The 254,009-nt window shown below is 36.3% G+C and overlaps 6 protein-coding genes across 19 annotated transcripts; all 6 read left to right on the plus strand.

Annotated features, from left to right (window-relative positions):
* Nucleotides 1-59,061: 59,061 nt before the first annotated feature.
* On the plus strand, nucleotides 59,062-61,689 carry rpl38 (ribosomal protein L38). Its single transcript, XM_051915389.1, has 5 exons — nucleotides 59,062-59,132; nucleotides 59,314-59,339; nucleotides 59,655-59,715; nucleotides 60,560-60,682; nucleotides 61,618-61,689. Exons 2-5 carry the CDS (start codon nucleotides 59,337-59,339, stop codon nucleotides 61,641-61,643), a joined length of 213 nt encoding a protein of 70 aa, XP_051771349.1. The 5' UTR covers nucleotides 59,062-59,132; nucleotides 59,314-59,336; the 3' UTR covers nucleotides 61,644-61,689.
* Nucleotides 61,690-63,198: 1,509 nt separating this feature from the next.
* ttyh2 (tweety family member 2) lies at nucleotides 63,199-120,893 on the plus strand. 5 transcript variants are annotated; one of them, XM_051913740.1, is made up of 15 exons: nucleotides 63,199-63,666; nucleotides 80,444-80,619; nucleotides 94,531-94,642; nucleotides 104,031-104,251; nucleotides 106,512-106,607; nucleotides 107,703-107,775; nucleotides 111,590-111,659; nucleotides 112,309-112,364; nucleotides 114,084-114,188; nucleotides 114,459-114,551; nucleotides 114,673-114,815; nucleotides 115,965-116,150; nucleotides 116,420-116,498; nucleotides 117,105-117,131; nucleotides 118,936-120,893. In XM_051913740.1, exons 1-15 carry the CDS (start codon nucleotides 63,538-63,540, stop codon nucleotides 119,014-119,016), a joined length of 1,647 nt encoding a protein of 548 aa, XP_051769700.1. In that variant the 5' UTR covers nucleotides 63,199-63,537; the 3' UTR covers nucleotides 119,017-120,893. The 5 variants fall into 5 exon arrangements, with proteins under 5 accessions (XP_051769700.1, XP_051769702.1, XP_051769701.1 ...); XM_051913742.1 differs by having other exon boundaries at nucleotides 117,117-117,131; XM_051913741.1 differs by having other exon boundaries at nucleotides 63,200-63,666; nucleotides 114,096-114,188.
* A 926-nt stretch (nucleotides 120,894-121,819) lies between these two features.
* Nucleotides 121,820-130,224, plus strand: dnai2b (dynein, axonemal, intermediate chain 2b). Its single transcript, XM_051913739.1, has 13 exons — nucleotides 121,820-121,925; nucleotides 123,167-123,354; nucleotides 123,517-123,678; nucleotides 123,814-123,941; nucleotides 124,881-125,023; nucleotides 125,110-125,223; nucleotides 125,601-125,740; nucleotides 125,828-125,950; nucleotides 126,046-126,269; nucleotides 127,151-127,286; nucleotides 127,396-127,542; nucleotides 128,732-128,956; nucleotides 129,559-130,224. The coding sequence occupies exons 2-13, from the start codon at nucleotides 123,172-123,174 to the stop codon at nucleotides 129,646-129,648; spliced, it is 1,815 nt and encodes a 604-aa protein (XP_051769699.1). The 5' UTR covers nucleotides 121,820-121,925; nucleotides 123,167-123,171; the 3' UTR covers nucleotides 129,649-130,224.
* A 1,465-nt stretch (nucleotides 130,225-131,689) lies between these two features.
* Nucleotides 131,690-176,335, plus strand: kif19 (kinesin family member 19). 9 transcript variants are annotated; one of them, XM_051913729.1, is made up of 20 exons: nucleotides 131,690-132,021; nucleotides 134,817-134,906; nucleotides 156,636-156,746; nucleotides 156,913-157,000; nucleotides 158,477-158,613; nucleotides 162,346-162,471; nucleotides 164,093-164,287; nucleotides 165,049-165,195; nucleotides 165,278-165,400; nucleotides 166,482-166,638; nucleotides 167,826-168,000; nucleotides 168,173-168,386; nucleotides 168,977-169,247; nucleotides 169,466-169,587; nucleotides 169,855-170,018; nucleotides 170,273-170,378; nucleotides 172,102-172,225; nucleotides 172,458-172,843; nucleotides 173,882-174,047; nucleotides 175,208-176,335. In XM_051913729.1, the coding sequence occupies exons 1-20, from the start codon at nucleotides 131,983-131,985 to the stop codon at nucleotides 175,339-175,341; spliced, it is 3,075 nt and encodes a 1,024-aa protein (XP_051769689.1). In that variant the 5' UTR covers nucleotides 131,690-131,982; the 3' UTR covers nucleotides 175,342-176,335. The 9 variants fall into 9 exon arrangements, with proteins under 9 accessions (XP_051769689.1, XP_051769690.1, XP_051769691.1 ...); XM_051913730.1 differs by having other exon boundaries at nucleotides 134,817-134,897; XM_051913731.1 differs by having other exon boundaries at nucleotides 131,691-132,021; nucleotides 170,273-170,366.
* Nucleotides 176,336-176,982: 647 nt separating this feature from the next.
* On the plus strand, nucleotides 176,983-200,671 carry abca5 (ATP-binding cassette, sub-family A (ABC1), member 5). The gene is made up of 39 exons (XM_051913728.1): nucleotides 176,983-177,163; nucleotides 178,398-178,546; nucleotides 179,988-180,177; nucleotides 180,512-180,679; nucleotides 180,857-180,954; nucleotides 181,371-181,597; nucleotides 181,701-181,842; nucleotides 182,532-182,720; nucleotides 183,372-183,519; nucleotides 184,315-184,489; nucleotides 185,356-185,414; nucleotides 185,605-185,715; nucleotides 185,857-186,032; nucleotides 186,862-186,981; nucleotides 187,073-187,211; nucleotides 187,295-187,385; nucleotides 187,477-187,616; nucleotides 188,131-188,250; nucleotides 188,413-188,614; nucleotides 189,471-189,637; nucleotides 189,844-189,971; nucleotides 190,158-190,295; nucleotides 190,389-190,502; nucleotides 190,718-190,888; nucleotides 191,023-191,136; nucleotides 191,401-191,538; nucleotides 191,666-191,731; nucleotides 191,813-191,904; nucleotides 192,849-192,972; nucleotides 193,075-193,192; nucleotides 193,272-193,363; nucleotides 193,478-193,653; nucleotides 195,739-195,814; nucleotides 195,898-195,992; nucleotides 196,146-196,265; nucleotides 196,414-196,566; nucleotides 196,714-196,793; nucleotides 196,877-196,932; nucleotides 197,974-200,671. The coding sequence occupies exons 1-39, from the start codon at nucleotides 177,151-177,153 to the stop codon at nucleotides 198,112-198,114; spliced, it is 5,016 nt and encodes a 1,671-aa protein (XP_051769688.1). The 5' UTR covers nucleotides 176,983-177,150; the 3' UTR covers nucleotides 198,115-200,671.
* Nucleotides 200,672-214,102: 13,431 nt separating this feature from the next.
* Nucleotides 214,103-246,572, plus strand: LOC127524008 (pancreatic secretory granule membrane major glycoprotein GP2-like). 2 transcript variants are annotated; one of them, XM_051915281.1, is made up of 18 exons: nucleotides 214,103-214,773; nucleotides 214,967-215,023; nucleotides 216,748-217,125; nucleotides 236,414-236,464; nucleotides 237,373-237,423; nucleotides 238,914-238,961; nucleotides 239,099-239,152; nucleotides 239,291-239,341; nucleotides 239,489-239,533; nucleotides 239,722-239,769; nucleotides 242,812-242,859; nucleotides 243,210-243,323; nucleotides 243,426-243,610; nucleotides 243,705-243,859; nucleotides 243,970-244,215; nucleotides 245,533-245,695; nucleotides 245,956-246,058; nucleotides 246,258-246,572. In XM_051915281.1, exons 1-18 carry the CDS (start codon nucleotides 214,476-214,478, stop codon nucleotides 246,359-246,361), a joined length of 2,199 nt encoding a protein of 732 aa, XP_051771241.1. In that variant the 5' UTR covers nucleotides 214,103-214,475; the 3' UTR covers nucleotides 246,362-246,572. The 2 variants fall into 2 exon arrangements, with proteins under 2 accessions (XP_051771241.1, XP_051771242.1); XM_051915282.1 differs by lacking the exons at nucleotides 214,103-214,773; nucleotides 214,967-215,023; nucleotides 216,748-217,125; nucleotides 236,414-236,464; nucleotides 237,373-237,423 and adding exons at nucleotides 238,372-238,573; nucleotides 238,720-238,770.
* Nucleotides 246,573-254,009: the final 7,437 nt, after the last annotated feature.

Raw genomic sequence — 254,009 nt, forward strand, 5'->3', positions numbered from 1 at the left:
AGAAGGCAGAGAAGGCAGCTCAACGATAAAATTCAGTGACGGAAAACTCTCACACTTGTACAGGAGGGAGTTCCTTTTCATTATTGTTTTTGCTGAGTAAAACCCTTGGGCACCTAAGCAGAATCATGCAGCGTTCACCATGCTATTCTTCTCAGAAGTTAACATTGACTAATTCTCATAAACATTGACTAATATATTTATATATATATATATATATATATATATATTGATTTGCGCCTACAGCCGAATCATAGCCGTGCTAATATACAGCCATATCGCACGGCTACGAGTATGATATTGCGTTTATACAACAGTTCGACACAAGTGTGTAAATAAATAAATAAGAACAACAAAGGAGTGTCTTTAAAAACCCTCTTCCTAAAAACTACTTCCTTCCACCATGGATTCAAATCTCAAGTTGACAGTTTAACAGTTGAGCCCAAGCCTCCATTACTATTTCCAAAACATCCAATGTTAGACCTCTGGAGTGCTGAAAAGTGCGGGGCTCAAAAATAACTCGGATACTAACTTTGTGCCGGCCCAGATTCGGCCTACATCTGCCATGCATGGTATGATGATCTGGGCCATATGTGGCGTGGAATGATGGCACTTGGGCAGATGGCTCCTGTTTGCCAGATCTGAGCCACAAGCAGGCCATAGCAATGCCATATGTCAGCCAAGAGCAAAGAAATAAACCAGCTTCACATATTACTAACCAGATTGACTTTATTTCTGTAATTCATCTACAGAAGTTCTTAGTGAGAATTAACAGAAGTTTAACGCTCATGTTTGTTTCATTTGAAGTCACCATAATGGTGATTGGTATTTCCATTAGGGCTCTTAACTCTTATAATATGTTTGTCTTCTCTGGCTGCTGTGACAGTGTGTTTGTCAAACATGTTTGCAGTAACAAAGCTGAAATGAGATCTGATGATGATTTTATAATCATTGTGAAATAGTATGAGTTACTGATGTCATTTGAATGTAATAATTGTGTTGTGAATTACCGTTTTACTGTGACATGAGATCACAATGTATTGCAGCAATCAATTAAAAGACTGAAGAAAAAAAAAGAACATGCGCAGAAAACAGTAAACTGCAATGACAAACACAGATATGAGCAATCTGCGTATAAATTTCAACAATGGTGACAACAAAATATTGCAGACTGTCCTCCAAAAATACAGGTCGTTTTTCAAGCACCTTATTACGACCTATATTTACGTTTTAAAGTCATGAGCCCTCTAGCTGGCGTAAAAATAATGACCGTGTCATGTTACGTCTGTTGTCATGAAATGATGTATGACTGTTGTTACCAATCAAAATGCGCGTTCATTTAAATACAGTGTGAACTTTTTACACCATTTGTCCTATTTCCATTTAGCAAAACTTTTTTTTTTTATTAACGACTACACCTACCCCAACCCTAAGTCTATCCTTAGTGATTTATAGTGCATATACACTTTATGAGCACATGTGTTTCGCTGGGATCGAACCCACGATCGTTTTTCATTGTCAGTCAGTTTTGTTCAGTTACGGGATCTCAATAAAGTATGTTTTTCTTTTATGAGATTTTAATGACAGTTGGTTTTGTTTTATTACAAGATTTCAATGACGGTCAGTTTTATTTAGTTATGAGATTTCAATGATGATCAGTTTTGCTGTGTTATGAGATTTCAATGACGGTGGGTTTTGCTGGGTTATGAGATTTCAATGATAATCAGTTTTGTTCCATTACAAGATTTCAATGACAGTCGGTTTTGCTGGGTTATGAATCTCAGTGACGGTTGGTTTTCAGTGTCAGTCTGTTTTGTTCTGTTATGAGATTTCAAAGACGGTTGGTTTTGTTCCTTTGTTCTTTTACGAGATTTCAAAGACAGTCAGCCTTGTTTCGTTACGAGATTTCAATGAAGGTCGGTTTTGTTCCGTCACGAGATTTCAATGACGGTTGGTTTTATTTGGTTACGAGATTAAATGACATCTGTTTTATTCGGTTATGAGATTTCTGTGACTGCTGGTTTTGTTCGATTATGAGATCTCAACGACGGTCAGCTTTTTTCTTTTACGATATTTCAATGACAGTTGGTTTTGCTGGGTTATGAGATTTCAATGATAGTCGGTTTTGTTCCATTACAAGATTTCGATGACAGTCGGTTTTGCAGGGTTACGAATCTCAGTGACGGTTGGTTTTCAGTGTCAGTTGGTTTTGTTCTGTTATGAGATTTCAAAGACATCTTTGTTTCGTTATGAGATTTCAATGATGGTCGGTTTTGTTCCGTCACAAGATTTCAATGACGGTTGGTTTTATTTGGTTACGAGATTCAATGACATCTGTTTTATTTGGTTATGAGATTTCAGTGACCGCTGGTCTTGTTCGGTTATGAGATCTCAACGGCAGTCAGCTTTTTTCTTTTACGATATTTCAATGACGGTGGGTTTTGCTGGGTTATGAGATTCTAATGATAATCAGTTTTGTTCCATTACAAGATTTCGATCACAGTCAGTTTTGCTGGGTTACGAATCTCAGTGACGGTTGGTTTTCAGTGTCAGTCGGTTTTGTTCTGTTATGAGATTTCAAAGACGGACGGTTTTGTTCCTTTGTTCTTTTACGGGATTTCAAAGACAGTCAGTTTTGTTTCGTTACGAGATTTCAATGATGTCCGTTTTATTCAGTTTTGAGATTTCATTGAACGCCGGTTTTATTCAGTGACGAGATCTCAACGACGGTCAGTTTTTTTCCTGTACGAGATTTCAATGACAGTCGGTTTTCATTGTCAGTTTTGTTCAGTTACGAAATCTCAATAAAGTATGTTTTTTTTCTTTTATGAGATTTTAATGATAGTTGGTTTTGTTTTGTTACGAGATTTCAGTGATGGTCGGTTTTGCTGGATTATGAGATTTCAATTATAGTCAGTTTGTTTCATTACAAGATTTCGATGACAGTCAATTTTGCAGGGTTATGAATCTCAATGACGGTTGGTTTTCAGTGTCAGTTGGTTTTGTTCTGTTATGAGATTTCAAAGACAGCTTTGTTCCGTCACGAGATTTCAATGACAGTCGGTTTTATTTGGTTACGAGATTCAGTGACATCTGTTTTATTCGGTTATGAGATTTCAGTGACCGCCGGTTTTGTTCGGTTACGAGAGCTTTTTTCCTTTACGATATTTCAATGACAGTCGGTTTTGCTGGGTTATGAAATTTCAATGAAAGTCAGTTTTGTTCTGTTACAAGATTTCGATGACAGTCAGTTTTGCTGGGTTACGAATCTCAGTGACGGTTGGTTTTTTTCCTGTACAAGATTTCAATGACAGTCGGTTTTCATTGTCAGTTTTGTTCAGTTACGAGATCTCAATAAAGTAGGTTTTTTCTTTGATGAGATTTTAATGAGTTGGTTTTGTTTTCTTACAAAATTTCAATGATGGTCGATTTTGCTGGATTATGAGATTTCAATGATAGTTGGTTTGTTTATAAGATTTTGACGACAGTCGGTTTTGCAGGGTTATGAATCTCAATGACGGTTGGTTTTCAGTGTCAGTTGGTTTTGTTCCGTTATGAGATTTCAAAGGCAGCTTTGTTTTGTTACGAGATTTCAATGATGGTTGGTTTTGTTCCGGCACAAGATTTCAATGACGGTTGGTTTTATTTGGTTTACAAGATTTAGTGACATCTGTTTTATATGGTTATGAGATTTCAGTGACCGCCGGTTTTGTTCGGTTACGAAATCTCAATGATGGTCATCTTTTTTCTTTTGTGAGATTTCGATGACAGTCGGTTTTGCTGGGTTACGAATCGCAATGACGATTGGTTTTTAGTGTCAGTCGGTTTTGTTCTGTTATGATATTACAAAGACGGTCGGTTTTGTTCCTTTGTTCTTTTATGAAATTTCACAGACAGTCAGTTTTGTTCAGTTACGAGATCTCAATAAAGTATGTTTTTTCTTTTATGAGATTTTAATGACAGGTGGTTTTGCTGGGTTATGAGATTTCAATGACGGTCAGTTTTGTTCCGTTACAAGATTTCGATGACAGTCAGTTTTGCTGGGTTAAGAATCTCAATGATTGTTGGTTTTCAGTGTCAGTTGGTTTTGTTCTGTTATGAGATTTCAAAGACGGTCGCTTTTGCTGGGTTATGAGATTTCAGTGACAGTCGGTTTTGTCTTGATATGAGATTTCAATGATGCGGTTTTGCTGCTTCATGAGATTTCAATGAAAGTCAGTTTTGTTCTATTACAAGATTTCAATGACAGTCGGTTTTGCTGGGTTACGAATCTCAGTGACAGTTGCTTTTCAGTGTCAGTCGGTTTTGTTCTGTTATGAGATTTCAAAGACGGTTGGCTTTGTTCCTTTTTTCTTTTACAAGATTTCAAAGACAGTCAGCTTTGTTTCATTACGAGATTTCAATGAAGGTCGGTTTTGTTCCATCACAGGATTTCAAAGACGGTCGGTTTTATTCGGTTACGAGATTCAATGACATCTGTTTTATTCGGTTATGAGATTTCAGTGACCGCCGGTTTTGTTCGGTTATGAGATCTCAACGACGGTCAGCTTTTTTCCATTTACGAGATTTCAATGACAGTTGGTTTTGCTGGGTTATGAGATTTCAATGATAGTCGGTTTTGTTTAATTACAAGATTTCGATGACAGACGGTTTTGCTGGGTTATGAATCTCAATGACAGCTGGTTTTCAGTTTCAGTCGGTTTTGTTCTGTTATGAGATTTCAAAGACGGTTGGTTTTGTTCCTTAAGACAGTCAGCCTTGTTTCGTTACGAGGTTTCAATGATGGTGGGTTTTGTTCCGTCACGAGATTTCAATGACAGTTTTATTTGTTTATGAGATTTCAATGACGGTTGGTTTTGCTGGGTTATGAGATTTCAATGACGGTCTGTTTTTTTCCTCTACAAGATTTCAATAATGACCTTTTTTCCATTACGAGATTTCAATGTCACTTGTTTTTGTTCCCTAGCAAGATTTTAATGACAATCAATTTTCATTGTCAGTATGTTTTGTTCTTTTACGAGATTTCTATGATGGTCGGTTTTGTTCGGTAATGAGATTTCAATGACAGTCGGTTTTCAGTGTCAGTTTTTTTCCATTACGAGATTTCAATGACAGTCTGTTTTATTCAGTTAGATTTCAAAGACAGTCAGTTTTGTTCCTTTACAAGATTTAAATGATGGTCGGTTTTGTTCCTTTATGAGATTTCAGTGATGGTCTGTTTTATTCAGTTATGAGATTTCAATGACGGTCGGTTTTGTTTCTTTGTTCTTTTATGAGATTTCAAAGACAGTCAGTTTTGTTTCTTTACAAGAATTCAGTGACGTCATCACAGAAACTAACTAACTAACTACTTGGATGGTATGTGATGTAATATAGGGATTATTTTTGCCCCAGGGTTACACCCCTTATGTTCTGGGGTTTATTTTAACCCTTTATTCAGTACAGCTTATAGCGACTGTACTGGGGCATTGGGTGGTATGTGATATGCTGTAGGAACTATTTTACACCAGGATTACATCCTTTATACAGTACAGCTTATTGCAACTGTACTGGGGCATTAGGACCCACTCAGGCCACAGGTTGATCAGACCCGCTGGCCTCTCTAACGCCTCTTCCCGCAGCTACTCAGTCTACTAGAAGGTCTCCCATCCACATATAGACTGGGTTCAACCCTGTTTAGCTTCAGTGGGTATGCAGGTGAAAGCTTCAGGTTGACCGCTGCTGGGCTTCTCAAGCATTTTTCCAACCATAGACCCTCTTACAGAGAAATATAAATCTCGACAATGGTGACATGCTTCATGCCGCAATGCATTCTATAACAGACTATTATTGTTGAAATTAACAGCATTACAACTACATGACAAAAAAAAAAAAAAAAACCACTTTGTGTAAGATTAGACCACTAGATGATGACAACCTCTTCATCAAGTTGTCGACATCACCTGACCACATTTTCCCTTGCTATTTTTGCCACAGCTAACACAAATTCAGCAGCAACAGAAAAACTAACACTAAAGGTATGTTTACACAATAACAATATACTAAAAACAGAAGAGTTTTTTCTTTGTACAGATGCTATGCATGCTGGGAGTTATGGATGATTTTTGATTGGTGCAGTGATTTTTGAATGCATTGCAGTATGAAGCTTTATGTTGATTCTCCCCATTGTTGAGACTCATATGCTGATTCTTGATGTCAGTGTGTGATATCAAGAATCAAGCCAATCTGACTTCTGGTTTTCTTTAGCAAAACAAGTGTGTTTTTGAAACACAGTGTTAAAGCAGCCAAAAAAGGCGTTTATTTGAAAAATCAAGTATCAAGAGAACAACTAAAGGAAACGCTATTCACCAAAGTGGTGACTTAGAAAAAAAATATTATTTTCAATTCTAAATAAATAAGCAAAGCTTTTTTCTTTTTTGGAGTTGTTTAATCATCCTCTTCTGAGATCGGTCGGTTGTATTCGGTCATGAGATTTCAATAACGACCGTTTTTTCCATTACGAGATTTCAATGTTACTCGGTTTTGTTTCCTAATGAGATCTCACGGACGGTCAGCTCTTTTCCTTTACGAGATTTCAATGACAGTTAGTTTTGCTGGGTTATGAGATTTCAGTGACGATCGGTTTTGCTGGGTTATAAGATGTCAATGATAGTCGGTTTTGTTCCGTTACAAGATTTCGATGACAGTCGGTTTTGTTCCTCTACGAGATTTCAATAATGACCTTTTTTTCCATTACGGGATTTCAGTGTCACTTGTTTTTGTTCCCTAGCAAGATTTTAATGACAATCAGTTTTCATTGTCAGTATGTTTTGTTCTTTTACGAGATTTCTATGATGGTCGGTTTTGTTCGGTAATGAGATTTCAATGACAGTCGGTTTTCAGTGTCAGTTTTTTTCCATTACGAGATTTCAATGACGGTCTGTTTTACTCGGTTATCAGATTTCAAAGACAGTCAGTTTGTTCCTTTAGAGGATTTAAATGATGGTCAGTTTTGTTCCTTTATGAGATTCCAGTGATGGTCTGTTTTATTCGGTTATGAGATTTTAATGACGGTCGGTTTTGTTTCTTTGTTCTTTTACGAGATTTCAAAGACAGTTGGTTTTGTTTCTTTACAAGAATTCAGTGACGGTCGGTTTTGTTCGGTTATGAGATTTCAATGACTGTCCATTTTCAGTGACGGTCAGTTCTCAATAGCAGTCAGTTTTGTTTGGTTACGAGATCTCAATGACGGTCAGTTTTGTTCCTTGATGATGACAACCTCTTCATCATTAAGTTGTCGACATCACCTGACCACATTTTCCCTTGCTATTTTTGCCACAGCTAACACAATTTCAGCAGCAAGAGAACACTAAAGGTATGTTTACACAATAACGACATACTAAAAACAGCAAAGTTTTTTCTTTGTACAGATGGCAACGTTACTAAAATTCATGCCGCTATGCATGCTGGGAGCCATGGATGAGTTTTGATTGGTGCACCCAGAATGCACTGCAGCATGAAGCTTTTTGTTGATTCTCACCATTGTTGAGACTCATATGCTGATTCTTGATGTCAGTGTGTGCCTGAATAATACTGTACTTCAAAACTCACTTTCCAGCATGTTTTTAAAAAATTTTTAGAATGATGCTGGAGCAATTGTTGCAGTCTCAAGATCAGCAAAAAGATTAGAAACACTAGTAACACTTCACAATCAATTTTTATATCGTTAACAAGTATCTGACTTCTGGCTTTCTTCAATAAAACAAATGTGTTTTTTAAACACATTTGTTAAAGCAGCCAAAAAAAATTCAAGGATCAAGAGAACAACTAAAGGAAACGCTATTCACCAAAATGGTGACTTAGAAAAAAATATTCTTTTTTATTATATGTTTTTTTGTTGTTGTTTTTTTTTACAAGATTTCAAAGACATTCGGTTTTGTTTCTTTACGAGATTTAAATGATGGTCGGTTTTGTTCCTTTAGGAGATCTCAGTAGCAATAGCAGTCAGTTTAGTTCTGCTAAATGATGGTCTGTTTTGTTCCTTTTAAAGATTTCAATGATGGTCGGTTTTCAATAAGACAGCGATGTACTAAAAACGGAAAAGTTTTTTCTTTGTACAGATGAAAATTACTAAAATTCATGCCACAATGCATGCTGGGAGCCATGGATGAGTTTTGATTGGTGCACCCAGAATGCACTGCAGCATGAAGCTTTTTGTTGATTCTCACCATTGTTGAGACTCATATGCTGATTCCTGATGTCAGTGTGTGCCTGAATAATACTGTATTTCAAAACTCACTTTCCAGCATGTCTTGATGCATGTTCATCAAGCAAATGGTCAGGTTGTTGGAGCAACTGCTGCAATCTCACAAGATCAGTGAAAAGATTAAAAACACTAATAACATCTAACAATCAGTGATGCAAATCAATTTATGATGCTTATATCATTAATAAGGAGCAAGCGTTTGACTTCTGGCTTTTTTTTTAACAGAAACACAGTCTCCTAAACACAATGCAGTGTTAAAGCATCCACAATAAAATTAATTTGAAATTCAGGAGCACAACTAAAGGAAACACTATTCAGCAAAATGGTGACTTAAAAAATATTATTTTCAATTATAAATAAAAAAATAAGTGAAGCTGGCTTTTTTTTTTTTTTTTTTTTTTTTTTTTTTGGAGTTGTTTAATCATCCTCTGCTGAGATCCTGAGATTTAATTTAATTGTTTGCACTTGATGTTTCAGTGGCTGACATAAGATCAACTATTATTTGCAACAGAAATTAATTTTAATGAAAAATATCTCAATGAAACATGGCTGAAACATTTTAAATAAAAGAATTATTTACAATTGATATAAGAACAATTTAATTTTTTTTTTTTTTTTTTTTTTTTTTTGGTTTAACCAAGAAATAAGTCAAATTAGGTTGAATGAACATGAGGTGTGGTATTGAAAACTTAAAAAAGTAAGTTCACTTTACTTTCGTAATGTTATTCCAACTAAACTTCGAATAAACTAAAGTTCGAATAACTAAATTTGTCAAGTAGAAAACACTTAAAATTCTAAGTGAATACAACTTAACTGAGTCAAAGTAAATAGATAACTCAAAAAGTTAAGTTAAAGAAACTTCCTGTTGTTTTTTTACAGTGCCATATATGGCCTGCTTGTGGCTCAGATCTGGTAAACAGGAGCGGTCCACCCAAGTGCCTTCATTCCACGCCACATGTGACCCGCCTCTAATGTGTTATTTGGAAGTCATTTATAGAGTTTTTTTTTAATTAAAAATATATGTTGATAATGATTAAACACTTCAGTGCCCTCCAAAAGCACCATTGTAGGTAGCCTATATAAAGGGTGTGTGTGTGTGTGTGTGTGTGTGTGTGTGTGTGTGTGTGTGTGTGTGTGTGAGTGAGAGAGAGTCTGGTGGTCACTCTCATACTACAATGATATAAATAATTTAATGAATAATGCCTATTTTACTACCTATTTTAAACCAATAAATAAACATTAGCCCCAACCCAATATATATATATACACACACACATTGAATTAAATGTGACATTTTGAAGTAAAAAGATGCTATTTAGGGTAGATACTATCTGAATTGGGAAGCAGGAATAGTGTGACCCAAATCACTGAATGTTAAAATGAGTTAAGACCTTTTTTTTTTTTTTTTTTTTTTTGGACATTTAATTTTTCATCTCTGTCTGGCTATTTGAGTGCCGAATGCTTCACAGCTTTAGCTGCATAGTGAATATCAAAGGACATGCAGAGTTGAAATGCTACCCATTCAATTTAGCACTAATTCCAGAAACCTCTACCTTTTTGTACACCCGCTTTTGACTCTGACTGAAGGTTTTTTCATGGCAGACAAAAAAAAAAAAAACATCAGATTCTCGCTGCTTAGAGGGAACATTGGTTCTCACCTTTACCCCTTCCCTTGTCCTCAAAAATCCATCACTGACCCTGAAACCATGGCTGGAGTCAAACCTCAGACAGCAGACCATGAAATGAGTCTTGTAGTTAGCACAGAAAACCTGTGGGAGGACTACAGAGGTTGTAGTCTTTATTGCATGTGTATAAAGTTTAAGTGAAGGGTTAGGAATGGATATAAAACTCAATAGTTTTATAGGTGAGAATCTTACCTGCAACGACAGCAGTCAAGGAAAACAGCAAGTTCATATCTTGACTGGATCTGTCACTCACAGCAGTGATTTCCTTTCTTATTTTTGACATTTTGACTACTTTTTTTTATTAAAACAAATAGTAGAGAAAGCGGGACCTGGACAAAAACACAGCCCATATTTATTAAAATATAGTATACAATATTTATACAGTACTCACCTGCCACTTCATTAGGTACACCTGTTCAACTGCTCGTTAACGCAAATATACAGACTGTCCTCCAAAAAAATATAGATATAGGGTCGTTTTTCAACCACCTTATTACGACCTATATTTACGTTTTAAAGTCATGCGCCCTCTAGCTGGCGTAAAAATAATGACAGTGTCGTGTTACGTCTGTTGTCATGAAATGACGTATGACTGTCGTTACCAATCAAAATGCGTGTTAATTTTATTGCAATGTGTGGACTTTTTACACCATTTGTCCTATTTCCATTTAGCAAAACTCATTTTTTTTATTAACGACTACACCCACCCCAACCCTAAACCTACCCTTAATGATTTATAATGCATTTACACTTTATGAGCACATGCGTTCCCTGGGATCGAACCCACGATCGCATGATCACATGATTGCATATTGTTATATATTGCAGTGCTCTGCCAACACCGCCATACGCGAAACCCGAAATATGACGCAGATAAAAGGGAACAATGCATTAAAATGAAAGTGTCCTGTTGTCGATAGGGGCGCAACTTAAGTAAATGCTCCAATGGGTCGTATTTCAGGGAAGTGATAAACGACCTATATAGGCGTATTGGTTGGAGAACATGTTGCAAATATAATCAGCCAATCACATGGCAGCAACTCCATGTAGACTTGGTCAAGATGATCTGCTGAAGTTCAAACTGAGCATCAGAATGAAAATAAAGGTGATTTAAATTTATTTGAACGTGGCATGGTTGTTGTTGCCAGATGGGCTGGTCTGAGTATTTCAGAAACTGCTGATCTACTGGGATTTTCACACACAACCATCTCTAGGGTTTCCAGAGAATGGTCGGAAAAAGAGAAAATATCCAGTGAGCAGCAGTTCTGTGGGCAAAAATGCCTTGTTGAGGTCAGAGGAAAATGGACAGACTGGCTCAAGCTGATAGAAAGGCAGTAATTGAAATAAGCACTCGTTACAAAGCAAGGTCTGCAGAAGAGCAACTCTGAACACACAACACGTCCAACCTTGAAGCAGATGGGCTACAGCAGCAGAAGACCACACCGGCTGCCACTCCTGTCAGTCAGGAACAGGAAACTGAGGCTGACCAAAATTTGACAATAGAAGATTGGAAAAACGTTGCCTGGTCTGATCAGTCTCGATTTCTATTGCGACATTCAGATGGTAGAGTCAGAATTTGGCATAAATTACATAAACGCATGGATCCATCCTGCCTTGTATCAATGGTCCAGGCAGGTGGTGGTGGTGTAATGGTGTGGGGAATATTTTAGCACACTTTGGGCCCCTTAGTACAAATTGAGCTTTGTTTAAACACCACAATCTACCTGAATACTGTTTCTGACAATGTCCATCCCTTTATGACCACAGTGAACCCATTTTCTGATGGCTACTTCCAGCAGGATAACGCACCATGTACAATTACTGAACATGACAATGAGTTCACTATAACTCAAAAGGTCTCCACAGTCAACAGATCTCAATCCAATAGTGCACCTTTGGGATGTGGTGGAACGGGAGATTTGCAGCATGGATGTGCAGCCGACATATAGTATATAGTGTCATCTGTTTTTCTTTTCCGCAAATTCAAAAAGAATTATATATTCCTCACATATTTTTATGTCTTAATTTATGTCTAGCAACATCACTGAGCATAATACTATCTGTAACATTTTACTGAGTGACGCACTGAGTAATTGTCCATTCTGCACAGGTTTGGTGGAGATATTAACCTCTGCACAGATGTTACCCTCCAGGGTGAGCAGCTGGGTCTCTGTGTCTCTATAAATATGTCCGCCTGATGTTCTCCATGCCTCGAGTTGAGGCCAAAGCTTATGCAGTGACATTTTATGGTACTTGGCAGCTTTTTACCTCTTAATGTTTTTATTAATACACCTCAAATCTAAAATTACTATTCACTCCGATAATGCTGAGATAATAGTGCACTATTAACACTCTCTCTTCCTGTTAAATTCTCTCTCTGTCTCTCTTTTAACTCTTTTAACTATTAACTGACTAATATTTTTCATAATTGTTTAGATAAACTTTTGTTCGAAAAGGGAAGGTTTGGAAGTTTCAAGTTTCATCTCTCCAATGCCGCATGCTCCCGTGTGACACCATATGAATGACTCCACTAATGCTGACTGACATTTCGGTTTTAACGGCGGCCAGAGAAAAAAAAGTGATTTGTGAAAAACATGAAATTATCTGCTCTCAGTAGATACAGAGCGAGAAAGTGCACCCACAGAGTGTTCCAGACTTCAGAGTCGTTTGAACAAGAAATAACCAGCATGCTGAATAAAACATGTTGTTGCAAGCACATGGCAGCATTCAGCGCCACTCAATGCATCACCTGATTACTTGTTTTTAACCCAGAATACATTTAGTATTAACATGCTTTGCTTGTTAAATTTTAATGTTAAAACATTATACCTATTTATTTACATTTTGCACAATTTTACATTTTATCTGCTTTACTTTTATTTTAGTATTTATTTTATATTTCCATGGACCAGCAAAAGGGTACATGGCATTTTTTAGGGTACATTTACACAACATCGATATGCCAAAAGTAGAGAAGTTTTTCCTTTGAGTTTTCCACGTACAGACGACACCATTGTCAAAACGCTGTATTCTGCTGGCAGGCCATTAGATGGCGATGAAACACTGAACATATAATACGCATGTGCATGACGTTATCATTTTCACACGTTTTTGATGTTTACACAGAGACCATTTTTAAAACCTTGCACTTTGAAACAAGTTTGCATTTTCAGGCACCCAAAACGTCATTCTCATGTAAATAAACGGACAAAGCGCATAAAAAGTTTTAAGTTTTTAGTTCAAAACAGTGTTGTGTAAACAGCCCCTTATGTGACGCTTTCTCTGACATTTAAAATGAAGGCTATTTGTAGTACTGTACCATTAGTCATTTAAAGATACACTGTAACTTTTTTGTTCAGAATTAACAATATTTAAATAATGAGTCAATACATCATCAATCCTTCTTCCAAAATGTGTTTTGTCCTACCCTGATTCACTATGGTAAGCTTATTTATAAGTGTTTATATTTTAGACTTGACGGGATGGTTTTCGTGGGAATTTGCGTACATACGTCACTTGTGTGTGTCATATCCATAAATAGAGAAAAGTTGCTCTAGCTACATTGACGCGTGTATGGTGTGGAAGAGTTAGTTGTCACAACAAGCAAGAAAGGTTAACATGAAGCATGATAAATCTCTAACCTCATCCGGGAATCATCCATTTGGAAAAAAAAAAACGCAAAACAGAGGAGAGTCTGCTGGCAAAAAGAGAACACAACAGAGCTTGTAATAAAACAAGAATCAACATTGGCTTGGCTTTTCAGAGATGGCAAAAACTGAGGGATTTAAAATGTTGTAAAAGTGATTCTCAGATGGTGTTTTTATTACTTTACAGGTGAGTAAGGTATTTTATTGAACAGATAAATTGCCATAGTTCTCTAACAGAGTTCACTGTAAAGCATTATCTATTGTGAAGGGTCATTTCAGTATGGTTGTTGTAGCACTGTGCTGGAATTTATTTTCAAGGAAATACCGTGTCTATTAATGGGTAAAGCTACAGTTACGTCTTCAGCTAGCTAGCTTGAGATCATTTCCACCTAAACTGCTTGTATCTCTTAAGCCAAGTAGTGAATGTTTTATGAGCAGTAGGATAACCATATTCATCCGCACAGCCACGCAGAGCCAAAGCACATCCAAAACAATGTTCTTCCGCAAAATACATGCAGTTTTGTGTTTAACCACTAGAAGACCAAAAGATACATATACCTTTAAGAGCAAGTTATTACATTTTGATGATTTTTTTTTTTTTACTGGAATGAATGATGCATAATAGGACCATGAACGTGCATTAATTGAAACATAATTTCATGTTTCTAAATGTTGCCTAGAGCACATACCCAGCAGGGTTATCATCATTAACTAAAACCCTAAAAATGTTTTATTACTCAAAATAAAATAAACATTAACTGAATTCAGATAAAAATAACACAACAAAAGTATTAAAACGTGTAACTAAAAATTACATAAAACCAGAAAATATAAAAATAAAATCTAATTAAAACATTAACAAAAACTATAATAGTAAGTCAATGTTACAAAAATAACACTGGTCCACAGAAATCTTATTTTTTTTATAACTAAAGTTGGCAGACGTACAGTCTAAATAGTGCAAGCTGCATCATTAGCAAAGCTTTAGAGTGCTACGGTTAAAGCCTGCTCTCCTTGTCTACTTGCCAGTCTGTGGCTGTACTTGTTGTGTAAACACCCTTCACTTTCAATTATCCATCTGACTCATGGACCCCATTTACCAATTAGACTGTGACAGTGTAGCAATAAGGAGAAAATGAACAATTAGAAGAGGCCTGCTGACCTGCGCCCCGAATGACTATGGGAAAGGCTATATATAGAGGTAAGAAAAACAATCATTAACTTTTATTTTTAAAGATGATGAAAGTACAGCTGAACTGTAATGCAGACATTATGGATGTAGATGACATTATTATTAGTGAAGGCATTCATAGAGACGTGCTTTGGCTTCATGGTAAATGTGTGAAAGATCTTTAATGTTCTGATAATTTACCTCTACTTTTACATCTGCATTTGTCATTGCATTACTGTACTTCCCATTAGACTTGCTTTATGCAAGTTTGAGAAAGTAGGCACAAGTGCACTGCCAACACACAATCTGGTTGAACTAACTTACGCATACTCAAGGAGTGACAGTGTTATGTACATTCAAATGTGTTATTATTATTATTCAAGTGAATTGCTATAAACAAATTGACTAACTTGTCATCATCAAACTCTTGCTCCGCCATGTTTCTAGTCAACTTGAAAGACAAAACTGACCATAATGTCTGCTATACCATCCCTTGTGGCAATACTGAGAATGCAACATGTTCTTGTGTTGCATTATAAATTAAACAGTTTGGGGTTTGTAAGATATTTTAATATTTTTGAAAGAAGTCTCATATGCTCATTTATTTGATCAAAAATACAGTAAAAAGATTTAAAAAGGTTCACACACTTTAAAAATTAAGAAAAACCAACGTGTGTGAATCTTTTTGAATCTTTTTCCTGATTGGAGTTTTGGTCTACACACCTCATTTGGACAAAGTAAAAACATTATGAAATATTATTACAATTTAAACTGTTTTATATTTTAATATATTTTAAAATGTTATTTATTTCTGTTATGGAAAAGCTGTATCAGCCACCATTAAGTAAATATGTGAATAAGCCTAAATTAAATCTTATTATTAAATAAAGTGATCGTGTCTCTTCACAAAATTTGGACTAATTTACCACTTAATTCATGTAGATTAGTTTTACGATCTCTATGAACCTTTTGAAGCATCAGAGTTTCATTTGCATAGCTGTCAATGGAGGGACAGAAATTGCTCAGATTTCATAAAAAAAAAATCTTAATTTGTGTTCCGAAGATGAACGAAGGTCTTACGGGTGTGGAACAACAGGAGGGTGAGTAATTAATGACAGAATTTTCATTTTTGGGTGAACTAACCCTTTAACATTTCTATTTAAATCATGAGAATTAATTAAATATTTTAAAGTCATGGAAATTTCTACTTTTTTCCCCAGAAAGTTTGCAGTCATTCAGATCTGAAGAAATGCAGTGCTTCCAAGAGAAAGATGGAGATAAAGACTTTCTTTGTCTTTTGTATGACTTTAATTAAATGAACTCACTGAGAAAAGATCCAGTACAAGTTGCATATGTGAACAATCTTCTTTTTCCTTTAGGTTCGTCCAGTCGACTCCAAAATTTCCTGAACTTGCACCCCAGCGTCCTTAACCTGAACCTGTGTTACCCATTCATATGTGCTGCTTTCTTTTGCCCACATAGTGCCAGCTTCGTTTCAAAAGAAGAGGTGACAGAACAGTGAAAAGATGGGGAAATGATTCTAGCCAGGACAGTGATTTATAATTTAGTATAATACAGTATAGGACTTCATGTGCACCGACTGTACTGTCTCTTTCCTCTGAGCAGAATATTGCAAATATGTTTGATTTGCTTAAAGAGGCTGTCCTTGGAATTTGAATGAGGCAGAACTTGTTTGATCAGCTTTCTCTAACTCTGAACATTCAGCATTCAGATGAGTCAAAATGATTAAGTGTACATTCAATCTATATTCAAAAATTGAGGTTTTCATGGCAATTAAATCGGTAATCTTTTAATTCATCCAATTAGCAAATCAACAGAGCACACGGTTTGGGTGCCAAAAGAAAAAAATTGATTTTTAGTAAGAACATATAAACCTTTCAAGACAGAGTGACCATGAGTTCAGATGATTTCTCAGAAGAGATGATTTATGCTTTTGTAGAGCAACAGGTAGTGTTATGTGTAACTTAATAAAGTGTCACTGCCAAATTCTCAATATGAAACAATCCTGAAGAGAGTGCCACCAATCAGAGAAGCCACTATTACCACTGAAATAGGAAATATCTTGTCTGCGTTTACATGTTTCAAACAGACCATTGGCTTGTGCATTAATGGTATGGACTGCTCAACACAATCTCATAGCAATTCGTAAATATTTTACATTTTGGCAAATTGGTGGCTAATTTGTAAGAATTTGTGTGATCTCATTCATTTGCTTTCATATAAACTGCTTGCATCCCAGTGATGTGTATTTTCAGGAGTAGGGTTAGGGGGGACCTTCATGATTACAGTTTTGAAAGTGAAAGTGACATATGAAGGCCAAGTATGATAACCTATACTCAGAATTTGTCCTCTGTATTCAACTCATCCAAGCTAGTGCACTTATAATAGGAGTAGTGAACACACACACTGCAAACCGTGAACACACACACCCAAAACAGTGGGAAGCCATTTTGTTGTGGCACCCAGAGAGTGATTGGGGGTTAGGTGCCTTGCTCAAGGGCACCTCAGTCATTTCCTGCTGGTATTGAGAATCAACCTTTGGGTTACCAGTCTGACTTAGGGCTGGGCGATAAAACGATAACGATATGTATCGCGATAGACACGTGATCGATATCAATAAAAAATGTGTTCGATAAAACGTTCAATATTTTTTTTATTCTTCGTCGGAAGAAAACAGAGGTTGCGAAGCAAGTTTGGTTGCATTAACAAAGGCACTCGCTCTCTGGTAACCTAGCAACGTAGGGAGTGACACGCTAACAGCCAATCATGTAACAGTATCATGTTTGGTTGCGCCATATCGTTGTCTCGTGCTGGTCTGCTGGATTCCTCTTCAGTAACCGGCAACTGATAAGCAGAAAATGAGTGCCGCAGCGAGCGAGGAAATTGTAAATAAAAGAGGAAAAGTCAGCTCGCCAGTATGGCAGTTTTTTGGATATTATAAGTCTGACCGTAGTCAGACCAATGTCGTCTGCAAATTATGCAAGACTGGTAATACCACGAACTTGATGTACCACCTTAGCCGCGCTCACCCTTTGGAGCACAGCCGTATTCAACCAACAACATCTGTAGCTGCAACACCGCACAACATTTTAATTATTTGAGTTTTCCATGGTTGTTGACATTTCTGTCTTAATAACTGAGGGGATTATGATCAGAGGAAGGTTAAGTTTAAAATAAAAATGTTTAAATGTAATATATTTTTCTCCTGGTCCTTATTTTAAATGGGTCAGAAAAAATATCAATAATTATCGATATCGACCGATATGAAACACTGATATCGTGATACAGTTTTCAGCTATATCGCCCAGCCCTAGTCTGACTCTCTAACCACGACTGCCCCCAGTCGATTTTGCCAACTCTTAGCATAGTACCTTTCCCATAAGATCTGGGGTGTGTTTCCCGTACAATAATGTAACTCACTTCTTGACCACCATAATACGATGGATTGTTGCAGAAACTAACTAGCTAGTCATGACTGTTTTTTGCACGTCTTGTCGTTTGAACTGTTATGTGCTGAATCTTAGCTTGCTAACTGTGCCCAAGAGCACGATCTATTTAAGTCCACATTTTAACAAGAAACTATGCTTCCAACCACAGCCCGAGAGTTTTAGTTCCAACCAAGTAAGTTTGCTACGCTGTTTGCGAATGTTCATTGGAACAATGGTTTCTGGAAATGCCTTAGCATTCAACTATGTTGTTAATGACAGAACTTGCGACATTAGCAAGTTGACAAACGATGCTTTTGGGAAACACGCCCCAGGTTGAAATGTTAGTGACTCTTTCTGCAAGTTACATCTTTACATAGGAAGTCAATTAATAATTCATTCATCCGATTTATTCAAAACACTGATACATTCAGGAAGAAAAAATGTTGTTCAAAATTGATTCATGATTCATTCATGAACCAAAGTGAATCTCTTTAGTGAATCTATTCAAATGAATCAAATGAATGAATGATAAAGATTACTTAAACTTCATGTTTATTGAACTGTGGAATAAATGTTTATATTTATATCGATGAATACCAGCATGCACAAATGTGACTGTGGAGAAAATGAATGACGAATAATACTTCCAGAAACCTAGGCTACTGAAAAAAAATGAATGGTTGTCACTTAAAGGGATAGTTCACCCAAAAATGAAAATTTTGTCATCTTTTACTCACCCTCACATTGTTCCAAACCTGTATGAGTTTCTTTCTTCTGTTGAACACAAAAGAAGATATTTTGAAGAATGTTGGTAATCAAACAGTTGATGGAAGCCATTGACTTCCATAGTAGGAAAAAAAATATTATGGAAGTCAATGGCTACCGTCAACTGACTGGTTACCAACATTCTTCAAAATATCTTCTTTTGAGTTCAACATAAGAAAGAAACTCATACAGGTTTGGAACAGCGTAAGGCTGAGTAAATGATGACAAAATTTTCATTTTTGTATAAACTATCCCTTTAATATTGCAGTTAGACATGTGAACAGTGAAAGAGCATATTTCCCATGTGTAGATCTGAACTTTCAAGCTACATGATGTATTTAGTGCTTTAAGTTGAAAATATAAAGCAGTTTTATTTAAACAAATTGTCAATAAATTCTAGAATTAAATATTTATATGAACAATGTTAATATAGTAGTACATGCTGAATCAAATTCCCTACCTGACTGAATTCACAGCCAGTGGAGTGCGGCACTGCTTTCATTTGCTGGTTACTTTTAGCCATGTATCCATGCAGTGTCATTGCTTAGTGATGTGATGGAGCTTGCTAATCTTCCTCTGCCAAGTTACACCTTACTGTTCTGTTTAGTCTTTGTCAAGCCATTAGCCAGGGACACATTAGGGACAACAGAGTCTGGTCCTTTTTTTCCTTGCCTGTCATTGATTAAAAAGGGCCCTGTATTTTATTTCACCTCCACAGTAGCCAATTCATCTGCTTGACAGATAGTTCTGCATATTCCCTATCAGAGGGGCCATTTATTTAGGTGTCGAAGAATTAGATTAGAGCCAACAGGACTGATTTCATAGTCAGGACTGGGCTAAAGAAAAATTAAAATAAATGTCAGGATGCAAACATGAGGGCATATGCACACAATGTCAGTAATATTACAAGAGGAAAGTCAACATGGTGCAATGTAGTAGAATCAAATATGACTGATTGTATATGATTGTGCTACAGTAGATGCATTTCATAAATATTATTAATTATGTGTCTTTTAGAGGCTTTTTTGCTTAGATGAGTATTTTTTTTCCTAATGTGCTGTTGACTGAGTGAAAATGAAGATAAATTAATTGCTAAGTGAGAATACAGTATAATTAGCAAGTGTGTATGTTTACTTACTTAATGATAAATTATTTGTCTTTGTCTCTGTTGTTTCACTGGTGCTGGAGGGATTTCGACAGTTTGATTCACAGATTAGTGCTTCTTTTCAGTAGTTTGTTCTCTCATAACACTTTCAAATAAATAGAGACTTTGCATCTGTAGTCTTCATTAGTGTACATTTATAGTATTTTAAATGAAAAGTCTGCGCATTTAAGTATGTAAAATAATCATACTTTAATCAGTCGCATTGATCTAAGTTAACAAACTTACCAATGCACAAACATGTTTTGTAATAGTACAAACAGAATACAGAGCAGCAGAGGGTATAATGACAGCGCAGCTAATCAAAGGCAGCGGTTGGCTAAACCAATTACACATGGCTGGTCACCCAGAGGGCATTATTGAGCACCACACAGGTTTTATACTTGATTAGAGCAGACAGTTGCAGCTACTCTCTAAGTGCTATTCTGCGGTTTAAACTGTGCGGTTGTTAGAGAAGTTAAGCGGTGATCTCTCTCCCACTGATGTTGAGTGTGTAGGAAAGAAGTTATGTATGCGTTTGCATGTAATAGTGCAAAATCTGTACTATTTGGGAAGCTTTCATACCCAGTATGAAGCTTTACTTCGTGATAGTCTAATTCAGAGTACATAACAATCATAAGGCACCATTTCCAGCCTCCCACTCTGAGTGAACTGACAGTATATGCCAGGAGAACACTTTGTGGCTCAGTTAAATTGCTATGGTTATTGCCATAACCAATCATAGTTTTTTATCCAGGGGGAATTTTAAGAGGACAGTTACCAGTGGAATTGTCTTGAGCTCCAGAATGTAATGTAGAAGAAAGATTAAATCACTCTATAACTGTGTGAATAAATGAAATGATCCCTGGTGATAAGTTCAGTTTAGTGCTGGACTATGATGTAATTTAGCCATACTATTAGCAAGAAATTGGTAAAGCTGGTTTACTAAGGAAGTCTTGCTGGGCATGTTGGGCACACAATATGTGCTGGAAACCAGGAATGCTTTTTTTCATCAGGGACGTTCCGAACTAAGGTCAAGGCCAGTTAATACAAATGCTTCCCAATAGAAGTTTAAAGGATTCAAAATTCAAATGTCTACATAATTTACTCACCCCCATGTCATTTAAGATGTTTATGTCTTTCTTTCTTCAGTCGAAAAGAAATTAAATTCCAGGATTTTTGTCCATAAAGTGGACTTAAACATGGTACAACGGGTTGAAGGTCCAAATTGCAGTTTCAGTGCAGCTTCAAAGGGCTCTACACGATCCCAGACGAGGAATAAGGGTCTTGTCTAGCGAAACAATTGGTCATTTTCTAAAAAAAAAATGTAAATTTAAATACTTTTTAACCACAAATGCTTGTCTTGCACTAGCTCTGCGATGTGCCACACATTACGTAATCACGTTGGAAAGGTCACGTGTGACATTGGCGGAAGTACCGCGGTAGGGCGAAAAACTCCATCTCAATTTCTCCTCCAACTTCAAAATCGTCCGACATCATTGTTTTACCATTTTTTGTAAAGGGTGTTTGACTTAGGGGGCTTTTACACTGGCAGTTTAGTTTGAAACGGGGCACGGTTTGCATGAAAAATCGCTAATGTGAAAGCTTTCATGATTTCGCTGATTGTAATGTATTTACTTAAAACACATGTAAGAGATGATAGTGTTGATGATTTACCTTGGATTCGAGCAGGAGTGAGCGGCAAATTAATGGCAATCAGCTGTCTCCTCAAAATAGGCTGCTTGCAAGCAGTGGAAAACCGTCTACATGCGGCACACATACAGTGTCATTTGCTCTGCTGTACATAATAGCACCACATTAATAAAAAACACAATTTATTGACCCGCGTTCTATTTTCTGTCATGCGCCGTGCATGTCTGTGATGACGTAAGATGAACGCAAATGCACCAGGGTTCGACAGAATCAATTTGAGTGTGAAACCAGACCAACGCTGCGGGGGGGGGGCACCGGGAACAATCGCGCCCGGGCTCGGACCGGGGCAAACGAGCCCAGTGTGAAAGCCTCCTTAGTCTTTGCACGTTCACTTTGTGGACACTGGATTAGTACTTTCACTTACATCACATGTGACCTTTCCAACGTGATTACATAATGCGTGGCGCATTGCAGAGCTGTAGTGCAAGACGAGTATTTGTGGTTTAAAAAAATGTACTTATTTTATTTTTAAATTGACTGATCATTTCGTTTATTTCTCATCTGGGATCATGTAGAGGCCTTTGAAGCTGCATTGAAACTGCAATTTGGACCTTTAACACATTGTACCCTGGTGAAGTTTTATTGTGATAATAATTTTTTAATAATACAACCAACTTTTTTTGGTTGTATTATTATACTATTTATTATTATTAACTGTTATTATTTATTTATTTTACAAAATTGCATTTTCTTTCTAAAATTATCTTTTTTTTTTACAGAAAGAAAAAAAGTCAAACAGTTTTGGAAAGACATGGGGGTGAGTAAATGACAGAATTTTCATTTTGGAGTGAACTAAGAAGAAAAAAACTGAAAGTAAATCTTCATGCATTTATGATTGTTCATACACTTGATTGTTTATGTTATCTCTGTGTGTTGAACAGTCCCAATTATAACATACCTGGATTTATTTTTAGGTGACATTAACAGTAGTAGTTGCTGCATGATTAGATTCAAGTGCAGCTGTCACTGAAAATGCCAAGCTCATTACTGCCTTGATCTTAAGTTAATCAAGTCAATAAAGTCACTAGCTAAAATGGAACCAAATGAGATCCTGATCCTGTTATTATCCACTGGCATGGGTATTGAATCTTGAAGACTACTACTACTACCTTGATTAGACACTGTATATTTTTAATGGTGCATAAGAACATGCTGACATTTTAATAAGTTTGAGTTCTGGAGGTTTTTGATATTTTATATTGGTTGAGTTTTAATGAAGCTTTAATTTTAATGTATGTTTCATCCACTGGTCCTCATCCAAAAAGAGCTCTGACATAATTTAAACATAGGAGACAAGTAGGTACGGCTAACAGCATGATTTAGTCATTGTCAGTGTGAATGCCTCTTAAAGGAGTGAAAGGGATGAGAACATTCCCATCTCAAACTCTTGTAATGGTGCCTCTGAGCTCTGCTCCTGTCCTCCAGGCATTGTGGTGTCTCTGTTGTGAAGCCCTCTATGCCCTCTGAGACTGTTTTAATAATGTGAGACGCTTCGGTATTGTGTTGAAAACAGTTCTCTAAAGGTGATGTACCAAAGTAAGCCTCGTAGATGTTTTTCCCTCGGGCTCCACAAGAGTGTATAGCTTGAAATGTTCTATTTACCATGTTATTGTGTTCAGCCTCAGTGAGCTGGTTTGCTGTACGCAAAAGGTCAAAAGATGAGTCATGGATGGCAGAGTTATGTCGATGTGGTTTTATGCCTCAATTTTTGCCTCAATTTGTCTGGAATGAATGTTCTAGCGCACTAAAAATGTCAAAATTGTCGGCCTCCCATATGGCATGGCAGCGATGCTGTGACTAGAAAAGTGCAGAGCCATACATATATGTCACATTCGCCAGGAAAAGTGCCACACCTGGTCTCCGTCATTGGTTTAAATTGCCAATTGCTCAGTTTTACAAAAATATGTTGCTGTCTCCACACAATGCCATCACCTGTGACTGGTGGTTTGTGTAGAACCCTAACGGTGACCTCTGCCCCGGTTCTCCCTGCCGCTTTCATCAGAAATGGAGAGCCGGGGCTGAGAATGAGAGGACAGACCTGTCCAGACCTCTCTAGCTCTAATGAAGGAAAGGTGATGGGGCTTCTTGGTATTCTCCTGCAGCAGTCATTAGGGACGGTGGGGCTGCGGGCTTCAGGTGAGCACAATTAAACGGCTGTCTTGTCAGCTTAGCGTGAAGGTTGCCAGTGTGAAATTAATAGGTCTCTACTGCTTTTGTGCAACTCCGAGCTGCTCATTTTTCCTCACTGGGAGGGTCAAAGGCTGAGTGTCCAGGGGGAAAGAAATAGAAAGAGAGGAGAAGGTCAGTCGAGAGGAGAAATCAGAGGATATGGAGAGGAAAAGAAGACTAAAGCATAGAGAAAAGAAATGTGTGGAAAGAATATGCTTCTTTTTCCCAAGGAGATCTATAATATCTTGAAACTGACGGATATACAGTTTCTATAGCCTTTTCTTCCCTATTGCGATGTATATCTGTGTGAAACAGCTTCTCGAGCAAGAAAAAATGTAGGGTGGGACTTGAGTTTGCCCATGGGGAATTGATTGGATCGTTGGATGATACTATTGGTCAAACTCATGTGAGTGACAGGTTGTCCCGCCCTCACACCAGTAAACATGTACTATTCCATGTAATATTCCATAAACAGCAAGAATTTTGGTTTCATGGTGACTTTTAAAAGGACATTTTAACGCAGATTCCAAATTGTGCTGTAATTATTATATTATTAATAAATATTTTAATTATGTTTTATACATTTTAAATACTTAAATGTTTTAATTTATAATTATTTTTTTCTTCTACAATAAATTACATTTATATAAAATTTAGAATTGCTTATATTTGTTTATATGAAAACATGCATATTTTTGCATGCAGACCTATATACATTATAGAAATTATATAAATCATCATATTTGAAATTCTTGTTATTTATTAAGATCTGCAATTTATTAAGTACTGTCACATATAGACTACTGTTTAAAAGTTCGTCGGTAAGAATTTTTTTTTTTTTTTTTTTTATGTTTTTAAAAGATTTTCAAAGAAATTTGCTCACCCAGGCTGCATTTATTTGGTCAAATATACAGTAAAACAATAATATTGTGAAATATTATTACAATTTAAAATAACTGTATATTAATATATTTGAAAATGTAATTTATTCCTGTTTATTCCTTACTTATTCCTGATGGCAAAGCTGAATTTTCAGCATCATTACTCAATTGCTCAGAAATCATTCTTATATGTTGATTTGCTGCTCAAGTAACATTTCTTAATATTATCCATGTTGAAGACAGTTGTGCTACTTAATATTTTTGAGAAAACTGTGAGTCATTTTTTCAGAATTCTTTGATGTATAGAAAGTGTCTTTGTTGCACTTTTGATCAATTTAATAACAATTATTAACACCCGCAATACGTCCATTAAGCATGTTTATTGAATTAGTGCTATTTGGCATATTAGTAAATAGCTTAGATGATTGATTGATTGATTGATTGATTGATTGATTGATTGATTGTAGAGCCGCATGATTTATGGTGATTAAACCGCACATGATTTGGCAAAGGCTGCAATTATTTTATGCGCAGCTTATCAGAGCTGTACGGCTCTGTAATCAGTTGTAAATGCTTCTCCATCTGAAAGCCAGAGGGCGCTCTTGCGCAAAAACTCTAAATATGCCCTGCCGCAGAAGAAGATAACACGCGTCATATCGCTGTAGCTGAATAAACAGAAGATTGAAACGCTTTGATTAAACATGACTAATAAACACGACTGCCTTATTCTGTGTAAGAAGCCACATCATCTCACAAAAGGATGCTCAACTGTCATTATGAAGTGAGTTTGGAGTAAAAACATGTTATTAAATGTTGTCTTTTGTTGGACAAGATGTTAATAAATGCTTCTCATGTCTGGAAAGATGTTTGACGCGTGTTGATTTTTCAAACATTATACATTATACATTATAAATGTACATGTACATTTTCAGATGGATTAGCATTTGGAGCCATACTTCATTGACAAGCTGCGCATAAAAAAATAATCACAGCCTTTGGTATGAAACATGGTAAAAATATCTCACACATATTTCAAGGCTCATCTTCTTCTTTTATCATTTGCAGACACTACTTCAGTCCAGCACTGAGGGGAACCTCCACTGAGCCTTTACTAATGGTCCCATCACTGACTGACCATGCTAACATTGAGGGTCATGATTGGACCCCTTGCTGGGCAATAAAAGCCTTTAGACTGGAGATGGGATGCAATGGGCCGCCCATTTGTCTTCCAGCTACACGCAGATGGACAAGGCTAATGGGCCTGTGATGGCAGGCTATCGAATAAAACCTGTCACCACTCTTACTAGTGTGCTAAGGCCTAACAGAGGAGAGGTCATCTCACTCAGGTGATGGGGGTGGGAAGGAGGTCATATAACACAAGATAGAGGGCACTTATTTGATGCTATTTGGATTTGACAGAGAAAATGTTTTGTTAGGTTGCCAGGGCATTTGATTGGCACAGCAGTTGCCAAGACAACCACAGGAGCACCTCAGGTTAGTCACATTAAAGAAATTGTGTGTTATAAAAGGCTTTCTCCTTTTTTTTTTTTTTTTTTTTTTTGAGGCAAAGTTTGATTTTGGAGAAACATTTGGACTGTAAGTTAGATTTAATTTTAGAACTGAGATTTGGTTGAGATTACCTTTCTCTAAAATACAATAAAAATAAAACCCTTTTGGAGGGTCTCTCTTCACAATCAGATATTTTATTTGTCAGACCCTTACATGACAGAAAATATATTTATTTTATTTTATTTATTTATTTATTTATTTTTTATTATATTTATTTATTACAATTATTATTTTTTACTAATACATTGACAATCAATTTCTTCATTTTATTTTTAAGTGGCATGCCTAGTTTTCCATACTGTATGCTTGTGGGTATAATCATGAATAAAATAAAAATGTAGCTGTACATATAAACCAATTCTCAGATCAATTCACCAGTCAAATAGACCTATGTCTCAGCCCATGATCTGCCCATGTTTTGGTCTGTTCAAGTGTGGATTTGTCTTTATACCAGTAGTCTAAAAAAGCTAAAGTCTGGCTAGAAAGAATGCAATATAATAAAAAGGAAAGTGTCACTCTAAGCAGAGCAGTATTATGTTTATGTCCTTGATTTTAACCTATGACATATCGCATGTGTTCACACAATTCATTCTTGTACCAAGTATTTGCACAATCACTGCTGCTGTGCCTGATTTTATTTTTAAAACATATCAGACATAGTTAAACTCAATAAGATTACACCATGGAGATGCAACACCTTCCCACAGAGGTTTCATCAAGTGTTGCTGTAAGCGAAGGTGACACGCAGGTGAAACCATTTGAGCTTTGACACATTTGTCTTTACTTGACTGCATCATACATCATGTGCAGATAATGATTTTACTTATCTGAAAGTTCTCTGCAGCAATCTGTTTAAACTTTTTTTCTTGTTCTTTTGTAGGTAATGCACTGCAGATAATAAATCTTCCTAATCAACTTTCGGAAATATGACAAGTTTTTGAGTAATGACTTCAAGTGAATATTCTCCGTAGTATCTCCTTTCGAGTTCCAATGAAGAAATAAAGTCAGACTGGTTTGAAATAACATGAAGGTGAGTAAATGATGACTTTTAATTTTTGGCTGAACTATTCCTTTAAGGGCCGGTTTCACAGACAGGGCTTAGATTAAGCCAGGATTAGGCCTTAGTTCAATTAAGACATTTAAGTAGATTTTATAAACATGCCTTAGAAAAAAAACATTACTGATGTACATCTTGAGACAAAATAATGGCACTGACATATTTTAAGATATGTCAGTGCAAGTTGTTTTCAATTAAGACAGCTCAAATATGCATTTTAGTCTGGGACTAGGCCTAAGCCTTGTCTGTATGGAGATTTGTTTCTCCTGCACCTTCCTCCTCAGACTCGATGCTCACGCGGGTTGCCAGATTGAAGACAGGAAATAGCGCAATTGACATTGGAAGGCGACGAGCCTTACACTGTAAGTTGATGAGTTGATTTATCTGCGTTTTAATATGCCTCTGGTCATACAGCATTTAAGGGCGTTTTCACACCTATGGAACATTTGTTTTGTTCTGAAAAAGGGACTAAAAAGGGCTTTTCACAGTTGAAATAGTTAACCCTGGGTCATTGTAAACCCTTGGTAAACGAAATCCTGGGTTATCTTATTCATGTTTCACACTGCTTATACTATACCTGCGGTTAACAGTTAATCCTGGGTATTCATAAGCTACAGTTTCATACTGCACATTCCTAAACCCCGGGATAAAGTCCTTATCTGCATATTTGTGGTGTCAGTGTCACTGACTGGACAAACGCAGCACATGACCTGTTTATATAAGCTCTAGCATTGCGCGCCCTCATATTACACATTACTGACATTTTTTCTGAGTGAACTTTTCAAACTATAAAGGTAAGAATGATGGTCTCTTCTTCACTTGTCGCGATTTCCATCGCCGTTTGACATTTTTCCTATCATACACAGAAACAACTGAAGAGTTCATTTGCAAAAACGGATAAACGCGTCATCCATCAAAATGATTGACAAGTTAGCTCCATATTGCGGCTTTATTTGTAACTGTCAAGACACACGCAAACACGTGTATACGAATGTAGCCGTCATTCCCGCTGTTAAATTACATACTGCATAGGTCTCTCTGGATCTCTCAGCGCTGTAACTGTGTCGAGACCATATATGTGTAACGGAGGCCAGCTAGTAGTCGCTGTGCGAGTAAACCTCACTCAAGAGATGCTCTAGCGACTGACGTTAGAGGTTGCAGCCTTTAGCCTCCTTGATAGAGTGTCCGACTCACTTGCCGGAGACCCAGGTTCGAGGCCCGTGCAGAGCAGGGCGAGTAGGACCTGGGTGAGGGGGGTGAGTGTAACGGAGGCCAGCTAGTAGTCGCTGTGCGAGTAAACCTCACTCCTCTGATCTCAAGAGATGCTCTAGCGACTGACGCTAGAGGTTGCAGCCTTTAGCCTCCTTGTTTGAGCGTCCGACTCCAACGCCAGAGACCCAGGTTCGAGGCCCGTGCATGTCAAAAAACATGGGGTAAATTGGCAGTGGGCGGGATCACACAGACCAAAATAAAAGCAGTTATTCTGACACGGAAAGTAAAATAACTGGCTGTAGCATTGTTTTTCAGAGAAATAAGTATGTGAACTAAGCATGTTTCCTGACATACTATAGTATTTTTATGCTGTAGTACAGTCAAAAAAATCACATACAGCACCTTTAACATATACCTAGTGCTGGAGTATGACTTTTTTATCCTTAAGTGTAATCGAAGCAAGATTTTGTTCTGTCAAACCAGATTACTGAAGGTTAAATTTGTATTCTGTGTATATTAGACTTGCATTGAGAGTCTCTCTCTCTCTGTTCTCTCATCCTAATTGCATGTAACTACACTGATTATATCGGGTCAGAAGTGGCAGCCACTTTTACTATGTTTACACACTCATAGCTCAACTGAGAGTCCTTGAACTATCAAAGGGCTCCATCGGAGGACCACTGGGGCCTCCAACCTGACACTCTTACGGTCTGAGTGAGACACGGACAAGTGCTCACCTCCCTCTCTTTGTTTACTAGAAGAGTTAAAAGCCTTACAGGCTGTGAAATTATATTTCCCCTCTATCACACCCGCCTGCCGCAGACCATGAATAAATGCAAACCCAATCACTACAGGCCTGTTTTAAGCACTAGGATTGTTCCCTCAATTTTTTCCACTTTCTCATGGTTTAAAATGGGAAAAGAGACATTTCAGATGAGTTTGCACTTGAGTAAATGAGAAGTCAAAAAGTGCCCCGTTCCTATGGAGACGTGAGCGTGTCAAACCATAGCGCTCTGAATCTCTGACGCGCTATTCCTCAGAATAAACAATGTGCATTTCCAGCATCATTACCGGTGCGTACACTAAAAGAACAGCTCAAGGACATGTTTTCACTCTCACTGTTCTATAGTTTCCCTTTTGTGAGGAACGTTAGAGTAACGTTTATTTCTCTCGGGCGGAAATAATGGGAGCATCCTCTATTATTCAGAAGCTGTCACAACTGGCATGTAGACAAATCTGATCTCACTCAACCCACATATTGCTGTGATGTACAGCTGCGTTTATGCATGTACTTGAGAGATGCTCAAAACTGCAAAATTTACTGTTCTCAGCAGTCTTGACTAGCATAGCCACACTGTAAATATATCATGCAAAAATTGTTGTCTTAAGTTTGTTTTTGTTGTTGTTGTACTTACTAGTTTTTTTAGACTTTTGAACATTTTTAGGATAGTTTATTGTACTATCGATCTATCTATCTATCTATCTATCTATCTATCTGTCTATCTGTCTATCTATCATCTATCTATCTGTCTATCTGTCTGTTTATATATCATCTATCTGTCTGTCTGTCTATCTGTCTGTCAATCAATCTATCTATCTATCTATCTATCTATCTATCTATCTATCTGTCTGTCTGTCTGTCTGTCTGTTTATATGTCATCTGTCTGTCTGTCTGCCTGTCTATCTATCTATATATCTATCAATCTATCTATCTGTCTGTCTGTCTATCTATCTATCTATCTATCTATCTATCTATCTATCTATCTATCTATCTATCGTCTGTCTGTCTATCTATTTATCTATCTGACTGTCTATCTATCTATCTGTCTGTCTGTCTGTCTGTCTGTCTATCTATCTATCTGTCTGTCTGTCTGTCTGTCTGTCTGTCTATCTATCTATCTGTCTGTCTGTCTGTCTGTCTGTCTATCTATTTATCTATCTATCTATCTGACCGTCTATATGTCTGTCTGTCTGTCTGTCTGTCTGTCTGTCTGTCTGTCTATCTATCTATCTATCTATCTATCTATCTATCTATCTATCTATCTATCTATCTGTCTGTCTGTCTGTCTGTCTGTCTGTCTGTCTATCTATCTGTCTGTCTGTCTGTCTGTCTATCTGTCTGACTATCTATCTATCTATCTATATATCTATCAATCTGTCTGTCTATCTATTTGCAACTAGTTAACTTTAATTAAAAGGTAGTTTGAGAAGACTACATTAGGTTGAATTTGAAGACTCAGTACTATCTATCTATCTATCTATCTATCTATCTATCTATCTATCTATCTATCTATCTATCTATCTATCTGTCTATATGTCTGTCTGTCAGTCTATCTGTCTGTCTGTCTATCTATCTATCTATCTATCTATCTATCTATCTATCTATCTATCTGTCTGTCTGTCTGTGTATCTATCTATCTATCTATCTATTTGCAACTAGTTAACTTTAATTAAAAGGTAGTTTGAGAAGACTACATTAGGTTGAACTTGAAGACTCAGTACTTCAAGTACTTCTGCAAAGAAAGTTGTGCTATTCCTAGTCCACTTTGTGCAAGCCAAATAATTAAAGCAATCGGTTTGCATGCTTTCTTTTATGTAAGGTCAAGTTTTCGCAGTGCATAATTTCACAATTCAGCTTCTCACCTCAACTTTCCCTGTGTTGTTCTTTTCAGGCACTTCTTGCTGTGCTGAATGATATCCTAAATTGTGCCTGTGAAGTTAATTAAATATTTCCTGCAATATTCAGCACGTGTACTGTCAGTGCCTTTGGGACCTGCATTATCTTTGCGTTTCTCCATATTCAGATTTGCCACAAATGAAGTATCTCTCCTCTGAAGATAAACAGAGGTCGTGTCTGACAGATAGCAATAGTTTAAAGTGGAATAAAGGTGGCAGGGGCTCTTAAAAATTCATGCCATGTTTATTCCTGATGTGATTTCCCCACTCATAATGGAGGACAGGAACAATGCATGGCGATAAGATTTACAGGTTTTGTTCTTATTGATTCTGAGTCAGCACGCTTTATGCAAATGCAATCTGCCCTCTGTCATGACCTTCTGCAACTCCAGTCCGAGTTCATCTTCTTGAATCCTTCTTCATTCATTCTACAGGTGCAGAGAGATTCGCAAATATGCTTAGAGTCATGGTCTGATACATTGTGGTTATGCTGTTGCTTTATGGTGAATAGATCTATCTGTCTGTCTATCTATCTGTCTGTCTGTCTGTGTCTTGTTCATTCTATCTCCTATCTATCTATCTATCTATCTATCTATCTATCTATCTATCTATCATCTCGTTCTCGGTCTGTCTGTCTGCCTGTCTCGTTCTGTAAAACGTAGTTTGTGTATGCAGCAGTGCTCTTTACTCATCTGCATAATAAATACATGATACATGGAACTCATGTAAATCAGTGATAATCCAAAAATATAACCACTTTCACCATTCTTTACTGATGGAATCTTATGCGTAAGATTTGTGTTTTTAATGGTTTCCTTCGCTGATGGTTGCATTTCAATGAATGACAGTGTTTCAGTCCTGGGTATTATTCACTTTTTGAGCTTCATCAGTGATAATTAAATTTCACCATAAAGGCTGTAAATGATTTGACTTTAGGTAAATGCCCCATCTGGGTTTGATATATAAATAAATTATCCGTAAAGAATGTCTTTCTCCATAATTTAGGCCTATGCTTCTCTAGGGACTGTGTGTCTGTTGTTGTATGACAGTTTCATCGATCAGTTCCAATCATCTCTGAATTTTCTGATCATTTTTTTAGAAACAGAATGAAAGTGTATCATTGTTAAATTAGAAACATCTGATGAGGCCAACCAAAGCTACAGTCATTACCTCACAGAAAAAAGGGAGGGAGGAAATATCTGATCATCTTTCTTCCACTGAGCAAAGGCAACTCACACAGATCCACTTACACTTTTTCATTTTTAAGAGCTAATATAATTAACTTTCAAAGTGTCATTGCCACTTTTCCTCTGATACAGTTCCCCCAAAGTCATCTCAGTCTCAGAATCTAATTCTGTGTTACACCGGCAAACAGCTTTTTCACTTTAATGTGAATGCAATGCCCTGTGTGCTCACTCTTCACCATCATTAATGAGATGGTGGAAAAAAATAAACATGTAAAGGGTATTTATCATGCTAACATTCTTCTATCTCCAACACAAACTTCAGCAGGAGAGAGATGCAATACGATTATCCTTTTGCCAGGTGAAATATTCATGCAGTTATACAAGCATATACACACACATACACAATTGTCTTCCTGAATAAATATTTTTTGTGTACAAATAATGATGCAAACACATCAGGGTCAGAGATTCCTGCTTACCTGGAATTAGATAGACAGACTTTCACAAATACATGAACAGTGGCATACTGTATTTCTTTTTTCTTCTTCTGCAGATGTGCCATTTATTTTCTAATGGCTTATGAGCCCCTGGTCTCTGTCTCATTGAAATCTCTTTTTCCAAGGGCAAAATGAAAAGTTCAAGGTTAATCATGGGCTGAAAAGGGAAAGAAGAATGAAAAGAAGCAATTTTCCTAAGCTGCGTCTACGGATTCCAGATTGCGAATGCACAGTATGTTCTTGGTAATTATTTTTCATTCAATTAAAATCATCTCAAAGCACACTGAAATCTTAGTTTCCATAGTTCACTCAGAAATGTAAATGATTTTATTATTTACCTCACATCTTTCCAAACCTGTATGGCTGCATAAAGGAGCATAAAAGGTTCATTTTTGAAGGCTGTACACTTTTGTGAATGGGGCTGTCAAGCTTCAAAATAACAGGAAAGCACCATAGGAGTATCAATAAAAAAATATATATATATATACTTTTTGTTTTGCTGATTTATAGTGTGTTGGTTTAAGGGTGATTTATGGGTGTTTACTTTTGTGACCGGTTGGCAACACCACTTATCTCAATCTTTGCAAAGTCAGAAAAGTTACCAAGTAAGATCTTTACATAAAAAAATACCCCTAAAGATTCAGAAGAACTGCATATTTTTATATGAAATATTATGCAGATTTTTTTGTTACACCTTTTTTGTTACATTGTATTGCACACACAGCAAGTGAGCTGATGCAACGATCAAACACACTGTCCTGAAATGCTCTCCATTCAAAAAAAAAAAAAACAAATCATTCGAGTCCCTGTACAGAAGTTCTTCTGCAACTTTTGACGTCTTCTTTTCAGTAGAAAAAAAATCAAATATTGCTGTTTATCACTATTGTTGACTATTGGTTTTGTGGCAGAATAATACATTTAATGCTCATGCTGTAAAAATAAACTATATCATGTGATAAATGTTGAAATTGGGGTATCAGAGACCCCAAGACCATTTTTATTGTTCTAACTTAAAATTGAAGCATCAGGTTGATGGCTTTTTCTGACATCTTTCACCCAAAAATGAAAATTCTGTCATTAATTACTAACCCTCATGTCATTCCACACCCGTAAGACCTTCGTTCATCTTCAGAACACAAATTAAGATAAACTATGCAAATCTTTTGTTTCAAATCAGTGGTTCGGAGCCACAAAGTGCACTTTTTGCGCTTTGCAATTGATTAACAGTAAATTATTGGCAATTTTTTTGCCAGTATTTTACTGTAAATTCACTGGACAATTTTTTACAGTTGTCTGTCATTGCATTGGTCAGATAAACAGATAGTCCTGCCCCAAACTCACACCATGATTGAGCCAATGTTTTCTGAACACTCAAACAGGTCACTGTTTTGAAGCCCCGTAGTGTTCACATTTTCATAGAATCAAACTAACGGGAGAAGCATGGTAGAAAGCATTTTAACAGAAAAAGTCCACATCTCCTTTAAATTTAGCTTGTTTCAAAGTAGCTTCCTCAACACTGGGCCTGTTTATCTCTCAGTATGAGTAAGCATTATGTTATCGTTGGGTTTTGGCTGGCACAAACCAACAAACTCCCAGCTCACGAGTACTACTCGGCATCCTTACTGAAAAAAGCAAGAAAACCAGAATAAGAAGGCTTTATCTCACCTCTGCAAATGTGCTGCCTGCGTTTCATCGGCCCCAAGCACGGCCCTCCCTTGTGAAATCCATTCCTTTCTCCCCTGCTAGTTCCCACAGGGCCATGTGGGAGCTGAGCGCCTTATTGAAACTGCCATCTTATCCCATGAAAAAAGAGAAATCACACAGACAGACCACTTCTCAAATAGACAAGTAATAAGTCTCGGTCAAGAGACGCACCCTTTTTTGAGTATAAATTGGCCCAAGGCTTTAAATTTAAAGCAATTTTTGTATTACTCTGACGCTCGGAATATGAAATAAGTACAGAGGGAGAGAGCTCTGAAATTGTGCAGACAACAGCAGTTACTAACAGGAATGCCATGAGTCTGGTAACCAGGCAGCTAAAAAATGGCAAGCACATTTTAGAGAGGAAAAAATGCTGAACTTTAAGGTCAGCAGATAGTGAGACATATAGATTTCCCTGGAGCTCTTTGATTTAGACAATGCCACTGTAATATTATTTATGATTCTGCTTACATTTCTTCCATAATCTGACCTTACATTTGGAGCAGTAAAGGGCACATCTTGCTGTAATATCTCAAGTTGTGAGCAAGTACTGCATCAGTTTTGGGTATAAATGCTTAAACATGCTATAAACATTACTGAAAATCACTTTCACTCAGTTTTATTTTTCTTTCCAAAATATGAAATAAATTATCTCAACTGATGCTGTAGATTGCACATACTGTGTAAATGTATTACTATTATTAAAATAATGTGTTGTAAATAATTATTCTGATGGATTCAGTGAGTCCATTCAGTGAATTAAAACTGATTCAATTGGTATGTATTTGTTTCTCTAAAAAGAGCCAGTTCATAAGAGACATTTTTTTGTGTGAATTGGACTCATGCTGTATATTATTGCTTGAACATACAACGTGTGTTTCTTTAACGTTACTTTAACGTTATTTCATCACATTACTGCAAACTTACACTCCTGGGAGGAAACAAAAATGGGCCAAGCCAACAATGGCAAAATATTTAGTGCTCTTTTAATGGTCTTAAAGGATTAGTTCACTTCAGAATTAAAATTTCCTGATTATTTACTCACCTCCATGTCATCCAAGATGTTTATGTCTTTCTTTCTTCAGTTGAAAATAAATTAAGGTTTTTGAGGAAAACATTCCAGGATTTTTCTCCATATAGTGGACTTCACTGGGGTACAACAGGCTGAAGGTCCAAATTGCAGTTTCAGTGTAGCTTCAAAGTGCTCTACACGATCCCAGACGAGGAATAAGGGTCTTGTGTAGCAAAATGATAGGTCCAAAAAAAAAATTCTATACTTTTTAACAACAAACGCTCATCTTGCACTTGCGATGATTATATTACATAATCACATTGAAAAGGTCACGCGTGACGTAGGCGGAAGTACCGGGCAAGTATTTACAATGCGAACGTGCAAAGACAAAGTCAAACCCCCTTTACAAAAAAAAAGTAAAACAACAATGTTGAAAGATTTTGAAGTTGGAGGAGAAAATGAGATGGAGTTTTTCGCCCTACAACAGTACTTCCACCTACGTCACGCATGACCTTTCCAACATGATTACGTTTTTTTTTTTTTTTAGAAAATGACAGATCGTTTCGCTAGACAAGACACTTATTCCTCTTCTGGGATCATGTGTAGAGCCCTTTGAAACTGCAATTTGGATCTTCAACTCGTTGTACCCTGCTGAAGTCTACTATATGGAGAAAAAACCTGGAATGTTTTCCTCTTTACGACTGAAGAAAGAAAGACATAAACATCTTGGATGACAAGGGGGTGAGTAAATTTTCAGGTCATTTTAATTCTAAAATGAATTAATCCTTTAAATATTTTAATCTCTGGTTAGGAAATTAGCACGAATTGCACAAATACTGTAAAATAACTTGGCACGGTATAGCCTTCCCCAAATTGAAGACAGCTTTTTACAAGAAGTGTCAGTGTTGTTCAACTTAATGTTAATGTATTCAAATTCAAAATGTCTCCTAGTTCATTTGAGTTTAATGTGAGACCAAATATTCACTATAGGGTTCAAATCTGGACTCTGACCAAGGCTAAAACATGAGCCTGATGGACTTGTTCTCAAGCCACTTCTTGGTCGTCTTTGCAGTTTGGGCAGGAGCATTGTCTTTTTTGAAAAATAACATCTGATCATTCCTCTTTAGGTAACAACTTTTCATTTGTGGGAAGCAATCCATTTTGCAATATTCTCCTGTACTCCAGAGCATTAAATGACTTTTCACAGCTAAAAATACTCCCCACAAAATGACACCTCTTCCTCCATGCTTCATTGTGGTAGAGATGCATTTATTATTGTATTTCTCACCAGCTTTTCGAAGACACCGCTGTGGAGAATCAAAATGCAACTCATGGTTCATTGTGATTCATCACTCCACACACAACTTCCCATATTCTGCCACAAACTTCATTCTGTCTTTGATGTTTTTCTGAGACTTTTAAGTAGTGCATTTGCTTAAGTGTTGCTAATTTCCTGACCAATAATTTGTGGTTAAGACATTAAAAGCTTAGTGTTTAGCCATTTTTTTGCCCAGGAGTGTAGATAAAATATAACTTCTTTTGCTGTGAAGTTGTTTCAGCAACCGCTACTGAAAATCATCACAAGGACACTTGCATCTTGGGATTTTAAGAATCAATATCAAGACCATTCAAAAGAAGGTTGTGAGTAATCTGAACATTAATATTTTTACCCAGCACTAATATTTTGATTAAAATATTCCTCTCCCCTGTTTTTTTGTTGGATCCTGGGCCAGCCAGTCCTCTAACATTATCTACAGAGGGCCATCTGTAGGATCACTAGCTCAAGTAACAGTTCTTTCCAGAGTCTCGTCCTCCTGGACTATATGGGAATTGCTTTCCATGATCTCTTCAACTCTGTCTGGATTGACTGAAGCGCTGAAGATGAAGAGCCACTCTTCTCATCCTCTCAGTTTCTACTTCTTCTGAAAGTGTCTCAAGGTAAGATTGGCAAGGGCAGTTCAGCAAAACACAACTTCCTCATGGCCTTTAAAATCATATCAGGTCTGGACTGTATTGTGAAATATTACAATTTAAAAGAACTGTTTTATAAGAAATGTTTAATATACTTTAAAATGTAATTTATTTCTGTGATGGCAAAGCTGTTATTGATAGTTACTATTAAACCCTTGATAGTTCATATAATTAACAGTGTTTAAAACTGTTGCTTTTTTTTTATGGAAACCATTTTTATTTATTTATATATCATATTTTATCTTTTTTTTTTCCTATTCAGATATTCAGATGTAATGTAATGTTTCTAAAGCTATGTATGCATAAATATGTTTTAGTTTAGATGCTGTCTATACATCAGTAACTATATTTATGTTCTTTTTATGGATACATTTTCTCAATTCATCCTCCACTATAGTCGAGACACATTGAGCTGTAGTGCTTATTTGGCACAGGCAGGTTCAAATCTATCCATTTATGGCTCAATGCCATTTCCCCATTTCAGTTAGTTGTTTAGAGTGTTGAAATATTAGTTACTGTAAAAAACGTTCACAATATAGCCAAGCTATAATTCATCAAATCAGCAGAAAATGTTTGGCAGAGATTAACATTTCTGTGGATTGGGAAAAGGCAAAACGTGAAGTACAAATTGAGTATAAATTGAAACAGATGTTGCAATTAAGAGTGAAATTTTCTACTTGGCAGCAGATATCGGACCATTGATCTACATTTAGAGGACAGTAACTTTATGAAAGGATGTGCGTGAGAGAGAGAGAAACTCAGCCAAACTGCATCAGTAAAGCAGGCGTCAGTTCCACACAGTCACGCAATCATCTGTTTCACAAACGCAATTTCTCCACAACAACTAAACTGAAATTATCTGCAGCATGTGCATTCCCCAATCAAAAATGTGCAATTGTGCAAGGCCATTTTCTTTCATGACTAATGCAGTTAGTGATTAATGAGGGTAAAGGCAAAGCGAGAAAGGAAAGGTGGATGAAACTATAAAGCAGTTCCAAAATTATTATGATGCCTGTTCCTCATTTTGACCAAATTCCAAGGCAGCGTTGCATGAATCTTTTAAAGAGCAGGCAATCCAATTCTCATTCATTAAAACAAGCATGGTGAAAAACTGCATTCAGGATGGCAGATGAAGAGCATGAGGGTGAGTAAACGATGACAGAATTTTCATTTTTGTGTGTACTATTCTTTTAAGGCAGCACACTATTCTTAAATACAGCTGATTCAGCTTTGTTTCATAATTGGCAAATTTTGCAATTGAATTAAAGGGGTCTTTGATTATGATTTCACTTTTTTAACTTTAATTAGTGTTTAATGTTGCTGTTAGAGCATAAACAACATCTGAAAAGTTACGATAACCAAAGTTGCAAAGGGAGATATTTTCTTTTACAGAAATTGCTTTTTAAGGACTACAACAAACGGCTGGTAGGGACTACAACAAGCTTCTTCTCGGGTTGGTGACATCACAAACCCCAAAATTTACATAAACCCTGCATCTGGGAACACGCAACAAAGGGGGTGAGGCCATGTTGGGCTGCTTTAGAGAAGAGGAAGAGTTGTAGAGTGTTGTTGCCATGCCGTCATTTTACGCCAGACTGCTTCACAAACGAGGGTCAATTCAAAGCTGGATTTGCACAAAAGATTAACATGACGGCACATGCTAGTCGATGAGTTAAATCAACTCCACAGCAACTAGGCCTACATAAATTTATCCACTAACTATTGAGAAACGTCCAGTTGCATTCTAAAAGTTGTAACTTCTTCCTGAGTCTCTCCATCAGTGTCCGACTCCGGTTTGAACAATGTAACTGACAATCGTCATTTTGCTGCGTGAGATTCTCCAGCTTTGTTGTTTTTGAGCAACCGAAGCGCGAGCTGTTAAAACTCCTCCCTCTTCTGGAAAGGGGTCTGGGAGCAGCAGCTCATTTGCATTTAAAGGGACACACACAAAAACGGCGTGTTTTTGCTGACACCCAAATAGGGGCAAATTTGACAAGCTATGATAAATGATCTTTTAAGTATTTTGAGCTGAAATTTCACAGACACATTTTGGGGACACTATTGACTTATATTACATCTTGTAAAAGGGGCATTATAGGTCCCCTTTAAATCAACACTGAACTGACTCAAAGTGAATATTGACACTATTGCACTCTGTATTGCTGCTTATAGTTGAATTGAACTCATTTCATATTTGATGAACTTCACAGTTATTGAACTGAACTGAATCAACACTGAACTGACTTCAACTGAATAAAAACACTATTGTCTTCTGTAGAGCTGCTTTGTTGCAGAATTTGAATTTGTCTCAATATTTAATGAAGTTTGCATTATTGCATTTGCATCACTGTGAAGCTGCTTTGAAACAATCTGTATTGAATAAAGTGCTATGGAGAATAAAGGTGACTTGACAGCCACAAACTGACATCTAGGGCTGCTTTAGTTCCAGAAGTTATGATGTGACAGTGAATCAATAGTTTAAAATCCTTGAAACATTTATATTTGATAAGGCCTTTTGATTCTTCATATAGGCATGTCTCATTGCTCTTCCTTGTGACAGGTCAAATCAGACGCTCATGCCATCCTTGGTGACGAGTTATTTTTTTGATATGTGTCTCCTTGGAGGTCAATGACAGGCTTTTGTGTTTTTACATCAAACATTGTGTCATGAGCATTGAATAGCATGACTTCTGTACTGAGAGATTAATAGCCTTCACAGAGAGAGCTATTGAGCCCATTCACCTCAGCCATGACACGACCATGGCATGAGAGTCCTTCTCCATAATCGTTTCCTTTTTCTCCTGTACAAAGCAGACATCACGGCAATCAGGAAACTCATTTTCTGCAGATTGGATATGACATTTGACACGGGTATGACAAATCTAATAAATACGCTCTTTATGCATGTGACGATTTCACTTGTGCATTCAGAGAGCATCGCCGAGGTCAGTTAGGAGAGGGTGGAGAAGAAATTGATAGTGAAATGTTTCTAGAGGCTTCTGAAGTGTAAGAACAGTGGCTATTGCCACATTAATTATTCAAGTAGGCTTATTTATGATTCAATTATTTATGTTTTTTATATTTATATTTTATTTTTTGTAATTTAATTGCAATTCCAATTTAACATGCTGTGGTTCATAGCCAATTTGATTCTGTTACAGTCGATGCAGGAAGAGAAAAGGCAAGGATCTATTCACAGAAGTTTAACAGACAAACACACAAAGCTAATCCAAACAGAAATTATGACAATAATAATCCAAACAGGGAAGGAAGGAGACAATAATTCACCTAGGGAATAGAAACGCAACAGCTTTATAAACATGTAAGACAAACAACAGACAAAAGAAAGCTAAAAGAAATGTGCACCTCCAGATTTTTTTAACCGAGCGTACTTTGTACACGCAGGTCACACATGCGCATTTAATTTTTTTGGCAGTAATTAGTTTGTCCACAAGGTGGCAGCAGTGCCCTGGGGGCGTCGATTCACAAGGTAGTCGAAGAAAACAGACCGGAACGCATGCAAGCTACAGCAACAATGGAGGCCTATATAGATGACAGATTGTGCAAAGAGGTTAGAAATTTGTACAACTCTAGCATGAAAGAATACAAATATATTTACATAGGTTGTACAGTAACTCATGGTGAGAGATTGCTCAAAACTGCGCATGTGTCGAACGCCTGTGTATGCGTACAAATCAAGTGAAGTATATTTTGCAAGGCTGTGCGTTTGACTGGTGTACGCGTAAAAAAAAATGAAGTATACCCAGGGCTTAACAAGGAACAGGTGTGGGTAATCAAAAACAATGGAAACAAACAAGGGTAACTATAGAAGCAAAGGCAAACAGGAACAAACCACAGGAAGTGAACAAAGGGAACAACGGAAACAGAAAATACGCTTCAAAATAAAAGTCCTAGAACACAGAACACACAAAACATAGAAAAAATTTAAACTCAACATAATCATAATTGTAAACTTAATGACTTTTCAGAAATAGTTTATATTTCTATTGCCAGTCTTTCTCTGATTACCAGATAAGTAGATATTTTATATTCATAAATAATTATAAGCCATCGCACAAACTGCCCATTAGTCATTGCCATCTTGGGAATCACAAACTTCACAAGTCTGATGTTTAAAGTATGAGGTAAGATCAAGTTCCCACCATTACGCCATGTATGTTTATGTCTGTAAGTGTGTCCTGTGTCCTATATATTGTTTAATGTGTAGTTACATTTATAGCCTATTGTTGACTTTTTTTTAATCGTTTTTATTATATTTTTTATTTTTGTGCTATAATTCTGTCTGTACTGACCTATCACTGTCACAACCGCAATGTTGTGTGGAACTACACTCAAGACTTTTGAAGTTGTGGTCTGTTGAAGTAATGTATATGGTTGCATGACATGAAAGTTTTGATTTGTTTTGAGTTTTATGGAATGCATCATAAGGAGATTAGCGGTGGAGTCTTGTGTGAATGCATCTCATGGTCAATTCAATTCAAATTCAAACGCATACAATGAAGGAAGCCAATTCTTAAATGATAAATTTTACACAATTATGATTAGAAACAATGTTCTCGTTAGAGCATGTTGGCCATGATTATTCTACAGTTTTCAAGAGGTTAATCTTGGTTATGAAAGACTTCAGACAAACAAGCTCCTCTCTACCGCTTAGCTTTGCCTCAGGCCAAAATTTCTGTTCTTCTCATTTCTTTTTTTGGGATTTCTTTCATTTCATTTTCACAGTTTGCTGCCATTAAGTCAGTCAGACTTCAAACTGCAGGGTGTGGATGAGCCCATGGGTTAAGTGTATGTGATAAAAATTATTTACATTTGCAATCATAGAATTACAGTGCATGAACAAATATAGACTGTGATGTTAACGCAAGTCCATTAAGTGTGTGGTTATATCACACTGAGCATGTTCACTGTAGGTATATTGCCAGAAGTCTTCAGAGAGGTCTCACTGTTATCAAGCTCTTTTCTCATTAAGACAGAGATGAAAGCATAATGGCTGCTCCGTGCACACACTCCAAAAGAGGGAAGGCATATCAGATTTGGGAGCTGATGGGAATGTGGTCTCTGTTCTCCGTGCTGCATTGTGACTTGTTCATGTACATAGCTCCCATTCCTCCTGTTATATCTCTGTTTTCTTTTCCCCTGAACAGGACAGAAGCCATTATGTTGACATTCTAAATGGAGGTTTAATGATCTTGTGATCCCACACTGCTGTGCTGTGTTTCAAAATGAGCAGCCATACGGAGTGAGGCTCTTTAGGACCGTCCCATTGCACTATGGTGTCTTTAAGTCTATGAAAAGTAAGACACATTTAAAAACCCAGGGGTGCACTGATATTGGAGGGAAATATGAAATAAATACAATAAATTCTCACTGTGAAATTGCATTCAAATTATTTGGTAACACTTTATTTTGATGGTCCACTTTAGACATTCTACCTACTATACCTTCTTAATGCCCAATTCTGATTTGTTGACTATATGAGTTTTTTTTTTTTTTTTTTTTTACTATTAAAAGTGACTAATATCTGATATCTGCATTTACACTATACACATGGCTAAACAACCCAAGGTAGACGTACTGACCCTGAAAAGCTTAGGCCAAAAAGGAAGTAAAAACTGTGCAATTTGCAGCAGAGAGCTTTATGATTTAAAGCAGACAGAAAAGTCAATATGATATCAGTGATTTATGCGACTCTCAAAGGTCAGTTGGCGGGGCAGGCCTAAATTTTGAGTCAGTTTTTACTCTTGAAACATGCAAAAAGCATCCACTCTCTCACATGCAAGCAGTGAGGTCCACAATATTGAGCTAAACATCAATGAGTCACTGCTCTTATAATGCTCCAAGACGTGTTGTGAATCCCCACCAAAACCCTGTGGATGATTTGAGAAATGGCTCCCTCTTGCTTCTCTCTCTGAATCCATGAATGAGTTAATCACACATTAGTCAGCCTCGCTGTCACGAAGACACTGATATTTGCCTCGAAAAAGCCATGCTGTGGTAATCCCTCTCTGTGTATGTAGCTGGGTAATGATCATACCGAGCCCTCTAATCTGGATTTAGAGTTTGAAACACTGCCACTTGCGGCGAGTCCAATCCGTGGCTGTTATTTTTCACCCAAAGCTCCTCAGAAGATATTCACCTGGCAAAGAGGGGGACAAGACAACTAAAGGGATGCCAGCTGAGAAGCGTCTGGCAGATCAGACTTTCCTGGATTGAGACGGATGTCAGGATTTAGTGAAACCTGCTCGAGGAATTAGACTATTTATCCCACCAGGTAGACCGATGGTTTTGTGGGATACAACAGAGTTGTATTTCTTTATAACAATGCAATTTGAACCTTTTAAATGTGAAATTTGCAGGTTTTAAATTTGTTTTCTTTCCATCACAGTAGGAAGACAGCACAATTATAACAGTAAATTTCTTCACAAACACTCACAGGCAAACTTGAATATTGACACTTACTCAGAATATGCTCAATAAAATGTAATCATTTTACTTATGAGAAGCTTTCGACAACAAAGAAATGAAAAAACAGGCACACTGCTTTATCTGCTCCTATAAAACTTTAATATATTGCAATGTTTTGACCAAACCTTCAAAGGCCTTATTTGGTCAAAACATTGCAAAATATTTAAGATTCATGAAAACAGATAAACCAGTATGACCTTTTTTTTTTTTTTTTTTTTTTTTTTTTGTTGTTGTTGTTGTTGTTGTTGTTGTTTTTTGTCCAAGCACCTGCTCAGTTTTTTGAATGCGCACACAGTTCTTCGAATTGATAAACTTTCAACAACAACAAATATTTTCAGTTAAATAAGGAATTTAAATGCACTTATTTTATTTATTTATTTATTTATTTTTTTATTTTTTTTTTTTTTTTCACATTTCTACTGCATCAAAACATCAAAGGGGTGATAGAGTTCAATTCAAATGCCTGTGCCTATATAGATGGATGGATGGATGGATGGAAGTCCTATATCAGCCCTGAGAATAAAAAGAATGATTGTGTTGTGTTAAAGGGTTAGTTCACACAAAAATGAATTACTAAATGAATTACATGTCGTTCCACACCCGTAAGACCTTCATTAATCTTCAGAACATAAATTAAGATATTTTTGATAAAATCAGTGAGGCCTCCATTGACAGCAAGATAATTAACACTTTCAGATGCCCAGAAAGCTAGTAAAAACATTTTTAAAACAGTTCATGTGACTACAGTGGTTCAACCTTAATGTTATGAAGCGACGAGAATACTTTTTGTGCGGCAAAAAAAAAAACTAAATAACGACTTTATTCAACAATTTCTAGTGATGGGCGATTTCAAAACACTGCTTCATGAAGCTTCACGAATCTTTTGTTTCGAATCAGTGGTTTGGAGCGTGTATCAAACTGCCAAAGTCACGTGATTTCAGTAAACAAGGCTTCGTTACATCATAAGTATTTTAAAACGTTTTGAAATTTCAATGGATCAAGTTTGATACACGCTCCGATGTCAATGGCTGTCAATGGAGGCCTTACTGAGGCCGGATTTCACCAAAAATATCTTAATTTGTGTTCCGAAGATGAACGAAGATCTTACGGTGTGGAACGACATTAGGGTGAGTAATTAATGGGTGAACTAACCCTTTAAGAATTGTGGTCTGACACATTTTGGAACTTGGGCTTGCATATAGCCTGCATTCATTTAGACTACTTAAACTGTTTCAGGTCTTACACTGTTACAGGTCTATTAAGAATTGAAAATTGTGTGACTGAACTGAAAGATTGAATTCTTGACTCAGTATTTATGTTTTATAATACAAATATAATATTTATGTGTAATACGTATATAATATTAATATTTATTATAATATTTAAATGTAAATATTCATTTATAATACTATGTATAAATTTAATACCATACAGACTTTTTGTTCACAACAACAACAGAGTGGTGCAGGGATAACATCAAAACTCGGAAGACTAATTCGCCACTGGTTCCCTCAGGATTTATAATGGGGTTTTTCAATTTATGAGTAAAATAAGGTCTGTGGTAAACATAACTTGATGATACTTGGACTTTTTTTTCAGATTTATTATTCTGATGTTCCAGTCATTAAATCTGATTGGTTCCAAGAGCGCCAGTATAACAGTTAAAGGGATAGTTCACCCAAAAATGAAAATTATCCCATGATTTACTCACCCTCAAGCCATCCTAGGTGTATATGACAATCTTCTTTCAGATGAACACAATCGTAGATATCTTTAAAAAATATCCTGGCTCTTCCAAGCTTTATAATGGTAGTAAATGGTGCTCAAGATTTTTAAGCCCAAAAAAGTGCATCCATCCATCATAGAAGTAATCCATACGGCTCCAGGGGGTTAATAAAGGCCTTCTGAAGCAAAGCAATGGGTTTTTGTAAGAAAAATATCCATATTTAAAATTTTTATAAACTACAATAATAACTGGCTACCGGTAATGGCCGTACATTATCGCAGGTTATATGTAACAGCCAGTTATTAGGTTTATAAAGTTTTAAATATGGATATTTATCTTACAAAAACTCACAGTTAGATAGTCATCCTAGGTGTATATGACTATCATAGAAGATCATATACACCTAGGATGGCTTGAGGGTGAGTAAATCACGAGATCATTTTTATTTTTGGGTGAACTATCCCTTTAAACAGCACTGGACTTACTGTTAGTATCACATCCCTTGTCTGTGCTTGCAAGTCCCAGTCTATGCATTAAGGATTTCAGTGCCTCTTTCTTTATGAGTGGCTTAATTTGAAACTATTTTCATTTGTAACTTTTTGCTAATTTAATACAAAAATAAATGTGCCTAATACTAAAAGACAGCAGTAAGATTTGTAGTAGTCTGTGAGTTATCAAGCAATGTGTAAAAAAGTGTTACAGTTGCTTCGCCAGTCACCTATAGTTTTTCAGATCACTGTCACTGATGTGCCAGAAGAGTTTATTATCTGCCAGATAATGTTTCCCAAATAAATATCATCCCCTGACTAAATCACGTTTGAGTAGCTTACTTTTAATGTCCCTATAGTTCTGAAATCTTGTGACAAAATTGATAGTTTGCAATAACTTACACAAGCTCAAATCAGCAGTGCAAGCTTCCCTATAAACTTTCCCAGTCGTATCTATTTTGTTCTGTTCAGATAGGTCAGGAAACATGCATTCTTACACACACAGGTGAGCTGGTTTGATTGCAGTCACTGTAACAGTGGAATGAGGAAGGTTGAAGCCTGTAGGATACAGAAGCAGTGGTCTCTGGGAATTAAATCAAAGTGAGAAATGAGGAAGGAAATTGAATTAGATACTTCAATTAATTTTCCGTTTCTGAATTCTGTATCTTAATACATTTAAAGATGGCTAATGGAGTGACGGACAGATGGAGGACTTTCATTTGTTTCTCCTCTCCTCTTCATCCTCAATTAATGATAGAGCTGATAAAGACGTATTTAAAAATCCTTAATTAAACTAATGTAGAATGAGATGTAGCTCCGTGCGTATGTAATGAGGCCTGGAATCAAACGGCAGAAATACGAAATTAACAGTAAAAACTTCATCTCATTTTACTGTAATTAAAAATGACGAAAATCTCATTATTATACAACCGACACTGGCAGTGGCGAGTGAAGTTCTGCAAGTGTTATTTAATCAAACGATTAGATTTGCATACATTTGCAATTACATTCCCCATCCACCAATATGATGGGCAAAAGGACAGTAATATAACTGACTTCAGATCCAAACTTTGCAAGGTTGTCTCTTTTTAAAGACAAGTTTTAACATATGATTATGTAACCATCTGATGCAATGAATGTCGACAAAATGTCAAGGATCAAAATTGTGTCTTGAAAGATTTATAATAGAAACCAAGGGAAAACCCAGAAATATTCATTTATATTTTCGGAGAAGGCTTTTTATCACTTGCCTTACCTTTTTTTCTCAGTCATGTCTTTACAGAATTGCGCCCAAATAAATATACCAAATAAATCATCACTTTCTATTAGATTATTTGCATATTTGTTCTTAACAGAACAGACAGAAAGTTACAAATTGGAAAACTCTTTCAGAGAAACTTCCAATTTCAAATTGCCACACACACACACACACACACACTGTCAACCGTAACTGTGAAGAACTGTTCAAATCCAAAACTGATATGCTGCTCTTGATAAAGGAAAGGCTTACATTTTTCATTATTTTCCTGAGATGTTTCAATACTCTGAGAGAAACAGTGATAAAAATAAAATCAGACACAAGGATAATCAATTGCGGAGGATTTGCCTGTTTTAAGAAAGACAGAATATTTCTGCTAGGCGCATTCTCAGAAGGGCAATCCTGCATAATATCTTCATCTAATAACTGCCATTTCTTTAATGCGTGCTCTTCCCTACCAGGCTTCTCAAAAAGGGTTTGAATAACTACCTTTCGAATTACCTGAGAGAGTCGTTTCTGTAATGGCTTTTTAATCACTTTGAAAATCACTATTCCATCACAAAACTTTCTCACATGGTGCTGAAAAAAGTTTCCTTTGGATTTAATGGTCTTGGAGAAGTGTCTGCCTCGATCGTCTCTTTCTCTCAATCCTTCACTTACAGTCACCCCCTCCCTTTACCTCCATCAATCTTCATCAATTTTACTCGCAAACCAATCTTTTCCATTTTTGACAAATTGTACTGCAACCCCATTAAAGACAGAAGCAATGAAGAGCAGACTATGGATTCAGTCCGTTTGGAGTGTGTGTGTTTGTGTCCGTCTAACACACAATGCAAATTGAGTTAAATCCATAAATAGATGTTATTAGTCTCAAGGATCACTAAACTTGTTGATGTGGATCCTCAGCTAAGGAAAACTAATAGCCAGTGCGCCACGCTTCACAGATCGCTCTTCTCAGTTTCTTTTGTTGATAAACACTCGCTATGCGCAAATGCTTTAATCAGCCCACGGATAAAGAAATAAAGAGAAGAATACCACCTCTTTAGCTCACTTCCTTGCTTTTTGACATTCAGTCAGGGATTTTCTTGAGGATTAGCCTTTCAAGGCATATTTTTAATGTGGAGCTGCTGAAATTTGTTCAGATCTTCATTTGCAGTCTTTTGACTCATCAGCAGTTTTATCATGTAATGTGAAATTCTGATCAAATATGCACTCAACATCTTGCAACTATACATATTTAACAACGCAAACTCTACTGGATTAGAAAAAACGGGACAACTGTGGAATGTAAATGGCTTGTTTACTCTGCGTATCTGCATAGCTATGCAACATTAACCCCATTCCTGCTTTGCTTATCATCTTGAAGATGATCGTGGTGGCTCCATTTTTTTATTTTTTTTTATTCTAAAACAGAATAATTTCATGACATTTGTTTCCATTAACGGTTGTTGAACATCCGAGTTCTTTTACTGAAACTGATGGAACACTGTACAAAAATACTCTGACAAAATAATTTTCTTTTTAGAATTTGTTCATTTGGATTCAATTTGATTAGAGAGAAAATATATAGACAGCATTGTTTCAGCCATACTTAAAGGTGACTTATTATGCCCCTTTTTACAAGATGTAATATAAGTCCCAGGTGTCCCCAGAATGTGTCTGTGAAGTTTCAGCTCAAAGTACCCCATGGATTTTTTATTATACCTTGTTTTAACTGTCTATTTTTGGGTGGGAGAAAAATGCGCTGATTTGGTGTGTGTTCCTTTAAATGCAAATGTGCTTGTGCTTTCCGCTCCCAAGCTCAAGATTCCAATACACTGAGGCATAAATAATACAGGAGAAGCTCACATATCAAATATAACTCTCAAAATGGATCATTACAAACTGTTTGTGATGCAGTATATCAGATCACGTAGGTATGGAATATATTTTGTGGATGTTTGCTAACATTTGATTCTGAATGAGTTTGATAGCATGCTGCATGGCTAACGTGGCTAAAGCTACACACTGTTGGAGAGACTCAATAAGTATGGAGAATACTGAATTATTAATTTATGAATTATACAGACTGCAAGTGTTTTCGGGTTAAAAATGAAAATAACGACATGGTCTTCGTGAATACAGTAAGAAACGATGGTAACTTTAGCCACATCAGTACATTAGCAGTGTGCTAAAGAAACACATTCAGAAAGACAATTTGCAAACATCACGAAATAAATATGAAATTGGATCATGAACAGTTGGTATCGATCCATCTTTGAGAATCAACTGTGCAAATCCTGTGTTTTACTGACCCTCGTGTGCAAAGCAGTCTGGTGTAAAATGACTTGCACATGCTGGTATATATGAATTTATCTTGACATATTCCCTTCATAAATAAAATTACACCACTGCGTCCTTAATGGCTCAGATGCCAGGACTTTATGGAGACTCATATGTTTACTATTATAGCCGTTAATAGATCAAGTGTGTTTGATCAGGGTTGTAGCTAAACTGTGCAGGACAACTGCTCTCAAGGACCAGTGTTAGAACTGGTACACCGTTTTCATTTGTGAAAACAAAATGGCGCTGCCATGTGTGGAAATATACAGATTCAGGGGACGGTAATATTATAATAAGATCCCCTTCCTACGTCACAAGGGGAGCGAAATCTGAATGCTAATTTTTTTACATGCTTGCAAAGAAAGGCTTACCAAAACAAAGTTACTGGGTTGTCCCTTTTTACAACCCAGTAGATGCACCGGGGATCCGATTATAGCACTTAAACACAGAAAAAGTCAGATTTTCATGATATGTCCCCTAAAGGACCTCTTAAAGAATCGATCATTGTTATGTGTAGAGAATATTGGAGATCTTTCCTCAACACCTGTCAGTTTTAAAAGCTAACTTTATTAAGATTGCTCATTATTGACAATATTTCAGCTGATGCTGAGCTCAAAAGCTTATCTAAAGTTTACACTGGTAAAATCAAAGAATTTAACAGTCCAAAAAGCAATACAAACTTTGCAGACACCTTTATTCCTTATATAACAGTTCACAGACTTGATGATAATAAGAAAAGAACACTGTCTCTCACGTTCTCTGAATCCACCAAGTCACTGTTGACAGGACAACCTTTGAAAAATTCTTAGAAAAAATGATTCAACCACGGGCTTGGGTTTGGACGTTAGTGTGTCTAGTGTGCCTTCCCCCATTTCTTAATTGCTTGGACTAGGGGGTCAAAGTTTGTCTGATTAGTTTCATAAAGATAACCCCTGCTTGTTGATGCCTTAACTACTACCATTATGATACATAACTACTACAGAAATGCAATTAGTTACTTTTTAGCGAGTAACGAAATATTGCAACACATTACTTTTAAAAGTAACTTTCCCCAACATTGCTCAAGACAAGAGTATAAGAGACTTTATCAAAAACATCACAATTTTATCAAAATCAAACTTTTGAACAGTAGTGTAAATGGTCATGCCCAGAAAGCAACTAAAGACATATTAAAAACAGTTCATGTTAGTACAGTGGTTCAACCTTAATGTTATGAAGCGACAAGAATACTTTTTGTGTGCCAAAAAAAACGAAATAACGACTTTATTCAACAATATCTAGTGATGGCGATTACAAAACACTGCTTCATGAAGCTTCGAAGCTTTACAAATCTTTTGTTTCGATTCAGTGGTTCAGAGTGTGTATCAAACTGCCAAAGTCACGTCCCCCCAGTGGTGAACCACTGAAATTTCGAAACACTTATGATGTAACGAAGCCTCATTAACTGAAATCATGTGACTTTGGCAGTTTGATACACTCGAACCACTGATTCGAAACAAAAGATTTGTAAAGCTGCGAAGCTTCATGAAGCAGTGTTTTGAAATCGCCCATCACTAGATATTGTTGAATAAAGTCGTTATTTTGTTTTTTTGCCGCACAAAAAGTATTCTCGTCGCTTCATAACATTAAGGTTGAACCACTGTACTCACATGAACTGTTTTAAATATGTCATAGCTTTCTGGTCATCTAAAAGTGTTAATTATCTTGCTAGCAATGGAGACCTCACTGAGCCTTCGGATTTGATCAAAAATATCTTAATTTGTGTTCTGAAGATAAATGAAGGTCTTACGGGTGTAGAACGACATGAGGGTGAGTAATTAATGACAGAATTTTCATTTTTGGGTGAACTAACCCTTTAAACTTATCATTCTATCTCATAAGAGAACTAGTTTTGCATACCACTAGATGATTAGTCTGCTATCTTATCAAAATGCCAACATGCAGTATTAATGTATGATACCAGCCCAAACAGATTGCATTTCGGTTTTATGCCACTAATGGCACCAAAATTACAAATTCTATTTGAAACAGTTCAAAATAACACAAATCAATGATTTCTAATTGGAATACTTATAGAGTTGCCATTTACAAACAACTTTTCAAACCCAAGGTCATTGCTCCCAGATGTTTTATGGACTGCAATTCACCAAGCACTAGAAGTCAAAGACTGTGGGACTGAAGCTGGTAAATAACATTCTTAAAGACCATAAATATTTAATATGTTAGTTCCTGTGCAGCAGAGTAAAACAGGGTAAAGGTTCAGCTGGGTTTGGAGATGATGTGGAGACTGAGCTTTGACTGGCTCAAAGGAGCAGCAGGCAATAGCAGAATGCAGAATTACCCCATGTGTGATATGGAACACTATATCAGAATGTCAGCGTCCACCACATCACAAGGCTGTTTTCATTACTGCAGCCCTGTCCTTCTGAACTAAATTATATGCGTTCCAGTCTCCAGTCAAATGTAATAAATTGTAGATATGGTGTTTTATTTTGAGTATGAGGATACTTTAAAAGCAAATGTGAATCTTGACTTTTTGGGGTTGCCATATTTCGTTGACAGAGATTAGTAGAGGGGACACTATTCAGGGAGGACAGAGGGATAATGGAAACGGGACACGACACAGACTGCATTCAACTTGAGCACCAAGGTTCAGCACTTACCACTAAGCCACAGCTTGGCTCAGATGGAATTTGGCTTCTTATTGACTTAAAAAAGAAAGTAAAAGATTAAAGATTTGGAAAAGTTCATTTTGCAGTTAATCAGCGCAAGTATGTAAGAATTGCATAATGGCTTCAATTACTTCCAAGACAAGGAAAGGGATTTCTCACAAAATGGCTTTAAACGGTTTTAAAATGGTTTTAAATGGAAAAAAATAAATAATTGATTTTTTTTCTTTGTTCAGTTTTAAATTTATTATTTATCAAAAATATATTGATAATACATTTTATATCATAAAAACATCAATATAATATTTTCATATGTTTGGGAACATAAGAATAAAATGACTGAACTGCAATTGACAGCAATTTTAATCCAAAATATTTTATATATATTTTATATATATATATATATATATATATATATATATATATTAGGGCACTTTTTTTTATTCTTAATTGTTTTATGTTAATACATTGGCTTTGAATTAAAGTCTGATAATTATGAATTTTAATTTGAATATCCACAGTCCTCATGAGAAAGCCCTGTTATAGAGCAATACATTGTCCAATTAGAGCAAAAGAATGCCCAGGAGATGCCTGGTATTACAAGGAGTAATGATCCACTATATGCTATAATGTGAATGATGGCAGATATGGATATATGTAAATATAAAAGTCTGATTAGCTAAATGGAAACCTGCTGGCTCAGCTCCCCAGTTCAGGTAATAAGAAAAACACTTAGATGGGAGAAAGTGATTCAGGGAGGCAGTCAGAGAAAATTCAGGTGCCTGATTCCATTAGAGCTGCAGTTTCTCATCAGAGAACAATAACCCCAACACTTTTCATCTTTTTAAGCTCTGATTCAGCCAAATGGATGATAAAGATGGTAAATGTGCCAAAGTCTATCATTAAATGTCTCCGGCGTATGTCAGTCCAGTGTGTCAGGTGTACTAATACAGTATAAATTCTGGAGCATACTATATATTCAGCAACTGAGGCAGTCCTTTTTACATTAAGTGGTGCAGGCAACAGAACGCTGCATTCCAGCCAAGAGCGGAACAGACAACTGAAATAGTCCTGCTGTCGGCCAGAACTGACAAAGTGGGTAGAAATGCTGGAAGCATGGTTCTGGAAGACTGACAGGCACATAGACGGCAAGAAAAGCCAGCAGGCACCAGCATAGATGGGCGGCATCAGGTTGGCACAGGGCAGACAGCTAGGGACGGGAAGTAAGGAGAGTGTCACTTTGAGAAAAGGATGCTGACAGAATGCTGACTTTCAGAAAATACTAATGTATGAAGAAGTAATGTAAAATGAAAGGAGGAACTAAAATTTGATGCTTTTTTTAAGTTTTTTTTTTTTTTTTTTTTTTTCCTTTAGTAAATAAGATGTAAACTACTCTTCTAAAGTTTGGGGTTGGTATAATTTTTTTATGTTTTTAAAAAGCTGGGTTAGGGATGGGAGTGATGGGAGGAAAAAATATATATCAATGCTTTTGTGTTAAAATTCAATTGAGTTTTGGCCTTAAAAATGTAGTTGGTTCAAGTCAATTAAATTGAGTTTTGGATTAAAAAATTTACTTCGTCCAAGTCAATTAAATTGAGTTTTGGGCTTAAAAAACTGAGTTGGTCCAACTCAATTAAATTGAGTTTTGGGCTAAAATATTGAGGTGGTCCAACTCATTTAAATTGAGTTTTGGGCTTTAAAAAATTGAGTTGGTCCAGCTCAATTAAATTGCGTTTTGGGCTTAAAAAACTGAGTTGGTCCAACTCAATTAAATTTATTTTTAAAGCACCGTTATGATGGCGATCTGGCCGAAAAAAGTCAGAAAAAATACACCAAAACCAAAATAGTAATAATATACTAACTTTTTTGGTCAGTTACCAATACATCTTTTGTCCACTAACCACAACTTCCACCATACAGTTAAAAAAATATATTTTCCCATAAACCTTTGCTGTTTACAGTAACACTGTATACACATTTTACAGTATGTTACTGTATATATTACAGTAAAATACTGTTCAAATTACAAAAATCAGTTACAGTGCATCACATGGTGAAACAGCCTTTTCTGTTCCCTTGCAAAAATTATGTCCTTCACCCTCTGAAGTCAGTATGATTGCTTTCAGATAACATCTTATAATCCAGGATGTGAGAATCAATACTTGCCAATCAATGCACATAATGCATATAATGATGAGGAAAAATCCCTTGTCAAAAGCAGTGTATGAACTCACCACTGTGGGACTGTTTAAATATTCTTGTGGAAGAAAATGTGTCCGTGTAGACCAAGCGCTCACAAGAACGCTTACATTTGGTTTGATTCCATATTCAAGTGTAAAATCCTCAACAGATCCTATGCAAACCTAATTGAAAATTCCATTTCACATTTTTCCACCAGTGCTGTTTCCACTCCAGGTACTCTTGTCTTATTCCAGTTCCAGATATATACATTACCATCCCAGTGTAGCCCTACAGCGCTACAGGTTTGAAATTAAGGACGAAATTAAGTTGAGCAAAACTAATGATGGTTGGATGAACCCTGCTTCTTATTCCCATTTATGGTTCCAGCAGAATCCAAACCATGATTGATGCTGGGCCAGCATCACACATTACTTCTGGCTATACACACAGTGAAGCTTGTGTTTGTCTCACCTGAATGGCTGAGTGATGGACTGCGCGTCATTACCGACGATGTACGTTAGTCAAAACGGAGCCTGAAGACTTGGCACGCATCTATTCTAATGGCTCAGAGATGGTATGTAAGGAAAGCCCTGTGCTGCTGTGGTAGTCAATTGTGAAAAATGCCTAAGGAGATTCTGTTTGTTGCAATGATTCATTTTTGTAAGGTGAAAAATAAATGGCAAAAAACATTGGAATTGAGCATGAAGCTAGTAAGATACAAAAATGAATTCTGAAATGGAACTTGTGATAGTCTTTTCTTCCCTATTGTGACGTATCTGAGTAAAACAGGTTCTTGAACAAGAACAAATGTAGGGCGGGACTTGATTTAATTTGTCCATGGGGAATTCATAGTTTCTCTTTAAGCGTTTTTCTATAAGAAAACACTTTAACACATTGCGTTCATATTCTGGGCTCATATCGCCTGTAGTATATATCAACAATAAGGTGTATACTGAATTTGGTCTTTTAATATCACTGTTATAGTACATTAAGGCATTTTAGGTGTTTTACACATTAAGGGTTTTAGAATGTCTCGCTGTTTTTAGTGATTGAAACACTGCAGCAGGTGCTGGATGTGGATCACCGGTGCCCAAAACTTGCATTGTATTTACATATTTTTGATTTTCTTCTTTTAAGATGGAAAATTGATAGGCCTATAAGACAGTTCTATGGATGTTTTGGCCGCCTCCGGTCTCCATGACAGTCATGTGACTGAAAACTATGAATTGATTGGATGGTTGTGGTTTGCTTTTGGTGGATCTCACGTGAGTGACAGGGTGTCCCACCCTCCCGCTAGTTATTAAAGTTTACAAGGGCACATGAATTTTTAAAAATGATGTGCAAAGATGCACATATTCCATAAAAAAATAAGAATTGTCCATTTTGATTTCATGGTGAATTTTGAAGGCATATTCACCGCCAGCGACAAAGCGACACGTTCCCATTCATTTTCAATAAAGAGCTGGCGACTTCCGCCGACATGAGCAACACTGGCTGTGTCTGAAATCACCCTCTATAAACCTAAATCGTGAATCAGTCAATCGTTCTGAAAAAAATCGAGATTTTATTTTTTTGCCATATCGCCCAGCTCTATGATAATAATAGCTTTTATGAGCCGATACCGATTGTTGGCGCATCTCTGCTTTCAATGGAGGTTAGAAAAACCTCTTGAATTTCATCAAAAATATCTTAATTCGTGTTCCGAAGATGAACGAAGGTCTTACGGGTTTGGAACGACATGAGGGTGAGTAATTAATGACAGAAATTTCATTTTTGGGTGAACTAACCCTTTAAGTTATTGCCTATTTCATGCAAACAAAAGAATCAAAAGTCTGACCCTGAAGTCTGTAGCCCACTAGGTGAGAATTTTGAACAGGATGCTCAATAAAAAAAAGTTTTTGAAGAAAATATGTGCCTGCCCATGCAAACCTTGCTGCCAAGATGATCATTTTAGTTTCTATATACTGTTCTGATTCCCCAGGTCCCTCCTTCAAAGTGAGTCAAAGGAATGTTTTCATCAGCAAACTAAAATCATAAGTCTGATCCAAATGGTCAAGGCTGTTTCATTCAACCAAGCACCTGCCATTGAAATGAATAAGAATGCTAACAAATATTTTTCTTTAGGTATTATATAATAGGCCTTGCATAACAGCACATCAATCAAAAATAATAGTTTCATATCATTAGAATTGAGGAATTTAGTCAGAGGACTGAAGTTAATTGTATATGGGAAATACAGGCTCAGTAAATGGTCAGAGAGTGCCCTCTTTCCTCTCCTTCTCTCATGCATCATGCAGCTCTCTTTGTTTCATGAGCATAATCTGCCATCTAGTGCCAGTGCATCAAAATGACTGCAAAAAATATGGAAACATAATGTAGAATGATAAAATGATAGTATTATGAAAGCTGTGCACTGTAATCCAAGACAGATGAGGAAATTTGCACCTCATCAACCATCTGAAATATGCTTTTCAGATTTTAAGTTTTAATGCCCAACCTGCACCAAACCTACCTTCGTTAACATCTGACTGAGGTCGGACAGGCTTTAATAAATTCCCTGAATGGAAGCAGCAAATACACTGAGCCAAATGAGCCTAATCAGCATTCTGCTCAGTGGAGGGAAGCGAGCTGTGGGATCTGCCCTATGCCTTCTACGTGGGCCGAAACGCATATGAGCCATTGGGACAGTAATTAGAGTGAGGAGGGCAGCAGTGGTGTCTACCTTTATTAATTAAGTGCAGAGAAGCTGCGGATGTCACTCAAGAATCCAGAAGATGAGGTGAAATAAATTCAAGAGCCAGATGTGTGAATTATTGATGTGCATGTGCATGCATGACAGATGTGCATAACTTGTTTGAAGTGAAAAACCCACTTATCTCCCAGATTCTTCTACACGCACCTTTTTTTTTATTTTTTATTTTTTTTATGTCTGTTTAGAATCAGAGCTAGCAAATCAATGATTCACTTGGTTCTTTAAAAAAAGGGTTAGTTCACCCAAAAATGAAAACTCTGTCATTAATTACTCACCCTCAAGTCGTTCTACACCCGTAAGACCTTTGTTCATCTTCGAAACACAAATTAAGATATTTTTGATTAAATCCGATGGCTCAGCGAGGCCTACATAGACAGCAATGGTACTTCCTCTCTCAAGATCCATAAAGGTTCTGAAAACATTTAAATCAGTTCATGTGAGTTCAGTGGTTCTACCTCAATATTATAAAGCGACGAGAATACTTTTTGTGCGCTAAAAACATAAAATAACGACTTTTTAACAATATATAGTGATGGCCGATTTCAAAACACTGCTTCGGAGCATTATGAATCTTTTGAGTCAAATCAGTGATTTGGATCGTGTATCAAACTGCTGAAATCACGTGACTTTGGCGCTCCGAACCACTGATTTGAATCGTAAAGCTCCGAAGCTTCATGAAGAAGTGTTTTGAAATCAGCCATCACTAGATATTGTTAAACGACATGAAGGTGAGTAATAAATTACATTATTTTCATTTTTGGGTGAGCTAACCCTTTAACAGGAAAGGTCAATATTAACACACACACACACACACACACACATATATATATATATATATATATATATATATAACATATATATATATAACATATATAATAATGTCAATCCTAATATTTATCTTTAACTTATATACACAGTGAGACTATAAATGTAATGTAAATGTAATAATTATGATCTGAAGATTGTTTAATATCCAGCAACATTTTTGTAATCAGTGCTTCGCATTTTATAAAATCATTCGCCTGGGTCATTTACATAAAACATTTTCTTTATTAATATCAAGATTTAAGGTAGAATTTACATAGGCCTATAAAGAGGAAAGTACCATTTATTTTTTTAAAGGTGTTCAACCATTTTTGGTTTCTGTTTTTACTTTGTGTCTTTTTTATTTGTCAAAATATGAAGACAATGAAGTGTAGACATGGCAACAACAATAGCCTTCAACAACAATGATAATAAAATGTCTTTACTTTTTCATTTAAATGGCGCAAATTATTAACATGGAGTGACAATTATGTTTTTTTAAAGTACAAATATTCAATATAGTCTTTCGATTAGTGTATTAATATATGACATGAAGATATATTCATGGTTAACCAGTAGATGTCACTGTGAGTTTTGACTTGCTAGACTAGAAAGTCCCTCTCGAGCTACCGTAGCACGTTTATATTACGAATTTACGCGGAAGTCCCGCCCCTTTTCCCCCCTCGCTCGCAGGACGTGTAAGTGTTAGCAGTTTAGCTCTGTCAAAATAATCCATGTAAATCTGTATCCATCCATCAATATACACATTTAAAAAATGTATCGTGTGAAAGCATATATATAAATGTGTCATTAAACGGAATATTTACCGGACGTTGTGAAGAAAAGTGTTATAATAAAGTCTGTTTTGTTTCATTGCAGGGTTGAGTCGCGCCTGAAACAAAATGGTGAGGATATGTTTGTATTTGCATTAGTATTGTTTTACTAATTGATGAATTGAATTCTGTTGATCTGTGTTAGTGTCTTTTGTTTTAAAAATCTGCTAAAATGTACTAAAAAGTAGTTTATAGGATCTCTGAAACGCAGAAGGCGGCTAATGGTTAAATGGATGACTGTCGCGCTCATGGATAGTCTAGAAGTGTCAGGGAATCAGAAACAAGTGGAAAAAGCTTAGGCTGAAACAGTGCTGCTGATTGTAAAACATTGAGAATGATCTGAGTACTATTATATGTGAATGTCTCATGTGCTTTTTGTCTTTACAGCCACGCAAAATTGAAGAAATCAAAGATTTCCTGCTTACAGCAAGGAGGAAGGATGCCAAGTGTAAGTTTAGTTTCAATAAATAAACCAGTCATAGTCCATTTATGATCTCTAAGGAGGCTATTAATTTCATGTATTGCTGGTGTAGTACTGTATGTTGTGACAGAGGGTCTGTAAACTCTTATGTGGATTTTGATGCTGTTATCTAATAAGGTTGCATTGTTCAAGTATTCACATAACTCAGGGCAGTGCATCTCAATCCTGGAGGACTGCATATTTTGGATATCTGACTTATCTGACATCCAGTTCAGAGGCTATGTCTGTTAATTTGTATGCATTTAAAAAATGTTTACAGGCGCTTCTTGTCCATACTAGCGTTTTCCAAAAGTTGCTCATCCGCTCGGAAATTTCTGACACACTTAACGATTGTAAGGCCGATTATGAATGTAATTTGATACTTACGAATGATCATTCCCAAACACGCCGAGTCAGAGCCAGTTGCGTTCAGTCAACAATGCTGGTATAACCCTAGATATCTAGGGTATGGGTACAATGTGTCACATGACAACAAACACATGTCAATGCGAAAACAACTTTCAAATTCATCCACATAAACGGCATCTCTTTGTGGACGGAAGGCAAAACGTATAAGTGTGGTCAAGGCAAAAGACTATAGTGTGCAAGTTGTCCAAACACTTTGGGCCTGTTCTGTGCCCATTGTGCATTTACACGCTTGCTAGAACAATGATGGACCAAGTGCTGAGTTTCGCATCACTACGGGATTTCAGTTCCACCGGTTCACTAACATTTATAGCTGTCACACCTTGAAATGAGCTGGTGTAAACCACATTGAATAAGACATCCAATATGTGCATTACTTCTCTAAATTTGTGCATTGTTCCAACAGCTGTCAAGATCAAGAAGAACAAAGACAATGTGAAGTTCAAGGTCCGCTGCAGCAGATACCTGTACACATTGGTCATCACAGACAAAGAGAAGGCTGAGAAGCTCAAGCAGTCCCTGCCACCAGGTCAGTCTTCAACAACAGCAAATGAAGATACAGTGATGAAGTGCAATTAAGATTATAACAACACATCAGTAATAGTGTTGTCAAAAGTACCGACTTCGGTATCATTTTTAAAATGTGATGATACCAGCATTTCCTTCTAGCATTTTGAGTGCTGTTGAGCGGATTCTCACACCTCTGGTTGGCCATTGTTCACGCACACAACAGATATGTCTGTGATTGGCTACAATGATCAACGCTTCAAAAACCTTTAGGATCTAGACCAGTGGATCTCAAACTTTATGGCTTAAAAGGTTCCCCCAATCGTCAACAGCAATATTTGAAAATATTTGAGCTTTGCTTAACTAGGAAAATGTACATTTGTTATAAAAATAGCCAAATAAGAAATGTCTTGATTTTTAGTAGTTTTAGCTTATTTTCATGCTCGTCCCCTTGGAAGTTTGAGGCCAGGGCTCACTAGGGAACGTAGTGGATCTTTTCAATGGATCAATTTCTCATTGAACCCAGGGTTGAGTCAGGATTCCCATAGGAACAGTAACCCATAAACAAAAGAGAAGGTTAACATTTTTAGGCTTGAAGAAGTAAAGCTGTTAATGTTAAAGTTGCGTATTACAGTTCAGCTCTTATGTTTTTTGTGAGGTTCTTTAAGTGATTTTAATCTTCAAATGCTCCCAACTGACTGGTAAGTTATGGGAATGCTATGTTCATCAGGTGTTTGTGAGAAGTGTGCAAGTTGTCCAAACACTTTGGGCCTGTTCTGTGCCCACTGTGCATTTACACGCTTGCTAGAACAATGATGGACCAAGTGCTGAGTTTCGCATCACTCTGAGATTTCAGTTCCACCGGTTCACTAACACTTATAACTGTGTCAGACCATGACTAAGGTTTGAATCCAAGGTTTCTGTGACCAATCTCTCTTTCTCTCTCTCTGGTTTCAGGTCTGGCTGTAAAGGAGCTGAAGTAGATGTCTCTCTTGTACAAAATGTTGGAATAAAAGTGGAAAAAATTAAGCGTTGTTTTGTGGGGTTTTTTTTATATATATATATATATATATATATATATATATTATTACTGTTCACAGTTTTTGATCTGTTTAAATATAAAAAAAAATAATGCTTGTTTAGGTTGTAGAAGGTATACACACCCATTCAAAATTTTGGGGTCAGTAAGATTTATATAATTTTTTTTTTTTTTTTTTAAGAAATTAGTAATTTTAAGGACACAAATTGATTGGTGAAGACTTCCATTTTTACAATATCATTCAATTTCAAATAAATGCTGATATAATTAGTACATCTTCTGTTTAAAATTGATGATAAATTGAGCACCAAATCAGATGCTGAAAATTCAGCTTTGCTAGGAATAAATTGCATTTCATTAAAATAGAAATTACAATAAATTTATAATAGGTTTTTCTTTAATTGTAAAGAGATTTCACAATCAGTTTAGTGTATTGGGTAGCATAAAACATTAAAAAAAAATCTTAGCAAGCATAAAACAAACAAAAAAAAATGTGTACTTTGTGATATTTTGATTGAGCTCATACTTATTCACATTAATGCTTTTAAACCAAAAGGTTTATATTGAAAATGTTTCAATCAAATGTGTGTCCAAACATTTGACTTTTACTGAATTCATCACACAAGCTGCATATTCTCATAAGCTCCTCCCATTACCATAATTTAAATTGCTTGTTTAGAAAACCCATAATATTTGTGGTATTTTAACTACAAATGTTATTTGGTACAAAGTCAGTCTAAACTGCCATAGATGTTATAAAACTGACACATTCCTTCTTGTCCCTGATCATGGAGTCTTTCCTTGAAATACACAGGTTACTTTATTTGTGGGCTAGGTCATTGCATGAAATCGATCACTTCCATTCTGTTTATCTATTATAAAACATTTCAAACAATAATTCTAAATTGCATTATTTCTTTTTAAACTACATGGAAAAATAAGGTTGACTAGCAATTACTGGCCTTTTCTTCGAGTTCCCGAAACTACAAGGTGTTTATTAAGATAATGTATTGCTGATGTTTCAACAAATAAACATTTTACTGTGCAAAACCACGACAACAGGATTGTCATTTTACGATCTACCTACAAACCAACATAAGGAGACCATGTTCTTAAAGGATTGACATTATAAAATAATCTCATTATGAAAGTTAGTTGAGCAGAATGCTAGCTTTTATTTCTGCCTAAAATGTGAGGAGGAAAACAAGTAAACCTGAAAACAAATTGATCTTACGTACAAGTGCCTGCATTTACTTGATTTGCCCAATAGATGGCAGCATAGCGTCAGATATTTTTATATAAATTACTACATTCAGAATTTATCTCATTTAAGTATATTTAATTCAAGCAAGCAATTTATAGCTAAACTCGAAAAGCAATAATATATATTCAATCTGGACTAAATCTCGTTTTCAACACAATTAAACCACCATCACAAAAAGTTCCGAAAGAAAGAAACTGCCTCATCTTCATTTTCCTATTCAGGCGCGACCCCGAGTCCCATTCGTGCGCTCATTCAAGCTCGCTCCCGAGTTGCCATCAGAGAGAATGAGCGCACAACACGCGCAGAAATGGCTGCGGCACGAGACCAGGATTTAATGCAATAATTCCACATTTCCCGTGAATTCCCATGGGCTGCGATTTGGGGGAAGTATTCAGATATCTTTTTATGTACCTTTCAGCACTTTTGCTTCAGTACACAATCTTTCCAATCTCAAAATCCATGGCTTTTGTTTGAGAAGACAAGACAGCGGAGAGTACACGGGAAAGAAACACCCAAATTGTCCAACCGTCTCTATCTGGGGAAGTGATTTATTCGTCTCCTCGACTGCTGAAGGATGTCGTCTGCACGGGTTGATTATATCGCTCCTTGGTGGACTTACTGGCTTCATCAATTTCCTCATGTGAATCTAAGGTTTCAACCGCTGGATCACACATTTAAACCGCAAGAGGAGAACTACCAGCAGGTCAGACCTTCTGTTTTTACTGTCACACAGAGGTTCACGGTTCAAACACAGTCAAGATAAGATTTATACACCGCACTGTCACACTTATTTTATGTTTGGGACTCCATAGTTAAAAATATAGCAACTTGGTAACATGTTTCAGAAGTACTCAGTGAGAGTGTTTAATTGTGTTTTGGAGTCTCAGTGACCCCTTATACAATGTGTACACTTTCTTCATATTCCCGTTTACACAATTGTCAGTGGATTTGTTTACTCAGATTTTTTTTCCACAATGTGTTTTAATTGGAGTATTAAACAACATTTTGTGGTTCAACAGAGGACTGGAGCTTCATTTTTGCTTTGTATAGCTGTCATTTGGGTTTTGTTTAGGTCAGAGGAACGTATAAAAGAATTTAAATGGAAATGAACTGGCAAATTTTGACATTGTGGTCAGTCACCAAGAGCCCAACTATAAAGTCAGTCTTACCTGAACATGATGAACTCCAGACCAGTGTTATATTAGTAGCCCATCAATGAGAGAGGTTACTTTTTATGACCTGTTTTGGATTAGTTTTTATTTTTATGTTTTCCTTTTTCATTTTAACTGTCTGCTTTAACTGTCACGCAGGGAATCGTTGTGTAAAAACAGTTCAGACTGACTTTATGCTCTGCATTTTCACTTTTATGATCTGTTTGGCCTTTGAGAGACTTCAATTCCCTTTGTTTAAACAGTAAAAATGTAACACTAAGGTTCATAACTTTTATGAGAGAGAGTATAAACAACATCTTTTCAGACGTCCTTGATTAGAAGAGCCCTTATGCAATATGAATGATGGATGAAATACAATGCATTTCACATGCATTAAGTATCGGATTTGTCTACACACTGTTCCTCGACCCCTAACAGAAGTAATGTTACTTCCCTCTTTCTGAAAAGTGCACGTCTGCTTTCTGGTGCAACGTGGTTAAAACCGCAGTAATGTTTATTTACTAGGTTTTGATGGGTTCAAATAGCCGTATCTGGCTGAAAATCACTGTCATAACCAAAACCACATTTCACAGCAGAACTGGATCTTATTTTGAACCAGATTCTTCTAATCGAGTCACTAAAACCCCTATTTCCCACCCAGACTATAAGTTGCTTGAATCTCTCCTGCACCTGTCTTTGTTATCGTGATGTGGTTTTCCGCTGACCTGTATCAACATCCAGTTGATTAGAGATGGAGTGAGAGGAATATGTGAGAGAGGATGGAGTGGCAGAGTGCTCATTTCTGTAGCTGTCTGTTACTATTAAGGCAGATGGTGTAAACGGAGGCAGAGCGAGACCAGATGCTGTGGTGTGAAATCAGGCGCTCACGCTGGGTCCTCCGCCGTCTTGGAATGAACACCGGGGCGTTTTCAGATGGCCCGAGGGATCCTCCTTCATAACCCATTTTCCCCCAGTTTGTGAATCTAAACGCTCTGTTCCCGCTGACACTGCTCTTTGAATCCTAATATGGATTTTCAGCAGAACAGGAAACTGATGGGATCTCTTTCCTCTTTTGGGTTTTAGGCTTGGCCTGGGAGACCATGCATATGAGCTCTCTGCAAAGCTGAGATACTGTTGTTGTGCATTATATCTAATTGCTAATGTTTATTATGAGCACCAGGCAGATGATGTACTCTCTGTAGAGACTCACTGTTTAATTGTTTCAGCAATTTAGCCAACATTAAATGTTCCAAATGATTAGGAGAGAAAGGGTGAATTGATAAAGAAAAATCAGTTTGGATCCATTTCTTGTTCTTAATCTGTTTCTTTCCTTTGTTTTCAGATTACAACAAGGTTCCCATTGGTCACAATGAATTTAATAAATCACAGCAGTGAATAAATATGATTAGTATACCAAACAAACCTTTTAATAAATCACAACTAAAATCTATAATTTTAATAAAATTATATTCAAAAATATTTTAAAACATTCTCGAAAGTATAAAATCAGTCAGTTTATTTATTTATTTTATTTTAGTACTAATTTTAAAAAATATATTAAAACATTCCAGAGAGTGTAAAATCAGTTTGTTTATTTATTTTTTATTTATTCATATTAATGCATATTTATTTATAATATTAATTATTGGTATTTATTTCATACATTTAAATTTCGTAATTGTATTAAAACACTCTAGAGAGTATAAAATTTTATTTGTTAATTTATATTTATATTAATATATATTTATTGAATTGTTATTTATGCGTTTCATACGTTTAAATTAAAAAAAATATTTTAAAACATTCTAGAGAAAATAAAATCAGTTATTTTATTTTTGTGAATTTATATTTTTATTTATTTATTGCATACATTTAAATAAAAAAAATGTATTAAAATATTCTAGAGAGTATAAATCACTCACTTATTTGTTTATTAAATTATTGTTATTTATTTTATTTTTTTATTGATTTGTTTATTTTGCATGCTTTCACTCTTTATTTGTCGCTGACCCAAGTGAAAATATTTCATCTCCATGTTTAGACCTAGATTCCCCAATGAGCAGGCCCAGATGGAATCTGCAGACGGTTTTTGTGCATCTTCTGTGCTGATTTGCGGGGAAATCTGTGGAATACATTTAAATATGGTCCAATATAATAATAATAAACAGAGCTTTTTTTATGGGGTTTTGTTGATGCAGTTCCCTTTTGGGTCTGTCGGTGAGGACAGCGACTAAGTAGACGTCTGTTCCAGGAAGGACCAATCGTCAAGTTATGCCTGAGTGGGTATGTGTTTGTGTGTTAGATGGGTCAAAGGCCATCTGTCCATATGATTCACTTATTTCCTGCGGGGATGAATTGCTAACAGCTGTTTTTTTTTCTCCCCATCCCAGACAGAGGATGCATCTGTTTGATTCACACCATAAAGGGCGGTTTGTGCCCATACGTTTACTGTAAACATTTACTTAGAATTTTGGTGGTTAGAATTACTGACCACAAAATAATTAGACTTTTGAATAAGACATTAAATTTTTACTCAGAGTGGTTACCAGAGTGTTGCCCTGCAGTTGCAACTATGTTCTGACTCTGAGGAGGTTTTATTAGGTGTGTTGCTGTGTGGTTGCTAGGGTGGATTGTTGTTATCAAATCAATGAGCATGAAAAGCAGTAGTAACATTGCTGCTTGCCTTAGCAAACACTACTAAAAATTATGAGAGAGAAGGGTTATTGCAGTATTTTTGGATGCAGATGTTCATAGAGGTCACTAAAGCACAGATCACTTCGTGCTTTAGTGACCTCTGTGAACCATACAGAAATTCCCAGTCATCTGACTCATCTGATCCTCAGGTGATGTAGCCTATTTCCTGATTTTGTTGTTGTTGTTTTCTCTTTCATTTATGTGCTGTTGAAAGACGAAGTTGGAATGGTACAGAAAGAACCCTATAAAATATCTAGTGATCTCACATGCTGCATTCATTTCAACTTGCAATGTCCAACTTCCTGCTTGGAAAAGTTCACTTGAACTCAGGCTACAAACTTGGACCAAAATCTTAAAACCTGTCTTCAAGATGTGATTGTATGATGAAAATAGCCAAGGAATTGTATATGCAGTTTAGGATAAAAAAACATTGACGGACTTGATGAAAAGAGAAATTTTTAAGAATTGTGCTTGTAATCGATGCAGTTGCGAAAATTGGAAACTGAGCTTTTTGGATTTTTTTTTTAATCGTGATCATCGAGAAGAGGCGTGTTAAAGGATTAGTTGATTCCAAATTAAAATTTCCTGATAATTTACTCTTGCACTTGCTCTGCAATGCGCATTATGTAATCACATTGGAAAGGTCACGCGTGACTTAGGCAAATGTACCGATCCAGTGTCTACAAAGCAAATGTGCAGACTAAGTCAAACGCAAAACGTAAACCAACGATATTGGACGATTTTGAAGTTGGAGGAGAAAATGAGATGGAGTTTAAATCCTTTAAAAAAACCATCCAATCACAGACCGACAAGACCATTGTCTGACTGGATTAAAAATAGAAAACACTCGCTGGAAAATAGCCACTTAAAGAGTCTGGTCTTTCACAGCGTCTGATCAGTTTGATTTACAACTCAAGTGTGGTTTGCAACTCTGCATATCTATCTGATCACTCAAAAAAACAACCAGGCAGTTTTGTTACAGCTGTAATTTCTGCACCACAAGGGTCACCAAACGGAATTGTGAAGAAAGATTTCCTGAATACTCTCCACGTTTTCCATTGTTTGGACAAACAGATAGTCCTGTGATGATGCTATGTCAGGATGGTTGGGATGTTCAAATGAACAGAAGAGTGTTTTAATAGCACCACAGTGAACCTACAAATGACATTTGTCATTGCACATTGTAAGTTGTGATAGGAAATTTTATTGGAATATATATAGTGTATATATATAAAAGATACACTCTTCAGCTTTAAGATGAAGAAATGTTTGCTCAAATGCCAAAATTGACGGAGTCATAAGTCTTGTAGGAATAAAAAACTGCCTTGTGATTTATTTTTCTCAGAGTAAATATATGTGGAATTTCCCCTGTGTTAATGTTGATCATTACTTTCAGAAGGGTGGTCAATATTTCAGTTCAGAAATGTTTTAGAGAGCATTTGATTGGACGAAAACTTGTCATGCAAGATGAATCATTGATATTTTTGCTGTTTTTAAAGAAATGTATAATATCTTTTTCTCTCTGTTTATATGAACAAACTAATGGGTTATAGGGCAACGTGAGGTACATGAGGCCATTTTTTTTTTTTTTTTTTTCATTTTTCTAAACGGACAGATATATTTAGGGCTTAAAGGCAGGGTAAGCGATTTGTTCCAGAAACATTTTTTGTTATGCTGGTTGAAAGTCTCCTAACATCCTGATAGTAATCACTAAGTTAAGTGGTCTAAATGTATTTATATGTATATATATCGTCTGTGTCCGTTTGTCCAATCATTAAATTCGGTCCGAATGCAATGATACAATGTCCTACCTGCCTGTCAACTTATGTATTTTCATACCTCCGTGCACCAAAATAACAAGCTTATTCTGCATTCATACCATGGAAACCCGTGACGTTATACTCTGAGCGTTTTGTGACTCAAATTTTTGTGTTTCAATGGCAGCACTATCAGTGCCGATATGAATCTGCAGCAGTCAGGTGGTACAGGTTGGTCTCTCACTGCTCTTTAAGTTGTTTGTTCATTATCATTGTAATGTTATGTGCTTTGAGACATGAAGTAGTTTAACGGTGTCTCTCGTGACACCGTTTTTTTTTTTTTTTGCTCCCTGCTGTACGCGTTCATGTGTTTTGGAGGAGGCGTGGCTTTGAAGACGCTCTGAAGGGAGGGTGGGACCTTATGCTTTCAAAGCTAGCTCGCTATTGCTAGCCTCTCCGAAAATTGCCTACCCTACCTTTAACACTTACATTTGCTCTTTTTTTCAACAGTTTTGATGTTTGGGCAATATCTCTTCGACTTTGGTTATTTTGTTTGCTGAAAGTCCTTATTTATTGACTCCCCTTAGGCTCTGTTTTATCACTTCAGACCTAAACCATGGCACTTCACTCTAACTTTACATGTAAGATGAGAGAAAAACCATGCTCTTGATTTATCTGCAGTCTCTTTCATTTTTCTTCCAGGTCTGTTTATGTCAGCACCCTTTTAAGTATTTTCTGCAGTTCTGGGTGGGCCAGGTTTCTTAAAACCACAAATATTTTCTCAGGAAAAGCTAAAAAAAAAAACCCAAAAAGGATGTGAAAGCTGCAACCACATCGACCTACTAAATCAGGCCGATCAGATATATCAGAGATCCACAGTTTGCTTTTGGGTAGTGTAGAACAGAAATATTTACTTTCTGTTTGACATGTGGTAGTAAGTTAAGAGCTCAGTGGTCTTTTGCAATGCAAATAAGCAGTAAAACTAATGTCGTGACATCTTTTCCGTAATTGTATTGATTTACATAGTAGCTAACAACAGAATTTTTTTCCAGCAGCTATTGTTAGATTAATGATGATGCTGGTGGTGTGGCCAAGTTGAGAGAAAAGTTGATTGTCAGCTTTTGGTATTTGGGTCAGAAATGTTAGCAAGGACCGGGGGGGTCTCGGTGAATAGTGTTATTGTACACATAATGGAATGTATTGCATGTTCTCCAAGCCCACTCAGTCAACATACCGTTATATTAGTCTCTTACTGAGATGTATGGCTGGTTGTGGAATACTTAATTTTAAAATTAGGTTGTTTTCATTTTTATTACTACAATGAGCATTTTAATGCCAGTGTATTGAAGCGTGCATGTATTGCATGGCATTTTCATTTCCCAAACAGCTCAAAGGCAGGCTGTTTCATCAGTTCTGTAATCCATCACTTACAGTTCATGTTATCTCCTGTCAGGTCCTCATGGCATTTTTGATGGAGCATTGTCTTCAGATGTGGGGAAAAAAGTTACTATAAATTTGAACAAATTAAATTAATCTTGACAGTAACCTTCAAATATTCCTCAATTAATTTATTAGAATATTGATAGTATTCACTGCATGATCATTAAATATAATAAATAAATAAATACAGTGTCTTAATTTCATTATATTCATTATTATTCCCAACATTTTGAACAGTAGTGTATGTAACAGAATTTTGCAGTGCCCTTATCATCTTTCTTTCTTCCTCTCTGTGTCTCCTTCCTGTTTCTTTATTCGCCCAAAGCCCATGACCTGCTCCGCTCAGAGTTAATGATGTCCCAGCTGTGAGGGTGGGGAGGTTCATCCGAGCGCACTGTGTTGGAAAAGCCCCCTGAGGTTGCCCCCAAACCCCTTACTCCCTTTCAAAAGCTGTGTAGGAAACAGATGAGGATAGAATCGAGTGAGGTTGACTGCTCCGTTGAGGACCTTCCTAAAGGCTTGCCTCTGCTTTACTGTAAAACCCCAGTCATCCAGGCCCCTCATGGCCTTGCCTTGATCCAACACTGGAATCTTCTCAAATATTCTGGTATACTGTTCACTAAAACTATTTTTCATTTTTTTTTTTTTTTTTTCACTGAGATCTTGGAAATCACCTGGATATTGCATTAGCATAGGTATTTTTTCATTGACGTTTAATGGCTTGTGCTTCCACAGGTTTAATACATAATACTCTGACTTTCCCTCAGGCATATGACTCAATTTTATAATGTAAAATATGTAATTCTGTACCTCAAAGAGCATAAAAGTGTAAAATTGTAGGTTTCTGATCAAGAGGTTGATGTCACTCTTCAACGGGTCTAGTTCTCTCACAGCTCCCAGCAGATGGGCGTCAGTGTGCTCCACACAGCTGTTCTCCACCTGCTGCGACCATCACATAGCTGAAGTTTGGCTCAGAACTTCCACAGAAAGCACATCCACCGCTTAGCTCTACACAATATGGATGAATCCCAATTTGTATACTTTTACCAAGTATATATTGGACTGGCAATGACAAATACTATACCTGTATTAAGACTAGGTATGTGTACCATATTAACATCTCGATACTTCATCAAAGAACTGTCTCAAACTTTTGGCAGTGTTTTATTGTGATACTGTGACAAATGATGAATGCTATAGAACCTTGTTCTGCCAGGTGCTTCATATATAGAACTGTTCGGTAACACTTTACAATAAGGGTTCATTAGTTAACGTTAACTAAGAATTAACAATACTTCTACAGCAATCATAGTTAATGTTAATTTCAACATTTACTAATACACTATTAGGCTAAAATCAAATGTTGTATTTGTTAACATTAGTTAATGCACTGAGAACTAACAACAAACAATGAACAGATGGATTTTTATTAACTAACATTAACATAGATTAATACATACTGTAACAAATGTAATGGTCATTGTTAGGTTATCTTAGTTAACATTTGTTAACATTAGTTAATATATTAACAAATTAACTTATTGTAAAGTGTTACCAACTTTTTAAGGGTTCCCATCATGGGATCATTTTATGGATTTAGTTTGAACTTTGAATTAATTCATTTTGTTTTAATTCAATATTAATTACATTTTATGAATTAAGCATACTTTATCACTGGGAAAAAAATAAATAACCTGTTAAAGATGAAAGTATAATGCAATAATTTCTCTTTATATATAACCTTTTTGGTATAATTCTATAAAGAACCCCATTGAATCTTTTTCCTAAGAGTGTAAATCTGAAGGGGCTTTCACGCTGACAACATTTTGCAGAGACATATTTTTCATGACTGTTGGAGATTCTCAGCAACATGAGTGACGTTGACCGTTCCAAGTTGAACAGCTTGAAAGCTTGGCAACCTCTAGCGCTGTTGGTGTGAATGGGGCTTGAGTGTTTTTCCTAACCAGTCATGACAAGTTATGAGTGATGAGATATCTCGGTTTCTCTTTCTGGAGAGTTGGGTAGCCCCGCATGACTGCATGTTTAGCATCAAAAATGTTCTGATTAGCAGATTTGCTTTGTGTAGACAGACAGTTTGCGTGTCACTGGAAACTTAAAGCCATGTTTCCACCGAAATTACCCGGAAAAAATTTTCCCAGGAACTTTTTTTTCCCCCCAGACCTATTGCTAGCTGCGTTTCCATAGCGGTCTAAAGTACCGTGAAGATAGTCCGGTGATGTAGGACTGCATGCGACTTTCCAGTTCCCGCTGGATTTCGTCCTCCGCATATAAGCTTAATAAAGCCTGAACTTCATCATCAGTCCATCGGTCATATTTTTTAAACTTCATTGTTGATTCGAATAGCAAACAACTCTCACTGCACGCACCGCAACAGACTTTAAAAAACAATGGTTGAAATAAAATGGGTGAACTCAACCAATCAACATGTTCAGCGCCCCTGAAAGTTCTGGAACTTTGAAAAAGTACTACCTAGCGAACAGGTACTTTTCAGAGGGGGAATTTTTTTTTACCCGGAACTTCATTTAGACCCTGGTTCCTGCGGTCGAAACACACTGAGTACCACCCCAAATTTCCTAGTTCCTGGGGAAGTTCCTGCGGTGGAAAAGCGGCTTTAAGTTTTTGAAAGAAGTCTCGTATGCTCACCAAGACTGCATTTATTTGATCAAAAATACAGTAATATTGTGAAATATTATTACAATTTAAAATAACTGTTTTCTATTTACATATATATTTTAAAATGTAATTTCTTCCTGTGATGTCAAAGTTTATTTTTTTTTTTATATTTATTTATTTTTTTTTTTTTTTTGAAGCCATTATTCCAGCCTTCAGTGTCACATGATCCTTCAGAAATCATTCTAATATGATGATTTAGTGCTCAGGAACAGTTTTTATTTTTGCCTGATCTCTTGCAAGGATGCACACTTTGAAAAAAATCCATCCTTCACATACTATTCTTAATGTGCTATGAGTCGAGACACACTAATGCTTATGTTCCATGCTATATATAGGACACACTGTGGGAATTGGGATTCAGCCTGTTTCTTATAGTTAGCATGGTCTCTGATGATAGTATAGATACAGTATACTGGTTTAACAGTCTCAGTTTTGTCCTAAACCTTTTTGGCTCATCTCCCCCTCTAAGACAAGCAAACAAGTTTGAGCAAGTATCATGTTGGTACAGCTTACATTCTCACGTATTCCTGTCTTTCTGGAAATTGTTGGTCAGGTTTCTAGGGAAAGTGGCCTAGGATCAGTCATCTATTTCCTCTGTGAAAATATTCTGCCTAGGCTTGTTTAAAGGTCCCAAACTCCAGGATTATTTGACTCTTGTTTGCCTCAATATAGATCTCCCCTCAGGCACCAAACTACTTGATTCTGCCCTGTTTGTTCCTCGAAGCTTAAAGGCTTTGTCTGTGGAAGCTCATTTACGTCCAGTTTTACAGCCTGCCTATTCATGGGGATGGTGTGATTGGCATTTGAAAAGGGTGTTTTATCCAGGCCTGTAGCCAGCTATGCTCAGGTTGAGCTGTATGTCAACGACCCCAAAGGGAAATTCGGTCTGTGAATGTAGTGGACACTTTATGCAAACAAGCCAAAGAACAACACAGAGCACTTTGCCGAATCACTGAACTGAAATAACCCAGGTCTGTTTGTGTTGAAAGGTATGAAAAGTATTTGTACATGATAACAACTTGTCTGAGATCTGGTGTGGTTGATGTTAATGTGCCTAAATAATTTTGAAACTGGATCCATGCTGTTTCCAAACAGGTAACAAAGCCAAATGTTTTTAGATTTTGCCCATATAGCATTTGAGATTAAGAAAACTGCTGTAAGGTTTTAACTAATGTTTGTTTGTATTATATACAGTATATCAGGTTTTATAATACTTTTTAAAATATCTTTTATAATTTCAAGCATTATGTAATTTAGTTTGAGGTCATTTTTTTTTTTTTTTTTTGAAAGAATACATTTATTCAGCAAGAATGCATTAATCAAACATGACAGGCTTAGGACAGCATATGGACACCTTAAGGGTCAACTTCTATACAGTCTTTGTGAGAAAGGATGCTGAATGTGCATACAGTATATATGACACTGTCATCACATTCTGATTGAATAAGCCGTGTTTCAGCAGTCATTTCCTTAAGGCTTCAATTAAACTTTATTATATTGAACAAGAGAGATGCTGAGCACTTCATTCCTGGAGAAGGACAGCAGTGTTTTTGACCGAGAGGCGGTGGGTGGTTGTGAGTGACGATGTGAAATTGCATTCACATGGGCTGCGTTGTGTCCTTTGTTCTCTGTCGTGGAGATTCCACGCCACTTTATTCCCATAATCCTCTGTTTCAACCCCTTTCATCCCTCCCTTGTGTCCTTCCCATTTTTTTTCTTTCACACTATCCTCTCCACCCTCCTTCCCAGCTCCCTACTTCTGCGTTTCCCCACCTCTTTACTGTCCTTTCTTCTTCCTCCATGGTTTTCCCCCTTTTCTCCCCACCCGTCCTTCTCTCGCCTGTCCTCTTTCTTTCTCTCAGACGTCTCTCTATATGCTTTATAAATGCTATAAGATGGATGGACTATAGAAATTAAATGATAAAAGTAAAGGAAAAACAAAAAGTGGAAAAGACAGGGTGGTTGCTTTTTAAACACAGCAGAGTTGAAACACATAAAAACATTATGGAAGACCTGTCAGCAACATTTCCCTTATGCATTCAGTCTTAAGAAGCACAGAAAAGCATGCCGCTTTCTGAGGGGACTCATTGTCAGACCTCGCTCATAAAGTCAACATGAAACGTCATTCGCAACCCATTTTCCACGTATTATCTGTATTTCTGAGTGACACAGGATGTTCAATGAAAAATAAAATGTGGGCGGGACTTGATTTTATCATGAGTCGAGTCGATTGATGAGTCATCAATCGTTAACAATAAGAATGTTTGTTTGAGAAAGTAAATCAGTGAAATGTTGTTTTTCCAAATCATATTGACTTAATAATAAGATTTAGTGCCCCTATATATTATGCAATATAGCTGTTTGTGAATGTAAACGGTCTGCAAAGTTTCAAAGATCAAAGTGCAGGATAAAAGAAATTGTCTCCCAAAAGAAAGAAACTGCCTGAAACGAGTCGACAGTAATTCCAGTCTAACTTCCTGCTCGAACCTCTGTAGGTTTGTAACAAATTTGCATAATGCCAGCCTACGGCCTTTACTGGTTGCCCATGAACAACGTCTACTTTGACCCGCCCTCAAACACTGTAGTTGTAGCTGAGGCCTGGCCGTTTTTTTTTTTTTCTTTTCATGTTGACATGTCGAGAAAACGTTTTTTTTCTGCGCTGAGAATCCATTTTGCATGCACTTCAAAAGGATGAGGACTCATGCTGGAATTGATACGGAAAAAAACACCATTGTTACTGTTTGTATCAATGTGTATACAAGTGCTGAGCCTCCGGAGCTCAAATTCAGATATGGTAATAGCCGTTTCCGACATGTATTGTAAGTGGTAGACCAGCCAAAACAAACTGGGCCGTCTGACCAATCAGAGCAGAGCAGGCTCTGAGAAAGGAGGGGCTCAGAGAGACCGAATCCTTATATATATCCATATATATCATAGCAACGAGTAAACTTTAATATTCACAGACATTTTTTTATATATTTTTATTCATCTCTAAAATATTGGCTAGAAATTGAGAGTGCAGTCTTAAAAATTACTTTAAAAATCCAGTTATCACAAATGGATAGAAGTGCCTTGGAAATTCATTGGTAAAAAGGTGTGGGAACCCTGTGCTGTAATCCTGTGGACATTTGTAAGCATCAGCGGTGGCTAATTGAAAAACAGCTCTCAGTCTTGTTGTGTCCCGTCTGTATGTGTGTTTGAATGACAAGGGAATATGGGTGGGTGGAAATGACTTAGTGAAGAAGTGTGGGAGTGTGTAAATAATTCCTCTTTGCTTTAATTCCATAGAGGATAATGCAGGTGTTCCATTATTCATGTCTGCCTGGTATTAATGCACACTCTCTGTGTGTGCGTGTACGTTGTATTTGTTTGACTATTATAATTACACACTCACTTTTGCTGTACGAGTGTGTATGTTTGTGACAGAGAGAACATTGGTAAGGCCAGATAAGGCTGCAACACGGTGTTGTTTATGCTTTTTTCGAGTGTATTCCAAATGTATTCTGCAGCGATTCATTATGTTCACAATAATGGCTCTGAATCTTTTTTGCACGATTTATCTTCCTTCTCTGTCCGTCTCTCTGTTGCGCAAACACATGCAATGTTTTTCTCTCCACTGCCTATCCTTCTTGTTTACACTCTTTGCATCATTTTGTGGGCTTCAGTTCTCCATTTCTTTACCTGTATATCTTGTGTAGGGCATATATTTTGTAATGGGAGAGATGTGTCAAACAGTATCTTACTGCACTTTAATAGATATATTGGCTTGGCCAATAGTGGCAGGCTTTGTTATTCAAACAAGGATTAATGTGAAAATATAGAGCAGGACGTGTCTCAGACAAGCCAAGATGAGGAAAAACTTGTCTTGGAACTATTCATTTTTATAGTATTTGTTTTATTGTTTTGATTCTTACATAATGTGAAGCTGCTTTTGTACTCATGCCAGACATAATCATTTGTTGTGACTAATTTTATCTTTTGGTCTGCATCCATCAGGCTCCAGTAAAAAGCAAAAAAATAAATAAAATAATAACAGAAAAAAAAAATTAAATTAAATAAAAAAATAAATTAATTAAACAAAAATGAAAAGAAAGAAAATTAATAAAAATGTATGTATATATATATATATATATATATATATATATATATATATATATATATATATATATAATAAAATAAAGTAATTCACTGTGTTATATAAACATACACATGTATGTCTATTACATTACATTTTTAGTTTTAATTTTCTGCCAAAATACCTACATCATGATGTATGTACTGTTAATGTTACCTTGATATAGGATTTTACTAATACAACCCATCATTAATCTCTTTTCCCTGTCAGACAGAACAAGTTTCTCGTAGTTCATGAAGATCACAGGATTTAGTCAGGGTAATTCCAGTCATGTATCACACGCTGCTTCGTTAAAATAGTCTGTGATAATTCCTCTTTTCACTTTGTCCCAGGACTTAACTACAAGGGCAGAGAGGACCTGGAGGTTGCCATGGTGATGTTTATTTATGTGTGAGCTTTTTTTTCGCCCCGTCTCTGGCCAAAAGCAGTAAACATAATGCCAGTCTTTCTCCCCTTGTTTCCACACCAACTGCTTCCCTTGCTGATACACACACACACACGTACTTGTATATGTGGTTTACAGGAAGTGTCCTCGTAAACCATGTTTACGTTGTAATACCCATGTCATTATACACATTTGTGTCCTCAAACCGTATACACAAAAACACTCACTCACTCACTCACTCACTCACTCACTCACTCACTCACTCACTCACTCACTCACTCACTCACTCACTCACTCACTCACTCACTCACTCACTCTCACTCTCTCTCTCTCTCTCATCACCACTCTTCAGTGAGAATGAAAACACACGGTCGTTCCCTAAAATGTGCCCCATCCCCTCCCATAAGACCCCCCTGTGGCAGTCTGTGTACGTCCTCCCCCCCCCCAATTTCCTCATCACAGTCAGTACCTTCATCAACCCCTATTTACCCTTCACAAAGGCCTGATGGGGAATTCACCATCCTCAAAGGTGGAGGAGGGGTTTACACAGACTCATCTTTTCCAGAAAATGTGACTGAAATGAGACACTGGGTTTCATCATGATTTTGCTTAAATATCTGACATTCAATGGTTGAATTGACGCTTCTGATTAGTGGACTACTACAGTACCAGTACAACCGAACAGATTCTTCCAAATATCTTCCTTTGTGTACAGCAGAACAAAGAAATTGATACAGGTTTGGAATTATTTGATGGGGAGTAAATGATGACATGATGTCATTTTTGGGTGAACTATCCCTTTAAAACATTATAAATAGTCTATGATATTATTAAAAAGAAAAAATATGAAATAACTGCTTAACTATGTTTCACTGCTGAAGCCACTGCCATTTTGAGTTTTTCTGGCAGGCGCTGCAGTGGTCAGGTGGTAGAAGTCAGAGCTCTCCGAAAAATCAAAGTTTACAAGATGTAATTAAAGGTGTAGGATGTAAACACTTTTTACAAGTCGTAATCTTGTAATTACGGTAATGTTTACAGGTCTTATATAATCTCAAATGAAATTATATTACAACCTAATTCTTTATCTTGTCTGTTGTGATTTCTAACTATAGTTTCTCTCACACAGTGAATGAATGCAGCTATCGGAATTGTGGGTAGATTGGTTGGCTTATTAGTCTTAGCGTTAATAGATGGTAGTGAAGCATATGGCTTAGGATGTCCCACCACCCACAGGATGAAAGAGACAGTGTTGAATGTAACCGAGAGAGACAGACAATGCAAGAAACAGGGATGGTGATGCAGCAAATATAGACTCTGGGCTGCTTGCTATAGCTGTCCTACTTTCTCCATCCCCTTCAGAGCTGAGAGGAGGATGGGATACGACATGGTGTGTGTATATGAGTGTGGCTTTGTTGAATAATTGTACTACCCCATCAGTTGTCATATTTATCCCCAGTCACTGCTTAATATCCTTAGATTCCTGTCTGGGTGAAGGATTTCAACCCAGTTAAGACCATTTTCAATGCCAAAAATGAGATCATGCTCCTTTAACGGTGGTGTGTATGTGGTACTAAGCGTTGGCGGAGCAACATGCTACCTTGTGCCCCCATTAAAGACTGTGGGACTAAAATAGCTCCAGATCTATCAACTGGAACTCTGTTAAGTTATATGTCAGTTTGTTGCAACTGGAAAAGACCTCTGTGTTATCAGTGTAATGCATTGTCTGTGTTCGGAAAACATCGCAGGAGGTCATGGCTTCATTCTTCATTAACAAGAAACTTGCATTAGCAAACAAGGTCACAGGTAGTACAAATGGAAACTTTAAATAAAGCCAAATGTTAAAGCTGCATCTGAGATTTTGTAACTTTTATACAACTTTTTCCCCCCTTTGAAGTAAAGCTCCAAGGTTAGTCAAGGTTTCTTGCGCCATAATTTTCTGTATTTAATTCTACCCTCTGCCTTAATATTAAAGTGTAACTTCGCCGATATTCAACCCGCTTTGTATTGTTACAGTGTTGGTAGTATATGTAAACGAACAATGTTTACTCGTTCTCCGTGTTACCTGGACCAAGAAATTCATATTTATTTGTCAGCAAAAGGTCTGCCAGATGATGGAAAAACTTTTGACAGCTCCAGAGCTTTCGTGAAATCTACAGGTTATACTTTCTCATATTTGTATCCCCACCCATTGACAGTCAGATCAGTCAGAATGTTTGCTAAGAAGTATTTCCTACTAAAGTTGCTTTAGTAGGAAATACAACGTGTTGGATCCTGCTTACAACATGTTGGATCCTTCACTGGAAACCGAAAGTAACTCACTCCCGCTATACATTTACTCTTTGAATTCTTGCACTCAGGAACAATACAAGTCGACACCATTATGACTAAAAGTTTGCTAAGAAGTATTTTCTTCTAAAGCAAGGTGGTATTTGACTGGTAAGAGTATCCATAGAAGACTGATGGGACTGGTCTTAGACGGCAACATGTATGGGTGTTGAAGATTTCCTACCTATTTGGCAAAAGTGAAGACAACTTTTTCTTTTCCTTTTTCTCTAGTTTAAAGTAGGGTATTTATTATTTAATTTTACTTGCATAATCAGACACATAGTGAAAGAGTGAAATCAATAAGGAAAAAATGTTAGACTGGGATTGATTTTACCCATTAGAAGTTAATTGGATCATGAAAAAAAAATTGGTCTCATAATTCGTTACCCATTTTGTTTTTCTAAAAATAAAAAAGTCAGTACAACATGTTGCATTTTTTTTTTTTTTTTTTTTTTAATCTACCCATTTTACTTGCATAATCTGACTTATATCACAATGAAATAATGACGAATAAGGAAAATGTTGGACTGGGTTTGATTTATTGTCTATTAGGATTTGATTGGATCATGAAAAAAAAAAATATGCATGGGTAAATTGTACACAGAAAAACATGCATCAGGACATGGAGTCAATTTGGATTTCATGTGGACTTTAAGCGTTGTAAACTGAATATGCATTTTTAATTAAATATGGTTGGTCATTTGTTAGAGTACTCATAATTCAGATGTCATAGCAGTGATGCTTTCTGAACAACTCAGATAATTTTGTTTCCAAATGTGGACTAATAAGGGAGCTTTGTGTTATAAATGGCATATTTTCATTTCAAAAGAAGAAAAAGTTTTACCCCATATGTCTCCTTTAATGAAGAAGCTCATATCTCATGATTTTCTCTGTTTCAGTCGCTCATCTTCCTGGGCTGTGTAGCAGCAGCTGGGCTCGGTGTGAATCTGCTGTGCCTGGCCATCTACCTGAGCTGCCTGTGCTGCTGTCGGAAGGATGAGGAGGAAGAGGAAAGTAAGAAATCCAACTCTTGCTGTGTCACTTGGGCTGCTGTTGCTGCCGGACTCATCTGCTGGTACGTATCACCCACTGTTCTCACACTGAGAGGATAAACCTGCTCAAGATGCAGGCAACATAGTTAAGCATTCCAGTGTGTGTGTAGAAAATATATGGGAGAATGATGCAGTTATATGTTCATCTTGGTTATTTCAAACTTTCTGTCTCTGGTGTGGTTGAGCAGAATTTAAAATGGAAGATTTTATTAAGAATGCCTTTGTTGTCATCTGTCACACAATTTGAGTGATGAATCAACATGGCAAATACTAGCAAAATCCCCTTTGGCAAATTAGCTAATAACTTTCGGCTGACATATCTTCCTCATTATGTTCCCACCTCCTTTTATTTATTTTTTTTATTCTCCTTTGTGTCTCTTCCATCCATTGTTCTCTCTTTCTCTTTCTGAATCTCGCTGTCTCTAGCAAACATGCTTATTTGCTCCTGAAATGCAGAGCGCTGATAAAGAGTCTTGTCATTTTAAAGCCCAGTGTCTGGATGAACAAATCAACCAGTGAGTGTATAAGCTGTAGCAAAAAGTAAGTAGATGTCTGAGAACACTAATGGATGAGACAGATTAAAATGATAAATTATGTGACAAATAATAATGAATCAAATTGTCCTTTCAGTTCATTGTGCCATGAAAACACTCTATAATTTTCTCCAAACTTTTTCCACATTCCAAAAACATAATTTTTAAAACCAGTGTGCATATTTAATATTAAGTTAAACTTTTAAACCAAGTTGCATATTTAATATAAAGTTCAACTGTTGTTATTGTTGGTGTTGAAAGAAACATTTTTTTTTTTAATACATTAAATTTATTCAGCAAGGAAAATTAAATTGATGAAAAGTGACAGTAAAGACATTTATAATTTTACAAAATATTTTAATTCCAAATAAATGCTATTCTTTTGAACATTTATGCATTAAAGAACCCTGAAAAAATGTATCATGGTTTCCTCAAAAATATTAAGCAGCAAAACTTATTTCAATATTGATAATAATGTTTCTTGAGCACCAAATCAGCATATTAGAAGGATTTCTAAAGGATCATGTGACACTGAAGACTGTAATGCCATTGCGGGAATAAATTACATTTTAAAATATATTCAAATAGAAAACAGTTATTTTAAATTGTAATAATATTTCATAGAATGGCTCTTTTTACTGTTAATTTGATTAAATAAATGCAGCCTTGGTGAGCATTTTTTAAATTTATAAATAAAAACATTTTATAAATAAAACTAAATTACTGAATTAAGGTGCTAAAAACTATTTTTGTTCCAAAAAATATGTATGATATGACCCCTTTAAAATTGTGAGAGTGAGAAAGACAGGAGAGGCTCAAATAACTGCTCTATTTTATTGGCTGTAGAAATTTAACAGAACACCAAAAGAGTCAGTCTCTCTCTCTCTCTCTCTCTCTCTCTCTCTCTCTCTCTCTCTCTCTCTCTCTCTCTCTCTCTCTCTCTCTCTCTCTCTCTCTCTCTCTCTCATTTGCTCTCAATTTCTTTCTCGGAGGTTCAGTGGTCTCAGCTGTCAAGTTTATTCTCTTGCTCTATAAAAACGATGGTTCACTGGATCACTTCGGGTAGCGCTGCTCTGCTCGGATGCAGAGAGCGGTCTACATTCCTGTCTAAACACCATACCGCTGACCGGCGATAGAAACACTCCAGTTTTGTTTCAGGCTACATTGTCCATCAGGTCTGAGTTGGAGGAGGGGTTGTGGGAACACTCAGAGTTTGACTAGTATTTAGGACTTTAATAGGGGGTTGAATAGCCTTGGACATACCGAGACGGCCCTTTGACTTCTGCTCAGACACTGTGCAGTTTTCTGCCTCCGTCATCCATTAAGAACAAGTGGCATTTACTTCTGCACCGCTTCGGTTCTTAGTGACCATGGCTGTCAAGCTCCAAAAAGGACGAAAAAAAAACAACAACAGCATAAAAGAACTGAGAAAGGAGTCTATATGACTTAGCCATATCATGTTATAATGAACAGAAACTGGAATATAGGTTGGTGCTGAAAAACTCCCCCTCTGTTTCAGCTCTTAAATCTCTTTCTCCATCCTGCATTTTTGAACGGGTAAATGAGATTTGGCAAAGGAAAGATTATCAGTGGCACAAAGCTATCTTATGACTTCAGAAGACTTGAAATGTATGGATCACTTATATTGCTTTATGTTAGGGGTTTTTGAACTTTTTGATGGCACGGACCCCAAACTGTTATAACCTTTTTGCGAGGGAACATCTTTATATATATTTTCGTGCATACATATTTCATGTATGAATAAAGAAGAATGGAGCATGATATCATAAAGACATGTTTTCAACATTAAATAATTGGCTTTTATATCATCATTGTACTAAAGTCAAAGCAAATTATTCATAGTATTTAAGTAGCGATGTTCTTTTGTGGCATACATCCGAGTAAAATGAAGGGCAGTGCCTTGGTTCAATCCACCTGATGTTGTTTGAATGAGGCAGATCTGAATGCGAGCTTGTAGTCGAATGCAAGAAAGGATTGCTTTTAAAGCAGACAAAATGATTGGAGACAATTGGCATACCAAAGAGAAGTCTGTCGTTACACTGTGACTGTTTGATTAAAAAATACACATGCAAAAATAAAACACGCATTGATGAATTATTCACAATAAGATTTGTGCCCAATGTCTCTTCTTTTTTCATTTTATGGAGTGACAAAGGTGAGTAAGTAATGACAAAAATTTACATTTTTGAATGAACTATGCATTTAAGAAAGTAACTAGAGTCAGTTATGGTTTCATGTTGTGGTCAGCAAAAATGGTTATCTTTGCAGACAGCTGCATTCACAGTCTTTCAAGGTCTTAACTTTTGGGAGCTTCACTACACAGAACTTTCTTAAAGGAAATAGTTGTTACTTTGACATGCTAATAGCAGAAGGGGAGTTATTTAATCTAACTCAACACTCCAGTCTCCCAGCAGGCACCATCCCAGCTGTTACATCATCCCACCGCTGCTGGAGAAATGCTGAGCCCTAAAGTGCTCGATTGAATTAGTTTGTGTTGTGTATGAATGTGTGTGTATAAATGTGTGTATGTTTATGAGGGCTCCATCTTCTCTGTTAATCCCATGACACTCATCTGTGTTGATATTATTAAGTTAGCATTATGACTGGAGGTATTCTGAAACCTTCTGTGGTGAAACAAAGCCCACTGTTGGGTTAAATGCAGAAGCGTGGTCAGAGTTTAACATGAGGAATTCATTCTGGATGTCACAGCTAAGGAGAACATCCTCTTAGGTGATGATGCGGAATTCATTTTGCATGCTTTGGACTGGGAGTGGGTGACCAAAATCTTATGTCATTGTGAGTAGGGTTGTCAAAAGTACCGACTTCGGTACCAAGTCGGTACTGAAATTTTAAAAATGTGATGATACCAGCATTTCCCCCCTATCATTTTGAGCGCTGTTTAGCGGATTCTTAAACACCTCTGATTGGCCGTTGTGTTCACACGCTCAACAGATATGTCTGTGATTGGCTACAATGATCAAAGCAAAAACATGTTGTAAGTAGACATCTTTGACGAGCGCTTACACAGATACAAACGCTCCCGTGTGTATCTGTGTAAGTGCTCGGTGAACAGCTTCAAAGATGTCTATTTACAGCATGTTTTTGAAGTGTTGATCATTGTAGCCAGTCACAGACATATCTGTTGAGCGTGTGAACACAGTGACCAATCAGAGGTGTTTAAGAATCCGCTCAACAGCGCTCAAAATGCTGGTATCTTCACATTTTTAAAATTTGACAACAAGAATCAAACTCTTCCAGGCCTCAGCTACTACAGTGTTTGAGGGCAGGTCAAAGTAGACGTTGTTCGCAGGCAGCCAATGAAGACCATAGGCTAAATTATTATGAAAATTTGTTACAGATCAGAAATGATTTTTTTGATTTTTTTTTTTTTTTTTTTTTGATTTTTTTTTTTTTTTTTTTTTTAGGAGACAATAATCATTTGTCGTGCACTTTTGATCTTTAAAACTTTGCATGCATTTTACATCCACAGACAGCTTATTACACACTGCATAAAAGATAATATTTAAAAAAAGCATAATAGGGGCACTTCAAAAAAACAAACAAAAAAAAAAAAAAATATTGACTCCAAACTTTTAAATGGTAGTGCACACATGAATTAGCCTTGCATACTTTTATATTTGGGGTGGATAACCAAAAATATATAAATTCTTTAGATAAATGATTACAATTTAAGTTTTCTGTGATATTTTATGTATATTTTATTTACCCGACAAACTCATTGTAAATGTATATTATGAATATTTAAAATATCAGCCGGCCCTAATATATTGTAGCCTCTTATGAAATTGTCTTAAATTTAAGTTAGGTGATGTTATGGATTCTCAAAACTTTCACCATTGTCGCCTTTCTGACATTGTTGGTATCCTATACGTTTATTGTTCACTGAAGGCTGTCTGTTGGTTTTGTGTTTTCTGTATACAGTCATCTTTGGAAACTTTGCATTACACTTATAACCTCTCCTTCTATTATTTATGTGTCTTTGCTAAAACTGGCAGGATGTCTCAGCAAGACTGACTTCATCTACATTAAATGTTAATGTGGTTTGTGGCAGAAGTGTTTCTGCAGTGTCCAGAAATAAATTATAGGGTTAGTTGGATGGATGGGTGAACAAGTAGGTGTGCATTTAATACAAAACCTTCAAGTCAACTGTCTACTTAATGACTTTATGGCTCCAAATCAATTTTCTGTCTCAGTGAGTCATAGCGTGACATGATGGAGCTCTTTAGGGGTCCTAGATTGCTCTCAGATAAGATGATAGGTTTCAGAATTATTCACTAAAACATTTGGATTTGGTTTGATATCAGATCAGTATAAATCTTGTTTGTCCAAAGCTTCTGTTTTTAAATGTCATTAAAGGGGTCTTATACAGTTTTAATGTTTTATTTAAAGGGGTTTATATCATGAGTAATTAAGTTGTCCTTGATCTTTTGAGATACAATTTTATTTTAGTATGAAAACATAATGTAACTTTCAGAACTCAAAACTTTATTTAAACAAAGTTGAAGATGATTATGAAGAAGAGAAAACAATCAATAGCAATAACACCACAATTACTAGTATTTTGTGCAGGTAGAATCGGCCCTAATCGACTACTCTAGATGTACAGTGTCATTGTGTTGTGACTACATAATGTGAGTCTTTCTCTTATTTTCTCCATTATATTGCTGAATGGCAGGAGTTGTGTAATAGATTTTTTGGTATTTAGATATTTCGGTAAACTACAGCTTGTGTTCCCATGGTTCCTCTGTGCTCCAAAGTACTGCTCCTTTTCAAGAGTCCCTTAGATCATGACATGAAGAGCATTTTTAACTGCTTTGAGTAAAGAAAAATTTAACTATTTAAAACTAAAATTTAAAACTATTATAAAAAAAAATAAACATTCCTATTAATAGAACTGAGTTGAGTTGTGTTCCAGTTGTTGTTTTTCTGAAAAGACTTCTGCCTTTGCACATGCCACAGCTGCCATTGTTTCTGAGCCTCCATGTGTATAATGGTCCACCTGATGATGTGGCCTCTACATATCTCTGAAGCTTTCACTGACAGTTAAAAGAGAAGAGAGAGAAATCTCTTATGCCTGCTCAGCTTCACCTGCATGTGTGTGTACATGGACCCAGTTGTTTTCTGCCACGCGCACACCTGCTCTCTGACATCTGTAACCTATTGTCAGCTTCCTGTTTGGCATGTGTGAGGGCTAATAGTTTAGTTCTGACACCCGCTGTTCAGCATGTGGCTGATGCCGATGATTCTAGATCAGCACACTTTACTCTGGAGCACTGTGAGTTTCATAACACTTGCCACATCTTCATAAAACGTTTCATAAAAGTGTTTTTGTAACTATTGAGTCATTTTCAAATCAGTGTCTTTACAGTAACTTTCAAAGTACATCAAATTGAAGTGGATCATACTATCCTGAAGTATGATGTGACTAAATTCATTTCTCGCATTAAAGCGGGTTCTTTGGTAGCCTATTGCTTTTAACTCCTTTTATCTCCTAATTTTACAATTTTATTTTTGTAATATTATAAATTTATTCTAAAAACATTACATTATTGTAATAACATTGTTACTTTGTTCTCAGAACATTTTGACTTTATTTTTAAGAAAAATGTATTATTATTTTACTGTGGCACGGTGTTGATACTGTATTTGATCTAATGTAAATATCACCAATTACTGTAGTTCTCATGTAAATGTGTAGTCATTTTTCACGTTAAAGAAACAGGAAGTTGTGGCCTACAGTTTGAGGGTGAGTGACCGATCTGGTGTTCATCAGTCATGTTCTAATGAATCATGCAGGACCAAGATGGCTTGACAGATGGTTGCAGCTTCAGCAAACAAGCCTGCCCACCCCCTACAAAGTAATGTGGGGCTCTTGTCATTTTGAAGCCCTGTGGTGGCATGAACAAAGAACCCAGCGACTGAATTAACAAACGCAAATCTATCGTAACAAAACACTGCCCCCTTCAGGAGAGGAGACGTCTGAGGATAAAGATGCTGCTCTATTTTACTTTTAAAACCCATACTTTACTCAGTAAAGCCTCTGTTTTTTCTTCATTCAGTTGATAAAAGCACAAGCTCTATTTAGCCATTATTTATGTGCCCGCTTTCAGACCTGGTTTTTGAGGCCAGAGTAGAGCTTTTTTTTGGCACTGTTTTGCCCATTTAAAGGCAAAACATCTTAAGGCTCTGTGGTTCTTGTAAAAATTACAGCATTAGTGCTTTGGTTCTATTTTAAGGACTCTTAACTTTATTATTCAAGCTGTTACTCTATATTTAACTGTCCATGTGCCGTGCATGCATTTAGTAGGTGGGTGAATGGTACAATTTACTATACTGCTTTAAAGGAATGCAACTTTTCTGCGATACAACCATTCAAAAGTTTGGGCTCAATAAGATTTGTATATTCTTATTCTGCAAGGATGCATTAAATTGATAAAAAACTGACAGTAATGGCATTTATAATGTTAGACAATATTATTATAATGCTACATTTCTTTTGAACTATTTATCCATCAAAGAATCCTGAAAAAAGCCTATAATGTTTTCCACAAAAACAGTTTTCAGCAATGATGATAATAAAAAATGTTTTTTGAGCAGCAAATCAGCATATTAGAATTATTTCTGAAGGATCATGTGACACTGAAGACTGGAATAATGATGCTGAAAATTCAGCCCTGTCACAATATTATTGTTTTTGCTGTATTTTTGATCAAATAATTTCAGCCTGTACAGTTTAAAACATTGGGACGATATATTATATAATTAAATGTAAAGGTAGTTTTCAAAGCCCAGTCTGTCAAACTTGTCCCATGTGACACAAATTGTAATTTGAGTACAGTCAAAGTCCCTTTTAGGCAACGCATTTCACTCAGCGGCCATCTGTGAAATGCCTCTCGGACAGCAATTTTTAGTCATTGTGCAGCTCCTATCTCTTTGAATGGGGAAACATCAAATTCTCCAGAGCTGTTCAGCAAGCTTACGATTAAATTTTGTATTTGCAATCACTAATGAAATCTGATAACTATCTCATAAATGTAGTTTCTTATGCTCCATTAGCATCAGGCTAGATCTGCCAATGTGCATGTGCAGTCCTAAGTGCGTGTCTCAGAACAATGACGGTTTCTAAAGCAATGGGAATTTCTACCGGCAGCTGCAGTGATGCAATGACTTTATCAATCAGCGATTGGGTCTTTTATTTAGAAGGCGGTATTTATTCCACCATATTGCTCGTTGCAGTTTCTCACATTCATAAGTAATATGTATATGTATATTTAATATATTTAAGTCTTTAGAACAGTTAGTTTATCATTTGAATACTTTTTAAACGTATCACTGGCATTTTTTGCGATGTATTTGTAATGTAATTAAATAATAAGTTGATGCATAACTAACAGAATATAGATCTGAAAAGCATGGATGAGACTGTGATGAACCATGGGGAGCATTTGCCTACAATATGGCATTTTTGTTAGATTTATAAGCATTAAAGCACCTATTTGTTGTGTCGAGTTTTTCAAATGCAGGCTTTTACTCCTCATTGACTGTCTGAAGACTACAAGATTTTTCAGTCCGGGCTGTAGTAGCTCTGCAGAGTGGTTCAGATTCAGTTCTTCCCCAGCAACCATCTACAATGTTAATAATTTGGCTAATTCATCTTGCAGAGTGCAGCAAAATGAGCTGTTTCTCTTCAGCTGTCTCTTCCAAACAGATTTTGCATTTGAAGTGTTTGGTTAAACACTGAAAGATGAAAGCGCTTTGTCTCATGATGTCTTTTTTTTTTTTTTTTTTTTTTTTGTGAGCAGTGTGTGTTGAATAAATCTGCAAACTAATCCGTCAAAGGATTCAAATTCTGGTGTTCTTAGTCTTTCACAGTGACAGTCTTTTGAGTATTGGTATGGAATCGAATCCATTTTACAGCTTATTTTGGCAAGATCAGCATACTTGGATAGTCATGATCATCATGATTGACATGAAAAGTGACCAACCACAGTTTGTTTTGCTTTTGTCATTCAATTAATTTCTACATTAAAAAAAAAAAAAAAAACTATTGATTTAATATTACAGAATCTACAGTTCTGCTCTTGGATATATAGATAACTTGCTACTAAACGCTTTCAACATTTGAGTATCTTCTAACAGTTTGATGCATTAATTCTTCCTCAGAACTGCTCATTGCAGCAGGCCAATACCTTGTAAAATTACTTTCTTTGCATCCAAATATGCCTACTTCCATACTATAGTATGCGAAAAACAATACGAGAGCTGAGTAGTATGTCGGAATTCATAGTAGGCTATTCATATAAAACAGTAGGCGAAAAGTACCCGGTTCCCTACTACTTCCGTGAGATTCTGAGGTGCACATTCATTGGAAACTTTACTATCCCATGGGCCACGGGAGAGGATTTGTGAATGGAAGTTAAGTGATGCGGCATAGGTCACTTGACAAAGACAACATGGCGGATGTAGTATGTCCGAATTTCATTCATACTACACATTCATACTATATAGAACAACGGTCGCGAAGTACCTAGTATGTGATTTCGGATGCAGCGTTTGTTTCCAAATTGGAGCTAGGGTTTGAATTTAAATTTTTGATTTAGTTTTATTTGTGTTTTATTTTCAGTCTGTCCTTTCTCATGTAGTTCAGTTTTAATGAATTTTCTTTTAATTTTAAATATCTTTTGAATTGAAAAACTAAATTTAAAATCTTTACAACAAATTCTGTGTCAAAAACTTTGCAACTACATCTCAGCAAACTCTCATTAGAATATTAGTAGACTGTTAGGTTATGGTCAGGGTTGAGAGAATAACTTGCCATGTAGTTGCAAAGTTACTTATAGTCAGTAGATTGCGGGACCATCAAAATAAAGTGTTAGCAGATATTATGCAGACGGTCTACTAATACTGTAATGACTGGTATTTGCAAAGTTACTTATAGTAGGTAGAATGTAAAGTGTTTCCTAATATTTTTTTCTTTTAGTTAGTTTTGCGTCATGAAAATATGTGTTCAGTTTTTATTTTTTATTTCAATTAAAGTTTTTTTTGTTTCATTTTGGTTTCTGTTAGCATTAATAACACTGATTGAAACTGGCGATTTTAGTCAGCTCTTGCTATTTTTATGAGAAAGCTGGCATCTGTCTCTCTCCCCTTTCTCTCCAATGCAACTAAATTTTTTTCATGCACTTTTTAAATCAGAGATGGATCAGGAGAATGATGCAGTTTGGCTAGAGGCATCCAGCTAATGAGAACTCACTCTTCCCATAATTTTAATAAAGTCCCCTGTTCCAGGCCGCACACATTCTCCCGCGCTTCATTTCGGTGTAAGACGGCATAGGGCCTCAGGGCACTGTGCATTCTTTATGTGTTTGTGTTTGTGAGTGTCTTTATGACTTTTCACCCACTCCAAAGGCAAGAAGCTTTGGAGGAATCATTACACTTTTACATTTCCCCAGGAGTCCCACACTGTCAGACTGATCTAAAATCAGTCTTGCTCGTCAGCTGACACAGGACCGAGAACAGATTTTACATTTCATGACTGCTCATTATTGTCCCAAACGTCAAATTCAAGTTTAATACAAAGGAGGGTGTGCCAGGAATAAACTTTAAAGGGCACCCTATATTAACAATGCAATGCAGGATATGACTTCACTTCCTATGCAGTGTTATTGACCTCATAGGGTCTCTGGGGACTAATAAGCCAAATACCAAGAACAGAGATGAGCCTGGCCATTTTGATGACATCATTCTTCTATATGAGGTGCTTCCTGTTCCCAGTGGTGAGAAGACTGTGGCTTGGTGTGGAGGGAACGGACTCTCACGCTAATATTCTCTGTTTCATGCCAAAGACTCATTAACTTGTTTCTCTGATATTGGAGATGGCCTGCTCGGTCATGCTTTATCTCAAATGGGTCGTATTTGGACCACTGTCTGATTTTGAATAGCTGTTTTTGAGAAATTGGTTTGGAGAAAGGACTATGTTGTTTGCAGTGAAACATCATGAGTATATCTTCACCAGTGCAATATTACTGGATATGTCAGGTCAGTTACTTTTAATATAAAGCCCAAAAAGTGGCAGAAGCTGTCTAGGACTTCCTGTTATGATACTAGGGTGTTGTGGGTGGGTGGATGGTAGGTGGTTGTTTTCCAGCTCAATTTCTCTGACATTCTATTATCCAGAAATGACCTCTCCTTCAGTGTAGGTTTTATGAGATTGTTGTCCCCTGTTTTTCAAAAGTCAAACAAGAAAGAAATACATGTTTGAAACAACATGAGGGTGAATAACAGATGATAGAATTAAAACAAGATTCACAAGCAATCATTTCAGGTTGCTAAAATGGTAAGGAATGAGTTAATGCTAAAGTTAAGTATATAGGGGCTGTTCAGAATCATCTCTTTGATGGTGATATCGTAGTCTATATTAAAATTTTCACCCAAAAATTACAATTCTGTCATCAATTACTCACCCTCATGTTGTTCCAAACCCATAAGACTTTTGTTCATCTTCAGAACACACATGAAAATATTTTTAATGAAATCTAAGAGATTTCTGTTCACCCAAAACTAAATCCATATGAATCGAGCGGTTTAATCGAAGACTTCTGAAGAGACCCGGTTGCTATATGTGACCCTGGACCACAAAACCAGTCATAAGTCGCATGGGTATATTTAGCAATAGCCAACAATACATTGTATGGGTCAAAATGATCTATTTTTCTTTTATGCCAAAAGTCATTAGGATATTAAGTAAAGATCATGTTCCATGAAGATGTTTTGTAAATTTCCTACCGTAAATATATAAAAAATGTATTTTTGTGAGTGGATATGCATTGCTAAGGACTTCATTTGAACAACTATAAAGGCAATTTTCTCAATATTTTGATTTTTTTTTTTTGCACCCTCAGATCCATATTTTCAAACAGTTGTATCTCGGCCAATATTGTCCTATCCTAAAGAACTATACATCAATGGAAAGCTTATTTATGCAGCTTTCAGATGATGTTTCAAACCCTTATGACTGGTTTTGTGGTCCAGGGTCACATATATGATGAACATTTAATTCAGCCTTTTATTCTCATATAAACATTGATCAGCGAACATAAACAGAAGCTCAGCCGAACCTGCTTGACGCTCGAGAACAAACCTCATTGGTTCTTGCAAAAACTCAATTGTGTAGGCATGACACCCGAGAATGAACCTCATTGGTTCTCGCGCATCAAACAACAATGCTTGAGCTTCAGTTTACAAATTTGAATGCTTTAAGTATGTTCTCTGATTAATGTTCATATGTGAAATCCAAAATAAACCTGTTTATATAAAGCGATCATGTCTCTTCAGAAGACTCTGATTTACACACTCAACTCCTGTGGATTTGTGCTACAGTCTATTTATGAACGTTTTGAACCGTCAGAGTTGTGGGTAAATAGAATTTCAATGGAGGGACTGAAATCTCTCAGATTTCATTAAAAATATCTTCATTCCGAAGATGAACAAAAGTCTTCAAAATGTTCAAAATGTATTTTGAACAACATGAAGGTGAGTAATTGATGACAGAATTTCATTTTGGGGGGGAACTAACCATTTAAAAATGATGGTAGTCTGAATATTAGTGATTGTATTATTGTTCTAAACACTTTGTTATCTTTCTCTTGCTCTCATAGTGCTTGTGTGTTGCTCTCACAGGGAGAAGGCACCATCTTTTTGTAATTTCCTCAACCCTTATGTTATTTGTGTCTGGGGAACATTAGCCTCTGGCTCAGTACGGCTCCTGCTGAATATTAAAGACCTGCATGTGGCACGCGTGCACCACCCATCCTACCACAGCGCATTTATTTTCCAGTCATTTAACATCCATATAGAGCCTCTTCGGTCCAAAATGATGTTTATCTAAGCTCAGGAAACGTTTTCTGACATGGCTTACTCAGTGGCTGGCCTGTCCTAGTTGACGACTTGAACTCATAACGATTAAAAATCGTTTTCGGTAATTGAAATAAAGCTGAAATAAAATAAAAAAATTATGTTAGGTGAAAAACTTAAATGAAAATTGACAGTGTTGCTTTGGAAACAGACTGAAATAAAATTAAGTTGAAGTATTAAGATAACTATAACTGAAATAAAAATGTATTTTTTTTTTTTAAATATATATCTTTTACTTAAAGGGTTAATTTACCCAAAAATGCAAATTCTGTCATTAATTACTCACCCTCATGTCGTTCCACACCCGTAAGACATCCACATCCGTTCATCTTCGGAACACAAATTAAGATATTTTTGATAAAATCAGATGGTTCAGTGAGGCCTCCATTTCCAGCAAAACAATTAACACTTTCAATGCCCAGAAAGCTACTACAAACATTTTTAAAACAGTTCATGTGACTACAGTGGTTCAACCTTAATGTTATGAAGCGACGAGAATACTTTTTGTGCACCAAAAAAAAACTAAATAATGACTTTATTCAACAATATCTAGTGATGGGCGATTTCAAAACACTGCTTCATGAAGCTTCAAAGCTTTACGAATCTTTTGTTTCGAAGCAGTGGTTCGGAGTGCGTATCAAACTGCCAAAGTCATGCCCCCCAGTGGTGAACCATTGAAATTTCAAAACACTTATGATGTAACGAAGACTCGTTTACTGAAATCACGTGACTTTTGCAGTTTGAAACGCGCTCCGAGCCACTGATTCGAAACAAAAGATTAATAAAGCTTTGAAGCTTCATGAAGCAGTGTTTTGAAATCGCCCATCACTAGATATTGTTGAATAAAGTCATTATTTTGTTTTTTGGCGCACAAAAAAATATTCTTGTCGCTTCATAACATTAAGGTTGAACCACTGTAGTCACATGAACTGTTTTAAATATGTCTTTAGTACCTTTCTGGGCATTGAAAGTGTTAATTATCTTGCTGACAATGGAGGAATCACTGAACCATCGGATTTCATCAAAAATATCTTAATTTGTGTTCCGAAGATGAATGAAGGTCTTACGGGTGTGGAACGACATAAGGGTGAGTAATTAATGACAGAATTTTCATTTTTGGGCGAACTAACCCTTTAATTAAAGTGTAGACCAAGTGCATGAAGCACAATTTAGGAGCAGCTCGTGCTTCACTTTTCTCAGTGTTTTCAGCTGTGATTTTTGGGTTAAAACATGGTAAAATGTGCACACTTATTGGAAGCTAAAAGCATGGTAAAACCAGCCAAAATATTTAATAAAAATCATGCAAGAGTGTAAAACTTTGTGAATGACAAATCTGAATGGTATTCCAGATCTGTGGAAATCCCTCTGCAGATTTCTGCATGTGCATATTCCATGAGGGCCTGATGATTACAACTAATTGTAACTTTTCACCTTGTGACTTTTCAGTGTTGCCGTGGGAGTTGGTTTCTATGGAAACAGTGAAACCAATGATGGGGTGTACCAGCTGACCTATTCCCTCTATAATGCCAATCACACACTGGCAGGAGTGGACAGTTTGGTAAGTACAAATATAGCAGCGCTGACTATAAATAACACATTCAGACTGTTTTTTAGTCAATTTTAGTCTTGACAAGTCTCAGCTGAAATGTCTCAATAGTTTTGCTGACTTCTCCCAACTGAATTTACTCCTAAAAGTTCTAACATTATCTCCTTTCCCTCTCTGCAAATAGTTCTGCGCTTTCCATTCTCAGCCAGATGGTCCCTATATTCTCAAAGTTCAGTTGTCTGCTTCTGTAAAATCTTTTTTTCCCTGCCAATCGGAGCTGCTAAAATTTCATGGGTTCCCCACTGAGTGCATGATTGATTTTCTGACATCTCTTTGCAATAGCAAGGACACCCTTAAAGATATATGCAGTTACATGCCACCGCAAGCCTCTCTGGAAAAATGTTGCTCCCGTGAATGACGAGGGGTGTATCTGTGTGTGTTAGAAAACCAGACTCACTCTAGTGTGTTTCTGTGATATGGAGTGGTTGAAGAAAATACCTCAAATTGGTTTTTACAGCCTTTTATGTTTGTGCCATTATTAAGGCCTCTTTTTCCTTTCGTCATTGTCCCTTTCAAGGCCCTGAAGGTTGGAGCATGAATAAAACCTAATTCATGCATCTTCAGCCAGACCTATTTATATCCGTCTCCGTTTTCTGATTCAAATGCGTAGAGCTGACAGTGACACTAAGACGCTTTAATCCTGCTTCACGCACCAATTTCATGCACTCGGTCGGGCCTTTCATGCCTCTGGTTGTGAGTTTTAGCTATTTCATTGCCTGGTGGACTGAAAGACTGCAAAAGCAATGATTAGTTCAAGTATTTCCCACTTTAAAGGTGAAGTGTGTCATTTCAGCAGCAAAAATAATGACCGTTTTCAAACGGGTTTCCTGAATATTTCCCCTGTCAGCCATTGATCAGGTGAGAAAATCAGGGTTATCCCATCCATCCATCTGTCCATCCATCTGTCGTTGTATCATTCTGTCGGTCTATCGTTCTGTCCACCTGTCTGTCATTCTATCTATCATTCTACCTGTCTCTCGTTCCATCCATCCATCCATCCATCGTTCTGTATGTTGTTCTATCTATCTATCTATCTATCTATCTATCTATCTATCTATCTATCTATCTCTATCTATCTGTTCTGTTCTGTTCTATCGTTCTATCAATCATTCTGTCTATCTATCATCTATCCATCTATCGTTCTGTCCTTCTATCCTTCTATAATTCTATCTATCTATCGTTCTATCTATCGTTCTATCGATCTATAATTCCATCGTTCTGTCTGTCTATCGTTCTATCGTTCTGTCGTTGTCGTTCTATCCTTCCATCATTCAATCATTCCGTCTGTCTGTCTGTCTGTCATTCTATCTATCGTGCTGTCTATCGTTCTATCTATCTATCATCTATCTTTCTATCTTTCTATCGTTCTATCTATCTTCTATCGTTCTATAATTCCATCGTTCCGTCTATCTATCTATCTATCTATCTATCTATCTATCGTTCTATTGTTCTATCTATCGTTCTATCTATCGTTCTGTCTATCGTTCCATCATTCTATCGTTATATCTATCTATCTTTCTATCGTTCTATTATTCCATCGTTCTATTTATCGTTCTATTTATCGTTCTATCTATCGTTCTATTTATCGTTCTATCTATCGTTCTGTCGTTCCGACTGTCTGTCATTCTGTCTCTTTCTGCCTATGTATCTATATTTGTCCGTCTCTCTGTCTGTTGTTCTGTTTGTCTGTCTATATATCTCTATCTATCTGTCTGTCTGTCTGATGTTCTGTCTGTCTGCCTGTATGTCTATCTATCCATCTGTCTATCTATCTGTGTATTTATCTGTCTGTCGTTCCATCTATCATTCTATCCACACAGACATACAGCCGCTCCTGTAAACTGTTGTATGAACAGGACATTTTGAGAGTCACACATGTTAGTAAAACAGTCGTCAGTCCTGAATACTGTGGGTTTGAGGTCCATTGGACATTAGCCCAGCTCAAGTGATGTCATCAACCATAACCATATATTTATTATCCAAGTGTGTAGCTGATGCACTCGTTTCCATATAGAACTTAACAAAAAATATATAGATTTGAGTGCAAACATCTCACAAGCTATAGATCGATAATCCACACCTGTTCAGCTCACTTACACCTCTTGTATGAGCCTTCAGGGAAGTGTTTACGTTGTGTCTCTGAACCGAGCAGAGACTGAAGGCGCTCTGAGCATCTGCCCGCTTACACCATTGAGAAGTTGAGGATTAACTCCCCATCTGCACTAATGGAGATTAATGCATCTGTTTCTGCCTCACTCTGAATTATGATGCACACACTTGTCTGAGGTCAACTTGATCCTCTCAACACACGGTCTGAGTCATCACAAGCCAAAAGGCAAAACTGACCTAGGAACTGCACTTTTGGGGGAAAAATCAACCATTATTTTCATTAGCATTCTGCCTCAGAGAGATAAGAGTGCTGCATTGTAAAAAAAAAAAAAAAAAAAAAAAGTTGTAATGGTGCTCAGAAGGGTTAGAGGTGTTTTAGATCTTCAGGTCATGACCTCAGATTAATATCAACATTGATAGCTTCAAAAATCATCAATACATTTATCTAAGCCTGCCATCAACCCTCCATTCTTGGATTGCTCCTTAGAGACCAATGGCACAAAGTGTCTACTGTCTGAAACCCTGCATGCAATGCACATAATTAGCCATGAACCTTGCTACAAAGGCTTTGATGAAGTCACTTGTGAAACCTTCGACTTCCTGATTGAGGCTCTTCAATGGTTCTGCCTGCCTGAAAACAATGATTTAATTTGGCATCCATTGCACGCAGATGCTCGGCCTCACACACATGCACGGACACGCACACACTCTTTTTGTTTGGAACTGTGCAGCCATTTCAAAGGAGTCGAGAAGTAACAGACTTTTTTATTTTTTTCAGGAGTGTTGAGTGGTGACTGCTTGGTTTTAGAGTTTATTGGTTCTGGGCCATAAGGTCTCTTGTTCACCTCCTCTCAACACCCCCTCTGTGCTTGCAAATGAACTGTGTGGTTTCCTGTGGGGATCTGTTTTGTGTGCACAGAGGCACCTAAGGATTAACAAGGACATAAATTACATGGTTTGAGTTACAGAAGAGGAGAACCATAATGATTTAGATACATTTAGGGGCAAATTGTCTCATGTTTTATGTTGTATACACTTTATAAAATGTAATTACAATTAAAATGAATATTTATTTTTTTGCTATACTATACTTTAAATAATCTAAAATATAAAGATTTTAAAACAGATATCATGTTAAAGCTACAATATGTAAAATTTTCGCCGCTAGAGATCGCCTATTCAAAACAAAGGCATAGCTTGATGACGCCGAGTTTGAGCGCAGATTATTGGGAAATGTGGTTTTCACATCACAGCCAGTGGAAAAGAATCGGGACAGGCTCGAGCAGAAATCATGTTCATGGATGAGATTATTAACGTTACTATAGTATGAAGCAGTGCAGGGCTGAGTGATGTTGGAGCTGAACGAGGCTGCTGGAGAGATTGCTAATGAGAGACGAACGCGACACATGCCCCGCGAGCAGCGGAACTTTTATTATACTGCAGGTGCCGGTTCTTTCGGTCAATCGTATGAGGACACGTTTATCATATTAGTTGACTGTATTGAAAATGATGTTATGACATTACTCCGTTCGCTCGGCGACTGCTGTGAGACACTTGTTGCACACTGCAGTAAGCTAGATCGATTTTAGAATATCATAATAATAATAAATGCAATATTTCGTTTTCTGTCTATAAATGTAACCAAACAGCTGTTCCCTTGTCTAATAAAACATGTAATATATTAAAGCATCTTTAGTGTTTCCATGGTTTCTACAAAATAAAACCGGGTAACGCGGATATGACGCCATTGACAGGCGACTCCTATGCACGTCCCATATCCTTGGTTACAAATAGTTGGAAACATTTGGGATATTGTAAGTACTCAACTGAACAAAATATATAACACTGGCCTAGTGGTTTTTGGATATTTTACTGCAAAAATCTTACATATTGTAGCTTTAAAGATAAATTTAATTTAATTTAATTATTTGATTATTTATTATTTTTTTTTTTTTACATTTATTTTATTTATAATTTGTATTATTATTAATTCATACGGAGCCCCTAAAGGGACATGGTGATGGAAAAAATATGAGATGGGAGGAAAAATTATATGTCAATGCAACGTCAACCCTTTCGCAGATGTTTTGCATTCCCCCGAGAAACTTTGCATTCGCTCGCAAAACTTTTGAGTTTCTCGGGGGAATGCAACAGAACACAAAAGCATTGGGGGAAAAAAAAAATTCCTTCCACCACCATGTCCCTTTAGGGGCTCCGTAAATTCTCAATATTACTGTTTTAGATAATATTTTCATATTTTAATTCTTCTAAAATCAGTGTCAATAAACAGCATGGGCATTGTGACAACCATGCCCCCTAAAAGGTCAATGTGTTAAATTAACTGTATTTTTGTAAAAATTCTAGAAATGTTCAAAAATCTTGTAGTCAATACAGGAAAATAAAATAATATTTTTGCAGTTTTTTTTTTAACGAGGGTGGTTATAATATAACAGAATGTCAACCCAGAGCTCTGTTGTTCCAAAAATAACTTTGTTCTCTGCACGGTGTGACATGATGCAGAGCACTGGGTCGTTTTGCACCGTCCTCTCAGCTTGTGAAGGTCACTTTTTTTTTTTTTTTTTTTTTTTTTTTTAATGCTTTGAATAGAATGCAGGAATTTTCAGGACTCATGCCAGCTGCTTAACCATACATATGTTTTCCTCAAGTGTAACTTTATCCAGAGTTTAAATTTTGACTGAAAAGTAGTCAGTGAAATGTTTGACAGCATAGATTAAAGTGTCACATTTGTGGACATTTCAGTCTAGGCTAAAGGCTTCAGAATGACTCGCTCAAAAAAACCTGGAGGAAAAGAGTTTGAAGGCAGAGTCTGTTTGACAGGGTTGTGATTTATAGACTACCTTTATTTTCAATCTGTGGAATGGAGGTTGACTGAGCTCTCTGTCGGCTGGGCTCCAGGTGTATGAGCCACTTTAGTGCTACATGTGTATATTAACCTGCTGTCGGCCCCTGGCCCTTCACTGGCCCCTCCTGGCTGTTCAAGGCTGACAAACAAAACAAACAAGTTTATAGAATTGTAGAATTCTTTATCTTTTTCCTTTTTTTTTTCCATTTTTCTTTTTCTATTGTATTTGCATTTTTCTTTTTCTTTTTTTCTCATTTTGTTGTTAAAAAATGAAATTTATTCCATAATTTACTCACTCTTAAGCCATCCTAGGTATATATGACTTACACAATCTGAGTTATTTTAAAAACTCTTCCAAGCTTTATTGTAGGAGTGAATAGTAACTGCGATTTTTGAAGCCTACATCCATCCATTCATCATAAATGTAATCTATGCTGCTCCAGGGAGTTAATAAAGGCCTTCTGAAGCAAAGCGATGTGTTTTTGTGAGAAAAATATCCATATTTATAACTTTGTAAACTAGAATCACTGGCTTCCGTATGCGAGTCGATTCCGGCAGAAGAGTGAACTTTGACCGGACACATAATGTATGGATGAACGTAAAAGCGCAGTGGATAGAGCAAAACAAAACACCGGTCATGAATTAGAAGTCTACCATTCTAAAGCTTGGAAGAGCCAGAATATTTTAAATATAACTCTGATTGTGTTTGACTGCAAGAAGAAAGTCATATACACCTAGGATGGCTTGAAGGTGAGTGAATTATGGGATAATTTTCATTTTTGGGTAAACTATCCCTTTAACTCTTTCCCCGCCATTTCCGGAAATCCATGTTTTCACTGTAATAGCCTATAGAAGAGGGCACTATGAAACATCTCATGAAAGTGTTCTTCTGCAATGATCAAAAATGCTGACTGGCAACTTTAAAAAAAAAAAAAAAAAAAAAAAAAAAAAAACTGGCAGGGAAAAAGTTAATCAGACTGTAAATCATGTGATGATTAGCAGTTAAAGTGACTGGCAATATCCTAATATTTAGACTATATTTAATAGGGTGGAACTTTTGAAATGTGTTAAAATATGAGAGGTCTTTTTCTGAAGAGTGTTGAAAGTTTTTACTAGTGGTTGGTGGAAAAGTTGTGGGATGCTTACCATTTCAAACACCCCAAACACTCACTGAAAGTCTCACCCAGGAAAATAACCACAATTCTCTTGATATTCTTCACACACACTTCAGTTAACTGCAAGAGTAAATTGATAGAAAGTATTAAAGACTTTTGTGGAGCTGAGAGCTGTTTATCCATCACCCATGAGGCAGTTAATCAAACGTTTGCTGAAGGTGAATTTGAAGACAAAGTGAGTTTGACTGTTGTGCTTGAGTTCCTGAGATAGTTTTTTTTTTTTTTTCCTTCAAAGTCAGACAGGATTTGAACCCTAAAAAGCTCAAGTTTCAACACACCGCTGCTCATAAGAGTCACATCTGATTTGTATCGTAAAACTTCCTTGCAGTCTTTGTTCCTTGGTTAGCCTTTGTTCATTTTTTTGGTCTCAGTAACTATCTAGAGAACCTCTGAACTAGTTCCACCAGCAAATCCCCAGACATTGCCACAGCCATTATTAGAAGAAGACCTGTGAGTAGTAAGGTCATCATTCCCTTTTGTATTCTCTCTGCTCCCTTCATTTTTTTTTTTGTCTTACTGATTTCCCCCCCCCCCACCAATTTAATGGAGAAATAGAAAATCATATCTGGATATAGAGCAGGCAGCACCACTTAGTGCTTGTGTTCCATTTCACGCTTCAACTCTCCCATTCAAATTTAATTGCAGAAGCTCAGTGCCTGCAGAAACCAGAGACAATCAATTAGAGCTGCAGCGCTGGGAGACAAATCTCGGTCTCGTATCTTTACCACTTCCTCATATGCATTACAGCTGTGGCTTAAGGAATACAGCTCAGATGTTTAGCGTTTGTTCATTAGCTGGATTATTGGATTATATTCAGCGGCGATATTAAACACCACTGAGGAGGCCACACAATAAACTTTGCTATTCCCAGGAAACATACAAAATATTCAGTGCAGGTTCTTCTGAAACTCTCAATCACCCTCAGACCTTAAAAAAAAAAAATAATAATAATTTGTGTATTTCAAGAAGATGAAAGGATTCAAGAGAATGCATCGCTGTTGTGAGATCAAAGATCTCATGAAAAACGAGTCCGGTCAAACTAGATAATCAATGGGGAATTGAGTTTCTCACAGCTTTGAGTATGAGATCACTACACTCTTGAATAGTGATGTCATAACCCTAAGAAGGGCTGCTGGGAATTGAGTCTGGGCCACGAGTATTTGATTTCAGGATGTAGAGCATTTGTCTGGGAATCCCCTGATCCTGTGCTGTTTTTAGCTTTTATTGAACTTTAAAAATGCTGTATGTACATGCACTCATCTGTTTTCTTTTTTCTAACATAACCCACTCTATTTAATGAAACTTTTGGGTGGGTCTATGAGAAAGGATGAGGGAACGCAAATTTGGTTACACACAGGCTAGTTTCTTTGTGGCTGTTTGCACAGAAAACAACTCTTTTTAGAGCAGGCCCTTTCGTCATGCAATACTTTCTCACTTGCCTAATTTGGCTTTTTCCATTGCTAAAATAGGAAGGATATTGGATAAGAGTTTGTGTAAAGAAGGACATTGTGTATTTTGTGTACCTATTTGTTCTGCATTTAATGTGAATGTCATCTAGATAAACAGATTGTGAAGGTAAATTAACAATGTGAACTCTAAAAGCTTTTTAATTAATTACTTGCATTTTGAACTGATGATTTAAATGTGATCTGAAGGTTTTCAGTAATGAAAAGTAAACAACCTGAAGTATTTTGGAGTCTGTAAGATTCTGCAAAAAGCATTGAGGTTTTTTTTTTTTTTTTTTTTTCCTCTGTTCTTCTTCTTGTCAATATTTTTGATCACAAGAGAGACAGTGGCATGTCTCTTTAGGCTGCATTTAGACTGCAATTTCAAATAAAGTCAATAAAGTTCAATAAAGTCAAGTACTAACCTAAGGTCCCCCTGTGGTGAAAATCAAGTTTTTAACGTTGTTTATATGTCTACATGGTGTTTTTAATATGCTTTGAGACAAACCATGTGCAAATTCGTGAGTTAACACCATTGCTGAGTATTTTCTCCTTAAAACTTCAGTTTACCAAAGATGGTCTCAAAAACGTGGTTTAAAATCGCTGGTGTTTCTTACGTCACAAACTACCTTAACCAATAGTTTAATAATAATTAACCAATCCCGTCAATGTGCAGGCGGGCTTTAGCATATCATTACTATGCTGTGAAGCAGGGGAGTCTCAAATGAAGCCAGGTTATCCTGGAATATTTTTCTGTTGATATGAAAAATCGTGTACATTTAGCAATATAGTGGAAGAATTTTATGTATATGTTGTATATTATTATGCTATGATGAACTATATGCCTTTCTCCACTGACGAACTGAAGTTGTGTAAAGTGTTTCTATGGAAAAGGCAGCTGTCTGACTCTGAGACGATGAACGGGAACATGGTTTGTGTAACATTAGCAACACATTATTAGCAGCTGTTTGATAATTTAGTCAAGCCAAAGGCTAATCATATTAATTACCGTTATGTTTCCAGCATTGTAAAGAGTGATACCATTGTGCAGCGTTTACCTCAGTAAAGTTGACCGAGTGGATCTCTGAGCTTGTGCAAGTGAGTGGAGGCGGGGCTAAATAGCATATTCATGGATCCGGCATATACTAAATGATGCTAGGGCGTAGAGTTACAGTCAAGCTATTTTAAGGCATGAAGATTTTTTTTTTTTTTACAGGAAAAAACATTTAAATATGTAATTTTGGTGATGAAAGATGAGTTTTAAAGGATAAAATTATTGACTACAGGGGGACTTTAAAGTTGCAATGAAGTACACTACTGTTTAAAAGTTTGGGGTTGGTAAGATGTAAGCCTTTTATGCTCACAAAGGCTGTGTTTATTGGATCAAAATACAGTAAAAATGGCAATATTGTGAAATATTGATACAATTTTAAAAAATGTGTTTTTAAAATATAATTTATTTCTGTCATGGCAAAGCTGAATTTTCAGCAGCCATTTCTCCAGTCTTCAGTGTCACATGATCCTTCAAAAATCATTCTAATATGCTGATTTGCTGCTTTAGAAACTTTTCTTTTATTATTAGAGTTGAAAACAATTGTGCTGCTTAATATTTTTATGGAAACCATGATACATGACAATTTCTTAAAAAAAAAAAAAAAAACGTACTGACCCTTTTTCAATGGTACATTGTCATTATAAACCCCTCAAAATATTTCTGATTGCACTAACAATGATATTTACTCTCACAGGTGACGGGTACTATGGGAGGCATGCAGAGCGGCCTAAATGAGCACTTGTCTCGACTGGGCGAGATCTTTGCTGCACGGGGAGACTTTGTGCAGACGCTGCAGTTCATGCAACAGATGTCAGACAACATCATTAAGCAACTGCTGGGGCTTCCTGACTGGGAAAAGGCAAAAGTAGACCTGGCTGCCATAGCTGATCAGACTGCATATGTGGAGTATTACAGGTAACGATGAGAGCTGCCACCTTGAATTTTACCATAATGTACCTCTCCTGTATTATATTTTCTGTAGAATGCAGGTCTTTTTTCCACCCTTGTTTTGTAGCAGGAAAAATCATGAAGTATTTTGTCCTTGACTCCTCATATTCTGCTAAGTGTGGTTGAGTGAAGCACCTTAGTAGTCCATCAACTGCTAATGCATGACTGCATGTGTACAATCTGTTTCATAGTTGCATTTAAAGTCATTTCCTTGTGTTAGACACTATAGATCACATGTTATTTACTGCTGCAGCTTCACCGCTGGTCATTCATCAAAACATCCGCCAGTGCTGAATTTATATTCCTGTCATCATTCCACATTGCAGATGACAGGTTGATAAGTGATGATGTCACAATTCTTTAGTTTAGGTTGCCAGAAAAGTTCATCTTTGATAGGAGACATATTAATAAAGCTGACATGTGATAGTGATAATGTGGATGTGTCTGCATGTGTCTAAGGGTAGTTTATAGGAAGAGACAAGCTCATCTATTCTCCTCTGACGTTTCAGCATATGAAATATTAATACCTATAGAAGTTGTTCATCTATTATGAATTATTTTCAGAGACGAAGAGCTCTCTGGAGTGGCCTCACCAGCACACACACACACACACCAAGATTTTATCACTTAGAGTCTTGGACATGTTTCACAAAAGTATATGCAACCTAAAAGTCTTTAGGAAAAATAAAAATGATGCAAATGAAACAATAACATGTTGACATAAAAGATGAGTATAATGTGAATGTGGATAGCATAGCTCAGAAAACTTGGTCTTGAATCTGATGAAAAATGTTTGAGTTCAGAGTTTTATTGTATTTTATTGCAGACTTTGATCAATTTGAGAACAGTTTGAGATCCTGTTGAAATATCATCAGAAAATCTGAGAAGCAGGAGACATAATCACGTCTCTTTGGTCTATGTGAAACAGCTGAGAAAATATAGATTTCATTTGTCATTTTGAAAATGAAAATTTTCTATTGTGCATTGTTTTGCTTGACAATGCAAAATACTTTTATTGAAACACATTTCCACTCAAAAGGGCTTTTCACACTGCGCTTAACCCCAGTTTGTTGTCATTCTAAACCCCGCTGTTAACCCTGGGTAAAGGAAAATTTCACACTTGTAATTTGGAAGCGGGGTTAGTGTCGCTTTTTATCCGGGGTTATAAATACCTGGCCCGGAGCTGGGTTAGCATCGCTTTTGCACTGTTAACCCCAAACTGCCTTGCCAAACTTGTGAAACCATGCTGTGTTAGAATGTTACGACTTCTAGAGGCTTAGCAAGTTAGCTCCTGACATCCAATCACCTCAGTGCCACATATTCGCATGCTTGAAACACTGCACGCTGTTTATAAACAGTTGTTTGGGGGGGGAAATGTCAAACAGCAACATAAAATGTGTCAATTGGAGTGAAGAAGAGACCGTTTCACTCTTACCTTTATAGTCTGAAAAGTCCTGGTCGCGTGTGGTGTTTTTCCAATCAATGACACTGACATTGCAAATAAGGACATTAAACCAGGGATTTCAGTTTACACGATTTATCACACGGTATCGCTTAAACGCGATTCTTAGTGCGATTATGATTGCGAAGGCTGCGATTTTTTTTTTTTTTTTTTTTTTTTTTTTTTTTTTTAATGCGCAGCTTGTCAGTGAATTAACGTTATGGCTCCAAATGCGAATCCATCTGAAAGCACTGCGAGTTTGAATTGCTTATAATGTACATTTAAAAAATCAACACGTGTCAAACATCTTTCCAGACATGAGAAGCATTAACATCTTGTCAAACAAAAGACAACATTTAATAACATGTTTTTACTCCAAACTCACTTCATAACGACAGTTGAGCATCCATCTGTGAGATGATGTGGTTTCTTACACAGAATAAGGCAGTCGTGTGTTTATTAGTCACATTTAATCAATCAAAGCATTTCAGTCTTCTGTTTATTCAGCTACAGTGATATGATGTGTGTTATCTTCTTCTGCAGCAGGGCATATTTGGAGTTTCTGTGCAAGAGCGCCCTCTGGATTTCAGATGGAGAAGCATTTACAACAATTATTTAATCTGACAAGCTGCACATTAAATAATCACAGCCTTTGCCAAATTGCGTGCGATTTAATAACGATAAATCATGCAGCACTGGTATAGTTTCTAAACTTGCCATTATATTCTCTACAGCATCTCATATCACGACATGTAATGTTTTTGCTGGTTGTTCTTTCTTCTGAAGGTGGTTGACATACCTCCTAATACTAATATTGGATCTGGTCATCTGTCTTGCTGCTTGTCTGGGTCTGGCCAAGCAATCCCGCTGGCTGCTTACTACGTGAGTACAAACCTACATTACATTACACTGATACATACTGGAAATAAAGACATCTTTGTTTGAGTGATATTGTCATAGAGCCCTCAAATTTTTAAAGAGGTCATATTTCCTTGATCTTTTAAAGTTCATTGTACTATCAAAATAATCCTTTAACATTCAGAAAACATCCTCTCCAAGACTGTTTATTGAAAATAAGCAAAAACATTTCATTTTAAGGTTCAAATCGGGGATGAAAAATGACTGTTTGGGCATGGAAAAAAAAGTGTCTAACTTTATCTGTAGGAGAAACTTTATCTTAGGGAAGAAAAACAATAAAAAATGTATGATGTGACCCCCTTTAAACAAGTTAATTAAAGAAAGATCAAAGAGAAAAGAACAGCAAATAAAATGTTCTCCTCATTCTCAAAGGATTGTCTGAAGTAATGCTGTACACCTGAAAATGACAGAACATTGAGTTTCACTACTGCTCTCATTCAAATGACAAATTTTAAAAGGAAACTAATAGGATAGGCATGAGTAATTGTTTAATTTATCAGCTGGATTTTACTGCACAGTATTTCCTATAGTGTAAAGCATTTAGTTTAGTCACACAGTGCCTGCTGTCATGTTCAATATAAAGTAAAGCATTGGGAGTGTGTTCTGCAGTCTTATAGAAGCATAGGGATTATGGTATGAAAAAGATTTTAAATTTATCTCAGTGATGGTGTATATGGTACAAAACCATTGTTTAGAAAGATTCATGGGGGACAAAATATGTGAAATAAGCTCAGTCGGCCAAGAGTGGTGCTGTCCACCCAAATTACTTGCACACAAACACAAAGCACAAACCTAAGCTTGGTTGAATCTCACCAAAACAAGGCCATTTCACCCCAAAAATAGTAATTATTTTTTTTTTTTCTGCTTTTTTTTTTTTGCATTTTTTTGCACCATTAAGATTTTGTTTCTGTTGTGCATTACTTTTATGACAATTAAGTGCATTAACACCCATATTGTCATACTAATTCTTAACTGGTTTCTCAATTGAATTTTAGGCGTCACCCTGTACGGTACCAAAATTGTTTATTATACTGTATTGTTTATGGTGTGTGTGTGCAGGATGATGGTGTTCGGGGTTCTGACTCTGATACTGAGTTGGGCGTCTCTCGGAGCTGATGTGGCCACTGCAGTGGTGAGTATCAGCCAACAAGCCTGTCTTTGAATCTGTTCAGACCATTATCTGAGATATGGAGAATTCAAGACAAACACATTATCACTATTTCCATCCAAAACACTGCATGTGTTTACATATCATAGTGTGTATGTGATGTTATTTGGTTTTGATATGCACTTGAGGCGGGTCACAGTGAGTCCATTGCTATCAAAAGCTTGTTTATGTGGCAAAGCATGACAAATACTAGTCAAATGCTGTCTGCTTGCCTGAAGGAGGTGATAAACTTCCAATTTATTGTGTTTGATGTGGGTGTGTGTGCTATCAAAATCACTGCGGTTTATGTGTTTATTGGGAAAAGAGTAAAATGTGGCAGATTTCTTTAAACCACATCAATAAAGGAGGGGGAAATAAAAGGAAGTGCAAGGAATGTAAAACCACTGTTGGATTTCTCTTATTTTACGATTCACACGTGGTCTCTGATCTTTTCTAGTTTAGTAAAACCAATTCTTGTAACCTTTTCTTCGTATTCATACACTAATAGTTGGGTCTCAGTAAGACCCTGGGAGAGGAATCTGCTGTTTTGTCCTTTTGGATATGAAAATAAATAAAATTATTTAAACAATTTGTCAAACTTTGAAAGCTGAGCTCCTCAAAAGCATTGTCCAAATCTCTTTTTGCATTGCTTAATATGATGGCATGCATATTAAGTAAGAATGGTGGCCCACCTTCAGTTAAAAAGACCTGGTGACTTTTTTGATTTAGACATTACTTCCAAAACAACATTTTGTCGATAGCTTTTGAGTTTAGTGCATTGCAATCAAATTAGTTGATATCAAATTAAATGAATTGCATTAAATCTGGCTGTGTGGATGAGCTGTTCATGGCTTTTTTTTTTTTTTTTTTTTTTTTTTTTTACCTTAAGGCTCCTATTTTAGGCTCAGAACTCTGGTGTGCTGGGAACTTTGGCAAAGTTTTATCTTATATCCTCTCTATTTTCTCTTTCAAACAATTTCTCTCACTCACTCACCCAGTTATTCTCCTACTCTAACTCTAACTGGCAGGTTATGAATGCATTTAAACAGCTACCCACAAACCAATTATATCCACAAAGAAAGCAAACAGTATGGAAGAATCAATAGAGTCTGTCAGCAGAACTTGTAGCGTGTGTGTGTGTGTGTGTGTGTGTGTGTGTGTGTGTGTGTGTGTGTGTGTGTGTGTGTGTGTGTGTGTGTGTGTGTGGAAAGAGATATTTTTCCTGTGCGAGAAAATACTGTTCTTGTGTTATACTTGCCAATCTATTTCCTAATACACAAGTGTTTCCTGCACAGATGTTCTCCCACTGATGAATGTACACAGTCCCGAGCAATATATATGCTGCTCACAACCCGGGTTACAATATATATGTATGTGAGTTTGCAGCCTGAATTGAATATGATGAGAAAGAGAGAGTGGGACTCAGAAATAACAAAGAATGGAAACTTTCCGTTGTGCTGTTTTCACTGTTCAAAAGCAAACTAATATTACTAGTATAGTCTGATTTAAACTAAAATTTGACTTTACCGAATTATGTGTTTTATATATATATATATATATATATATATATATTAGGGATGGACCGATGTATCGGCCGCCGATATTTATCGGCCGATTTTTGCTCAATTTACAACCATCAGCTATAGCAGGAAAAAGGCCGATATAACAAACCGATAGTTTATTAATTACCTGCGTGAAGGCACTGAGCTGTATAATGACTGTTGCATAATCCTAGTGCTGCTGTCTGCGCTTTAATTCTAATCAAATAACAAAAGACAGAAAATGGCACACTGTCTAAGCAACTTTTGTAACTTTCATAAGTGTAGCGGACCCCATCCGAATGATGACCAAAACTTTACTGATGTTTTATTAAGTTTACTGCATGTTTTCACTCCAAAAAAAAATCACCATAAGAGCTAAACAAGAACTGCACATTAAAATCTCTCTGTCCGTTGCATTATCTTCAACATATAGTGAATTACACAAAACACTTATTACAACTAACAGTTAACAAATACATATATATCTCATGCCTTTTCGGGGGGTGCTTAATAAATTGAACTTTAAATCTGCAAAATATCTATATGAAGAACTGCGTGCTCTTCTTGTCAAAACCCATAGAGCTCCGTAAACTAGAACACCCGTCAAAATAAGAGTCCCGCCTTAGTAAAGGAGATCTCGTACATATTTAAACTTACAAAAAATATTAAAATGTATACAAAAAAAACAAATTAGAAGATGAATCATAATAAAGTCTGTTAAAATAAAGGATTAATATGTATTTAATGTATACAGTGAAGAATATGCAGTGCTATTTTACATTTATTTACTTTATTTCTGTACCTGAAAACTATTAAACCTACCTAAAAAGCACTGTTTATTTCATATATATCTTTGTTCTGTTGTAATTATGTTGGCCTGCTGAATGTTAAATGGATCCAATCGATGTTCATTAGAAATTATTTGATGATGCAACAGCAATAAACCTGCTAGTATAATTTAATGAAGGTGTTTTTGAACTTTGCTGATTTAAAACATGATCAAAATACTATCTGTTTTGATGACAAAATTTCAAAACACAGGAAGTGACAGATATTGGTATTGGTATTGGCCAATAATTGTTTGTTAAAATCGGTGTGTGTGTGTATATATATATATATATATTACACAAAAATATTAGTTTATTAATAATGTAATGTTGAAAACATTGTAGAAAACACTGAAATACACACTCATTGGCACACCACATGTTCTGTTTACAGATATACCGATTTATGTTTCTCTGTGTGTGACTAATTTAGTTTATACTTCCAGGTTGCAAATATTTCCCCTATCAGCTCATTAAGAGAGAAATGTAGATGTACCACCTCTTCAGCATCAGTGGACACACTCAGTTCGCTGTAATGAACTCATCTTTCCTGCAGGCGTTAGACACAGACACTTTGATCCTGTCTTCACGGCTAATGAATTAATGCATAACACAAGGTATTGAGCCTCAGGAGTTCAACAGGATGTGGACTTGACTTTAAACTTCCTTGCTCTGAGACAGGATGAGGGGAATGTTTTAAAGTTGATAGACATGTATTACTGCAGAAAAAAGGCTCCTAATGAGTCGCCATGTGATAAAGGCCTAGGTTTCTTTGCACCTGAGGAATTTCAAATATAGATATATCATTTTATTTTATTTTATTTTATTTTATCTATTTATGTATTCAGTATTTATTTTTTTATTATTTTTATTTATTTATTTATTTATTTATTTGGGTCTTTTCTTGCCTTGTCAGAGAAACCGCTACTGGCAGAATAGAACAATTTTGTCATCGTTGAATGCAAATGTATTGTTGACAGAAATATATGTTCCTTTCACCGCCTGAGGATGTTTATGTGCAGACAGAGTGCACGTGTTGTGTTTCTGCATGACTGTTTTTTTTCTTAGATAGACATTATAGCATTGTACAGTGTCTGCACTGCAGCACTACTTCCTGTTGCCTGTACAGAATGTGTGAAGTCTGTGTGATATGACTCATGCCGTACAATCCTTCCTGTCTGACAGATAGCTGTTTATTTAGACCTCTGAGTTTATTCTACAAGTCTGCAATATATGAGTGTGTGTTTGCACCTGTGTGTACTTCCTGTTTATGTCGATTTATGTCCCTTCACCTATTGCACCAATATATAGACTAACATTCAGAAGTTTGGGGTCAGTAAGATTTTTTCCACCATCACAGGACTAATATATATATATACATAATACATACATATACCTTTTTTTCTTTTATATGTGTGTTTTGCGGTCTAGGGTACAAGTGACTTCTGTGTTGCGCCAGACAAATTTCTAATGAACCAAACAAAAGACATAATCAGCTCAGGTAAGTGTATCTCTTATTCCAAATGTATTTTTGTTTGGAGAAAAACAGACATGAACACACACACTCACACACACAAACACAGTCATGGCCGGTTCATTTAATATCATTTTATGAATGGGGATTATGGTTCTTCAGTGAACCAAATTTGCATGAAATGGCATTTTTACACTATCAAGTGCTTGAATAGTTTGAAGGGTTAATCTGAGAGACCTTTAATCCTGCTCCATAATCACTGTGACTGAATACATCTGTAAAATGGCCATTCCTGTGATTATGTAACTTTAATCCTGTTCTCAGCCATAATATGTTCCTGCACTACCAGACAGACAGAAGCTCCCTCAGGTGCTCGAGGACGGAGCATCCCAGAGGAAAAAAAATCATTCCTCAGAGGCTGCTTTTTCATAGCTCGCAAGACTTAAAGGAATAGTTCACCTCAAAATGAATATAACGTCACAGCCTGAATGGTTGAAAATGGCTTCTACACATCTGTCTAGTACAGTGGATGTCATGCATCAGAAGGTGCATTTAATCAAAATAACCAGAAGGGAAAAAAGAGGATTTTAAAGAGAGTTTTTTTTCCTTTCTTTCTTTTGGTCTGGATGTCATGCTGTTCATAATGTACTCTTTCTTTTCTCCTCTTCTTTTGTAGATATTGTGCATTATTACCTGTACTGCAGCCAGACTCTCCCCAACCCATTTCAGCAGGTACTATGGTTAATTGCACTTTTTATGTTCTTTAATTCCTCCCTCAAAGCGATCACGTGTAGGGATGTGAATCATAAGGAATGTATTGATGCTATTTTGATTCTCATTTTATTGAACAATACAGATTTCCTAACAAATCTTTTAGTACTTTAGTGAGTGAGTGAGTGAGTGAGTGAGTGAGTGAGTGAGTGAGTGAGTGAGTGAGTGAGTGAGTCAGTGAGTCAGTGAGTCAGTCAGTGAGTGAGTCAGTGAGTCAGTCAGTCAGTCAGTCAGTGACATGCATTTGTTATCTTTTGTATTAGTGTTTCTCATCATATCCATTTCAGAGTGCAACGTTACAAATCATAATTATTTTTTCATAGCATAGGAACTTAAATGAAACCTGACACCAATTTTGGAAAAAGGCATAAAAATACATAGCACACACAAGTGTTGGGTAAAATAATTTTTTAATTAAATTAAACTTTTTATCAATACCTTTTCTATATTGAATGAATTATAATTACGTTTATAATAAACATTTTTTTATGCTTTATCCACCATCTTGTATGGATTCTTTTACTCTGCCCATCTTTTCTGCAAAGGATAAATGTAATGCTGCCTTAAAATATCCCCTTGTTACATTTTGTAACAGTTTTCTCATTGGAAATGTACCTATGATGCCTAAAATGCTCTCTACAGTATTTAGGTTTTGAAACGGCCAGTAGGAATCAGTTCTCGATTCCAAACTGCAATGGACTTATCGATGTCCTCTTTTCATACTTTACCCTTTCCCTGACTCTGTGTCTTTCTCCCTCTCTTCTCCTGTCTCTGAGCATCTCAGGGGTTTTTAGGTCAGGCAGTAAAAGGCCAGTGTCCTACATCTCAGCTTGCTGCAGTTCAGCTTGACTTGCTGTAGCAGAGTAACTGTAGACATCTCTCTCAGATCAATAGAGTTGTCACAGGGAAAGGGAAGCAAAGATGTTCATAACAAGAGCTCAGTTGCATGATATTTATGTACACACAGAGAAATATCAGTCTGTAGAGCATCATCAGCACTTAATGTATGAAAATGTTCTTGTAATGAGATGAATATCTGGTCTTTTTAATCATATTCCCTTCTCTTCATGTTCTTTTCTTGGTCTCATCTTTGTTTAGTTTCCAATTGGTGTTTATTCAGTCTTGCACAGTGTCTGTCACTTTTTTTTTTTTTTTTTGGCTCTTCTGTTCATGTGTGGTCTGAAATGGAGATATGTTTTCACAGTGAATTAATTAATTATTCATCTCACATCAAAACAAGAGGATGGAAATTGTAAAAAAGAAAGTGGATTAATGTAATCAGGTTTTAGGTTTATCTGATGTTCCACCTGCTGGTGAATCTTGTGAACAAAAGCCTGGGTCATATTACATCACAAAATCATTTTTCTATGCATTATTTTCATCACAGAAAAATCTCATTATTGTAATACAAAAATTATCATCCCTAGAATATACTAATGAAATCATCATCCTCAGACACAATGCTTTATTTACTTTAATTTTTTTTTTTTTTTTTTTTTTTTGGTCATTTATATAGATTTGAGAGCTGGCAGTAGTAATACCAGCTTTGTTTATCTGTGGATGGTGCAGTTTCTCCCTCTGCTGGTAGAGAGTGGAACTGCACATCAGAACCGAGCCTGTGATGAACTGTTAATGTTGAGTTTGTTAGCCCTTAAACAAAACAGACTGATCCTGAATTAGTTTGTTTTGCAGTCACTGACTGTCTTCCAGAGATCGCTGACCACCATGCAGATCCAGATACAGGGTCTCCTGCAGTTTGCAGTGCCTCTGTTCCCCACAGCTGAGGTGAGTGTACACCTCACACTTTGTTTTACTTTGTACTTTTTACTGTATTACACAATTTTTATGCATTATAGTTAAAATGTGATACAATTATTCATTGAAATTAGATCAACATAAATGCAGTATAGCAATAAACTGAAATAATATAATGTAATATATAAATAGTGTGTGTGTATAAGTATGTATATGTATATGTATATATATATATATATATAATATATATTAGTTAGTTAGTTAGTTTTTTTCATAGCTATTGTGTGTGGTTCTTTTCAGAGGGATTTATTGAGTATTCAGCATCTACTGAATAATTCAGAGGCCGGTTTACATCAGCTCACTGCTCTTCTAGACTGCCGAGGACTTAATAAGGTAGCAAGCACTCATGCACATTCCACACCTGCTTCTGTCTAATATGATACTGCGTGATTGGTGAGATTTCCACAATTAGTAAAGTGCATCTAAATCTCTTGTGGCATGTGTGTGTTTGCAGGACTACCTGGACGCGCTGATAGGTGTGTGTTATGATGGTGTGGAGGGGTTACTGTATCTCTGTCTGTTCTCTCTCCTGGCGGCCTGTGCCTTCTCCGTCATGCTGTGCGCCATCCCGAGAGCGTGGCGACAGATCGCCAACAGGTACAGTACACACACACAGAATGCATTACGGTGCATTCACACACATTGAATATTGTGCACTTAACTCTAATCAAACATACATAAACTAGCTAATTAAGTTATTTGGAAGTCAGTTGAAAGTTACAGGCAGAGCTTTTAGAGCTTTGCATGAAGAAAGATCTCCAGAAGCAAGAATAAATTGATCAAAAGTGACATTTATAATGTTACAAAAGATTTTTATTTCAAATAAATGCTGCTCTTATTCACTTTCTATTCATCAAAGAATCCTGAAAAAAATATAAAATATATTATATTTTATATACAAATATATTAAGCAGCAGCACAACCGTTATCAACATTGATTCTTGAGCAGAAAATCAGTATATTAGAATGATTTCTAAAGTATCATGTGACACTGATGACTGGAGTAATGATGCTGAAAATTCAGCTTTGCATCACAAAAAAAAAAAGTAATGTTAAAATAGAAAAGTTTTTTTTAAAATTGTAATTATATAACTATATTTTATAAAATATTACTGTATTTTTTTTATCAAATAAATGCAGCCTTGGTGAGCATAAGAGACTTCTTTGAAAAACATTTAACTCTTTCCCTGCCAGCGTTTAAAAAAAAAAAAAAAAAAAAAATGTTCCCATCCACCACCAGCATTTTTTATAATTTTCACAAAAATGTAATGGCCCCCAGAATATTTTGTTGTACAAATATTTGAACATGCAATATATCAAAAGAAAGAACATAGCCTCTGCTTTTAAACAATACAAACAAACAAAAACCTGCATTGTTCTAACTTCATGCATTCTCAACACTTGAATGTGGGTAAGTTTCATTAAAAAAAAATAGGTACATTTTGAACAAAAAGCTGAGAAAATCACTTTTTCTTATCATGCTTTTATTGCTTGTTTCTGCTCCTTTTTTGCATATTTTGATCGGGAGATTCTGTACTCTTTCAGAAGATTCGTAATAGCACCCCCTACTCTATAACAGTAAAAATACGAAAAGTCAGAAAATTTCGTCAATGGCGGGGAAACGTTTTGTAAATTATGTAAAATTCTGTCAATGGCGGAGAAAGAGTTAAAATTCTTCCCGGCCCCAAATGTTTTGAATGGTAGTGTATACTATAGCATACAATGCTTCTCTTTCTCTCTCCACAGAGATAGAGATTACGATGACATCGATGACGGGGACCCATTTAACCCTCAGAGCCGGCGAATAACGTCCCACCATCCGCACCAGGGCAACATGCACAGCTTCTGCAGCTACAGTAGCAGCATGGGCAGCCAGACCAGCCTGCACCCTCCGACACAGGCCGTGTCCAACGCACCCCTGTCAGAATATATGTAGGAGTCACCTTTTAAACATGATTTATTCTTTTTCATATTCTCTGATTTCCTCTTTTTCAGATGGATGCGTCTGAATATTGTGTGACAGCTTAATTCAATAACTTTTGGATGTAATAAAAGGGAGCTGTTGATTGATTTTCTTTTCTTAAAAGAATATTAGATGAAGCTCACTGTATTACTTCTAAAATACTTATTTCCTTTCTCAGTCTGTCTTGAACACTCCCCATCACTTTCTCCTTTTATTCATCATTGTCTTGTTTTGTCAGGAACCAGTCTGCGCTGTTTGGTGGAAACCCACGCTATGAGAACGTGCCTCTGATCGGGAGGGGATCTCCTCCTCCTTCGGTGCGTTGGGCTCCAGCGGCCCAGTCCTTCTCATGACCACACATACACTCATGTTTACACAGTGACAATAATTTACACCAAAGATTTAACCTTTTTTCAAAACAAGGACACAATATTTTAAAGTCAACATGAAACCAAAATTGACCATCTGTACACTACTGCTCAAAAGTTTTGGGTGGGTACGATTTTTAAGAAATGAATACTTTTATTCAGTAGGTAGACATTAATCAAATGCGACAGTAAAGACATTTGTTTTAAATAAAAAACAAATATTTCAAATAAATGCTGTTCTTTTGTTTGCTACTTATCAAAGAATGTCAAACAAAAAGGTATCACTGTTTCCACAAAAATATTAAGCAGCCCACAAACATATTAAGTGAGAGTAAATCGGCTAAAGTTAGGTTTCATGTTGACTTTAAACTCTTACCATTATTATTTCTAATCTTAATCTATTTGTTCTTTAGTGGCTTTGTACTGTCTTCTGCTAATAGCTTCTTTTACGTTTTTTCTTTGTTTGTTTGTATGTTTCTCTGTTTGTATGTTTCTGTTCTTATTTTTTCCTTATTTTAACCAAAAAAAACAAAAAAAAAAACATTCTTTTTGGAGCTTTACTCTCAGCCATATATAAACCGCGTAAGTTGCTGTATGATTGCAGTATTATTGTCTCAGTCCCTTTGTTATCTGAACTTCCCCCCAATTTTTCTGTTATTTCATCCCTTGTTTTCATAATAAATTTTGTTTGGGTGGTTTTTCCCTTTTTCACTCCTGGCATGGATCCTCATAGACACACCTACACATGTTGTATGTTAGACACAGATGAGTTATGTAGAGCACGCCCCCTATTGGTAGGAGATCAGGATGTATTTGCAAGAGCATTTTAGTTAATTCTATGTTTAAATGTAGTGTTGTCTGGTCACTAGCATGCCTTAAAAACCCTTTTGTCAGCTAATAACTTTATACAGATTTAGAGTGACATGAGGGTGAGTAAATGATGACAAAATTAGTCTTTTAGATATTAACTAGATAAAAAAAAAAAAAAACCTGCCTTGGCATAATCAGTAATCTATGGAAGCTTGCTTCTTCCAGGGAATATGAAATAAAAAAGGGTAATTGCAAATTTTTATATCAGACTTTTTTTTCTCGCAATTGCGAGTTTCTCAGTATTGTGACGTAAAGGCTCTCTTTATACCTGATATTAAGATGAGTTTGGTCGATCGGATCACAAGTGGACAACGCTAAATACAGGTGTAAACGAGGTCTAAATGTTTTGAGCTTTCCACTTTCGACCATTTCCAGAGGTAGTCTAAAACGCATTTGACCAGATTACTTTCATAGTGTAAACACTATGTGGTCGAAACCAGCACAAAAGATCGCCTACTCTCCACATACTGACCTAATGCGTAAACATTATGGGAAGCGTGCTAGCCAGGTGGGATTTAAACTTTGTCGACTAAAGACCCAAGTTTAGTTTGAAAACGAAAAACATACCAAGCACAATGTTCTCTCACCATTCTTGATTTTTACAGATATTAGAGCAGAAATGAAAGCTTTTTGTTTTTTCGTCGTCTCCGGTCGTGTTCATATGTAAATTGCGTAAGCGTATTTCGTCCATTAGATCGAAAGATCTGAAAAAAAACATACATTTACCCTTCCACAGACCCTCCCCTCGAATAAATCAGGACAGAAGAGACGGATTAAAACACCAGGTGTAAACGGGAATGTGTCTCCCTCGTCTACTTGTGATCCGATCGACCAAAACACATCTTAATGCCAAGTAGAAACAGGGCCATAATCTCCCAATTATGAGTTATAAAGTCAAACTGCAGGGTATAAACTCGCAATTGTGAGAGAAAAAGTCAGAATGGCAAAGTTATATCACACAATTCTGACTTTTTTCTCAGAATTGAGAGATAGGCTTTAAAGACAATTGTGAGTTCTAAAGTCGAATTGCTGGATATATAAACTCGCAATTGTGAGGGGAAAAAAAGTCAGATTGCAATTTTGACTTTTTTTCTCAATTGAGAGATATAAGCTCGCAATTGCAAGTTATAAAGTCCAAATTGGCACTTGAAATTCGGACTTTAAAAATTGCAATTATATATTTCAAAAGTCAGAATTGTGAGATATAAAAAATCTGATGTATTTCTTGCAATTGCGAGCTTTTTATTTTGCAATTCTGACTTTATAATACGTAATTGCAAGTTTATATCTAGCAATTGCAAGGAAAAGAAGTCAGAATTGTGAGAAGTCACAATTACCTTTTTTATGTTTTCATTCTGTGGCGGAAACGAGCAACCATACTAAACTTGTAGTCCACAACGAACACAAAAAGTGTAGTTCATTTTCATTTCACTCTTAAAAAATGGTCATTGTTTGCTTTAATATTAGCCATCTAGATAGTGTCAGTTTGTGACTCCTGTGTTGATGTTCTCCGCAGTACTCTCCAACCATGAGAGCCACCTACCTCTCCATGACCGAAGACCAGATCAGACACTTTGGGGAGGATTTCCGAGCGTAGAACTGATCCGCTTTCTTCTGTCATGCACACGTTTTGTCTGGTGTGATTCTTCACACTCTGGAAATATGGACACATGGAAAACCCTCACGCCAGCATGTGTGCGCATCTTTATTTGTGTTACAGGACCACGGTCTGAGAGGAGAACATCGTTTTAAGAGCACTCTGTGTGTGTCCGTATGGGTGCTTGCATGTATGTGTGTGTTTGTTGATTATTCTGATGGTGCGATGCATCTTTTCCCTCACTACTGAGGTTCTGAAATATCCTGTCTCTAATAATGTTTTATTTGTATGTTTACGTCATATTTTACATCAAATAGACTGTTGGTCTTCCCTATTGCCTTTCAAGTGCAGAAACTGTTCAGTGTGGGTAACAAACACTATTTTGGACCCACTTTATATTGTGTCTTTAACTACTGTGTACTAACATTTACATAAATTATTTGATGTAATGCACTTATTGTGTAGTGTACATACATTTGTACTTATTTAAATACTTGCATGAAATTACTTCTGTTGTTAATTTACCTCTATAATTCTTTACTTACCCCTTAACCCACCTTTAAACCTAACCATACCACAAAACCTGTCCCTATACTTACCCGTATCCCACCTCAATAGCAGCAAAAGTGTTTTGCAATACAAAATGAACACAATAAGCACATGGTACTTAACAGTCACTGTTCTTTTAGAATTATTTACAGTGTAATTATACAATTTAGTACTGAGTAATATAATATTAATTAACTACATGTACACACATAAATATATATAAGTACATAGAAGTTAAAGGCACCTAATATAATATGGGACCAAGTTTTTTCTCTAACCAGAGTACAGTACCAAACCTTATAAAGGTTAGCCATTTGTCATATTAAAGACTGTACATATAAGTGTGGACACTGGTTGAATTATTAATATTCTGTCCATTGGACATTTAGTCCTACATAGTGTACAGCATTGCTAGTATCAACATAGTAGGTTTGCTAGGTACTTTTCCAAGCGATTGTTGCTCATGAAAAGTTGTCTTACGTTTGTTTTTTTAGCTACTGTGCAGTGTGAACTTCATGAACATGTCATCACTTTTTATGATGGCTAACTGTACAGATACTTATCTTCTTTTTATCTTCTTATTTTGAAGTGAAGTCAATTGTTTTCTAAATGTCCTTTGTGCCAAGAATGGAAGCATGTTTTGTGCCTCTAAAGCCTTTGTTTTCATTCCCTTTCATTGCTTTATTCACTGTGTGTATCTATGATTAACAGGGATGGGACATAGAGGAGGGATAAAAGCTTTTCTGTTTGTTTTATGCATGTAGAGGCGTTTTAAAGCACAACATGATCACTTTGGGTTTATAGTGACCAAACACTGTCACATTCTACCACAAATGATGTTTCTAATATCCTGAGACTTTCACCTCATTTCCAGCAAGCACAAATGACGGGTCGTTTTACCTGGAACTTAAAATTGCAGACCTTCTTTTCATACTAAGTGTAGAAAGCACACTGAGCCAATTTTCTCCCATGTTGCAAATGCATATGCTTTGAATTGACCTGTTGACCAGCTGTAAATAACCTGTATGGTAACAGATGTTGTGTGACTATTTGTATTTCTTTCTTTGCTCCATTCTTGAGTGCCATTCGCAGTATATTGTTTGATAAAACATGGACGGATGCTTGCACAGCGTGTCCTCATTTGAGATTGATGGTGGCTTCCGTCTGGTTTATTGCATAGTGATTTTAATACATTTTTTAAAACTGATTTTAATACTTGGTGCATGAATCACACTGTGTTGCAGACACTGAGGGTGGTGCTTGATTTCTGTCTAACTTAGAGGACAGAAACATGGATATATAATAAAAAATATTTTGATTTCAATTGAGACCTTTGAGTGAAAACTTTTATTTAGGTACATAACATTTATGTAGCTTATAGCCAATAGCAGGGCAGGTTTTCAAACTATATGGGGGAAAATGTTACTTGCCAAAAAAACAGACTATTTTTGGCTTTGCAACAAAATGTAAATCTCAAAATGATGAAACTACAAAAATGTATAGTGTACAAAAGTATCAAACCGTTTTTGGCCTACTAGTGTTAATACATTTGAAAAGTTAGGCTACATCACAACTTGCCTCAAAATTACGTTTATAATAATGCTCTTGTCCTGTGAGTACTACTTTATGGTTAAGATCTAACTAATACATTACATATTTGTTTCTTGTTTAATATGTCTGCCAGTGTTCTTTTACAGTTTCAGTTATTATTAACCCAGCTATTGCAAAAGTACTGATTAGCCTATCATATGATGGGTTTTGGTTTGCAGACCAAGACACAAACATGTTTCTAAATGAATAAGATTTTCAAATGAATGTTTGAAAGCAACATACATAGGCACAACCCCACTGCTATAGAAAACAAGCGTTTATGTAATTGAACTAAACTCCTTTCCTTACAGTTACTGCGCTATAGCCTCAGCAGTAATGTTTGACGCTGCTTAAAGCTAAATATATGATAATGAAATGATAAATTGAAACTTGTGTCCCGCATAATTCCTGAAAAAGGAGTTTTAATGGTGTTTTTCTCATTGAACCCTTTGAGTGTTGTTACTTGGCGCCCTCTACTGGACCTGTTGTCGAACTTCATTAGAAGAACAGAAAGCCTGAGCTAAAACAGCCAACAATGTTCATGTGAATGAAACATTATAAAAGAGCACATTTATATCTACGTGTATAATTTCTAAGTAGCATTCAGTGCTGTTAGTATTTAGTAGCATTAATATTAGCACTATTAAAGAGTAAAAGTATGTCTGCAAACGTGACGTCACGAGCCGCCGCTGCTAGGTTACGGTAAACCACTACACACCAGTGAGTGAACCACTAAAACCACCAAAACCCAGAAAGCGTCACAAAATCAGGTAAAATTAAATAAGTGTCTTATTTCGAAAGAGCTTAACTTTAAACGGGTGTCTGTCATAGATTGATACATGTCTTTATATGTAATGTTCTGGAAGTCTTTCCAAAACAACTTTTGACACAGCTTTAGACCTTATGATATCGGTGTGCTGATGTTTGGTTGGACTTCCCTAACAGTAACCCAGCTGACACGAGACGTACTCAGAACTTTGCCTAACATTCTCTGGCAATGTTCTCTCGAAGTTATGAGCAAAAGTTCTTTTAGCAACGTTAATAGAACGTTCGTTCAAAGATATCTGGTCTTTAAAAACATTAGAACAAAAATGTTATTTTTACATCATTCATGGAACGTTTTCCCGAAGCATTTTAGTTGGAGGTTCGTCTGTTTGTTTTTTTTACTACATACTATTTTTTTTTTTTTTTCAGATGGTTCAGAGAAAGTTAAAAAAGTAACGTCCCCATGATACTTGCAAAATTATAAAATAGAGAAAACAATCCCTTAAAGTTTTCTCTAACGTTCACATAACCAAGAATAAATGTTTTTAAAACATTTTTAAAATGGGACGTTTTTAACGTTCTGAGAACATTCAGAACTTAGCAAAACGTTACTACAACTTATTTTTATTAGCTGGGAAAGAAAAGCTGGAAAGTATTTTAGTGTTCCTAATATCATAAACAATGCAGATAAGATTTTATTAAGTTTTTGGTCCAATTTAGTAAACAGTCTTGTGAGCCTTTGGTAACCAGCTTAGTATTAAAATCTAAAATACTTCACTGTAGAACATTTAAGTGTTTGTTTTCAGAGTTTCAGCTTGATTTTCTCATCAGTATGTGGGTGTGACGTGCTATAATTACTCTAAAAACTATTTTAATCCAAAAATCTTAATGGATAATAATTATAGAAACATTCATGGCCGCATTAATTGGGGGAATATATGTCATATTTGTATTTTTAAAAATTAACTCATCACCAGATTGATTTTCTCATCAATGAGTGGGTGTGATGTACTGTAATTCCTCTAAAAACTATTTTAAACAAAAAATTGCATAAGCTATAATAATTACAGAAACAGTTATGACCTCGTTAATTGAGGGAATGTATGGTACAGGACCATTGCAAAATAACTTGTGAAAACAAAAAATGAACTCCATACATACGTAGTATGCAATTTTTAATCCACAACTTCATTACAAAATATATAAAAATGCACATTTGATCATTAAAATCTTTTAACATTTCTAGCTAAAATGGAGATTGTGTACGTGTACACAAAAAAGCGCAGTGAGTTTGGCCGCCAGTGTAACTTTTCAGACCGTCCGGCTGAGCTGCATGTGGACATTCTGCCTGACCATTCCCTCGCTGCAAACTTCACAGTGAGAGATCCATGTAATGTAACCATGCAATGTGCTGAGGAAATGTCAGAGCATGAGGTGAGACCAGCATTTAACACAGCAACAAATGCCAGTTCATAACCATGTTTTTTTGTAAACAACTGTACGTTCATAAAATATCATGAAATGTATATATTACAATTACATTTTTTTCATATATTAATTAGTTTCAATGATAGTCTGAATCCTTGTCCTGTTCAGGTGAACACAGTGCGCTTTGAATCAGAGTCACGAGGAATAAACCATGTGGAAGGAGGGTGGCCGAAAGATCTCAATCCAGAAGACATGGAGGCGACCATCCGCTACAGGAAGAAAGTGGAGAAGGATGAACACTATCAGAACACGATTTTGCAGATTGCTGGTGTGAGTGCCTTAAATTAACCATGAAGTATTATACTTGAGATATTTTTAATATAATATATTTAGAGATATATTTAAACCTGTATTGTGAGCTTGGATTTGGCTTCTTTATAAATGTGTTACTTTTGCCCATTGCAGCTCATGGAACACTGTAGCAAGCAGAACAATGCTACTGACATCTACCAGGATTTTTTCGATTATGAGGATGAGGAAGAGGCGGAGGAATCAGAGGAAGAGCCATCAGCGAAGACAATCAATGTTTTCAGGTGAGCACACTCAACGGTAGTGATAGAGCAGCACCAGCCAGGTCACTGGCATGAGTTTTGTGAATGAATAAATCTCTTTTCAACACATTTTTAGGACATTTTGGGTAAATATTGTGCTTATTTAAACATTTATATATAAATAGAAATGTTTCTTAAGCACCAAATCATGATTTCTGAAGGATCATGTGACACTGAAGACTGGAGTAATGATGCTGAACTTTTTTTTTTTTTTTTTTTTTTTTTAGGATTTCAGTTAAATGAAAATATAAAGTTATGAAACTTAACTTTGCCCTTAGCCAAATCAATCTGCTCTGGAACAAGTAGATTAATAAGATCAAAGATTGCCCGTTTGATATACCCAAAATGAATTATACCTCATGTTTAACCATGTTTAATCTACATAAGAGCCAGCAGCAAAATTTCAAAGTACTGGCCGAGATAAAGCTGTTCTCGGCAGGGACATGAGCACTGAGCGGCCGCTGACGGCCCAGAGCTCATATCTCAGAAAACATCTAAACAAATTGTCAAATAGGCACTATGTTTTTATATAAGTTGCATATTTGAGGTCTAAATAACTACATTCTCAGCTAAAAAAAGATCTTAAAACTACGTTCCGTGACACAACAACAGTAGTATTTGTAAAATTATGGTGGGTTTGCTCGTACTCCATGAAACTCGCTGTGAGAAATGCTGCAAGCGGTGATACGAGTGATGAAATGGTTCCCGTGATGATACTGGTAGAATATCGCATGGCTGAAAAAGGCTCTCAGCCAATCAGATTCGAGAACCAGAATGAACTGTTGTATATAAAATTTAATTAGACTAAAAAGACTGAGATTATACTATTTTTCTTTTTTTCTTTCTCTTTCTTTCCTTTTAAAGAATGATTGCTATTGAGTCATAGTATTTAATCATTTGGCTATCTGTGTTTTTTTCTAGAGACCCGAATGAAGTGAAGCGCACAGCCACCAGTTTGTCCTGGCATCCCGATGGCAACCATAAACTTGCTGTTGCTTACTCTTCCCTGGAGTTTCAGAAAGCACCCAATGACATGAGCTTCGACTCCTACATATGGGACATTGGTATCATACCATAAAAAACAGCACTTTTCTGTGATATAAATGAGTCACCACAAAAATATTGAACAAAAAGTTTTTTCCCTATTCAGAAAATCACAATAAACCTGAGATGACCCTGAAACCTGTGTGTCCACTTGTTTGTCTGGAGTACAACCCAAAAGATTCACACATTCTCGTTGGGGGAAGCTACAATGGACAAATTGGTAAGTTTTATCGCCTGACTACTTTTTTGGATACACAGTTAATCATATTCTATTCCAGCTACCAAAACACTTATGTTTTGGTACACTTACCATCCAAAATTTTTCAGTGGCGTAATCTGATTGGCCTCAGTCGCTCTGGGCATTTTTAGTTCTCAGTAAATGATGGTTAATGGAAAAAAAGTACCTTTGACCTTGTCTGAATAGTGTTTGATAGATGTGGCTCTTTTGAAAAATGGCTGAGCTAATGGTCTTTGGCATTGAATGCATAGTTGAAATTACTATGCACTTTGGAAGAGCATCTGTAGATATCATTGTGTAATTGTACACGAATGTCCTAAAATTATGCATGACCACCTTGTTGTTTATCTTGTTAACAGCATATTGGGACACGCGTAAAGGCAGCCAGCCAGTAGAGATGTCCACCATCGAACACAGCCATAGGGATCCTGTCTACAAAGTCATCTGGCTGCAGTCGAAAACAGGCATGGACATCTTCTCAGCTTCTACAGATGGTCAGGTCTGTGTGCAATGACACATAAGCCCAAAAATAAAGACTTGCATTGCAGTCTTTAGAGATAAAAGATACTCATGCATCTGACACCAGGTGCTGTGGTGGGACATTCGTAAGATGAGTGAGCCCACGGAGAGACTTGTGCTGGACCCCAGTAAGAAGGGGAACCTTGATAATGCCCTTGGTGCAATCTCACTGGAGTTTGAGACCACTATGGTAAGACCAGTTCTTATTTTTGGCCCACTGCAAGACGAAACCTTGTGGAAACAGATGTTGAGAACTTAAACATTCTTTGTTTTTGATTACACAAGCCTACTAAGTTCATGGTGGGCACAGAGCAGGGTCCTGTGGTTTCCTGCAATCGCAAAGCAAAAACCCCAGCTGAGAAGATTGTATGCACTTACAGCGGACACCATGGTCCCATTTACTCCCTGCAGAGGAACCCATTTTTTCCTAAGAACTTCCTGACCGTGGCTGACTGGACCGCGCGCATCTGGTCAGAGGACATCAAGGAGTCCTCCATTATGTGGACCAAGTAACTTATGTTTTGTTGTTCAAATACAGCATTAGAAAAGCAATTCTTTATTCATTTTTTGGAAAATGTCAGTTTTATGTACACTACCATTCAAAAGTTTGTACACTACCATTCAAAAGGGGTCAGTAAGACTTTTTTTCTTCTTCTTTTTTTTTTTGAAAGAAATTAATATTTCTATTCAGCAAGAACACATTAAATTGATCAAAAGCAACAGTAAAGATTTTTACTTTTTTCCAGAATTTTGAAATATTAAACAGCACGACTGTTTGATAAAAATAAGAAATGTTTCTTGATCAGCAAATCAGCATATTAGAATGATTTCTGAAGGATCATGTGACACTGAAGACTGGAGTAATTATGCTAAAAATTCAGCTTTGCAATCAATTTTGAAATATACTGAAATAGAAAACAGTTATTTTAAATTGTAATAATATTTCACAATATTTCAGTGTTATTTTACTATCACTGAGATACTATTATAGTTTTTATTAATATTTTGAATTAGATTTTGTTTATATTTTCCATTTTTATTTTAATTTCAGTTTAGGTTTTAGTGATTTTGTTGTCTGTTTTTGTCTTTTTTTTAATAGTTTTTATAGTTTTTATTTTTTAGTTCAGTTTTCATTTTTTTTTGGAAATGTTAAATACTTACATGTAACATACTTATATATATATATATATATATAATTTAATATATATATATTGAAAAAAACAACCCTGCTATTTTACTGTATTTTGTATCAAATAAATGCAGCCTTGGTGAGCTTGGTCAGATTTCTTTCACAAAAAAAAAAAAAAAAATCTTGTTGACCCCAAACTTAGTGTAGATGTTTGGTGAGACTTGCACATGTGCCAGTATTTCTAATCTATTATTTCTACAGGTATCACACGGCCCATCTGTTAGATGGCTGTTGGAGTCCAGTCAGACCCGCAGTCTTCTTTACAGTAAAGATTGACGGCACCTTGGACGTGTGGGACATCTTATTTAAACAGAACGACCCCACTCTCAGCCTCAAAGTTGGTGCTAAATGTCTCCTCCTTGAACTGAAACCATCTCACAGTCCAACATTTCTACATAATCTGTTTTAATAAATATTCCCAATGTGTGTATGTTTTTTTCTCACAGGTTTGTGATGAAGCCCTGTACAGTGTCCGGGTGCAAGATAATGGCCGTTTCCTGGGCTGTGGCTCTCAGCTTGGAACCACCACACTGCTGGAGATTTCATCAGGACTGTGGAGACTGCAGAAGAACGAGAAAGCCCTGGTCTCAGAGGTGAGATACAAACACACATGAACATGTGAGGATGGTAAGTTTTGTTAATGATTGTCTCTTATGCTTACTAAGGCTGCATTAATTTGATCAAAAATACTGTAAAGTAATATTGTAAAATTGTCTATATATACAGTACCAATTAAAAGTTTGGACACATTACTAATTTTAATGTTTTTGAAAGACGTCTCTTATGCTCATCAAGCCTGCAGTTATTTGATCAAAAATGCAGAAAAAAACAGTAATATTGTGAATTATTATTACTATTTAAAAATAATGGTTTTCTATTTTAATATACTTTAAAATATAATTTATTTCTGTAATGCAAAGCTGAATTACTCCAGTCTTCAGTGTCACATGATCCTTCAGAAATCATTCTAATATGCTGATTTATTATCAATATTGGAAACAGTTGTGCAATATAGGTCTTTATCACTTTTTTCATCAATTTATCACACACATCCTTGTTGAATAAAAGTATTAATTGCTTTCAAAGAAAGAAAACCCCAAAGAAGACCCCAAAACTTTGAATGCTAGTGTTTATTGTTACAAAAGATTTCTATTTTAAATAAATGCTGAAATAAATAAATTCATTTTTAAACTTTTTATTCATCAAAGAATCCTGAAAAAAGTATCACAGGTTATAAAAAATATTACGCAGCACAACTGTTTCCAACATTGATAATAAGTCAGCATATTAGAATGATTTCTGAAGGATCATGTGACACTGAAGACTGGAGTAATGGCTGATGAAAAAAAAATATATATATATATATATATATATATATATATTACTGCTCCTATATACTAGAGTATATCAAAATAATAATCATAAATATCACTGATAAATACCAAATGATATATATGCACACATATATTTTCATTTGGTTTATATTTGGTATATATTTATTATAAAGTGCCATCTTAAAAGCAATTCTGGCCAATCTTACCTTTTGACAAAGTAATTTAAGAGAGACAATAAAAAGCTTAAAGCTATTAAAATCTGTAATAAAAAACTAGAATGACCGCTCTTTTTTAAAGCATTTTCAATAATTATCCTATAGGACCGAAAAGTTCTCCTAACTGAAGTATCCCCCATTTATTAATGGATGTAAAAATATTTTTGTATGTACTGTACATCCATCTGTCATAGACTGAACTTGTGAGGTGTACTTTCCCTTGCTTTTTGCAGATGTTTGAACGCGAGACCAAGCGGGAGAAAATTCTGGAAGCTCGGCACAGAGAGATGCGTCTGAAGGAACGCAGCCGCTCCGAGCAGAGCCGAGAGGACGAGGCAAAAGAGGCATACGGGGAGGAGAGCACAGAGGAGCTGGTAGCCCGTGCAGAGAAGGACTTCTTTGACATGTTAAAGGCTGAGATGGAGAAAGAGAGGAATGAGGAGAAAGAAAGAGATAAGGTTGAGGATGTTCTGCTTCCAACATGTTTATGCTAATGTTTTGAGCGTCAGATCTGACGTCTAAAACATTTAATCAAGGTTTTTAACCACACATCTGTGTGTTGTTGATGGGTGTTGTCATAAGTGTGTGTTTCAGAATGGCCTGTCAAATGAAATTGCCCCCCTTTGTGGAGCTTTAACAAATTGTATCCCATGTTTGGACTGTTGCTCCAATAAGATAAGGGTCCTGAGTTCTATATATAACCCTGAAAGCTGGGGTGAAGACACTCTATTGTGAAAGACAAAGAAAGAAAAATCAATAAAGTCTACTCTGTCTGTAACCAGAATGCTTTATGCTCCTCTGTGATTGGTGAGGAGGCATTTGAGCTTGCGCGACCATCAGAAGTGTATTGCTATAGGCCCATCTACTCAAAGGCTCATGTGATTAATGGTTTTGGCCTTTTCAAGGACTTAAGCTATTTGAAAATAAAGAGGGGGTTTATAATTAGGTTTGTTTTATGTGTTGCATGTGATTTCTATAGGAAATTAATTGGACAAAAAAGAAGTTTGGCTGGTAGTATCTGATCTGTCTTTTCTAAGATTGTTTTTTTTATTCCCTGCAGGAGAAAGGCGTGTGTGAAGAGAAAGATTTCCAGGAGGAATATGAAACTAATGGTGTTGCTTCTTTTACAAGAAGAGAAATCTCTCTGTAGACTGTGAACACAGAGCTGTGGCTGGTTGCATAAACTAGCATAAACATACTCTTACAAGTTATCTAATTATTTTCTTCAAAACTGGTTATAACTTTTTCAAGCCAGTTACATAAAAACGTAGATTGGTGTAATTTCAGTCTGAAAAGTAAGAATGATTAGCCCTAACTAATTACTAGTTGGTCAGACTAGTTCATATGTCTTAACTTAGCGGTTCGGTTTATGCAACTGTGTCCACATGTCTTATAGTCACTGAAACACTGTTCACAACCCATTTTACTTTCTTTTTTGTTGTATTTCTGAGTAAAACAGAATATTCAATGAGAAAAAATATATATAATCTCATAGAATTGATTTATCATGAATTGATTGGACTGTGTAAAATGGGCGTTGTATACCAGAATGGAATCAGGTGGTCGGAGTGGAGGTTTGAAAAGTTGTTTCAGAGGTCGAGCAAGTTTGCATTTTGTGAAAATGTGCACTGATGAATTGTTCACAGTAAGACCAGGGACTCTGCTTTGAAATGATATGTATTGTGAAAAGTGCTCTACAAATAAACATGACTTGACTTGCAGGAAATGTGCATTAAGAAAGTAATTTTTGATTTTTAAAAATAATAAATATAGCTGAATATGTTGGATAATTATTTTCTTTTATTTAAATATGCACGATTATTGCAATTAGTCTAACACTTTTCAATGTTGTTCCTGATCTTTTACTCATGTTTTATATCCTCAAAACAGCACCAGATTAGGTGTCTGAAATTGAAAGAGGTATGAAACTGTTTTGTAATAAAATATATACAAATATCCATAATTTGTCTCACTATATCCTAAACCTGTCTTAAAATCTTAAAGTCCCCCTGTGGTGAAAATCAAGTTTTAATGTTGTTTATATGTCTATGTTGTGTTTTTAAGATGCTTTAAGACAAACCATGTGCAAATTCATAAATCAACACCATTGCTGAGTATTTTCTCAAAACTGCAGTGATCTAAAGGCAGTTTCAAAAATGCGGTTTCAAATAGCTGGTGTTTGTGACGTCAACCACTACCTAACCAATCACGGCAACATGCCGGCGGGCTTTAGCATATCATTAACTATGACTGATCTGAAGCAGGGGAGTCTCAAGAGAAGGTTATTCTAATATATTTTCCTGTTGATAAGAAAAATCAAGTAGATTTAGCAATATAACGGGTGTATTATGTATATTACGATGTTATGATGAACTAACACTAGTTGTTCAAAGCGTTTTAAGGATACTGATTGTTAGAAGGCAGCTGTCTGACTCTGAGATGGTGAAGGGGAACATGGTTTGTGCAACATTAGCAACACATTTTTAGCAGCTGTTTGATAATGTAGTCAAGCAAAAGGCTAATTATATTAAGTACCGTCACGTGTCCGACGAGTGAGTGGAGGCGGGGCTAATTAGCATATTCATAGATCCGCATATGCTAAATGAAGTAAGGGTGTTGAGTTACATTCAAGCTATTTTAAGGCATGAAGAAAAACATTTTCATAGAAAAAAAAATTGTTATTTTGTTGATTAAAGATGAGTTATAAGTGATAAAATTATTGACTACAGGGGGACTTTAAACTGCTGGTATTGTGTGAACGAGTCAATAACGTGACAGGAAGACATTATAGAATTAAAAATATAACGTTAAACCTTAAAAATTAGTTAACTTTGTTATTATTTCTTTAAAAATATAACCTTAAAGAACCTCAAATTATATAACCCCAAAACGATAATTATATCTAATAAGTATATACTACATAAAATAGGCCTATGATACATGTTTATTTGTATTGATATAATATTATTAATAATAATTATAATAATAGTAGTAGTAATATATATAATTAAAATTAATATTTCTTTAATTTATGGAATTAAACAACATTAAAACATTTTTTTTTAAACCCTTGAAACAACAGGACAATATTGACAGGAAGCTGCAGTACAAGTATTGACCAGCAGGGTTCGCTGCTGCCTCAGAGTCTGAGAATTTCTGCCCACCTGAGTGAAGCATCAGCAGCGGTGAATGGCGCACTGCACTCTGTTCATCTCTAGGGACATCACAAACACAACACACTCTCACACACTCACTCGCGGGTTTACTGTGGGTGGAGAGACACGCATCCTGCTCAGACATGAACCTGACGGACTCCACGGCGCGTGTTTGATCGTTCAGTGTGTTTTATAATCTTAGAGAGACAGAGAAGCGCAGGTGAATTGTTAAATGAATCATGACCTCGCGACGTCCGTTGTGCTCTCTTCACGTGACGCGCATGTTTTAGTTTACAAATAACCGTAAAAACGTCCCGCAAAACATTACGATGAAGGACACTGCAGAATCAAAGGATCAACAGCTGACAGTAAGTCCACTGACTTATTGTTTACGTGCACTTGCGTCCAGTAGAGTTTGTAAACTGTTCATCCATATATGTGTGTATTCATGTAGATTACCCCATGTATTTACATATTTGTATGCGTATAATCAACTATTGTAGTAGTTATTATAGTTATATTATAGTCGTTTTTATACTTTTTTTTCAACCAATAATAGGCCTAATAATATCTGCATTCTGATGCACTTGTGTTGTTTGCATATATATGTATTATGAAATATAGCTTATTTTTTATCTGCATATGTTTTATCATTAGTGTTTAGACTGTGCAGCAAGAAATCGTATTTAGCTATATGACGTTTTTTACGTAAATAATTTTGTTGACAATATCTTAGCTCCATTTTAAACATATTATTATATTATTTTTATGCATGTAGCTTCAATGAGCTTATATTGAGAGACTATATTAAGTATTTCTATTTGTAAAATTAATTTATTACACCGCATGACCATTTACAATGATCTACTGAGGCAAAAGATTGATTTAAAATTGTGACAGACTTAATAGATATGGTGACCACTTAGAGAAACCATGAAATATTTGAATATACTATGAATATATGAAATATTTTCATTTATACAATCTTAACCTAAAATCTTATTGTTGTTAAAAAAGAATTCATGGATGTATTATGCATTACTATATGCATGTACTGTATGTGGATATACTTTCATACTGCATACAAATGTCAGAGTTTAGACTGTGTTCAACCAATAACTTTAAATGCAAATATGAGGTAGACCTACATTATGTAATATACATAAATGTATATAGAGAAACAAACAAGTGACTATAGAATTGAATAAAATCTACATTTCATTCCCTGACAGCCAGGACAGATTTCAGTCTGACAGTCTACACTTGTTATATTTAGATTCTCTGGGAGCTTAATACCTGTTTTCTAGTGATCTTTTGCCCCCCTCTCAATAATTCACAGAAGCAGTTTAAGTTCCCTTTCTCTTCTTCCACTGTAAGACATTATTCTAGTGCTTTAGGTAATGTAAATGGGGGGCAGTGATGTCCCATTTTTCTCTTATTATAAAATCTATAATAATAATGGGAAAAAATACCGCTCTGTAGTGTAAATCTTTAGGTGGAGAAATTTGCTGTGACTTTATGTAAGTATTCGCTTAGAGCAACATAACAGAACAGGTTTTGCTGCATCCCATTAAGCATATTAAATGCTCAGACAGAATTTGTTGCTCTACAAGCAATAATAGCCTCCGGCTATAATATTCATACTGCATAATTAACTACCTAGATTGCCACGCTGCATCGCTGCAGCGTTGCCCTTAAGTGTTTATTTCAGTTGTGTACAGATGGATTCTCCTGCAGGCCAGCTATCTCAAACAGAAATTTTTAAAAAGAAAATAAATTAATTAATGTGAAAATTGTACTCTCCTGCTGCTACTACTCTATTATTTCCCAAGGATACATTTTTGCAGTAAAATATCCAAAAACCACTAGGCCAGTGTTATATATTTTGTTCACTTGAGTACTTACAATATCCCAAATGTTTCCAACTATTTGTAAATCGTGAGAAAATTGCACTTTTAACCAAGGCTCCGGGACGTGTGAGGAGTCGCCTGTCAATTGCGTCATAACCGCGTTGACCCTCGGTTTCCGGTTTTATTTTGTAGAAACCATGGAAACACCAAAGACGCTTTAATATATTACATGTTTTAATAGACAAGGGAACAACTGTTTTGATATATTTATAGACAGAAAACTAATTATTGTTATATAGCTCAACACGTTTAGTCTTATTGTTTAAATCTAATTTTCTTGATTTTTTTTGTGAGTACCATGCTTCACCATGCCTCAAAGAAAAACACTATTTTGTCAAGTAGCTAACAAAGCATAATCAGATGCAGCTTTATTTTTAGTAACAGTAATACAGAATTTTCTCCACCATCCAATACGTTTTAAAATGAATTGCATGCCATTTATCAACACAAGCCATCCAACATTTAATATGATATTCTAAATTCGATCTAGCTTACTGCAGTGTGCCGCAGAACGCACAGCAAACGCCGAGCGAACATTATAACATCATTTTCAACACTCTCAAATGTACCTGATATGATAAACAGAGCTGTGTTACCTCATACTCATGACCGGAAAAGCGGAAGCAGCACCGGCGACTGTGGCATAATAAAAGTTCCGCTGCTTGTGAGGCGTGTGTTGCGCAATCGCTCCAGCGGCCTCATTCAGCTCCCACAACACTCGGTCCTGCTCTGCTTCGTACTACAATACGTTAATAATCGCATCCATGAACGTGATTTCTTGCCGAGTCCTATCCCTATTTTGTTGTACCCGGCCGTTGAGGTGAAGACCACAAGTCCCAAGATTCCGCGCTCAAACTTGGCGTCATCAAGCTACACCTTTGTTTTGAATAGGCCTCTAGTGACCTCTAGCGGGCAGAAATCATACATACTGCACCTTTAATGACTGTGATATCACAAAATATTCTTGATTTTGATGAAACGTGTGGCCAACTTTCTAAATCAAGTTCTGGCTACTCAAGGAGCAGCATTTTTTGTTATTTTTGTAAGGGCCTCCTTATTAGTGAAGATGTTATTTTAAAGATTATATTGTATTATAGATTATATTATATAGAGTGACCATTAAACCACATGCTGTTAAACTTGTGTGAATTTCACTGCATTAGATACAATTACATTCATAGATTTTAAGTGTAGTTTTAGGGTTAAAATACTTTTTGAGGCCAGAACATTACATTTTTGTTATTATTTTCCAGGTGGCCCTGCGGATTCGGCCATTGAGTGATGCTGAGCTGGAAGAAGGAGCCACTATTATAGCCCACAAAGTGGATGACCAGGTCAGAGGAGTAAGATGAATCAGTTATTTTGTGTGTGTGTGTGTGTGTGGTCGTTCTTGTATACATGGTTTATGAGGACACATGGCTTAAAAAACATACTAAATGGTGTTTTTTTGAAATTCAAAAAATGCAGACAGTTTTCTGTGATGGGTAGGTTTAGGGGTAGGGGTAGTGTAAGGGGATAGAATATACAGTTTGTACAGTATAAAAACCATTACGTCTATGGAGAGTCTCCGTAAACTCCGTAAAATAACCAATCTGATTGAGTACATTTTGTGTACTCAGTCTAGATTTGCTTTGTGGTCTTTATGTTCATTGTGATTGGATATTTGTTGTTTTCAGTCTAGGGGCTAAACTCAGGCCAGGTTCTGAATAAAGCATTACTTTAATAAGTCCAGCGCTCACATTATTCAAAGAAAAATGCTTAAACTATTAGCAGGTATGCATGTTTTGTAAGTCAGGCAGTCTTTTCCTGCGGTTTTTGGCCAGAATAAAATGTGATGAGGACCAGATTTTATGCTGTTAGTCAAAAGACCGCTATGCAAAACTAGTGCACGATACCATACTTATATTAATGCATTTATAAACTTAAAATGTACCCCCAGTTTCACAAAAAAGGCTTAAGCTAGTCCTAGACTAAAATGCATGTTTCAACTGTTTCAACTGAAAGAAACTTGCACTGACATATCTTAAAAATATTTCAGTGCCATTATTTTGTCTCAAGATGCATACCAGTAATATTATTTCTAAGACACGTTTATAAAATTTACTTAAATGCCCTAATTGTACTAAGGCCTAATCCTGGCTTAGGCTAAGCCCTGTCTGTGAAACTGGGCCATAATGTTTACATTTTAAGTATGTACATATAAGAAGGGCTTAGATGGTGATGACAATGTCCATTTATCTCCATTGTCTAATTTTAGAAGTCTTGTTCTAAAAGAGGTTGGAAAATCGTATGTCGATGTTAACCACGGGCTAGTTTAAGTGTCTCTAGAGCTGTAATATCCAGATGCTAACCTGCTGTTAGGGGTAAATAGGCCCAGTGTTGGTGAATGAGGCAAGTATGGTCACATATTCAATCTCAAGGGTCTGAGTCACAGGCAATTAGCCAATGCTGTGAGACCTGAGCACAGCATGACATTTCATTTACCGTACCTGCGTCTGCTACAGCAGGAAATCATTATAATTATTTTAACCCATTTAAATCTGATCTTGGATTGATTAATTGTTAAAATTATAACTGTATTTGCTGGCATATGTCAGACAGGGTGACATTAATTTGAGTTACACTTAGAACAATATAAAAGTGCTACTTGTGGAATTCAAGTGATAGAGTGTGATACTAGCAATACCAAGGATTTAAAATGTATGACTGGGTTGCGTGAATGTATGTTGCTTTGGTTAAAAGTATCTGAAAAAAGTTTATTATCAAGCAGAACTTGATGCTAATTGTATATATAGAGATTTCATTAGAATTTGGCTGTGACATGTTGCTGTGCTAATGGCATGAGGCACAGAAATACAAGGCAAATACAAATATCGGGTAATATAGTAAATGCTAACTATATTGAATATGTTTTGATATTTAAATTATTAATTCGATTTTAAAAGGACATTTTCCTGCATTCTCCACCATCTTTGATGTTCTTTTCCATTGTGTTTGTTGCAACACATGATGGTGGTATTGTCTTCAAAACACATTTTTTTGTTGTGTTTACCTGCAGTGTAGCATATTGTTGGTGCAAGTTGTTGGTGGACGCTTGATGCTAACTTGAAATGGTCTTCCTCTGTGGCCACTGGTTGTCCGTTAGATATGAAGTTGAATGGATAAAGTTGACTTTAGGCCATCATGGATGGTCAGCTGAGGTGGTCATGTTTACATTCAAGCACTTGGACTTAACAATGCAAACTGGTTATACAAGGGCTGATGGGATTAGTAGCATGCAGAGAAAGGTTTTGATGTTGTGTATTATGTTTGTGCAGTCATCCTCCTGAATAGGGAAAGAGAGAACAAGACTGCCAGTACCAACATATAATGAGATGTGTGAGTGTAGAAAAAATAATAAACACACTCTCAAATTCACACACGCATGTTTGCTGGTGACCAGCAAGACCAGTTCATGCTGGTCTAAGCTAGTAAGTAATTATCCAGATTTGCTGACAAACCAAACGAAGCACCTTTATCTGTTTGTGTCCAACACGCCATATGGCAGCACCATCTACGAGTAGGCTTAGGCGTGTTTTTTTATTAGTGGTGTTTTCTCCCCTTGATGGCAGACACTCATGGAAGAGTAAACCTTAAGAGGATGAGCTCACCGACAGGGGCTCTGTGTGGCTTAGACAGCAGCCACCTGCTCTTCTGTACTTCCAACCACCTGACGGCTGTAGGATCATGTCAGCGTTGATGCAGCATTGGTGCCAACGTGTCATTCAAAGCTAAATCTGATAGGTGCATAATGTTTTCAAATTATTAAATAGCTAATACATGTGCATTGGCTTCTTTCATTAGTCAAATACAAGTGCTTGATTTAATGTCACCTGGATTGCTTGTGCAAATCCTGTGCTAATTCTCTATTTTGACGTAGTGATAGACTTGGACAAATTGGTATTCATTAACCTCTCCACATTAGTGTGTCGGTCAGCATTAGTGTGTGGTTTAAATAATTTACCAAGACCAACACACTAGGATCTCACGGTTCTCCTTAAGGCAAGGTGCTCGCGATGACGCGTGTGTGTTACCAGACTGATTGGTCCGTGTGAGACTCTCATACATACATAGACACACGATCAGGAGGCAGAACCTTGCCGTAACCTCTCCTTATCTGTGTGTCATTATACATTGATGATACATATCAATGAGGCAACTCGGCACCTTGCCGGTTTACAGTGACTTCTATTCAGTAGCATTACACTAGAGTTGTCACGGTACCAAAATTTTAGTAGTCAGTACCAATACCAGTAAAATTTCATGGTTTTCTGTACCAATTTTGGTACCAGAGCAAAAATCGTTGAATTAAGTTCTTCAAAAAAATGTGTCCGTTGGTTTTTTAACTGTCAATCATTGCAGTTTCCGATTCAATAGCATATTTAAATACGGTTGTCAATCAAGAAACTTTGCGGAGTACTAAGCAGCATGAAAAAATAAACTTGTATTCAGATTGTGAATGAGTAATAAACAGAAAGCAAGAGAAGAGCCTCCCTTTATAATCACTAAGGCTGTCAATCTCTAAAGCGCAAGCTCACTGAATAGTGCGCTTTCGCAAAAACTGCCATTATAATGAAAAAAATCTGTCTTAATTGTACAATGAATCTCTGTGTTTACACTTTGTTTGTTATAATGAAAGGATTTGTGAGTGTGCAGCATGCGTTGAACAAACAAAAACTGCTTTGTTGTGTGTTTTCAGTGGTGTTAAGTGGATTCTGACCTCGCTTCTAGCACCTCTGATAGGCCATTGCGTTTATGCGCTCAACAGATATAAGTGTGATTTGCTTCAGTGCTTGTAAAAACATGCTGTAAATAGAAACCTTTGATGCTCAGAGAGTGCAAAAACAAACACGAACAAGAGCGTTTGAAAGAAATGTCTGTCAGCGGGCACCAAATATACCCGGTATTCTGTACTACATGTACTGCAGAAATGCTTTAGTAGTACAAACTGGAACTGGTAGTACCAATACGTTTGACAACCCTACATTACACACAGGTGTCACAAATTTTTTTATTAGAAGGTGAATGTATGTTAATGTTAATCAAAGCATCCCTCTACTAAACCCTAGAATGCAGATAAACATGCACGACCGTCCGTGACAAGAGCCATAACTCTCTTATAATCGCATAAGCTCATTATGGAGCATAAGCGATTAAAGCTTCATCTTCAGCTTAACTGTTCTGCTACTTGTTATTGGTGAGACAGTTTTGTTTTTCTGTGTCCCGTATGATGCAATGACTTCACATAAGGGGTGTGTGTGTGTGTGTGTGTGTGTGTGTATGTGTGTTTTGGTCTTTTTTGACAGAAGTGAAATGTTATTTTAAAGGTTTCTCTCGACAGTAATGTATTGATTGTAAACTAATTGTTCAATTCTATCTGAAGTGAAGTATTGAAGTTCTGACGTACTCTGAAATATTCCCTGAATTCCTTGTGTGAAATTGTTCATATATTAAGTTGTAGTAAAAATATTTAAAAAAATGTTTGTTTGTTTTTGCGTTAAATTGATTAAAAGTGACAGTAAAGACATTTATAATGTTACTATTTGAAATAAATGCTGTTCTATTGAACTTTCTATTCATCAAAGAATCCTAAAAAAAAGTTTATCATATTTTTCACTAACATATTAGGCAGCACAACTGTTTTCAACATTGATAATAATAAGAAATGTTTCTTGAGCACCAAATCAGCATATTAGATTGATTTCTGAAGGATTGTGTGACACTGAAGACTGGAATAATGATGCTGAAAAATCAGCTTTACATCACAGGAATAAACTACCTGTTAAAATATATCAAAATAGAAAAGAGTTAATTTAAGTTGTAAAAATTTTTACAATATTACTCTTTGTAATGTATGTTCGATCAAGCAAATGCACTGTTGATGAGCAATAAGAAACTTCTTTCAAAAACATAAAAATTACTGACCCCAAACTTTTGAACAGAAATGTATGTAGGTAAGTTATTGCTGTTTATGCATTGATATATCGTTGCATATAAATGATTAATTATGATTCTTCCTTGTCCCCTATATATATAATTATATATATATATATATATATATATATAATTATATATATAAACAGATTTTTTTTTAGCTATATCGCACAGCCCTACTTATCACTTTGAGTGTCTTAAAACTCTCAGCATGTGTCATACTGTAAATTCAGCTGTTCTGAACACTCTCATGTAAAAGGTACAGTATTGTGCATAACTGGCAGAAACTGGCAGCAGGAAGTGTTGCAGGAAGTCCAAAAATCACTGTGGCCGTAATTACACACTCAGTATGTTCCTGACAACATATTGGCAGTGAATGAGACTTGGATGTGGTGAGGGATGTGTCTCCTGTTGCTTTTAAAGGCTGTTAACTGTTCTGCTCACTAGCGTGTCTGATTTCCCCCTCTCTCCCACCAACAGTGGGCTGTGCCCCGTCACCATGACAACCCACAGACAAGGTCAGGGCCATTGTTCGTTTTCCTTTACTCGTCCCCCTTCATGAGAGAACGTAAGTGCTGATGGACTTGAAGGATGTAGGGTCTTCTTAGGATGCACGCTAACAAAAACAGCTAGTTATTCTGATCAAATGCACTTTAAACGGGTTAATTTGTAGACTAACCATTGGCTGTTGAAAAATTTGTGTTGATAGTACAATATTTACCCATGATGCATCTCATTTAGGTTAGCACAGGTGGCTTGGACACCGCTCCCTCTACGAAGAAAAGAGAGGAAGAATAGACCTCAGAGTTTCCCTTTAAAGACCTTGGCGGGTAAACAAAGCCTTGCATTCATCCGAGCTTGGGTCGTACCTGATAACGTGGCAAATTCCCTCCATTGTGCACAACAAAGCCGCCGCTTTGGCCCTTCTGTATTCAGTTTCTGCCATCTTTCTCCTCCTTGTGTGTCCGTAAGGACATTCAAATTGCTCTCACCTTGAGTCCTATAACGGAGAAAGCGAATTAGCAGAAAGAGCCTCCCTCATGGCGTCGCTCTTGCCACCCCACCGATCCACACGGATCAAAGATATTCATCTCCGGTATAATTATGGTTATGGGCTTTCAAAGCGCTCACCGCTCCCTTGGTCCTTTCTCCTAGTGTTCTCAAGGTTTGCACTCGACGGCTGGGCTTATTTTTGGAGGGAGGATAATAACGTTAGGGCCAGCAAGGGCTGAGGGAAGAGTCTCACAAAAAAGTGTTTGGTGTCTTTTACAGGCCTTCTGTTTGAATAGGCTCAGAGCTAGTCCAAGAAATAGTTCTCCAAACAAAACCAGCCTTCAACAGACAAGATTTAGGCGCAGCGCTCTTGGGGAAAATGCCAACTGTTAGACTCAGCTCTTTTACAGGTTGACTCTCTGCATTTGTGTTTTATGGTGTACGCACCCTGGCCTGCTCTGTAAATGTCCATCACTGGAATACAGCACTATTGGCCATATACAGGGGGCCATTACAACCCATATAGTAGTTTTCCACTTGCAGGTTTTTATTAAGACTCTTATCTTTATGTGTTACAAAGTCTTTTTTTATTAATGCTCTTTCTTCATATAAACAGTAAGAATTAAAAGTTGATTTTAAAAGTTTTATAACATCAAGTTAATTTTCTGTTAAACTGCTTTTCAGCCCAAGCAACTTCTTAAAGACTTTATGAAATCGTTTGATGAGCACAGTTTTCTTTCATTTGTTGATGTATTTTGGGTAGGACATATTGGAGGGCTTGTCCCTTATTTTAAAGGTACGGATTTAGCGACAGATCTTTTCTTCTGTATTGTGACACATATGTGGATTATCGAAAAAGAAAAAAATATAGGACGGGGTCTTGAATGGAGGTAGATCTGAATGCGAGCTTGTAGTCGATTGTAAAAAAAAAAGGGGCGGGGTTTAAGCGGAGTAAATGATTGGCGACGTCTGCCATAGTCTCGAGTGAAGTCGGAAGACCGAGTTATGACATTAATTTAAAAAAAAAAAAAACATATGCATGGTTTAATTCACAATAAGGTAATTAAGATTAGAAAATCATGCCAACTTTAAATAGCTGATAATCAAATTTAAATAGCCACTATCAATATGCAGGCGGGGTATTGAAATCACTTTTGAATGCGTGCTTGCTTCTCACTTTTGCTTTCAAATTCATAATCATGTGTACTCTGTGTATAGGGAGCGGCGGTACTGACCGCACATTTTACAAGACAAGGTATTTGTCAAGACGCTCAAGATCCAATGCGCACCAAATCCTCCGCCATCGTCTCGTCAGTCATCTCTCCTCACTCTCGTCAGGTGATAAGGGAAATCTGGCTCCTGCTGCACTATGCTGCGACACTGCAGCTCGTTCTATATGGAGCAGAGCAGATGCTTTCAGTTTATAATTGTAGCATCCGTTGTCCAACTGAACTAAATTGTTTTATAAAGAAGGAAAACAACAGTGCCCACTGCGGTGCCGCATACTGCGTGTAACACCGGTAACACAGACTACCTCAGCAAGCCTAACTAAAAGTCACAAACCTCCAATTTTTAATTCTTTGGGTTGTTAAGAATAAGTTCAAAATCTACGCTGTAAAAAAAAAAGATATGATCAGTAAGTCATGGCAACATATGTTTATACATTACTTTTACTCAAAATAATTTAAATAATTTAACCAAACTTCAAGTTATATGAGATTTAACTAAATTTCTTTAAGCTGAAATGACTTGTACGGCCAATATTATTATATTTAAAAATTTAAGATAACAACTGAACTTAAAGTTGAAGTAGGTGGAACTTAAAAATTTTTACTGTGCTGTTTCTTGCTTCCAAGTGAATTGTAGAAAAACCAAGAACCAAATTAGCCAAGTTGTTGTCCTATTTGAAATGTTGACACTCTGAAGTGTGTTTAAAAAGATGCCGTTGTTTACATCGTGAGTTGAGAAATTGAGCGGGTGTGTAATGCTGCACTAATAGACTGTCTGACCTTAAAAAAGCCCTTCCTGGCGACTTGGGATTTCTTTAAGTGGTTTAGCAAATGCTTCTCTACTCGTGTATACAGACCCAGCCTATTCTGGTCTCATCGTCTGGTCTGATCTTCCTCTCTCTTTCTCCTTTCCTCCCCTCTTAATCAGGTAAGGTGGGCTCTGTTGATAAGTCTTGTGGTTGAAGAGGATTGCAGTGTGCTGAAGAGTTCTCTAGAAGCATGTGAGACCTTCTCACCATAGTCTTGATTGCCTCTATGCCTGAACGCAACTTTGACCAGAGTAGAGATCGCGTATTCATGCTGTTGCTGTGTTTAACATGTAGCTTTAGGCTAATATGCAGTGAGCACGAATCAGAATTGACTAATTTATTGACACTTTCTTTTTTAATTCAATTTGAAATGAGGTTGCAATGAGTGGCAGGAAGAAGTTCATATAACAATAATTTTGTCACTAGAAAGTCAAAAAAGTGTAGATTATTGCCTTGATAAATTCTTGTTTGAAAGTTTTAAGAAAACTTGTAAGTTTGAAGGTTTGTAGCCCTAACAAACAGATAGAATGATACATCGATAGATGATCGTATTTGAAATTGATTTATATATTTTTTAAATCAACTTTTATGGACAAGAGTGGAAGAACACTTTCCCAGACTGCATTATCTGTATTGAAATTCCTCTTCCTGTCTTTTTAATTCAAATTTCAATTCAGCTTCCTCTGAGTATTGCCAATTCAGTTCAAAATACCATTCCAAACTCTTACTTGTTTACTTAATTGGTCTTAAATGCTGTGTACAGCTGTGTTAGATGTTATTTAATTTTGATATGGAATCAGTGAATGATAAAAATGTGTTTTGTGAGTGCTCATGTTTTCATTGTATATGTTCTGTTCTGTTGGTCTGTGTCCAGTTCTCTTGCTTTGGGGCAGCCAGTGAAATGAAGCTGGATCAGTCTTATTCCGCATGGCACTCAATACCTGTTACACAAGCTATGGTTTGGCATAGCTTCAAATTGAACCCTACCTGAGCTCTCATTCTCTGTACTGCCAGTACCAAAGAGAGAGAGACACTATGAGTAGACCACACACAACCGAGAAAATTTGTTTAGTTAGAAGGTGGATGAGAGGCAGAACAACTGGGAAATCAAGACAAATGTAATAAAAAAAGAAAGGCACAGAGGGGGCATGAGCTGTTGGTCTTGCAATACGCTAGAGATCATAAATCTCAGACCCAGGACAGTGGCACCACATAAACACAGCCTCCCCTATGAGTCTTACACAACTTTATCATCAACAGCACTCACATTACGGCGGTTTCAAAACAAATTTTTAATCAGTAAACCACGTGCCTGATGTAGTTGGTCTTAAGCAGCCTCATTGCAAAGATAATGAGTATTGCATTTGATTTAAGTGCTGTGTTATAGATAGATAGATAGATAGATAGATAGCAGATCTTCTAAACTCCATTTGAGATAAAAGGGAGAGGAAACCCAGTTTAGAGGGACTCGAGGAGCTCTCAGGTTGCATTGAGCTCCTCCGTTCTCAGAAGAGCACTCAGCAATGTTAGTCACTTCTATCTGAGGTAATAAATCTGTTTTGAAGCTCTCTGTGGTCTTAGAGGGCTTATTATGAGCTGTTATTTGGTATTATCTTGCACTGGACTCAGTCCCACTGCACCTTGCTGTCCTGCATGCTCTTTCATAATGAGGCTCATGTTTGTCTCACACTTTTGCACTTGTTAGCCAATGAGCGTGAGGCAGATTGCTTTCTTTTTCTTATAATTTGTGTCCCATAGGGAGGAAGCATGTTGTTTCTCCTGCTGATGAGTGCTGATTAAAGGTGCGTGCGTGAGCCTGTGCATGTGAGTGATATTTTCAAGATCAGATATCCTGTTTTGTGGAAGAGGTTATACTGTACTACTTTGGTGTCCTTTCACACGTGAAAGATGATGCTCAACAATAAGAGTTCTGAAGATTTGCTGCCAACGTCATTTTTATATGATTCCGGACATGTTTTTCACAAGAACTGTTGTGTAAGGTCATACTGACCCAAGCAGACAGGACAAAACAGTGGTGATGGAGCCATTTTGTACCTGCTCAGCCAAGTACAATAACTCAACACATTCCAGATTATACTTGATCGGAGCCCAGAGAAGCCGCAGCTGGACTCTTTCAGCTCAGCTCTGAAGTTTTCTTTTTGTTTTGAGTTCAAAGAACTATGCAGTGTGTCTCTCTCTCTCTCTCTCTCTCTCTCTCTCTCTCTCTCTCTCTCTCTCTATTGAAATATTTTATCAGCAAGTAATTTTCTGTTTAGGATTGCAAATGGATTATTTGGTGGTCAGTATTTGTGGATAATAATATCACTTTAATATATCTTGAAATTTAATGATCTAAAATAACGATAAAATAGCAGCAACAGCAATTTGATAAAGTGCCAATGTTCTTTATTATTATAATTCTATATTTTATATTCTATATATATGTATATTTAAATTATATTATACAATATTTTGTATATATCTCAAACATCTTCATTTATCCAATTAATGTCATAGATAAGAGAAAAATAATCAATATTATACATTTTATTTTACTTAAAAAAAAAAAAAAAAAAATGTGTTGGTTTCTAATCTTATACCTGGCTTTCTCCATCTGAAATATCAGCAAATTTCCAATATATGAGGCTCCAAAGTTTGAATTCCTTAACTGCCAGTCATACAGTTATGTGGAAATGTTGTATCCTTTTGTGTTAGTACAGCCTGCGCTGTTGTTTTTGTCTTTTACTGCACTCTGTACAAAAGTTTGTTGACAATACACTTAAACTGTCCAGACCTCAGGGTGCAAATCTCTGTGATGTGGTCTCAGCCATCGGTCATGTCCCACTTTGTTGTGCAATGCTGACCTCCATGTCTTGACCTGAAAGTGGCCTCTGACCTTGTTCTGCGCTGAGTGGATGCCGATCATCGCAGCTGTGAAGTTGTATAAATGCCAGGGTAATCTCAGGAAAACAAGGTACAGTAGTACGGGATGTCACTTAAGTGTGTGTGTCCGGTTGTGTTTAACCTACTTTCATTTTATCGTCTTTAAAGTACATCAGTGAGCATGGAGATCAGCCATATTGTCTGTTATCCTTCTCGTTCCAGCAAGGATTTGTTGTTTGTCAGAGATCATTACGTTTATTAAGTTTTCACGGTTTAATTTTATCTCTGCTCGGATTCTATCGGCGACTCCCCTGCTCTTTCCCAGGCATGTCAGGGCCTGCTTATTTGGTGATGTTTTTCCGCCTTGATGTGACCTGATGCATTGGTGTGTAACTCGAATGTTGGTGCACAAGTAGAGCAGGAAGTTCTTCAGTGCATGATCTTGACCACATGATCTTGATTTTTGAGTCAGTGCCAATTATGTTGAGTTGGTATTAAGATTAGAAGAATGTTATGGACTCTATCTCTATAGTGTTTTGACCAAGTTGCCAGGAAACAGTATTCAGGCTAAGGACAATGTAAATGCAACCACACGGCCAAACCAAGACTAACATAAAACCAAGACTCCATTTCAGTCGTTTTGCATTTTGACAAATGGTCAAATATTACACAACTGGCTTGTGTTTTGCTGGAACAGCCAACCTTTGTGTTGAAGGATTAGTTCATTTCAGAATTAAAATTTTCTGATAATTTACTCACCCCCATGTCATCCAAGATGTTTATGTCTTTCTTTCTTTAGTCAAAAAGAAATTAAGGTTTTTGAGGAAAACAGTACAGGATTTTCTCCATATAGTGGACTTCAACAGTTAATGGGTTGAAAGTCCAAATTGCAGTTTCAGTGCAGCTTCAAAGGGCTCTACACGATCCCAGCCAAGGAATAAGGGTCTTATCTAGTGAAAACGAATGATCATTTTCTAAAAAAAAAAAAAAAAAAAATTATATACTTTTTAACCACAAATGCTCGTCTTGCACTGCTCTGCGATGCGCCACATATTACGTAATCATGTTGGAAAAGGTCACGCGTGACATAGGCGAAAGTACCGATCCAGTGTTTACAAAGCTATCGGGCAAAGACTAAGTCAAACGGCCTTTACAAAAAAAAGGTAAAACAACGATGTCTGCCGATTTTGAAGTTGGAGGAAAAAATGAGATGGGAGTTTTTCACCCTACCGCGGTACTTCCGCCTACGTCACGTGTGACCTTTCCAACATGATTATGTAATGCGTGGCGCATCGCAGAGCAGTGCATGACGAGCATTTGTGGTTAAGAAGTATATACATTTTATTTTTTTAAGAAAATGATCGATCATTTCGCTAGATAAGACCCTTATTCCTCGGTTGGGATCATGTAGAGTCCTTTAAAGCTGAACTGAAACTGCAATTTGGACCTTCAACCCGTTGGTAACTGTTGAAGTCCACTATATGGAGAAAAATCCTGGCATGTTTTCCTTAAAAACCTTAATTTCTTTTCAACTGAAGAGAGAAAGACACATATTGGATGACATGGGGGTGAGTAAATTGACAGGAGATTTTAATTCTGAAGTGAACTAATCCTTTAACGTTTGCTAGCTTTAGATACCATTATGATTGTTTCCAATTCCTGTACGTTCATAGTATTTCATAGTATAATTTGCTGAATTAACCATGCCATTTTAGCTTGCTTCTACAAGTCTGTGAGCCATGCATACAGTACAGTATGGAGCTGGTTATGTGATGTGAACATCAAAATGTATTATTTTGCAAATCATGCTCTATGGGAAAAGTGTTTTGAGGTCATAAACATAGTATTGTGCAAGGAAAAAGTCTTTATTAATCAATTATTTGCCCCATAATCATATTTTGTGTGAAAAAGAATACAAGTGTTTTGTGAATTGTATGTATAGGTACATTTTTGGAGTTTAAAAAAACATTTTGTTGAGGCACGTTTTTTCAATGAGCCTATGTTGAATTTATCCAACTTTCGTTAAAACACACACACACACACACAAAAAAAACTTCCTTGGTTACTTGTAGGCTGTAGCAGTAAAACTTGACCTGCCCACGCAGCTCAGAGTTTTCTACCAATTTTATATAACTCTCTGAATCCAAAAGTTCCTTATCAGTTCCTCTAGCACAGAGTACAACATTCAGGTATCATTCACTCCTGTTTCTTGATAACTAAGTATTTGGACACCCAACTTATTTGACCTTCTGCATTTTTTCCATACTGTATTGCAGGGACACAGAGTATGTTTACAGTCGGCTAGCTTAGCCTTGCGTAGCCTAGCACAGTGTTGACTGCACACGGGTGACGTTAAAAAAGTAAAGGAACCGGCACCGCCAAGTAGCATGTATCAGGTTGGCAGCACTAGAACAGAGGAGGCACTCAAGGCCCTTGTAAGAGGAGACACCATTGTTGGGGTACCGTGTCGGAGAAGGGAAGAAGGGATGATGAAATGAAAGAGTGGAATGAAGGGGGTGGCTGGCCCATCAGATAGCTTTCACCTTCTCAAAGAACAGCTCTTGGCTTTGAAAGGGCCACTCAAAGGTCACGGCCTTTTCAAGACTCAGAGCAGCATGGTTTGTGTTTGGATCTATTGTTTGACGCTGCCTTGTACGTCAGGCCTGCAGACGTCACGTATGCAGAGTGGACGGCTCTGTGAATTGCTCGCTTGTGCTATCTTCAGAGTACAGCATGGAGCGGCAACCTCATGTTGAGAAAGGTGTCTGCGTAGTCACATGGAGTTTCTTGATGAAGGTTAAAGAGATAACTATTGATTCTGTTCCTTAGGAACAACAAAAAGGTTAATGTTTTTCACGAAAGGTCAACCATGTTTACTCATCACACTAACACATTTTGTTTTATTTTATTTTTAGAATTGTTAATTTGTCTTGTGATATAGTATCTTTTGACAGAAATGTTCCCTCTGTCTTTGAGTCAGATAAGTGAAGCTCATGGAGTAGATGGTGAGGAGAGTGATATGTCAGATGTTGAAATGTGAAACTGATCTGCCTAATATAACGTGACATCACACCTGCAGCTGCTGTGACCAAACTCATTAAGGATCATTAAAGGTGTGAATGACATATGACACGTTTGTCTTTGTGTGCGTGTTAATTAAATGCCATGTGAAGATCCTACCAGGGTGTCTTCCTAAACAGGAATGATTCTAGTCACAAAAATGAGAATTCTGTTATTTACTCACCCTTATGGTGTTCCAAACTCAAATGAAAATACTTAATTATGTCAAGCCAATGTCATCTGTAAAACAAAGCATACACTTGAAGGATTAGTTCACTTTAAAATGAAAATTACCCCAAGATTTACTCACCCTCAAGCCATCCTAGCTGTATATGACCGATGCGTTTGTGTAAGAAAAATATCCATATTTAACAAGTTATAAAGAAAAATATCTAGCTTCCGCCAGACCCGCCTTCCATATTCAACTTACGAAAACGCCTTTTGAACTGCGAGAGTTTATTAATACTTTACTTTAATTAATACATTAATTCATCAAGGATACATTAAATTGATCAGAAGAAACAGTAAAGATTTCAAATGAATGCTGTTCTTTTGGAATTCATCGAATAATCCTGAAAAAAACGTATCACGCTTTCCATAAAAAGAAAAAATTTACATGAGCACAACTGTTTGCAACACTGATAATGATGAGAAAAGTTTCTTGAGCAGCAGATCAGCATATTAGAATGATTTCTGCAGGATCATGTGACACTGAAGACATTGGAAATTTAGCTTTGCCATCACAGGAACTTTAAAATATATTGAAACAGAAAGTTAGTTTAAATTGTAGTAATACTTCACAATATTACAGTTTTTACTGTATATTTGATCAATTAAAAACACAGTGTAAGGGTAGTGTAAGTCATTAAAACACTTTAATACAGCTCTCGTAATACTGTTTTAATGGTGATTTTTATTTTATTTATTTTTTAATTTATTTAATTTATTTGTTCTTTTTGGAGCCTGACAAATGTGGTACTGATGAAATAAAAGAGCTTCAAAAAACTCAACTTTCATGACTTTATGTTTTCGTTCTTCAACATTAATAAGTAAAAGGATACAGATTTGGAAAAACATGTCACTGAATAAATAATTTAAACGTTTGGGTGAATTTTTAATCTAAAATGTTTTAATAGAGAGTGAATGGGACATGACAGAAGATACACCCTGCTAAGGATCTTTAGTAAAGAACACATCTCTTTGCTCTACTCCTCTTTCCTTTCTCCTCTTCCTGCTATGATTAAGAGTCTATTCTCCCATAACCCTAACCATTGGAGCAGGATAGCCATCTGTCAGTGATATATAACTTGCAATGTATGTGTGAGAGTGTGTGACAGTATTACAGTGAGTTACAACCCTGCCTGTTTGTGTGTGTGTGTGTGTGTCTTCCCCCAGAGAGGCCCCTCTTCTACAGCTGCCCCCTCTTGCCGCCATTCTCCATCAGGCTAATAGCAACAGGTGTCTGAGACGGTCCACACCCGCCTCTCTGTAGCCATGACAACTAGCGTGTCATGGGGTGCCACACAATAAAGGGAGGGGATATAGTATCTGGAGGAGACATACACATAGATGTCAGTGCAAACACATTGCATTCATGCATGCTTTATCACCAGCATGCACACACATGCATCTCTATGGGTACACGAGCAAACAGTAACCTGCGCTTGATGAAGAAAGACATAAAGACAAATATCTGTCCACTGATCTTCAGCATGTCAGATGACAGTCTAAAGTCTGACTCATTCACCATGTGTGATTGCTGTCTTCAAATTAGCTAATTTTTGCTCACTCTTTAACCATATAGTGGCCTATGTGACATTCGGAAATACTAACTTATCTGTATGCATTAAGCGCAACAGCAAGATTAAGTAGGTTTTTTCATAATTTAAAAAAAAAAAATTTGATTTCAAAAAATATTTTATTATATATTCATTTTATATATATTATAATTAAAATAATAATAAAATATTGATTTAAATATTTTATATATATATATATATATATATATATATATATAATATATATATAATATTATATTATAATAATTTCTTGGATCCTTGGATCCTTGGAAAATCCTTGAATTTTCCACACACCTGTCATTTCCACTAAAAATTTTCCGCTAATTTCATTGTGTGCATGTTTCAGTAGTGCCAGGCTGGCGTTTTCATATCCCTGAGCTGTGAGAGTCAGGCTGACTTCAGTGGATTTGCCGCTACGGGTTTTATTTCCCAAGGTAACATTGTATGCCCTGTATTACATCACAGCTTTATCAGTGAGGGGAGTCATAGATGATGCCATGGGGAACCAAACTCTCTTATGATAAAACATGGCTGAGTTTACACACAACACAATGCCTGGATCAGTAATATGAACAGATCATATCGCTCTGTCTGCCTCTTTCAAGCTGTTGCATAATTGTGGGTCAATCTGACACCTCCTCATATCTGTGTCCTCATCATTGGCTTCATGTAACTGCGCAATCAGTAGCAGTCAGTAGCTCCTCTTTCTCTTTCGTTTCTCTGTCTTGTTTTTCTCTCTCTTGCTCTGTTTACCTGTCAGAGAGAGTAAAGTTTTATTCATTAAGAGGCTCAGCTTGTTCTCCCCCAGGGTTTATCCTGCTCAGTCAAAACAGAAAAACATTTGAAGCCATGTGGTTGATGCACGTTTCAAAAGTGCAGATCAACACCAAAACATTACTCAGTTTGTTTGAGCAAGGCAAAAATGCAACATTGCCTCAAACAATGATGTGAGTTTGGGGAAAAAACTATTTGCGTAAATAATAATGGAAGACAGGAGTCATTGGGAAATTGTGGTGCAGAAATCACACTCTTTAAAATGACAGAAAGCCACTGAATTTTATAGTATTTTGAAAATGGTTTCTCAAAGGTGCTAATATTACCCACAACACCTTATGCTACAGCAAAGGAGCTTATTTTTTTCAGTAATAAAAAATACTTGTTCAGTAATAGAAAAATGGTAACATATGCATAACACTGCAGTTTTTAACTGTATGAATCTAAAATTAAGTAATGGTGAATTTTAAAGTATTAAAATTTCCTGATCATTTACTCACCCCCATGTCATCCAAGATGTTTGTCTTTCTTTCTTCAGTCGAAAAGAAATTAAGGTTTTTGAGGAAAACATTCCAGGATTTTTCTCCATATAGTGGACTTCAACTGCTACCAACAGGTTGAACGTTGCAAATTGCAGTTTCAGTGCAGCTTTAAAGGGCTCTACATGATCCCAGACGAGGAATAAGGGTCTTATCTAGCAAAACAATTGGTTGTTTTCTAAAAAAATTAAATCAAAATTATATACTTTTTAACCACAAATGCTCATCTTGCACTAGCTCTGCGATGCGCCACGCATTACGTAATCACGTTGGAAAGGTCACGCGTGAAATACCGTGATGGGGAAAAAAACTCCATCTCATTTTCTCTTCCAACTTCAAAATCATCCAACATTGTTGCTTTACCATGCTAAACACTTGCTCTAGTTCCGCCTACGTCACGCGTGACCTTTCCAAGGTGATTACGTAATGCGTGGCATATCGCAGAGCTAGATAAGACCCTTATTCCTCGTCTGGGATCATTTAGAGCCCTTTGAAGCTGCAATGAAACTGCAACTTGAACCTTCAAGCCGTTGAAGTCCACTATATGGAGAAAAAACCTGGAATGTTTTCCTCAAAAACCATAATTTCTTTTCGACTGAAGAAAGAAAGACATAAACATCTTGGATGACATGGGGGTGAGTAAATTATCAAAAGTAATTGCTTTTGACATATTTAAACTTTTTTTCTGTGACCTTTCTGTGTTTGTTTGTAAATCTTTTGTCAAACATTTGAATAATAGGAAACATTTAATTTTTGAACAACCACAGATGAAAGTATCCAATTGACAAAAGCCTCACATTTAGTATGAAACATTCTAACATAAATCTCCTCTACATTTCTGGAGTACACTGAACCTGATCTCAGATTTTTTCGGGTTAAGGAGTCGCAACAGTTCAGTGAGTCCAGTGTCTGTTTGACAAAGAAGAATTTTTAGTATCCATCCTGCAGGAGCCCACACAAGCATCCCACCTCCTTTATGATACATTACGACCACTGCTGTGTTTTAATCAGTTGGATAGATCCCAATATTCACCTCCCTTTGCTGCTAATCTTCACCCCGTGGTTAATTGGTAACTCAATCCACCTGGATGACTTGGACTGTCGCCCCCAAACGACCGTGCCTTTCTTTGTACTTATTTAAATAACACCATATTGCTAATTGATTTCATGTCGGTGCATTAGCAGGCTGTTGCACAGACCCTGGCTGATCTTTGACGCCATTTAATATTTTACGACCCACACTCCGCTTTTAATTTTAGCACCCTTCATTCACGCATGGCTCGTTTTGTTTTTGTGCAACGACTCGGTGAGACCTTTCATATGAGCAGATGTGCTTGTTTCAGATAAGTGCGCTTCAGCATCATCTACAATGGCTAGTTCTGCCTTCTCAAACAAATGGGGGATCATTTGATTGCCATTTCATAAAGTATTGTGCACTGTAATGATGCCTAAAGGCTCTTTCAGTTCTCATGTCACCTTTATGAACGTATGAATTAGTCAGTGGACTAGTCGAGCAGTTAATGTCAGGCCAGGTGAATGCCCTCTGTCCTTTATGCAGGTGGAAACCAAAGATGGCTTTTCCGAATAACCTGCAGCCCTTTAATGGGGCCTCTTTTGCTCGCTCCTTTATTGCAGTAAGACTGAGAGGAGAGACCTCAGGAACAGACTGCTGGTTTCAGATGGTTGACCAGTGATTCTCATCAGTCACAGACAGGCTTGTGTTATCACCAGCATTGGGTGGCATTGTGGCACAGTTTAACAAGATTTAAGCTTTTTTAGACAAGTTAAAGGGCTAGTTCACCCAAAAATGAAAATTATCCCATAATTTACTCATCCTCAAGCCATCCTAGGTGTATGTGACTTTCTTCTTTCAGCCAAACACAGTCTGAGTTATATTAAACAATATCCTGGCTCTTCCAAGCTTTATAGTGGGACTGAATGGTACCATTCTGAATGGTCACTCTTTCACCAGAGCACGACTTGTATACGGCCATTACTGGAAGCCAGTGATTATAGTTTATAAAGTTGTAAATATGGATATTTTTCTTACAAAGAAGCGTCGCTTCGCTTTAGAAGGCCTTTATTAACCCCCTGGAGCCGTATGGATTACTTTTATGGTGGATGGATGAGCTTTTTTGGGCTTCAAAATCTAGGGTACCATTCAGTCCCATTATAAAGCTTAGAAGAGCCAGGATATTTTTTAATATAACTCTGATTGTGTTTGTCTAAAATCATATACACCTAGGATGGCTCGAGGGTGAATAAATTATGGGATAATTTTCATTTTTGGGTGAATTAACCCTTCAATGGATGATTTAAAATTTAAAAATCTCAATCCCAAATTTTGTTGATCAGAGGTTGCTTTTTTATTGTTTAGAAGAGGTAGTGGATGATTTATGGTACAGATGGTATCAGTAATTCCTTAGTAAATTAAATGTCCAAACTGAAATGAAAACAAATTAGACAATTGTTGGCATAGACAGACTATAAAGCTATAAATAAATGTGGATAAATGTGGAAAGCTAATTTTGTCTTTTTTTTTGAGAAATGTACATTTTTTGTTAAAAAGCAATTTCGAAGTGTCTTTTGATTGATTTCTTGAGATTTATTTATTAATATGTACTGATTGCTATACCATTTTTTTTTAATTTGTTTAATTATTTTAATTATTAATTTCAGAATAATTGACTTTTTTATGATCAGAAACATCAGATTTCAGAAAAAAGTTTCCATTTGCTCTCCTTTTAATTTAATTTCAATCCAGAAGGACAAATGAGACATTAAAGATTTCAACAATAATTTTCCCTGCAAGTTACAGTTTTGTTTACTTTTGATTTGTTCATTTGAATTTTGAAATTCAATTATATATAAATATACAGAATGGGGTCATCAATAATGTGTGTACAAAAACACGTTCTCAAAACAGATTTCAGCTACCTAAGTATATTTCATATAGGCTACTTCATAGCCTAGATAGAGTTAGCCTGTGGTCTCATCTGGACGTGTACTTACTGTTTTCCTGTTAACTCTTTTATCTCTTAATTGAATGGTTGCTTAGCAGCAGTCGAACGTCTTTTGGAAAGAGCTCTGTGACAGTGGCTTGTCTTTTCCATTGGTCCTCATGGTACATTGATTGTCATAGGGTTTATTTGCACAGGTATGATTAAACCAAAGCACCCAGGGACTCTAGCAAGAAAAGTAATTAAAAAACCAGTGGAAGATGAATATCTTTCTGCCCTACAGTGCATCTGATGTGCCTGTTAAGTTCCATGATGACACAGCTTTTCATGTCTGAGGGTCAAGCTATCTGTTAAAGATCATTGACCATTTTCACATCAACTCCACTGGACCCTTTATACAGTGGTGGCATTACATGAGAACATACAGTAGGTGTACACTACTGGCTTTTTTTAAGAGCAGGGACCATTTCAGGTGAGTGGAACCTGATCAGTGACCCAGTACTGATTACAGTGCGTCATTCTCTCGTGCCACGTAAACTATACTGGCACTGGTATCTTAAGAACATTAGGACTGGCCAAACTGCCACTCTACAGCTGTCACTGTGTGAATGATGAGATAACATAAACTCATGTACCATATGGCTGAGAGCACGATCACTGCACCCATCGTAAGTAAAACCCTCAGGAAAAACCACACATGGTGCAGGTACATCAAAACACGGACTGCTTCACCAATGAGGGTCAGTTCAATGCTGGATTTGTATGACGGCTAATATGCCACATGCTAGTCGAAGAGTTGAATCAACTCCACAGCAACTACATAAATGTTCAGAACCGTTCAGAAACTGAACACCGTTACTGACAATCATCATTTTGGCTGCGTGAGATTCTCCAGCTTGGAGAAGCAACCGAAGCACAAGCTGTTAAAGCTCCACCCTCTTCTGAAAAGGTCGGCTGGGAGCAGCAGCTCATTTGCATTTAAAGGGACACACACAAAAATGTTTTTGCTCACACCCAAATGGAGCAAATTTGACAAGCTATAATAAATGATCTGTGGGGTATCTTGAGCTGAAACTTCACAGACACATTCTGGGGACACCAGAGACTTATATTACATCTTGTGAAAAGGGGCATAATAGGTCCCCTTTAATGTTTTTGAAAGAAGTCTCTTATGCGTTTGAATTGTAGTGTATGTCTCTCTCTCTCTCTCTCCCTGCGTTTGTCTATGAAATAAACATAACGTAAGATATAAATATAAAACAGTAAATTAACAGTTTGTTCAATCCCTGGGACAGTTGCAATGAGGCATGGCCTGTTTGTCCTTTTCACCTTTTCTCCACCTTTCTAACGTCCATTTCCTCGCCCAGTCTTTTCTCCTTCCACTGTTTGTAGAGAGCGTCTGTATGTTTGAATTGCGCTCCACTATAATTGGCCTCTTTTAAAAGTCAGATCTCCTCTGCTGCATTTCAATTGCAAGGCTTCAAAGAGAAAGCTGTGTTTGTGTGTTTGAACGGGTCGTCAAATGATATGGGTGTATTTTCACGAGCCCCGACTGATTGGAACATTGGCTCTGCACCCCAAAGCCTTCCAGATCCCATAGGGTTCTTGAAACAACAAGATTCAGCCTTTTGCCTGCATCTGGAACCATCCATGGGCTCCTTTAAATGACGTTGACCTCCATCATCAGGACCATTTTTTTCCAAATGTAGATGTAAAAATGGAAACTAAATTAGGTTTGGTGTCTTCTATCATGATGCTCTTATCTCCTGCTTTTAAGCCACACTAGCCGTGTCTTTCATGTGGACCCATTATGATATTTCTATTTAGAGGTGTTGTTAGGACACTCTGTGTCACTATAACCGAAATAAATGGCCTTAGTAGTTAATGTGAGGTGATAGCTAGCTGTTTTTCCCAGTAAAGCATGTTGTCAGGCAGCGACTAAAAGGCCAAAATGGTTTTGATGTACACTCAGTATATGCAGTGCATATAAAAGCTTAAAACATGTAACCAGATGTAATACTCTTATTCATCTTTTTCTTTCCCTCCTTTTCAGATGGTGGTGTTGATGGACCCTATGGAAGATCCAGATGATATTCTTCGAGCTAATCGGTCCAGAGAGAAGACTTATATGTTTGATGTGGCCTTCGACTATACAGCCACGCAGGCAAGCTTGTTCTGTGTTTTTTTTTTTTTTTTTTGTCTGTGTATGTTTGCAAGGGCGGATCAGTTTGAAGCACATGTATATACAGACTTTAACATGCTTTATGTACTTACGCCTTTATGTGCATTTATGGCCTCAGTTAAACGTGTTTTAAATGTGTTTTCCTTAGGACGAGGTGTACAGATCCACCACTAAAGGATTGATTGAAGGTCTCATATCAGGCTACAATGCCACTGTTTTTGCCTACGGACCCACAGGTCAGTGCCTGTTCATATCTTGTGCTAAGCGATATTTATACTATATATTCTATATATAGGAACATAATAACTCAGAATCCAATCTGTTTAGTTACCATGGTCATTTCACTTTTTTGAATCTTAACTCAAGAATTAGGATCTTAAGTTTCAGTCATACAGCCCCTAATTATATCCTGATCATTATAATACACTCTTTTAATAGTGCCTATGAATTAAACTTCAGTAACAAATTCTAAAACTATAATGGTATAATGGTAACCGCACAGAGAAACAATATAATTGGAATCACTTTCAGAATGATTTTATCCAGCTGATGAACGATAAAAACATTGAGAGGCAATCAGAAAAACATCATGCTTTTATGAGCTAGAGCATTTAAAGTGACAGACAAGCAAGCGCTTAGAATAAACAAAACCATATCATCCACTGGTGTGGACGCTAATATAGTTATCTTTATTGTTATAGCTATCTTTATAGTTATCGTTCTCGGCTGATAGCCAATAGTGTGAAAATGTGCTTTTATCGGCCAATACCGATTATTGGCCGATATATCGGTGCATCTCTACAATAAAGTGAAGAGAGTGTGGGAGATAAAATCAAATCAGCAGTTTTTTTTTTGTTTGTTTTTTTTAAGTATATTTAAATATTATGTGAAACCACAGCAATGGCATGAACACATTGTTGACATCCGCAGTGGCCAGATTGCCAAAGTAGTAAAAATCACAGACACTTAGGCACGACTAGGACACACAGATTATCACCCTGATCTTCTTTCTTCCTGCTTAAGGAACAGCTTCAATCAACAAAGTCACATGCACTGATTCTACAAAGAGACCACAGTGCCAACTATAACACATAATGATTTATTGATGTTTCCAAATACAATTTATATGTATTATATGTTCACCTAGCTCACTGAATTCCATGACAGCTGTCAAGAACACATTATTGGGTAATATTTCACCCTTTTTTATGCTCCTTTGAATTTAATAAAAGTTCCTGGAGAGCATATGTCTGTGTGGTTCTTGTGCGCCCGCGTGCTCTAATCTGTCCTCGGAGTGACTTTTACTGACTGTTCCTGTCTGTGGCCATGGCTATATAAAGCTGTGCTCAGCCTGACGGGGGTAAAATCCACCTGTAAACATTGTTTCACTCACTATGACTCATCTCACACCTGTGCCTTGTTTATGTCATGCTGATGAACATATGCTAATTATCTACAATTATTTCACATTCATTAAAAGAGAGCTAGGCCTGGTCTGTCACAGACGACATGAAACAAAAAATTGTACTAAATGCAAGTAATAAAATGCAACTGATTGATAAAGGTCTATGTTTGATGTTTAAGCACATTTTATTTTTTTTGTAGTATTTTAAACAATTTAAGTTTCGTATTGGGTCACTATTTATTTTATTATTTTATTTTATTAATGATGGTAAATTGTGGTCCTATTAAGCACATGTATGTGTTTACAGGTTGTGGGAAGACTTACACCATGCTGGGAACAGACAGAGAACCTGGTATCTACGTTCGCACATTAAACGACCTATTCAAAGCCATCGAAGAAACCAGCGATGACATGCAGTACAGTGTCTCGATGTCCTACTTGGAGGTGAGATCTTCATTTGGTTGCTAAATAGGATTTTATCAGCCACTTGTTGTTGTTTTTTTTGCTCCAATATCACCTGGAGGTTCGATACAGACCTTGTAAAGATACCGTTACCTTACTGCTATGCTAAACGCACATAGTAAAGTAAATTGCCCTCATTCAGTTTCAAACACTTTAAAAAAGGGTAACAGCTTAAGTGTTATGTGATAAGATAATTATCAGGCCCGTGAGGAGCGACTGAAAGCATGTCTGTTTATCAGATCTGTTTGCGTGAGGGAGGGGTAATCTTGTCGGCTTAGCGACTATCTCAGCATCTTTGATTACGGTGATGTTGTATTGATACGAGACAGCTTGTTCCCCTACTGAGTTGTTTTCTCAAACCAAGTTTACTCATAACAAATACATGCATCCTTGATCCCCTCTTGCGCTAACATGGAAACAAATCACTATGCTTTTATGCGACTATCCAAGTAATGTATAGATCTATTATTGATGACTCTGTCACACTTACAAGCCTCTAACCGTCCTTCCCCCCATGTGTTTATTCATCCATGTATCTTGTATCTTGTTTACAATCGTTTTATAATTGTCTCAAGCACTGTGTCCTAACCAGGCACCACACTTTGTTACATTCAGTGTAGACAGACTACATTTTTATCGATGAAACTTGTCACATTGTGCCTGGTTAGGACACACTGCAAGGTTCAAGTACATACCAAAAGAAAAGGACAGTCAATTGGATTTTTACAAAAGACCAGAAGTGATTGTTCTATAATAAAAGGTTAAATATACAGCTCCTACAGTGGTGTTTGAACACCGTGTGCTTGGATATTGCAGCACTATCACCATTGTAAAGGTGAAATAACACATTGTCAAGCATCACTGCCAGACACTATACAATAGAAATGCTGCTGAACAGACTTTGATTGACAAAATGAGCAGTGAGACTGTCGACAAAGAATGTGAGACAGTGTGAGATGAAAAAAAGACACTGAGAATTGAAGTGATGCTCCTGTCAGCGCGAACATGTGATCTCAAGTGCACGTGCATCTGCTGTTAAAAACAGGACAAGGCTATTGAGTTTGAAGGCTAAACTGGAGCATTGGGAGATAAAACTGCAAAAAAGATTTACATTGAAGGAGGTACCCAAGTCATATCTAAAAAGCAGAATATCATATAGACATGAGAGTGAGCTCTTTTGACTTAACCACCTTGCAACACCCTGGAAACCACTCATAACACACTAGCAACCACACAGCTGCATGGCAATCACTCAGAATTTCTAGTAACTGGGTAGCAACACCTTGGGAGCAATTCATAGCACTATAGCATTGTGGTAGCAAGTTTTACATGGGTACATCTCACATTTTCTTCAGAAAATGTAAATTTGTCTGAGACAAACGTGCACAGACAAACATACCCTATATCTTACCATTTTTATTGGCATACTAGCATACTCTTCACTGCTAGATGTAAACTATATGTAAAGAAATGGTAAATGCAGTATACAGTACGTTGCTGAATATTTCAGTAGTATGCTTTTACAGTGTGTACAGTACCTGTCAAAAGTTTGGAAAATTACAATTTTTTTAATGTTTTTGAAAGAAGTCTCTTATGCTCACCAAGGCTCAAAAATACAGTAAAAACTGTAATATTTTGAAATATTATTACAATTTAAAATAATTGTTTTCTATTTTAATACATTTAAAAAATGTAATTTAGTCCTGTGATGACAAAGCTGAATCTTCAGTGTCACATGATCCTTCAGAAATCTTTCTGCCGCTCAAAAAACATTTATTATTATTATTATTATTATTATTATCAATGTTGAAAATGGTTTTTGCTGCTTAAAATTTTTATGGAAACAATGATACCATTCAAACATTTGTGGTAAAATAAAAAAAAAATAAAAAAGAGAGAGAGAGAGAGAGAAATTAATATTCATCAAGGATGCATTAAATTGATCAAAAGTGACAGTGAAGACATTTATAATGTTACAAAAGATTTCTGTTTAATAAATGCTTTATTAAATTCTCTCTATATATAAATATAAATATATATATATATATATATATATATATATATATATACATATATATATATATATATATATATATATACATCAGTACTAATATATATGTGTGTGTGTGTGTATGTAAAATAAACACACACACATTGTAAAAGCATATAATTAATATATATGAATTATTACTGATACTTATTACCAATACTTATACTTATTGCCAATATAATACATTGCACATATATAAATAAAACATTATTATTATAATTTTATCATAAATATTTTTTTAAATAAAACTGCATGCATTCACATACACACATGCTCAATATCAGCAAGGGTGCATTAAATTGATCAAAAGTGACAGTGAAGACATTTATAATGTTACAAAAGATTTCTATTTAATAAATGCTTTATTAAATTATATATATATATATATATATATATATATATATATGCACACATACATTGTAAAATCATATAATTAATATATATGAATTATTACTGATACTTATTATCGATACTATATAATACATTGCACAAATATAAATAAAACTATTTCATTATTATTTTATCAGAAATGTTTTTTTTTTAAATAAAACTGCATGCACTCGCTCACACATACTCTCAATATGCTCAAGCATCAACACATACACGTAAACACAGAACTGTTTGACTTCTTTAGGTTAAAGGGGTGTTTGGGATGTGCAGACCTATGAGTAAGCCACTCCGTCCACACAGGGAAAGAGCAACCTTCAGTAAATAGCACAATGCTCTCCTGTCCTCCGCTTTTCTTACACCTTCGCATTAAAACTCCTGTTTACTTTGGGCCGTTCAGATGCTCAAGGGGATGCTTCCCTGGAGAGAACACGTTTTTATTCTCGGCTTCTGTGGTTTCGGTTCAGACCTCCCGGTTTATCCTTTCACTTTTTACTCTTTCCATCCATCTACATCTATAGCAGGTCTTCTACTCTTCCTCTGTCAATGGCTTCTTTTCATACCATCAGCGTCACCCTAAAATTATCACATGCTTACGGCACATCACAGTGACCTCACTGACAGTGATGAAATATTAAGTTCGAGACAACTTAATGTGAGAGCTTTTGAGGCGACCGCAGATGGCGCTCAGGATGTGGCCTTGTTCTAAACCGGGTTGAATGAAGCTTATTGAAATATTAAATCCCACATTCATCTCTCCACTAGCATCCAGAAAGTACTGTATATGACAGTTTATGCTACAGATTCTGGATTTTGATTGAATGAAACATTCCAAAGTGTGGATTACTTTTGAAATTAATTTATTATTGGTTTAAGGAAAAAGTCTGCACATTAGCATTTGCAGTGAAACCTGAAAAGTGTTGTGAGATGAATTCATGTACATGTGGTTACTGGTTGACTTCAGACCATTGACGTAATGAAAATGTAATTCACCATGACCGCGCTGTGTGCTAAATGTTCAATAATTCAATGTTTTTTTTGTCGATAATTCCTTTTAAATTTCACAAATTATAGTATTTGTCCATGTGCTCAACTAGCATGATACTAGCAATGGAAAGGTCACAGATGGCACGTTCTGATATTTATGCACTGCAAGTCAGCTCAGATAAAAGCATCTGTCAGATGCATGAATGTAAATGTCAAACGCATTATTGTTCATGCATAAACAATGATGGTAATCTTGAAATCTAAGCATGGTCTTTATTCTTGTGTTCCAGATCTACAATGAGATGATAAGAGACTTACTGAATCCATCATCTGGGTTCCTGGACTTGAGAGAAGACTCAAAAGGAGAGATACAGGTCGCAGGAATCACAGAGGTCTCCACTATTAATGCAAGAGAGGTTAGTTAGACATGTTATTGAGACCCAATTGTTACATTGCATTAGCATTTTGAAAAACAAACTTTTTAAAAGTAAATACTGATAAATTCCGCCACTAGATAATAAAATATAAAAAAGGTAATTGCGACTTTTTATCTCACAATTCTGACTTTTTTTCCTCAGAATTGAGAGATTTAAACTCGCATTTGCGAGTCATAAAGTCAGAATTGCGAGATGATAGGTCCCAATTCTGACTTTTTTTCTCGCAATTGTGAGTTTTTATCACGCAATTCTGAATGTAACTCGCAATCCTGACTTTTTTTTTTTCAGAATTGTGAGATATAAACTCACAATTGCATCTTATAAAGTCAGAATTTTGTGATATAAACTCAAAATTCTGAGAAAAAGTCAGAATTGCGAGATATAAACCCGCAATTGCATCTTATAAAGTCAGAATTGCGAGATATAAACTCACAATTCTGTGAAAAAACTTTTTTCCTCACAACTGGACATTATAACACGCAATTGCGAGTTTATATCTTACAATTCTGACTTTATATCTTACAATTCTGACATTATGTCATGCAATTCTGACTTGATATCACACAATTCTGACTTTTAACTCTCAATTCTGAGAAAAAAAAGTCAGAATTGTGAGATAAAAGCTCGCAATTACCTTTTTTTTTTTTTTTATTTCATGGTGGAAACAAGCTTACATAGATACAGTACTTACATAGTCAGTGCTGGGGAATGTTAATTTTAAAAACTATGTATATACATATGTTGCATACATAACCAAAAGGCAACATAAGACATTAATTTCCCCCCAAAAATGTAAAAAAAAAAAAAAAAAAAAAAAAACAAGTCGCTTTTGTCACTTCTAGATGGCTGGGACTGTCTTCTAAAAATATGTGCATTAATATTTAAATAAGTCAGTTAATACTATGATGCTTCATTGAAAAAAATAACCGGTATTGTGGTGAATATTTAAATATCATATTGTTTCTTTTGAAATGCATGTTAATTGTGACATGTTGCCCTTAACGTTGGTCCTACTGTAATAAAGAAATATTTATGTTTTAAAGTTACAGTACCTTTTAATAGTTTGGGGTCAATAAGGTTTTTTTCTTTCTTTTTTTTCTCAGCAAGTTTGCATTAAATTGATCTAAATTGACAGTAAGGCCATTTATGTTTCAAAAGATTTCTATTTCAAATTATTGTTTTTCTTTTCAGCTTTCTATTAATTAAAAAATCCTTATAAAACACATCACGGTTTTCACATAAAGCAGCATGAATGTTTTCAACATTTATAAGAAATGTTTCCTGAGCACTAAATCAGAATATTAGAATGATTTCTGAAGGATCATGTGACACTGAAGACTGGAGTAATGATGCTGAAAATTCAGCTTTGCCATCACAAGAATAAATGACATTTTAAAATATATTAAAATAGAAAACAGCTATTTTAAATAGTAATAACATTTCACAATATTGCTGTTTTTACTGTATTTTTTGATCAAATAAATGCAGTCTTGGTTAAAAAAAAATCCTTCCGACAAACTTTTGAACGGTAAAGTGTATAAATGTAGTTGAATACAGCTGGATGGTGAGTTTTCTCCTCTTTTTTTCCTCTCTCGCTCAGATCATGGAGTTGTTAGTGAAGGGAAACAAGCAGAGAACTCAAGAGCCGACAGCAGCCAATCAGACATCTTCTCGCTCTCACGCTGTGCTGCAGGTGGCCGTGCGCCAACAGAGTCGATGTCGAGACATCCTGCAGGAAGTGCGATTTGCACGACTCTTCATGATCGATTTAGCAGGATCTGAACGGGCTTCACAGGTATGATGTGTTTGCGTGTGAGGAGGCGGGATATGTGTAGGTGTGAGACATAAAGGTCTATTCATCATTCAGAAGTTACGTAAAAGCGCAGTTGGTGAGCTCGGTCGTACGTCCATAAATTTGATAATCATTAATATCAAAGCTATCAATCTTTCTTCTTACATAAAAGCTGGCACAGTTGGCTCCAAATATATTCAGAATCATAAATCAGCCAGTGACGAGGGAACAGTTCCAAGAGTGATTTAACTATCAGTGATAAACTTGGAGGGAAATGAACCCTGTCGAAAATGGAAAATATTAGTTGAATACTAAATACATTATGATGCATGAGACCCCTCCACCAGTCCAGTCAGGTATTTTTTGATGAAAGACGTGTGAATCATGTTTTATATTAAAGTGTCATTTCCACTCACAGCATGAGACTGGAAGATATTACACGAGAGAACTCATTTGAAGAGCGTGCCATGTATTTGCCATGGAAACAGTTAAAAATCACTCAAGCACCCTGTGGGTTTAAACATGCATGTGACATGGCACAAAAGCAGATCACGTTGTTTCTGGTTATGGGGTATTGTTGCTCAGAAACATGAGTGGTTGTTTGTTCTCTATTGATGAGGATGACAAGCCTGTTGCACAACTATTCAGAGAATGAATGAGACATACGAGAGCACCCCCTGCTGGACACTTTAACAGACTTCCTAACCCACATGCAGTCGGTCAGTTTAACATCTTTGTGCAATAACTACTGTTTCCACTTTCAGACACAGAACAGGGGTCAGAGGTTAAAAGAGGGCGCTCATATCAACCGTTCTCTGCTGGCGCTGGGGAACTGCATCAATGCTTTGAGCGAAAAGAATGGCAACAAATACGTCAACTACAGAGACAGCAAGCTCACGCGATTGCTCAAGGTAGATTCTTCATGAACAGGGACACTCATGGGATATTTTTCTTGATTTTGGTTGTCTTACTGGGGTTTTCTCATGTCTGCAGGATTCTCTGGGAGGAAACAGTCGGACGGTGATGATTGCTCACATAAGCCCTGCATCTCTAGCCTTCGAGGATTCACGAAATACCCTGACTTATGCCGACCGTGCCAAAAGCATCCGCACACGGGTTAGTTTGACACATGATAAAATAATAGGCAACCTAGTAACCTGCTTACACAACTGTTCTAAAGTTTTGGAGTCAATAAGATTTTAGGATGCTGTTGTTTTGAAAGTTCTCTGCATCCACAAAAATATTAAGCAGCACAACTGTTTTCAATATTGAGAATAATAAGAAAAGTTTCTTGAGCACCAAATCAGCATATTAGAATGATTTTTGAAGGATCATGTGACACTGAAGACTAGAGTAATGATGCTGAAAATTCAGCTTTGTCATTACAGTAATAAATTACATTTAACAATATATGAAAATAAAAAAAAATAAAAATTATATTGTAGTAATATTTCACACAAACACTCACACACTATATACAGTTGCAATCAAAATTATTCAACCCCCTTAACCTGCAAGACATTTTGCTGCTGTGAACAAAATTTTATGAAGACAATTCATCTAAGTCATCAGCAAACTATTATACAAAGTTTATTAATACAAATTTGAGTGATTCCGAGGATGTTAAGTTGATGAAAAATCAAAAAAAAAAATCAAACTGGCTCTAAACATACGTGTACAAAATTATTCAACCCCCAAAAGTCAAATTTTGTGCAGAATCTTTCATTCTTTATAACCTCCAATAAACACTGCCTGTGTGTGTGTATATATATATATATATATATATATATATATATTACACACACACACACACACACACACATACCTACTCACACAAAAAGTGGCTAGTACAAAATAACAAGAAGCAGGAAGAGAAACAGAACAGTTGACAGACAATAAAGAGCTAAAATAATGGGGTTTTAAATTACAGCAATAATCCGTGCTTTGCTTTTGGTGTTGTTTTGATTGACAGTGTTTTGGTTGTAATTGAGATTGACAGGAGTGAAAGTGAAAAGTGAACAACACACAGCAGGGCATACATACACAAATACACACATCCATGCTACTCATGCAGACTGTTATGTTAAAGCTTGTGATAGTCTGCCTTAGATTGTTGTTTTTTGGTGACACATTTTTTGATGGCAACTGTTTGGTGAGGATTTTGATGACAATGTTATATTTTACTCTTCCTGTGCAGGTAAAGAGAAACCTGTTGAATGTGTCCTATCACATCGCCCAGTACACCAGCATCATCTCTGACCTGCGCAGCGAGATTCAGCGGCTGAAGAAAAAGATAGCAGACCAGGCCAGTAGACAACTCAACCCGGACAGAACAGACATCCGCCATGTTCAAGGTAACATCAGAAATCATATTTACCATTGATGTCACCTCGAATTTACTTTGAATTCCCAACTTTTATTTTATTTTATTTTTGATTACATGATTTTTTTAATTGATTCTATTCTATTCTGTTTGATTATTTTCTGACTGATTCTGGTCTTCTCTGTTGTAATAGATTATTTTCTGTTCAATTAGATTAGTTTCTGTAATTAGATTCTTTTTCTGTTTAATTAGTTCATTTCTAATTGATTATATTGTATTCAAATATATTATTTTCTGTTTGATTACATTATTGTTTCTGTTATATTCTGGTGTAAATTATAATTTGTTTAAAGGGTTCTATTCTTATAGATAATTTTCTGTTTGACTTTGATTCTTTCTAATTGATTCTGTTCTAATAGATTTTTGTTGTTGTTGTTTTTTAGATTATTTTCTAATTGATTCTATTCTAATACATTATTTTCTGTCATTAGATTTTTTTCTGTTTGATTACATTTTGAATCAATTCTTTTGTATTCTATTCTAATAGATTATTTTCTGTTTGATTAGATTATTTTGTAAGTGATTCCATTCTTATAGATTAATTTCATTTTTTCAATTTTTGATTCTTTTCCTCTTGATTCTTTTATATTCTATTCTAATAATTTATTTAGTTTGGTTAAATTCTTTTTTAATAAATTCTATATATATATTTAATATATTATTTTCAGTTTGATTCGATTCTTTTCTGTCTGATTAGATTATTTTCTAATTGATTCAGTTCTATTTTATTCTAATAGATTATTTTCAGTTTTATTAGATTATTTTCTAACTGATTCCATTCAATTCTATTCTAATAGATTATTTTCTGTTTGGTTAAATTATTTTCTGTTTGATTAAATTAGTTTTTGTTCAGTTAGATTATTTTCTTAGTGATTCTATTCGTAAGGATTCATTTCTGTTTGATTTTGATTCTTATCCTCTTGATTCTATTCTGTTCTAATATATTATTTTCAGTTTGATTTGATTCTTTTCAGTTTGATTAGACTATTTTCTAATTGATTCTGTTCAGTTCTGTTCTAATAGATTGTTTTCTGTTTGGTTAGATTATTTTTCTCTAGATTAGATTCTAGTCTATTCAGTTCTGTTAAATTTATTCTCCGTTCTTTTTTAAATTAGATGAGTAATCTCATAACATTATTGTTCTCTGTTTGCCTGTAGCGGAGGTGCAGGCTCACTCTTCTCAGCAGAGCCGGGCTGAGATGGACCAACTGCGGGAGCAGCTGATCGATGCGTTTAGACAGCAGATGGACATCAGGAAGCGTCTTATGGAGCTGGACAACAGCAACATGGAAATCCAGATAGACACATCCAAACACCTGCTGACAATCGCAGAGTGAGTCTTTATTCTGCACAACTCAAACCATCTGATTTTGAACATCACCAATTGTTTTATCGTTTCAGACCTAACAAACTTTCTTTTGTGAATTGTTTTGTTTGAAAAGTGAGCTTGTGCTATCTTTCTTTGAAATAAATGCTTGGTTTGAAATTTTGTTATTGAAATATAGTCTGTCTCCATCTAGCTGGGAGCAAGAGCGCTTTATGAGAAGAAAGAAGTGGCAGGGGGAGAGAAGGAAGGAGACTTTTAATAAGGATGAAAGCGAAAAAGACTCAGACTCGCCAGAATCTTTGCCTGACAGCACAGAGACACAAGAGGTGGCCATTGCCAGAGAGAACCTCGTCACACTCATGACTGAGCAGAAGAAAATACAAAAACAGAAGGTAATGTCGTTAGTAACCACTAGAGGGCAGATCAACACCTCAGAAACTCATAGTCCAGCCCTGGACCAATAGTCTGGTTAATTTTAGCAAATCAATTAGTTAATAGGTACTTGGGTATTAATAGGTATCTTATGTATCTTTATGTTTAATTCTCTAGTGAAATAAATAAAAGAAACTATTTAAAATGTTTATGATTTGCAATATGTCGTACAGTTTTACTTCAAAACAAAGTTCCTACAGTCCAGTAATTTTTTGTGATTTTAAAAAATGATAAATTATTTGTTTGCGAGGCATGTCTATCATTACAGCCAAGATGAAGCTACTGTATGAAATACTTAATGTTGAAATGGATGAAAATATTCACAAGACATTAGCTCTTTATCAAAACGTAGTAAACTACCTACATAGGTTCCTGTCTTTTAAGGCAGCATCCTAAACAACTCATTTGGAACACTCTGCATAGGCACTGCATTCTGGGATTACCTTTTGGACTGAGACTTCTCATAAGCAGAGATAAATTGTACATGACTAGCAGTGTTAATAAAGCCACTCATCACAGTAATTGACCATAGTCCCCCTGTTCTCTTTAGGCTGGATTGGAGCAGCGCCTGGCAGAGCTGAGAGAGAAGGCTCGACGTCTCGAAGAGCTTCTCCCCCGCCGCGTGAGCTCAGAGGAGCAGAGGGAAGTGCTTTGCCTCCTCTGCAAGGTCCACGAGCTTGAGATCGAGAACGCAGAGATGCAGTCCAGCGCGCTGCTCAAGGACAACGTGATCCGACAGAAAAACGTGGTAGTGCAGCGTTTTGAACAGCACAGACACCTCTGCCATGAGATTATACAGCAGCAGCGGCAATTTATCGATGGTGAGTCATTCGCAGGAATAAGAAATGGCACAGAAATCTCAGCCAGAGATGAATCAGGCCGAACTGTTGCAGTAAAGTTTTCCAAATGATGCAATATGAAAAAGTGTTCAAACAGAAATAGTTATTTTTGTAAATGGGAATGAATGAATAAATATATATTTTTAAATATACACTACATATATAGTTATGAAAAATTAAGGTGAATGATGATTTTGCAGATCACAGTCTTCTAGTCCCTCCTCATCTTCAAGAGCTGTATGAGATGTACATGAAGGAAATGGATGAGAAGAACTTGGACAGAGTTGTGGCCCTGGATAAGTTCACCATTCGTACTCTTAAGGTACATCAAGCAGGCATTTTTTTAAGATTGAAAGGCAATATGAAATTCTGAATACACATTGCTGCTCTTAATGTGCACAATGTATCAGTGCACATTATTCCCAAAATACTAAATCCTGCCTAATATTTTAATTGTCTTGGAAATGCATCATAATGTGACAGTAAAATGAGTTTCATGTTGACTTTAAAAGCTCTTTAAGAGAAGGACATGATAAAATAAAGAAAGAGACTAGTCATGAACAATATTTTCTGACATATATCTCTTTAGGAGGGTTCCCTGCCCAAGATCACCCTCCCCAGTAGAGGTCGTGACCCCTTGCAGGAGATGGATTCAGACCAAGAGAGTGTTCGCACATTGGGCTCGGACAACAGACAAGGGCGGACAAAACTGAGGAGACACACGCTGCCTCCGATTCTCCCAGAGCCTGATGGGTAAGAAGAGCTCTAAGCAAAGTCATTTTATACACTTTTGACATTTCCCTCCCTATACAAAATTGATATTTTCCTTGTATGGAAACCTTTAATGGCTAAAAATATTCTGTGAATGTGAAAATAAAAAGAATCTGGAAAAATCTGCTTTCACAACTACATTGCAGACATTAAGAGAACTGTAATAGTGTTAAAGGGGTCTGAATTTGTTCACATACTGTAACTTATAAGCTAAAATTCTTCTCCTGTCCACACAGAGACCGAGTGTTTAAGAGCAGTCACAAACAGATGAAGAACTCTGTAGTAATGACTCCCCCACCCATTCACATCAATGGCCAGGGCAACAGAGAGGTGAGCTACTTGGTATGAACATTAGTTCTTCTAGCTACAGATTATACACTAATGTTCAAAAGTTTGTGTTCAGTGTGAATTATTATTTTATTTTTATTTTTTTTTTTTTTTTAAGAAATTACTTTTATTCAGCAAGAACACATTAAATTGATCAAAAGCATAGACTGTGAAAAAAGATGGAGGACTTCCTTCCACTGTAGAAAAATAAAGCCAAAATATCCCAGAAACGCTCATTGCCGATTACGTCATTTGGAGCTCGGGTCTGCGCAGTAGTGATCCTGAGGTGGAGCCTCTGCGGTATCAAGGGCCCACCCTAGTCTCACATAGCCAGACCTTCAGACTGATGGCAGAAGGTCTGGACTCTATCGCAGCTTTCATTCGCCAGAGACCACCCAAGAGGACATTTGACTGACATGTCATGCAACCACAGTTTGTTTTATTCTGCGTCATGTTTAAGGGCGTGAAAATGTCAATGTCCCTACAATGTCCCTTTGTCTCTACAATGTCCCTAAAGTCGATGTCCAGACTGGCATGCATCTAATAAATTATTCATTCAAGAAGTTGTGCAAGTTTACTGCAACAATGGAGCCGCAAACTTCACATACTTTTGAAAATCCAGCTTTTAGTTGATCGTGGAAAGCGCTCATTGTCACAGTTGTATTTTGTAAACACGACCGCATTCTTCTTCCATGAGGGGGTTTGGCGTCACGGCATTTGTTTCCAGGCGGACACACATGTCTCTCGGACATCCTGTAGAATGTCCTGAAGTGTTTCCAGTTAAGTGTGCCATATGCATCAGATGTTCAGCCAATGGTCCGTGGGCCTGACGTCTGAGGCTGAGTGTGGGTCCTGCCCATATTTCCCGCTTCTGCAAACTCAGTCACAAGCACAGCTGTCAATCATGACGTTACACCCCATTTTTATATGATCAAATATCTAACTAAAACTAAACTAATTGGAAAAATGAACACTTGAACATTTGTCAGCATGATAAGAACTTACTAAAATAACAGAAAACATCTTCGGAAAAAAATATTTCGAGCATAATTTTTTAGTTTGGCTCATGTCCCATTCGATTACTTGGAGTGGGCGGGGTTTATGACCTATACTGATCCTGTTTTGGCTTCTCTTTCAGGACGTGTGTGGCACACTTGATCAAAAGTGACAGTAAAGACATTTATAATGTTATAAAAGATGCCTATTGCAAATAAAAGTCTTTTTTTTTTCTTTTAAACTTATTTATCAAAAAAACATCCTGAAAAAAAAAAATTGATCTCGGTTTCTACAAACATATTAAGCAGCACAACGGTTTTAACATATTAAGAAGAAATGTTTTTTGAGCAGCAAATCAGCACATTAGAATGATTTCTGAAGAATCATGTGACTGGAGTAATGGCTGCTGAAAATTCAGCTTTGCCATCACAGGAATAAATTAGGTTTTAAAATATATTAAAATAGAAAACAGACAGTTATTTTAAATTGTAATAATATTTCACAATACTTTTTGATACTACTGTATTTATAATACTGTATTTTTGATCAAATAAATGCAGCATTGGCTTTAGTATAATCCAAAAATCTTACCGCCCCCAAACTTTTTGAACAGTAGTGTTCATGAAAATTATATAAATAAAATATTCTTCTTATTATTTTTTTAATTGGTTTTCTCAGTTTTTTAACTGAGTGTACTGAATAAATCAGTGTGTCTGACACGATGCTGACTGTGCCTCTGCAGCTGTTGCCATCTGTCCTGGATGACGCTCTGAGATTCAGCCATCTCAGTCACAGTATGAGCAGCCATCTGGACTCCTCACCTGAGAGCAGCGAGAACGGCACAGATGCCCCTCTGACTCCTAAAGGTAAGAGTTCCTCTGCTCTTTCATCTTTGTGCTTGTTACACAGCTCTCTGGAATACTTCATTCTGGCTGGTCAATTGAGGCATTCTGCATGATGTTATTTTTATATAGCGACCACTAAACTATGGCAACCAATTTCCTACATAGCTTCTTCTCACATAATACTGTAATGCCAACTTATATATACACATTTATTCAGTCATAGCATTAAAATCCCTGAATCATTTTCCTCCAGAGAGACAGCAGATTCTAAGAGGCGTGCAGAGCATTGCGGTCAAGGCTGCTCGGCGCCGCTCTAAGGTCCTAGAAATAGATGCCCTGCGATTGCCCCCGCCACCCTCACCCCTAGACCCCAAGAAGCACAAGAGTAACCTGTCTCTGTCTGAGGCGTCCCCTAAAGGCCCAGTGCTACGGCGCGGGAGACAGCCCAGCCCAGAACTACGCCACGCCACCTCTGATGACAACCTGTCCAGCAGCACGGGAGACGGCCCCGCACCCAATGGCACGTGGACGCGGCCACGGAACCGCCAGGCTGTCAAGAACCCCGCCCCACGGGAGCAGGACTTTGAGGGTCGCAGACGCAAGAGACGATCTCGATCATTTGAAGTCACAGGACAAGCCGTGAGTTTTCAGATAGAGGAGCTTTTTAATGCACGTATCTGTGTTAATGGATGAGTTCCACGAAAAACCTGTTTGAGTCACATTTCACCCCAAAATCAAAAAGGAGAAGTTGTATTTTGCATACAGAAGATTAAGTGTGTTTTAGAACCATTAATGTTGTTTGCATTGACCTTATTTTCATGAGAATTAAGCACATTTTGTCCCAAAATTGTCATTCGTATAATGCGTCTGGAGGTTTTTTTTTTGTTTGTTTTTTTCAAAAATAATAGTTCAAACTATTTCAAAACTTCACTATTATTTTCAAAGATGATTCTCATAAGAAGAATTCTTAGTGTAATTAATTTAAATCAAAAACATACTATTATTTGTACACTACCATTCAAAAGTTTGGTCTCACCAAGGCTGCATTTATTTGAAAATGCAGTAAAAACATTATAACAATTTAAAAAAAAATAAATTAAAAAAACATATACATATATATATATATATATACATACATGATCCTTCAGAAATTATCCTTCATATGATCCTTCAGAAATCATTCTAATATGCTGATTTCAAGAAACATTTCATATTATCAAAGTTGAAAACAGTTGTGCTGATTACTATTTTTGTGGAAAGATTTCTTCAGAATTTTTTGAAGAAAAGCATTTATTTGAGAGAAATCATTTGTAACTATGTAAAAGTCTTTACTGTCACTTTTGATAAATTTAATGTGTCTTTACTGAATAAAAGTATCACTTTCTTTCAGTGAAAAATCTTACTGACCACAAATGTTTGAACTGTAGTATATATTTTGGAATGTAAATTCAATGACATTATTTTTTAATATATTTTCGGCATTAGAGTAATGAAAAATGTGCTGAACTGTCATGAAAATAATATTATAATGCAAAAATGTTTAATGGTGCTAAAATAGGCTTCAAAATATAATTTCTATAATTTCTATAAATGCTCTTTACACACAAATTGTATTTATTTGATTAGTTTAATTCAGACTATTTTCAACAAACTCAAAAATTTTTTTCCACCCTATAGCTGTCTCAGGCGAAGAACACCAGCCAGCGATTTCGTCCCCTTGACAGCACTTCTGATCCCCACCTGCACATTAACGGTCACCCCCCGGCCCCCATCCTGCGTCCCCAACACAGAACCCAACCTCAGCTTGCTAAAGCTCGACCCTCTCACAACATCCACCAAACAGGTCTGATATCACAATTTTAGTCTTCTTTTAGTGATGGAAAAGTAAAAGACCAAAAAATATATTTATAACCTTGCCTAACTTATACATGACCACAAGTTGCATTTATCAGAAGTTAAGCCTTGTTAATCAAATTTGCATTCAGTGAAGACCAGTGAGATTCAATAAGATTTTTTCTTTGAAAGATGCACATGCACAGATGAATTCAGGAACATGTGTTAAAGGATTAGTTCATTTCAGAATTAAAATTTCCTGATAATTTACTCACCCCCATGTCATCCAAGATGTTTATGTCTTTCTTTCTTCAGTCGAAAAGAAATTAAGGTTTTTGAGGAAAACATTCCAGGATTTTTCTCCATATAGTGGACTTCACAGTGGTTCAACGGGTTGAAGGTCCAAATTGCAGTTTCAGTGCAGCTTCAAAGGGCTCTACATGATCCCAGACGAGGAATAAGGGTCTTGTCTAGCGAAACGATCATTCATTTTCTAAAAAATTTTTAAAAATAAACGTAAAACAACGATGGCGGATTATTTTGAACTTGGAGAAGTTTTTCCCCCTACCACGGTACTTCCACCTACGTCACGCGTGACCTTTCCAATGTGATTATGTAATGCGTGGCGCATCTCAGAGCTAGTGCAAGGCGAGCATTTGTGGTTAAAAAAAAATATACATTTTTTTTTTTTTTAGAAAATGACAGATCGTTTCGCTAGATAAGACCCTTATTCTTCGTGTAGAGTCCTTTGAAGCTGCACTGAAACTGCAATTTGGACCTTAAACCTGTTGATCCCCGCTGAAGTCCACTATATGGAGAAAAATCCTGGAATGTTTTCCTTAAAATCCTTAATTTCTTTTCGACTGAAGAAAGACAGACATAAACATCTTGGCTGACATGGGGGTGAGTGAATTATCAGGAAATTTTGATTCTGAAGGAGGGGCTTCATATAGACAGGAACTAAACAGAGCGTTACAGGCAGACTGAGAAGAGAGGTGCTGCAACAACAATGTTAAATATGTGAAAAATAATGTTTTTTTAACATTCAAGCATGAAAACCTTTTCTAGTAGACCCCAAAAACAAAATCAAGACTTTGTAAAAGGGCGTAATAGGTCCTCTTTCAATAAATGTAGATTTCCTGTTGACTTATCTCCATTCATTCTCCACAGGATCAACAGCAGATGTCACTTCCTCCAACCTGCCCTCACACCTCATTAAGCGTGGCCCCCAAACCAGGCAACTTCAGCCCCTCCTGTACGTCACAACCACTGGAACAGGGGGCCAGCGCACCCGCAAACACTGAAGAAGACCATAAGCCCTGTCCTGATAGACTGTCTCCTCTCGACCCCAGCATCAGCACTATGGACACTATGGAAAACATGTAAAGACCAAGTGGAAGGTCTCTTCATTTATCCAAATGGAAGAGCTGTACCATGGAAGAAAGAACGTGAATGAAAGAGCTACAAAGACTATGTTGCTACCTGGGTTTTGCTAAAATGCTCCTAGCTTTTCTGTGAAGACAGGTGACTTGCCATGTCTACTTTTAATTTTTTGAGCCCAATCCCATTGGCTTCTGTAAGTGGCAAAATTTGATTGTCATGAATTCAGTGGCCTTGACTTATGTCAAAACTTCTCACAATGACATGCAAACATATTCCTTTAAAGCCGAGCCAATGCGACAGAGGATAAAACCTGCCTCAGATGCCTTCTGGTTGAATATTTATATATCAGGCCTTATGTTGACAACTGAAATTCATTAAGCAGTTCCCAAAAAACATATTTAAATCTGCAGAAATGAAATGGTGATGCTTGTTTATGCGACTGAGGAATCAAATATACCCCTCTCATTCCCCAGGGAGCAATATATATTTCACAGCTTCGGTTTCTGTGAAAGTATTACTCCCTCAGGCCTTGCACAAATGAATGTACTGTCACTTGCTTATGATTCATATGTCTGGCTCCTGTGACCGTTCCATTTACTGATGTCATTTTGTGTTTACTGTTAATAATCAATGTAAATTTGCCTTCACTGTCATGCAGGTTTCAGTTTTCTCTAAAAATCCTTTTGGGTTTGTGTTAGTTCTTAGTACCAGACAAGGTGGCATATTTAATGTAGTTCATATCATCAGTGGAATGTTTGTAATCAAAAAAGAAAAGAAAAAAAATAATATGGCTGCCTTTTCTTTGAAAAGACTGTATTTTTTGTTTTTCGTAATTATACATGCATAGACACTTTTTCTACTCTTAATTTTATACCTTTTTTTGTAACCAAATAAATTTGATTGACAAAGTGATAATAGTGTATGCATTGTATGTCACCATCAATATAGTGGTAACATTTTGTCAAGGTAAGTTTTAAGGACAGTATCTATAAGTTAAACGTTTCCCTTTCAGGAACATACAGTAGTAGTCCAAAAACATTCATGATCACTCAAAGTGCTGTATCATTTATACATTAAACAACATTCCTGACTGCATTCCTGTACTGTCAGCACACTGAAATGTGTATCATATTTTCTTTTTTTGGCACCCACTTAGTGGATATCAGGAATACATGTCAATATTTCAGTGTAAACAGTTTTCTCCTGTTTCCTTTCACCAAGCAAAACAATGCAAGCATAACAAAATATCTAGTGGGCATCATGGGGTGTTTAGGCTATTGAGAAATTGCAAGGGATTTATTAATTGGGCAATCAGGAATTTAAACAATAAATTTGTGAAATAAACCATATATTGATCACAGATAATATAATATAATATAATATAATAGTTGAATTAGGGGCACATTAATAAATTCGTCAAGCTGTAGGTCAAAGGCAGGTGGAGTCGTAGGTGTTGTGATGACGTCAATCATTAACCCCAAAACCAACCAGCGCAGTCCTACAAGTTCAGGGGCCTGCGATTGGTTTGCTTGACTCCAACAAATCATGAGTCTCGTAACTTGTAGGGCTGCGCAGATTGGCTGACTAACTGGTCGGTCCGGCTGATGGCAGCAGAGGCGCAAGTAGTGTTGTCAACGCCGCTCTGGATCTCTTCCTTTTTATTTATTTTCTAAACGTTATTTATTTGGGAATAACAAAGCGAATCCCGAGGAAAGGAAAGACATGTCTTAATGTATTTCATACGTAAGTGAACTTCCTTGTTTAAGCTTGAGGGAAAGCTGTTAGCCAGTTAGCGTTAGCTGTCAGTGTTTACACACTGAGAGCAGCGAGCAAAACTCATTACTTCATCGACAGCTTGCGCATTTGTCTCTAATATGTTCATTAGAAGAGCACGTATGTAATCTGTATTAAAGAAAAGGGAAATGGACGAAAGCCCAGCCCAGACGTTATTGACCTGCACCGCGCGCGCATACGCGAGCACGCGCGACATATCATGACAGATGCACGCGACCTCCTGCACGCGCAGTAACATTTTTTTTTCTTTTCTTTTCCTTATGTTTTCCTGGTAGTTAACAGCACACTAGCGCTCTTTACACGCTCCTATCTCTTATTCGTTATTATCTGCAGTTACCTTTGTCCTCTCATTTCCCAACGTGTTATCAGACTTAAAATGTGTAAACTTTGCAAACTAGCAATGTTTATTTGTGATAGTTAATGAATTAAATATTAAATGGAAAAATGCCATAATTATTTTTGTCTTTGGGGGAACAACTATAATACGTAAATAAATATTCAGCTATTCTGAAATATGGAACTTTATTTTGATATAATTGTGGAATTTTAAATTAATCCCAGAACAGGTTTGATAGAAATATGAATAAACTTCTGTCCTAAAATAAAGTATAATATGCAATGCAATTATTAGTCACTTTCTACTTCATTATTATCCTTTCTTTTTCTTTTCTTCCTATCGTTTAATGTAAATGGAGGATCAATTATTATGCTGCTGTAATCTATTTTTATTCTAAAAAAAAAAACCCTTTGAGCTACTGTACTGTTAAGACTTGAAATTCTCACATTAAAAGGATTGTCTGTTAAGATTGCAACATTTAAGTGTTTATAAACGAAAACAATACTTTATTAAGTTACGGTTAATGTGAAACTTGTTTCATGCTAAATCGACAGAACAGCGTTAATGTTGTTGGATGTTTTTCTTTAGAGACCCACCAAATGGTAGCACTGTGATTAATTAGAAAAGTATAAATATCGAAGGGGTACTTGGTTAATGCACTGCATTCCACTGATAAAGAGTTCAGGGTAAAATATGGGATTGTTTAAAAATGGTCATATCTCTAACCTTTTATGACTAAAAAATATGAACCATGAGTTGAGTAGAAACACCCTGAATTTGGCCTTACAAAACTTCACACGGCCCGTTTGTTGATTTGGAATGAGAAGGTTCTGTGTTGTTTTGCAGCTGTGTCTGATCCATGTGCCAGTCAGCTGAAGCATGCTGGAAGAATGCAGCCCATAACCAGAAGAGATGCCGGAGTCTGGCATCAGACGAGGAGCCTGCTCTACAAAAACCTGCTGATCAAATGGAGGACCAAACAACAGAGTCTCCAGGTGCCTTTCATCTGTCATTCACAGGCTTTCTTTTCCCTTCCTGTAGGTGCAAATCTGTTGCACTATTAAAGCTTTTGCACGTCTATTCTGTGCGATGGTATTGAACTGATGTTTTTACAGTATATGCTTCTCAAGGAATGCCTGAAGTGTCCATTTGAATCTGTTAAAGTCACCATGAAATCAAAACTGACCATTTTTATTTTTTTATCGAATATTGCAGTAATTATTATAAATGATTTATCTGTGCACAACATTTTTTTTTTTTTTTATTCATGTGCCTTCGTACTTATTAATTAAAATAACTTGCCTTCCTTTTTGCAACAACTTCTCTTCTCTGATGATGTTTACTGGCTCAAGGGTGGGACAAGCTGTCACTCACACATGACATCACAGCAGTAGCAAACCACAACCATCCGATCAATTCCCAATGGACAAAATCAAGTCCCACCCTACATTTGTTCTTGTTCAGGCAGCCATTTAATTCAGATATGCGTCACAAAAGGGGAGAAAAGACTATTCTGTTTCATGTTGACTTACCTCAGGTTACTCCAGGAGGATTTGTATGTATGCACATTTGATAAAATCATCTGCTAAATGAGCAATGCAAAATCCCAATTACCCAGGCTGCTTTATAAAATCACAAGACTTAGCAGTCTTAATACTACTGTAATGTAGTAATTCCGCTCCATCTGGATGAAATCCTCTTCCATACACTCTGCTGACTCTTTACAACCCAGCAGGTTTATATTCGGAAAGTGAAAAGGAAAAATCCTCCACAAGTTAAGATGTTTCCCTTTTTTCTTCTGTTCATATGGTCATGTATTTTTTATGTATGGTAACTTTTTTTTCTTTAATGTATTTTTAATGCCTCTCTGCTTCCTGTTTGTTTTTTTCGTGAAGGGCCATATAAGAGTCTTTCAGAATGAAAAGGCTGTTAATGGATTGGTAGTTCATGTCATCAATACTCTAGTACTTTTAAACCGACTCTGTAAAGAGAAGCTTGTCATGATCCATTATGGAAAGCAGTCAGAAATGCTTTGTTTTAAGGGAGGTAATAGCCCCTTTTTTTTTTTTTTCAACCAGAATCTAGTATTCCAGAAAACATGCAATCATGTAATCAATGACTTTTTTTCAGTGTGGTCTTAAAATGAAATTCCCATGACCTTTTGCAACAAACATTGTAGTGAACGCCCACCAGGCATGTTAAAAGCTAAACTCGTGTCATAGTCTAGCAAATAAATCCAGAGGGATGATCCCTCGCTGGCGCTCATGTATTTAGAGCCTCCCTAAGGCAGTAAAGAAAAAGCTGTAGCTTTGAAACATGACCGTATGGATTTACTTTTTTTTTTTTTTTTTTTTTCTCCCCCTTTCCCCAGTATTTTTTTTTTTTTCTGCCACGTCTCCCTATCACATTTGAAGTGTTCCTCTTCTCTCTTTGCAGGAACTGATCTTGCCTTTGCTCCTCCTGGGCCTCCTGATCCTCATCAGCACCCTCAACCCTCATGTCTCATACGGCAGTATCAGCACTAAGGAACTGGAGTACGAACGGGACCTCGTAATCAAAGGTCTTGGCTACACCCCCATCAGCAATATCACCAATCACATCATGGAAGAGGTGGCACGGGAACTGCGTAAGTCACATTTATTGGTCTTTCTTTAAAAATGATTTTTAAAAGTTTCCATTTACCATGTTTTATTTATTTTGACAAGCTAAACAAAATGGCATATGACACATAACAAAAACACAAGACTTGAACATTGCACAGATTTTTTTAGCTTTTATGTGTAGATCAAATTGCCCTGTTCCTCATTTTAAGCAAACCACTAAATAGCATTGCATGGTGTGTTTGGTATGTTATTGAATGCTTTGCTAATTTATGACGAGGCAGTGTTGACTCTGATGTTAAAGTAGATCACGTACTGCGAACATTGGTTTTTATTTGTTTCTTGGTGTTGATTCCTCAGCTATGAATGAGCGATTAGACATGTTCTCCACTGAGGAAGACTTGGAGAATGCCAGTCTCTATGAACCTGATGGATATGTGGGAGTGGTCTTCTTGGATTCAATGTCGTACCGTCTGCGATTCCCATACAACCAGCTTCCTCTGCCTAGTGACTTCACTGAATCCATAAGTGAGAATTAATTAACACAGATGTCATAAATCCACAGTGTCCACCATTTTTGGTTAAATGGCAATTTGCTTTTTAATGCAAATGGCATTCAGTTTATAACCTTATCTGTAATGAAGAAACTGTTGAAGAAATAGCACTTATGACTTGATTTTTTTTTTTTTTTCCTCTGGTCCACAGCAAGCTGTTACACGAACTATGTCAACTGCCGTGCTGCCAACTACTGGTATTCTGGATTTGTACGGCTGCAGTCTCTCATTGATGCAGCCATTATACAGGTTTGAAATGACATGGATGAATAATTTATTGGTAATAAGCATTGTAGCTGTTAATAAGCAGTGTGTGCATCTGCCTGCTGAAGTCTGAACATACACTTCCATTCAGAAGTTAAGGATTTTGAGTGATGGTGTAGGAAACATTTTTCTAAATTAGAAGCCACCAAATCTCATTTCTGAAGAATCTCTCAAATCTTCAGAAATAATTCCAATATGCTGGTTTGTTGTTAAGAAATATTCTTCTTATTATCAATCCTGAAAACATGCTGCTTATTTTTGTGGAAACCTTTTTTGAGGATTCTTTTAATGAATCAGCAAAGAACAGCATGTATTTGAAATAAAGTTCTTTTGTAATTGGGAATAGGAAGTCCCTGTTGAGCTCATTTTGTTTCAGTAATAACTGCTTCATTTTTCTGCAGATGAAGACCAAACGTCCGGTGTGGAACGAATTAAAAGTGCGTGCAGTGATGATGGGACATCCAGGTTCAGTGGAGGTCCAGAAGTTCCCTCACGCCCTGATCTCCATCTACCTAGTGCTGGCATTTACACCCTTTGTGTCCTTCCTCATTGTCAATGTGGCTGCTGAAAAAGAGCAGCGGCTGAAAGACACCATGGGCATGATGGGACTGTATGACTCTGCATTTTGGTTAGTGTGTCTACTGCAGAACCTGAAATGACATTTTAATTCATAGCTAGTTTAAATAATATAAAAATGGTCAGTCTGTAAAATTCTCTTTTGATTTCTTTAGGCTTTCATGGGGCCTTCTCTATGCCGCACTAGTGACGACCATGTCCATTCTCATGGCTGTTATAGCAACCTGCACACCCCTGTTCTCCAACAGCAACTTCTTTGTCATCTTCCTCCTCATTTTCCTCTATGGAATATCCTCTGTAAGTCCTAGCAACCCTTCTATCACATCCAGTGACGGTCTCGACTCTAAGCTTTAGAGAGTGCAAAGCTATTAAAATGAGTGTGCACTCATTTGACCTCAGGTCTCCATCTCTGCCCGCAGTGAGTAGTCATGTGAATGACGGGCTAATCTTCAACCTCATTCTGAATGTTATTAGTTTTCATTTCCGTTTTGCAAGGCTAAATTGCTTTCAGCTGCATTGGTTTTCTTTTGCATCAGAGGGGTGTTACTGTTCTGGAAAACTATCTGACAAAATGCAAATCACTTAATTTAAGCTTGAATATATTTATGAAAATATGCTGTTTACATGCAGCATAAAAAAAAAAAAAAAAAAAAAGCATTAGCCACAAAGTTGTCTCAGCATTAAAGTGCATTTTTCTCCAAGTCAACGTGAAACTGCATTTGCTGGTGATTTCCATAATGTGACATTTCTGTATGGAACAGATATACAATGATAACAAAATAATGTTGGTTTTATCCTTGGGAATTGATTGAATCGTGAAAGGTGGGGCCTATGTGACTGATTAGGGGTTAAAAAAATGAGGACATGCATTGAACACAATAAGACCAGGAATGTTAAGTTTTTTTTTGTTTTGTTTTTTTTTTTTTAAGTTTATGTTGACTTTTCTATAAAAGTCTCTGTTTTCTTTCTACTTATCTATCCCACAGATTTTCTTCTCCTTCATGTTGACCCCTTTGTTTAAGAAGCCCAAGTTTGCGAGTACGGTGGGTTCCATGCTCACAGTGGTGTTCGGATGTTTGTCTCTCTTCACTGTGATGATGAGAGATTTCCCCCAGTCAGCCGTGTGGCTCCTCTGCCTTCTGTCTCCCAGCGCCTTCTCTATCGGCATTGCCCAGGTAACACACTTTTACACAAACATGCTCCATTGTATTACAAAGATCACCTAGGTTATGGGACCGTTGGCCAAGAAACGCGTATGAGAACAGTGGTGATTTGAATAACAACTCAGTGCTACTCTAGCCTAGAACTTTTTCCACACATACAGGTGTTCTAATTGTTTTTATATATTTATTATGTACACTAACATTCAAAAATTTGGGATGTGTGTAGGTTTTTTTTTTTTTTTTTTTTTTTTTTTTTTTTTTTTTGAAAGTAATATTTTAATATAAATGCTGTTATTTTGAAATTTCAATTCATAAAATCCTGAAAAAAATGTAACTCTGTTTTCAACTGTTTCTTGGCAACCAAATTGGCACATTAGATTGATTTCTGAAGGATCATTTGACATTGAAGACTGTAAAGAAGAGAGTAATGATGCTGAAAATTCAGCTTATATTTTAAAAATATATTAAAATGGAAAACATTTATTTTAAATTGTAATAATATTTCACAATTATACTGTCTTTACTGTATTTTCGATCAATTAAATGCAGCCTTGATGAGCATAAGAAAGTTTAAAAAATTCTTACTGATCCCAAACTTTTGAGTGGTAGTGTATACATAAAATAAAATGTATATTATGGCACTATTTTTGTCTGTATGTGTAGGTGGTGTATCTGGAAGCTCAAGGGGATGGCGCAGTGTTCTCCTCTCTTGGCAATGGCCCTCACGCCCTCTATGTTCCTATGGTCATGCTGTTTTTGGACTGCATTCTCTACTTGCTTTTAGCCATTTACCTGGACCAAGTGCTACCAGGTGACAACTAGAGTCAAAGTGTTTTGCATAAACTAGAGGTCTTCACGGGTCCACTTATATCCTAAAACCTGAGGTCCCACCCGAGACCCGAGTGGGTCCAAAACTTTGAGTGCCTTGGACACTGGACGGGTCTGATATTAGTCGCCTCGGATCTTGGATAATTTAAAATGCACTTTAACCAAATGGCCCCAAGAAGACCCAAATTATTTTAAAATATGCCAACTTTCCACCATTCGTCTAAGGTATTTAGCTATATTTTATTATTTAAAGGTATAGTTCACCCAAAAATGGAAAATTATCCCATAATTTTCTCACCCTCAAACCATCCAAGGTGTGTATGACTTTCTTCTTTCAGTCAAACACAATCGGAGCTGTATTAAAAAATATTCTGGCTCTATAAGATAAAAAAAAAAAGTAATCCATACAGCTCCAGGGGGTTAATAAAGGCCTTCTGAAGCAAAGTGAGGCATCTTTGTAAGAAAAATATCCATATTTATAACTTTATAGACTATAATCACTAGCTTCCGGTAACGTCCGTCTGCACGTACACGAGAGTTGAGTTCCGGCATATGACGTTGGATGTAGGAGTAGCATAAGCTTAGGTGCGAATAGACACCTCTCGTAGTTCAAGCTAATAGGGCAGGGCAACAAATTCAAGCTCCTTTGACATTTCTCTTTAAAAATTCTCATGTGTATTCTTTAGTGGCTACACTAAAGAATACACATTAGTCATTATTTCACTGAGATGGAGGCATTTGGTGAGCTTCTCACTTAAATGACCATTTCTTCCTTCAGGCGAGTTTGGCACAAGGCGCACAGTGCTGTACTTCCTACAGCCATCCTATTGGTCAAAGCGGAGGAAGCGCTATGTGGAGGTGAGCTCTGTGTACGAGAGCGAGGTGAACGGAACCCCTGTGACTGAATCAGTGGAGGCGGTTTCTCCTGAGTTTAGAGGCAAAGAGGTTATCAGGTACGGACTTGACTCGTAAAATGGGTGTTAATTAATTAATTAATGGGGTGCTCCGATCAATTGGCTGCAGATCAGTATCGGCTGATAATTGCATTTTGTGACTCAGTAATTAGTAAATTTGGCCGATCTCACAATTTGATCACAATGTAATGGCGTAAAACCGTAAAAAGGCTAATCTAAATCGTACACAGATGAGGCTTTTGCACCATGTTCTGCATTGTAACCATGGATTGTGGAAGTGTGGGGGCCGCCTTCTTATGTTTAGTAAAACACTCAGATCAATTTTTTGGTGAGGTTTTTGGACTTTTGATAGTCATTATGTCAAGCATGATTAATAACAAAATAAATCTTTACATTGCATCACTTTTTCTGGGGTTTTCTCAGCTGTGTTGTAACTTAAAAACCTCCAAACATGATCAAGATCGATTTTCTTCAAAATATGAAAGGTTTTCTAGCAAATGAGACCATGGTTTTTTTTTTTTTTTTTTTTTTTTTTTGGGGTAGAGTTATAAGCCATTTGAGATGTGAAATAATTAAACTTCATTTATATAAAGCTTGAAGGATCAGTATTGGCCTATCGTGATGACCAGAAATTGGTTGTCAGTATCAGCTGCAAAAATCTTGATCCTTTTTTTTTTTTTTTTTTTTTTTTTTTTTTTGGTAAATATGTTGTTCCTTGGTATTCTGAAATCAGACCAGCAAAGTGATTTAGGGAGCAGTTTGTGAAAGGGAGCTAAGCTTTTAGAGCTGATGTTAAAATCCTTCAAAGCCTGTATAGATTTGGCCTTGAAGAGAGCTGGCATGCAGCCAGAATGACCATTTAATATCCATCACGTTTTCTGTGTTTATATTTTTACTCTTGTTAGGATCTGTAATATCCGTAAAGTCTACAGAGAGAAAGACACCAAAGTGGAGGCTTTGAGAGGTAAGACTTCCCACCTGTATCCAAATCGTGGCACTTATGTATGAGCAATATACATCCTCTTGGTCCATATTTATGGATCTTAGGACTAAATTGCACATAGTACACTCGATTGGTCCTAGTTTTCTTATGACTAGAGACTTCTGGTTTTGACGTGTAGGTGAATGTTTTGTGTTCTGCTTGTCATCTAAAGGTTTGACTTTTGACATCTATGAGGGTCAGATCACAGCCCTGCTGGGTCACAGTGGAGCAGGGAAATCCACCCTCATGAACATCCTGTGTGGCATCTGCCCCCCTACAGAAGGTCAGACATGTGATGCATAGATGCAAATTTTTTGAAAATTACTTTTTTATAAACTCATTTACCTCTTCCTGAGTACCTAGGAAAGATTAAATATTGTACTGCTGCCACACACTTTTTTTTATTGTGTGATTTTATGCATAGGCACGGCAACCATCTATGGCACTCCTGTGGCGGAGATCGCAGAGGGGGCCGAGATGAAACAGCTGGTTGGTATATGCCCCCAGTTCAACATCATCTTTGATGTGCTCACCGTAGAGGAACACCTGAGGATCTTTGCTGCCATCAAAGGGATCCTGCCCTCTGATATTGACGGTGAGGTAGGAACTCCCAGTGGATCTAGAGACATCAGCTGACTTCATGTTGACTCATTGTATGGGAAGTTCAAAAGCAAACCAAGGACCTATGCGCACCAAGAGAGCTGATTTGACATCAAGTCCACCCCCCGTATATTTAAATACGTTTATTATAGAGTGCAACAGTGACCATACACTTTTCAGTGATTTTGGTTCTAGAAGTTTTTTTCACCATAGATACACTACTGTTCAAAGTCAGTACAATTATTTGTTGTTTTCACCAAGGCTGCATTTTTCTTCCCTCAAAAATACAGTAAAACAGCAATATTGTGAAATATTATTACAATTCAACTGTTTTCTATTTCAATATATTTTCAAATATAGTTCTTGTGATGGCAAAGCTGAATTTTCAGCATTATTACTCCAGTCTTTGATTTCTGAAGGATCATGTGACATTATTCTAATATGCTGATTTGGTGCTCAAAAAACATTTATTCTTACCAATGTTGAAATCAGTTGTGCTGTTTAATATTTTTGTGAAAACTGGAACTTTTTTTCCCCAGGATTCTTTGAATAGAAAGTTCTGAACAACAGCATTTATTTGAAATAAGAATCTTTTGTAACACTATAAATGTCTGTACTGTCACTTTTGATCAATTTAATACAGCCATACTGAATAAAAGTATTAATTTTTCAAAAAAAAAAAAAAACTGACAACAAACCTTTGAACAGTAGTGTATTTAAAAAAAAAACAACAACAAAAAAAAATTCTGCAATAAATTCAGCTCCATCCAGTTAGCCTAATCCTTGTGTTTTGATGTCATTTCTGTTTTAAAATATCTCTCTTTTAAAGGTGAGGAAGGTTCTAAAGGATCTGGATTTGGAAAAGATTATGGACGCCCAGGCGAAGAACCTGAGTGGAGGCCAGAAGAGGAAGCTCTCCGTGGGCATAGCAATTCTCGGAGACCCAAAGGTAAATGTCTGACCGCATATACCTTTGACTTCTTGATCCGTTGTTTATTTATTTATCCCCCTCCCTCAATGTCTTTTTGCTAATGAATCAGATCCTTCTTCTGGATGAGCCTACGGCTGGTATGGACCCAGTGTCTCGGCACCAGGTTTGGTCCTTACTGAAGAGCCGTAGAGCAGGCAGAGTTACTGTACTCAGCACTCATTACATGGATGAGGCAGATATACTTGCAGGTACTTTTCTCATTTTTCTCTTCTCTTCCATCAGTCATCTCTATCTCAATCTTACACACCTCTGTGGGTTTTCTCTCACGCAGATCGTAAAGCTGTCATCTCTCAAGGACAACTGAAATGTGTTGGCTCCTCTATGTACTTGAAGACCAAATGTGGGGTTGGCTACCATCTTAGGTCAGTTCTATTTTAAGAAAGCATATTTTATTTTCTTCCTGTCACCCAGGACATCACTACATTTAACATCGTTGTTCTAAACCTCCTGTAGAATGTCTGTGACTGAAGGCTGTGAGGTAGACAACATCACATCACTGGTCAAGAATCATGTTCCCAAGGCTCAGTTGTCAAGGCAGCAAGAGGCTGAGCTTACATTCACGTTGCCTTTCGAGAGCATGGACACTTTCCCAGGTCTTGCTTCTATTTGCCCTCATGTCACCATCTGCTATGTGTCATGCTGCCATATGCCCTGCGGAGCAACAGATTGTGTCATGCTGTTACCAGGACTATGTTGGCATTTTATTGGGGCAGTTTTATTTAATTTTATATAGATTTATTGTCTGTAGTGTTATATGAAGTCTGTGATGTTGGTTGAGTGTTTACTTAAAGCGTTTACTACTTCAAGTGTTTACTACATTGATGTACTCTCCTTCATGTCATTCCAAACCTGTATTACTTACTTTCTTTTGTCTAGCACAAGGTGTGGGAGGTTTCTTTCTTATTATATGAACCTGAATGTTCTTCAAAAATCCTTTTTTGTTCTGTTAAAGAAACAATATGGGTCATATGGGTTTGGGACAACATTAGGGTTAGTAAATGATGACAGAATTTTTTTTTATTTTTGTCTGAACTTCATATTCAAAAAATATTAACAATTTCTATGGTTACTAAACTCTTCTTGCCTCTCACTCACGTTGCACTCCAGGGCTGTTTGCGGAGCTGGACTGTCGACCTGACCTGGGTGTCATTAACTATGGCGTCTCCATGACAACATTAGAGGATGTATTCTTGCGTCTAGAGGCTGAAGCAGAGGTGGATCAGGCTGGTAAGAAAACCACCTACCTAAACCGGTTCAGACCATTTCACTTCAAAATGAAATGGGGAAAACTGATCTGTGTTACAATGAACCAGCATAGTGAAGTGCTCAAGATGTATAACACCCACTCTATATATGTGTTTTTTTTTTTTTTTTTTCCCCCACTGGTAGACTACAGTGTGTTTAACCAGGATAAGGTGGAAGAAGAGGCAGACGCATGCTCTCTGGATGACACGGACCAGAGGCTGCTGACGTTTTCAGACAGTAGGCAGGATGCAGTAACCGGTCATGCCCTCTGGAGGCAGCAGTTTAGGACTGTGGCCTGGCTGCACATGCTCAACCTGCAGAGAGAGAGAAAACCTTTCATATACAAGTGAGCAAAGGCTAATAAGTACTAGTAGATCATATTTGCATTTCAGTAGTACACATGCATTCACTGCATGCTTTTCTATTGGAGTGTATGAATAAAGCCTGTACTGTTTAATTCTTGCAGCAGAGCTGATGTACATGCGCTTGTGATCGTGTATTATATTTGTAAAGAGATGTGTTACTAAACATTTCTATTTTAAATAAATGCTGTTGTTTTGCTGTGATCATATGATGCTGAAGAATGGAGTAATGGCTGCTGAAATTCAGCTTTGCCATCACAGGGACATAGTGTATCTTAAAATGGACAACACTTATTTTAAATTGTAATAATAATTCAATATATTCGATTCAATATTACTGTATTATGGATCAAATAAATTCACCTGTGGTGAGCATAAGAGATTTGTTTTTAAAACATTAGGCCCGGTTTAACAGACAGGGCTTAGGTTAAGCCAGAATTAGACTTTAGTTCAATTAGGGCATATAAGTAGCTTTTATAAACATACCCTAGAAAAAAACATTACTGATGTGCATCTTGAGACAAAACAATGGCTCTGACATATTTTAAGATATGTCAGTACAAGTTGCTTTCAGTTAAAACAGCTCAAACATGCATTTTAGTCTAGGACTAGCTTAAGCCTTGTCTGTGAAACTCTAAGATCTTACTGAGCCCAAACTTTTGCATGGTATTTATATTTATATGGAACATGACCCTAGATCATACTCAAACCCATACAATTACAATTAATGGGGTCTGGGGGGAAATAAAGGTTACAAATAAATCATAAGTATGTTAATTATCCATATGACTCCGGTGTTATATATAGCTATGTCACACTTGTCTTTTCTCTTTTGCTCAGTTTGACGCTGTTCCTGGTTTTCTTGTCTGCAATGCTGATTCTGTCCGTGGCCACAGGAAACATTCAGATTCATTCTCCTGAAAGACTGTTTTCACCTATATACCTGCTGCGCCGCAACGAGGCTCCTCATAAATACACCACCAGCCTGCTTGTGCAAAACTCCACTGGTCAGTAATACTTTATATGTATAGAATTTATTTATTTTATTTCTTATTTATTTGTTTTATTTGTATGTATGTATTTATTTATTTATTTTTAATTTATTATTAGCATTGACCTGCAAAGCTTGTTTGAGGGTATTTGAAGGTAATGTTGTTCAAACTGATTTGATACAAAATTGATTGGTTAATGTGAAATATGTGTGTTGCGGTAGATTCTGACCTGTCAGGGTTCATCCACAATCTGGAGTCTCAAGACATTAAAGTGGAAATGATGAAAAAACCAGACTACATGTCTGCTGCACCTGTCAGTGCCGCCATCAACGTGACAGGATCCGGTAAGGTGAGTGAGGGAATTTTCTTACCAGTACAAGTGGTTAACCTCTCTACACTTTTACACTCCATAGTTTGAGTGTTTTTGTTTTTTTTTCCTAAAACGATTTTTCTGTTGAAAAATATTTTAAACAATTGCTGTTGTTCAAAATCTTTCTTTTCTTTCTCTCGCTCTTTCTTTTTGTGTGAATTCCAGGATTTCACCTACATTTTAGCGTTTAACAGTACCACCGTGCACTCCTTGCCCATGGCTGTCAGTGTGCTCAGCAACGCCCTCCTCAGGGGCTTTAACGGCACTGGACAAATTAGAACATGGACTAAACCTTTTGACTATGTAAGTGCAGTGCATCAATACACTGAAGTCACTGCACATACACTACTGTTGTTTCTTGCAAATGTCTATAGCTGTATTCTATCTGCATTTTAGCAAATCCCAGATAAGACGTCCTACGCCCTGGTTTACATTGAGGCTGTGATTCTTGGGATGCTGGCTGCTGGGATGCCAGCATACTTTGCAATGGACCACACAAGAGACAGAGAGGTACATGTATAGATTGTAACTTCATATAGTGATGGTTTGGCTGTTTATTTTAAAGTTTAGGGTCAGTGTTCTTACCCATAATCACCTTAATGAGGGTGCTGTAAAAGCTCAGAATTATCAGAATGTACCTACATTAATATTTCAGAGTTGTTATAAGACTGTGTTTACATTGAATGCAACCAGTCCGACTTTCCTGTATTTTTTTTTTTTATCAGTTGAAGTGTCGCTCAACCCTGAGGATCTCTGGTCTTGTTCCTTCGGCGTACTGGTGTGGTCAGGCAGCTATTGATGTTCCTTTCTATTATCTCATCTTAACCTGTATGACCTGCACCCTGTTCGCCTTTCATTCTACAAACCTGCTAACCTCCCATAACATCATGTCTGTGGTAAGAAAATGCTTCACCTTACAGCCTTACAGCAATCGGCTGTCACTAGACTTTTTGTAACACAATAATTATTTAAGCTTAAAAAACATAAGACAGCAACTACAACATGACTGCTATCTTTTCTCCATTTTCAGGCTCTGTGTCTGATTGGCTTCTCTCCAGCCATGGTTCTCTTCACATACTGCGTGTCCTTCATGTTTGTCAGAGTCCAGAGCAATAGGGACTTCTTCTCAGTAGTCTCCATGATGGTAAGTAATAATAATAATAATTTCATATTCATATGGAAAACTTGGAAATATCAAGCCATTTTGAAATTGATTAGTTAATCAACTAAAAAATATATTATATTTGAACTATTATATTTGAAGTGTCTAGCTCTAAAAGTCATGGAAAGTCATTGTTTCAGGGGTGTAGAAACCCTAAAAACTATCGTTCATATTCAAACGTGACTGTAGGAGGGTATTAATGTTTGTTTTTTTTTGTTTTTTTTTTTTTGTTTTTTTGGTCCATAGTTGTGTGTGGTTTCTGCATCCATAGTCCAGCTGGCTCTTGTGAATGAAAATGCTGGTGTCGCTCGTCTCCTGCACAATGCACTGTGTTTCTTCAGTCCACTCTACCCTCTTATGGGCTGCCTTAACTGCATTACTATGGTAACACTTTACTGCTCACAGGACTCCATCGATTCAGTGTTTGAGAGCATGGATGAAATGCAGTCAATCAGCTGAAGTGGAATTGACCCTAATATATGTTGAAATGTGTCTTTTTTTTTTATTCTAGGCCACCTTCCTTCAGTCCCCTCATGATGATTTCCTGTGGAAGAACCTCTTCATCTCTGTTGTGGCTGTAAGTTAAATATTAGTTTACTTTCTCAAAGTCTGTTATACTTTTGTCTTTTATGCTGAATCTTTGTTGTGGTTTCCATAGCCGTACATCCAGTGTATCCTGCTGCTCTTCACCCTGAGATGGCTGGAGATCAGATATGGAGGGAAGACAATGAAAAATGACCAGCTCTGCAGGTCTGACTTCATAAACTAAATGTCGAAATACATTTTTACGAAAGCCTCCAATTAGGAGGCTTTGTTGAAATAAAATGACAGACCATTTGAATTACATCTATGAGCTCATGCTTTGCCTGATTCATGAAAATTCTTTATACAGATATTGATGTATTTATTTATTTCCCTTGATACAGTTCCAGAATATTAACATTTTAAACAGGGATGTGCTATGAAATTATTTTACTGGTTTGTTGTAGTTAAACTACCATTCATTAGTTTTGGGTGAATAAGAATCCTCAAAGTTGTATCAATGTTTCCACAAAAATATTGAGCACACAACCGTTTTCAACACTAAGAATAATACAAAATGTTTTCTGAGCACCAAATCATCATATTAGAATGATTTCTGAAGGATCATGTGACACTGAAGGCTGGAGTAATGATGCTGGAAATTCAGCTTTGCCATCACAGGAATAAATTACATTTAAAATGTATTCAAATATAAAACTTCTATTTTAAATTGCAATAATTTTTCACAATATTATTGCTTTAACTATATTTTTGATTAAATAAATGCAGCCTTTGTGAGCTGAAGAGAGGGGGAAAAAAAACATTAAAAAGTCTTACTGACCCCAAACTTTTGAACTCTAGTGTACATGAAGTAGAAAACATTTGCATATTATTTGCACATAATTTAAACATTAACCATAATTTCAAACCAATGCACAACTTTTCAATATTGCTTCCTCTTAAAAGTCTTAAAAGGGTCTTAAAAAGGTTTTAAAGACTTAAATTTACCTTCATAAACCTGCAGATTTAGATTTAGAATGTGGTTCAAACAATTTAAGTACCAAGTCCAAGCAGTAGTTATGAAGCACATAGTGTGAACTGTTCTAATTTAAGTGAGACCTTATGAATACCTAGGTCACTAAGAAATGAAGCTTGGTCTCTGTGTTCTAAAGGATTTCCTCCCAAGCGAAGAGCAAAGCTCAGCGGAACCCAGAGGAGAACGTGAGTGAGGATGAGGATGTTCAGAAGGAGAAAGCTCGAGTGAAGGAGGCGTTGACTTGTCAGTGCTGTGAGGAGGTACTCCCCACTTTCTTATAAATCTCTAGTCACAAATCACATTGTTGTGTAACAACATTAAATATGGAGAAATAAAACTTTTTTTTTTTTTTTTTTTTACAGAAACCATTGGTGGTGGTGAGTAACCTCAAGAAACAGTACAAAGGCAAGAGGGAGGGCTTCTCGCTCAACAAGAGAAGGAAAGTGGCCACTAAGAACATCTCCTTCTGTGTTCGCAAAGGTAGTATTTTCCTCGATTTGCTGTACTGTAAATGATAGAAAGAATAAGCAGATGTTAATGAAAAATGACTTGTTCTCAGGTGAGGTTTTGGGTCTGCTGGGACCAAATGGAGCAGGAAAGAGCACCATCATGCACATGCTGTCTGGAGACACTGAACCCAATGCTGGACAGGTTTGTGCTCAATCTTTCGCGTGTCAAGGTTTTTTTTTTTTTTTAAATTTTTTTTATTTGAACACATGAGGCTTGGTCAGTGTGATCTGACTTTAGTTTGATACTGATTTTCAGATTCTGATGGGAGATTATAGCACAGACTTCCAGCCAGTGGAGAACCCCTTGGAGCATATAGGGTACTGTCCTCAGGTGAACCCTCTGTGGCCTAGAATCACTCTACAGGAGCACCTGGAGATCTATGCTGCCATCAAAGGACTACGTCAATGTGATATCCCAAACATCATTAAGCGGTACAAAATCTTCTTTTAAATCTTCTTTCTTTAAATTCTTCTTTTTAAATCCTAACTTTTTACACTTATACTACCATTCAAAGATTTGAGGTTGGTGAGATTATAGAATATATATATATATATATATATATATATATATATAATGTTTTTGAAAGAAGTCTCTTGTGCTCACCAAACTGCATTTATTTGAAAAAAAAAAAAAAAAACATATAAAAAAAATAAATAAATAAATTGTTTTAAAGAAATATGAAATTTAAAGTAACTGTTTAGTTGTACCATTTTAATATATTTAAAATATAATTAATTCCAGTAATGGCAAAGCTGAATCATTACTCCTTCTCCTCGAATGAATATTAAGTTCAAATGAAAAGGAAATAAAAAATCCTTTGTTACATTAGAAATGTCTTTACTGTCACTTTTGATCAATTTGCTAAAAAAAAAAAAAAAAAAAAAAAATCTTACTGGCCTCAAATGTTTTACTCCAGAAAGTTTAAACATTGCATATACACTGTGTTCCAAAGTATTGTGCAAGTGACATCAGTAGAGTTTTAGTACAATAAACATTCAGATTTTAGTTTTTCAAAGAAAGGTTTTCTTTTTTTTTTTTTTTTTTTTTTTTTTTTCCTCATATCTTTTTACATAACTGGTATCAATCTCAGACAGATTTAAGTAGTTTGCCAGGTCTTTAAATGGAAAACATGTTTAAAGGGTTAGTTCACCCAAAAATGAAAATTCTGTCATTTATTACTCACCCTCATGCCGTTCCACACCCGTAAGACCTTCGTAAATCTTTGGAACGCAAATTGAGATATTTTTGTTGAAATCCGATGGCTCCGTAAGGGCCTGCATAGCCAGCAATGACATTTCCTCTCTCAAGATCCATTAATGTACTAAAAACATATTTAACTCAGTTCATGTGAGTACAGTGGTTCAATATTAATATTATAAAGCGACGAGAATATTTTTGGTGCACCAAAAAAAACAAAATAACGACTTATATAGTGATGGCCGATTTCAAAACACTGCTTCAGGAAGCTTCGGAGCATAATGAATCAGCGTGTCGAATCAGCGGTTCGGAGCGTCAAAGTCACGTGATTTCATCAGATTGGCGGTTTGACATGCGATCCGAATCATGATTCCATACGCTGATTCATTATGCTCCAAAGCTTCCTGAAGCAGTGTTTTGAAATCGGCCATCACTAAATAAGTCGTTATTTTGTTTTTTTTTGGTGCACCAAAAATATTCTCGTCGCTTTATAATATTAATATTGAACCACTGTACTCACATGAACTGAGTTAAATATGTTTTTAGTACATTAATGGATCTTGAAGGAGGAAATGTCATTGCTGGCTATGCAGGCCTCACTAAGTCATGGATTTCAACAAAAATATCTTAATTTGTGTTCCGAAGATGAACGAAGGTCTTACGGGTGTGGAACAGCATGAGGGTGAGTAATTAATGACATTATTTTCATTTTTGGGTGAAATAACCCTTTAAAGGGGTTTGTCCACATTAAGCAAGACACAGTTGTCCTGCAATATGGGGAGGAAGAAAGATCTTTCTGAAGATAAAAAGCATGAAATGGTGCAATGTTTTGCAAAGGCATAAGAACAACTAATATTTTACAAAAACAGTTGTTGAACTGTCAATAGATTTGTGAGTGATTTAGAGCACAGAAGAACCCAGTCAGATAAAGGCTTATTAAGGGAAGTTTTGTCAAACAAATTAATTGTATTAAAAGGACAGCTATAAAAAAAAAAAAAAAAGAAAGAAAAAAAAAAAAAGCCACTGTTAAGCAGCAAACAGATATTTGAAGCTACTGGAGTCCCAAGAACCTCTCCATGCAGGCTGGCAGTTATGCATAAAGTTACATTTCAGCCATTTTTATTGCCCATTAAGCATATATATATATATATATATATATATATATAATATATATATATATATATATATATATATATATATATATATATATATATATTTAGTTAGTTAGTTCTCAATTCACCAGCCTCACATTATACAGTATGACCACCACAGTAATTTTCAGTTTTTAAAGTGTTTGTGTGTGTGTGTTGTATTTACAGTGTTGTGAGCGCTCTAGAGTTAAAGGATCATCTTTACAAACAGGCAAAAAACTTGTCTGCAGGGCTAAAGAGGAAGGTAAGTCAAAAACACATAGTATAGAAAATTGAAAATCGTACTTTGTCATGTACTTTAGGCTTTTTTTATGTTTTTCATGCTAGTTGTGCTTTGCACTAAGCATGCTGGGAAATCCTCAGATAGTTCTGTTGGACGAACCATCTACAGGGATGGATCCCAAATCAAAACAGCGCATGTGGTAAAATTTATTACACTACATTAATGTCCATGGATTCTGTTCACTGTTTTAGTTTTTGTATGATGCATACTATGATAAACAGTCATTTAATAAAAGTGTAGATATAAAACAGAGGGCTGCAAAAATGAATATTTCAGTGGTTCATTCCAATAGGAGGGCAATCCGTGCTGCCTTTAAGAACAAACAGCGAGGGGCCCTTTTGACCACCCACTACATGGAAGAGGCGGAGGCTGTGTGTGACCGTGTGGCCATCATGGTTTCTGGTCAGCTGAGGTGAGAGGCTGGGACAGATAAAAATGTGTCAAATAAAAATGACAAGCATTGTCAAGTTAGTTCCTTGCTTTAACATAGACATATTGAGAATTTGGGGCAAGCAAGTAAAGCAGATAAAGCATATAACATTTTATGTCGCCCCCTGCAGGTGTATTGGATCAATTCAGCACCTGAAGGGAAAGTTTGGAAGAGGCTACAGCCTAGAGATTAATCTCAGGGAGGACCTCACAGGTCTCCAGCAGGTAGCGCTTTTGCACAAAGAGATCCTGAAGATATTTCCCCATGCTGCTCGTCAGGACAGGTGAGACGTGTATGCTTTGGATTAGAAATTAAATGGGACTCTGAATCATAGTGAAGCACTAAACTGCAAATGTATGGCATGAAAGTAGAATGTCATAGAGATTTAGAGATTTATATATATAAACAAACATGTCTTGGATCTTTGCAGTTTTGCCACTCTGATGGTGTATAAAATCCCAATGGAAGATGTGAAGTCATTAGCCAAGTCCTTTGCCCAGTTGGAAAGTGGTAAGAAATGTACCCATAGCAACCACAGAGTTTTTGTGAAGAGTTAAAAATACTATTTTGATCATTCACCTTTGTCTCCACAGCTAAACAGAACTTTAACTTTGAAGAATACAACTTCTCCCAGTCAACCCTTGAACAAGTATGTCACTATTGGATGTCTTTTAAAAATACTGCAAAAAAAATTTATTTGAGGGGGAAAAAAAACAAAAAAAACCTTGAATTATGGTTTATTTAATTACAAACTGCCAGTGTAGGGATGTCACAGTGAGGAAATTCACACCGCTAAATAAACTTGCAACACCGGTATTACCAATAACACTGGGGTGGGGGGAGATATTGTATAGTTTGCGGGCATCAGGGAGCCGCTATCAGTGGCTACGTTCACACTGCAGATCCAATTTATAACTCAGATTTTTTTTTTTTTTTGTATAGCTGGTCACGTTGTATTTAATGTGGCCAATATCAGATTCCAGTGTGAACAGATCATAGAGCTGTCATTGTAATACTTAAGTTCTGACACATCACTGTCCTTCCACTGACTACCTTTTGCAACTGTCTTAATAACGTAAGGTATGTAAAATCTTTGAAGTGACTCCCATGAGCGCAGAATTGTGACAAATGTTGATCTAGAGTGACGTAAAAGTCACATAAATTCCGATACTGACTGTTCAGACTGAGGTCACATTGCAAAACGTTGGATTTACTACCACATATGGAAGTGGAACAAATCAGAATTAAAAAGATCAGATTCGGTGTGGTTTGTGCTGTTCACACTGTCATGAGAAAAACAGATCGGAGTCAAATGTGAGCAATTTGGGCCACATTTACCTGCAGTCTGAACGTAGCCCTATAATTTACGGGCATCATATGTGGGGTATTGAAATCTCTTTTGAATGCGCACTCGCTTTTTACTTCAGTGATCATGCGTACTCTGTGTATAGTGAGCGACGTTACCGACCGTAATCAGTGTACATCCAAACACTATGTATTAAAACGGGTAACACCAACTTCCGCAGCAAGCCTATGCCAGTGAAGTGTAAAAATAGATTTTATCTTCTCAGATGAATTTAAGACTTATTTCCAGAGAATGCAATTGGGATTTTTGTGGCCTGTCTGTCTACATGCCATGGCCAGATCATAGTTAATTGAATTTATTTGAAAGTGTGTACCTGTTTTGCAGGTTTTCATGGAGTTTGCTAAAGAGCAGGAGAACGAGGAAGAGGAAGTCGGATCGCTTAGCACGACTTTTCAGTGGCAGAGACTGAGACAGGACGGCCCTATATCCATCAATCACGCTGACAGCATAGTGCACCAGCTATGAGCCAATCCTGTCCTGCCTTCCCTGAAGCATTGTGCCCTTTTCTCTCTGTCTCTCTCTATCACTCCGCATGTGCCGTCCTTTGCCTTAAGAGCCATTAACTAATGGGACTCACAGGACAATAGAGTGTGGAGACTCCAGTGGCCGCTAGCACACATACATGTGTGGGCTGTGATACTCGCTTTGGCTCTGGTACTGGCACTTGCTCAGATATGATGACACATGACTCGCGTGTCGGCTGTAGATGCCGAGCTAGACTTGGCGGTTATTTTTTTTTTTTTTGTTGTTGTTGTTGTTGTTGTTGTTATTTGTTTTTTATGAAGATATTTTATTTTTTAAATTCTCACTCTGTAACTTCTTATACCTTCTTTTCACCTGTTGTTGTTGTGCATTGTGCTCACATTCTGTTGTTTATATACACTACGTCAGTCACTGGGAAATTAGTTGCATGGAGCAGGTTCCACATTATCGAAGCGGTACCAAAGTCTCACTCACATCAGCGCCAAAACAGTACTTTTTGGTGTCTGTAGCATGGAATATAAACTTGCGTCTGTGTGTGTATAGCTATATAACGTTATTATCTATGTGTACTGTTGTAAGGTAAGTTCTCAGACAGGAGAATCTCATTATGGCTGTGTGCAAACCTTCAGGCAGCAAAACACTGAGATTTACCAGCATGTAGTGGGCTGCTCTCGATTCTTGTAAGCCTTTTTAGGGCGAAGCGGCCCTGCAGGTGCATGAAGCCTCTTCTGTCTCTGCTGCACCCGGGAGATGTCCAAGACTCCTTTCTCAAACACCAGCACGCGTTTCAGGCTTTCACACTGAGCTCTCCAAAGAAAAACAGGGCTAAGCACTCACAGTCAGTAAGCGAGTGGGTTGAAATCAAGACGATGAAGAGCTTCTCTCTGTCATCCTTTTTCCATCCCGTTGTCAGGTGGCCTTCCTTTAGGAGCAGTTTAAACGTAGCTTCTCACAATCCGTACCAAACCATGTAGCACTCCATATTAGTTGCATACCGCTGAGTGGTCTTTTATTTTATTGTCATTTTGTTTTTAAATGAAAATAACTGCTTAATGAACCGTGAGCATTGAATGTACAGTGATACTTTTTGCTGACGTTTCATGGTGAGCCATGTGGTTTAAGTCTTCACTTTTGGAAGATTTTGGGTACCAGGATGAGATTAGCATTCAGCTTGGCCTCCTTTTAAGTTGGTTGTTTCTTGTTTAAGAGGGTCTGTCTTTTGTATCTTTTCTATCTAAATGGATTTCTCTGTAGTGCAAAGGGCCGCACTGGAGAATACTGTACTTTTCAAAAATAAATCATTTACAAAAATGTGTAAACTACAGGCACAGTATTTGATTTGGGGGGGATTTTTTTTTTTTTTTTTTCTTCTTCTTCTTAATGGGTAATACTTTAAAATAAGGTTCTATACATTAACTAATGTTAACTACTAATAGAATATTATTGTAAAGTATTACCAATTAAAGCTTTTTTTTTTTTTTTTTTATTAGCGAGAGTGAGCTGCCCTTCTCATTTCTCTTTATGTTGGTTGAAGAAGCTATTACGCCAATGTATTCTACTCTCAACTGAAAGTGTTTTCATTTCGGAACTCTGCAAATTTACACTCATTTTACTTTATCCAGTAGATTTTTCCTTATCCAGCTCCAAGTGAAGGTGATGCAGAACCGTACGTTGTTGGCATAAAGAACTCTGCCCCAAGTGCTGGTTCTCTTGTTGGTAGAACTTCTGAAAGAAGATGTTTGCTAGATGTTTCATGGATACTCTTGAGCAAATCTGTTGTAGATAGTTAAGTTTACTGATTATACTCAGTTGGAAATAGATACTTGTTAATTTTCTGGACATTTAACCCTAGTTGAATGTGAAAGGGTATATATAGTGTTGTGTGGAGCGGTCCTCAAAAATTGTAACCAATGCCAAGTTGGCATGTTGTTATGTGGACTATATGCATTTTATTTTTTGGTTTCATCTTCCTAACAAAGTTTGATTTACAGCAAATCAAACTCTTGTCTTGTATTGTCTACTTTTAGAGACACACAATGCAACTTCTGTAGCATCTGTAGTTTTTAAATTAACAAAAATATGTCTTTATGATTGAAATGGATTTAATGGAATAATTATGGCAGACACGGGGGAGATAAATGTAATTTTTGCACAAATATAGCCTGTCATGTCAGTAATGTATAACATTTTTCTGTAATGTTTAACACTGACCAGTTTATTCTTTGCTGGACTGGGTTGGAATGGGATTGATTATATTGAACACTATCTAACATCTATTTAACCAAGACCTTTATTTTCTCCAAAGTGCAATATATGAATACTTGTGCGTGTGAGTAATTAATGCATTATGTAGACGGTGTCATTGCAAACTGCAATATTAATGTTGTCTCTCTTGTGATCTCAGATGTGTTTTGCAGTACAATGTAGCCACAAATATATAATCATTTAGAACGCTTTGCACTCTCTTCCCCTAGTGCCCATTTCCTGCCGTTTGTATGCAAAGATTCTGTTTGAAAATAAATTGTATTCAGGATGTTAATTTTTGGATGTGAATAAGTTGCATATATTTTACTATATTTTACTATATATATATATATATATATATATATATATATATATATATATATATATATATATATATATATATATATATATATAATTATATATATATATATAATATATAATATATTATTATTATTATTATTATTATTATTATTATTATTATTATTTTTTTTTTTTTTTTTTTTTAAGCCTGTTTTTCAAGTGTTTTTAACCACGTTAAATGTGGTTAAATCTCCAACGGTAATTCTTCACCCTTTGTTCCACAAAAAGGGGTACCATGAGGGTTGAAATAAATAGGGTAAAACTTAACAGCTGCTGATGCTGTTTTTCTTATTTAACCTTAAGATTTCAGTAAAAAAAAAAAAAAAAAAAAAATACGCTTCATTCACTACCCAAAATGTAGTGCGTGAGCTGAACGGCTGTAAATCCAAACATGAAGAGCTACAAGAGTATTCTGTGGTTGTTTCTCTTTCCTTATCTTGTGCAGAACAAGCTGTCGATTGTTACCATTATTTAGTGTCTGGTTTAAGGTTTTACCTGGCAGTGATGATAGGGTGGCCAGGATGGGTCTTGAATTTAGGGAATATGCAGATTAAAAATATCTGTGGCCAATATTCACACACAATTTTATCTTGCCTTTAGGAGTTCTCCTAAGAGTTCCTAGGAGTTTTAGCTTAAAACCCGTTCACAAAACTCTCAAGAGCAAGTTTTACTAAGGAACTCTTAATATTAGAGTAAGACAGTGTTGATCGTGTTGCCATGGATGTCACTTTTTATGAGCACGCTCTTTTAAATCACACAGACAATGGTAGAGATGTGTGCAGGAAGGAGAAATGTATCAAGATGGAAATAAACTATATGCAATGCAAACACTATTATTTATATATTTGTGTGCATGTGGCTAATTCTGTTGAGTTTCCCCCCCAATCAATTAAACTAATTGGTGGATCTATTAAAACCACCTTTCAAAAATACTGTATGCGTATAGCGATGGGTAATACAGAACCACCAAAAATAAGACAAAGAAAGGCAAACTGATACAGGTTATACCTTTTAAAAAAGGCCAATGTCATGGTAATATTCCAATATATTTACTCAGTTGCAACGTGGATTGACAACAGCAGGCATGCTTCAGGTTCTGAGATTCTCTTAAAAATTTAGAAGTCATCAGGAGGATTTCTAAGCTGTCCCAAGTTTAGGAGCTACTTTTAGCATTAAAATTTGTGTATAACATTTAGATGAAGAAATTACGAGTCTTCAAATTTGGAGTGACACGCCCCTTAAGAGATGCTCCTAAATTTCCGCATTAAGAGGGTTTTTTTTTTTTTGGACGGTTTATTGCCATACAGGTGATGCTTGTATTTCCAGCTGATGTTACACCTCAAAGAACCTAGTTGAACAGGAACAGTTTGGAACGGCAAAAAGAAGTTTCATTTTCAACAAATGCTGCACGTCATGTGGTATTCATCCTGTACATGCTAATAGTTCTGTATTGCATTTTGCGTTCTGTATTGTTCTTGGTCTTGTTGGCTGTTGTACATTCTTGTACTCGGTGGCATGAGTTGTGACATAGCTGCCCTCATCTGCATTTTTATTTCCACAGAATCAAAAACAAAACCTAAGATGACTTACATACTAAACATTTGACTTTTGCTGCATTGCAAGCACTAGTTTGTACTGGTGTATATACCCTCAAACCCAATACTTTGTATGAAAATAGAGATGAAATTCCCCCAAATTCAGACACACACCAAATGTATATTGCTAGCTTAAATCGGGGTATAATAAAACTGTTACTTACAGTTGACAAATGCATCACAGTCTCCTTATTCATATGCAAATGAACCATCCTGCTGGTCAAGGCACATGTCAGGATCAGGATGCTGAATTCTCCAACTTGTGAATATGGAGCTGAAGAAATTGATTTTTGTGGAAGTTCATGCTGATGGAGTTGACAGACGTCAATTTTCCTCAGTGACTGACACACGTTGGGCTACACCTGTGAATGATCCTCATTGCTCTCTCTGCTGGGACCTTTTTTGGAAAGTAAGAGTTTTTCATCTCCCTTTGTTTTTCTCTGTAAAGAAAATGCAGTTAAATACGAGTTCAGCTTATTGGCATGACATTTGGTATATAGTATTGCCAAAGCTTTTTAAGTATATTTAAATACAGAATAGAATTATACCACCAAAGTAATAATAGAAAGAAAAAAAAAACTGAAGAGGAACAGTAAAGATATTACAAAAAGAACCCCCCAAAAAACAGTAGTTAACATCGCTATCCTAATATCAATTATAAATAATTAAAATTATATACAATAAAGAATATGTAAAATATAGCAAACAAATACAGTAGATTAACCATTTCATATGTTGTGTATGGTATATACATATTTTGCAGCTAGTTTGGCTGCCACATCATCCTCTCCGAGCAATTAGTGGAGTTTCTCTGAGTCATTCAGAGTAAAGAAGAAAGACCTTTCTCTTTCTATTATGTGTTCTTAGAAATCTGAATAAAAAATCTTGCTCAACCAGTCACAATCAGTTATGATTAGTAGCTACACTTCCGTTGTTATGCTGAAAGTTGCTTTGCAGCATTTTTTTTAACCAGGACTTAATTTGTGTCATTTGTCAATCATTTGTCAGCATCATGTTCATTGGTGTCCATATGAGTATTAGATTTTTGTACCTTTAAGATTGTGTTTTCAGTTACACAGTACAAAGACATTTGATCATTTTGCACAGTCCTATTTGCAAAATGGCTACAAAATATACATAATTAGTGCTCAGCGTAAATGAGTACACCCCCTTTGAAAAGTAACATTTTAAACAATATCTCAATGAGCACAAAAACAATTTCCAAAATGCTGACAAGACTAAGTTTTATATAACATCTGTTTAACTTATAACATGAAAGTAAGGTTAATAATATAACTTTGAGAACAAAATTTTCAGTTTTACTCAAATTAGGATGATGCAAAAATGAGTACACCCCACAAAGTCTCTGGAGCAAAGCTAAATTTTAGACTACAAATGTCTAATTTAACAAGAATTCAACTACAGGTGAGTCTAATTATTCATTTCACAGGTGTCCAGCAGACAGTTGACTATAAAAGGGGGTTAAAACCCCTTCCCATTTCATGCTGTCAGCAATGGCACCACATGGAAGAGAAATGTCACAAGACCTGAGAAAGAAAATAATTTCTTTACACCAGAAAGGTGAAGGCTACAAGAAGATCAGCAAAGCTTTACTTATCAGTCAGAATACTGTAGCAAAAGTGGTAAAATTTTTTTAAAAAAGATGGAACTGCAACCATCTCACAGAGACGTCCAGGTCGTCCACGGGAGTTAACACCTCGACAGGAGCGTCTTCTGATGAGAAGGGTTGAAGAAAAACGGCATGCAAGTTCACTGCAGTCATCTAAAGAAGTAGAAAGCCAAACTAGAGTAACTATTTCCCGTGACACAATACGGCATACACTGCAGAGGAATGGCATGCATGGGTGCCGTCCATGAAAGAAGCCTCTCCTAAAGCCCAGGCACAAAAAAAGCCCACCTAGAGTTTGCCAGAGCCCATGCTGACAAAGATGAAGACTACTGGGACTCTATACTCTGGAGTGATGAGACCAAGATAAATGTTTTTGGAACTGATGGCTTCAAAACTGTATGGCGTCGCAAAGGTGATGAATACAAAGAAAAATGCATGGTGCCTACAGTGAAACATGGTGGTGTCAGTGTCCTTATGTGGGGCTGCATGAGTGCTGCTGGTGTCGGGGAGCTGCATTTCATTGATGGCATCATGAATTCACAGATGTACTGCTCTATACTGAAAGAGAAGATGCTACCATCACTCCGTGCCCTTGGTCGTCGTGCACTTTTCCAACATGACAATGATCCTAAAGACACATCTAAGGCCACTGTTGGATTTCTGAAGAAGAACAGGGTGAAAGTGATTAAGTGGCTCCTGATCTTTTTTGTTGTGGGGTGTACTCATTTTTGCATCACCCTAATTTGAGTAAAACTGAAAAATGTGTAATCTAAGTTATATTATTAACCTTACTTTTTAAGTTAAACAGATGTTATATTAAACTTAGTCTTGTCAACATTTTGGAAATTGTTTTTGTGTTCATTGAGATATTGTTTTAAATGTTACTTTTCAAAGGGGGTGTACTCATTTATGCTGAGCACTAAATATTTTATACGTTTTTGTAATTTAAGCAAAGGCATTTCTAATGCTGTTCTTCCTGTGCAGTATGATTTGTCAGTATGACAGTATGACTTAATTTACCTTAAAACAGCAATAGACAAACAGAAGCTGATTTCAAATTTATAGTAAAATAGGTAATATGACACATAGCTACATTTGTAATAATGATGTATTCTTGTACAGTAAATACACAGATTTATTCATTACTATGCAAAGAGAGTAGATTTTTGTGTTTGTGCATGAATGCAATTCTTAATTGGGGTTCAACTGAACATTCATCTAAAGATATACTGTAATACACAGAGTCTAAAGTAAAGCTATATTACATCGGTAACTCTTAAGGTCTAATTTGTTAACTAATTAATCTATTATCTAACTTGAACTAACAACAAGTAATACATTTATTTATTAATCTTTGTTAACTTTAGTTAATAAAAATCCAGCTGTTCATTGTTCATGTTAGTTCACAGTGCATTAACTAATGTTAACAAATACAACATTTGATTTTAATGAACAACATTACAACATTAACCTAAGATTAATTAATAAATGCTGTAGAAGTATTGTTCATTCTTAGTTCATATTAACTAATTAAAAACCTTATTGGAATGTGTTACCAATACATCTATACAAGGAAATAAACCCATTGAATGACAGGTCAATGACACACAAAATGCCATACACTAAATAAATAGAAGAACTGGTTTATTGAGAGTTCTTTTGGTTCTACTCACGGTCCGCCTACGTTTATCAGGAATACATAAGACTGGGATGTGCAGTTCAGCATCATTGTGTTCTGGTTTGAACCATTGCAGAGAGAATCACTGTGGTTCAGCAGCATTTCATCTCAGGTGAAATTACTTCTTCATTCATCCCATCTACTCACTCTTACTGCTTTTGTTATCAATTGTTTTGTGATTTTAGCTAATTATGTCAATACGAACATTTTAATTTGGGATTGTGGGGTTTCTCTGTGTAAATACACTATAGTCAAATATTACTTAACTTTTTTTTATTAAGTAAAAACTTTATGTGAACTCAATAACTGATTGTATTAAACAAAACTCAAAATGAATGAGTTACATCAGATTTCTAGTTCCCAGCATGCTTTGCTTCCAACTTTCAATGGAGAGTAAATTTTAAAATTAAGTGTTATTTTATGTTTTTGATCAAGATTTATCTGTTAGCGTTTAATGTTCTGTTATGTTGGAATTTGAAAGGGTTTCTGTTATGTGCATTGTGGTGAAGAGAGCCTGTGGTTAGGTTGAGGATTGGCCAGGTTACATAAAGACAGTTAACAGAAAGAGATTTGAGTTAAATTAAATATTGTGATTTTATTAGTTTTATGCACTATAATTAAGTTTTAATTATACAAAGTATTTAAGTGTATTTGTTTAATTCAGTGGTTTCCAATCCTGGTTCCGCTCTGAGTGTCATAGGGGAGACACACAAAATTTGCAGAGCGGTGGGTCCCACCACTGGTTTAAGAAATATTATCGTAACACTTTAGTTATAGGGTCCAATTCTCACTATTAACTAGTTGCTTATTAGAATGCATATTACTAGGATATTGGCTGTTTATTAGTACTTATAAAGCACATATTAATGCTTTATTCTGCACGACCATATTCTACATCCCTTAATTCTACCCAATACAACTACCTTACTAACTATTAATAAGCAGTGATTAGGAGTTTATTGAGGCAAAAGTCATATAGTTAATAGTGAGAATTGGACCCTAATCTAAAGTGTTACCCACTTTATTTTAAGGGGTCCTTGTTACAGTGTAATTATATTTAAGTACCAAATATTAATTAATAACATGTACTTACTATAGGGCTCGGGTTAGGAATAGGGTTTCGTTTAGAGTTAGTTGCATGTAATTATTCATAATTCACTGTTATTACAACATGTATATGTAACAGATGTAACAAGAAACACTTTTAAGGCAATCAGTTTCCTCAAACGGTTTGAGTTACCTTAACTCATTGGGTTTTACAGTGGTAGTTGCAGCTTTATTAAATGTGCAAAGATTTTGCAAAACAATCTTCTAAACAGCAAATGTTTGAAATGTTATAGGTAACTGTGCAAAATGTATTTTTAGTTGATTTAAGAGTGTATAAAATACAGCAAAAATATAATACAGTAAAACAACTATTGCCAAAATGGCATTGTTTAATGGGAATATGATGCATTTATGCAAACATGATGTGAAAAATCAACTACTTTTGTTGCCACTAAAGTTGAAATCTATCTATCTATCTATCTATCTATCTCATATACTTTATAGTTATATACTTTCTAGGTAACACTTTACAATAAGGTTCATTCGTTAACTTTAGTTAACTACATTAGTTAACATTAGTTATAAATCTTTGTTTTTGTGTGAATTTCAACATTTACTAATACATTATTAAAATCAAGAGTTGTATTTGTTAACATTATTAAGTGCACCGTGAACTAACAAGAACAAACAATGAACTGCTGTATTTTTACTAACTAAAGTTAACAAAGATTAACAAATACAGTAAAAAATGTCTTGCTCATGGTTAGTCCATGTTAGTTAATACATTAACTAATGTTAGCTAATGAACCTTATTGTGTTACCACTTTATATATACTTATACTTTATATATACTTTGTTCATTTTACAGATCACTTTGACGTTTGAGCAGTGTGCCACAATGAGGTTTCTAATCTCGCGTGCGGCACTATTCCTGTTGACTAATGGTAAGAGTTTCATTAATTAAAATCCTTCATTTCTTCCACTTTCAATTATTTACTTTCATTAACAAAGAAAAACAAATGTGTGTCAAATTCAATGTGTTTGGAATGTGAAACCTTCATCAGCTGCACACCTCAAGGAAATTAATTAATGCTGGCATGTGTCACACGTCATCTAAAAAAAACAGAATTGTGCACGGCAGGTATTCATTTCCTGCAAGTATAATTTGAAATGATTATATTTTATTACCTTTCAATAATAAAAATACTTTTTACTCACTTTTTGTCAATATTGTATTAGTTTGTAAATATATTTTTTCATCAGTTTTTTTTTTCAGTCTTCATTGGGAAAAAATGATGACTGTTCAATTTACTGTATTATAATGAGTAAATATAATATTTTTTTTGAAATTCAAAAAATGCATAAAGTTTTCTGTGATGGGTAGATTTAGGGGTAGAACAGTATAAAAACCATTACGTGTGTGTGTGTGTGTGTGTGTGTTTTATTTATTTTTTATTTAATCTAAATTGTTTTAAACATTTTATTATTTGATTTTCTGTGACCTAAACTAAAGTGAGAACTATTTACTCCTAACCATATGAAGAACTCCTTTACTACTGGTTTAGAAAAACTATTAATCACTTATATGGACTACAATATAAACTAAATTAACTATAAACTAATAGCTTGCAAATGATTTATAAAGACTTTATTACTGTACACTTAATGTGCCATAAAGTGTTACCAACACTGGTATTATTTAACTTGCAGTTACATTTTTGTTGTGACTGTTGTGTAGAAGAGTAAAGCTTGTGGTTAGGTTGTGGGTGGCTACAGGAATTAAGTGTATTGCCGCACCTAATAATATATCTGTGGTCATGTCAGTGCAGTGACAAATAACTTCTTACTTGTACAACATAATTGAACATTAAACCAACATGTCTTACCATGTACTCAGGGCATTAGGTAGGGTTTTATAATCCCAAAGGTCCCAAAATTGGGCTAGTTAGGGTTGTTGGGTGCATATGTGCATTTCAAGACGTCTGAAGGCCAACAAAGTAAGACAACAATAGCTTTAAAACCTGGCCAGTGGGCAGTAGATAATTTGTCAATATGTCCTCTCCTTATCTCCATCACTTTCTTTTTCTTTCAGTCTCTTTATCTTGCCCTGTCTCTTCCCCTCCTAAAGCTGAGCTTTTACTGATAGTTTTCATTTTTGTCTGTGTCAGTGAAGTAAACATAGGGTCAACTGTTTATGCTTTATGAATCATTTTTAAGTTAATTTACTGAAGGCTACCAGACAATATGTACATAATTCTTATTAAACTTATGCCTAATGAAAACATCTTTGTTAATGTTTCTTTTCCCCTCACGTTGACAGTTAGGCCTACTTGAATCACGTAAATTATATAGGCCTATTTTCAATTTAAAATGGCGAAATTAGACAAAAGTTTATTAGTCTGCGTGATTATTTTTGTCGGTCTTTTAACATTTCTATTATAAACAGGTGTCAAATAAGAAATGTTTAGTTTAGCAACTTACATCTTATCCCTCGTACTTTGATTTGATTGGTCATCTCAAATATTTTGACATTGACGAGCGGTGACAGACCGCTGAGGCAGCTCAGATGATAAGATCTTCGTGTTGTGCAATTTAGTCCCTTTCAAGGAAAGTCTTCTCACTCGGCGGACATAATTGCAACGCCTCCGCGCAGCTATTTCGGGCATTCAAAACCAAGTCCTATCTATTTGAAAGGGAGAATCCTGAAATTTCAAAAAATGCTTGGCGAACTCACAATTAATTAACATATTTCAAATCAGCAACAAAATCTGACATGAACTGTCTCATAAATGTTGTTTCTTATGCTCAAATAGCGTTAAAATGCTTATTTTTCAGGCTAGAAGAGCCAATGCGCATGTGCAGTCCTGAGCGCGAGTCTCGGGTTTCTATGGGAACCGGAGCCTCTAACTGCAGCTGCAGTGACGCAATGAATTTATCTATCAGTGATTGGCTCTTTTACTTAGAAGGCGGGACGTATTCCGCCATATTGCGCATTGCAGTTTCTCTCATTTTGCAATATCCTTGCAGCATTACAGTAGAGTTAAAGTTATTACTTTATTATTTCGCAACATTTTTTTATCTACACCTCGGAAAAATACCGAGGTCCGGACCTCGGTGACCACATAACTGGCTATGGCCATGCTCAAAAACACATTTGGTGCTCAGGAAACATTTCTTATTATTATCAATGTTGAAAACCGTTGTGCTGCTTAAAAAAAAAATTGTGGGAACCATGGCAGATTTTGTTTTTCAGGATTCTTTGTAGAATAGAAAGTTCAAAAGAACAGCATTTATTTAAAATGGAAAACTTTTGTTACATTTATAAATTACTGCCACTTTTGATCAGTTTGCATCCTTGCTTAATAAAATATACATTTCTTTAAAATCGTTCTGACCCCAATCTTTTGAAAGTTAGTGTAAAATTTCTAAATGAACTTGATCTTTTCCTTCATGACAGTTGCTTTCAGCATCAGTGTTGATCCTTGTTCCAACTATGAATCCCTGGATCGTCCCTGGAGAGCCACAAATGAAAGTGGATTGTGGATCTGTGATGGCTCTCTCTCCTGGAGTGGCTGGTACCGATTTTTCTACAATGGAATGGACATCCAAATGCCAGAAAGCTGTGTTAGTGGAGGCAGCTGTAACACGGATATCAGTCTGTCGCTCAATGGTTCCCATCCTCAGATAGAGGATGGAGTGGTGACCAGGGACATCTGTGGAGCGAGTTTTTGGAATGGCAGCGTTGATCGATTCTCACCTATCAGAGTCAAAGCTTGCCCAGGCGATTACTATGTCTATGAACTTGTGAAGCCACAATATGGGTGTTCAGCATACTGCACTGGTACTGTGTTTTTCTTCAGCTTTTCATAATGTAGCCTATGTGTTTTGTAAACTTTAATTTTCATCACTGTCTTTTATTTTTCTCCCCCCTTTTTAGATATCAGCACAATATCCCAGACCACTTCCACTGCAGGTCCAGCTATGATTACTGAATCCAGCCTTACCACGTGTAGGTTGCCATATACTATTAAAATAATGAATCACGCACATTGAAATTAGACACTTTTTCTTTTGAAATTTGTCATCATTTATTCATCCTTATTTCTTTTCAAAACTGTATGTATTTCTTTCTATACGGAACACAGAAGAAGATATTTTGAAGAAAGTCAGTAACCAAAAAGTTTTGACTCGCATTGTATGGACATAAAAAAACAAAACAAAAAAAGAGATGTTTCTCAAATATCTTATTTTATGTTCCACAGAAGAAAGTTAATAGAAGCTTCTAATTCTAAGAGAAAATCATTTTAACTCTATAAGATATAGACCACACACTAATATATCTATCATTATAGTGATTGTTCATGGTGTGAATAGGACTTTAGAGTCATGAGAATTCCAAAACTTGTTACCATAGTATAGTACAGTGGTCTTTTCACTTTTCACTTTTGTTTTACTTTTCAAACAGTAGGCTACCAAAACTTTTTATCTGTGCTTAAGTGCTTATAAGTGCTTAAAATCAAAAGAAATGTATTACTGTATTCACTGAATGTAGGTCCAAAAATCTGCAAAATCAATTACATGACATACAATCAATGGGACATTTTGTAAATATACGCCATATTGATAGCATGTAATATTTTTATTTTTTCTCCCCAGCTTAGCATAGTGACATATGAATTTGCACCACAGTGACACATTTAGCATTTGGCATTTGCTTTTCTCTGTTGTTTGTGACTAATATACTGGTGTATACATGTGTAAGAACCTCTCACTGGTACTAAATTGTCAGGATTTGAACTTGTTTCTTTTGGTTTCATCAGTTGCCATCAACACCGATTATGACCCATGCTACAACTACAGCATTCTCGACAACTACTGGAGAAACACCCTCAATTACTGGTATATGTATGGATATATATCTGGACATGATGACACTCTAGTTGAATGGGATGGCTGGTATCGATTCTACATTAATGGATCGAGTGCTCAGATGCCTGAGTGGTGTTTCAGTTCAATGTCATGTGGAGGTTATAGTTCTCTGTGGCTCGATGGCTCTCATCCTCAGCTAGAAGACGGAGTTGTTTCTCGTGACGTCTACGGCTCTGTTAATGGCCAGTGCAGTTCCTACAGATCTGACCCAATCCAAGTCAAAGCTTGTTCTGGAAATTACTATGTCTACAAACTAATAAGGCCAAAGCCATATTTAATCCACAATACATAATGCACTTTTTATATTTTCACTGTAGTTACATTCAGCACTCTAAATACTGATCCCTGCTACAACTACACCAGTCTGGATGAGCCTTGGAGAGCCACGGACAATTCTTACACCAGTAATATGTGTGATTATAATGTCAACTGGAATGGCTGGTACAGGCTGTTCTACAACGGTCAGAGCGTCCAGATGCCAGAGTCATGTGTTAATAGCAGCATGTGTGGCACTTCTAACCCACTGTGGCTCAGCAGCCCTCACCCACAGCCAGAAGATGGAGTGGTGACCCGGCAAGTGTGCAGTTCCACTTGGAGTGACTGCTGTGGTTACAGATCTCATCCCATACAAGTCAAAGCCTGTCCAGGAAATTTTTATGTGTACGAGTTTGTCAGGCCACTATTGTGTGCATCTTACTGTGCAGGTAAATGTATTTTCATCATTTAAACTCCTTGGTTTGGGAATTTTTTTTTTAGGTTGTGTTTGAAAATGATGGACTTTAATGTAATAAAATGTTCCTGGTAACAGATGTCACAAGCCTTAACATCCCATCTGTGTCTACATCATCATCTACAACAACAGTGCCAATCCTACCCCTACAATCCATTACTGAGCCTGTCAGTGTCCCAGGTAAGGTATTGTACTTTTTCCTAATGTGTATATATATATATATATATATATATATATATATAAAAGACCATCGTCTTTAGAACTGTAACTTTAATTTTCGTAGAACATTGCTAGGGGGATTTTGTGTGATAATCTGGTATAGAACATTATGTAATTGTTACATTTTTATTTATATTATTTTAAGTTTTATTTTCAAAACCATAATCTAATCTTCCCTGAACTTTGCAGGGGAATTGTTAGTCTATATTTATAGGCTACTTGTAGAATGAAGATCACTACTACTACTGCTACCTTACACTATGGGATTTGCAGTCAAAATGCATTATGAAAATCAGATTAATGTAATAAATCCGAAATTTTGATGCAAACATATTTTCTGCTCCAAACTAACCTTTTTTTTTTTTTTGAGGCCAGCTTCACATATTTCTCTAGAGAAACCTAGCTGGTCTTATTATTGCTACTGCCTAGTATAATCTCTAGACCAGTGGTTCTCACCTGGTTTGACTAAATTTATATATATATATGCAAGTGTGTGTGTATATAGGCTGCAGTATATAAAAGTACCTTCCCACTTTACTTAACATACATAAATTATAAGAATATGACTACTACTGATAAATAACAGTATAAAGTAAGGCAATTAAATAGTAGTCCCGACTCCCAAACTAGTTTTTGTTAATACAATGAAGTTTACTGAACTTACTGTTGGTAGCCACCACAGTCATCAAAATATACAAAAATAACGCAAAAAGTGAAAATTAAGTAGTATTATGCGGTTATGAAAACAACAGTTACCATGGTACAATACTAACATAAACACGGACACACTGATCCTGATGAATGGAATGAGCATCATGCATGCAAATCCTTCCCAGCTAACACACGAAGTACAAGTTACGTAATTGGTACTTTTTGGAAATTAAATGACTTACTAATTTACAACATAACTACGACGTTGCATGCTCGTAATTTATTTTGCTCTATATAGCGCGCGCCTCCGCATTTGCACGTGCAGTTGAAGAGTGCTTTCTACGAGCATCTCACAGGACAGGAAAGTTTGTTTTTCTGAGGTGAGAGACTTTTTATTTCGCAACAAGTAAGTTACGAAAATAACGTTGGAATGATGACACAAACTGTCGTTATTCCAGTTTATTGGTTCGCTGACTCACATTCGTTTATCTTTTTTATTTTTTTATTTTTTTTATGATGACTGAACAATGAATTTATTTGTAAATTAAAATAAGTGTTTTAAACGTTACTAAAATAATTAACTTGTATAAAATCGAACAGAACATGTTTAAACTGTTTTTGTTTCTTTGCTAAAAATTTAGTAAAATTATGTAGCCTACATTTACGACATTAAGCTTATTACATTTAAATGTAAGCTTATTCAATTCTTAATGTTTAAAAGTTTTTCAATGTTTTTAATGTTTTAAAAGCCATAGGCTGTTGTGAGGGCACTGATTTTGCGGAATATGCTAATTTAGCCTACTTTATTATATACAGTATCCTACTGAAAATAGGCCTAGCCTAGGCCTATATAGGCCTTGTATGGTGCAGAGGTACAGTATAAATTTCGGAAACATAAGCATTAGTTGGCTTTTTTGAACGATTCATTAAACAATGGATCAAAACAAGACATGACTTATTGATGTAATGTTGCAGCAGGTTTGCATAAATATGTTTTAGAATTTAGCTGTTAAAGAAACATTAGCTGAACGTTGTTATAATAATGCAAAACTTGTTAGGCTTGTTGGCTTTTCTAAATTGTCTTGTCTAAGTGAAAAGATTCTCTACAATTTGCTGTGTAGAACTCATGTCTATATGTAATTTTAATTTTTTTTTTTTTTTTTTTTTTCCTTCACAGCCCTCCCCTTTGACCCCTGCAATAACTACACTGTACTGGACAATCCTTGGAGAGCAACAGACAATCGATATACCTTCAGTTTGATGTGTGACACTTCTGTCAACTGGGTCGGATGGTATCGTCTCTTCATTCACGGCCAGAGTGTTCATATGCCAGACACATGTGTTGATCAGCTAAGCTGTGGCACTCATGCCCCACTGTGGCTAAATGGTTCACATCCACAAGTCGAGGATGGAGTGGTCACCCGAGGTGTCTGCGGTCACTGGATGAATGACTGCTGCTATTTCCAATCCAGTCCTATTCAAGTTAAAGCCTGCCCAGGCAATTACTATGTCTATGAGTTTGTTAGCCCAGATCTCTGCTTTAAGGCCTACTGTGCAGGTAAGCATAATTTGCATTCACCTATGTAGGCTATATGTTTGTGTAGTATTGTATTACATCTATAGTTTGTTAGACCATCTGTCTGTTTTGGCATATTATAGAGGTAAAGTAAATACATTAAAAGCACCTTTTGTACATATGTAATTGATTTTTGTATCTGTTTATTAATTTATATTCATTAAATGTTTTGCAGATGTTAGGAACATAAGCATCAACAATCCTACTGTCACTCCAGAGACAACCATGGCTGGTAATGTAGTATGCTTAGCAATGCCCTCTATTATGGAGTGCCGAAGCTGCTGAAATAATAAATAAATAAATAAATAAATAAATAGAAATAGAAATAAATATACAAAGAAATATAAAAAAGTGTATGTATACTTTTCCTTATTTATGTGTAATTGTATTTTTTCCACATTTATTGATTTTTATTTATTTCTACATTTATTTATGTTCATATTTATTAATTTCTACATTTCTTTGTCTGTATGGTAATGAGGGGGCATGTTTTACCTCAGACATAGTAATCAAGCTCAGAGTGTCAAGGGCAAAGCTTTGAGGCCACAGTGACACCTTGTGGTGTGACTAAACAAAATGCAAGTAATGCAGACACCTCTTTGCATGCCCCTTTCGTCTGATTAGTCAACAAAATACTGCAATGAAATACTGTCAATGAAATACCATCTTCTTACTGCAACCGCAAGCTTATAATACATTTTCAGCGGAAGAGACGCGACAAGTGTGCCAAACTGTTCACGAGAGTCAATAAAGAAATCTTTTCTCGGCTGATGCTTGTCATTGACAAAGTACTTTATATAGGTACTTTAGTATATAGGCAAGCAGATGAGCCCAGAATATAAAAGAAATGTGCTAAACACTTTGCGTTCATATTCTGGGCTCATTTGCTTTCCTGTACATAGGCCCATTATAAACACACTGAACACTGAATTTACTTCAGTATCACCATCTTGGTCCATTAAGCCGCGTTAAAATTTTTCTATGGTTTTCTCTGCAAGGAAAATGTTTAACATGCAAATGAACTTGTTGCGTTCATATTCTGGGCTCTTCTGCTTGGTTGTACATAGTATGCTTTTTTAAAAAGTTATGTACTGAATTTGGTCTTTTATACTGCACACGCTTCTAATATAAGATCTGTTAAAGATGCGGTTTCTGTTTATGTGTGCCAAGGGATTCTAGAAATCCCAGACAGACGATTTTTTTACGGACATGTCCGGGATAAAGAGTATGTGTATGGTTACCATATATACATACAGTTACTGTACATATATAATACAGATATTAAATGACTTAAACCATGATGTAGGAATTTGGCCATATTGCCCATCTCAAGTCAATCATTCCCTGTGTGACTTGCAAAGGCACGTCCGCACACCTCTTGCATTTTGTTTGGTCACATCACAAGGTGTCACTGTGGCCTCAAAGCTTTGCCCTTGCCTACGCCAGCACTCTGAGCTTGACTGCTATATCTGGGGTAAAACACGCCCCCCTCATTACCATACGGACAAAGACATGTAGAAATAAATAAATGTAGACAAATACATATATATTAAATACATAAAAGTGGAAATAAATACATGTATAAATAAATTAAAAAATAAATAAATGTGGAAAAAAATACAATTATACATAAATAAGAAAATAGAAGAATAAATACATTTGTGTTTTTTCATTTCTTTGTGTATTTATTTATTTATGTATTTATTTTTGTTTTTTAAATTTATTTTTTTATTTTTTTATTAGTTCAGCAGCTTTGGCATTCCATATTCTACTGACTTTTGACGTTTTGACAGGATATATCATGAAGATCTGTGTTATTCATTAGCGGTGTGTTTGTGTCTGTACATATACTGTAGATAAAACAGTGTTTTACATGCAACTAGTTCCTTTGCAGACCTATATATATATATATATATATATTAATCCTATTTTTTCTGTTTTTGGTTTTCGTAACAGAGGCTGTCCGCATTGACCCCTGCTACAACTACACAGCCCTGGATGAGCCTTGGAGAGCAACCAACAATAGCTATTCATTCAACTGTGATGCTAATGTCAATTGGGTCGGCTGGTATCGTCTTTTTATTCAGGGTCAAAATGCTCAGATGACAGAAACATGTGTTGAAGAGTTGAGCTGTGGCACTCTTGCTCCACTGTGGCTAAATGGTCAACACCCAAGAGTCGAGGACGGGGTGGTCACCCGACATGTCTGCGGCCACTGGAACAATGACTGCTGCAATTATGAATTTAGGTCAATGAAAGTGAAAGCCTGTCCTGGCGATTATTATGTATATGAGTTCATCAACCCAGTGTTCTGCTATACGGCATACTGCGCAGGTAAATGTATTTACATTCACCCTTGCATATGTAAGTGTATTTTATGTATGTGACTAATATTTATCCAAAACTTTTCAGGAACAAGTCTAGTTGTGTCTGGGTAAAGTCGATAAAACAGAGTAGAATGTATAATCTCCATTTTACCAAAGGAAACTTGATGAAGGAAATCATGACAATGATTATATAACAATGATTACTTATACAACTAAATAAATAGCAAATATCATAACAATATAATAATTAAAGCTACACTATGTAACTTAAAAGAAATAAAAATAAATAAAACTAGGCATCTTTTGGTTGTGCTTTAACTGGTCCTCTGCATAGATGAATGTGTTTTGCGGCTCAGGCATACACATGGAAATTGCCGTTGTTTTTACTTATTGGAAACACTGATGTTTTTAAATTAGGAATGTAACATTTTACATTTCAAGTCCTTTGCATTAGACACGATTGCTAGTGTGACGAGGCCAAATGTTATATAGTGAACTCATGCTACTCTTAGAGAGCTAGATCAATTCAGTAAAATATCTTACAAATGATTACCCATAATAACAGAGATAAAGATTTACCAATCAGAGGATCGTAGCAAACATTGCCCTTAAGTCAATAGTTTTATTTTGTACAGTTATTGATTTTTTATTTTTTTTAATTGTCATTCACATTGCTACATGGAAGTGCAGTACGTAGTAGTCTTGTACCTTTTTCTTGATTTCTTTTTTTAACACTTTTTGCTTTAAATCAAAGTTTGTAATGCTGGAATGATTGTGGTGGTTGGCTTGGTTCAACACTTTTTATTGAAAAACATTTTTAATCCTTCATGGAGAAAATGAATAGGAAATACGCTTCCAGAATCAAGGCCACTTAAAAGGTGGACGATCACTGTTGCACTCTGTAGGCATATCAGACTTGCCATGTAATATGGTAAAATTTTTTCTTATTTTTCTCTTTAGAGGAGAGCAACACCACCACCACCACCAGATCAACCCTTCCCTCAGGTCTTTTCATATACTTTATGAAGGTTATGATTTTTCAATAGAAAAATCATAACTGTGACTTAGAACTCTACTGAAGAACTTTTTCACATCCTCATGGAGACAGTGAATAGGAAAAATGGACAATCACTGTTGCGCTCTATAGGGATAGTTTCACTGTCCAATAAAATGGTGGACGGTTTTAAGTATATTAAAATGGAGAATCGAATCAAATTAATTGAATCACATCGGATTTCCATGTGAATCGTCTCGAATCGAATCGTTCTGAATTAGCAAAAATCGTTCTTGAATCGAATCGAGCACCCATGAATCGGGAATTGAATCGATTCGCTGTATACCCAAAGATTCACAGCCCTACTACCATTGCATCAAGCCTTCCCTTAGGTATTTTTGAAAAAAAAAATTGGGGGGAAAAATTGTTACTGAAAAGGTGGACGGTCACTGTTGTGCTCTGTACGCACATAAAAATTGATATGTAAAATGATAAAAAATCTGTTTTTGAATGTTTTTTTTTTCTTTCCAGAAGAGAGCACCACACACATGACCACCACCATTGCATCAAGCCTTCCCTCAGGTATTTCTGAAACTATTTTTTGTGGAAAAATATGGCCACTTAAAAGGTGGATGGTCACTGTTGTGCTCTGTATGCATATGAAAGTTGATATGTAAAATGGTAAAAAAAAAATCTGTTTTTAATTTTTTATTTCCTTTCCAGAAGAGAGCACCACACACATGACCACCATTGCATCAAGCCTTCCCTCAGGTATTTTTGAAACAATTTTTGAGGGGAAATGGCCTCTTAAAAGGTGGACGGTCACTGTTGTGCTCTGTATACACACAAAAGTTGACATGTAAAATGGAAAAAAACCCAATAATCTGTTTTTAATTTCTTTTCCCCTTTCCAGAAGAGAGCACCACACACATGACCACCACCATCGCATCAAGCCTTCCCTCAGGTATTTTTCAGACAATTTTTGGGGTAAAATATGTCCTCTTAAAAGGTGGACAGTTACTGTTGTGCTCTGTATGCACGTAAAAGTTGATATGTAAAATGGCAAAAAAAAACTCTTTTTTTAAATGTTTTCTTTTTTTTCTCTTTCCAGAAGAGAGCACCACACACATGACCACCACCATTGCATCAAGCCTTCCCTCAGGTATTTTTGAAACTATTTTTTGTGGAAAAATATGGCCACTGAAAAAGTGGACGGTCACTGTTGTGCTCTGTATGCACGTAAAAGTTATGTAAAATGGCAAAAAAAATCTGTTTTTAAATGTTTTCTTTTTTTTCTCTTTCCAGAAGAGAGCACCACACACATGACCACCACCATTGCATCAAGCCTTCCCTCAGGTATTTTTGAAACAATTTTTGAGAGGAAATGGCCTCTTAAAAAGTGGATGGTTACTGTTGTGCTCTGTATGCATATCCGAGTTGGCACTTAAAATGGTAAAAAATCTATTTTTGAATGTTTTTTTTTTTTCTCTTTCCAGAAGAGAGCACCACACACATGACCACCATTGCATCAAGCCTTCCCTCAGGTATTTTTGAAACTATTTTTTGTAGAAAAATATGGCCACTTAAAAGGTGGACGGTCACTGTTGTGCTCTGTATGCATAAGAAAGTTGATATGTAAAATGGTAAAAAAAAATCTGTTTTTAATTTTTTTTTTCCCTTTCCAGAAGAGAGCACCACCCAAATGACCACCACCATCGCATCAAGCCTTCTCTCAGGTATTTTTGAAACTATTTTTTGTGGAAAAATATGGCCACTTAAAAGGTGGATGGTCACTGTTGTGCTCTGTATACACATGAAAGTTGATATGTAAAATGGTAAAAAAAAATCTGTTTTTAATTTTTTTTTTCCCTTTCCAGAAGAGAGCACCACACACATGACCACCATTGCATCAAGCCTTCCCTCAGGTATTTTTGAAACAATTTTTGAGAGGAAATGGCCTCTTAAAAGGTGGATGGTCACTGTTGTGCTCTGTATGCATATGAAAGTTGATATGTAAAATAGTAAAAAAAAATCTGTTTTTAATTTTTTTTTTCCCTTTCCAGAAGAGAGCACCACACACATGACCACCATTGCATCAAGCCTTCCCTCAGGTATTTTTGAAACAATTTTTGAGAGGAAATGGCCTCTTAAAAGGTGGACGGTCACTGTTGTGCTCTGTATACACATGAAAGTTGATATGTAAAATGGTAAATAAAAGTTGATATGTAAAATGGTAAAAAAAAATCTGTTTTTAATTTTTTTTTTCCCTTTCCAGAAGAGAGCACCACCCAAATGACCACCACCATCGCATCAAGCCTTCTCTCAGGTATTTTTGAAACTATTTTTTGTGGAAAAATATGGCCACTTAAAAGGTGGATGGTCACTGTTGTGCTCTGTATACACATGAAAGTTGATATGTAAAATGGTAAAAAAAAATCTGTTTTTAATTTTTTTTTTCCCTTTCCAGAAGAGAGCACCACACACATGACCACCATTGCATCAAGCCTTCCCTCAGGTATTTTTGAAACAATTTTTGAGAGGAAATGGCCTCTTAAAAGGTGGATGGTCACTGTTGTGCTCTGTATGCATATGAAAGTTGATATGTAAAATAGTAAAAAAAAATCTGTTTTTAATTTTTTTTTTCCCTTTCCAGAAGAGAGCACCACACACATGACCACCATTGCATCAAGCCTTCCCTCAGGTATTTTTGAAACAATTTTTGAGAGGAAATGGCCTCTTAAAAGGTGGACGGTCACTGTTGTGCTCTGTATACACATGAAAGTTGATATGTAAAATGGTAAATAAAAGTTGATATGTAAAATGGTAAAAAAAAAGTCTGTTTTTAATTTTTTTTTTCCCTTTCCAGAAGAGAGCACCACACACATGACCACCATTGCATCAAGCCTTCCCTCAGGTATTTTTGAAACAATTTTTGAGAGGAAATGGCCTCTTAAAAGGTGGACGGTCACTGTTGTGCTCTGTATGCATATAAAAGTTGATATGTAAAATGGTAAAAAAGAAAGTCTGTTTTTAATTTTTTTTTTCCCTTTCCAGAAGAGAGCACCACCCAAATGACCACCACCATCACATCAAGCCTTCCCTCAGGTATTTTTGAAACTATTTTTTGTGGAAAAATATGGCCACTTAAAAGGTGGACGGTCACTGTTGTGCTCTGTATGCATATGAAAGTTGATATGTAAAATAGTAAAAAAAAATCTGTTTTTAATTTTTTTTTTCCCTTTCCAGAAGAGAGCACCACACACATGACCACCATTGCATCAAGCCTTCCCTCAGGTATTTTTGAAACAATTTTTGAGAGGAAATGGCCTCTTAAAAGGTGGACGGTCACTGTTGTGCTCTGTATACACATGAAAGTTGATATGTAAAATGGTAAATAAAAGTTGATATGTAAAATGGTAAAAAAAAAGTCTGTTTTTAATTTTTTTTTTCCCTTTCCAGAAGAGAGCACCACACACATGACCACCATTGCATCAAGCCTTCCCTCAGGTATTTTTGAAACAATTTTTGTAGAAAAATATGGCCACTTAAAAGGTGGACGGTCACTGTTGTGCTCTGTATGCATATTAAAGTTGATATGTAAAATGGCAAAAGAAATCTGTTTTCAAATGTTTTCTTTTTTTTTCTCTTTCCAGAAGAGAGCACCACACACATGACCACCATTGCATCAAGCCTTCCCTCAGGTATTTTTGAAACTATTTTTTGTAGAAAAATATGGCCACTTAAAAGGTGGATGGTCACTGTTGTGCTCTGTATGCATATGAAAGTTGATATGTAAAATGGTAAAAAAAAATCTGTTTTTAATTTTTTTTTTTCCCTTTCCAGAAGAGAGCACCACCCAAATGACCACCACCATCGCATCAAGCCTTCCCTCAGGTATTTTTGAAACTATTTTTTGTGGAAAAATATGGCCACTTAAAAGGTGGACGGTCACTGTTGTGCTCTGTATACACATGAAAGTTGATATGTAAAATGGTAAAAAAAAATCTGTTTTTAATTTTTTTTTTCCCTTTCCAGAAGAGAGCACCACATACTTGACCACTACCATTGCATCAAGCCTTCCCTCAGGTATTTTTGAAACTATTTTTTGTGGAAAAATATGGCCACTTAAAAGGTGGACGGTCACTGTTGTGCTCTGTATACACATGAAAGTTGATATGTAAAATGGTAAATAAAAGTTGATATGTAAAATGGTCAAAAAAAAGTCTGTTTTTAATTTTTTTTTTCCCTTTCCAGAAGAGAGCACCACACACATGACCACCATTGCATCAAGCCTTCCCTCAGGTATTTTTGAAACAATTTTTGAGAGGAAATGGCCTCTTAAAAAGTGGATGGTTACTGTTGTGCTCTGTATGCATATCCGAGTTGGCACTTAAAATGGTAAAAAATCTATTTTTGAATGTTTTTTTTTTTTTCTCTTTCCAGAAGAGAGCACCACACACATGACCACCATTGCATCAAGCCTTCCCTCAGGTATTTTTGAAACTATTTTTTGTAGAAAAATATGGCCACTTAAAAGGTGGACGGTCACTGTTGTGCTCTGTATGCATAAGAAAGTTGATATGTAAAATGGTAAAAAAAAATCTGTTTTTAATTTTTTTTTTTCCCTTTCCAGAAGAGAGCACCACCCAAATGACCACCACCATCGCATCAAGCCTTCCCTCAGGTATTTTTGAAACTATTTTTTGTGGAAAAATATGGCCACTTAAAAGGTGGATGGTCACTGTTGTGCTCTGTATACACATGAAAGTTGATATGTAAAATGGTAAAAAAAAATCTGTTTTTAATTTTTTTTTTCCCTTTCCAGAAGAGAGCACCACACACATGACCACCACCATCGCATCAAGCCTTCCCTCAGGTATTTTTGAAACTATTTTTTGTGGAAAAATATGGCCACTTAAAAGGTGGACGGTCACTGTTGTGCTCTGTATGCATATGAAAGTTGATATGTAAAATGGTAAAAAAAAATCTGTTTTTAATTTTTTTTTTCCCTTTCCAGAAGAGAGCACCACACACATGACCACCATTGCATCAAGCCTTCCCTCAGGTACTTTTGAAACAATTTTTGAGAGGAAATGGCCTCTTAAAAGGTGGACGGTCACTGTTGTGCTCTGTATGCATATAAAAGTTGATATGTAAAATGGTAAAAAAGAAAGTCTGTTTTTAATTTTTTTTTTCCCTTTCCAGAAGAGAGCACCACCCAAATGACCACCACCATCACATCAAGCCTTCCCTCAGGTATTTTTGAAACTATTTTTTGTGGAAAAATATGGCCACTTAAAAGGTGGACGGTCACTGTTGTGCTCTGTATGCATATGAAAGTTGATATGTAAAATGGTAAAAAAAAATCTGTTTTTAATTTTTTTTTTCCCTTTCCAGAAGAGAGCACCACACACATGACCACCATTGCATCAAGCCTTCCCTCAGGTACTTTTGAAACAATTTTTGAGAGGAAATGGCCTCTTAAAAGGTGGACGGTCACTGTTGTGCTCTGTATGCATATAAAAGTTGATATGTAAAATGGTAAAAAAGAAAGTCTGTTTTTAATTTTTTTTTTCCCTTTCCAGAAGAGAGCACCACCCAAATGACCACCACCATCACATCAAGCCTTCCCTCAGGTATTTTTGAAACTATTTTTTGTGGAAAAATATGGCCACTTAAAAGGTGGACGGTCACTGTTGTGCTCTGTATGCATATGAAAGTTGATATGTAAAATAGTAAAAAAAAATCTGTTTTTAATTTTTTTTTTCCCTTTCCAGAAGAGAGCACCACACACATGACCACCATTGCATCAAGCCTTCCCTCAGGTATTTTTGAAACAATTTTTGAGAGGAAATGGCCTCTTAAAAGGTGGACGGTCACTGTTGTGCTCTGTATACACATGAAAGTTGATATGTAAAATGGTAAATAAAAGTTGATATGTAAAATGGTAAAAAAAAAGTCTGTTTTTAATTTTTTTTTTCCCTTTCCAGAAGAGAGCACCACACACATGACCACCATTGCATCAAGCCTTCCCTCAGGTATTTTTGAAACAATTTTTGAGAGGAAATGGCCTCTTAAAAGGTGGACGGTCACTGTTGTGCTCTGTATGCATATTAAAGTTGATATGTAAAATGGTAAAAAAAAATCTGTTTTTAATTTTTTTTTTCCCTTTCCAGAAGAGAGTACCACACACATGACCACCATTGCATCAAGCCTTCCCTCAGGTATTTTTGAAACAATTTTTGAGAGGAAATGGCCTCTTAAAAGGTGGACGGTCACTGTTGTGCTCTGTATGCATATGAAAGTTGATATGTAAAATGGTAAAAAAAAAATCTGTTTTTAATTTTTTTTTTTTTTCCCCTTTCCAGAAGAGAGCACCACACACATGACCACCATTGCATCAAGCCTTCCCTCAGGTATTTTTGAAACTATTTTTGAGGGGAAATGGCCTCTTAAAAGGTGGACGGTCACTGTTGTGCTCTGTATACACATGAAATTTGATATATAAAATGGTAAAAAATCTATTTTTGAATTTTTTTTTTTTTCTCTTTCCAGAAGAGAGCACCACACACATGACCACCACCATCGCATCAAGCCTTCCCTCAGGTATTTTTGAAACTATTTTTTGTGGAAAAATATGGCCACTTAAAAGGTGGACGGTCACTGTTGTGCTCTGTATGCATATGAAAGCTGATATGTAAAATGGTAAAAAAAAATCTGTTTTTAATTTTTTTTTTCCCTTTCCAGAAGAGAGCACCACACACATGACCACCATTGCATCAAGCCTTCCCTCAGGTATTTTTGAAACTATTTTTTGTAGAAAAATATGGCCACTTAAAAGGTGGATGGTTACTGTTGTGCTCTGTATGCATATCCGAGTTGGCACTTAAAATGGCAAAAAAATCTGTTCTTAAACGTTATCTTTTTTTTTCCCTTTCCAGAAGAGAGCACCACATACTTGACCACTACCATCGCATCAAGCCTTCCCTCAGGTATTTTTGAAAGTATTTTTTGTGGAAAAATATGGCTACTTAAAAGGTGGATGGTTACTGCTGTGCTCTGTATGCATATAAAAGTTGATATGTAAGATGGTAAAAAATCTGTTTTTAAATGTTTTCTTTTTTTTTCCTTTCCAGAAGAGAGCACCACACACATGACCACCATTGCATCAAGCCTTCCCTCAGGTATTTTTGAAACAATTTTTGAGGGGAAATGGCCTCTTAAAAGGTGGACGGTCACTGTTGTGCTCTGTATGCATATGAAAGTTGATATGTAAAATGGCAAAAAATCTATTTTTGAATGTTTGTTTTTTTTTCTCTTTCCAGAAGAGAGCACCACCCAAATGACCACCACCATCGCATCAAGCCTTCCCTCAGGTATTTTTGAAACTATTTTTTGTAGAAAAATATGGCCACTTAAAAGGTGGATGGTTACTGTTGTGCTCTGTATGCATATCCGAGTTGGCACTTAAAATGGCAAAAAAATCTGTTTTTAAACGTTATCTTTTTTTTCCCTTTCCAGAAGAGAGCACCACATACTTGACCACTACCATCGCATCAAGCCTTCCCTCAGGTATTTTTGAAACAATTTTTGAGGGGAAATGGCCTCTTAAAAGGTGGACGGTCACTGTTGTGCTCTGTATACACATGAAATTTGATATGTAAAATGGTAAAAAATCTATTTTTGAATTTTTTTTTTTTTCTCTTTCCAGAAGAGAGCATCACACACATGACCACCACCATCGCATCAAGCCTTCCCTCAGGTATTTTTGAAACTATTTTTTGTGGAAAAATATGGCCACTTAAAAGGTGGACGGTCACTGTTGTGCTCTGTATGCATATGAAAGCTGATATGTAAAATGGTAAAAAAAAATCTGTTTTTAATTTTTTTTTTCCCTTTCCAGAAGAGAGCACCACACACATGACCACCATTGCATCAAGCCTTCCCTCAGGTATTTTTGAAACTATTTTTTGTAGAAAAATATGGCCACTTAAAAGGTGGATGGTTACTGTTGTGCTCTGTATGCATATCCGAGTTGGCACTTAAAATGGCAAAAAAATCTGTTCTTAAACGTTATCTTTTTTTTTCCCTTTCCAGAAGAGAGCACCACATACTTGACCACTACCATCGCATCAAGCCTTCCCTCAGGTATTTTTGAAAGTATTTTTTGTGGAAAAATATGGCTACTTAAAAGGTGGATGGTTACTGCTGTGCTCTGTATGCATATAAAAGTTGATATGTAAGATGGTAAAAAATCTGTTTTTAAATGTTTTCTTTTTTTTTCCTTTCCAGAAGAGAGCACCACACACATGACCACCATTGCATCAAGCCTTCCCTCAGGTATTTTTGAAACAATTTTTGAGGGGAAATGGCCTCTTAAAAGGTGGACGGTCACTGTTGTGCTCTGTATGCATATGAAAGTTGATATGTAAAATGGCAAAAAATCTATTTTTGAATGTTTGTTTTTTTTTCTCTTTCCAGAAGAGAGCACCACCCAAATGACCACCACCATCGCATCAAGCCTTCCCTCAGGTATTTTTGAAACTATTTTTTGTAGAAAAATATGGCCACTTAAAAGGTGGATGGTTACTGTTGTGCTCTGTATGCATATCCGAGTTGGCACTTAAAATGGCAAAAAAATCTGTTTTTAAACGTTATCTTTTTTTTCCCTTTCCAGAAGAGAGCACCACATACTTGACCACTACCATCGCATCAAGCCTTCCCTCAGGTATTTTTGAAACAATTTTTGAGGGGAAATGGCCTCTTAAAAGGTGGACGGTCACTGTTGTGCTCTGTATACACATGAAATTTGATATGTAAAATGGTAAAAAATCTATTTTTGAATGTTTTTTTTTTCCTCTTTCCAGAAGAGAGCACCACACACATGACCACCACCATCGCATCAAGCCTTCCCTCAGGTATTTTTGAAACTATTTTTTGTGGAAAAATATGGCCACTTAAAAGGTGGACGGTCACTGTTGTGCTCTGTATGCATATGAAAGTTGATATTTAAAATGGTAAAAAAAAATCTGTTTTTAATTTTTTTTTTCCCTTTCCAGAAGAGAGCACCACACACATGACCACCATTGCATCAAGCCTTCCCTCAGGTATTTTTGAAACAATTTTTGAGAGGAAATGGCCTCTTAAAAGGTGGACGGTCACTGTTGTGCTCTGTATGCATATTAAAGTTGATATGTAAAATGGCAAAAGAAATCTGTTTTCAAGTGTTTTCTTTTTTTTCCCTTTCCAGAAGAGAGCACCACACACATGACCACCATTGCATCAAGCCTTCCCTCAGGTATTTTTGAAACTATTTTTTGTAGAAAAATATGGCCACTTAAAAGGTGGATGGTTACTGTTGTGCTCTGTATGCATATCCGAGTTGGCACTTAAAATGGCAAAAAAATCTGTTTTTAAACGTTATCTTTTTTTTCCCTTTCCAGAAGAGAGCACCACATACTTGACCACTACCATCGCATCAAGCCTTCCCTCAGGTATTTTTGAAACAATTTTTGAGGGGAAATGGCCTCTTAAAAGGTGGACGGTCACTGTTGTGCTCTGTATACACATGAAATTTGATATGTAAAATGGTAAAAAAAAATCAGTTTTTAATTTTTTTTTCCCTTTCCAGAAGAGAGCACCACATACTTGACCACCACCATCGCATCAAGCCTTCCCTCAGGTATTTTTGAAACTATTTTTTGTGGAAAAATATGGCCACTTGAAAGGTGGACGGTCACTGTTGTGCTCTGTATGCATATGAAAGTTGATATTTAAAATGGTAAAAAAAAATCTGTTTTTAATTTTTTTTTTCCCTTTCCAGAAGAGAGCACCACACACATGACCACCATTGCATCAAGCCTTCCCTCAGGTATTTTTGAAACAATTTTTGAGGGGAAATGGCCTCTTAAAAGGTGGACGGTCACTGTTGTGCTCTGTATGCATATTAAAGTTGATATGTAAAATGGCAAAAGAAATCTGTTTTCAAGTGTTTTCTTTTTTTTCCCTTTCCAGAAGAGAGCACCACACACATGACCACCATTGCATCAAGCCTTCCCTCAGGTATTTTTGAAACTATTTTTTGTAGAAAAATATGGCCACTTAAAAGGTGGATGGTTACTGTTGTGCTCTGTATGCATATCCGAGTTGGCACTTAAAATGGCAAAAAAATCTGTTTTTAAACGTTATCTTTTTTTTCCCTTTCCAGAAGAGAGCACCACATACTTGACCACTACCATCGCATCAAGCCTTCCCTCAGGTATTTTTGAAACAATTTTTGAGGGGAAATGGCCTCTTAAAAGGTGGACGGTCACTGTTGTGCTCTGTATACACATGAAATTTGATATGTAAAATGGTAAAAAAAAATCAGTTTTTAATTTTTTTTTCCCTTTCCAGAAGAGAGCACCACATACTTGACCACTACCATCGCATCAAGCCTTCCCTCAGGTATTTTTGAAACTATTTTTTGTGGAAAAATATGGCTACTTAAAAGGTGGATGGTTACTGCTGTGCTCTGTATGCATATAAAAGTTGATATGTAAGATGGTAAAAAATCTGTTTTTAAATGTTTTCTTTTTTTTTCCTTTCCAGAAGAGAGCACCACACACATGACCACCATTGCATCAAGCCTTCCCTCAGGTATTTTTGAAACAATTTTTGAGGGAAATGGCCTCTTAAAAGGTGGACGGTCACTGTTGTGCTCTGTATGCATATGAAAGTTGATATGTAAAATGGCAAAAAATATATTTTTGAATGTTTTTTTTTTTTTCCTTTCCAGAAGAGAGCACCACCCAAATGACCACCACCATCGCATCAAGCCTTCCCTCAGGTATTTTTGAAACTCTTTTTTGTGGAAAAATATGGCCACTTAAAAGGTGGACGGTCACTGTTGTGCTCTGTATGCATATGAAAGTTGATATGTAAAATGGTAAAAAAAAATCTGTTTTTAATTTTTTTTTCCCCTTTCCAGAAGAGAGCACCACCCAAATGACCACCACCATTGCATCAAGCCTTCCCTCAGGTATTTTTGAAACTATTTTTTGTGGAAAAATATGGCTACTTAAAAGGTGGATGGTTACTGCTGTGCTCTGTATGCATATAAAAGTTGATATGTAAGATGGTAAAAAATCTGTTTTTAAATGTTATCTTTTTTTCCCTTTCCAGATGAGAGCACCACATACTTGACCACTACCATCGCATCAAGCCTTCCCTCAGGTATTTTTGAAACAATTTTTGAGGGGAAATGGCCTCTTAAAAGGTGGACGGTCACTGTTGTGCTCTGTATGCATATTAAAGTTGATATGTAAAATGGCAAAAGAAATCTGTTTTCAAGTGTTTTCTTTTTTTTCCCTTTCCAGAAGAGAGCACCACACACATGACCACCATTGCATCAAGCCTTCCCTCAGGTATTTTTGAAACTATTTTTTGTAGAAAAATATGGCCACTTAAAAGGTGGATGGTTACTGTTGTGCTCTGTATGCATATCCGAGTTGGCACTTAAAATGGCAAAAAAATCTGTTTTTAAACGTTATCTTTTTTTTCCCTTTCCAGAAGAGAGCACCACATACTTGACCACTACCATCGCATCAAGCCTTCCCTCAGGTATTTTTGAAACAATTTTTGAGGGGAAATGGCCTCTTAAAAGGTGGACGGTCACTGTTGTGCTCTGTATACACATGAAATTTGATATGTAAAATGGTAAAAAATCTATTTTTGAATTTTTTTTTTTTTCTCTTTCCAGAAGAGAGCACCACACACATGACCACCACCATCGCATCAAGCCTTCCCTCAGGTATTTTTGAAACTATTTTTTGTGGAAAAATATGGCCACTTAAAAGGTGGACGGTCACTGTTGAGCTCTGTATGCATATGAAAGTTGATATGTAAAATGGTAAAAAAAAAATCAGTTTTTAATTTTTTTTTTCCCTTTCCAGAAGAGAGCACCACACACATGACCACCACCATCGCATCAAGCCTTCCCTCAGGTATTTTTGAAACTATTTTTTGTGGAAAAATATGGCCACTTAAAAGGTGGACGGTCACTGTTGTGCTCTGTATACACATGAAATTTGATATGTAAAATGGTAAAAAAAAATCTGTTTTTAATTTTTTTTTTCCCTTTCCAGAAGAGAGCACCACATACTTGACCACTACCATTGCATCAAGCCTTCCCTCAGGTATTTTTGAAACTATTTTTTGTGGAAAAATATGGCCACTTAAAAGGTGGACGGTCACTGTTGTGCTCTGTATACACATGAAAGTTGATATGTAAAATGGTAAATAAAAGTTGATATGTAAAATGGTCAAAAAAATGTCTGTTTTTAATTTTTTTTTTCCATTTCCAGAAGAGAGCACCACACACATGACCACCATTGCATCAAGCCTTCCCTCAGGTATTTTTGAAACTATTTTTTGTGGAAAAATATGGCCACTTAAAAGGTGGACGGTCACTGTTGTGCTCTGTATGCATATAAAAGTTGATATGTAAAATGGTAAAAAAAAAGTTTGTTTTTAATTTTTTTTTTCCCTTTCCAGAAGAGAGCACCACACACATGACCACCATTGCATCAAGCCTTCCCTCAGGTATTTTTGAAACAATTTTTGAGAGGAAATGGCCTCTTAAAAGGTGGACGGTCACTGTTGTGCTCTGTATACACATGAAAGTTGATACGTAAAATGGTAAAAAAAAGTCTGTTTTTAATTTTTTTTTTCCCTTTCCAGAAGAGAGCACCACCCAAATGACCACCACCATCGCATCAAGCCTTCCCTCAGGTAATTTTGAAACTATTTTTTGTGGAAAAATATGGCCACTTAAAAGGTGGACGGTCACTGTTGTGCTCTGTATGCATATGAAAGTTGATATGTAAAATGGTAAAAAAAAAATCTGTTTTTAATTTTTTTTTTTTTTCCCCTTTCCAGAAGAGAGCACCACACACATGACCACCATTGCATCAAGCCTTCCCTCAGGTATTTTTGAAACTATTTTTGAGGGGAAATGGCCTCTTAAAAGGTGGACGGTCACTGTTGTGCTCTGTATACACATAAAAGTTGATATGTAAAATGGTAAAAAAAAATCTTTTTTTAATTTTTTTTTTTCCCTTTCCAGAAGAGAGCACCACCCAAATGACCACCACCATCGCATCAAGCCTTCCCTCAGGTATTTTTGAAACTCTTTTTTGTGGAAAAATATGGCCACTTAAAAGGTGGACGGTCACTGTTGTGCTCTGTATGCATATGAAAGTTGATATGTAAAATGGTAAAAAAAAATCTGTTTTTAATTTTTTTTTCCCCTTTCCAGAAGAGAGCACCACCCAAATGACCACCACCATTGCATCAAGCCTTCCCTCAGGTATTTTTGAAACTATTTTTTGTGGAAAAATATGGCTACTTAAAAGGTGGATGGTTACTGCTGTGCTCTGTATGCATATAAAAGTTGATATGTAAGATGGTAAAAAATCTGTTTTTAAATGTTTTCTTTTTTTTTCCTTTCCAGAAGAGAGCACCACATACTTGACCACTACCATCGCATCAAGCCTTCCCTCAGGTATTTTTGAAACAATTTTTGAGGGGAAATGGCCTCTTAAAAGGTGGACGGTCACTGTTGTGCTCTGTATGCATATTAAAGTTGATATGTAAAATGGCAAAAGAAATCTGTTTTCAAGTGTTTTCTTTTTTTCCCTTTCCAGAAGAGAGCACCACACACATGACCACCATTGCATCAAGCCTTCCCTCAGGTATTTTTGAAACTATTTTTTGTAGAAAAATATGGCCACTTAAAAGGTGGATGGTTACTGTTGTGCTCTGTATGCATATCCGAGTTGGCACTTAAAATGGCAAAAAAATCTGTTTTTAAACGTTATCTTTTTTTTCCCTTTCCAGAAGAGAGCACCACATACTTGACCACTACCATCGCATCAAGCCTTCCCTCAGGTATTTTTGAAACAATTTTTGAGGGGAAATGGCCTCTTAAAAGGTGGACGGTCACTGTTGTGCTCTGTATACACATGAAATTTGATATATAAAATGGTAAAAAATCTATTTTTGAATTTTTTTTTTTTTCTCTTTCCAGAAGAGAGCACCACACACATGACCACCACCATCGCATCAAGCCTTCCCTCAGGTATTTTTGAAACTATTTTTTGTGGAAAAATATGGCCACTTAAAAGGTGGACGGTCACTGTTGTGCTCTGTATGCATATGAAAGCTGATATGTAAAATGGTAAAAAAAAAATCTGTTTTTAATTTTTTTTTTCCCTTTCCAGAAGAGAGCACCACACACATGACCACCATTGCATCAAGCCTTCCCTCAGGTATTTTTGAAAGTATTTTTTGTGGAAAAATATGGCTACTTAAAAGGTGGATGGTTACTGCTGTGCTCTGTATGCATATAAAAGTTGATATGTAAGATGGTAAAAAATCTGTTTTTAAATGTTTTCTTTTTTTTTCCTTTCCAGAAGAGAGCACCACACACATGACCACCATTGCATCAAGCCTTCCCTCAGGTATTTTTGAAACAATTTTTGAGGGGAAATGGCCTCTTAAAAGGTGGACGGTCACTGTTGTGCTCTGTATGCATATGAAAGTTGATATGTAAAATGGCAAAAAATCTATTTTTGAATGTTTGTTTTTTTTTCTCTTTCCAGAAGAGAGCACCACCCAAATGACCACCACCATCGCATCAAGCCTTCCCTCAGGTATTTTTGAAACTATTTTTTGTAGAAAAATATGGCCACTTAAAAGGTGGATGGTTACTGTTGTGCTCTGTATGCATATCCGAGTTGGCACTTAAAATGGCAAAAAAATCTGTTTTTAAACGTTATCTTTTTTTTCCCTTTCCAGAAGAGAGCACCACATACTTGACCACTACCATCGCATCAAGCCTTCCCTCAGGTATTTTTGAAACAATTTTTGAGGGGAAATGGCCTCTTAAAAGGTGGACGGTCACTGTTGTGCTCTGTATACACATGAAATTTGATATGTAAAATGGTAAAAAATCTATTTTTGAATGTTTTTTTTTTCCTCTTTCCAGAAGAGAGCACCACACACATGACCACCACCATCGCATCAAGCCTTCCCTCAGGTATTTTTGAAACTATTTTTTGTGGAAAAATATGGCCACTTAAAAGGTGGACGGTCACTGTTGTGCTCTGTATGCATATGAAAGTTGATATTTAAAATGGTAAAAAAAAATCTGTTTTTAATTTTTTTTTTCCCTTTCCAGAAGAGAGCACCACACACATGACCACCATTGCATCAAGCCTTCCCTCAGGTATTTTTGAAACAATTTTTGAGAGGAAATGGCCTCTTAAAAGGTGGACGGTCACTGTTGTGCTCTGTATGCATATTAAAGTTGATATGTAAAATGGCAAAAGAAATCTGTTTTCAAGTGTTTTCTTTTTTTTCCCTTTCCAGAAGAGAGCACCACACACATGACCACCATTGCATCAAGCCTTCCCTCAGGTATTTTTGAAACTATTTTTTGTAGAAAAATATGGCCACTTAAAAGGTGGATGGTTACTGTTGTGCTCTGTATGCATATCCGAGTTGGCACTTAAAATGGCAAAAAAATCTGTTTTTAAACGTTATCTTTTTTTTCCCTTTCCAGAAGAGAGCACCACATACTTGACCACTACCATCGCATCAAGCCTTCCCTCAGGTATTTTTGAAACAATTTTTGAGGGGAAATGGCCTCTTAAAAGGTGGACGGTCACTGTTGTGCTCTGTATACACATGAAATTTGATATGTAAAATGGTAAAAAAAAATCAGTTTTTAATTTTTTTTTCCCTTTCCAGAAGAGAGCACCACATACTTGACCACTACCATCGCATCAAGCCTTCCCTCAGGTATTTTTGAAACTATTTTTTGTGGAAAAATATGGCTACTTAAAAGGTGGATGGTTACTGCTGTGCTCTGTATGCATATAAAAGTTGATATGTAAGATGGTAAAAAATCTGTTTTTAAATGTTTTCTTTTTTTTTCCTTTCCAGAAGAGAGCACCACACACATGACCACCATTGCATCAAGCCTTCCCTCAGGTATTTTTGAAACAATTTTTGAGGGAAATGGCCTCTTAAAAGGTGGACGGTCACTGTTGTGCTCTGTATGCATATGAAAGTTGATATGTAAAATGGCAAAAAATATATTTTTGAATGTTTTTTTTTTTTTTCCTTTCCAGAAGAGAGCACCACCCAAATGACCACCACCATCGCATCAAGCCTTCCCTCAGGTATTTTTGAAACTCTTTTTTGTGGAAAAATATGGCCACTTAAAAGGTGGACGGTCACTGTTGTGCTCTGTATGCATATGAAAGTTGATATGTAAAATGGTAAAAAAAAATCTGTTTTTAATTTTTTTTTCCCCTTTCCAGAAGAGAGCACCACCCAAATGACCACCACCATTGCATCAAGCCTTCCCTCAGGTATTTTTGAAACTATTTTTTGTGGAAAAATATGGCTACTTAAAAGGTGGATGGTTACTGCTGTGCTCTGTATGCATATAAAAGTTGATATGTAAGATGGTAAAAAATCTGTTTTTAAATGTTATCTTTTTTTCCCTTTCCAGATGAGAGCACCACATACTTGACCACTACCATCGCATCAAGCCTTCCCTCAGGTATTTTTGAAACTATTTTTTGTAGAAAAATATGGCCACTTAAAAGGTGGATGGTTACTGTTGTGCTCTGTATGCATATCCGAGTTGGCACTTAAAATGGCAAAAAAATCTGTTTTTAAACGTTATCTTTTTTTTCCCTTTCCAGAAGAGAGCACCACATACTTGACCACTACCATCGCATCAAGCCTTCCCTCAGGTATTTTTGAAACAATTTTTGAGGGGAAATGGCCTCTTAAAAGGTGGACGGTCACTGTTGTGCTCTGTATACACATGAAATTTGATATGTAAAATGGTAAAAAATCTATTTTTGAATTTTTTTTTTTTTTCTCTTTCCAGAAGAGAGCATCACACACATGACCACCACCATCGCATCAAGCCTTCCCTCAGGTATTTTTGAAACTATTTTTTGTGGAAAAATATGGCCACTTAAAAGGTGGACGGTCACTGTTGTGCTCTGTATGCATATGAAAGCTGATATGTAAAATGGTAAAAAAAAATCTGTTTTTAATTTTTTTTTTCCCTTTCCAGAAGAGAGCACCACACACATGACCACCATTGCATCAAGCCTTCCCTCAGGTATTTTTGAAACTATTTTTTGTAGAAAAATATGGCCACTTAAAAGGTGGATGGTTACTGTTGTGCTCTGTATGCATATCCGAGTTGGCACTTAAAATGGCAAAAAAATCTGTTCTTAAACGTTATCTTTTTTTTTCCCTTTCCAGAAGAGAGCACCACATACTTGACCACTACCATCGCATCAAGCCTTCCCTCAGGTATTTTTGAAAGTATTTTTTGTGGAAAAATATGGCTACTTAAAAGGTGGATGGTTACTGCTGTGCTCTGTATGCATATAAAAGTTGATATGTAAGATGGTAAAAAATCTGTTTTTAAATGTTTTCTTTTTTTTTCCTTTCCAGAAGAGAGCACCACACACATGACCACCATTGCATCAAGCCTTCCCTCAGGTATTTTTGAAACAATTTTTGAGGGGAAATGGCCTCTTAAAAGGTGGACGGTCACTGTTGTGCTCTGTATGCATATGAAAGTTGATATGTAAAATGGCAAAAAATCTATTTTTGAATGTTTGTTTTTTTTTCTCTTTCCAGAAGAGAGCACCACCCAAATGACCACCACCATCGCATCAAGCCTTCCCTCAGGTATTTTTGAAACTATTTTTTGTAGAAAAATATGGCCACTTAAAAGGTGGATGGTTACTGTTGTGCTCTGTATGCATATCCGAGTTGGCACTTAAAATGGCAAAAAAATCTGTTTTTAAACGTTATCTTTTTTTTCCCTTTCCAGAAGAGAGCACCACATACTTGACCACTACCATCGCATCAAGCCTTCCCTCAGGTATTTTTGAAACAATTTTTGAGGGGAAATGGCCTCTTAAAAGGTGGACGGTCACTGTTGTGCTCTGTATACACATGAAATTTGATATGTAAAATGGTAAAAAATCTATTTTTGAATGTTTTTTTTTTCCTCTTTCCAGAAGAGAGCACCACACACATGACCACCACCATCGCATCAAGCCTTCCCTCAGGTATTTTTGAAACTATTTTTTGTGGAAAAATATGGCCACTTAAAAGGTGGACGGTCACTGTTGTGCTCTGTATGCATATTAAAGTTGATATGTAAAATGGCAAAAGAAATCTGTTTTCAAATGTTTTCTTTTTTTTCTCTTTCCAGAAGAGAGCACCACACACATGACCACTACCATCGCATCAAGCCTTCCCTCAGGTATTTTTGAAACAATTTTTGAGGGGAAATGGCCTCTTAAAAGGTGGACGGTCACTGTTGTGCTCTGTATACACATAAAAGTTGATATGTAAAATGGTAAAAAAAAATCTTTTTTTAATTTTTTTTTTTCCCTTTCCAGAAGAGAGCACCACCCAAATGACCACCACCATCGCATCAAGCCTTCCCTCAGGTATTTTTGAAACTATTTTTTGTGGAAAAATATGGCTACTTAAAAGGTGGACGGTTACTGTTGTGCTCTGTATGCATATAAAAGTTGATATGTAAGATGGTAAAAAATCTGTTTTTAAATGTTTTCTTTTTTTTTCCTTTCCAGAAGAGAGCACCACACACATGACCACCATTGCATCAAGCCTTCCCTCAGGTATTTTTGAAACAATTTTTGAGGGGAAATGGCCTCTTAAAAGGTGGACGGTCACTGTTGTGCTCTGTATGCATATGAAAGTTGATATGTAAAATGGCAAAAAATCTATTTTTATATGTTTTTTTTTTTCTCTTTCCAGAAGAGAGCACCACACACATGAGCACCACCATCGCATCAAGCCTTCCCTCAGGTATTTTTCAAACTATTTTTTGTGGAAAAATATGGCCTCTTAAAAGGTGGACGGTCACTGTTGTGCTCTGTATGCATATTAAAGTTGATATGTAAAATGGCAAAAGAAATCTGTTTTCAAATGTTTTCTTTTTTTTCTCTTTCCAGAAGAGAGCACCACACACATGACCACCATTGCATCAAGCCTTCCCTTAGGTATTTTTGAAAGTATTTTTTGTAGAAAAATATGGCCACTTAAAAGGTGGATGGTTACTGTTGTGCTCTGTATGCATATCCGAGTTGGCACTTAAAATGGCAAAAAAATCTATTTTTGAATGTTTTTTTTTTCTCTTTCCAGAAGAGAGCACCACACACATGACCACCACCATCGCATCAAGCCTTCCCTCAGGTATTTTTGAAACTATTTTTTGTGGAAAAATATGGCCACTTAAAAGGTGGACGGTCACTCTTGTGCTCTGTATGCATATCCAAGTTGGCACTTAAAATGGCAAAAAAATCTGTTTTTAAATGTTATCTTTTTTTTCCCTTTCCAGAAGAGAGCACCACACACATGACCACTACCATCGCATCAAGCCTTCCCTCAGGTATTTTTGAAACAATTTTTGAGGGGAAATGGCCTCTTAAAAGGTGGACGGTCACTGTTGTGCTCTGTATACACATAAAAGTTGATATGTAAAATGGTAAAACAAAATCTTTTTTTAATTTTTTTTTTCCCTTTCCAGAAGAGAGCACCACCCAAATGACCACCACCATCGCATCAAGCCTTCCCTCAGGTATTTTTGAAACTATTTTTTGTGGAAAAATATGGCCACTTAAAAGGTGGACAGTCACTGTTGTGCTCTGTATGCATATGAAAGTTGATATGTAAAATGGTAAAAAAAAATCTGTTTTTAATTTTTTTTTTCTCTTTCCAGAAGAGAGCACCACCCAAATGACCACCACCATCGCATCAAGCCTTCCCTCAGGTATTTTTGAAACTATTTTTTGTGGAAAAATATGGCCACTTAAAAGGTGGACAGTCACTGTTGTGCTCTGTATGCATATGAAAGTTGATATGTAAAATGGTAAAAAAAAATCTGTTTTTAATTTTTTTTTCCCTTTCCAGAAGAGAGCACCACACACATGACCACCATTGCATCAAGCCTTCCCTCAGGTATTTTTGAAAGTATTTTTTGTAGAAAAATATGGCCACTTAAAAGGTGGATGGTTACTGTTGTGCTCTGTATGCATGTCCGAGTTGGACCTTAAAATGGCAAAAAAATATGTTTTTAAACGTTATCTTTTTTTTCCCTTTCCAGAAGAGAGCACCACACACATGACCACCATTGCATCAAGCCTTCCCTCAGGTATTTTTGAAACTATTTTTTGTGGAAAAATATGGCCACTTAAAAGGTAGACGGTCACTGTTGTGCTCTGTATGCATATGAAAGTTGATATGTAAAATGGTAAAAAATAATCAGTTTTTAATTTTTTTTTTTTTTCCTTTCCAGAAGAGAGCACCACGCACATGACCACCATCGCATCAAGCCTTCCCTCAGGTATTTTTGAAACTATTTTTGGGGGGTGACAAATGGCCACTGAAAAGGTGGACGGTCACCATTGTGCTCTCTATGTATATGAAAGTTGATATGTAAAATGGCAAAAAATTCTGTTTTTAAATGTTTTCTTTTTTTTTCCTTTCCAGAAGAGAGCACCACACACATGACCACCACCATCACATCAAGCCTTCCCTCAGGTATTTTTCAAACAATTTTTGAGGGGAAATGGCCACTGAAAAGGTGGACGGTCACTGTTGTGCTCTGTATGCACATAAAAGTTGATATGTAAAATGGTAAAAAAAGTCTGTTTTTAAATGTTTTATTTGTTTTTCCTGTCCAGAAGAGAGCACCACCCACATGACCACCATTGCATCAAGCCTTCCCTCAGGTATTTTTCAAACAATTTTTGAGGGGAAATGGTCTCTTAAAAGGTGGACGGTCACTGTTGTGCTCTGTATGCATATAAAAGTTGATATGTAAAATGGTTAAAAAAAAACTGTTTTTAATTTTTTTTTTCCTTTCCAGAAGAGAGCACCACACACATGACCACCACCACCATTGCATCAAGCCTTCCCTCAGGTATTTTTCAACAATCTTTGAGTGAAAATGGCCACTGAAAAGGTGGATTGTCACTGTTATGCTCTGTATACACATAAAAGTTGATATGTAAAATGGCAAAAAAAATCTGTTTTTCATTTTTTTTTTCCCCCTTTCCAGAAGAGAGCACCACACACATGACCACAACCATTGCATCAAGCCTTCCCTCAGGTATTTTTCAGACAATATTTGGGGGTAAAAAATGTCCTCTTAAAAGGTAGACGGTCACTGTTGTGCTCTGTATGCTTATCCGAGTTGATATGTAAGATGGTAAAAAATCTGTTTTTAAATGTTTTCTTTTTTTTTCCTTTCCAAAAGAGAGCACCACACAGATGACCACCACCAGATCAAACCGTTCCTCAGGTATTTTAAGATACTGTTTCTAATGTTATGATTTGTCTCAGAGGTGGATGGGTTGGTTTATAACTAGTGAAGATCTTTTTTACATTCTCATGGAGACTCTGAAAAGTACTTTCAGAACCAAGGCTGCTGAAAAAGTGGACAATCACTGTTGCACTCTATAGGCATTGTTTTTTTCTTTCTCTTTACAGAAGATAACACCACACATATGACCACCTCCAGTTCAAGTCGTCCCTCAGGTATTTTCATATACTTTTTGTAATGTTATTATTTTTCTCAGGGGTGGGTGGATTAATTTACTTTTTCACATCATCATGTAGAGAATAAATAGGAAAAGTACTTTCAGAATCAAGGCTGCTGAAAAAGCAGACAATCACACTATAAAAACTAAAGGTGCCTCAAATATCCTGTCAGGTACTCAAGGAACTTCAAAATGTATTATATGTGCCTCAAAACTCTTTCTTCTATAATAGGGTTACTGGTGGAACCATTGACAGTCTTTGCAGTTCTTGCAAGAACTTATGGGATCCTTTAAGCACTGCATTCAGTTCTGAGGTTCCGGAGTCACCTTTTCATTACCACAAGACCTTGAAGTGATTTGAAGTTAGAGGAACCCAAATTACATAAAAGGGTTATTACAAGATCTGTAAACATTTAAGTGGTTCCTGGAAGATGTCTTTTTTAAAAGCCAGCATCTGGAGGAACCCAAAAGTTCTCTGAGGCCACAATAAGATGTACAGCCTTGTACATTTATTATTGGTGTTGTTGTTGTTAGTATTATAAGTATTATTATTAGTATTAGTAGTAGTGTTGTTGTTGTTGTTGTTATTATTATATTTAAGGTTGACCCCGGTGGCTTTAGATAAACTGTGCACGGTGGGAAATATGCTTTTAAATTGTGTAAATACAAAAGGACTATGTGAAAAATGCATACGCCACATTTATTGCAACGAGCTGGTGCCACTATGACCTCAAAACACAATAGCCACATCCATGTGATCATTTAAATTGAGATGAATTTCATGTCATAGGATGTCATAGGTCAATATCAAATGAGTGTGAAGTTATTATTTGTAGTTAAACAAATTTGTAAGTCCAGAAGTATTTAGCTTAAGGTTTTTTTTATAAACCTAATTATTAAACTATTTATGTAAAGCTATGTTGTCAGTTGAACTGGTTCAACGCCTTTATTTTGTCATTAAAACTGATAGAAAAATAAGGCGTTAGAGATTTTTTTTTATCCTGTATGTAGGCAAAAGCACACATCAATGAATGGGTTAAACTCTAAACTATTAAGTAGGGTTGCCATACCAATTGATTAAAAATTATGTACACGGATAAATAATTTATAATAAACACTGCAACATTCTGTAAAAAAAAAAAAAAAAAAAGAATTATCCATTTTGATTTCATGGTAACTTTTAAGTTGTGTGTGTGTGTGAGAGGGCATAGGGCTGAGAAGTCATGTGGATTACCTTACTGCGTGCCTAATATTTATATACGGCATATATTAATAATAATATAATATTTAGAACCGCTACGAAGAGCTGTACAGGCGCAAACAATGGGATTTCGGGTGTACGAGCACTGCTTGCACACCGCCGCTTCGCCGCTACTAGAACCACCTCCGATTTGCCACATTTTTTCGTGTCTCTCTCATTGAAAATGAACTAGAGACTTGTGCTTTCTACATCCCATGTGAAACTGCCTTTATGTCAAAGTGGTGCTGCCAGCCCAATTTATGCGTGGCCCACTGGAAATTCTCCTGATGGCCACTCCAGGCCTGTGTGTGTGTATCAGTCAAGGGAACCTGAAACCTCCAGTCATTTTGAGCTTGTACCGGCCCTGCTTAGGGCATGAAAGTTGTTCGGCTTCATGAGATCTGTAAGCGTATGAAGTTTGGTTACTGTAGGAGAAAAGGGGTGCGCTACAGAGCCTCTCAAATACAACAAGAGGGTGCGCTACGGAGCCCCCCACAACCCCCCATGTCAACTTGTGCCTGGCCCTGATGGCCGATGATTCTGACGTGTGTGCAAAGTTTCAAGAGTTTTTGAGCATGTTAAGGGCCCCAAAAGCCCTTGAAACCTTGGACAAAAATAATAATAACAACAAGAAGAATAATCTTAAAGAAAACAAGAGGGCCTTCGCCCTTTCAGTTGGGCCCTAATAATAAGAAGAAGAAGCAGCAGCAGCAGGAGAAAAGTTTTGTCATCGCTTCGGATCCTCGTGTTGCTCGTGCGAAAAAAGCTCAGCTCATCATCTCCTTCTCGAAGCCTGCCACCACTTCTGCGGTTCGTTCTGCTCTCCGTTATGAGGTTTGTAAGCTTGAAAAAAAAATGCAAATACACATTCTACTCACTGTATGTTCAAACGCATACATATATAAGCTTAATTTTTATACATACTGTGTTTTACAGTGTTTACCATGCATTTATTGCACAGTATGGCCTCTGATGGAGCATTTGGACCCCGGAACAGTGACGCCTGAGCAGATTGAGACACATAAATGTTTTAAAGTTGAGTATACAAAAAATATTTCATGCATTTTTAATCAGTGTAGTCAATATGTTAACGTCATTTTTTTTTTTTTTTCATTGATTACATGGAAAACATTGTGTTTCCATGTATTTTGTTGAGATGTATTTCAGACTATTGTATATAAATAGTTGATTATTTATGTTGGTTCTGTATTATACAATTTTTTTTTTCTATGTATTCATTGTTATTTAATCTATTACTACCTTTTTCCAAGTGCATGCAAGTGTATGTATTAAAAATGTATCTATCATATGCAATAAACAATTCTTATTTTGTATTTGGTTCATTTTTTCAGTGTGTTTATTATAATAGAAGTTAATGGTAACCATAGTAACAACAAGAAATTAAAAGGATCGTAGCAAATAAATCAGGGCAAATGGTGACTTGAAGTCAATAGTTTTAAAATTGTACCATTACTGTTTTTTTTAATTGTCATCACAATGCTTCATGGGAGTGAAGTGCATAGTAGTCTTGTATTTGTATTTCTTTTTTAATATATTTAGCTTTAAATCAAAGTTTGTAATGCTGGAATGATTGTGGTGGTTGGCTTGGTTCATCACTTTTTAATGAAGAACATTTTTAATCCTTCATGGAGAAAATGAAGAGGAAAAACACTTTCTGGAAAAAAAACCAAGGTCACTGAAAACGTGGACAATTACTGATATGCCTACAGAGCGCAAGAGTTGGAATGTAATATGGTAAAAAAAAAAAAAAAAAAGGTTAATGTATTTTTCTCTTTCCAGAAGAGAGCACCACACACATGACCACCACCAGATCAAGCCTTCCTTCAGGTATTTGATGCAATTTTGAAAAGAGAGAAAGAGAAAGAAAGAAATTGACTGCAAAGATGATTTCAAGTGAACTGATATCAGTGATTTTTTTTTTTTTTATTCACTCAAATTTTCACAGGCCTGTTTTTTCCATTTGGAGCTTGAGTTTTTTTTAAGTGATTTTTTTTATCTTTACAGTTAAACCAGTGAAAACAAAAAAGTCTAAATGTTAAATGTTTTATAGCAGTGATTACTATATTTAATACAGGGAGATGTTAACTTCACTCCAGATTTTATGTAATATTATTCAATATGTTTTATATATGACCCAGTTATTGTCATAAATCTTGTGGTTCTCCTCTCATGTGAAGGAGACCGCTGTTCTCAGCTCAACTGCACTGAGGATGAACGCTGTGAAGAGAAACATGGTGTTTACGGCTGTTTCTGCAAGGACAACCATCACAGATCTCAGCGTGACTCCTTTGGTTGGACTCATTTTCCAAAAACATTTCAAATACATGTTCATCACTGATTATATATTTGTTGTTGATCACAGCTGACATTCTCTTGACTTTTCTCTCTCTCAGATTTCATTGAAACCTGTGAAAGCAGCTCTGGCTCCATGTCCCTGTCTCGCTGTCTGCTCTTTGAGGCTGGTTTTCCTTCTGACATCTTACACCTCAATGATCCCAACTGCAGAGGAACAGTCCGGAATGGCAGAGTGGAGTTCTATTTTGACAACAATGACCACATCTGTGGTACAAGTCTTGTGGTAGGAATCATTACGTACATGCAAAAAATGGTCAAAAGAATTCTTTAAAAAGTCCCTTAATGTACAATTGTTCAAATTTCAAATGTGCCTACAGGCCAACGGCACCCACTTCATCTATGAGAACGTAATTGTGGGAGAGCCAAACACAGTTGGGCATCTCATCAGCAGGAAGAAAATTCTGAAGCTTCCTTTCAGCTGTGTGTATTCACAAACCCAAACACTCTCCATGGACATCAACCCTCTGGAGAGGTGGGACGCACTGAATTCAGCCAACTTACTGACTAACTATTTAAACTATTAATTAGCCTTTATTAGCCTTATTTGTAGTTGATACATCTCATGTAAAATTATTTCAACAGCATTGTGCACAGGAACCTTCCTGCTGGTCAAGGGACCTATCGGGTCAGGATGATTCCCTATCTGGATGCTGAATTCTCTCACCCCTTCACTGGTAGTGTGAACGTAGAGCTGAACAAGAGTATTTTTGTGGAAGTTCGTGTTGATGGAGTCGACAGCCGTCAGTTTGCCTCAGTGATTGACACATGTTGGGCTACACCTGTGAATGATCCCCATTACTCTCTCCGCTGGGACCTCATCGTTGACAGGCAAGTCAATTATTTTAGTTTGTTTGTCTTCCTCAGCACTTATGAATTGTATTTTGCCAGTAAAGAGTCCTGTAGATGCATTGCTTTGTTCCAAAAAGAGACTTGCTACAATGTTGCAGTTTCTTCTTGGTTCCGCTCGCTTTCATAAGGCAACATTTCAAAGCATGCCAAAAGGTCACATGCAAGTGAAACTATCCTCTTATTGTTTAGAGTACACAAATGTAGCAGAGTGGGGATCAAGCCATTCTTGCATTGCACCTGTTTCGGTGGAGAGCAATCTGACAGCATTTTGAGATGAAGAGGTGCTCTTTGGTTTTCAGCTGTGATGTGCTCGCCCACAGAATCAGACACTGCTTCTTTTTTAATGCATTTCACATGATGAACTTGGTTTATTAGTCGATTGGGTTGGATTGCTTTCTCACTACAAGTGAACTGCTCCAGAGTTCAGTTTCCAGTGGGCTGAGAGCACCTCATTCAGGTGATCTCAGACAAATTTTTTTGGTGCAGATCCGAGCACAGTTGCTGTCTTCATATATGCCTAAATCAGGGGTGCCCAATCCTGTTCCTGGAGATCCACCTACCTGCAGAGTTCAGATCCAACCCTGATCCAACACACCTGTCTTTAATTATCAAATGCTCCTGAAGATCTTAATTAGCTGGTTCAGTTGTGTTTGATCAGGGTTGGAGCTGAACTTTGGCCCAGTCCCAAATGGCACCCTGAACCCTCACGGTCCTCCTCTGAGTCCGCACTTTTGTGACGTAATAACGCTTTGACCGCCAGGTAAAGTCCTCTGCATAGCTCGCAGGCTTGTGGGCTCAGCTGAAGTGCGCATCGAGGGCACATAGTGGCTACAAAGGGGGCGCTCGCAAGCACCCTTCTGAAATCTAAAATGATGAATGGGACACGCTACGGTTTCGTGGACTTAACAGACACGCGCATGCGGCAGCCATTGTAAGTCCAAAAGCCCGAAAGTGCATAGAAGTGTGCCATTTGGGATTCAGCTTTTGCAGGAAGGTAGATCTCCAGGAACAGGAATGGGCACCCCTGGCCTAAACGAACTGAATAAAGGGAGAAAACACACCAGGTTCTGAAATGAAAGCTCTAAACCAGGTGTGAAAATGCCCTTAGAGCTACTTGAGATCTTACAATCTTGAAATCCAAAAATTAATTTCTGATTATTTACTTCGACTCATGTGTTCCCAGACCTGCATATGTTTAAAATGTACAGCACTTGAACCTAGCAACCTTAGTAAATAATTTTTGTTTGTTTATTTTTATACAGTAATATCTTTATTATACTCTTCCAAAATGCTCAGGTGTCCCAATCCAGATGACAATACAGTGGACTTGCTGCAGAATGGTGTTTCCACATCCAGCCGTTTCTCCTTTGGCATGTTTATCTTCACTGCAAACTCCACGAAGGTTTACCTGCACTGCGCTATTCACCTTTGTCTTCAGACAGACAATCACTGCTCAGTGGTGAGTACAAATTCAGAAGAATTTTCAGATTTTACTTATGGACATGTATATAGTTGTTGGTATGAGTAAATTTATCAAGTTTAAGTAAAAGGAGAATACACCAAAACACACAGATATATTTGAGCCACTGTCAATGGAGAAAGATGCTGTTTGCTTCCAATTGTGTACAGTAATTACATCATCTACCAGTAGGGGGCTTGCCATGCTGACCTTGATTATTTGGTTGACACAACTTGGTTGTCTTTTCATCTGTATTTTAGAACTGTGACTCTGAACACCACGGGAGAGAGGGCAGATCTGTGAAATACCATGACAGTGGTTCCATATCCATGGGTCCATTGGTGTGGTCTGACAGTAACAAAGGTGACTAATAAAACAAGAAAAAAAATGTATTGTTCATGTATATCTGAATATCAAATGAGCAAGAGTGGTGTAGTTCTGCACCGCTCACATACTCTGAATAATACAGTAAAAATTCTCCCAGTGCTATTAAATGAAACATCAGCACTCTTGAACTACTGCTTGCCCAATCAAATAACTGCTGTGTAATCTCTGTTCACAGATACGCGTGTGCCACGTCAAGTGCAAGTATCCAGGGCTCCATGGCTGTGTGGTTCTCTGACTATATCGCTTATATCTATGATGAGTGTCCTGATATTCTCCTAGAATATTTCCGCTAAGAATCACCATCTTTTACACATCTAGTCTAATCTCTTTCTTAATTATTGTGGCACTGATGCCATGCTGTTACAAGCTTTTTTTCTATATACAGTATGTGACCTTAAAATAGTTTATAGTAATATAGTACACTGATAGAATGGTAATTTTATAAATCGAATTACTATTGTGAAGATAAAGCATATAATAATGAGATAATAAACTGATTGTTCATATACTTTGGTTTTGGTTACATATTTGTCATTTGCTGTGTCATTGTGTGTGATTTATTGTACAATTCACCCTTCGCAGAGAGTTTGATTGACAGGCAATCATATCGCCAAATCTGCCATTTTGTCCGGCAAACAAACCAGACAGTAGAGTTAGTAGATTAACATGGGTAGACTTGAACTTGAAAAATGTTGCGTATTGACATCTTTCCGCAGTTTGACAACATACCTTCTGATGTCCATTCATGTTTATTTAGTGTTTTAACTAGTAGGAAGAGATGATCGGCTCATGTGCCGTTTGAACTGAGGCGCTACAGCGATCTGTCACGACACGTTAAAGAGCCACAAAATGGTATTTATTGTTTGAATTTCATTAAAAAAACGACAAAAATTGTTTCATACCAAAAGTAACCTGTTCTGTCCTGTCTGTCGGCATATAAACTGTAAACTTGTTCCTCAAATCTGATTTAATTGATTGGAATGTTGTTCCAGGTGAACATGTTACACAACATGAACATGAACAGGAAAATCACTTGGGTCTTCACTAAATTTATTAGAATTTAGTTTCAATTTGATTCATGCCTTATCTGACTCCAATTTAAAATTTTAAAATTTAGCCTGAGACCATTATTAACTTAGTTCTGTTTTAATTTGGACATTTGATTATTCTAGTATTCTCTTACTCTTCAATTATTCATTCATTAGGGACCCAATGTTGCACAGAGTCTCAAGCCACTCGGTCGGGATCTTGCGGTCACAAACTCGCCAGTTCTAATTTTAGTCAGAGGATGCAGGGTTATTCATAAATGATGAATACATAACATATCTTCACAGCAGTGTGAGTGTTTTGGAGGCCGAGCTCCAAAGACGCACACAACACTGCACAAGTCCTGACTCTTTTGCCAGTTTCCATTAAATACCCAGACCAGAACAAAAGTGCTTTAAATATATATCCAATTCATGTGCCCCAAATTGTTGCACCTTGTTTTGGAGGTGAGTAGAAATGGATATCAGAAATCTTGAAGATATTTTATGTAAGTACATAATAGTTAAAGACACCTAATATACAGTGACCAAAACTAGTGCTTTCAATGCAGCAAAAGACAAATGTTTAGTATTTAGGTCATTTTGTTTTTAGTTCTGTGCAAATGAAAGGGTAAGTGAGGGCAGCCTTGTCATAACTCATGAATGCAAGAATGTACAACATCCATCAAGACCAAGAACATTACAGAATGCAAACATTACAGTGCCGCCATCACTGTTGGTTACATTTTAAAAACAGTCTAACATGACAGGTCATTGGCAGATCTTCAAACCAAAACAAAGAGCCTGTTTCACATCATGCAGCAAACAGTGCTGTTACCCGAGAAGTATTAGCATGCAAGGAATGAATAACACATGTCTTACAGTATATGTTGAAAATTTAACTTCATTTTGCCATTCAAAACTTTTCCTGTTCAACCAGGGACTTTGAGGTGTAAGATGTCAGCAAGAAACACCAGCATCACCTGTCTGACAATGAGACCGCAAAATGCTTTCACAGGTTTTTACGAAATATGAGCAAGAAAAAGGATCACAGTGAGAAATCCTAAAGATTACAGGCAAAGCAGAGAAAAAATTGTAGCTAATAAAAAAAAAGTGGCACTATTCTCACCACAGTTCAACTCTTTGCAGGAGTTCATTATAGTAACACTTTAAAGTAAGGTTTCATTTGTTGTCATTAGTTAAAATGAGCAATCAACAAATGCATTTTTATTAACTAACATTAACAAAGAATTTAATGCTGCAAAATAAAAAATACACTAAGAAAATCAGCCTATTAGAATGGTTTCTGAAGGATTATGTGACACTGAAGACTGTAATATTGATGCTGAAAATCCAGGTTTACCCATTGCAGGAATACATTACATTTTAAAACGGCTATTTAAATTGTATTAATATTCACAATATTACTGTTTCACTGTATTTTTTATCAAATGAATGCAGCCTTGGTGAACATAAGAGAATTCTTTGGCCTTTATGTAACTATTTGTTTAAAACTGGTTTCTTGTCAAGAAAAATCTTATTGTCTTATCTCAAAATCTTAGTGATAAGGACAGTGACTGGAACCAAAAGTAAACCCTTACCTTACCAGTTTTTTTTTTTTCCTGTACTGTATTGGCAGTGACTCAAACTGTGTGTTTCTCACGTTTGCTTCGGTTGTTGTTGTGTTGATTCACATTTTTTCTAGATTAATGTGCAGAGTGATCAGATATATTTTAATTAATTGACCCTAATAGACGGAAGTCATCATAGTTGGGTAAAATTCTATGGTGGTGAATAAGAGAATACATTAAATATATTTTTGTGTCCCCATTTTCTCCAATAGCAAAAGAAAAACTCAACAACAGTGTTTTCACAACTGTCAAATAGAGGGAAAAAAATAGAGAGAAATTGATTGAACAGCAGTCAGAAGAGAGGAAGATGTCAACTTTACTATCACCAAAGTCCCTTTATATTTATATAAAAGATAAGTGCGTGTATCAAACTGCCAAAGTCACGTGATTTCAGTAAACGAGGCTTCTTTACGTCATAAGTGTTTCGAAATTTCAATGGCTCACCACTGGGGGGCGTGACTTTGGCAGTTTGATATACACGCTGCGAACCACTGATTCGAAACAAAAGATTCGTAAAGCTTCGAAGCTTCATGAAGCAGTGTTTTGGAATCACCTATCACTAGATATTGTTGAATAAAGTCATTATTTTGTTTTTTTGGCGCACGTAAAGTATTTTTGTCACTTCATACCATTAAGGTTGAACCACTGTAGTCACATGAACTGTTTTAAATATGTCTTTAGTAGCTTTCTGGACATCTGAAAGTGTTAATTATCTTGCTGTCAATGGAGGCCTCACTGAGCCATCAGATTTTATCAAAAATATCTTAATTTGTGTTCTGAAGATGAACGAAGGTCTTACAGGTGTGGAACGACATGAAGGTGAGTAATTAATGACACAATTTTCATTTTTGTGTGAACTAACCCTTTAACACTAAATGACATACCACCTACAGTGAACAACCGAAAAAAAAGGAATGGCAGTTGAGCTTGTGCCAGCCCTGCTCCAATCTTTGTTCTATGAATAAAAGAACAACAACTTGCTCGACCAGTCACAATCAATTATGACTGCCAGCTACACTTCCATTGTTATGATAAAAGTTGCTTTGCAGCATTTTTGACAAGGAGATAGTTTGTAATAAGAGACATACTTGCAAAAACAGTACTAGGACAAGTGTCAGATTTTTTAAGCTTTCTATTTTCATTTAACATTCTTAGGGCCTGATTTACTAACAGCTTGCGCCAACGCAAACCCTCTTTTAGCATTAAAAAACTTCTGTCGGGATTTACTAAAGACGCGCAGTGAAAAATTTGCACTGAAAAGGCGAGGACACAGTTATTTTTTGCTGCTGACCTTATTGCATATACATTTGTAGGAGTTTCCCTTTCAGACGCAAAATGTATGGGAGGAAAGTATTTAAATTAACCACACAAGGTGATTTACTAAGGTTTGCACTAGTCAATTTACTGATATTTGCACCATTTTTTATCGCCCCAAAAAAGCATGTCTTAAACCAGGCGCTAATTTGCTTGCTCTTGGTAGATTGCGTTGGTCATTATGGAAATGATCCAGTGGCGTCTGTGTTCTTTAATTTGCGTATTGTCAGTAAATCACCCGCAGAACTTTCCACTCCCATCGGTGCTTTTATGGGATTGCGCTCTCACGCTAATTTGCCCTGTTTAGTAAGTCTGGCCCTTAATACGAAGCTGTAAGCTCATCAATAACTCCCAGGACCCAGCACTCATTTGTCAACATCATGTTCATGTGTCTCCATAATACATTCATAAGTATTAGATTTTGTTCTCTTTCGATTGTGCTTTAAGTTACACGGTACAAGGACATTTGCACAACCCTAATTGCAAAATGGCTATACAATATACATAATTAAATATTTTATACCTTTTTGTAATTTGAGCAAAGGCATAATGCTGTTCTTCCTGTGCAGGATGACTTTTGATGTGGGGTACTAGTTTTTTTCTTTTTCTTTTTTTCAAAATCAGAAGTAGAAAGAGACTTTCTTTTCATTTACCTTAAACCAGCAATAGGCAAGCAAAAACTGATATCCAGTGGAAAGTAAAATTAAAGATTTTTTCGTTAGTAAGTGCAATTCTTAATTGGGATTCATTTGAACATTCATCTAAAGGTATATGTAATACACAGAGTCCCTGTCTAAAGTCAATGTATATTACATTTACAAGGAAGTAAACCCATTAAATAGCAGACACACCATGACATACAACATACCATGGGTTAAAACAAATGGAAAAACTGGTTTAAGGTCATTGTTGATAAAGTACTTTTGGTTTCAGTCATGGTCCTCCCACATTTATTGATAATATGTAAGATTGAGACGTGCAGTTTTCAGCATCATTGTGCTCTGGTTGAACTGTTGAAGAGAGAATCACCCTGATTTACTCTGCAGCAGCATTTCATCATCAGGTGAAACTTCTTCATTCATCCCATCTATGCTCACTCTTTCAGCTGCTTTTGTTATGCATATCAAGTATTTTGTGATATAAGCTCATTATGTCTACCCATGAACATTTTAGTAATTTGTTCTATAATTATGAAACACAGTTGCAGCTTTTATGAATGTACACAACAAAGCATTTGCAAAAGCATCTTCTAAATGGCAAATTAACAGCTTAGAATGTCATTTAGATTGTGTAAAATATTTATGTTATTTCTTTTAGGAGTGTGAATATAGCACAGCAAAACAACTATTGCCCTAGTGGCAACAGTTTAATTGAAATACAATGCATTTATGGGAAAATTAGGTCCCACTTTATATTAGGTGTCTTTAACTAGAATGTACTAACATTTAAATTAATAATTTGATACAATGCACTTACATGCATGTTTTTACATTGTAAGATAAGCCACACTGTACTTATTTTTGATGTAAGTACATAGTAGGATATAAAGTGTGACCGAAATACTGTTACTCCTAAATTTCTAAAAACTAATTTGGCCTTTCTGAGATACTTTATCTGTTATTATTAACTAATTGGTCTCTGTAATTTTTTGTGGATGTATCAAGTGAGTTCGCCTCAAGTTCACACAGGCCAGAATAACCAGAATCACCAGAATCGTGATTCATAACAATAACTATGAACATGTTCTATAACTTTGACTTTTTGTCCTCATTTTGAACAAAATATGTATTGCATCAGATTTTGAACTTTACCATTTTTTTTAAAGGTGTGCTTATGCTTTCTTTAAAATAAATGGCACTTTTTTGATATTTTGTTATAAAATGCAAAGACATTTACACATTTTTAGTTGTCTTAAGTGTCCAAATTTAAAATCACTATATAGTGAACAAGTGTGTGTGTGTGTGTGTGTGTGTGTGTATGTGTGTGTGTGTGTGCATGGTCCTGGTAAACTCTAAGTTATTGGGACAAAATGTCCCCACAAAGACATTTTTTGGTCCCCATGAGGAAAACAGCTTAAATCATACTAAGTGATGTTTTTTGAAAATCTAAAAATGCAGAAAGTTTTAGGGGTTTAGGGGTAGGGGATAGAATATACAGTTTGTACAGAATAAAAATCATTGTGTCTATAGAATGTCCCCATAAAACAGTGAGTGTATAAACTTTGTTAATTTTACAGATCACTTTGAAGTCTTCAGGAGCAGTCTGCCACAATGAGGTTTCTAATCTCATTGTGTGTATCACTACTCCTGTTGAATAATGGTAAGAGTTTGATAACAATGCACTTCATAAATTCACTTAATTTCACATCATAGATTATCCTTCATTTTTTCCTTTTTTAATCCTTTACTATAAACAATGTAAAATGTGTTTCGAACATTTTGACACAATTTACTGCAGTTTTAGTTTTTTCACAAAACGTGTATATGTCAAACTTGGTAGGGCTATACGAGATGCCCTCATTGACAAAATGTTTTAGGAATGTGAAACATTCATGAGCTGCACACATCAAGGAAATTATAAAATATCATTAGTAGGGGTGTAACGATAAATGTGCTCATCCCGAATCGTCACGGTACGGACGTCATGGTGCATGTAGTCAGACGACGAATACATGCGATCCACACTCCAGTACAGAAGGGGAGCATGCGTTAATGCAACGCTATTTGTTAACCACCACAATAAGAAAAAGTGCAGAAGTACAACATATGATCTATGCATAGATATGTGTACGTGTAATCTCTCAACCAGTATTTCAACCGTGGAAAAACATCAATAAAACAGCTTGAGAATAATATCTCACATAGCATTACATTTACCTCAGGCAAGTCATTTAGTGTCCACAGCATGTTCGTTCAATAGAGAAATGAGCATTTCACTAAATATATACACTATATTAGCTTATATATTCACTTTACCTGTTAGCAGTGTTTTAATTATTTAATATATGTTTAAATAAATTTGTCACGAAAACAAGTAATGACAGTAACTGTGTAAATGATCATGATTCAAAAATGAATTGGAGTAGAAAAATAATTGAAAAATAATTGTATAATTAGATTTAGAAGTTAATGCAAAACCTACTTTATGTGCAATTTACATTTTTTTTTTTTTTTTGAGTGTTGATTATTATATCAAAAAATATATAGCAACTGAATTTAATAATTTGGGCTCTGTTGTTAATTGTAGCCTTTAATATTATACACTGTAAAAAAAAAAAAAAAAAAAAAATTGCCTTGGTTTTACTCAAAAACATTGAGCCAACTATTTGCATCAGACTTCTAAGTATTTTGAACTCATCTAATTTGTGTTTGACTAAATAGCCTTTACATGTCTTCAACATGCACCCTTAAGTAATTTCAACTCAATTTTCCTCATAAAAATTACTCAAATAATTTGTGTAGCAGAAACATAATTCAACTAAGCATCAATATATTTAAAATGACTCAAGTAAACACACTTTAATTTAACATGCATTAGTTCTATTTTATTATATGTATAAGCAGTATGCAGTAATGTGCAAGAAAGGGTTCCCTATATAGTTTACAGCATTAGCAGCAATAGGTTTTTTATCATTAGGAAAGTAATTGAATTTATTTAGAGAGACACAATTTGTTTAATAAACCATGGTTTAATAAAAATGCTTAATATAATTAATGCTGTACCGCCTGCTGTACCAAACCCATACTGAACCGGGACTTCAATACCGAGGTACGTACCGAAACATCATGTTTGTGTACTGTTACACCCCTAATCATTAGTCTTGTGGCTCGCCTCCCACCATATCTCTTTATCCTGAAAGGGTAATCCTGACATGTCACTTGTCATCAAAAAAATAAATAAAAAATAAATAAAAATGAATTATGCGTAGTCATTTCCTGCAGAAATTTACAGGCAGTC

Source organism: Ctenopharyngodon idella, chromosome 12 (assembly GCF_019924925.1).
Source record: "Ctenopharyngodon idella isolate HZGC_01 chromosome 12, HZGC01, whole genome shotgun sequence".
Lineage (NCBI taxonomy): Eukaryota > Metazoa > Chordata > Actinopteri > Cypriniformes > Xenocyprididae > Ctenopharyngodon > Ctenopharyngodon idella.

Bases quoted from the DNA above. Each gene is read 5' to 3' on its own strand.
- rpl38 (XM_051915389.1), top strand. The intron at 59,716-60,559 runs GTAAGTTTAGTT...TTGTTCCAACAG, and splicing joins AAGGAGGAAGGATGCCAAGT to CTGTCAAGATCAAGAAGAAC. The intron at 60,683-61,617 runs GTCAGTCTTCAA...CTCTGGTTTCAG, and splicing joins CAAGCAGTCCCTGCCACCAG to GTCTGGCTGTAAAGGAGCTG.
- ttyh2 (XM_051913740.1), top strand. From the start codon at position 63,538: ATGTCGTCTGCACGGGTTGATTATATCGCTCCTTGGTGGACTTACTGG. The intron at 94,643-104,030 runs GTAAGTACAAAT...TTACTCTCACAG, and splicing joins TGGCAGGAGTGGACAGTTTG to GTGACGGGTACTATGGGAGG. The intron at 111,660-112,308 runs GTAAGTGTATCT...CTTCTTTTGTAG, and splicing joins AAAAGACATAATCAGCTCAG to ATATTGTGCATTATTACCTG.
- dnai2b (XM_051913739.1), top strand. From the start codon at position 123,172: ATGGAGATTGTGTACGTGTACACAAAAAAGCGCAGTGAGTTTGGCCGC. The intron at 123,942-124,880 runs GTGAGCACACTC...GTTTTTTTCTAG, and splicing joins AAGACAATCAATGTTTTCAG to AGACCCGAATGAAGTGAAGC. The intron at 127,287-127,395 runs GTTGGTGCTAAA...TTTTTCTCACAG, and splicing joins ACCCCACTCTCAGCCTCAAA to GTTTGTGATGAAGCCCTGTA.
- kif19 (XM_051913729.1), top strand. From the start codon at position 131,983: ATGAAGGACACTGCAGAATCAAAGGATCAACAGCTGACA. The intron at 169,588-169,854 runs GTACATCAAGCA...ATATCTCTTTAG, and splicing joins TCACCATTCGTACTCTTAAG to GAGGGTTCCCTGCCCAAGAT. The intron at 170,019-170,272 runs GTAAGAAGAGCT...CTGTCCACACAG, and splicing joins ATTCTCCCAGAGCCTGATGG to AGACCGAGTGTTTAAGAGCA.
- abca5 (XM_051913728.1), top strand. The intron at 182,721-183,371 runs GTAACACACTTT...CTGTATGTGTAG, and splicing joins TCTCTATCGGCATTGCCCAG to GTGGTGTATCTGGAAGCTCA. The intron at 189,972-190,157 runs GTGAGTGAGGGA...TGTGAATTCCAG, and splicing joins ACGTGACAGGATCCGGTAAG to GATTTCACCTACATTTTAGC.
- LOC127524008 (XM_051915281.1), top strand. From the start codon at position 214,476: ATGTGTGACACTTCTGTCAACTGGGTCGGATGGTATCGTCTCTTCATT. The intron at 217,126-236,413 runs GTAAATGTATTT...TTCTCTTTCCAG, and splicing joins CTATACGGCATACTGCGCAG to AAGAGAGCACCACACACATG. The intron at 239,534-239,721 runs GTATTTTAAGAT...TTCTCTTTACAG, and splicing joins CAGATCAAACCGTTCCTCAG to AAGATAACACCACACATATG.